The following is a 288,358-nucleotide window of genomic DNA, read 5'->3' as shown; positions in this document are numbered from 1 at the left end:
CAGAATCTCAAGAGATAAGGAGCCTAACTGACCATCTGGGGAATAGCTACTCTCCCCTCACCACCCTTCACAAAAAATTGATGGTAACGAGAGAGACAGAGACAGAGACAGAGAGAGAGAGACATGATAGCTATTTGCTACCAGTTTTAGTTGAATGTGATTGACACAGATTGGTAAGAAATTCTCATTTGCTATGTCCATAGTATGTGTTAGCCCATTTGATTTTTAAGCAATGAAACTTCACAAGTAACAAGATATTACTTTTCCATGCTAAAATACTAGAAAAAGAAATAATACTAACATTTTATGTCCACTTTGAGTTTTGAGATCACAGCTGGGCAAATGTTTCCATATTCAAGCTACTTTCTTTTTTATTTTTACAGGTAGAGTTATAGACAGTGAGAGAGAGAGACAGAGAGAAAGGTCTTCCTTCCGTTGGTTCACTCCCCAAATGGCTGCCAAAGCCAGGAGCCAGGTGCTTCCTCCTGGTCTCCCATGCGGGTACAGGGCCCAAGCACCTGGGCCATCCTCCACTGCCCTCCCGGGCCACAGCAGAGAGCTGGACTGGAAGAGGGGCAGCCGGCACTAGAACTCGGTGCCCATATGGGATGCTGGCGCTGCAGGTAGAGGATTAACCAAGTGAGCCACAGCGCCGGCCCCTCCATATTCAAACTACTTTCAATAAGAAGTGTCACTCCTGGAGAGAACAAGACTTCCCTCAGAATAAAGACTGACAGCAAAGACCGGGTGAGTTAGAGATTCCTGTGTGTCCCAGCCATAACAGGCCTTTCTCCCCACTGGGCTATCTTCCATATTTGTGGTTGACCTAAAACCCCACCGCTCCTTGAGTAACCTGATTGGCCATGTCTTGAGCAGAAATTATAGTGCTACTTCCCTCTCCCCCTTCCACAGTAGTGTTTCTGTCTCCGACTCCACAACCTTCAGATGCTTGAAATTCCAATTATTGACATCCACTCCATCGTAAATACTATGACATTAGAATATTTTAGACATTCCTATTTAAAAGCATTTCCTCTTTTAGAAACTTGAATAATTTCTAAATCAGTGAGCCATGCATGCATAGCAAATAAGGAAAACCCTTTGGAATGCAATTTTACGATGTTTCCAGTTCATTCTCAGATTGGAGAATTCCTTTCTCAACAGTGGATGTGTCCCTTGGAACACAGCAGAATAAAATTTTTAAAAATAGCAAAACAGCCTTTCTAATAATGATTTTTTTTCAAATGAAATAATGTAACAGTCACACACAGAAAAAAATGCAAAAAATGTATGCTGGATTAGAAAATACAGTTTGAAACTTAGTTGTGATGTACATTTGTGGTTAGACTGGGCACTAAATGGGCTGTTGAGAGAGCAGCGTGGAGCAGTAAAATCTCCTCCTTATCAATGTCACTGTAAATCAGACTCTTGGTAGCAGTCACATCCAGATATGGTCCATGGGACAAAAGAAAATGCAATACTTGGAGAGACGCGAGGGGGGAAATCACAAATGTAAAGGGAATTGTTGTGAGATGGCTGGGTCCAGCTTCTTTTCTCCTATGCAAGACAGAATTCGAGGACAAGGCATAGGCAAAGATGGGCAAAGAAGTAAGATGTATTTGCATCCACAGTCAAGGAGGGAGAACGAGCATGTCCCAGCGTGAGCTGTGCCCAGAGAGGTTCAGAGCCATCCCTTAATATGTTCTGGCGGTATAAGAGGTGGTAGCTAGGACCCGGTTTCATTGAACACTCATAGGGCAGGGTTTGGAGTGGGGCTTGAGTACCGCCCATTTCCTTGCCCTGTTTCGGAAGTGTCGGCATCAGGTACATGATGAAGTGTGAGAGCCAGCCCTGATAATTTTATTGGAATGATATGACAACTAGACACAGGTTGTCACACGGACGCAGTCGGTAGCCATGCTGGTTATTTTTGGCCAGTGCTGGTTCTGGCAGTGGTTTCATGGAAAGTGTGGTTTTCCATGGCACAGTGTGGGCAGGGCATGGGGTTTCTGGGTGGAGTAGGTGGGGTCATAGGAAGGGGCTGATAACCTAAGCTCCTTCATGCTAGTCACCTTCTTGATTATACCAGAATTAAAAGAAGATCTGCAGCTGGCGCCGCGGCTCACTAGGCTAATCCTCCGCCTTGCGGCGCCAACAGACCAGGTTCTAGTCCCAGTCGGGGCACCAGATTCTATCCCGGTTGCCCCTCTTCCAGGACAGCTCTCTGCTGTGGCCAGGGAGTGCAGTGGAGGATGGCCCAAGTGCTTGGGCCCTGCACCCCATGGGAGACCAGGAGAAGCACCTGGCTCCTGCCATCGGATCAGCGCGGTGTGCTGGCTGCAGTGGCCGTTGGAGGGTGAACCAACGGCAAAGGAAGACCTTTCTCTCTGTCTCTCTCTCTCACTGTCCACTCTGCCTGTCAAAAAAACAAAAAAAAATCTACAGGAGAAAGAAAGTCTGTAAAGTACCCAAGCAGCAGTTTCTACGTATGTAAGGAGACTTCAAAAAGTTCATGGAAAATGCATACTATAAGAAAACTACATGGATTTTCATTTTTTTGCACCAAAATCAAATTATCTTTTTATTTCATTTTCCATGAACTTTTTGAAGTACCCTCATTCCAAAGGGCTTCACTTCTTTTCTTTGGAGAAGGAGACAAGAACAACAACCAGAAAACGCTGACTCAATTTCTACTCCTTAGAGACTTGGGTTAGAGAGTAGGCCAGACTTGGGTTAGAGAGTAGGCCGGAGCGTGCAGGGAGCACCACCACCCGTCTCCCAGGGGGTATCTCTAGTAACATGACCATCCCCCTCTCTGCTCAGCATGCTGCCCACCTCCTGATCCAGATCTGTGAAACTAAAGGATGGGAAATGGCTTAGGAAAGCACTGTTGAAAGAGCTTTCGAAATGGGTTCAGGAGGCCCTGGGAGAAAAGGCCGATGCGCAATTCCAGGGGCTGCCTGCAGTGGGGACTTGGGTCTCCTCTCCCTTGGGCTGCACACGTCTGAAACAGAGCTCACAGGACAGGACAGTTGCATTGTTCGCCAAGGCTCATGGTGCCTGTCCCCCGGCTCTCACACTCGCGTTTTGTGGTTTGCACATTATTTTCTTTATCTTCTGTGGGTCACAAGGGCTCTGCTCCTCCTCGATGTTTGATAGCTCATACAAATTCCCACCTTGCCAGCCTTCCTCACAACACCGATTCAGAGCTATCTGAACCTGTGTTTCCTGAATCACTACTCCTAAGACCCAACATAAAATCCTTTTCGTTTTTGCAGTTCTGAGCTTGGGTTGCTTAATGAATTACGTACTTCTTTGAGGAAGGTGCCTCTCCCCCTAGACTGGGTGTTAGAAGCGACCTGCCACCTCACCTATTCAGTGTTAACTTAAATATGGGAAGAATTGATAATCTAGGCCAAGAAAGAATTAATGATGATCAAAACAGTGGCAAATGTTTCTTGATTCCTAACTATATTTTATTTATCATCTTAAAGGATTCAGTGCATGACCTTACAATGCAGGGCATATAAAATTAGCACTGTTCTGATCATCCTCAATTTACTGATGAGGAAACTGGGGCACGGAGGGGCTGAGTAACTTGCTTTGAGAGACAGAGCTAGCAAAAGTGGAGCTAGAACTTGCATGCAGCTGATTGGTTTCAGAATCATTTTATCTAAACTGTACTATACGGACCATGCTAGGGAATTCACCCCTGGACTGCAAGTCCTTTAGAACTACACTTGTCAGGTCTGAAGGGAAGGTGTGTGGTCTTTGGGAGATCTGCTGAGTCATCAAAAGCTTTGGTTTTTAAGGCATTGGGTGTCAGGACTCAATAGATGGGTGAAGTATGAAAAATGTCCAGCAAGGGCTCCATCAGTTTCTAAGTACTTGGAAATTACCGGATGATGACTCAGACCAGAGAAAAAGCATGGACCAAACAGAAACTGAGTGTCAAGGCAGGTGTTTGGCCCAGCGGCTAAGATGCCAGGTGGGACACACGTGTTCCACATCAAAGTGCCTGGGTTTGATTCCTGGCTCCAGCTTCTGACTCTAGCTTCCTGCTAATGAATTGGACCCTGGGAGACAACAGGTAATAAGTAGCTCAAGTAATTGGGTCCTGGAAACCTGGATTCAGTTCCTGGCTAGCAGCTTCCGTCTAGACCAGCCCCAACCTTTGTGTATATTTGGGGAATGATCACACGGATGAGAGTGTTCTCTCTCTCTCTTTTCTCCTCTCTTCACTCCTTAAACTAATTATTTTTTAAATTATTAGATAACTAATTTTGAAAAATAAATGAATATCTAATAAATAATTTTGGTATTATCAAGAACAAACACCTAGGCTTTGCAAGTCAGACAGTTGTAGGTTTTTCTCTTTTCCTTGATTGCTCTGATTTTGTTTCTGCAGTTTTTAAAAGAGGACTTTTGCCAATGGGCCTAGGAAAGTTCATCAGTTAACTGCATTGTTTTGAGACCAGGGGTAATACTGGGTAGAGCATCCTGGGTATTACCGGAAGTAAAAGGAACAAAAAAGGGGCAGGCGCTGTGGCACAGTGGGTTGAGCCTTCGCCTGTGGCACCGGCATCCCCATGTGGGTGATGGTTGAAATCCTGGCTGTTCCTCTTCTGATCCAGCTCCCTGCTAACGTGCTGGAGCATGTGGAGCATGGCCCAGGTGCTTGGGCCCTGCACCCACGTGGGAGACCCAGAAGAAGCTCCTGGCTCCTGGCTTCAGATCCGCCCAGTTCCAACCATTGCAGCCATTTGGGAAGTGAACCAATGGATGGAAGACCTCTCTCTCTCTGTCTTTCCCTCTTTCTATCTGTAACTCTGCCTCTCAGATAAATAAACAAATCTTTTTAAAAAATATGTAAAGGAACAAAGACAGAAGAGGATTTGGGTTTTGCCCACACTTGAGCCCCAGAGGGCAAGGGGAGCACTTGGTTTCAGCAGAGGAGGTCAACGTGTAGGAAGACACCAAGAGCAACATTTAAAAACCAAGCTGGACCATTCACTCTTTAAGATCACATTGAGGCCGGCGCCGCGGCTCACTAGGCTAATCGTCCACCTAGCGGCGCCGGCACACCGGGTTCTAGTCCCGGTTGGGGCGCTGGATTCTGTCCCAGTTGCCCCTCTTCCAGGCCAGCTCTCTGCTATGGCCTGGGAGTGCAGTGGAGGATGGCCCAAGTCCTTGGGCCCTGCACCCCATGGGAGACCAGAAGAAGCACCTGGCTCCTGCCTTCGGATCAGCGCGGTGCGCCGGCCGCAGCGGCCATTGGAGGGTGAACCAATGGCAAAAGGAAGACCTTTCTCTCTGTCTCTCTCTCTCTCACTATCCACTCTGCCTGTCAAAAAAAAAAAAAAAATCACATTGATTTTTCTCTCCTCATTAAAGAGTTTGTGAGAAAACAACTCAAAGGACCAGAGAATGTAGAATTAAAACTATAAATGATCAGCTGTCCATGAATCACAGGGAGGGCAAGAATGGATGATCATTTTGTTTTGAATAGCTTATTAAATAAGGGGGAGAGATTTACCTTGTTAATCATATTTTTCTTAGAACAACCTGAAGATGAGTGTGTAGTACATATGATTGCTTCTGCATGGCCATACAATTGGGACTATGATTAAAAATATTGCCACTCACAGTCCCCAAAGTAAAAAGCAATGAATCGTAAGGAATCTTTAGTGCTGGGTCCAGCGGTGAAGAATGGGGGGTTGGAGTTGGTAAGGCCTGGATTTCTGTCCTGGCTCTGCCACTTCCTCCCTGTGAGAAGCTGAGCCCAGCATTTAAGCCCCGAATCCCAGGCTCCGGCAAGTGAGGTGAACACAATGTTACCACCCACTTCATGATGCTGTGGGGAGGACTGAATGTAGTGGTTATGAAATTCTACAGAGAGTACCCTGCATGCAGTCACTATTCAATATGAGAGAGAGGATTAATATGTTCTCATTCTGAAGATGAAATTGGTGATGAGGATGATGTTTCTCATAAAACTAACATGTGTGCATGTGTGGCAAGTATATTCTGACTTCTACTGAAGACCTGAATACAAGCAGGAAAAAAATACCTGATACGTGTCATATTGCAGTAGTCAGCTGGAGAGGGCTAGAGGGTAGAAAGGGAGAGAGTGGTGGTGTGGAAGCAAACCAACAATAATTAATGCTTCCTTCCTAGGCTTTAGACTAAGCAAGGAAGGCCCAGAAAAGAGCACTAAAGGTCAGTCCCGAGATTCTTTCTATTCCGTTACAATGGGAAGAAAGAGAATCTCTCTTGAGGGGCTCTGCTTCTGGTCTTTCAGATCCTAAATGCACTAGTCTCTGTTTTGTGTCAAGACCCAAAAAGAAGGCTCTAAAACTTTGCCTAAAAACCACAGCACCGTGGGTTTCCCAAAAGTTAGGAGTCCCCAGAGAGGAAGGATTCACCCTCAGGTAAGCCCATCAATAAGCCAGTTGTTAGCATCCAGGGCCCCAAACACAAACAGCACGAGGTCAATGTGGAAGTTAGGGGCAGGCAATGCATTTGAAATAGGCTTTCCTTCCCCAGAGCCGCAGGGAACAAGATCAGGTTTTATGTGGTTACTCTTAGTCCCTCTTGATATGAAAAACGACCTGCCACCCAACATAAGCAATCTTTCATACAACTACTTTTTAAACTATGTCCACCTCTCTTTCACTGTGTTTTATGACTGCTACATTTTATTATGGATATTATAAGCAAAACCATTCATAGGAAAGTAGCACTTGTTTGTGAAAGGCAGTGGGGAAATTCAGATACAGTGTGTGTGTTGGGGAGCAGGGTGTGTCTGCATATTTCCCATCTTCCTTTGCCTGCCTTTGCATATTCTAAGTTCAAGGATTTCCTTCTGTCAAATTCTATTGAAGATGTTGGTCACTTCTTCAGGACCATGACTTTCTTCCTCTCTCAATCAAGGGCTGTGACAAGCATAATGTCTTCTAATTGTTGTGATATTTATGTATTCTAATTGTTCTAATATTTATGTAAATTCGTAGACTATTCAATCACACTTATTTCTTTGGGAACCTGGGGAAGCTATCCTTTGGCACCTGGTCATTCCATCTTACATATACTTAAGCTCAAGTCAACCAGTATCTTGACAGTGGCTATAGAACAATAACAATTTCCACCTCCCACCCAGTTTCTGGAGAACTACAAAAACACCCGTGGCAAACTCCAAGTCCTTTATGGTAGAAACAACTCCACAGGAATCAAAGATGGTGCTCTGAGCACACCTTGCCCGTGCACTCTGCAAGTAGCCCCACTTTCTGCTGCTCTCTGCAAACCCAACGCTGCTCCTCCTGACTCGCAGCAGCTCCACGCCTTCCAGAGCTCCCTGGTGGTGCTCTAGAAGTTCAAGGGTCCTGCAAGACAATCTTGAGAGTTGGCTCCTACTCTACCGCTAGCCCTACTACCCACCATTGGAAATTATTTACCGAATGCTTACTATGTTGTAAACATTACACTAAGCGCCAAGGATATCACAAAACAGTGACGCGTACCCATGAAATCAACATGGGTTGATATGATGTATGATGCAGGAGGCGACACCTCAGTGGAAAGGGGGAAATTCAAGGAATGGTTCTCAGAGAAGGTGGCATTTGAGAGGTGATGTCTCAAGAGATACGTGAGTATAAGAATTAGCCAGACAGAGAAGGAAAAAGCAAGGACATTGCAGGCAAGGAGATGAGCATGCTCAAAAGTGTAGGGGTCTCAGATGGAGTTGGGTGGAGGAAGTGTAAGTAAGTGCGTGATTGAATGAGGAGAGATTTAAGGAGTGGAGGAGATGAGGCTAACATGTGCTCATTACAAGACTCACAGGAGGTGAGCAAAGGCAACTTTATTTTTCACTACCAGTGTCTCTCCCAAACTTACTTTGTGGGGTAATTTTCTCCTGCTTCTGAAGGGCAGAAGGTATAAAATCATGATTTCATTGCCTGCTCATTCCTAGGCAATGAACAATCATAAGCCCCCCATATGTTCCCAATCACAGTCTCTACGAGGAAATTCAACTGCCTGATCTGAGATGCTTTCACAGGCTTTAGCATGCATGGGAAGATGGACTTCTCTCCACTCACCATGGCAAGCCTGGTTTGTGGCACCTGCTGTGGCAACATGGGTGTGATTGACTTTGGTCACTGAGTCCATGGGGGCGGGGAGAAGAAAGATTCACTATGATACCAGGTCACTGACCTGAGAACATGGCTGAAAGGTGAGTGTGTAGTTGTGGGCAACTGCTAATCTGCTTTCTGTCACTGTAGATATCTTTCCACTTTCTAGAAGTACACACAAATGGAATGCAGTCTGTAGTCTTTCTTGTCTGGTTTCATCCTCTCAACATAATCATTTTTATATCCATCCCTGCTATGTGTATCAACAATTCATCCCCTTCTACTGCTAAGTAGAATGGAAGGCTCCAGTGATTGTCGATCTCCCTGGAGTCGCCTTGCTTGCTGAGCCTCCCCTGTTGCCATACGAGAGTCATTCCCCTCTCACCTGGATTTATTCAAGACTGATTCGCCCACTGGGCTCCCACGTATGAGTCTGCAGCTGTTTTCCTTCCCCAGATTCTCTTGTCACTATATGATTGGCACTTGTAATGCTGGAGTAGCTTCCTCCTGGGTTGTAAATGTTACGTTAACAAACTATTAAGTGAATGATACCCTCCCAGGAGGTGGGATGAGGTCATTTTCAAGATTTCATCTAAAAAATTCTCTTATTTTTCTACATGTCTTTTTCATAGTCCTACAAATGGACCATCTTTCTAACAGGGATTTTCTTCTTTTTAAAGATTTATTTGAAAGATAGAGTTACTGTGGGGAGGGTATGTGGAATGGGTGGGGGAGAAGACTGCTTCCATCAGCTGGTTCACTCCTCATATGGCTACAACAGCCAGGGCTGGGCCAGGCCAAGCCAGGAACCTAGCAATCCATCCAGGTCTCCCATGTGATCCAAGTTCCAAAGACTTGGACCATCTTCCGTGGCTTTCCCAGGTGTATTAGTGGGGAGCTGGATTGGAAGTGGAGCAGCTGGGACCCATATGGGATACAGCATTGCAAGAGGCAGCTTAAACTGCTGTGCCACAAATCTGGCCCTATAACATGGATTGTCTAAAGACATAAAGATGATCAGTACAAGTAAGGTAAAACTACTAAATGTAAATGTCAATTACCATCATTGGTGTTGGTTCTAAATTCACTTTTTGGTTGGCCTATGCAGATAATAAACAATCAAATAAATAACAGTGGCCTACATTTCACAACATTAGCATCTTGTGGTTCCCAGCACAACCTTGTGGATCAAGTTTAGTTGGTATCCCAAGGATTCCATGATGCCTTAGAAAAATGATGAGCCTGGGGCCAGCGCTGTGGCGTAGCAGATAAAGCCGCCACCTGCAGTGCTGGCATCAATATGGGCGCTGGTTCTAGTCCCGGCTTCTCTTCTTCCAAACCAGCTCTGTGCTATGGCCTGGGAAAGCAGTAGAAGATGACCCAAGTCTTTGGGCCCCTGCACCTGTGTGAGAGATCCGGAAGAAGCTCCTGGCTCCTGGCTTCAGATCGGTGCAGCTCCAGCCATTGCAGCCATCTGGGGAGTAAACCAGCGGATGGAAGACCTCTCTCTCTCTCTGCCTCTCCTCTCTGTGTAACTCTTTCAAATAAATAAATCCTTTACAATTTTTTAACAAAAGAAGAGAAGAAAGAACAAGACAAAAAAGGGAAGGGAGAGGAGGAAGGGAAGGCAGAGTTACTAACTTGGTTGCCTGTTTCCAGAGACTCCTGCATCGTTTTGAAAGCTAAGAGCAATTGATTTCTTACTATGAGCCATTTGTGTTGAGCACTTTACACACATGAGCTCAATTCACCTGCACAATGACTATCTGAGGCATAGACTGTTGTTTCTTGCTTCTTTGCAGGTAAAGAAACAGAACTTGCCTAAGGTCAACAAACTGACAAGGCAGGTTTGAACCCAGAAGAGCCCAGTTTCAGAATGTGAATTTTTGAGCCCTGCCCCGATCCCTTCTCTTGTCAAATGTGAATTCATTGGAAGCCTGGGCAGTGAGGCCCACTACCCCCGCTTGTTTGAGAGCCAGCAGACCCAACGTGCTAAGATCAGGAAGGTTTCTGGTTAATCGATTAGTCATTTCACAAGAAAGCAAAAATCTTCAAGAAAGCTGCTGTAGTCCGTCACAGAGCTCTGCAGGGTAAGGGATGGGGTATTACAGTGTGCCAAGGGACCAGGCTCTGAAAGAAGCGAGTTCTCACCGCAACTTGCTAACAGCCAGCTCCAAGACCCGAGTCAAGTCAGGTGGCCCACTGGGCCTCAGCTCCTTCCTTCCAGAAACGATAAGGGTGGGTTGGCGAAGCCACCCTCCACCCTGGGTGCACCTTAGAATCACCTGAGAGCTTTTTGAACCGAGCAACACCCAGCTGTCGGCTCTTCACTGAGACGCCCACCTGATCCGTCAGGTGTACCCTCTTGGTTATTTCTCCTCCTTAAACGTTGCTGGCATGCACACCGCTATGCTGCGCCTCACGTCTGAATTCCTGCTTGTGCAAAGACAAGAGCCTCCAGCAACCGATCCCCAGTAACGTATGCGGCGCTCCAATAAGGCTCCGAGAGGACCAGGGCTAAGTTCTGAGCACCCTCGTTCTGAGGAGTGCTACTTCCAGCCTGTCTCCTGCCTTGCCTGGTGGCAACCAAGGTCTCTTGGCCGCTGTTTCATGGAGACAGAGGCTTGCCCGCTTTTCAGTCACTTAGCTACCATGGCCCAGCCGCAGTCTCTCTGCCACACTCCTGCAGGAGCAGCGTCCTGCCAGAGGCCAAGGCAGCTTCCTCTCTCTCACCCTCTCTGCCTGGGCCCTCCTGGGCTTGCCTGACCAGGCCAGGGGTCTGTTCACTGCCCCTCTCCTTTGTCCCCAATGTCAGGAAGTGGGGGAAACGTGGAGTCTGTTTGGCAGCCAAGGCCTAGAGCCTGGCCTCCGTCAGGCCTCCCTGCTGACAGGGCCCCGTACCTCAGTTCCCCTACCTCCCTGGCCACCATTTCGGTAACATGGTTCATTTCCAACAGCTATTTTGTTTTTTTGACAGGCAGAGTAGACAGAGAGACAGAGAGAAAGGTCTTCCTTTGCCGTTGGTTCACCCCCGCAATGGCCGCTGTGGCCGGCGCACCACGCTGATCCAAAGCCAGGAGCCAGGTGCTTCTCCTGGTCTCCCAGGTGGGTGCAGGGCCCAAGCACTTGGACCATCCTCCACTGCCTTCCTGGGCCACAGCAGAGTTGGCCTGGAAGAGGGGCAACCGGGACAGAATCCGGCGCCCTGACCGGGACTAGAACCCGGTCCACTAGGTGGAGGATTAGCCTATTGAGCCGCGGCGCCGGCCTCCAACTGCTATTTGTAACCACCACCAGGCCCCTGCAGGGCCATGGGATCCAACTCCCTCCTGAGTTTTCCCAGACTAGCAAGAGTGAGCCTCCTGGCCCTTCTCGCCCAAAGGTTTCTATTCTGTGGCTTACTAAATCATGGGCGTTTCTCTGCCCATCTGTTTAAGATCCTCTGTCTTACGGTCGGGGCCAACAGGTGTCTGGTTAAACTTACTAAGCCCAAGGATCTTGATCACTTCTGCCCTCCATTGGAGGGCCTGAGGCCTGAAAGGCTAGAAGTCTGCAACTCTGCTATACTTTGTAAAATGTTGTCAACCGCTGAGGTATTGTGAGCTTCTATTTTAAGTATTTTTTGTCATTTCTGAAAATGTTCGTCGTTACATTTATGGGGTTGTGTTTTAACAAAACATGGTTGGTTCTACACTTAAGTGTTCTGTCTAATAGGTGTAAAGATGCTGATGTCATGTGCTAATCCTTTCGATCAAGGTTTTTCTGTACTGTTGTAACTGACCTAAATAATGCGAATTTTATGCGTCTTGGGGAAGGTGTCATGTGTTTTTCTGTTGCCATTATTGAGTATTGATTACTTGGGAGAACTGAGTCTTCAAGGCGTTAACATCTGCCTATTTTTGATTACCTTAATTCTGATTAGCTCTGGCCCACAGCTTTGGTTAAGGTGCTCAGGTTAAATGTACATCATCAGCCTATTATTTTGACCAAGTGTTTTGAACCTCTGCCAATGCTTTAGATTTAGAATTATAAACTGAGTCTTCAAACTTTGGGCCTTCCAGTCTGATCCCCGGAACTCTCAAAGAATGAGATGCTCAGGTCAGGGTTTGAGTTAAATTATGTAAAATGCATTGTAAGGTTCTAAAATGATGGCAAATGTATGTTGTGCTTATAAAAGGTCCAATATTTTATGTGCTGGGGTTAGTCATGGTTAGTAGGACACAGCCTGAGTTGATTCCATGCCCCGCAGTTCTGTTTTATCAGACATAGCTGGCCCTGCACATGTGTGTTGGTTGTGTATTGGCGAGAGTATTGGGAATGTATGTTCTCTCCCTCATTCCAAGGGTCTGAGCAGGGCCCACTTGGTGCTGAGACAGGGACCTGGGGGAGATCAACCATTGCCAGAACGGGCATGGCCATCCTTGCTCGAAACCCTTTTCATCCCTTCCAGGCACTAAGGGTCGAAACCCCACATCTGCAGTCAGAGTGATGAACCCATTGGGCCACAGTTTGGACGAGGAGTTACCTGGCAGGTGTGTGTGAGGTGCATGAGCGTGTCATCCCAGCCACAGTGCAACAAGGGATCGAAATAAGGAAAAAACAATGAAAGGGGACTGTTTCACCTAAGCCAGCAGCCTTGCTGGTCAGATTCTTGATCTCTAAAGGGAACCTGACAGGCTCAGTCAAGCTAGCACTGAATAGCCAGGGGTTGCCAGGTCAAAGTATGCATCAAGGGAGGATGAGCTGGGCGAGGGACCCCAGCTCTGCACAGGAAGCTTCGTCCCTTGTTGCAAAAAGGCAGACTGACATATATAAAGCAAGTTATATATAACTGTCAGCTTATATATTGTATACACATATGAGGGTAATTTTTAAAAGTCCATGTAAAATGAAATTGAAAGCTAAATTTATTTCAGGACAAATATTTTGACATCCATGCATAGTTGGATCATAGTACACATTTTTCCATGAACCTGAAGACACCCCATAGGAATGGGTTTAAAATATTTTTGCAGCAAAATCAGCTTATTATCTTGTAATTCCACTTTGCCACAAACTTTTTGAAGTACCCTTCCATATATTGTGCGGTAAGAGGCATTACGGGAGAAAATAGTGCTCGGAGAGGTAAAAGACAAGAAAGCAAGCAAAATAAAAGTGTGATGGGAGGCTGGGAAGACCTCGCTGGTTGTCAGAAGAACAAAGAATGGGAGTTAGGCACAGTGCAGGTGGAGAGCTTTCTGGTCAGAAGGGATCAAGCCAACTTGGTGGTCTAGTTCCATAGACGTATCAATACATACCTTCAGGTGCGTGCACACACAGGGTCACACATGGAGTTGTGTATAGTCACGGACGATTCACTGGTTTGAAGACTCAGAGCTAGAAACCAGGGGTGGAAAGCGGAGCCAAGAGCCCTGGGGAGGGCGGCACTTGCTGCACCTGGGGGAGATCAACCATCGCCAGAAAGGGCAGGGAGAGCTAAGGGTTTGAGATTTTATCTCAAGTGCAGTAACAAGAGCAAGCCAGAAGCCAGGGAAGGGTTTAGACAGGGGAGGTCCACATTCAGATTTGTCTTTTTAAAAATCCCTGGTGCTTAAGTATCGAGTTTGGACAGAGCATAAGGCAATGAGTAGAACAGCTGCAAAGTTATTGTAATAAACTAAGGGAAGGTTTTGCTCCTTGATTGATGCCAACCACTAGCGGAATTCTGGGTTCCTTGGAGACTAGGGTAGAGGAACAGGAGACAAGAAGCTGGATAGAAAGCAAGTGACAAATCAGGAAGAACCAGGAAATAGCTTTATGCTACATTCGGAGGAGCGAGTGTCTTTGGCTTAACAGTACATGCTATTCTCATCTACCTGGGTTTGTTCCCCTCCCCCATCCCGGGGAAGCACACCGAGCTACCACACTCCGCCCCCCATTCCTATTCTTGCTCCCATTGTCTCTCCTCTTCCTTGCGGTTGTTTGGGTCTCTATTCCGTGGCTTAGGGCGGCATTCATCCTTGGAGCTCCCATTTTCTCTCCTTCAAGGGTTCCCATTGTGGACAGGAGCACGGTTGGAGGAGCACACTAATTGTACAGGGTTGAGCAGCCACTGATGTCTTAGCTGTCTGTGTCCTGGTTGAGTGGCTACTCTGCTGGCCTCAGTCCATTGGCTGATGGGTAAGTGTCAGCTCCACAGAACCATCCCTGCGATTGGTCCTAATCACTGCCTCTCAGAACTATCACCACCCCAAGGCTCGGAACTTAAAAGGTCAGCGAGAAAATGAACTTCTGCTCATACCTCCCAGGGTGGTCCCCTGGCTCCTGGCCATGCAGAGAACCAGGGCTAAAGGGGAACAGAGCTTTCCGCCGTTCTGTCTTTAGACCACACGTCTCGTGGGACGTCAGCCTTGGGACACCCCTCTGCTGGTGAGATGACGGAGCCTGTGGCACAACTCGGTCCTGTTCAGTTTCCCTCCCTGTCCTGGTCTCCTGATGCCACTGGGTCTCTCCACTCCCAGCCTTCACCCTGGGCCCCATCCTGGTGCAGGAGATGGCAGTAGCAGCCCTGTGTGTTGACCAGCCTCTATCTCCATCCAGGAGATGACTTCACGGTGACCCGGAGACAAAGAGGAAAACTAGCCCGGAGTCGAGGCAACTTTGAGTAGACAAAGTACCTCACGTGTATTTTTGGATTCTCTTGACACCTGGATGAGGGACTCAGGGTGGGTGTTTTTTGCCCCATTTTATAGCTGAAAGAACAGAAGCCAGAGAAGTTAGTGACTTGCACAAGATCCCACAGCTGTTTCCTGGTAAACCTGGGCCCCCAAACTAACCCGCTAGGGAGTGTGGTTGAAGGCCTGTGTGCCAGAGTGTTTGAAAACTGAAAAGTCGTCTACCAATCCACAGGACGTCTACTCGTTTCCAGAAGGTAAGTCGTTGTACCACAACCCGGTGACTTCAAACCACAAATTGATCCTCTCACAGCTCTGGCCTGAGATCAGCAAGGTCGTTCTAGCTGCCTTTAAATGGGAATCCATTCCTTGCCTCTTTCGGTTCCTGGTGGCTGGAAGCACCTCCTGGCGGGGGACCCCCACCACTCCACTTCCTGCTTCTGGGCCCACAACACCTGTGGCTCCTCTCTATGTTCTCCTCTTCCATCTCAGTGCGCTGCCCTTCTCTAGGGAGGAGGCCTGTCCTGGGATTTAGTCTAGCTGTCTGATCCAGTATGCGCTCTTCAGCCCAAGCTGCTTAATTCAATTACACCGACATAGGTTTTTCTCCAAATAAGGTCACAGTCACAGGTTCCAGAATTTGGAATTTGGAATAGATTTTGAAGGACAACCATTCAACTCCGGTATTGATGGCTGCTGTTGCTCTCATGAGAACAGGATGCTGCCCGTGGGGCCGGCAGAACCCTGGCACTGTCCACTAGTGCACACAGCTCCCTCCTTCTAGTTCTAGTGATCGATTCGAGACAACATAGTCTCTAGTGGAGGACACAGACCCTAGGGCCAGCTTGCCTAAGGTTCCAATCCTAGTTCCACCACTCAGTTTGTGTGACATTGAAGAACTTCCCTAAACTCCCTGAGTGTTCAGTTCATCCCCTGCACCATGAAGAAAACAGAGCACCATCTCATAAGGTCGATGCCAGGAGCAAATGTTTCAGACATGTGTAAGGTGCTTAGAACAGCATCTTCACTAAGAAATGTTAACTCTAATTGTTCCTTGGCTGGCATGGTGACTAACACCAAGTCCTCTTGCCCAGCCTGTTGATCATTACAGCAGTGATTTGCATAAACAGCTTGAACTCTCTCCTCTGAAAGAGCACTCTTGATTCACTCAATAATCACCAGGTATGTTTCTGAAAGCAACATTCTAAACTGAGTGAGTATAGAAGAAAATAAACCGCCAAGTGCACCCAGAGGGGAATATTGCTTTTCAATTTGCCATGACATTGATTCTGTAGCTTCTGATTCAATCTAACGCTTAGGTTAATCTGACAATGATTGGAAGAGTTCTGCAAGCTGAGGAGTACTTCAGTCGCTAGGCTGAGGGTTTCAATGGAATACTGGGCTTTTTGGAAAGGACTGGGTATTGGAGCGAAATGTTACCAAAGTAGGGTGATCAAGTGAACAACCCAGGTAGCGGCAACCCAAACAGGGGACCTCAGATCGCCTGTGTTAGGGTTGAGTACTATTGTGTTTCTTAGGTTTCAATCACATTATACTGCATGTTCCCTAGAATTTTCCCAATTTCTCCACTTTTATCTCGGCCAAAGGCACACTGGATTGAAGCCCAACATCAGAGTATGCAACGGTTGATGATTTTTACTACTGAATTTAGGTTTATTAAGGTAACTGCTAAATTTGGCAAAACCTATCAAAAGAAAATGATGTGTTTCAGACATGTGTAAAGTCGAAGAAAATCCTATCAGTAAAAAAAAATCTTAGCAAAATAAATGTTGACAGGAATAAAAAAAGCAGGAGGTATCTTTGGATGTCAATTTATCTAATTCCTGTAACTTAATTTTTTGTAACTTTGAAATTGTGAAAGTAAAATATATTCATTAAAGATTTTAGAAAGGCTGGCGCCGCGGCTCACTAGGCTAATCCTCCGCCTAGCAGCGCCGGCACACCGGGTTCTAGTCCCGGTTGGGGCGCCGGATTCTGTCCTGGTTGCCCCTCTTCCAGGCCAGCTCTCTGCTGTGGCCAGGGAGTGCAGTGGAGGATGGCCCAGGTGCTTGGGCCCTGCACCCCATGGGAGACCAGGAAAAGCACCTGGCTCCTGGCTCCTGCCATCAGATCAGCGCGGTGCGCCGGCCGCAGCGCGCCAGCCACGGCGGCCATTGGAGGGTGAACCAACGGCAAAGGAAGACCTTTCTCTCTGTCTCTCTCTCTCACTGTCCACTCTGCCTGTCAAAAAAATAAATAAATAAATAAAAAGATTTTAGAAATTATGGAAACATACCCCCAAAAGACTTCCTACTGTAGTTTCCCTATCTAGAGATCCTACTGTAAATATTTGAACTTTTTCTTCCCAGTAAGCGTGGTTTCCTTTCCACACTTAAGATCATGGTGCAGAGGTTAGGAATGTTTCCTGTCACAAGAAAGGTAGTGCTTGGGTTCTTCTTCCCTGTAAGATAACATTCATCGGCCAGCGCCGCGGCTCACTAGGCTAATCCTCCGCCTTGCGGCGCCGGCATACTGGGTTCTAGTCCTGGTCGGGGCACCGGATTCTGTCCTGGTTGCCCCTCTTCCAGGCCAGCTCTCTGCTGTGGCCAGGGAGTGCAGTGGAGGATGGCCCAAGTCCTTGGGCCCTGCACCCGCATGGGAGACCAGGAGAAGCACCTGGCTCCTGCCATTGGATCAGCGCAGTGTGCCGGCCGCAGTAGGCCAGCCGCGGTGGCCATTGGAGGGTGAACCAACGGCAAAAGGAAGACCTTTCTCTCTGTCTCACTGTCCACTCTGCCTGTCAAAAAAATAAAAATAAAAAATAACATCATGAAAGACAGGTGGATTAAAAGGGTCTCCTCCTCCTCTGAGTTCAATCTCGCTACAGTGCTCAGCCATTATCTGTGTCAATTCTGTGCTCTGTCCAAAGATGGGCTATTCAACTGCCTAGCAGACCTGACAGAGCTACCTGAGGCAGATGACATGTGGGTTGTCTTATACTTGCAGCTGAGTAGCAGTACTAGGAAGCACTCGGGAATAAGGTTCTTTTCCTAGGAGAGTTGAAGATTGTATTAATAGTAGTTAAATTCACTGAGGTCAGACTATTCTAAATGCCTTCAGTTGAGTCACTCACTTAATCCTTATGGCGATTCTTTGAGTGATTCACCCTCAATAGGAGGCAGAGTTGGTCTTTGCCCTCACAGCCTGACTCAGTAGGCTGTGCTTCTAATCATTACAGGAGAATAGCTTTACAGATGTCAACAGGGCAAAAGCTACTGGTGCTGCAGAACATTCCAGCACAGTAGACAAACTGGAGGAGGTTTCAACCCAAAGCTTAGAGTGACTTATAAATTCAGGTTTCACTCAAGTGTGTGATAAGACCATACTTAGAGGGGAAAAAAATGAGGGAGCCAATTACACGGAGAAGTTAAGTGCTTATTTTTGTTTTAAACACCAGGATCATTCTTGAAATAACATTATGATTATATATAGTACTTAGGTTTATCGTTTGTTAATCATTTTGATTGACACAAAGAATACCCAAGGAGAAACCATGCTGATTTTGCTTCAGCTAATTTCCCCAAGGGAAGGCCAGTGGCCAGGCCACAGGCCGTGACTTGTGAGGGAGAATCGGGGGTGGAAAGAGCAGACTTCAGACTCAAATTCCTGCCCTGTCATTTGCTAGGTACATGCACATTTTTCATCCTTAATTTCTTGGACAGAGAATTGGAATAAAGTCACCTTCGTGATGTTTTTTTTATGAGGATTAAATTAGTAACTCCTACTGCATGTGGAGTGTCTGGCAGCAGGAATGGTTGCCTATCCCCTGTCACTTACGAAATGGTAACTTGCTATCTCTGCCTCCTTAGGGCAGTTTATTGGGGGGGGGGGGGTATTATGTTTTGATTTCAACAAAAAATACGATCAGCACAAGAGGAGCACCGAGGGGGGAGAGCAGTAGTGCACGACCCTCCCCAAGCAGGATGCCCAACGTGCCCAGGCAGGACCCAGCAGTGGAGCCAGGAGGCTGGGAGCCAGCTGGCCTTCTGCGGCCAACTGGGGCCAGATAAAAGGAAAGCAGAGAATCTCTCCCAAACACTCTGCCAGGCGGCTGCTTTTATTGCTTCTGGAGCTTCCCAGGCTCCTCCTTGGTCTCCAGCCTACACTGCCTGTGTCCTTTGGGGACGCAGATGAAGATAGAGGGTTGGAAATAGGACTCAGTTACTTGGTAAAACCACAGATTCAAGATCTGGTGCAGATTGGCCATGGGACGGTTAAGAAAAAAATAGTTACAACCCCTTCCCACCACCACCACTGAAGATCCTGCCTCTGACATCTCTCCTTTGAAGTGTCCAAGTAGGCTTGCGGAAAATGAACTTGCCCTTGCTCCTAACATTGCTAAGAAGGAAAAGGAGACAGAAAATGTTCCAGGGTCCCAATCAGTGAACACCAGTTACAGGGCTCTGCAGAGAACTCACAGCTATGGACAAGCTCAGAAAGGTCCAGCCATCAGGTTGAAGATGTGGACAAAATTAACCCAACAGCCAAGTGGCAGAAGCCAATGAACAGTCAAGTAGCTAGGCTTTCCTTGATAGTCTGGTTACGATCCCCGCAGGATGTGGTGAACTTGAATTTGTTATTTTTTGAAAGCACTATGGAACTTCAATGGGTTGGGGAGTTGGGGGAAGGGAGTTGCCTGAAGTCTCTTCCCTACCACCTGGGGACCTGGGGGTGGGGTGGGGCAGGGATCCTTGTGGGGAAGAGGATTAAAATCTCTTCCCTGAGATTCAAAGTCATTGAAATCCATTGAGGGGAACTGAGGGGGAGGGGGAGGGGGGTGACCACAGCCAGGGACAAAGCAGGGCAAGAAAACTCCTGAAACAAAGCCACCTGGAAGGAAGAAGGAGGTAGACAGATCTGAAAAGAGCAGCATAGGATGCTGCCTGGCATGTGTGTGCATGTCCATCTGTGAGTGAATGGGGGAGGTATGCCACTGCGAGTCTGGCCAGTGTTTCTGCCACCCCTCTTGATTGAGAGAAGCACCCACTCGTGGGGGCTGCTGGGAGACCATCTTCCTTCCTTCCTGAGAACAGTTGTAGCCCCAAGAGGGAACCCCGCCAACATCGTGGTGGACCCAAAGCAGAGTTGGGCCACACCCCCTCCAGGAAGCACGCGTGGCTCCAGATCCTCTGGGATCCAGCTGCTACTGGCTTCTGTGGCCGCGCCTGTGGCCTGACAGCTCCCCAGAGCTAGAGTCCCCACCTGGAGGGACACTGCTAAGAGCAGGACTGGTTTCCGTATGGATCTGGAGGAGAACAGACTGGAGAGTTGCATGGTCCAAGGCCAGCTGGGTGGCAGTTTAAATATAAAACTCCTTAAGCATTAAGCTCATCCAACAAAGGAGGAGAGGGTGGGTGTGTGGTGGTTTGGACCATGGGCTCAGTGCCCAGACTTTACCTAAATTAGAATTCGGTTCCCGTTCCTTAGTAAATAGCGATGTGAGAGCACATGGCTTAAACTTTCTCGGCTCTGGTTTCCTTGCCTATTGTGAGCCTCAAGTGGATAACAATGATCCCTATGTCATAGGGTAGTTATGAGACTTAAATAAAATAATGCATGTAAAGTGCTTGGCACCCAGTAAGCCTCAATAAATGCTAAACAAAAAACCCCAGATGGGCACCAGGGTCATTCTACGGAAAAAGGATGGCATCTGGCTAATTCCTTAGGGGAGGAGGGGATACAGCAGGTTGTGTGCAAGCCACAGTGAGCACCACACTCAGCTAACCCTGAGAGATCATGCTGGGATGTAGCGAGGAGTGATTTCTCACCATCACGGAGAGAACGCGAAGAAATCGGGATTGTGCCAGAATGCTCACAAGAGCTTGGGTGATTAGTGAACTTGGACAAGAATCAGCACGACAAATCCTCTTGTAGATTCTCTTCCCATTGCTTCAGCACATCTTTTGATTGAAATTCACATTTGAAAATAATTCCATGTGCCATCGTTCATTTGACGCCGTGGCCAAAGACGCTCTACTTAAGACACGCGAACGTGCTTTTCTGAAACGTCCCCGGAGTGAAGAATCGGCAAGTGCCTCCCTGGACAGTGGTGGGAGAGACACAGAACTTCGCATGTCAGGAATCTTCTTGACAGGGTTTATTAGGCCTGCGTCCAAGAGAAAGCTGAGAAAAATGAAAATGGGATTCGGCTGACAAAGCAGATGACAGGCAGAGCGAGCCTGTGAAAGGGAGGAGGCCAATGGCAAAGGGGAAGTTGGCAGGGCCTGGTGAGTAGCCTTGGCCGTCCAGCGCACCCGTCCTCGGAGGCACAGCACGTGTGCCCCTGCAAGGTGCCTGCCAGGAAGTGGCCCCTCAGGGGGCTTCTTGGGAGGAGGGGATTGTCTGGACCCGCGCCCAGCCCCAAGTGGATCATGGGAAGAAAAGGCACAATGAGAGCTCCGAGGGCTGGGAGGTAGGAGCCGCTCCCGTGGCTGCCTCTTGTGAGTCAGAGTGATGGGAAAAAGATGTTGAGAAACAGAGGAAGAGGAGGCGGGAAGCCATTCTGTTTCTTTAGGGGGAGACTGTTGGGGCCTGTCCCCTCACCTTGATGGGTCCCCACATGAGATTACTCACCGACCTTTTCGCAACTCAGGGCTGTCAGCTTCCAGGTGAATGATCCACTTCTCTGGGTCACCCAGAGGAGCAGCGGCTCTGTGCAAAATCCCTTTCAGAAATATGAACTAGATTGTCGTACGTGTACATGACCTTGGAGGCCAACCTGCTGCCTGGGAGGTGAGGCTGCTCCACTTCAGCTTGTGCCTCCGGATGCTTCTCTTGTGCCCCTCTCATGCCTCGGTGTTGTGCCTTCGGTCGACAGGCAATGTTCTGGAATGTTCTCATCCAGATCCGTGAGATACAGTGCCTTTCCTGCCACCCCCCACTCAAGCCTTCCATTTCTAGAGGGCGTGGCAGTACCCATGTCTCTACCACCTCCCCTAGAGAGATTTCCTCCCATCCTTTCCAGAGACGATTGGCAGGGAAACAGTTACTAGAAAAATGTTTTATTAGAGGTGTTAATAACTAGGGATTAGTTAGGGCGATAAGCTCTATCAGAGGTGCTCCTCAACCTTTGCCCATGTCTGGACAGCATAGAAAATACTGATAATTTTTCCACATGATGTGATGAGTGAAAGTGCGGCTTGGCCACTCACAACTCGCCCCAGCATCACAGAGCCCCACCTCTGAGGGCTGCCGGCTGTGATGCAGACCTCTGAATTTCTCTCTCCTTCAGTGAGTGTCAGTTGGGAAGCTCTGTCTTAACCCACTGATTTCCAAGTTGTGCTACTGGTGTGGTGGTTTAGTGCCACAGTGAGGACACTGCGTGGGGAGCCCCCATCCCAAATCAGAGTGCCCAGACTCGAGTCCCACTGTTGCTGTGGATTCATTCTGAGAGGAGGAGCATGGTGGGGGCAAGAGGTGCGGAGTCACCACACACACACCGGGAGTCAGGTGAAAGTGGTCCAGAGGCGAGCAGCCTGCAGACTCGTTTATTTCAGTTGGTACAGCAGCTTATATATCTGAGGCAGCCAATCTGCTCAAGGGATGGTTTATGCCCTAACCAATCACAGCCTGTTGCCAGGCAGGCTCCGCTGGTTTCCCAGGTGGTTTCCAAAGCCATTCCTGAGTAACTGACACTCACTTACCAGCGGTCATTTGGCATAGCCTTCTCATTCCACCACATCCCAGCACCTCTTTGATTCCAGCTTCTTGCCTAAGTGCACCCTGGGAGGCAGCAGATGATGGCTCAAGAAGCTGGGTTCCTGCCACTCACATGCAAGACCCCAAATGAGTTTTAGTCTCCTGGGTCCAGCCGGGCCCAGCCCTGAGTGTTGTGGGCATTTGAGGAGGGAACCTGCAGATGGGAGACCTGTCTGTCTGTCTGTCCTTCAAACAAATAACATGTGCTTCAGTAAGGCCTAACAATTTATGGTTGTGCCTGAGAACAAGCGCATGGCTGCTCCCCTGGGTCACCACTCCAGTTACAGCACCTGCGCTTTGATAGACTTTATGTATTAGATCATTGAATATAGTTTTATGAAAGAGTTGCAGCTTAAAGGAGTTTGAGCATCACTGTCTCAAAACCAACACATAAACCCTTTAATGGTCACTGTCTCAAACCCAACACATAAACCCTTTAATGGTCTAAGCTCTATGCAACCCTGACAGCACAGCGACAGGGCTCCATCTTCCACCGTGCCGTCAGGCAGTGGCCAGCTCTGCACATCATCTGTGTATGTCCTGCCTCTCTGGCTCTAGGAGTTTGGTTTCCTGAAAAAGTTTGACCTTTGGAAAATAACCATAACAGGTAAATTAATTCCAGAACCTTTCTTTTTAAGAATTATTTACTTGAAAATCAGAGTTACGCAGAGAGAGAGAGAGAGAGAGAGAGAGAGATCAATCTTCCATCCACTGGTTCACTCTCCAATTGGCCACAACAGCTAGAACTGTGCCGATCCAAAGCCAGGAACCAGGAGCTGCTTCTGGGTCTCCCACATGTGTGCAGGGGCCCAAGGACTTGGGCCATCTTCTACTGCTTTCCCAGGCCATAGCAGAGAGCTGGATTGGAAGTGGAGCAGCCAGGACTCAAACCAGAGCCCATAAGGGTTGCCGGCACTGCAGACGGTAGCTTTACCCACTACAGGACAGTGCCGGCCCCCTCCAGAACCTTTTAATGCCTTAGCTCCTTGAAGACAATAACACAGATCACCATTCCTTCTTTTGCTACCTTTCGTATTACACCTGAATTTACTTCTTCGGTTTTTGAGAGGCCAGGCAACATCTGGGCTAGCAAAGCTACTGAGTGAAAGCCTGGTAAAGCTATGTGCTGAGCTGTTCCCCCAAGACTGGGACGTGGCTTTCCGAGCTATTGCCTTAGTTTTCTGTTAGTATTCTATACCTACCTAGCCACGCTTTGTTCCAAAAAGAACTCAAAATGGGAAAGACTCATTGACCTGTGGCTCGCAGAAGAGGTGATGGGTGAAATCATCTCAAAACTGTCAAGGTTTAATGTGAAATTAAGATCTGAATCGCCTAATTTTAATTTACATCTTGTATTAAATGGAAGTGTCCATGAGAGTAAAAGCTTGGCTGGGGAGTGGGGTACACACGTGTGTGTGCATAATTTATTTTCCACATGACTCAAAAGAGGGTTGGAGGCATGTTTTGGGGGGATCTGAGGCAGTAGGAACTCTAGCTTGCCTTTTAGAGTAAATGCCTAGTAAAAATTTGTCTTTCAACAGGGATTTGCCAGTTGTTTTCCATTTTCTGTTGATCAATAGAATTTTGATCACACACTTGCAATACATTCCTTCATTTTTAGATCTTTCACTACCAGAGATTTTGTTTATTTTCCAAGAGGCAGACAGAGATAGTGAGTGATGGACAGACTTTCCAAAGATTGCCCCCATCTGCTGGTTACTCCCCAAATGCTGTAAGAGCCAGGACTGGGCAGGGCCAAAGCCAGGAACTGGAAACTCAATCCAGGTTTCCCACGTGTGTGGCAGGGGCCCACGCACTTTGGCCATCCTCCACTGCTTCCCCAGGCATGTTAGCATGAAGTTTGATTGGAAGCGGAACAACTGGGGCTCAAACTGGCACCCATATGGGGTGCTGGCATTGCAAGCTGTGGCTTAATCCGCCGCACCACACCACCAACCCCACCAGTACTGTTTCTCTTGGTCCAACTCTATCCTGTTCTCAGTTGCCTTTTCCCATTTCTTATGGCCTATATTGTCTGTGTGGCATTTTGTTTTAAAATTCTCCTGGAGTAGACATTTAGTGGCTCAGAAGCCAGTTAAAATGTCTGTGTCCCAGGGCTGGCATTGTGATGCAGTGGGTTAAGCTGCCACCTGCAATGGTGGCATCCATATGGCCACCAGTTTGTTTCCCAGCTGATCCACTTCCAACCCAGCTCCCTGCTGACAGCATGGGAAAAGCAGTGGCAGGTGGCCCAAGTGTTTCATCCCCTGCCACCCACACAGGAGACCCAGATGAAACTCCTGGTTCCTGGCTTTGGCCTGGCCCGACCCTAGCTGTTGCAGCCATTTGGGGAGTAAACCAATGGATGAGATTCTCTCTGTAATTCTGACTTTCAAAATAAATAAATGAATCTTGAAGGGAAAAAATAAGATGCCTAAGTTCTCTATTGGAGCACTTGGTTTCAATTACCTGGCTAAGGCACCTGACTCCAGTGTGCATCTTGAGAAATAGTAGGTAGTAATTGGTCAAGTATTTGGGTCCCTGCCAACATGTGGGACACTCAGATTGAGTTCCCAGATCCTGGCTTTGGCCTGGTCCAGCCATTGCAGGCATTTGAGGAGTGAACCAGCAAATGGGAGATCTCTCTAGCTTTCTCTCTGCCTCTCAAATATAAATAAATAAACTTCAGATAGAATGTTGTCTATATAAAACATAGATAGCTGTACATACCAGTTAACTCTAGCCTGTGCTTTAAGAGTGGTAAGTGTGTTTAAGATACCCTATGTGGGGGATCTACTCTTCAGAAGTAGCTAACCCACAGATGAAGTCTTTCTCCAGAATCAACATCTACGAAGACAGGCACAGAGCTCTTCAAGTGTGGTCAGCTAAATCTACACCAGCAGGCTTACTGATACACATGAGGGATATGAAAACCAGCTTCTCTTAGATGGAATGAGTAGTACTCTGAACAGAGGTTACGCAGGAATCGCTGCCCTTGCCTGAATGGAAACTAAGCAATGGACAGGCCCAGCAGTCTGAGAATGAACAGTGCATGCTTGCGGCCCAGACCTCCACGCCGGGTCCACACTGCACTCCACAGAGCACCGTGTTCCTGTCCCAGCACTAAGCTAGCCACACACCACAATATGCCTGCTGCCTTCACGTCATGAAGTCTTCCATGGGAAGTGCTGCACCAACAGCTAGAGGGAAAGCGTACCCAAAAGTGGACTGAGGCTGCTCCAGCCATGGACCAGGTTTAAGGCCAAGATTGAGGCTTCTTACAAGTAAGCCCTTGGGTGCTGTCAGCATATTGCCCCAAACTTGTTTGCTTTGTGATACAACTCCTTGTAGCAAGGTGGTAGAGAAAGGAGCCCATGGACGCCCCACTCCGCCCCACTTGTGATAGTTGGAGGCTATTGTCATTTACCAGAAAAGTACGTTGTATTTGCCAGAAGGATTGGCTTAGGTGGATGACCAAGCCATGAAAATCTCAGGTGCATGTTTCAAAACTCAGAAAAGGAGTCCCTTGACGGGTAGAGAGGTTTAGCTAAAGATGTTGAACTTGCGTTTTCAGTGCTTCTCTTTTCCTTGGAATGTTGGGACTCCGTTGCAGTCTGAAAATATCCCTAATGCGATCAGTGGAACTGTATGACTGCCCTGGAGTCCCCTTTTCCTGTGATTTCTAGGATGTTTTCTGAACCCGTTCTAATTCTGGGAAGCTGAGTTGCTGTACTCCTGTGGCATTTTTCTAGCAAAACACTGGATTCTACACTCGGGCAGAAGACACCTGGGGGCCCTGAGGGAAGAGTGACTGAGTAAGGTGGCCCGCATTTTGCGCTGCCTGTGACAGGCAAGCTCTGCCTGAGCCCAGACTGCATGCTTGCAGGAGTTCTGAAACATCATACCTATCAAGTTCACCTCCAAAGAACACAATAATCGGGCTCAACTCTGCCCTCATGCTGTATAATAATTATTACTATTACTTGAATGAGAGTCAACCATTGACTAAGTGTATCTGGAATATATGAAGCCAAAGCCTGCCTTGAGCAAAAGTTGGACCAGATCAGAACCCTAAGGAGCAATTGAGAGATCGCCTGTGGGATCTTCATGGAGAAGAAGGTCTCAGAAAACTCACATCAATAATGGTTTTTCTTTGCCTCTCAGAGAGTTGCTTGGAACCCTGGGAGCCTCTGAGGAGCCATTGGCCTGGCATGAGTGAGCAGCCTGTGGCTGTAGGGCAGTGCAACAAAGAACCCCTAGGGGGCAGCCCTGAGCCTCAGGCCTCAGCAAAGACTCAAGCCACAGAGTTGTGCAGCCACCCCGGTGGCACCATGTCTCATTTCTCAAATAAAAACTGCACACAGGAAGATAAGGAGCCATTTCCAAAGAATCATAAAATCTGAATACTAGAAAGCAGGAAACCAGAGCAGACTAGCATGAAACAAGAACAGGCTGGTGTGTGTCAAGGGATCCAAGCCAAGTTTCACCAAGTTCCCACTGTGAAACAACTGGGTATTTCTGTAAAGATCCCAGTGTCTTGTCATCATAACTGAATAAAAATCATGCTTCAGATTTGTCCTTAGGGCCGGCGCTGTGGCGCAACGGGCCAAAGCCGAGCCTGCAGTGCCGGCATCCCATATGGGTGCTGATTCAAGTCCCGGCTGCTCCACTTCCAATCCAGCTCTCTGCTATGGCCTGGGAAAGCAGTAGAAGATGGCCCAGATTCTTGGGTCCCTGCACCTGCACGAGAGACCGAGAAGATGCTCCTGGCTTCTGGCTTCAGATCAGCTCAGCTCTGGCCATTGTGATCATGTGGGGAGAGCACCAGCAGATGGAAGACCTCTCTCTCTCTCTCTCTCTCTCTCTGACTCTACCTTTCTCTGTAACTCTCTTTCAAATAAATAAAAAAATTTTTAAAAAAAGATTTGGTTCTCATTTCATATGTGGATTCACACATTCTCTGTCATTTGATCATTTCCATGAAGTCTCGAATTACATAACTACTGTTTATTATGGACTCTGACCTTCCATAAACTGCTCCCTCTTTATAGAAATGACGCTTCAAGGGACACCAGCTGCATATGGCTCCTGGGTCTACATCGCGTCCTCACTCATCAATTTTAACCCTACTCAGATCATTTCTCTTATGGTCCTAACCAGGTTAAGCAGTAAGTCACCAGGCACTTTAACTATTTTGTGGATTTTCTTAAAGATGCCAATCTTTCGATGCCCTTTGGGAAGGTGCTGAGCTGGGTTATCGCTGGCATAGGCTGGCTCTCCTGGGAAGCTTGCAGGAGCCCAGCAGTGTCTGAGCCTGCCTTCCAAGTGCCTGCTGTCCAGATGTGAGCCTGTGCTTCCATCATCCCAGGTGTCTGGGCGACTCTAATGGGGCCACACCTGTGACCACGCCGGCCCTGCCCACATGCTCTGCTGTTTCTCAGGGTTCCCACCCTCACGTTCTCTTCTGCCTCCGCACTTGGGTTCAAGTGTCTTTATTGTCTCTGCATCAGTCTCTCTTTTTAAATTTTTTTTAATTTTTATTTTTATTTTTTGACAGGCAGAAGACAGTGAGGGAGAGAGAAACAGAGAGAAAGGTCTTCCTTTACCATTGGTTCACCCTCCAATGGCCGCTGTGGCCAGTGCACTGCTCTGATCCGAAGCCAGGAGCCAGGTGCTTCCTCCTGGTCTCCCATGCGGGTGCAGGGCCCAAGGACTTGGCCCATCCTCCACTGCCTTCCCAGGCCACAGCAGAGAGCTGGACTGGAAGAGGAGCAACCGGGACAGGATCTGGCACCCCGACTGGGACTAGAACCCAGGGTGCCGGTGCCGTAGGCGGAGGATTAGCCTAGTGAGCCTCAGCGCCGGCTGCATCAGTCTCTCTCAAACCAAGCTTAATACTCAGCTCTTCACTGTTTTCTGCAAAATAATTCACTCTGTGCACTTCATGAGTCATCCTCAAACCATTGTCCTTGAGGTTCAGGACGCACAGGTGGCAGGGCACGGATGGGACGTGTCAGAGGTCAAGGCTTCCTGAGGCTGTCATTATCCTCCTTCCCCCCTCTTGCTGTCCCTTGGAGCTCCGAGATCTCACTCTGTCAGACGAAGTAGCCCAGATCTCCTTAGCGCCCACCTGGAGCTTCTGCCAAAGACCTCAGAAGGGCAAATCTTCCTCTTTTCAACAAACATCTGTGCTCTGTGAATGACAGCTAGAAATGTGGACAGCAAAAATTCGGTTGCATGTCACTTCACTCATTGAGATCAAGTGCAAGTTTCCACCTCCGCGGAAAGACAGCACAATATTTTAGGAAAGGAGCTAAATTAGGAGTCGGCCTATTGGCATTTAAAACCCAGCAGTACCTCTCATGAGCCATGTAAAAAGAAAAAAAATCCAGGAATCAGGGTGGATGTTTGGCCTAGAGCTTAGACGCCCCTTGGGCCGCTCCCATTCCCTGTCGGAGCGTCTGAGTTCAAGACTCAGCCCCACTCTGGACTCCAGCTTCCTGCTGGTGCACGCACAGGAAGGTAGTGGTGATGGCTTCAGTTTCTGGCCCCCTGCTGTGGCCCTGGCCCAGCCCAGATCATTTCAAGGAGGAGGAGTAAGCCAGCAAACAGGAGCACTCTTTGTCTCCCTCCCTCTCAAATAACAAGAACAAAACACCCAGCAGCCCAATTTTGAGTCTCAGCTCATAATCTGAAGAGTGAAGGTGTTTCCAATATTTTGAATCATGATGCCGATGTAAAAAAAATAGTTGATGCACATGCAGGACTGAGGTACTGCTGGGATGGGGAGCTGGGGAGATTCTGCCTAACACAGATCTGCTGGATTGGCAAGAGCATGGGGAAGCACCTGTGTGACTCTGAACACAGTGTGAATTAAAGGTATATGCCCTCAGACTTTCACATAAAATATAGACGGATTTGTACGTGCTATACACAATTCTTTTAAAAGGTTTTCTTCACTCTGGATTATTTTAGCCCGATCTTTGTTCCAAGGGGATAGATGCCCTGACACGCAAGCATGCTGCCAACACCACTGTTTTAATTACAACCCTGAGCTGCCTGCTAGCAGGAGTGCTTCCATTTAGGGTATCTGCGTTAGTCACCCAGTTGGAACTATATATTACCCTTCAGAAAACCAAAAGGAGGAGAAATTATGGGATAAAGTGGGAGGAAATGTTCCACACGGTGAGGGTGAGCACTGGAGGGTGCAGGTGACCCCCGGACAGGTGATCTGTGCATGCATTGGGCAGCTATTCAGGCCATTATAGTGGTCTTGTCAAAGCCAGCATCACTCGGTGTCCACAACTGTTGAGCTAAAAGCAGACTCCAAGTGTCTTTCCCACCACCACCCTCTGTTTGCAATAGCAAGGCAGCTCTGGCCGGGGCCCAGGCCCCAGACCTCTGGAAGCCACACAGTCCCCATTTCTGTCCACTCTCCCTTCATCCTCATAGAGAGTTGGGGCTGCTTCTCGTAGGGCAGAGTGGATGCCGCAAGAGAGGGTGGGGGAGAAATAGCATATATCATCCCTGGCCCAGAAGCCAGAGGGGCTTCTGCATTTGGCTCATCAACTCTGTGTCTCTGGAGTTTAAGGAACTGTCCTAAAAATGCTAGATGAAGTGCAGGTTCTCAAACATCATTTACATAAGAGGCGGAGAACCCCTGCCTCTGGTCTTCTAGAGGAAGGGATTCAGATGGTTGGGGTAGCAGGGAGGCTTAGCTGGCGGGAGAGAGACAGAACCTATCAGCCAGTTGTAATTCTATTTTTTTAAAGATATATTTATTTATTTGTAAGGCGGTTACAGATAGGCAGACACAGAAGTATTGCATTCTCTGATTCACTCCCCGAATGGCCACAACAGCTGGAGCTGAGCTGATCCGAAGGCAGGAACCAGGAGCCAGGAGCTGCTTCTGGGTCTCCCACACAGGTGCAGGGCCCGAGCACTTGGGCCATCCTCTAGAGCTTTCTCAGGCCATAGCAGAGAGGTGGATTGGAGGCAGAGCAGCTAAAACTCGAACCCGCACCCATATGGGACGTCAGCACTGCAGGCTTGGCCTGCTTTGCCACAGTGTCAGCCCCTTTGATTCTATTTCCGGTCAACAGACTGATCCACAGGGTTTGTTCTTAGATCACATCTCATAACGACTTTGACAAAGCTCTTCTTCTCCCGACCCTCCAATGACTCTATGCTAATAAAAACATTCCAATTTCCCTAACCTTTCATCCAACTTATCCATGACTTAGATCCTGTCTACTTTTCTAGTCGTCTCTTCCTGCACAAATCTTACACCTCAGCCCACTTTGAAAAAAAAAATGCCCTGTGACGGTGGAGGAGGTTGCAGGCAGGCAGCAGAGCTTGGGGTGGGGCTGTGTGTCTGTGTCCCGCTTGCTCTTCGCATCTCCTGGCCGGTATGAGGCCTGGGCTTTTGCATGATGAGTTTTCTTCTGGGGATTTAAACTGAAGCATGTATGGGGGAGATGTGGCCTTTAAGGGGAATGAAAGAAAAACAACAGATTTTGAGGAAGCCATGGCAAAATCAAACACAAAACACAGGCTTGTTCTCAGAAACCCTCCGTCTCTTCTCTCCTGGCAAGTTGCAGCCCGAGTGCTAGCAAGTCCTCTAATGCTGATGACGCGTTTCACCATAAACGTAGACGGCACAGTTCTGCTTTTTGGGCGCTACAGGCCTGTGTTGATGATGTTGATCTCAGTCAAATACATGCAGGTGCAAGCGCTGGGAAAATGAACGTTGATGAAGCCTCTACAGATACGTGACAGCCTTCCAGCTGTATTTATAAACCAGACAATGGTCACCGAATGGGCAAGAAAAACAAGAAAATGAATTGGAAGACGGGGTTCGCTGAACACTGACCAGAATTCAAATTTCCAAGAATCCTCCACTCCCATGGGCAAGGATAACTCAGTTACTCCTGTCGTACACCCAAATAAAAATGGAAAGCGATGTGGTGGCAGAATTGAATTGCTTATTCTAAAGGCCAGGGGAACTCTGGAGCAGTGCCCTGAAGAATTATCTGTGAACGATGATGACAGTTCTTGCTCGTTAGATAAACTGGAAGTAGAAAGATCATGGGAACATATTCCTGCTCCTTGTGAATCTCCCCTTGCTCATGCTGAAGATAGTCCACAACGAAGTTCAAGGGCAAAGGGTGCTAATCTGGTCCTGGCAGACTTCTTAAATGATGATCAGAGTGGCAGGCTTTCTGGAAGCAGCCATCTCCATCCTGCTGAAACCCTGAAACCAATGTTATTGAATCTTCAGGCGGAACAAGAAAGTTTTGATCAGAATAAAACAAAGAGAAAAGTAGATTTAAGCAGATTTCAGAAGAGGATTTCTCTACATTACAGTTTGAAGGAAAGTATGATTCCTATTACAACAGCACTTCAAAAGACCTCGTACCCCCCTTATCTCACCTCAGAGACCAGGATACCAGTAGGAAGCAGTCTCTGAAAACGTGAAGAGGAAAAATATGTCACTACACTAAATAGAAAGACACGCTCCGTCCCTTCCTGGAAACAGGCCTCCAGCTGGTTGTGCAGCTAATGAAGGAGCAGCCTGACCCCTGACCCCAGCTGAGCACGCCTCCCCCCCCCCCCCCAGCCTCGCTCCTGACGCCCAGGGCAGGGGTGTGGCCTGAGCTGTTGAGGTCTTCCCAAGTTGCTCAGGTGCACTGAACACAGCAAAGTTTGTGAGCATCTGGACCCAGAACTCCTGCAACTCTGAATCCTCGTGTCCTGAAATTCTCTGCCTTTATGTGTTGACGTATCAAATGATCCTGCCCCGGAATGCTCTTGTTGTCCTCGAGGTAGCCCCTGTAAACCATGTGTGTGTGTGTGTGTGTGTGTGTGTGTGTAAGTGTACACACACCTAAGTCCTCAAGATCAGCTCCAACTCGGCCTCCTCCAGAAAGTGCTGTCTGAGGGCGGAGCCACCTTTCCACCCACTCTCTGCGTTCAAACACCTCTTCCATGGCTCTGACTGCCATCGGTCTTGGCTTTCCATGCCTGAAATACTCTCATGGGCTTTTTAGCCGTATCCGAATGTCTTAAGGGCTGATTCTGAGGCCAGAGTGCTGTTTAGGACATCTGCCATTCTATGAGTCTGCTGTGTATCCCACTTCCCATGTTGGAGCATTCTCTCCTTTTTAATTCTATCAGATAGTAATAGCAGACACTAGTCTTGTTTATGTGATCCCTTTGACTCTTAATCCTATCATTATGATCAATTATGAACTGAAACTGATCATTTGGACTAGTGAGATGGCATTGGTACATGCCACCTTGATGGGATTGAATTGGAATCCCCTGGCATGTTTCTAACTCTACTGTTTGGGGCAAGTCCAACTGAGCATGTCCCAAAACTGTACCTCTCCTCCCTCTTAATCCTGACTCTCCCAGAACCCCCCTCAACCCCCTTCCCTGCGGTCTCCATCCACAAGTGAGTTTGCACTGGAAACAAGACGGCTGCAGCTGCTTTTTGTCAAAATTGGATGATGCTGTATCCACCACCCTGCAGCTGAGCACTCGGGCAGATACAGTTAATGACTCAACTCCGGACAGACCCAAAGCTGTCTCTGAGAAACGTGGAGGGGACACATTAATCTTGTCTAACGTAAACAGAGTTAGAGCCGCTCTTTCATCTGAAGAGTGGAGACCCTGAGCTAGAGCACAGCACCCCGAGGCCTGCCAGATTCCATGATGAGGGAGGAATACCCGGACGATAATTGACTGTGAGAGCCTTCTCCCTGTGGTCTCTAAGGCACGCTTGCGGTGGCACTAGCATTGGGGGGGCCTCATCAAAGTAGCTGCCCCAGTTTGTGTGAAAGACTCGCTGTCATGTGGGGCCTTTAGGGGACTTGGCTTTCTGAGCCTGCTTTGGAGTTTTGGCTGCCTCCCCTTGCATCACACCTGTGCCCCTCCCACCCAGCCAGCCCCATCAGGACAGTTCCTGCCTCTCGCCCAGGCATGGCAGTTTCTCCTCTACTCTCCAGTACTCACTTGCGCCCTAATCCCTGAAATGCAGCCCAGGCCCTCTCCGAGGCCAGCGCCCAGGCTCCGCCTCCCCACGGCCTGCCATGCTGGCCCATGCCCTTTCCTCCCTTGGCTGCTGCTGCTTTTAAGAGATTTTATTTTACTTGAGAGGTAGAGTTGCAGACAGAGAGAGGGGGAGACAGAGGGATAGGTCTTCCTTCCATTGGTTCACTCCCCAAATGGCCTTTGTGGCCACAACGGGCGGAGCTGAGCTGATCCGGAGCCAGGAGCTTCTTCCCGGTCTCCCACATGGGTGCAGGGGTCCAAGCACTTGGGCCATCTTCTGCTTACCCAGGCCATAGCAGAGAGCTGGATCAGAAGTGGAGCAGCCAGGTCTCGAACCAGCTCCTATATGGGATGCCGGCGCCACAGGTGGAGGATTAACCTTAACCTACTGCGCCACGGCACTGGGCCCCCTCCCTTGGCTTCTAACCTGACTCTTCTTTGCTGCCCTCTCTCCCAGACGCCTCTCCCTTGCCCATCACTTACGTAGTGGCATCTGCACACTTCTTCCTCAAGTCAGGCTTCTCCTTCTATTCTTCTTGTCATGTATTTCTGTGAACTTGAGTGTTAAAGATGGTCAGACCTATCACCCTGACCCCAGCTACGACTCACTTTGTGAACGCCTTGATGAACAGCATCTGGAAATCTCACTGGCATCTGACACTCACCATTTTGTAATTTTATTTTAGTTTATTTTTTCCCAAAGAAACCTTTTATTTAAGGAATGTAAACTCCACATATGTCATAAGTACAACTTTAGGTTGTAGTCTTCCCACCATACCCACCCTCCCACCAACACTCCCACTCCTCCTCCTTCTCCCCTTCCCAGTCCCATTCTCCACTAAGATCCATTTGTAATGAATTTTATACACAGAAGACCAACTCTATACTAAGAGTTCAACAATTTGCAAGAAAAAACTGTTCAACAGTCAAGATGAGGGCTGTTCAAAGTCTTTGCATCTTGAAGTTAACTTCATTTTTTTTTCCTTTGAGAACAATTTTTACTTTAACTCTCATAATACAACTCATTGAGGTCCTGCATGGGAAGTTAGTGGCACAGTGACTCCTGTTGTTCATTTAACAATTAACACTTTTATGTAGGACATCAGCGATCACCCAAGGCTCTTGACACGAGCTGCCAAGGCTATAGAAGCCTTTTGAACTGACAAACTCTGTCAGAATTCAGACAAGGCCATAAGCAAAGTGGAAGTCCTCTCCTCCCTTCAGAGAAAAGTACCTCCTTCTTTGATGTACTTTTTCCCCCTTCTTTCCACTGGGGTCTCACTCATTGAGATCCTTCATGTAGGATATGTTTTTTTGCCACAGTGTCTTGGCTTTCCATGTCGGGAATGCTCTCGTGCGTTTTCCAGCCAGACCAGAATGCCTACGGGCTGATTCTGGACACTCACCATGTTCAAATCTAGTGGATTACCTCTGACCCAGTCCACCCTTGTCCCTCTTCAGATAGCCCTTCTGCCTGGTTTCCAGATCCCCCATGCCCTGTGGGAGTGCCACAGCCATCCCAGGCACCTTGTATTCTAAACCACGGACCCTGAGTGACTCCCAGCCTCATTTCTATCCCTCCCCCACAGGCCATGTTTTGCCCAAATCTTAGAGTTCAGCTCTACATACTCTGTCTCAACTGTTTCTGGTCTGTCCGTGTTAGTCTGAGCTGCAGTAACAAAGCGATCCAGGCCTAAATAACTCAGGCATTGTTTTGTTTGCTTGTTGCTTGGTTTTCCTCATAAGCAAGTCTTGAGGTAAGCAGTGAAGGTCAATTTTTCTCCCATGTGGTCATTCTGGAACTCAGATTCCTTCCTTGCCTTCCTCAGCCATCTCTTAGGGAAGAGGCCAGCAAACTCCAGCCTGCAGGTTGGATCTGCGTAGTCACCTGCATTTGTCAACAAAGTCTTGAAACACAGGAGTACCCACTTGCTTATATCTTGTCCTTGGTAGTGTTTGTGCACCAAAAGCAGAGTTGATTCACTGTGACAAAGACACACAAAATCTAAAGTATTTACTGTCTGGCCCTTTACATTAAAAGTTTGCCAAGCCACAGGAAGTAGGGGGTGAGGTAGAGGAACGCACATCCAATATTCTAAGGCCAAGGCATAAAAGTGGCATCCATGAGTCTCACTAGTATGTCCTTGGACCAAGGCTAGTCATACGATCTCACCTAGCCACAAAGGAGTCTGGACACTGGCATTAATTTCAGGAGTCGGCAAGCTTTTTCTGCAAAGGGCCAGCTATGAAGGCTGTGTGTCACAATTACCCTGCCATTATGGTGTAAAAGCAGCAACAGACCACATACAAAGAAATGCACAAGACTTTTTGCTCCAATAAAATTGTATTTAGAAAAGAATGGTGACTGGGCAGTTGGAGCTGGGGGAAGCGTGTGAGGCTCTGACACACTTCGTGCTGCCAGCAGGTGTTTAGAATGGTTATCCTGTCTTCATGTATTTGCTTGTGTATTGCACACTGACTCTAGTTCTAGAGGGCGTGTGTGTTGGAATAGCTGATCCACTTTCTGTTCCTAAGAAATGGTCTCTGGCAGCCCTTGGTTCAGCTCCATCCTAAAGAAATCAGACGCCCTCTCCACTCGGTGTTTCTAGTGATCTTCAGCTGATTCACGCTACTGATTAACATCCAGGAGACCCAAGGCACGACCGCTGGCTATGGTTGACAGAACTCTCCATCCATTCCACTCCCTTTCTATGTGCCTTCTGCTAAGGCAGAGCCTGGGAAGCTAAAAATCTGCTTTTCCAAGGCACTCTTGTCTCTAGGGTTCTGAATGCAAACTAATATCCAGCTGGGTTTGGATGCACATGGCCAAGGTCTGGACCATAGAGACATGACGGGAGCTACCTCCTGCCACTGTGTCTGTGGGCCAGCAGGTTGTGGAGGTGCGTGAGGGCAGCGGTGGCCCTGGGGCTCTGCATTCTGTGATTGTGCCACCAGCTTTCAGGTGCCAGGAGGCAGCTGCTGTTGCCATGCTGGGACCAGGGAGCTGCTGCCTGCCCTGGAGCAGGCCGAGGGCATCTCAGCAGTCACATCTCTGCTGGGGGTACAGCAGGGAATATTCCAGATGGGAGCTTCAGGCGTCAAGGAGAGACGTCACCAGAAGCAAATGGCCCCTTCTTGGAACCCTCGCTAGCAGACTTTCTTCCAGGAGTGTGTCTGGTCACCAGGAAGAGAGTAGTGCTTGTAGCCTGAATGAGTGAGCAGAGTGACTAATTTCAGCTGAAGCTCTGGAGGCAGGCCTCGCACTCGGGTTGTCATTATGGGTCACAGCTGATGCAAGTGGCAATGTGCAGGGAAGTCGGCCACAGCTCTCAGGGCCTCAGTTTCTCAATCCGACAAATTATAGCACCTGGATGGCGTTCCTGCATCTTGGCTTTGGCTTGGCCCTGTTCTGGCTATTACAGGCATTTGGACAGTGAGCCAGCAAATGAAAGATATCCCCTCTCCCTCTCTCCCTCTCTCCCTCTCGCCCCCCTCTCGCCCCCCTCTCGCCCCCTCTCTCCCCCCTCTCCCTCTGGCCCCCTCTTGCCCCTCTCTCTCCCCCTCTCCCTCCCTCTCCCCCTTCCTCCCTCTCTCTCCCCCCTCTCCCTCTGGCCCCCTCTTGCCCCTCTCTCTCCCCCTCTCCCTACCTCTCCCCCTCTCCCTCTCTCTCCCCCTCTCCCTCTCTCTCCCCCTCTCCCTCCCTCTCCCCCTTCCTCCCTCTCTCTCTCTTTCTCCCTTCCTCCTTCTCTTCCTCCCCCCCATCTATCTTTCCCATTATGGAAACCATCCCGATGGTTGATGGATATGTGTGCCCATTTCAGCCTGATTGCATTAATGCATATTCATCAAATCTTCTTATCTTGGTTTGTGCATGCAAAGCATCTCATTTTCATTTCACCTCCCATATCAGTCTGCCTTGGGGTGGAGAACGAGGGAATGAACTTCTCACAGGAACTCTCAAGAGTGCTGGTTCCCAAGATAGGGACGTCTCCTGGTAAATCCATGAGATGACTTCTGATTATGACTTGGGTTCTCTGGCAGCCTTGTGCAGAGAGCAAATTTGCTGGGACAGGCTGAAGGAGTTCTCTTGTCTGTATGACAGCTATTGACTTCATATAAATCAACTTTGTGACAGTCTTGAATCTCACACCAGCTAGCGTTTATGTTCATGGGCATGGATGGGTCACTGTACACAGTGAACAATGAGGTGCTGAGTCCCTGAGGAAGGAAGTTGACCCTCGCATGAAGAGACCTACTTGAGGACCCCTAATGCATGTTCTGTCCAAGATTTGTTTATTTTATTTGAAAGGCAGGGTTACAGAGAGCAAGAGACAGATCATCTATCCGCTGGTTCACTCCCCAAATGGCCTCAATGGCCAGAGCCGGGTCAAACCAAAGCCAGGAGCCAAGAGCTTCTTTCAGATCTCCCACGTGGGTGCAGGGGCCCAAGCACTTGGGTCATCTTCCACTGCTTTCCCAGGCGCATTAGCAGGGAGCTGGATCAGAAGTGGAGCAGCCAGGAATCAAACTGGCACTCATATGGGGTGCTGACACGGCAGGCAGTGGATTAACCCACTGCACCACAGTCCCATCCCTCAAGATATTTTTAAAATAAAATGCAATACATCAGTCCTGCTCATGGGCCACACTTTGAGTGGCAAGGCTCTGGAAGACCAGGTGGCTACTTATGGGCTGGGATTGGATGGGGTAGAAATCCAGTCTCTCAACTCCTTTGTAAAGCATGAATCTGACTTCCTGTCACTCCAGCATCATGTTTTTCTGCAGCTTTGTCTCTAGGAGATTTTTCTGGTCCCAGGAACCCTTTGTTAGCAGGCAAATACTCTCTCAGGAGGTCACTCCTTAAGCCTGGCTGAGACCGGGATCTCCAGCAATATCTTAGCAGGGTTGCCTTGGCAGCAGGCTGGAAGCAAAGAAAGCATCTGTGATTTGAGGACAACATCTGTATGACAGTGCAAAGAGGAAGGCTGTCAACAGCGGGGCACATGAGGTAGAGATGCTTTTAGATGCAAGGAACAGAAAACCCAAGGAGGAGTGGTTTAAGCAATAGAGACATTTACTCATCTCACCTAAAAGAGTTCAGCACTCAGACTTTGTCTTAGAGCCCAGACACTTTCTATCTGCTGTAGCCCAGATTCTCTGTCTTTTATCCTGTGCTTATTGCCTCCTGGCCCCAAAGTGGCTACTGTAGTGTCGGACGTCACATCACTGTGAAACGCAAGGAAAAGGAAGCAGCCTTGTAGGCCATAGCTGCACCTCTTACCGGAAAGCACAATCCCTTGCAGAAGTCTTGGGCAGGCTGCTCCTTGTATCTGACTGGTCAGAACTGGATCATTTGCCTTCTCTTGAACCAATCAGTGGCAAAGAGAAATGAGGTTGCCCTGACTTTAGAGGAAGCGTGACTCATTCTCCTAAGGCTAGGGGAGGCACGTTCCCCTTCCACTAGCAAGGCAAATCCACCTGCTACAAAAGCAGGAAGTGACGTCTGGGGCGTGTGAGTACACATGACTGATGAGTGCCCCAGAAACCAGTTCATGCTTGTAAGGGAGGTAGGAGAATGCCAGAGCTCAGTTTCACTCAGGCCACAATTTGAGCCAGGAGATGGAGGGGGAGGGAGGTGGGGGGAGAGGGAGGGAGGGAGGGGAGAGGGGGAGGGAGGGCCGGAGACAGAGCTGGATCGCTTGATGGCGGTCGTGCCTCCAGGCCTGGTGTTCCTGATCAACATCAAGCAGACGTCCCTAACTCAGTACGTCTCTCCTCTCAACCCACTCGTCTCACTCAAAGATCACAGCTTTCTTAAGGGAAAAACAGAGAGAGCGGCTGCACGGAAACAGGACTTCACTCCAGGGCGACGTGTAAAATGCCAGCATTGTCTCTGCCTTCCGCGAGCCCCTATTCACCCCAGATAGAGAAACCTTTCCGTGAGCTCCGTGGGGACCCTGGCTGCTGGGAACCCAGCTCAGGCAATTACAGAATCCTGGTGGCGGGCGGGCAGCCCGGGCAGGCCGGTGTGTCTACCAATGCGTTTCTGTCCCCACTGGTTCAATGGCTTTTGAGTTGCCCCCAGCAATGAGCGTTCAGGTCCCTGAGCGTTCAGGTCACTGCAGACCCGCAGGAGGAGCAGAGGCCTGGGAAGCACACCCGACTCTTGTCGCTTCTGGCGCTTCTGTTCTGCCTGGTGGGAATTCCTGGGCCTCTGCCCAGGCTGTGGGTCTTCCTCGGCCAGCACACCTGGCCCAGGCTATCTGTCCCCTTGTCCGAGCTGCAGCAAGACTTTGCACAGGTTGAGACTTGCCCCGTCCTGAGCACAGTTCTTATAAGCATATTAAGATGGGTAACCCTGGAAAGTCTAGACATGCTCAACCTTCACAGCCTTTTCATGCAAAATAAAGACAGCGCCGAAGCAGGCATTTGGCTCTGCAGTTCAGTTGCCTCTTGGGAACGCCTGCGTCCCATGTCCCCGAGCCTGGGTTCGAGTTGCAGCCCCTCTAGTTCTGATCCAGCTCCCTGGTAACGCACACCCTAGGAAGCAGAGGAGGATGGCTCAAGTACTTGGGCCCCTGCCAGCTCAGTGGGAGACCCGGATGGAGTTCCTGTGTGCTGTCTCTGGCCTGGCCCAGCCCTGGCTACTGCAGGCATTTGAGGAGTGAACCAGCAGATGGAAGATCTCTCTTGGCTCTGCCTTTCAAATAAAGTGGAAAAAAATTTGAAGCAGATAGTGCATTTTTAAAATTGCTGCTATAGGCTGGCGCCGTGGCTCAACAGGCTAATCCTCCGCCTTGTGGCGCCAGCACAGCGTTCTAGTCCCGGTTGGGGCGCCGGATTCTGTCCGGGTTGCCCCTCTTCCAGGCCAGCGCTCTGCTGTGGCCCGGGAGTGCAGTGGAGGATGGCCCAAGTGCTTGGGCCCTGCACCCTATGGGAGACCAGGAGAAGTACCTGGCTCCTGGCTTCGGATCAGCGCGGTGCACCAGCCGCAGCGCGCCGGCTGTGGCGGCCATTGGAGGGTGAACCAACGACAAAGGAAGACCTTTCTCTCTGTCTCTCTCTCTCACTGTCCACTCTGCCTGTCAAAAAAAAATTTGCTGGTATAAACTGGAGCCTAAAGACAAAAGGAAGGGTGAATTGAGGGAAGAGAAGAGGAAACCAACCCTCGCTATCTGCCAGGAGCAGGACTACACATTTTGAAAAACATTTCTTCCTCACAAGTCTGGCCAGTAGGCATTATTTATACATTTTGCAGATGAAGCTATTGAGGCACAGAGAAGCTGAGTAATTTCACCAAGGTCACACAGCTCGTAAATGAAAAATCTGTCATTCAAATCTTCTGAGTTTGCAGTTTCTTTTCTATAATAATTTGATGTTTTAGCACCATGGACACTGTATTTGGAGAGCAAATGGGAAATGAAGACACTCATTCTTTTTCTGCAGACTGCAAATCGCCTCACGGTGTGCAGTAATAACACGCAGATGACGCTCATGGGGAAACCATTGCCCCACCATGCACGGCACAGCCGAGCTGGGCCTTCTATATCCTTTGGCTGTAAAGATGAGAGCGCAGGTGCACAACACAGGCCCGGATGGACGAAGATGTTCATGGCGCGCACTTTCCTCACGGGCAGTGGGGTCCATCGAAATCAACTTCCCAGGCTCCAAACTTGAAGCATCCCTCTCCCTTAGCATTTGAAAGGTGTGGTCTCTGACCAGGCCAGACCACTGGCCCAGCTCCCGACTTCCTCTTCCCACGTCCAGGCCAAGGCCTGGAGCTCGCCTGGGCTGGGAGTCACAGGGCCAAGCTCAGAACTGAGGCGGCCCTGGCCTGGCCCTCGGCCCCTCCATACTCAGGAGCATCCTTCTCTCTGCTTTCATGACCTCCTTCCAACTCCCACATCCGACGCAGCACGGGCACAGTCTCGTGGTCACCAGCAGACCTGGCTCCAGAAGGGAGTCCCCTGGGAAGCATCAATGCTACAGTTATTTCTGTATTTCTCCGTCTCCTCCTCCTAGACTTTATGATCTAGACATTATTATTTATTACATAGACTTATTAGCCTCATGTGTGTCTTGTTACATACCTGCGTGCACATCTTATCAATTCACAGGTTTATTCCATGTATTGACCACTTACCATGTGTTAGCACCATCCTGGGTGTGCACACACACACACATGAGCCAATTCTATATGAGGACCTATATCTCCCTGTATTTATATCTGTACCAACAATCTTAGCCAAGTGTGCTCAGAACTCCAAAGAACACCTTTGGCTGTGAATTTCATTGGCTGTAATGAGGTTGGAGGTGGTAAAAAGATCAGGGACAAAAGGTGGAAAATTCACTGTGACTTCTCATGGCTGTGGCCAGCCTCCTCAACAAAAAGTGAGGAATAAAATAAAGACACGAGCTCTTACATGAAAAGAACTGAGTTCGAGTCCTAACTAACTAACACCTGCGTACCTGTGGACAAGCTCCTTAACCACTCTGAGCTTTAGAACTCTCCTCTTTTAAATGGCAGTTGTAGTTTCTACCTTCCGTGTTGGGAAGATTAAATAGGATAGCTGTCATGTGGCAGTAATGATCGATACCATGACGGTGCGCATCTCATGTGGGTCGCCAGGGGTGGCAGCTCGCTGCTGTCCTGCGCCTATGGTTCTTTGCTGTTAAAAATCTTTTCCTGTTAAAATCCTGAGAAGCATAAACAGCATACAAGTTTCACCACTGGTCCCACGACAATGCCCAGTTTTCCTTTAGACAAGTGAAGTTTTGCCTGCTTTGTTGTGTGTTGGTGCGCGCAACAGGATCGCGCTTGAGAGAGAGTGCAGGCGGGGCTGGCGTGGCTGTGCTCTCATTCAAACCCATTTGCTGTTCCTGCGCCTGGGGAGCATGTTTCACATCCCCAGCGTCTTCATTTCCAGATCCTCCCCCCACGTGGCTGGGTGAGTGCGGTGCAGCCCTGGGGGCCAGAACCCCACGACTGTCCTGTGCTATGGGTTTTTTTTGTTTTGTTTTGTTTTGTTTTTTTTTGACAGGCAGAGTGGACAGTGAGAGAGAGACAGAGAGAAAGGTCTTCCTTTGCCATTGGTTCACCCTCCAATGGCCGCCGCGGCCGGCGCACCGTGCTGATCCGATGGCAAGAGCCAGGTACTTATCCTGGCCTCCCATGGGGTGCAGGGCCCAAGGACTTGGGCCATCCTCCACTGCACTCCCGGGCCACAGCAGAGGGCTGGCCTGGAAGAGGGGCAACCGGGACAGAATCCGGTGCCCCGACCGGGACTAGAACCCGGTGTGCCGGCGCCGCAAGGCGGAGGATTAGCCTAGTGAGCTGCGGTGCCGGCAGCTGTGCTATGGTTCTTTTCCAGTGGAAACAGTCTGGGCCTCTATTTGGACGCCTCTAACCCAGACCACACAGTCCCCTTGGCTTGCCGAAAGAGGGTTCTGAAAGAGCAGCTCCCAGCACGATGCGTGGACACAGCGGATGCCCGCAGGGAGGGCAGACCTGGGCAGGCTGGCCCCGATGCCACCTCTCTCTTCCAGGGTGGCATCTGGCAGGAAGATACAGAATCAGCTGCTCCTTGGTTCATCCACACAACCAAATGTAGCTACCAGGGACATCCCAAGGCAGTTCCCCTGACTGTGTGGGTAGACATTAGGAGGCAGAGGGCTCCTGCCGGGACTGACAGCCCTGCTGGCTGAAGGCCTGCAGGCGGCTCATTTGCCATCTGTTCCCGCAACATGGGAAGCTCCAGCTTTGCAGGTGTGGAAGAGACTAGGCCATGCTCTATCTCCTTTCTCTTCCACATCTGTGAGTGGGACCACCTTCTGCTGTCCTTTGAATCGAATCAGGGGAGGGTCGCAAGAGTGAGACCAAGAATAGATGCTTCAAGGCCTCCTTAAGACCATGCAGAAAAGAAACTTTAGGCTTGTTCCACATGGGGGCATAAAAAATACAGGACATTAATACCAGTTTGAGGTGAGTCAAGAATGCGAAACAGTAAGAGGAGGAACAAAACATGGCCTCCACCTGTGGAAACTTGGTTACAAAGTAACACGTAGCACGGATAGTCTTAGATTTGTTCCATTAGTTCTTCTAAGGATCAAAAAATACCAATGATCATGCCAATCCAATGGAGGAGTATTCTATCCAACAACTGGCCTTAATGCTTCACATAACACCAATGTCAGGAAAGACAAAAACAGCTCTTTGGGGAATGTTCTAGAATACAGGGAACTAAAGAGACATGACAACTAAATGCAATATTTGATGCTGTTTTTGCACTGGATTTTTTTCAAGCTGTCATGAGCATTACTAGGACAGCAAGGACATTTGAATTCAGAATAAATAGTCAATAATATTCTCAGTTTAGTCTTAAATTTCCTCCATGCGATATTTACAACACGACTTTGTAGATGAATGCCTTTCTTGGGGAAACCTATTGAGGTATTTAACGTTTCACAATGTCTGCAATAAACTTGCCAACTCTCAAATGGTTCAGCAAAACAAGAATAATGATGATGATAATCCCAACACACACACAGAGTCAATCAAATGTCTGCAACTTGAAGTAACTGTTCATTGCATTTGTCTTACAACTTTTCTTAATGTGTTTGAAATGTTTCCAAGTAAAATAGAAAAGGAGAGGAAATGGGAATCACATCTGACTTTAGAATATTTCACGGAGGCAGGTCTTTAGCCTGGCGGTTAAAATGCTCACATCCAACACCAGAGAGCCTGGGTTTGATACTGGGATCCCAGCTCCTGACTCCAGCTTTTTGCTAATGCAGACCCCGAGAGGCAGCAACAAGGGTGCAGGGAATTGGGTTCCTGCGTCCATCTGGGAGAACTGGATTAAGCTCCCGGCTCCTGGTCCTACCTGGCCCAGCCCTAGCTAGCTACAGCAGGCATTTGGGGAACAAACCAGTGGATAAAACTTGCTTTCTGTGTTTCTCTCCCTCTCTCCCTCTTCCACTTCCTTTGCCTCTCAAATAAATAAATAAATCTTTTCTTAAACTTAATAGACATATCAGCTGGCACCACAGCTCAATAGGCTAATCCTCCGCCTGCGGCGCTGGAACCCCAGGTTCTAGTCCCGGTCGGGGCGCCGGATTCTGTTCCGGTTGCCCCTCTTCCAGGCCAGCTCTCTGCTGTGGCCCAGGAGTGCAGTGGAGGATGGCCCAAGTGCTTGGGCCCTGCACCCGCATGGGAGACCAGGAGGAAGTACCTGGCTCATGGCTTCCGATCAGTGATGTGCGCTGGCCGCGGCAGCCATTGGAGGGTGAACCAACGGAAAAGGAAGATCTTTCTCTCTGTCTCTCTCTTTCTCTCTCACTGTTCACTCTGCCTGTCAAAAAAATAAAAATTAAAAATAAAAACTTAATAGACATATCAAATAATGCAATGTGTGGGCTAAATCTGAAACAGCCAAATATAAAAAGGATATTTTTGAACCAGCATTGGAAGAGATCTCCCTCTTTCCCTCTCTTTCTCTCTCTCCCTTGTTCTGCCTTTCAAACAAATAATTATTTTTTAAAAATCTGAGCAACCATGTAGAAGTTCAATTAAAATAGATAAGTATAGTGAAACAGATTTTTTAAAAAGTGCTTGTTCATTCTGTTGGGCATGATAATGATACATTGTGGTTGTGAAGGGGAGTCTTTTTCTGTTAGGTGCATTGAAGTACTTAAAATTATATGCCATCTAGATTTGCTCTAATATGCTCTAGAAAAGAAAAAATTGAGGAGGAGGCGTTAGGTAAGGGATAGAGGGAGTTTGGATAACAGCGAATCAGAGTTTGATCAAAAGAATAAATTCCTATAGTTCATAATAACTTGACATATATTGTATGAACAAGAAGTAGCCCTCAGCCTCCAGTCGTGAAGGTAATGGCAAAAGAGGGAAAATGTTGCATACCCCGTTTTGATTGGTCCGCACTGTATACATGTATTGAGCTATGACACAATAGCCCATGAATATGTATAATTACTAATTTAAAAAAATTTTTAAGAAAAAAATCAGGGAGATGAAACAAGTATGACAGAATGTGCATAACATGATGGATAATGAGAGTTGCTTATACTGAAAAATCTCTATAATAAATGCCTTAAAAAAACAAAACTAAAGGGGCTGGCATTGTGGCACAGCAGGTTGAGCCACTGCTTGTAGTCCCAGCTGCTCCACTTCCAATCCAGCTCCCTGCTGCTGCACGTGGGAAAGCAGCAGAAGATGTCCCAAGTAATTGGGTCCCCGCCACGCATGTGGGAGACTTGGGTGGGCTTCTAGGCTCCTGGCTTTGGCCTGGCCCAGCTCCACCATTATGGCCATTTAGGGAGTGAACCAGTGGGTGGGAGATACCTTTCTGTCTGTCTCTCTTTCTTTCTTTCTCTGTCATTCTGACTTTCAATTAAAAATTTTTTTAAACAATGAATTTAAAAAACTAAAGCTACATGCAGAGTGGTGCTAGAGAAGAAAGTAATTCTTTTCTGAAAGATATGGATAAACCATTGATAATAACCTGTAAATCGCAGCATTTATACCTTTAGGAGTTTAAGGTTTAGTATGAAAACACACACACACACACTTTTTTAAATACTCTGAACCATTCTAGCCCAAGTCCTGGCCCCAGAGGTGATGTATGAGTGGTCGCTTCCCATCAGGCAGTGGACTAATGAGCAGTCCAGCAGCAGTCTTCCAAGTTCACTATTTCTGAAAATTCACTTTATGTTCGGATCACTCTCTGCTTCACCCCCGCCCTCCTTTCCCACCCACCAACAAGACAGCAGTGCCATTTTCCCAAATGGCTCCAGCAAAGAGGTTTTCTGCTCCCATCTGGTAAGGAAGATTTACTGCAGGGAGAAGGAGTTATAGACAGGTTCACAGCAAGCCTGTGTTTGGGCTGAGCTAGGATCTTGGACCTTCGACCTCTGCTCTAACCATTAGTCAACACGTCCTCCCTTGACCATGCAAAAGGAAGGCGGCTGTCGTCTCTATAGTAACCAAACTGCCTAAACTAGGAATTATGTGGGGAACAAAACAGTTAAAGCCAATTGGACCCATTCATAGCCAGACAATGTCAATTTAAGGGCTGTTACCCAAGTTGTTGGCTTTTTCAATGGTCTCCCACCATGTGCTCAAGTGAAGGGGGGGGGAGGGTGTAATCTGTACCAAACGCCCCATCCCATGCAGAATCCTGCACGCTTTTATCCCCTTTTTCTTCTTCAAACATTTCTTTATGTTCCAGAGTCATAAGCCCTTAAAACAGACTTTTGGTCAAGGCAGCTTTATAGCTGCAAGACCGAGACACAAGTAAAAGTCTGAGAATTCCCCTTTAGGAAATAAAGAAAGCTTCCCAAGAAGAGAGGCGACAAGCCGGAGTCCCACACAGAAGCCTGGCAACTCCGGGCATTGTTTCCCAGTTAGAGGCAGAGCTTTGAACAGTTGCTGCAGCCACTCTGCCTCCCCAAGCATCTTTGGAGAAGTGGGGAGGTCTGTGGAACCAGGGCACGGAACCAGGAAGTTGTCCAGCCCCGTGCAAGGAGCAGGGCTTTGTGGGCTCTTGTGATGACCTGGCGGTGTGTATTGCTACAGCTTCACCACAATGACCACGATGTCACTGTCATTATTATTATTATTTTTTTTTTTTGACAGGCAGAGTGGACAGTGAGAGAGAGAGACAGAGAGAAAGGTCTTCCTTTGCCGTTGGTTCACCCTCCAATGGCCGCCACGGCCGGCGCACCATGCTGATCCGAAGCCAGGAGCCAGGTGCTTCTCCTGGTCTCCCATGGGGTGCAGGGCCCAAGCACTTGTGCCATCCTCCACTGCACTCCCGGGCCACAGCAGAGAGCTGGCCTGGAAGAGGGGCAACCGGGACAGAATCCGGCACCCCGACCAGGACTAGAACCCCGTGTGCCGGCGCCGCAAGGCGGAGGATTAGCCTGCTGAGCCGTGGCGCTGGCCCGTCACTGTCATTATTATTTGGTCTACATGCGAGGCATTCCCTTTGGATTTCCCACTAGAAAATACCCATCCGTTGCGTCCCTATGTTAGTATCCCTAAGTTTGGAATTTGGGAAATTTGGAATTTTGATTTCCAAACTCGTGGTAACTATTGGGAGTATAATCATCTGTACCTACCAAGAAGCCTGACATTTTTATTCCTTAGTCGTCCCAAGTAGGAAAAGATATGCAGTGACATCCGTGTCTCTTCTGATCTTTCCTTTTTCTTCTCATTTTCTGTCTTCTATTTCAAGGAACATTTCTTAGTAGGAACTTGGTGCTGGGCCTGGAGCCTGGCTGCTTGCTTGGGTGCAGATCGGCAGGCAAACAGCTGAATTACAGCACAGCGAGGCTGGCCAGCTTTTGTGAATAGAAACCTGGAGATTCGGCCCAACTTGAAATTCAGATAAACAACATAATTATTGAGTACAAATTCCAAATTTTTGCAGAAGAACTGATATCAGGGGACATATCTTAAAATCACTATTTTGGGTTCTTGTCTCAAGCTTGGAGAGGCATTCTAAACTGACATATACAAGACAGGCAACGTTCAGAATTTATTGGGGGAAGTGATAGGAATACGCAGGAACGTGACAGCTTTATTTAAGGGAGAGGGGATTCAGAAAGATGAACCAGGAGTTCCATCCCAGGCAGAGAGAGAGCAAATCAGGGGCCACGTGCAGGAATTCACAGGCCGGAGCCGCGCAGAGAAAACTGTGCGGGCAGGAAGGACCGCAAAATAGCGTGGTGCGTAGGCAAATGGGGGAAAAAGTGGCCAAATGGCCATGCACGCTAAGAGGCACGCAGGCAAATAGGGTGGTCCCAGGGTGCTGCACGCCTCTTACTCCCAAAAGGGGCGTGGTTATGAGGTCTGATTGGCAGCTGGGTGGATAGAGAGGAGATCACATAGGAGCAGGGGGACCTGGTTTTCAGATCATGAGTCTAATTAATTTAATCCTATCTGCCTGCCTATATCAGAACCACATGTAATAAGAATTATTCATGATTTATCAGAAAATCAGATTTGGGTATCCTGTGTTGTATCTGAATGACGCTCATTTATACAACGCCATTGCTACTATTGTTAGTGGAGGTTGTAGCGTGGGGTTCTTGTCTTCGTGAAGAAAGAATTTAAGGCTTGAGACAGAGAGCAGTGGTAAGCAAAGTAGATAGGTTTCTTGGGGAAGAGCATCTGAGAGAACGTCCAGTCCCTCAGACTGGGGAAAGCAAGGTTACATGGTTAAATGGAGAGAATCCACCAGGCAGGCCAGGCGGGCGGCTCAGCGGAGAGCGCAGAGCTGAACGGTGAACGGGCAGTCTGTGCTCAGACTGGGGCCTCTAAGGGAAGGGGTCCAGTTCTTCCTGCCCACCGTTTCTCTTTCTCCTCCCTCTCCTCCTCCTCCTCTCCTCCTTCCTTCTCCTCTTCCTTCTTCTCTTCCTCCTCCTCCCTCCAGGACAAGGAGTTTGCTGAGTGTGAATTAGGAAAGATTCCTCCCCAGGTTTCACTACTCAGAGCTAACAGACTGGGGAGCCCAGTGGCACCAGGCAGAGGCGTCTCCCCTAGGGAGCCGGCCTTGGAGGAAGGCTGTGAAGGTGCGATTTGGGGGCGGATTTGGGGGTGAGGCGAGAGGACTGTTCTGGGGAGCTTTCCTTGGGGGAAGGGCTGAGACCACCTCTAAAGTTATCAGGGTCTGGGTGGGACTTTGTTGTGTAAAACACGAGCTGCTTCCAATGGGAACTTCTGCGGATGCTGTTTTCCTCAGGCCCCTCCACACACACACACACACACACACACACACACACACACACAGGCTAAGTTCAAACTTCCTACCTAAGGCTGCCAATGACTGGGTGCAGAAACACTGCGGAAGCACAAAGCCCTAAGTAAACAGGCAGGAGCAACATTCAAGAGGACCCAAATAAGGAGCGGCACTGGCCAGCCCCCGGCGACTATAGCCTGTCAGAACATCTGGGCCATTGCAAGAAGGTGGGAGTGCAGCGTGCTAAGTGGCTACATGGCTTGAGATTAGCCAAGGGGGTTGCATGCGGGGCTGGCAGAAAATTCTGTGCAGGCGGATGGCAAGGTCACGCTTGTTTTTTGGAAACTGGAGCTGGGAATGAACCAGAGGAGGAGGAGAAGGCGAGGCTGTTCCAGTAATTCCCGGGCCAGTGGCTCTGGAGATAAGAGGAGAAGCCACATTGAAGAGCTGAGTACTCAAACATGTCAGATCTGTTGACGGGCAAGGCATTTGGGAGAGACGAGTGTGCCTGAGATGTCTAGTTCCGGTGGTTGGGAGAGTAACAATGCTGCATTTAGCTACAGAGTATGATGGGCTGTTTCTACAAGGTAACCCCAATCTTGAATTTAGCCACAGTTGGTTAACATTCAAAGTGTCCTAATTAGGAAGCTACCCTTCAGGGATGGTTAATTCGCCACTGGGAATCCCAATTAGCAATTAATAACCTTCAGAGGTGATTGCTTATGGCTTCGTGTAGTCTGTCCTAATCTACCCTGGAGGGTTTGCTACCCCGCCCCAGGGACAGCTCTATTGCTGCGAGCATCTCCCAGCCCGCCCCAGGTCCTGGTATGGAGAATCTGGAGCGCCCAGCAAGGTATTACTAGCCTTAGCCCCACTCAGCATGCATCTTTTAACTTCATAACCTGACCCTCTTGTGGTAGAGTGACTGGCCCACTCTGCCTTCGAAATATCATTGCATTTGTTTTTCATGTTCATGAATAAGTAGTAATTAACACAATTGCCAAAACTGGACCTAAGCCTCTTCCTTTTAAATCAAGCATACTTGGTAGTTCTGAGGTTGTAAATAAGGTACTGTGGGGTCCTCCCCACCCTCCTCTCCCCCACTGAAGGCCACTATACTATTAGCGGGTGTCAAAAGAACCCTGAGTATTTGCCAAAGACCAAAGTGGCTTGAGTCTGTTCAAGCCAAAGGCCACGGAAGTTGACCGCAGGTGGAAGTAAAGTTTCTTTAACAAGTCATGAGACTCAACTTGCCCCTCTCCCCTGCGGCTTAAAGAAACACCCAGCACACACTGTGGTGCAGAGTCCCCACCCCCACCCCCACCCCCACCCCAGGCTAGATTGTATCAGTGATGTTCAGCTGGAGAAACACGAGCACACATGAGGACTTTCTCAAAAGCCTGGAAACACTTAAAAAATAAAGCAAAATAAACCCAAGCATCCCATCAAGAATATCAGCTCCAAAAAGAAGATTTTTATTGTAAGCTTCCCAGCCATTCAGACTCCACTGTTATTTTTGAAAAGACATTCCAATAACAGATGCCCCTTCCACTGGGGGATGGTTTGATAGAAAGCAGCAGGCACAATTTAAAAAAAAAAATCTCTCTTGAGTCATGTCAAAACAAATTAGCTGTGATGCTAAAATTGTTTCCTGTTGGGTTTAATGAAGTTAACGAGATAAGTAAATATGAAAAACAACACCAGGGAGCAAGGACTAATTTCCTCCCAAACATGGGGGACTTTCCGATACAGATACTAGAACTAAGGGATTTGCATTTGTCTCATTCCATGTGTATGTTTCAATATGTCCTTCAAGGTTTCTCTGGAGGTGAGCACCTTGCGCTATTATGAGTCTCTTGAAATTTATTTAGAAATCTATGACTCCAGCATTGGGGTATTTTTCATGCTGTTTCTCCATTGAAAGTAGTACCTCCAACACACTGATTGATTATAACTGAAGGAAAAGTTGAAGCATTGACGCTGTTACTTAAATGGCTTTTGAAGATTGAGTGTATCTCTCATTTAGCCAAGTTTTCTTTGTCTCAATGAGTATAGATACTTAAGATTTGACAGAAAAGTAAAAGAGATTTAGTCCCTTCCCCTAACAACTTAGGATCCAAAGAATGAAATTCTCCAGAGACAGCTTGATTACTATTTCCAATCGCGAGTTCCTTAGCTTATGTGTCAGCTGCCTTAAAGATGCAGGAAAACACAGAGACCTGGAAGTCAATGATTTCTACTCGTGACTCTTGCACTATTCCTGAACCACCTTGTCTCCCTGGCCTTCACTTTCTCATCTGAAAAATAAGAGGGCAGCATCTTTGATAATAAATATCACTCACTGAGCTTTTAGTAAGTGCAAGACCAGCTACTAAGAACATCACACACATCTGTTCTACACTGACGATCCCATACAGGGTGGAACTGAGAGAAGTTCATTAACTTTCCAAAAGAACTCAGCACGCCAGCAATTAAGTCAGCGTCCAAAGCAGATCAACTCAAGTGCAAGGGTCACACCTGCTTCCCAAGTCTCGGGATTGGCCACTGTTACTTGTGAAGAAGAGAGGAAACCTTGAGTGGCAGAGAGTGTGATGGTTCAGTGGACATAAATACAGCAGAGAGTGGGAGCAACGGGAAGACTTTTGCATTCTGCTTTACACATAGCGATTGTGTCGTGCTGGCAGAGAGTCCCACAGGCAAGTCGACAGTTAGACTAGAACAAGGGACAAAGGTTGGAGTAGGAGATAACTCAATCTCTCGAGGAGCCAGAGATGGGCATATGGGGTGAGTAGGAGACCCTCGGTTCTGAGGCAAAGTTAACTGAGAGTCACAGGAGGGGGTGGCCTCCAGTGTAGCACCACTGAAGCCACAAGGGTTGAGAGGAGATAAAGAAGCCACTGGTGGGGCCAGCACTGTGGCATGGTGGGCTAAGCTCATGCCTGCAGCACTGACTTCCCATATGGCTTCCAGTTTGAGTCCTGGTTGCTCCACATTGGATCCAGCTCCCTGCTAATGCTTGGGTCCCTGCACCCACATGGGAGAAGAAGTTCCTGCCTCTTGACTTTACCCTGACCAGGCTCCAGCTGTTACAGCCATTTGGGGAGTGAACCAGCCGATGGAAGACCTCTCTCTGTCTCTCTTTTTCCCTTCTCTTTCCCCTCTCTCTCCCTCTCTCTGTGACTCTGCCTCTCAAGTAAATAAGATAAATCTTTTTAAAAGAGAGAAAGGTTTTCCATCTGCTGGTTCACTCTCCAAATGGCTGTAACAGCCAGAGCTGGGCCAATTTGAAGCCTGGAGCCAGGAACCAGGAGCTTCTTCTGGGTCTCCCACACAGCGCAGGTGCCCAAGCACTTGGACCATCTTCTACTGCTTTCCCAGGCCACCAAAAGGGAGCTGGATCAGAAGAGGAGCAGCTGGGACTCCAATTGGTACCCATATGGGATGCTGGCATCACAGGCAGACTCTTAACCTGTTATACCACAGTGCTGACCCTTCAAATAAACCTTAAAGAAAAAAAAAAAGAAGCCATTGGAATGAACTATTTGGAGTCACTGGCTATCCTCGGTGGACAGCTGCAGAGTGCCATGGATAAAATCCTGAACCCAGTGAGTTAAACGTGGGGCTGGAAGGAACGGGACAGGAGGCAGAAAGCTTCTGTGCTCGTCTTCCTAGGAATCTGGTGCCATCAGACAAGATGGGAAATGGAGGCACAGAATGAAGGAAATGCCAAGAAAAGACTGCTTTCTGCATGAGACAGACGGGGCGGTTTTTTCAGACTGCAGGAAGGATTCCGCAAAGACGAGAGGATGGTTGGGGAGGTGCACTCCTGTAGCGTGTTAGGGAGGCCACCAATAAGGGCTCTAGCTGGAAGCTGCTCCTGAACCCTGTACCCTGGGGCCGGGCCTCTGGGGCCCATGAGCCCTGCAGGCTTTGCTTCTGGTCTCCATCAAGTACCACTTCTTCAGAGAAACATAAAATATTACAGTCTTCAGACCAGAAAAAACCTTAGCTATCAACACCCACCCGATATTATTTAGTTAAGTGCACTGAGGCGCAGAGTGATAAACCTCCCCGGCATCACGAGATTAGCTGGTGACACAACCAGGACCCCTCCTTGGGTGACCTGAGATCAGAAATTCTCCCTTCATGCCACACTTACTTCCACGTGTGCAAAGCATGTCTCCAGTTGCTTTCTTTTCTTTTTTTTTTTTTTTATTTGACAGGCAGAGTTAGTGAGAGAGAGAGACAGAGAGAAAGGTCTTCCTTCTGTTAGTTCACTCCCCAAATGGCCGTCACAGCCAGAGCTATGCCGATCCAAAGCTAAGAGCCAGGTGCTTCCTCCTGGTCTCCCATGCGGGCGCAGGGGCCCAAGCACTTGGGCCATCCTCCACTGCCTTCCCGGGCCACAGCAGAGAGCTGGACTGGAAGAGGAGCAGCCAAGACCAGAACCAGCGCCCATATGGGATGCCAGTGCCGCAGGCAAAGGGTTAACCAACTGAGCCATGACACCGGCCCCTCCAGTTGCTTTCAAATAATCAATGCAACCAGGCTTTGTGAGATAGGAAAAAGGAAAGGTTGTCTTAAGCTAGTCTGACTTCATGAGTTTAATATTTTCATTGTACATACGAATTTTTAAAAATTTTTTATAAAGGAAATTAATTTCATGTATTTCATATATACAGTTTTAAGAGCATAATAATACTTCCCACCCTGCTCTCCTTCCCTTCCTTAGTCCCACTATCCTTCTTCCTTCCTTATTATTCTTCTAATTTTTGCAAAAGCCTACTTTCAATCTGCTTTATAGTAACAAGCTCAGTCCTCCACTCAACAAGTAGTAAGTAGAAAAGCCATTGTTCTTCAAAGTATAGACAAGGGCTATAAATAATAATCAAATCTCAAAATGTCAATTTCATATAATATCTTTTTGTACTCTACTTATTAGTTACCATGAATCAGAGAAAATAAATGACACTGTCTGTTGGGGACTGGCTTATTGCACTAAGCATGATGTTCTCCAATTCCATCCACTTTGCTGTGAAAAACAGGATTTCATTCTTTTTTTATGGCTGAGTAGGATTCTGTCCAGTAGTGTTTCTTTATCCAGTCATCAGTTAATAGAAATTTGAGTTGATTCCGGGCCGGCGCCGTGGCTCAATAGGCTAATCCTCCACCTTGCGGCGCCGGCACACCGGGTTCTAGTCCCGGTTGGGGCGCCGGATTCTGTCCCGGTTGCCCTTCTTCCAGGCCAGCTCTCTGCTATGGCCAGGGAGTGCAGTGGAGGATGGCCCAGGTGCTTGGGCCCTGCACCCCATGGGAGACCAGGAAAAGCACCTGGATCCTGGCTCCTGCCATCGGATCAGCGCGGTGCGCCGGCTGCAGCGGCGGCCATTGGAGGGTGAACCAACGGCAAAGGAAGACCTCTCTCTCTCTGTCTCTCTCTCACTGTCCACTCTGTCAAAAAAAAAAAAAAAAAAAAAAAAGAAATTTGAGTTGATTCCATATCTTAGCTATTGTGAGTTGAGCTGCTGTAACCATGGGGATACAGATAACTCTTACATATGCTGAGTTCATTTCCCTTTGGTAAATCCCCAGGAGTGGGATGGCTGGGGCATATGGTAGGTCTGCATTCAGATTTCAGTGGAATCTCCATTCTGTCTTCCATAAAGGTTGTACAAGTTTACATTCCCACCAACAGTGGATTAGGGTACCTTTTTCCCCACATCCTTGCTAGCATTTATTGTTTTGCAATTTCTGTATGAAAGCCATTCTAACTGGGGTGAGGTGAAACCTCACTGTGGTTCTGATTTGCATTGCCCTGACGCCTAGTGATCCTGAGCATCTTCTCATGTCTCTGTTGGCCATTTTAGTTCATCCTTTGAAAAATGCCTCTTCATGTCCTCAGCCCGTTTCTCAGCTGGATAGCTCGTTGTTGAGTTTCTTGCATTCCTTATATATTCTGGAAATGCATCCCTTGTCAGATGTATAGTTTGCAAATATTGTCTCCCATTCTGTCAGTTGATTCTGTTGAGTGTTTTCTTTGCTGTGCAGAAACTTCTCAGCTTGATGGAATCCCATTTGTATATTTTTGCTTTTATTGCCTGTGATTCTGAGGTCTTTTCCAAGAAGACTTCTTATGCCAATGTCTTGCAATGTTTTGGCAATGTTTTCCTCTAGTAATTTCACGGTTTCGTGTCTTAGGTTTAGATCCTTGATCCATTGTGAGTCGATTTTTGTATAGGGCATAAGGTAGGGGTTACGCACAAAGTTTAACCACCTCACTAAAACAGCCTCATATTTTGCTTCCTTGTCAACTGCCACGGATCTAAAGACACAGTGACGAGTTTATTGAATGAAAGAGCTAATTGATGAAAAATTAATTAGGGCCAAATCCATGCAGGAGTAACTAAATCAAGGCAAAATCTAGACAGGACTAACCGGATTACTTTTGCCTCGCTATCCCTGGGTTTCCTTGACATCAGGAACAATACCAGCCTTCAGCTGCCCACCCACACGCATGGGCGTGGTCACTGGTTGGAGCTTCCCCTACATCTCCCACCCTCCCCCGCCTGGCCCGCTCACCCACCTCGCAGACACCACAAATCCCGGATCTTCCATCTTTCCCTCATCATTGCCTTGAGCCAGTATGAACGGCCCTGTTGATCAAGAGTGCTCTTCTCTCCCAGATCCCGCAGCTCCCCGACACCACAGGCTTCCCTCGGAGCCTGGCCTGCAAAACCTCAAGTGGAACAGCACACGGGAACCTGCCTTGTCAGCTCTTTCGACCCAGCCTCGGGGGCCATCACAGCAAGGTGGCTCCCACGGTCAGTCTGCCCTGCAGCCCTTGGTCCTGCAGCATGACCACTGCCTTGCCTTCTCCGAGACCCGGCTCAGCCTCCATGTGCACTCTCGCTCCTTCTCCTGCGTCGCACTTCGCCTCCTAGCACGCCAAGAGCATCAGATCATCAGGAAGGACCACCTGCGACTTCCTGCCCGCTTCGCTGTAAACATTTTCAGCTCCACACTCAGCCTTTTGTCTTCTTCCCTCGTTTGTACAGCTGAGATCTCTCTTGGTGTCTGGAGCTGACCTCTGCCTTGAACCACAGCCCTTTCTTTCCACTGCCCTCTGCTGTACTCCAAGCCTCTTCTTTTTCTTCCTGGCTGCTTTCTCCCAGCTTGAAACGAGGAGGGAGCTTCTCCGGGCCTGAAACACCCACCTCCGGAGGGTGCTCCACCCCTTCTCACCCAGGCTTCTCGAAAATGCAGCCTATGGGGCCGATGGTGTCACAAGGGGCGAAACCACTGCTTATGATGCCAGCATCCTATAGGAGACGGTTTGTCCCAGCCCCAGCTGCTCCACTTTCCATCCAACTTCCGGTTAAAGTGCCTGGGGAAGGAGCTTGAAGATGGCCCAAGTACCTGGGCCCCTGCCACCCATGCAGGAGACCAGACTGGAGTTCCTGGCTCCTGGACCATCTCTGGCTATTGCAGCCATTTGGGAAATGAATCCGTTAAATGGAAGATTTCTCTCTGTTACTCTGCCTTTTAAACAAATAAGTGCCTAAACAAATAACTTCTTAAATGCAGCCTATATTCATTGTATCTTCCTTGTTGCCCACCCTCCACTTGCTGCGGTCTGGCTGCCCCTCTCCATCCTCTGTTGAAAGTGGTCTCCATGCCACGGCTGACCTGCCTTCTGCCAGCCTACATGACACTTCCCCCGCCCCACCTCACCAGCCTTGTCTCACCCCTGCCTTGTCTCCACTGATGACGACTCGCGCCTGCTCAAAACTCCCCACTTTTCATGATTTGTCTTCCTTTCATTCACTCGTTTATTCAAAACAACATGCATTGGAACCTGCTACGTGCCGCAGATGCAGCAGACACGGCGGCGGACTGCACGGGGCATTCCGTCCAGTGGGAGAGACAACAGCAAACGGCAAGCACACAAACACACAGCCGGTTCCCAGTACCCGGGGGGCAGTCGTGCTGTACCACGTCACTGCAGGCATGGATCCACTGCCCCCAGGGGAAAGACAGGCCTCTGGTCACAGCGTGTTCATCAAGTGCTCAGCACATGACCTCGCTTCTGTGTGTTTGTCTGTAAGGCACCTGCTGTCGTATGCATTCCTCACAAGTCATCAGTTGTGTGCACTGCATCTTTATAATAGCATTCTAGCCGAGAAGAATTTAACATTTTCCTAATCCTGGGTCACAAGTTCCCCCAATTTCAGAGTCTCTGTGCTCATTCAAACCATCTCCTCTGCTGCTTTCCATAGAGAGAGAGAGAGACGCCTGGCTAGGCAGGCGGGGACCAGGGGGCTCCTCTCCACCAGGTGGGGATAAAAAAATTCAAGCCACCAGCTTCTGAGAGGGACACTGCTGTCAGGTGCTGGTCTTACCATGCTGCTGTAACTGATCTAGGTAGCAAGAATTCCTTGCGTCTTGGGGGAAAGTTTCCCGTGTTTTCTGCTGAGTCTCGATTGGAACTCTCAGCCAATGAACCGAAGGAGAGTGTCCCTTTATAGGCCCGAGCACGGCCTTGAAAACCCTAGGCGGGCAGCCTTCAAAGCGGCTCTCTCTTTGAGCGACTCTCTCTCGGCGCTACTGGGAGCTTTTTTCTTTCACTTTGTGCTTTCTTTAGGGATCCCTCCTAGTGATGTGGATTTTTTTTTTCTCTTTCGCTTTTGTTTATCTTAAATAAACCACTTCTGCTTTACACACCCTTCCTCGTCTGTGCTGTTTATTTTTCATGAACACAAGACACGAACCCAGCAGAGAGGTAAATAGCACAGTAAGGACTGCAAACCCCTGCGATGTTTTCTCATCTTGCTTCAGCATTCAGGACCAGTGGCCTTAGAATGAGGCTTTCGCTAATTGGCAGGATTTTCTCTCTCTCCCTCCCCCTCCCTCCCTCCTTCCCCCTCCCTCCCCCTCCCCTCCCCCTCCCTTCCTCCCTCCCACTCCCCCTCCCTCCCCCTCCCCTCCCCCTCCCTTCCTCCCTCCCACTCCCCCTCCCTCCCCCTCCCCTCCCCCTCCCTTCCTCCCTCCCACTCCCCCTCCCTCCCCCTCCCCTCCCCCTCCCTTCCTCCCTCCCACTCCCCCTCCCTCCCCCTCCCCTCCCCCTCCCTTCCTCCTTCCCCCTCCCCACACACACATAGTATCTTTCAAGTCAAGTCTGACTATCAGAGCTTGTGCCTCATTTCCATCCTACAAATTCAAATTATCTTTTTTTATTTCACTTTAACTATAGTCACCATTTATTATCTGACCAGATTACAAAAATACCACGGGAGACACCTTAGTTCGTCCTTCTGATAGGTCTGCCGATTGGTCTTCCCTGTTGCCTGCATCTCCACCGTCTACAAAATGGGTGGTCTTTTGCTGCATCCCACCTCGGAGAGAAGATGACTTGAAGGGCCACAGGAAGTTGATTGCTTCCTTGAGGCGTTTTCCGGCAGTATAGACTGCGTGAATCCGATCCTCCATGCAGATGATACTGGATTTACCAAGAGAACGGGCCGTCAGAGGGCTATCAGTCAAGCCAGTTCGCTTCTTATTGACTTGCCACAGCCACGCTTGTAAATTACTTCATGTACTGACTTCAGATTCGGGTGCCCGCGGGCGATATATGGTTCCGCAGTCCTCAGCGTGTTCATCGAGCCTTGCTGCGCTTTCCAAGGGTGCCGCTGAAGAGCTGGCGAAGGCGAGGAAGCTGCGATGCTTTTCGGGCTCTGGGGCTCGTACCACTGATACCTCGGATCCTGGGGACGCGTGCCAACGTGGGTTCTGCAGGCTCGCGGAAGTCGCCAGCTTCTCTTGCCAGCCTCGCTTACGAGTATCAGCGCTGTGCGTCCGCCTGTGTTCCCTGCGAGAGCGCTCGGCTGTTTCACACATAAGCTTCCTCCTCGTCTTTCCAAGCATCTTTCGGGCAAACTTCTTCCTCAGGCACTCGATCTTTAGCTCTGCGACATTCCTCCACTTTCTTAAGGGTTTCTGGTACAGCAGGAACCTTCTTCTCTCCGGCACCCTCCATGGCTCCAGCGCCCTACAAATCATCTTGCCCCATTTGTTTCTGCTGCTTCAATGAGAATTTCTAGAATGCTGTGCTCACACCTGAGGCTGACACATCAGCTGTTCCAGAGGTGGAGGTGAAGAGCGCTGTGGAGCCAGCGAGGGGCAGAGGTGGACATGAGAGCGAGCCCCAGGTAGAGTGTGATTGTGAGCGAAGACCTCCACTCAGGCACTCAATTCCTAAGCCTCAGTTTGCTCATCCATGCAATGGGAGCAAAGGCATCTCTGAAGAATACTGTAAGGATTAAATGCCTCTTGCAGTCGGGACTTAATTAATGCCACTCCCCCCGCCAAGACTTTTCAAGAGGGGGGAGGAAGAGGCAGTACCATCATGTGGAAGACAGGGCTGCAAGGGAAGAAAGAAGAAAGGAAGGAAGGAGGGAGGGAAGGAAGGAAGGAAGGAAGGAAGGAAGGAAGGAAGGAAGGAAGGGAGGGAGGGAGGAAGGGAGGAAGGAAGGGAAATGCGTAGGCAGAAAGAGCAAAGGGGGTGTCCCCATGTGAGCCACTTTCCCTCCGCTCCATGTCTAGACTCAGCTGACACTGCAGGGGGAGGCCCAGGGCAGCCCTTGTCACGGGTCCTGGGCCTTGGGCCAAGCAAAAGGAGCCGCTACAAAGTGTGTTCCCATGGCTGGGCTGCTGAACGCAGAGTGCAGAGACCGCGAGGGCCAAGGAGAACTGGAATTGGGAGACTGGTGCTCAGGCTTCGCTGCCGCGTGCGTCTGGGTCCCACTGCTCTGAACAGAAGGACCTGGGTTTAACCAGAACTGGCTGTGCCCCCTCCCACAATAGCCCCTGAACTCACGGTGACAGGGGCCAATGTGGATTTCCCCTGCAGTCCCCCCTCCACAGGGGTCCACAGCCTGGGCCTCAGAACCCAGGGCTCAGGAAGGGGCACAGCCCAGAGTCTCCTTCCCCTCCGCAGCTGCCCAAGGGCAAGCTGGGGTCCTCACGCCACCTCCTCCCAGGCACCTCCCTGCCCTCTTCCCCTGCGCTCCAAAGGGCAGACCCCGACCCTCCTCACCACATTCCTGCCTCTCTCGGTTTCATTCCCATTCATTCTTCACCCTTTTTTCCCCCTCTCTCTGCCAAATTCCTCTTCCTGATGAGTCAGGGATTAAAAACGCACAGCCTCCTTGCTGAATAAATAGTATTTGTCCACAGTGACACTGACCAAGGGGCGAACCCTTGCTGTGTGGAGGGAGATGTGAGCACACGGCGTGGGCGTTGTCTGTCCCGGACTGGCTATGTGGGCACCACATGCGTGTCCGTGGCCTTGCTTTGACTGTGTCCCGACAGTCCGGGTGGACTTGCACACGAGGGAAGAGGTAAAGGAACAAGGGAGGAAGTGGCTGGGGGGAGCCCCTATGTGCTGTTTTTAAGCCTCCCATCAAGGGTTGGGAAGGGAGCATGTGGGCTCTCATCTCTTGGGAGCGGAAGTCTGTCGCTCTGTGGGCCTTGTCCAGCCCCCCAGGGAAGTGAGCAGGCCAACAGCTGAAGCGCATGGCCCTCCCACCAGGCCTAGGTGTCAGGAGAGGGCCAGCCCCACAGTGTGGCAGCAGGCATCAGCTAGGATTGTCCTCTTCTTCTTCGGCCTGGCCTCCAGCTCCTGGGAAGATCTGGAAGAGGCCTCTGGCCTGGAGAAGTGGACAAAACAGTTTCCTGCTACTCCTCCCCCTGGGGCATGGGGCCAACTCCACAGAAGTCCTGCACTTCCCTTCGCAAGCCCGGCCCCTCCCAAGGGCTCGCATCAGCCCAGCAGGCCGGAGAGTTCTTTCTGGCCTGCATGCTGTCTACATTTCTCTCCTTTTCACGCTTTTAGTCATCTCTCCAAATGCTTTCTGAAGTCAGGGTCTCACAGGTCATTCATTCCCAAACATCCCATTTGGGCTGCAATCTAGCATGTTACAGAGGAGATGAGCCAGGCCCTGAGAGGCACAGGCATCCTCAAGGTCACACAGCCAGGGAGTGGTGGAACTAGACCCAGAACCAAGGTCAGCGGGCAGTCATTAAGTGCAAGGCCCCACTCCGCACGGCTGCTATCTAGAAATGCATTTGCACAGCTCTTGCACGGGACTGGGGCCTTCCCGGCTCCTGCTCCTTGGGCTCCTTTCCATTCCCAGCCCCAGCGCCTAACCCCTGGACCTCCGGGGCCACTCGCCACAGCATTCCTGCAGACCACGAAGCCGTGCTGTTGTGAGCAGCCTTTTCCACTGAGACCCTGGAGTGCGCCTTCACGGGACTTGCTGATTTACAGCCAGGCCGTCTTCAGAGTCCCCTGGCCCACACTGAGCCAAAAGCTAGGAGAAAAGGCTTGCTCAGAGTTCCCCATCACAGGAGCCAGGTGCTCCTGCTGTTAGGAGCGCAAGCTCTTTAACCCCAGTGCCACTCGGGCCTGCCACGGCACAGCCTGGTCCTAACAGGGGCACAGGAGCCCCATGCAAGACTTGGAAGCTCCCTGGAACATACACCTATGTGGCGCCACTCCCAGCCTTGCCACGCCCCTCCAGCCGCCCTGAGCCTCAATTCCCCCCATGGATCACCGTCTGCTTTCCACCATGCTGGCCTGCCTCGTTGGTGTTGGCAATCCCACCAGCCTGCTTCCTAGTTTTACTGTCTTTTCAACTGAGAAGAGGGGCTGCATCCCGTTTGTGCACGCCTACCTTTCTGCAAAGAATTCATTCATTCAGTTATTCGTCCACCCATCACCCAATGATCCTGGCCCTGTTCTGGGAACTGGGGATGCAGCAAGAGCCAAATCCAGGGGGTCCCAGATCCCCATTCAGGACCAAGCTGCCCCTTCCATTCCCCAGCTGCCAGGAGGGCTGCTGGCCAATGACCCTGCCGGGAAATGCTGTTGGCCAAAGGAAGCTGACTTACCAAAAGAAATGCCCCTTCCTGGGGGAAGCCTGCATGCGATGACTGTTGATGCGGCACAATAAAGACCCAGCATCCTTTGTGTCAGCTCAGCACTTCACTCTAGCACTGCCCCAGCCTCAGACCCCTGGGACCACCTGAGCCCCTCCCCCCGCTCACTGCCCGGACGTTGCAGTCCGACCCCCACTCCCTGTGACTGGCCTTCCTGAGAATGTCCCCAGCAAGCCTTCCTCACACAACTCTCCAGCTCAGAGCTTCGTTCCCAGGGAACCCATCCAGTGACACCTGCCATCCTGAAGTTTATGCACTCGAGGGAGGAGACAGAAAATAAACACAATAAATGGTAACACAGCTCGTGGAAAGCCGCACTGCAATGGGAAATAAATAGAGCAAGGTCAGAAGATGAGGACTGCTGAATGGGAGATAATTAATTCTTACTTTTGACAGAATGATCAGAACAGGCCTCTCTGAGAATGTGACGTGTGAGCGAACTTGACATTCGCAAGCAAAGACATCGGCATCCAAAATTGTTTCTGGATTGGTCAGGGTTCTTCAGGGGTTGGCTCACGTGATAGTGGGGGCGGCGGGTCTGAAGTCCTCAGTGCAGGCCAGCTGGCTGGAACGGACGGGAGTTCATGCTACAGGCTCAGGGCCGTGTCCTTTCTTCCCCGGGAAACCCCGGTCTTTGCTGCGAAGGCCTGCAGTCCATTCAATGAGGCCCCCGTACGTTAGGGAGGGTGGGCTGCTTTACTTAAAATCCACTCGTTGCAGATTTTTTGTCACTTCCACAACACACTGTCTCAACAACATCTAGGTTCCTGTTGGATTAAGACACTGGAAGCAGAAGCCTACCTGGCTAACACGGAGAGAACTGCTCTGTCCCATTGGTACACATCCTGTCCCATTGGTACACGTCCTATCCCACACCAAGAGGTGCCTTCTCTACATTTTGCTTTCCCTGCTTTTCTATCAACATCATCCCCATCACCACAACGCACCTGTCCCTAAGACGTTAATTTGTATCTCTTGTGCCTTGCTGTGTCCATAGGACCTAGGAGATTCCTGGCTCTCATTGGGCTCCCTGTAGCACTTGTTAAATAAATAGTGAATGGGTTTTAAACTCTTTCATAAGGAGAAAGTCTTTTCTTTTTGAAAACCTATAAAACAGATAGTTTTCCAAACTCTGGGATACAGAATAGAGAAGTTCAATACAAATGACAAAGCCCACTGCGGAGGGGGCTTCAGGCTGAGGGAAGCGCATAGGTTGTCTGTAGGCTCTACCATGGCTCACAGAATATGTTGATAATTCCTTAGATTACTAAGGAGATTGGAGGGAGACCCGGGGTCAGGATCTGGTGAGGTTATATGGCGAAGTAACCAGACAGTTCTAGATGAAATGTAGGATCTTAGCAGGATAGCAGATGTCAGCACTGTAAGAAAAAGGGGGCAGATTGGTGCCTCTGCACATGGGATGGGGGGGCACCGAGCGTAAGAAAAGGGGTGCAGAACAGAGAGGAGACAGAACACAAACTCCCAGTTGGACTGAATTTATTCAAAGAAAATAAACTCAGAGAGGATGATCAACTGCCAGCATGCACACAGACCCCAGCGGGCTGGGCCTTTTTATATCTTTGGTGGGCTAGGGAGGGGGGTGGGGGGCAGTAGGCAGAGATGAGCATCTCCATACTGGTTTCTCAGGTCCGGCCTGTAGGCTTCCAAACCTGGGCAAGACTGCAGAAAGTGAGGCGGAGAACACCTGGATGTGAGACTGAACCGGTCTCTTGAAAAAGACAGGGGTAACCAGAACCTAACATGGCTGAGGCTTGGGTCCTTGATCCATCAGTCACACCACTTGGTCCCGGAAAAAAACATTTGGATGGCAATTGTATACAAGTTCTTACCAACAACAATCTCTGTTGATAAATTCTGTTACCTCTGCGGCAGTAACTGAGAAGACTGTGTCCCTAGAAGTGCCTGTGAAATGCTGTTTTCACAAGATAGTAAGAAATGCTGGCAGGTAAAACTAGGTAAATGACAGGGAACCTCCTAGCTGCTCCTCTACGCCGAGAACCGTGAATGCCAGTGCCTATTTTCTCGAACTTACTTGACCTCAGAATCCACAGCAAGCCCCCCAGTCTCCCTTCAGAGCCTTGGGAAGTAACATCAATGACGGCTATTGGTGCAAGTCAAAAAAGGAACACACCTCTGGCCCTCGGATCTGGATTTTTAAGGGTTCAAACTGGCCATCGAGGGGACACTAGGCCTGCAGCGGTCTCTGTTGGGCCCACACAGTGTTCTTTTATGAAATGTGAGTTTGCAATAGGTTGTAGGTATTTCCACTTGCCTTGGTTTCCATCACTCCTAAGCGTCTCACAGCAAGGCCATGTCACCCACACAGGGCCTGCCTGTTCTCTTGAAAATGTGCGTCGGTAACCTTTTGAGGGTCCCAGAGAGAAAGTCATCACACAGATCCAAAGACGTGCAGCTGGAGATGACAGTGAACGCTGATGAGGAGGGTGGTCCCAGGTGGGCCACGCGAAAGGCTCTGAACTGGCAGTGATGAATGTGCCGCTGTTAATGGAAACCGAGATGTCAAAGGAGTAGGAGACATCTATTCCTTTTCCTTTGGAAAAGGACTTTGTGTGCTCCTGAGGTTTCACCGGGCCAAGCACTGGGACACAAAGTGAACTTGTAAGAACAGCGAGCAGAACCAGCACACTGGGCTTCTGTGAGCCCCTGGATGCCGGCTGCTAGGGCAGGGGCGGGCACCCCACTTAGAGTTTCTTCACTTTTCAGGTGTGCACAGTCCAGGGCCCTATTCTCTCTCATCAGGGACTCCTTTATCTCCGTAGCTAAGATAACATCGGCCTCACTATCATTTTTTTAAAGATTTATTTATTTATTTGAAAGACAGTGTTATACAGAGAGATAGAGGTCTTCCATCTGCTGATTCACTCCCCAAATGGCTGCAATGGCCAAGGCTGGGTCAGGCCAAAGCCAAGAGCCAGGAGCTTCTTCTGGGTCTCCTATGTGGGTGCAGGGGCCCCAGGATTTGGGCCATCTTCTGCTGCTTTCCAAGCACGTTAGCAGGGAGCTGGATCAGAAGTGGAGCAGCCGGGTCTCAAACCAATGCCCACGTGGGACACTGGCACAGCAGGCCATGGCTTAACCTTTTCCACAGTGCTGGCTCCCTGGCCTCACTGTCTTTAACTGTCCTGGATACCAGGTATTGACCAAGGCCATCAGCTGTGGCTCATGCTAAAATGGGTGACCCATAGAAGTAACAGGGGTAGAAGCAGGGGCATCCTTGTCATCTGATCATCATTTCCCTTAACGTTATCATGCAGTTACTCAGTTTAAAGCTGGTTGCTAACCTCCATAGAGACTCAGCTGTCCTAAGCATATCAGGAAACACACAGGTCTAATTGCTGGCAATGAAATGCACATGAATGCAAACTTAACCGATAAGGCGGTGAGTGTCCAAGGATGGCCCAGGAACCTTAACCTGTGGACATTCTGTAGGACCCCAAAAGCGGTGTCCTCTTGTGACGACCCCAGAAACACAGACTCCAGACCAGACGATGCAATAGAGCAGGAGGTAATTTTATTTCATTTGTGCAAATGGGCCCCCTACTGCTGCAAGCAGCAAGCAAGTGAGAGGAGCCCCGAGCAGCTATCTCACACAGCTTTTAAAGGGCAAAACCACAAAATTAACATATTATAGGCTGGCGTAAGTTCATTGGATAATTTTCAGTAGCGGGCCTTGTATGGCAGTCTAAAAGTGGTAATGTCGGTGGAAAAGTACTAGGTCAAAGGGATACATTAGGGGAGGGGGTCTCTAGGAGAGAGGAATAGGTTGCTACGTGCCTTGCAGCTTTTTTTGTTAACCTTGAGCAAGCGTAGGGAAGGGGCTTATCTACAAGGCAGGTGTTCTGTGTATCTCTGGTTAGTAGCTGACTGCTTTCTCTGTGAACCGGTTTACTCCCCATTTCCCAAGGCCGTCTCTGGAACGGTTTGTCTCAGGAGCCCCATTTTTTTATGGTGGCTCTTGGCTCCTTTCAATTCAGATTCAGGAGAGAAGTAGTCACTATGAATTAATGTGGGCAGAAAAGGCTTCATGATGGAAGGAGAGTAGAAGTCAGCCAGACAAGGAAGAGAAAATAGGACCTCTGGGTAGGAAGTAGTCGCACCAGCAAAAGAACTGGGGTAGTAATGCAAATATACACCAGGAGGCAGAATTCCCTCCATTACACTTTAGTGTTGAGTAAGCAGTGCAAGAGGTGGAGATATTTCTCCAGTGCACAATCAGTTTGTATGAAGGATGGTAAGTTCTTTCTTCTCACTTATAAAATTGTTTACATAAATTCTTCCAAAATTAAGTAACACTTAGTTGCAGGTATAGTCAATCACTCTCGGAGAGCAAAGTTATTGAAGGTCCCCGCCCTCTTAGTAGAAGCTGTTTATTACCCGGTTTCCCTGTGTGTTGGTTATTCCACTGTGGCCTCTCAGTGCCAGCTCTGCTTTGACATGCTCAGCCCAATGGAGTCACACCTGGGTTTCCCATTAGACACTGCCAGCAGGAGCGTTAGAGTGTGATTGGAGGGAGGAAACTTCCTGTGAGGGTGTCCCCGGCTGCAGCACTGCCCAGCAGGGGAAGTTGCCTCCAGCTTCCGCCAGTTCCAGAGCCAGTTTCTTTATACCCCATCAGAGGTACCAGCAACAGCCAAGTGCCACCCACCCCCAGCAGGCTGAGCTCAGCCCACGGTCCTCCTCCGGCTTTTGCTACCTCCACCTCTTGACTTTTGCTCTCCCAGCCCTAGAGTTGGTAATGGCTTCCTTTGTTAAATGAATTTTTTATTTATATAAGCTGAACAAATTTCATGTATTTCATATATACAGATTTAAGAGCATAGTGATACTTCCAGTTCTACCCTCCCTCCTCTTTCCTTTCTTATTCTTTTCATTTTTACCATGACATACTTTCAATTTATTTTTTAATCATAAAGTTAACCCTCCACTAACTAAAGAGTTCAATGAATACTAATAAGAGAAAACCACTGTTCCTCAACATTAGAGATAAGGGCTGTAAACAATAATCAATTCTCAAAATGTCTATTTTGCTCATATATATATTACATTATTTTGTGCTCTATTAAATACCACAGACTAGGGAAAACATATGGTATTTGTCTTTTGGGGACTGGATTATTTCATTAAGCATAATGATTTCTAATTGCATCCATTTTGTTGCAAAACAGAGGATTTTATACTTTTTTACTGCTGAGTAGTATTCTATAGTGTATATATATCACATTTTCTTTATTGGTTGATGGGCATCTGGGATGATCTCATACCTTAGCTTTGTGAATTAAGCTGCAGTAAACATGGGGGTATAGATAACTCTTTCATATGCTGATTTCAGTTCCTTTGTGTAAATCCCCAGAAGTGGGATGGCTGGATCATATTGTAGTTACTTTCAGATTTCTGAGGAATCTCCATACGTCTTCCCCAATGGCTGTACTAGTTTACCCTAATCCAATAGTGGATTAGGGTACCTTTTACTCCCACATCCTCTCCAACATTTATTGTTTTTTGATTTCTGTATGAAAGCCATTCTAACAGGGATGAGATGAAACCTCCTTTTTGGTTTTGATTCTCATTTCCCTGACATCTAGTGATTCTGAGCATTTTTTCATGCGTATATTGGCCATCGAATTTCATCTTTTGAAAAACGCCTATTCAAGTCCTTTGCCCATTTCTTAACTGGATTGTTTGTTTTGTTGTTGAGTTTCTTTAGCTCTTTATGGATTCTGGACATTTAACCCTTTATCAGTTCTATAGTTTGTAAATATTTTCTCCCATTCTGTCAGTTGCCTCTTCATTTTGTTGAGTGTTTCCTTTGCAGAACAGAAGCTTGTTAGCTTGATGTAATCCTATTTGTCTATTTTTGCTTTTATTGCCTGTGCTTCTGGAGTCCTTTCAAAAAAGTCTTTGACTATGCCAATGTCTTGCAGAGTTTCCACAAGGTTCTCCTCCAGTAGATGGCATCAGGTTGTAGATTTAGATCTTCAATCCATTTTGAGTTGATTTTTGTATAGCAAGGTAGGGGTCTTGTTTCATACTTTTGCATGCAGAGATCCAATTTATCCAGCATCATTTGTTGAAGAGACTGTCCTTTGTCCAGGGATTAGTTTTAGCTCCTTTGTCAAATATTAGTTAGTTGTAGACGTGTGGATTGATTTCTTGGGTTTCTATTCTGTTCCACTGGTTTGTATGTCTATTTTTGTGCCAGTACAGAGATGTTTTGATTAATAAAGACCGTCCCAACAAATAAAAGCATAGGACCAGGTGGTTTCACCACTGAATTCTACCAGACTCTTAAAGAACTAATTCCAAGTCTTCTCAAGCTATTCAAAACAATTGAAAGGTCTTCTGTGAGGCCAGTATCACCTTAATTCCAAAACCTAAAAAATATACAACAAAGAAAGGGAACTATAGACCAATATCTCTGATGAACATAAATGCAAAAATTCACATCAAAATACTGGCTTATCAAATCCAACAAATCCATCAGAAAGATCATTCATCCAGACCAAGCAGGATTTATCCCTGCTATGCAGGGATGCTTACACATATACAAATCAATAAATGTGACATATCACATTAACAAATTGAAGAATAAAAGTCATATGATTATCTCAATAGATGCAGAGAAAACATTTGATTTAAAAAATCCTTTCATGATTAAAACATTAAGCAAACTGGGTATAGCAGGAATATTTCTCAACACAATCAAGGCAATCTATGACAAACCCACAGCCAACATCATATTGAAAGGGAAAAAGTTGCAAGCATTCCCACTAAGATCCAGAACCAGACATGGATGCCCACTTTCACTACTGCTATTCAATATAGTTCTTGCCATTTTAGCCAGAGCTATTAGGTAAGAAAAAGAGCTCAAAGGAATACATATTGGAAAGGAGGAAGTCAAGTTGTTTCTGTTTGCAGGTGACATGATTCTATATACAGGGGAACCAACAGACTCCACTAACAGAACTCATAAGAGAGTTTGACAAAGTGGAAGGATATAAAATTAACCAAAAAATCAATAGCTGGGGCCAGCACTGCATCATAGTAAGTTAATCCTCTGCCTGCGGTGCCAGCATCCCATATGGGCACTGGTTCTAGTTAGGGCTGCTCCTTTTCTGATCCAGCTCTACTGATGGCCTGTGAAAGCAGTGGAATATGGCCCAAGTGCTGGGCTTCTAGATCCACATCGAAGACCTGGAAGAAGCTCCTGACTCCTGTCTTCAGATCAACCCAGCTCCGACCATTGCGGCCATTTGGGGAGTGAACCAGCAGATGGAAGACCTTTCTTTCTGTCTCTCCCTCTCACTATCTAAAATTCTACCTCTCAAATAACTAAAAATAGCTACAAAAATTTAAATACCTTGGAATAAATTTAACCAAGGAGGTGAAAGAGCTTTACAATGAAAATTACCAAGCCCTAAAGAAAGAAATAGCAGAAGACACCAAAAAATGGAAAAATCTTCCATGTTCATGGATTGGAAGAATTAATATCGAAATGTCCACACCACCAAAAGCAATTTACAGATTCAATGTGATCCCAATCAAAATACCAACAATATTCTTCTCAGGTCTAGAAAAAATGACTCTAAAATTCCTATGGAAATAGAAGAGACCCCAAATAGCTAAAGCTGCCTTAAACAACAAAAACAAAGCCAGAGGCATTACAATACTAGAACCATCATGGTTGGGGTTTCACCACTCCCAAGCTCGCTCTCTGGGACAGCTCTGGGAACTGTAGGTTACTGTGTTTGTGCATACACACACAGAAGTGTCCATCAACATTTTATTCCCATGCCTAGCAATACATATTGAACACTAAGTTTAAACCAAAACTTGTAAGTCTAATGAATCCAACAGGGTTTGTTCCAGCTTTCTATTTGTGTGTATTCGTTCCCCTCTCCTGTCACAGGGGGAAACCTGGCTCCCATCACATCACGACGCTGACTGTTCTTTCAGTCCTCCTATCTTTTAGTCTGTCTCCCAAGCTCAGCGACCAGTCACCCCGTGCAACCTTGTTTTGCCAGAATCTCACCCAGTCAATAACATATTTTAGAAGATTTAACCACAATGATAAAAAAAATGCATGTTGTTATGTAATAATTTGAACATCTTTGCAGAAAATACTGCACCACAGACTCTGAATGTGTGTCTTCCAGCAAGTTTGAGGACTTGGTTAGGGTGGGAGTTAGTCTGTGGCTATGAAGATATTTTCTCTAAGGAAAGCTAATGGTAGCAGTTTAAACCCAGGAGCTGGACAGGTACATGACAGGAGCAGACACACATTGTTCAATGGTTCCTGGTACAACACCAAAGACAGAGGGCCACTGTTTCTGTTTTCTTCTGGATTTTTACTTTGTAGGAAAAATAAAATCAGTGGCGTAGACTTTCTAAAGAGACTCACATTTTTCCACAGCCAAAAGTTAGGAAAAATAAAGTGCATGACTATATGAGCCACTTTGCATTGCAATTCAAGAGTTAAAATTGGGGCCAGAGAGTTAAAGCCTCAGCCTGAAGCTCTGGTATCCCATATGGGCACCAGTTTGAGGCCCAGATGCTCCACTTCTGATCCAGCTCCCTGCTAATGCACCTGGGAAAGCAGCAGAGGATGGCCCAAGTGCTTGGGCCCTGCACCCACATGGGAGACCTGGAAGAATCTCCCTGCTTTCAGCTATCAGGGGAGTGAATGAGCAGATGGAAGACCTCTCTGTCTCTACTCTCCCTGTAACTCTGCCTTTAAAAATAAATCTTTAAAGAGTTAAAAATTACATAGGTGGGACAAGCATTTGGCCTAATGATTAAGCTACCAGTTGGGAGAGTCACACCCTGTATCAAGTAAATGGGTTCCTATTCCAGCTCTGCTCCCAATTCTGGTTTCCTGCTATGCAAAGCCTAGAAGGCAGTGGTGCTGGCTCATGTTCCTGGGTCCCTGTCACACAAGCTGGGCACCATGCTCAATTCTCAGCTCCCAGCTTCGGCCAGGCAGGCCACTTCAGGCATTTGAGGAATGACCCAGCAGATGTGAATGTGTTTGTCTCTCTCTCTCTCTCTCTCTTCATCTCTTGAATAAAATAATTTTCTAAAAAGTTTTAAATTAAAAAATGTGTAGGAAAATTTCATTTAACTTTTGCTTTCCCTTAATAGGAGAGCAGACTTTATGGAATTGTTGACTGCAGATTCTGGAATGGTTCGCAGTGGAAGAGCCTTTAGTTAATCAAATGTTGTTTCTTTCTGTCTTTGCTGGATGGATTCTGGCCTGCACATGGATGATGTTTGGCGATTCACTCTTAAAACTTCCCTGGAATCATTGGTGTGCTCACAGGTATGTAATGAGCAACTTTATAGAGGAAAAGGCTTTGATTCCCAGCATTTGCCTATTTCCGTGGTGTAAATACTCCCACTGTGGCCAGTGAACAGCCGCCAACACCATGTCGTTTAACAAGGTGGTAGAATTGACTCTTGGGAGCTTGTGTGAGCTAACACCAGCCTGAATGTCTGCACCAACTTACAAACCAGAGAGACCCATCCGTCCACTTCATCATCTTCAAATTGCCACAGATCTCAAAAGAAAGCTCCATTCACTGAGGACAGAAGGATTCAGGAAATAGGCTGGACTCTTTGATTTGGGGCATTCACATGCTGGACACAAAGAGATGCTAGCCAGTCTCCAGGACCGGTAGAGGGGCTCTTGCTGGGAACAGGTGAGATGGGAAGAGAGTGAGTGAGAGAAAATGTAAAATAAGCACACTGTTCAGAAGTCAAACTGACCTTTGTGGTAAAGCATGTGAGATGGGCCAGCCACTCTGTTTGCCTGGTTCTCCTCTTCCTGGAGACAGGGGCCAGCGCCGAAGCCCTGCAGCCTGTTTCCTGTTCCCAGGACTTGTAGGTCTGGGGGCTGAAGGTGCTAAGCCCTGGGAGCAGCTGGACTCTCTCTAGGACATGGAGCACCTCTGACCCCCACTGGCTGCTGCGCAGTGTTGCAGCCGAGGGCCCTTCCCTTCCCGTGCTGCGCAGACACCCCGCTGCCATCTAGTTCTCGCCCACCTCCTTTAAATCCTTTTGTTCACTCTTCATTTCTCCTCGGGGCTGCAGGTGTCTCCACTATCATCCCATAGTGTATGGATTCCATTTCAGTCTTCGCTTGATCAGAAAACAAGCCAAGAGCAGGTATGAAACTGTCTCCTGGGTTCTTGGTTTTCACGTCTCTGTTTCTGGTTCGTGCTGCTTCTCTACTTGTAAGGGGTCCTCTCTCTGTCTATTCTGCATCATCAGCTGAAGGGCATGCTCTCTTGCCCCCCCACTTCCGTCCCCCTGCTGTACAGCAAGCCCAGGCCCTAAACCTATGTAGGGAGGCAGGGCAGTTAATGAAACCTGGGGCCTCAAAGTCCAGTTAATAACTGGGGTGCTCCATCAGTTGGGTACACTGGAGTGTCCAGTTCCATCTAATTTGGGGGTATTTCTATGGTGTCTCTCACCGGGGGTCCCTGGTGGTCGGACACACACATTACAGGGGAAAGTTTGTGTTGGCCGCGAGGAATGTGGCTTCCAGTGCGCTGGCTCCAACCGACTTCTCCACTCCCTGATGTCTGACCTTTCTCTGCAAACAAAACAGCAGTGGTGCATCACAGATATCCCTCCAGGGCTATCCCTCAATGTTTGTCAGTGCCCTGTATTGCATTAATTGTGATTTTGGATTGAGAGCTGAATCCAGGAGTTAATCCTCTTTGTGGAGAGAGACTTGTGTCCCTACCACTCTGTTTGCCCGAATGTGACATCCATTGCCTCGCAGGAATGGTCTCGCTAGCCTCTCTTCCCCATGTGCCACTTCCAAGTGAAAACTGCAGGGTTTCTTAGTCTGAAAAACCACTTTCTGCTCTTGTTTCTCATGGCCAGCAGAGGGACCCCAGGGTAAGCCCAGACAGAGCACCGAGATTAGGCTACTTTGTTGTGGTGAAAGATCCCTAGCTCTCTAGAGAAGTGACATTGAACCCCAGGGTTTCCCAGCACACACACAAAAGGCTTGAGAACAGAAGCTAAGTTCCCTGGGGCCCACAGGTACAATCATCTTTATCTGGGGCTGAGAGAGCTGTGCCACCGTACCCAGCCCTGGCAGCGTGACAGCAAGCTCTGTTTAGAGCTCTTTTTGAGAATTGTGAAAACCGAGGGAGAAAAGCGACCGAACCAGAGCCCCGGGCCATTCTTCTTGGTTGACATCACCTAGGCTCCAGTGCTGGCGCGGGAGGAGCACTTTCAGAGAGGAGCTGCTGACTCGGGCTCATCCTCGACTCTTGATTGAAAAACTTCACGGTGCTCCGCTCTTTACTGATATTATTTTGTCACTCGTCACATTTTTCTCCTTCTCATTTGTTCACAGTCCTACAGATATGCCAAGACTGTACAGAAAGTAAACTCCTTGTCTCGATAAAATGCATGTTTGCATGTTAGACTCATATAGCCCACTCTGTCGATGTTAAGTGAGCCGCTGTCCAGTCATTAGCAAAGTTGGAGAGCGGGGCGGGGGGGGGGGTGTCTTAGCACGGGGCAATGACATCCCCCAGCAGGGTCTCTGTGGCTTTGCTGAAAACTATCTTGAAGATCAGTTTTATTTCTTAATACTAGGTGAGGTTAGTGAGGCAATAAAAAGTTCAGGTGTACTTGTCACATTCAGGGAATGTTCAAGATAATTCAAGAGATACAAAGAAACATAAAATAGGGTCCCTGGATACGGAAGTTGACCATCTAGGAAAATGAGGCAGAATCCAAAACAAACAATAAAGAAGCTTCCATGACAATGAAGTTAACAGCTACTGTGCATTGAATGCTTACTTTGTTCTAGGCACTGCATCAAATGCTCTAAATGCATTATCTTCCTTTGTTTTGTTTGACCAGGAAAGCAAGATTTATTTAAAGCAAAACGACATATTCAAAGAATAAGTGTGAGCAACCTCCAAAGAGGCTGCATGTAACAGGGCTTGGAGCCATCATCTTATGCGGTCTGGAGGGATAGGTGTGGGTGGTGTCTGAGGTCTGGATTTATTGAGTATTCCAGGGAGGCAGGGTCAGTGGTTGGCCTGTGCCTTCTTAGGCAGTCTTAGGAGTGGCGTGCTGTCGGGAGTGCGATGGGCGTGGGTTTGGGGCTTGTGGGATTGCAGCACAGGTGCTGGCCATCTTCAGCTCCTCTTTTCTGGCTGCTCCCTGCTCATTCTCCCTGCCCCCCGAGATCTTTGCCCTTAATCTTTATAGGAGGTCGAGAAAGAAGGTCCAGCTCTGTAACTTCTTCATACTACTGCAGGGCATCAATGCTTCCTAGCCAGGCACGAAAATCCCTCGCTAACAGATCTAGAGATTTGTTTGAGGGGGTAGAGGTTTGACACCAGTCATTGGCAATGGCTGGAATCCCTGTATGACCATAATTTTTGCATGAAACTGTCAAATTCTGGAAGATTACAGATTTGCCAGTTAGGATCCCAGGACCAAAAAGGAACAAGTGCAAAAACCATGTCAGAGAAGAGAGGGCACTTTTATTTTAATATTTTTTAAAATTTGTTTAAAGAATACAACATCATGTATTTAATGTATACAGATTTGGGAACATGATGATTATTCCCCCCATAACTCCCTCCCACCCATACTCCCGCCTTTCTTCCTCCTCCCTCTTCCTTTCCCATTCTTATTTTTTACAGAGATAAATTTTCAGTTAAATTTTTTTCTTTTTTTTTTCTTTTTTTAATTTATTTTTGACAGTCAGAGTGGACAGTGAGAGAGAGAGACAGAGAGAAAGGTCTTCCTTTGCCATTGGTTCATCCTCCAATGGCTGCCGCGGCCGGCGCGCTGTGGCCAGCGCATCGCACTGATCCGAAGGCAGGACCCAGGTGCTTCTCCTGGTCTCCCATGCGGGTGCAGGGCCCAAGCACTTGGGCCATCCTCCACTGCACTCCCGGGCCATAGCAGAGAGCTGGCCTGGAAGAGTGGCAACCGGGATAGAATCCGGCGCCCCGAATGGGACTAGAACCCAGTGTGCCAGCGCTGCAAGGTGGAGGATTAGCCTATTGAGCCGCGGCACCAGCTAAATTTTCAGTTAAATTTTATACTCATAGGTTAACCTTACACTAAATGGAGTTCACTGATTAGTATGGGAAAAAAAAAAAAAAAAGAACAAAACCAACCAAGCAAAACATTGTTCCTCGACAGTCAAGCCAAGGGCTGTTCCAAATCATAGCCTCTCAAAGTGTCAATTTCGCTCCTATAGATTACATTTTTTATTATTAGAGGGCTGGCCTGGAAGAACGGCAACCGGGACAGAATCTGGCGCCCTGACTGGGACTAGAACCCGGTGTGCTGGTGCCGCTAGGCGGAGGATTAGCCTGTTGAGCCACGGCACCAGCCTATAGATTACATTTTAAGTACTCTATTAGTTACCACAGATCAGAGAGACCATATGGTATTTGTCTTTTTGTGACTTCTTTTATACTGTTTCACTAAGTATAATGGTTTCCAGTTGCATCTATTTTGTTGCAAATGACAGGATTTCTTCCTTTTTTTTTTTACCACTGTGTTGTATTCCATAGTGTATATGTACCATAATATCTTTATCCAGTCTTCAGTTGATGGACATCTGGGTTGATTCCATATCTTAGCTATTGTGAATTGAGCTGAACTGAGCATGGGGTAGAGATCACATGGGAGTAAATGTTGATTTCATTTCCTTTTGGTAAATTCCCGGGAGTGGAATGGCTGGGTCATATAGTAGGTCTGTATTCAGATTTCTGAGGTATCTCCATACTGTCTTCCATAGTGGCTTTACCAGTTTACATTCCCACCCAAAGTGGATTAAGTCACCCTTCTCCCCACATCCTCGCCAGCATTTGTTGTTTGCTGATTTCTGTATGAGAGCCATTCTAACAGGGGTGAGTGAATCAGGGAGGCAATGTTTTACTGCTTCCCAGATGGTGGAAGCTGAGGGACTTTCCTTACCAGTCATGGAACCCCTTGGCTTGATCATAAATACTTTTTATCTCTTTCCCCCTGTTCCCACTGTTGTTAGTGTAAGTGCAACAGATTCTATTAATCACTATACATACTCCACTTCATCGTCCCAGTAGGTAGTCTAGGACCAGTGAGCTGTCCATGATCACTTTATCTAACGAATCTAAAGAATCATATAGCAGCCGGAGCGTCTGGCCAGTGGTCTGGTTGAAATCATATTCATTACCTTGCTAAATCCTCCAAACAGGGGCCAGCGTTGTGGCATAGCAGGTAAGGCAGCTTCTGGCTGCTCCACTTTCCATCCAGCTCCCTGCTGATGGCCTGGGAAAGCAGCAGAGGATGGCCCAACTGCTTGCACCCCTGCTACCCACGTGGGAGCCCTGGATGAAGCTCCTGGCTCCTGGCTTTGGCCTGGCCCAGCCCTGGTCTCCACAGCCACCTGGGGAGTGAACCAGTGGATGGAAAAATCCCTCTTTCTCGTTATCTCTCTTTCCCTGTAACTCTTTCAAATAAAATAAATACATGTTTTTTAAAATCCCCAAACAGCTTCGAGACATCTATAGTAGTATTATTACTATCATTCCAATTTTAGGGCTTAAAAAACTGAGGTACATACAGTTTAAATAACTTTTCAGGTTTAATTAAACAGCCAGTGACCCATCTTTCCAGTGTGGGCTGGTGGGGGCCTCCCTGGAAGACCAATCCCAGAGAGTGGATGAGATTCCGGGGCAAGGCAACCAAGGAAAAGGGCTCCTGGGGAAGGCGGGAAGTGAGAGGGCACACGGCATGCGGGGAGTTTGCAGGGAAAATCCGCTGCCTGCGGCAGACCCGCTGTGCATGGACAGGGGTGGATAGGCAGTGCAGTCCGGAGAGAAAAGCGGGTTGAAGTGAGGTTATGGAAGAGCCTCCTCGGAAAACCTCCTCAGGAACTGGATCAAAGAAGGTAAAGTTGGAGGCAGGACAGACAACAAGTAGACGACTACACTGCTTCCCCACGGGAAGTCGCAAAGGTGGGGCCCGAACAGAGGGGAGGATGTGCCAGCCGGAGACCAGACGTCCTCTGCAGGATCTGACTCAGTTCAGCCCCAGGCACTCTCTGTAGAACCCCCAGCAAGAAGTATCAAACACTGACACATCACCTAAAGTAACTGACAAGCACAGTATCAACCTTTTGTGTTCCTTTCATTCTCACAAGTAAACTTGGGAATTCCTGCCCTCCTCCTCCTCCTCCTCCTCCTCCTCCACCTCCTCCTCCTCATTGTCCTATTGCACTACAGGTGAGGAAACCAAGGCTCAGAGAGCCAATGACTCACTAAAGAGCCTCCCAAACGGGCACTGATCAAGTCCAAGCTCAAATCCAGATCATTTCACTTGCATTACTCTACAAACATCACCCGAGCAGTCCCGTCTAAGAACACTTCCAAAAGTTGAGGAGATGGAATTAAAAGATAAGTTTATGGAGGTGCAGAATATTTTTGAAACCCATGCATCGCGGTTCAGAATACACATTTGCCATGAACTTTCTGAAGACCTCTCGTATGCCGAGCACCGTGCTAGTGAAGAGTTAAAAATTGTATATGTGTGGGTGTCAAAAGTTAAGCTTAAGCTTACAGGTTTAAACCTTCCTGGTACAGCTGTAAAAATAAGACAGAGTGAAGTAGCACCTTGACAGTAGGGACTCCATTTTGGAGCACTTGAGACTCCATTCTGAGAAAACACCCCCCCACCTTGAGACTCTGGTCTGAAACTATGATCTCAAATAGTCGGACAATAGCAGTGCACTACATCACCCTTGGCAATGCACAAAAACCCCCTAGCATGACTGCTCAAGCTTAAAAGTAGAAAGGTTGCACCTGGGTTACCTGGGCTAATAATAAAGATGTGATTTGTCTGTGTCTTACATTAATGTCAAGTCCTAATTGCTAATTGTAATATTGTAACTGGTATTGTCAAGATTATGATAAATATTAATTTCAATTAGGTTTTAGGTTATGTTGACCCCAGTAACCATATACTCTTTTGATTTTATGTACTCTCTTTTGATTTTAGCAACTGTGTATAACAACCGTGCATAGCAACCATGTATTCCCCCCCTTCCCGGTTTTGCGGTTTTTGCCTTTATAAACCCTAACCTTTGGTTATTCGGGGCTGCTCTGTTCATGTATGATCAGACAGCCCCAGCATGCTGGATAATCAATAAAGCTTCCCCTTGCTGTTTGCATAAGAGATGTCTCTTGGTGACGTTTTTCGGGCAGTCGACTCTAACACTAGGTGTCAGGTGCAGAGGGACTCATAGCCACCACTTTGGAAAGCTCATGGCGATGTGTGAATAAACACAATCCAAGCGATAGCTATCGGTGCCAGTCCTTCTCCTAAGTGCCTCACCATTTGTCGCTGGCCAACTCAAACACAATTTATTTCATCTCTCACTTCTTGCGCGAACATGGCTGAAAAAGGCCAGCTGCCCATCCCACAGAGTGAGACCCAAAAGTGGTGAGTCTGATTTCTACAATTTGCCACGAAAATCATTCTCACCACAGCAGTCTTTTGGTAAGTGGGAGGCAAGCCATGACTGGTACAAGCCTGCCACCTGCTGGAGCCAAGCAGAACTAACTTGAAGTGCCAGAGATGCGGTGAGCATGGTGGGCCATCTAAGGTTCCCTGTTTCACCCCTCAAACCTTAATGAGAGCTGACACCCTGCAGGTCCTCTCAGCAACCCCCATATTTAATAGGCGAAGCCTGGTGAAACTGAACACCGCAGAAGCTGTCAGAAAAGGAAGCTGTAAAGGATTTGCATACAGGGAAGTCAAACAGACCTCAGCACAAATCGAAACGTGGCACCTTCCCAGCTATGTCACTTGGAACAGGTTATTCAACCCTCTTAAGCCTCAGGTTCACTATTTGAACGATGAGATTACTGGCAGCCAAACATGTGGATGAATGGATGCAAAGAATACACGAATACTTTTTTTAGGTAGGTTTAGCAAAAACATGGAGAGCGCTGGTCGTAGTACGTAGTGCAGAGCCAACGCAATAGTAATCTGATTTTAGCACTGAGCATTCTCGATGTCTGCTCAGAAGATCTATTTTTGTGGGGAAATGAGGAAAAACCACTGGAAGTCCTTCCTCAGATTCGTCCAGGCCAAGAGCAGTCTAGCTTCCACTCGTCCCAGAGCTGTCTATGAAGTGTGATCAACAGAGAAGACAAGGCCGGCGCTGCGGCTCACTAGGCTAATCCTCCACCTTGCGGCGCCGGCACACCGGGTTCTAGGCCCGGTCGGGGTGCCGGATTCTGTCCCGGTCGCCCCTCTTCCAGGCCAGCTCTCTGCTGTGGCCCGGGAAGGCAGTGGAGGATGGCCCAAGTGCTTGGGCCCTGCACCTGCATGGGAGACCAGGAGGAGGAGGCACCTGGCTTCAGATCGGCGTAGCGCCAGCTGTAGTGGCCATTTGGGGGGTGAACCAACGGCAAAGGAAGACCTTTCTCTCTGTCTCTCTCTCTCACTGTCCACTCTGCCTGTCAAAAAAAAAAAAAAAAAATCAGGGAAGACCAGCTACTCTGCCCATTTGACTGCATCACCTTGGGTGAGACTAGCCCTCCATCTGTAGATGGGTCTGCATAAGATACTCAGAGATTCCAGAAACACGTTTTGGAGGGATTTTCTGTAATCGGCTGCCTCCCTGGTCCTATCCAGAGCCTAATAACAGCTCCCACGCTAGCCAGCATCGCATGCGATGGGTGCTGCCATGGAGGGTGGCGTTGAATCTATAACAACCATACGGAACAGACTTTGCTATGAACCCATTTGCAGATAAAGGAGAGTGAATTTCAGCAAACCTAAGTGTGGCAGACACCAGTGGTCCTCTACCCTGCACCCCCGTTCCTGGCTGGCCAACGTCACTCCCCAGGTGGCCCTGGCTCGCATGCGGGTGACAGAGTCCCGTCACAGCAGCCCTCCTTCCCCTGCTTAGGGGGGAGCAGGCAAGCTGGAAATGGTACATTTAGGTGCTTTTAAATAATAAGTATTTTCCTTGATTTCTTAATTGTTTGTGATAACATGTGTTTAGTTTACGTTAGAGTCTAAGGCTATTGGCTCCGCGAAACCAAGAGTTCAACAGGTAAGAATGGAAAAGCCCACAGCCCAGCAGGAACCTGGGCACAGGCTTTCCACAGTAGTCAAATGAAAAGACACTCCGCTCCGCTCATAAAGTAAACTAAAATCGTCACAAAAATCACTAAAACTATAGTAGTAGATAACCCTAATAAATTTGTTTGGCAAATATGTAAAGCAAAGTTTAGCAAAACACTGCATGGACAGCAAAACTGATACAGGCACGTCTTTCTTTCTCTCTTTTTAATTTTAGCTCCCACGTACCAGAGACCACATGTGGTATTTGTCTTTCTGCGTCTGTCTTAATTCACTCAGCGTTATGTCCTACAATTCTCACCATTTTGTGACAAATGATAGAACTTCAGTCTTCCTCACAGCTGAGTAATATTCCATTTTATGTGTGATATATTCTATTTTGTATAAAGCGTGAGATATATGTCACATTTATCCATTCATCTGATCATGGACACCTTGGTTAATTCCATATTTTGGCTACTGTGAGCAGTACTACTATAAACATGATGGCACAGGAATCTCTGATACAATGAGCTCATGTCTTTTGGGGATATACCAGGTAGTGGGGTTGCTGGATCATATGGCAAGTCTAATTCCAGTTTTTCCAGAAATCTCCATAAGGATTTCCACAGTGAGTGGGAAAATGGGGTGATGTTTTCCACAGTATTTGCACGAATTTGCATTCCCGCCAACAGTGTATAAGACGACCAGTGAGATTTTTAAAGTTCTCTTTTTATGTGAAGTATGGTAAAATGGCTATACTCCCAGAGACAAAAGTCCTCAATTATCTTTAGAGGGTAAAGGAGTCAGAGAATTGTTCCAGACCATTGCTTGATGATGCCTCTTCTCCCACTTGGACATCCGTCTCCAGTGGCGGGGTTTGCACACCTTGCCCTAGCTGTGTTCCGCTCTCTTGGTGGGCAGCAGATGTCATCATTTGTCTCCAGGCTCTGGCATCTGCACGCTCTTCATCCTCCCCCACCTTGGACTTCAGTAGAACTTGGGTTCACCAAAGGGGACACTCGGCCAGGCTCCGGGCTCCGGGCTGTGCGTGTGCCTTCCAGCCACCCCCTCGTGTCTTGCTACATCACCACAGGGCTAGATTTCAGTGCTGGCCTCTCACCGCATTTTCTCTGCCCACACCCTTCTGCAGGCGGGCCTGGCCACTGCCCAGAACACAGGTGGTAGGGGGGTCAGACTGATGCTTTTACACAGTAAGACACCCACACGAGAACACCCAGGCCTTCATTGTCCGCACACAAGAAAACACCCAGGGCCACATGGCTTGCAGCATTGCCTTCCACGACAGGTTCCCGAAAGAGCTCTGCAAGCTACAAAATACACACCAGCCCTCCAGTGGGGGGAGGACACCTCCCCTTGCGCCTTGCTCCCCGAAACTCCCTCCAACCCACTCACACAGCTCTCACTCTGCCCCGCAGTGGTACTAGATGAAGCACATTGGTGCGTGTGAACAGCTGGCTGGTTGGGAACACACCCCCTGCCAACACACACACAGCTCTCTGGAGGCGCTGGGTGCGTAAATAGGACCCCACGCCTCTCCGAAGTCCCCAGTGCTGGTCTCCAGCCAAGGGAACATGGTGATGCACCTGTAAGGAGAGAGATTGGGCTCATCGTGCATTCTCATGTTAGAGCTCCCTGAAAGCCGATGTCCTGGGGTGGCCTGTGTGTATTGCTGGGGATGCAGGACAGTGTTTGAATGGTAGCCTTCTTACTTTTACCTCTCTGGAAGAAAGAGGAGGAAGAGACAAATAAGTTTTGTGAAGTTCTTCAAATCACACACACACACACACACACACAACCCACAGGAAGTTTGGGGTAGGTATTTGGCACAGCAGTTAAGGTGGTACTTGGGATGCCTACATCCCATCTGGAGGGCCTGGGTTCCAGTCCTGGCTCTGCTCCTGATTCCAGCTTCCTGCCAATGCACACTCCAGGAGGCAGCAGGTAATGATGACTCAAGGACTTCAGCCCCTGCCACCCATGTGAGAGACCTGGATTGAGATTTGGGCTCCTGGCTTCAGCTCGTGGGAAGTTGGAACCAGCACAGGGCATCACAACACACAGCTCACACCTCTCCTTCACTCACTCGTTTCTTCTCATCACCCTCACCTCCCGGCTTGCACATTTGAGAGCTTCCTTCGTTCTCTCGGGCTTTGCTTTCTACGTTAACAGTCCTAATAGCCCAATGAATTGCACCCCTCTTTCTGTCTAGGTTCCGAACAAGTTGAGGCAATGAAAAAACAACTTTATAGTTCTCTCTCTTTCTCCCTCTCTCTCCAAATAGCAGCTTATTTTACAAATAGAAGCAAAGTTCTGAGCAAGTCTAGGCTGTGACTCACCCGATGGCCGAGGGAAGCCAAGGCCTGCACATCCTGTTCGGGGGTGGGGGTGGGGGTGGAGGTGGGGGTGGGGGTGGGGGGTTTTTGCCCTGTGCAATGAAACCACCTCAGAGGAGACTGACAAGTGGAAGGGGGAGATATCATGTTTTATGCAGTCGGTGTGGTGACAGAGTTGAGTTCAACAGACACCATGAAGAAAAACAACTAAATGAGTGGAGGGGGAGAGGAAGGAAGGAGAGAAAGGAAAGAAGGAAGGGGTGGGGGAGGAAGGGAAGACAAGCTAGCAGACAACAGCCCTGGGAAGCTGAGGAGCTCAGGAGGTGTCAGGAGTACCAAGGAGACCAAGATTACAGTGAGAGCCTTGCTGTTTGGCCACGAGGTTGAGGCACCAGACCCCATGTGCAGTGTGCCTTAGTTCAGCACCAGCTGTGCTCCCGACTCCAGCTTCCTGCTAATGTGGACCCTCGGTGGCTGCTGGTATGAGTAGGAGCCCGCAAACCATGGAACAGAACGGAGTTTAGAAACAGACCTGTGACCAGTCACTCGCTGTGTAACAGACACTGCAGCTGTTAAGTGGGGAAGGGATGATGTTTCTTCCCATATATAGCAGTGGCTCAAATGGATGTGGACAAAGAAGAATCTTAGCCCTTCCCTGACACCGTACATAAAACTTACATCAAGAAAGATCATGTATTTACAGTGAAAAGTCAAATAACAGAGCTCCTAGGCTAAGAAAACATCAGAAATATTTTCAGAAACTCATAGTACGTCCATTTCTTAAACAGGACACAAGGAAATATTGATAAATTGTATTTGGTAAAATGTTTGAATTCTCAACAAATTACACTATTAAGAGGATGGAAAAAGCTTATGTCAGACTGGAACAAAATATGTGTCATGCAAACACCTGTGCATATCACATATACATTTAGCTAAGGATTTATGTCTAGAACTTATTCTTTTTAAACATTTTGGAGATTTCTCTTATCATAAAGTCAATAAATCTTTCCTCTGAGCAAAAAACAAAATTGTGAGGTGGGTGTTATATCATACTGGATTAAGCCACCTCTTGGCAGGCCCGCATCCCATATCAGAGTGCCAGTTCGAGTCCCAGCTATTCTGCATGTTTTTTTTATTTGAAAGAGTTACACAGAGAGAGAAAGAGAGGCAGAGATAGAGAGTGAGGTCTTCCATCTGCTGGTTCACTCCCCAAATGGCCGCAATAGCCGGACCTGCACCGATCCGAAGCCAGAAGCCAGGAGCTTCTTCTGGGTCTCCCACGTGGGTGCAGGGGCCCAAAGACTTGAGTCATTTCTACTGCTTTCCCAGGCTATAGCAGAGAGCTGGATTGGAAGTGGAGCAGCTGGGACTAGAACCAGTGCCCATATGGGATGCCAGCACTGCAGGCGGCAGCTTTACTTGCCACACCACAGCACCAGCCCCTAGCTATTCTGCACTTTCAATTCAGCTTCCTGCTAATGCACCTTGGAGGCTGCAAATGAATGAACCAAGTACTTGGTTCCTCCCACCCATGTAGCAGACTTGGATGGAGTTCTGGCTTCTGCCTTCCACCTGATCCAGTCTTGGCTGTTGAGGGCATGGAAATGAAGCAGCAGATTCCAGATTTCTCTCTCTCTTCCTCCCTCTCTCCCTCCCTCCCTCCCTCTCTCCCTCTCTCTCTCTCTACCCCCCAACTGCCCCCCAATCCTCTGCCTTTTAAATAAATACATCTTTTAAAAATAAAAATGCTTTAAATCAAAAAAGAAAAAGACAACACAATTTTCTAATTGAGCAAGAATCCGGAATAAGCATTTCACAAGAGACGATATTGAAATAGCCGGTAAGCAGATGGCAAGGCACTTACCACCAGCAGGCAAGAGGGAAATGCAAATATAAGCTACACCCTGATGCTACATGCTGCTTTGCAGTCAAGAAATGTCTCTCCTTGCAAAAGCAGCTGCAAACCCACCGCTCTGAACACCAGAAAATAAATTAGAAGAGCTGTCAATAATTATAAACAGCCTCGTTTTAGTCCAAGAGTGAGTTTTCTGTTTAAGTATTTCTTCTTGTAATGTAAAGTATTTCAATTCCCCATTGCAGGTACAAAAGTTGTTCTCGCCAGCCTAGAACTAACAGTCATAACTGAAACCTCACTCTTGGAACTAAAAGTGACTGTTCAGTTATTGAAATCTATATAAATTCACTTCCTTACATTCAAACGTCTGGTTTTGCAATTGCTTTTTTGTGAAGAAATTTTGGAAAAATGGCTTGCACAATTTTTTGAAAATAATCTCTCGCATGGGGATTTTGTCTCAACAGATCTGAGAGCCTTGCAAGATTGTGTCCTTTTGGTCAATCTTTACTAAGGAGAAATGACAAAAATTAGTATATGGAAAAGCATAGCATGATGAAAATGTGTAAAATGCACCTTTTGAGAATGAGACGGTCAGTTGCGTGAGCTGTAGATCTGAGCAGTGGCTCGGACCTAAATCCACTCATTCTCCTCCAGCCTAGAAGCCTCAGTGCCCACAGCTCATCCCCTCCCTGTCGCCGGCTCTGAGAATGGTGAGCTTTAGGATGCCTTCGGACCTGATCACTTCAAAAAGAGGCGTTCTCCATGCCCATAGAATTGAAGGATTTTCCAGCCCCATGAGTGTTGGATAAGGCATTGCTCCTGGAACTGAAAAACTGAACGATCAGTTGAAACACGGGAGAATGTGCACCCTGTAGCAAGCACTTGTGCTCTCTACCTGTCAAGTCACTTAATATCTGCTCCCTGGGTCCCAGGCTACCACACAAAGAGCACGATGCCGAGGGAAATACACCAGATGTGAAAAGACAGGTGTTGCGGGATTCCACTTAGGCGAAGTATCTAAAGTGGTCAGATTGTCTACGGCCATACCACCCTGAACGCGCCCGATCTCGTCTAAAGTGGTCAGATCGCTGTAAGAGAAGATAGACTATGACCGCCAGGAAGGGAGAGAGGGGAAGGGAGTTGTTTAATGGGTGTAGAGTTTCTGTTTGCAGGATGAACAAGTTCTGAAGACTTGTTGCACAATGTGAATATACGCAATACTCCTGAAGTGTCACTAAGCAATAGTTATATGAATTTTGCCATTTTTACCAAAATTAATTTAAAAGAAAAATATAAAAAATAATAGCAATATCTTCTCCCCATAGTCTCCAGACCACAAGTGATTTTTCCTTCCTTTAAGCCACTTGAGATTCTTTTTTAAAAAAGACTAATTTATTCATTTGAAAGGCAAAGTTACAAAGAGAGAAGGTGACAGAGAGAGAAGGAGAGAAAGAGAGAGAGAGAGAGAGAAAGAGCAATCTTCCTTCTGCTGGTTGACTCCCCAGATGGCCACTACAGCCAAGGCTGGGCAGGGCTGTGCCAGGCCAAAGCCAGGAGCCAGGAGTTTCATCCAGGTCTCCTGTGTGAGTACAGGGGCCCAAGTACCTGGGCCATCTTCTGTTGCTCTCCCAGGTGCACCAGCAGGGAACTGGATCAGAAGTGGAGTAGCCAGCACATGCACGTGAACCAGCGCCCAGATAGGATGCTGGTGTTGCAGGTGGTGGCTTAATCTGCTACACCACAATGCCAGCCCTACTTGAGGTTCTTAACTGGAGGTCCATAGCACCCTCCCTAGGGGGTTATAGACAGAATTGAGAGGGCCCATAAAACTTAAATGGGAAAATCTGTCAATGAAAATAAATTTGGCCGGCGCCATGGCCCAATAGGCTAATCCTCCACTTGTGGTGCCGGCACCCAGGGTTCTAGTCCTGGTCGGGGCACCGGATTCTGTCCCGGTTGCTCCTCTTCCAGGCCAGCTCTCTGCTGTGGCCCGGAGTGCAGTGGAGGATGGCCCAAGTGCTTGGGCCCTGCACCTGCATGGGAGACCAGGGGAAGCACCTGGCTCCTGGCTTCAGATCAGCATGGTGCGCCGGCCACAGTGGCCATTGGGGGGTGAACCAACGGCAAAAGGAAGACCTTTCTCTCTGTCTCTCTCTCTCACTGTCCACTCTGCCTGTCAAAAAAAAAAAAAAAAAAAAAAGAAAGAAAAGAAACTTAGCATTTCCTAACATCAGAAGTCACAGTGGCACTGGATGTGATGTGATTTTGTTGCTGACAGAAATAAAACACTTTCATATGATATATTTTTTGCTGATAATCTCAAAATATTGTCTGTGTTCAGCTCTACTTCAAAATCACTGTAATTATCAAATCTACCACTAGGTCTTGCTGTGTAGTGAATAAACAAGCATTTAAAAAATTGTTTAAGATTTATTTTAGTTGAAAGAGTTATGGAGAGAGGTAGACACGCACACACACACACACACACACACACACAGGTCTTCCATGCATTGGTTCACTCCCTAAATGGCCACAATGGCCAGAGCTGACCTGATCCAAAGCCAGGAACCAGAAGTTTCTTCCAGGTCTTCACATGGGTACAGGGGCCCCAGCACTTGGCTTTTGCAGGCCATTAGCAGGCAGCAGGATTGGAAATGGAGCAGCCAGGGCTTGAACCAGTGCCATATGGGATGCTGGTGCTTCAGGCCAGGGCGTTAACCCACTGCGCCATGGTGGTGGCCCCGCATTTAAAATTTTTCACCATATTGCTAGGTAATTTGTTTTATTTGCAGCCCTAGGCTTTTATTGTATGCATGTGTCCTGATATGCAGTCCATAGGCTCTACAAAATAGCCATGGGGGTCCTGGAAAAAGAAGAAAAAAAATTAACATCCCCACCTTGAAGTCCAATAGCCCAAGACGGACTTATTGCTCTCCTGTCCTCATCAGAATCTGTTGTGTTATCAACCATGGGTTGTATGTATGTCCAGACATCTTCACAGAGTCTCACTGAGTGTCTTGCATAAAGTAGATACTCAAATGACTTTTGTTAATTTATCAATAACATGATTGAAAGCTTAGATCTGGAGTTAGACTACCTCTGTTCAAAATCTAGCCCTTGGACCTCGGGCAAGTGACTTAGCCTAAGACTTGGGTTCCTTATCTGCTGCTACACTTTCAATGTGCCCCCCCACCCCAACATTCATTCATGGAACACTTAGTCCCCAGTGCTACAATGGTGGGAAGTGGGGCTTTAGGGGAGATGTTTAGGCCATGAAGGGTCTGCCCGTATCAATGGGTTAATGTTGCTAGAGAGAGCAGGCTCACTCTTTCTAGTCTTTTCCCTCTTTTGCCCTTCTGCCTTCTGCCATGTGAGGACACAACAGAAAAGCCATCACCAGACACCAGATTTGCACCTTCATCTTGCACTTCCCAGCCCACAGAACTGTGAGAAATAAATGTTTGTCCCTTACAGGTGGCCCTGTCTCAGGTGTTGTGTTACAGCAACATGAAACAGGCCAAGGCAGCTGCAAATGGAGCTTTTTACCAACTATTCATGCAGTTACTATGACAAGTAAATGAGAAAATACTCATCCGTCCCATAGTGAACCCGTAATACATGTTATTTGTTCGTTATGAACATGTTCATGGGAGGTGTTTTTTTTTTTTAATTTATTTATTTGAAAGGCAGAGTTACAGAGACACAGAGGCAGAGAGAGAGTGAGAGAGAATCTTCCATCCACTGGTTTACTCCCCAGATAGCCACAAGGGCCAGAGCTATGCCATTCCAGAGCCAGGAGTTTCTCCTAGACCACCTATGCGGGTGCAGGGGCCCAAGGACTTGAGCCATCTTTTACTGCTTTTGCAGGCCATCAGTGGAGAACTGGATCTGAAGTGGAGCAGCCTGGACTCGAACCGATGCCCATATGGGAAGCCGGCACTGCCGGCAGTGGCTTTACACACTATATCACAGCACCAACCCCTCATGGGAGTTTTGAGCGAACAAAAGAGGCCAAGATGGTAGGAGGAAGTCATGAAAATCAGAGAGGCAAGGAATAGGCTGGCTCCTTCAGCGAGTATTCAGATTTAGGGGCCAAAATGAACAGTCAAGTCTATGAGACTGACGCACACCTTATGGTAGACAGACTGATGTACTGAAAAGCTGCAATAAATGACTTCTCCTCCTATTGCCCAGCTCTCAAAGCTGTGGGACCCTGGCTAAGGTATCACCCCCAGTAAACCAATGTTGTTTTCATTCTCAGAGCCAGGAGACAAGAAGGGGCAGTGCAGCAGGCACTGGAATGAATCAGTTTTGAGCTTGACTTTCTCCTTTGTACGATCAGGACTTTAGACTAGCATCTTCTACACTCCTTTTGACTCTGAACTTCTGAGATGACCTGAAAATCGGTTTGTGCTTATTAGAGAGGATTCTTGTGTTGTTATTCACAGAGCTGGGTCTGAGACTATCTCACCACTGTCACTTCATTCACAGACACTGGCCTTGAAGGGTGAATAGCAAGGGGCCCAAAAAGTGTCTAAGCACAGAACCTGTTCTCGAACATGGTCTGCAGAGGTCATGAAGGGACACTCTCACACAAGGACATGAGGGAACGAAAAGGAAAACAGGATACCAAAAGATGAGGGATGAGGGGCCAGTGTCATGGTGTAGTAGGCTAAGCCTCCACCTGCAGCGCTGGCATCCCATATGGGTGCTGGTTCAAGTCCCAGCTGCTCCTCTTCCAATCCAGCTCTCTGCTAGTGGCCTTATAGAAAGCAGTGAGAGATGGCCCAAGTGTTTGGGTCCCTGAACCCATGTGGAAGACATGGAAGAAGCCCCTGGCTCCTGGTTTCAGATCAGTCCAGGTCTGTGCATTGCAGCCATTTAGGGAATGAACCAGCAGATGGAAGACCTTTTTCTCTGTCTCTCCCTCACTCTGTCTATAGCTCTGCCTGTCAAATAAATAAATAAAATCTTAATTAAAAAATGAGAGATGAACATAGAACTATCAGAGACAAAAATGTATACTAAGAGTTTGTTTATACCTAGCCATGCATAGAAAACTGCAGTTTTAAAAGGCATTCTTTTTAGATTACTAACATTATATAAAAGACAGTACCTCACTTAACTTACCATATTAACACGCATAAGATTTTTTAATAGAAAGCTTTTATTTAATAAATATAAATTCCATAAGTATAACTTTTGGATTATAGGGGTTCTTCCCCCTATACCCGCCCTCCCACCCCCAAACCATCCCACCTCCTACTCCCTCTCCCATCCCATTCTTCATTAAGAACTGGATTCTGCAGTTGTCCATTAGCCTATCTGTGTGTCAGTGACTGCTCTTAGCAGCTGGGAGAGAATGGGTTGTCAGGGAGGAAAAGAGAAATGTAGACGTTTTTTGTTTTTGTTTTTCCAAAAATGTATCCAGAAAGAAAGAGTAGATCTGTTTCAAAAAACCATCACAGATTTGTTTTGTTTGGATTTGTTTTAAGAACTGAAAGATGTTAACATATGTGTAGGCTAAGGAAGCATTTCTGGAGGAGGGAAAAGAATGAATTTGCAAAGAGATGAAATAACTGATGGGAGACACTACAGTAAATGTACTTAAAACTACCATGTAAGGCATCGCTCTAAGAGCTTAACGTACTTCTATCCATTTCAGCCACTCAAAGAGCATTCCTGTTCTGGCGGTGGGCATCTGATGCAGAGGGTTAAGATGCTGCTTGGGCCATCTGCCTCTCACAGCAGAAGGCCTGGCTTTTGGCTCCAGCTGGGTTTCTGCTTTCAGCTTGCAAATACACACCCGGAGAGACAACGAGGGGTGGCTCAGGTTCTCGGGGCCCTGCCAGCCACATGGGAGACCTAGAGCTAGACCTAGACGAAGTTCCTGGCTCCTGACTTCAGCCTGGTAGCCCTGGCTATTACAGACATTTGGGGAGTGAAGCAGTGGATGGAAGATTCATTCTCTCTCTCGCTCTCACTCTTGCTCTCTCTCAATAAAATAAAAATAAATAAAAAATTTAAAAATATAGGATTCTGATTTTTCTGAAGAGCAGAATAGAGCATACCTGAAGTGTGCCTTGAGGTGGGACCGGGATTTGAACCCAGAGTCCATGCTGTCAACGGTAGTACAAACCTGCCCATCAGGGAGAGTTTTTTGGGAGAACGAGTTGCATTCATGAGGCCTAGAGTTCTGAAGAAGACAAGAACCCGCTTTCTTTTCAGGAGAAGCCAGGAGGAAGGAGCCAAGGAATTTAGAAGACGAAGAAGGGAAAACAGGTGAGGGGCTTCACATGGATGGCAAGACTGAGTCTCAGTATCCCCCATGGTGTGCACAGTACAACCGTATTGCCAGTGCAGGCTCACAGAGAAATGACCTCCCTACTGGCTCCTGCAGACACTGGCTTCTATTTATCCATCAGCTACGTTGTTTCAACAGGTGAATCAAAGCCTGTGGCGAGGCGCACACCCATGAAGCGTGAGGACTATAGTCTGCTGCTCCCGAGCTGATTCTGGTGTGCTTGTCATGGTACCAGCTTTGGAGAGACTTTGATATCCCGGGGCTCTCTTGGGATTGTATGGCTTGGGCCCTGATGCTTTCTGCAGAAGGGAGCAAAGCTGATGGAGCAATGAACTCCAAAATTTCTGAAATGATGCTTAGTGCTTTCCTCAGAGGGTAAGAGGGCAAAGCACCGCTCAGTCACCGATGATGGCAGACTGTGGCCACACTCACGCTGCGCTCAATTTGAGAGTCCCAAACTCACCTTGTTCTTCAGAAAGAAGCTCATTACAGAACTTATGGAGAAGGAGGCTGACATAGAATACCCAGGGAGAAACTATGTTTGAACCACAAGCCTTGGAAGATTTCAGAAAAAGTAGTTTAAAGCAGTAGCAATAATTAGTAACTATTGAACTCTTTTAGGCTCCAGGAACCTTCTGCATAGTGGCGTGCAGGTAAACCAGATCTCTAAATGAGGCTGAGGGCCAAGCATTGGGCATAGCAATGAAGTTGCTGCTCAAGATGCCTGTATCCCATACTGGAGTGTCCAGTTCAAGATCACTTCCAATTGCATCCTCCCAGCAACTCTGTTATTATCTGCAGTGTGCGAATTAGAAGAAATATTTAGAGAGCTTTGGTAAGCTGCCCAAGCACAAAGAGCTAGAATGAGGCAGAGCTCTGAGGGTAGGCCTAATACATATGGCTCTAATAACAGCCAGCATATGCCAACTCCATTTTTACCTTAAAAACAGCTGCAGACATTCAAAGTGATAATACTTGCCCATCATTAACCAGTCTCCCCCGCTAGTTAACTTGTGCTGCAGATTCATTTCCTGAGGGCCTTTCGAGGATGAATGTGTATTGCTGAGTTGTTCTGTTCAGTAGTAAACCTCTATGTATATAGCTTAGCATTTGGAAAATATTCTAGCTCTTTACTATACAAAGTGTGAACCAACTGTCAGCATCATTTGGAAACTTGCTAGAAACCCAGACTCTCTGGCTTCTGCCCAGATCCACTAAATCAGAATGTGTGCCTTAAGCTGATCCCCAGATCAGATGTGCACCCATTGACATTCCAGAAGTGTTGCTTTAGCCTGTGAGGATCAATTTGGGAGTCGCATAGGCCAAAAGACTCCACTGTTGTAAGTTGTTCTTGCAGTTCGCAGAGATTGGCAGTCATACAGCAGCACATTTACTTTAAAAAAAAAAAGATAAAGATTTATTTGTTTGAAAGGCAAACTTACACACAGAGAGAGAAGGAGAGGCAGAGAGAGAGAGAGAGAGAGAGAGAGAGAGAGAGAGAGAGAGAGAGAGGTCTCCCATGCGCTGGCCCACTCCCTAATTGGCTGCAATGGCCGGAGCTGTGCTAATCTGAAGCCAGGAGCCAGGAGCTTCTTCTAGGTCTCCCAAGCGGGTGCAGGGGTCCAAGGCCTTGGGCCATCTTCCACTGCTTTCCCAGGCCAAAGCAGAGAGCTGGATTGGAAGTGGAGCGGCTGGGGCTCAAACCAGCACCCAAATGGGATGCTGGCACTGCAGGCGGCGGCTTTACCCGCTACGCCACAGCACCGGCTCCACACACTTATGCTTGTCCTGTCCCCTTTGTGGCTGGTGGGGCTACAGTCTGTGACCATAAAACTGAGCCACTCTACAAAATGAGACTTTTGCCTAAACAGCAACTATTTTAAGCAAGCAGCCACAGGCTTCTCTTCCATTAACCTTCTTGGTAACCTCACATTTGCTTTTCTAACTCTACAAGAAACGTTGAGATCCAAGTTCAATTAGATTCCTCCCAAAGACTTCCTCTCAGAAAAATTAATGCAAAGAAAAATATTCCTCTAAACACTCCAGAGTCTGCCAGGAAGGGACAGAGGGGAGGAGCAAGATTACTGGAGCCAGCATCCACGAAGTGCTAACTCAATTCCAACCGCAGAACTTCAGTTGAACTTGGCCAATCATTCCTGAGTTTAAGAAACAGAAGGAAAGGATACGTGGTCCCAGTTAGAACTTTTTAAAAACAAGTTTGAGATGTACAGCAAATTCATTTTCCATGCAGACGTTCAAATGCATTGGGGGGTGGATTTTTATTACACTTTGTTTTCTGAATATTCCCGAATCTACCAGACTGCAGAAGAAGTGGCCGCAATCCAGACGCAATTGAGCACACACCCCTGGGGCTTCCGGCTCAGATGGAAACCTAGTAATAACACAAAAGCACTTCAGAGGAAGAAAAAAATTAATATTTATTCAGAATTTTTAAATAAAGGCCACAAGTACTCTGATCCTTGGCTAGCCATGGTAACAGTAATGCCTGCCAGCCGCTGTGAACCTGAATGCCAACAGGTGCAATAACAGAGGGAGATACCAGCTTAACTATTTCATGTGGACAAGGTCAGCCAGAAAACTTGCCTATTAGATAACAGCAACAGTAGCATTTGTCAATGGGGTAGAGATAATTTAATCAAAGTAATTTATTCAAAGAAGACCTTCATCCATCCCATTCTGGGAACTTAGATTTTGGCTGTGGATATAAGACAAACAAGATTAAAAACAATGCCAACTATCTGTAGGAGAGGCATCCAAACGTGGTTCCTGATTAAACACCACGTGTGGGCAGTAAATGGAGGCACGGTCAGAGAAGTCAGGACAAAGGCGATAAATCTGGAGCTGGTCTCTAACAAAGGGCCAGATGTTTGGACAATGGTTAAGCACTACTTGGGAACCCCATCCCATGCTGGAGTGCCTGGATTCAAGTCCCAGTCCCAATCCAGACTCCAGCTTCCTGCTAACGCGCACCCTCACCCTGGGAGGCAGCAGTTGATGGCTCAAGTAGTCACATCCCTACTATCACATGAGAGACCTGAATTGCGTTCCAAGAATTCTGGCTTCAGCCTGGCCCAGACCTGACCACTGCAGGCATTTGGGGAGTGAACCAGATGATAGGCGATCTCTCCCTGTCTCTCTCCCTCTCTCTGCCTTTCAAATTAAATAAATAGTCACTAATACAATGTAAGCACTAAATACTTATTTGTATGAGTAACTTGGTGAACAAATGTTGAAATATAACAGTTGTAAGGTCAAAGCAAAATGAACGTTATCTTATGGATAACACAAGTTTATAGTAAGAGTCCCTATTGTTGCTTCATGAAATAAGAAGTGGGTATAGGATAAAGAAAAAGTTGGAAATCTGAAGTGAGAGATGGCACCAATATTCGGCAGTGTCCTTCCAGGATCTTACTCAGAACATTGCTCTCAGTGGAACAGTGGAACTCCTAAGTGTATGGCTGGCCTAGAGGAGATCCAAATTGCTGATGAACAGAACTTACCCTTGTTCAAGGAGCAGCTTTAGAAGTGGTTTAGACATCCCTTGACTCTGAGGATGACAGCAAGGACTCCCTCGTCCCACTGTCCACAGCTCAGTTCCATGGTACGTATCTTGCTTGAGCAGTCACTACTTATGCCCAAATACGTTGGCCTCTGGGAGACAATCAATCAAGGTGCAGGTCAGAAACCACTGATTTGAGAAGTGGCATGAGTTGGGAGGGTCTGGGTGGGGACAGAGGAGGGTCTGGGAGAGGTGAGAAAGAACATTTGTCACCAAGAAGCAAATCTAGTTCCACGAGGACACAGGCTAAGCCAGCCTGAGCATCAATACAAAAGAGAGGTGACATCTGAGGGGTGAGTGAGTGACTCCTGGGTACATAACAACGATGGCAGGGATGAAAGTCGTGGTAGTGAGAGCAATGACCTTCCAGCCATTCTGGGCCCTTCAGTGCTTCCTCCACACCCACAACTTCGTGGTTGACCTTGATTGGGTGATTCTCCTTCCTCAAAATGACCAGGGGGCAGGTGCATGTGGAACAAACCAGAGTCCTCTTGACACTTTCTTCTGTTCTGAATATCGCCACCGTCACCCAGCACTGTATAGATGTATGGCACCTTTGACTTACTGTAGGCTTTTAAACAATTATATATGTATTTTATAGGTAGTTGGATGGATCGATGGATATTGTAAGGAACTGACTCACAAATATGGAGGCTGAGAAGTCCCACAGTCTGCTGTCTGCAAACTGGAGACCTAAGAACGTCAATAGTCAATAGCCCAGTCTGACGGCATAGGCCTTGTCAGGAGAGAAGAGATGGCGTATGAAGACAGCCAGACCAGGTTTATTCAGAAGAACAAAGCCTGGCAGGGGCTCACTCCCAGGGGAACGCACGGCACAGAGAGAGCCCCTTCCCTCCCAGACTGGTGGTTTATGTAGTACAAAGTGGTGGGAAGGGGCTCGGGGTTCTGAGTTAAAGCTGGGCTACCAAGATAGAGGGAGCACTTCTAGAGGTCCTGCGAGGCACAGTGTGAGCTGGGAGGGGTTTGGGCTGGGGCTGAGCGCTGAGCTGGGAGAAGAGCTGGGGCTGATGGCTGGACTCTTGAGATGATGGTGTGACCAGCAGTCCAGGCAGGGCAGGGCTGCATTAGCAGGGCAGGGAAATGGGGGCCTGCTTGCTGTATGTAGGTGAGGGGTCAATATGGATCGATGGCTTTTTGTCTTTGCTCCATCAGGCCTGGGAACCAAGAGAGCCGATGGCGTGAGTTCAAGTCCAAGAGCAGAAGACCATGCATGTCCCTGCTCAAGCAGTTATGCAGAAGGAGAAAGCTTAACCTTTAGTCTTTTTGTTACATTTAGCCTCTCAAAAGGCTAAATGATGTTCCCGGACACGAGAGAAGGGTCATTTGCTTGCCTCACCTACTCAACTCAAGTGCTAATGCCTTCTAGAAGCAACCTCACAGACACAGCCAGAAGTAATGCTTAACCAGATAGCTGGGCATCCTCTGGCCAGGTCAACTTGACACATGAAATTCACTATCTGTCTACAGGATCAAGATTTTTTTTTAAAGATTTAATTATTTGAAAGGCAGAGTTACAGATAAGGCAGAGACAGAGAGGGCAGGGAGAGATCTTCCATCTGCTGGCTCACTCCCCAAATGGCCACGACCATCAGGGCTGGGACAGGCCAAAGCCAGGAGCCTGGCACCCCATTAGGGTCTCCCACATGTGTTTCAGGGGCCCACATATTTGAGCCATCTTATGCTGCTTCCTCAGGTGCATTTGCAGGGATCTGGATCAGAAGTGGAGCAGCCAGGACTCCAACCAGCACTCACATATGCTGCTATTGCAGGTGGTAGCCTAACCCGCTGTGCCACAACGCCAGCCCTGGGGGCAAGATGTTTTACTAAGTCTCCCTTCCTGCCTACCTCATCCCCCAAGAGGAAATAGCCTGTCATTTGTCTGAAAACTGATTCCACCCAGAAGTGCTGATATTGCCTAAGTGCTGATATCACAAAAACCCAGTTATTTCTTTCTCCATAATAGAATAATACCCCCAAGAACTTAAAATGACACGGTATTTGGCAGAACTGTTTGAGATGGATGAGCTCCCGCACTGGCCACAGAGGGACAAATCCCACAGAATTCCCTTCAAGCTCACTCTGTCAGCGTGTGCTGAAAATAACATTCCTCTGATTATTTAGCAGATAGCAGTTAAATCCAACATACATGAGTACTTATCTCTTGCATAAACAGTTGTCCTTGGAGATGTCAGTTCTAAGCCAAAAGTGATAAAGTGATGTGTTAGAGACTTTTATTACTGGACCAGATTATACTGGACCCCTACAAATATAATTCAAAGCAAACATCTATATTAAAAATAAGTGTGAAAAAGTTATATTGGCTGAGCTCCCCCAGAAGCAGGCCATGGGATGGCTTACACCCATCTGAGTACAAGTAGTTCAACTGGGGGACAGAGAACACCCATAGGGGAACGCAGAGCAAGAGGGGTTAGGGAAGGCAGGCGGTGGGGATGCTCCAGCCAGCAGCTGCTCTTAACACACAGAGAAAACTAGGGGGTGGATATGAAACACATTTCCTAGAACAGGCCCACTCCCGAGGCAGGCAGCTGAGAGATGTGCCCACCAAATCCCTTCCCCAGTTACATGAGGACCTCTCCTCCTGGGGCAGGATGGTGGAGGAAGCACTGGGCGCCTTCTGCATGAGTGCAAGGCTCGCGAACAAAAGCCTGCAAGTGCTGGCCAGCAGCATCAGACCCACGCGCACTGAGGTGCTAAGTGCAAACAGGACCCCGACACGATAGCGGTCTGATACAGAAGTCCCCCTCATTCGGACCTTTTTCCTTTTTTCAATTTTTAAAAGATTAATTTTTTGAAAGGCAAAGTTAGAGTGGGGGGGGGATCTTCTGTCGTCGGGTTCACTCCCCAAATAGCCACAACAGCTGGGGCTGGGCCAGGCCAAAGCCTACAGCCAGGAGCTTCATCCGCGTCTCCCACGTGGGTGCAGGGGCCCAAGCACGTGGGCCATCTTTTGCTGCCTTCCCAGGTGCAGAAGCAGGGATCTGGATAGGAAGTGGAGCAGCCGGACTAGAAGGAACGCCCCTATGGGATGCCAGCACTGCAGGCAGCAGCTTAACCTGTTTCACCACAGCACCAGCCCCTCTCTTCTCTCAATGCATTAAGCATCTGTCTGCTTATTGGGTCATTCAGCATAGAGTCCACAATTATTTGCTTGGCCTGTAGTGTTGTTAAGTATTTTTTCTTTGCTGCAATAGTGTACAATAAAAGGGATTCGCATGACTCCCTTGTGCACTGACTTTCTTCTAAAAACCTTGAAGGTCTGCCAACACCTCTGCTGCACTCCCGAGAGGCGACAACAGGCTGGAGATGGGTGGCAACTGCCTTCTGAGGATTTTGTCCTCTTGTTTCTCCACAGTCCCCACTCCTCCCTCTTGTCTCACACCACACTAGTCTGTTTCCACGTCCTGTGAGTTCAAGTCCCGGCTGCTCCACTCCCCATCCAGGTCCCTGCTGATGCACCTGCGAAAGCAGCAGCAGATGGCCTGTGTGCTTAGGCTCCTGCACCAATGGAGGCTCCTGGCTCCCGACTTTGGCCTGGCTCAGATGGGTTGTTGCAGCCATTCGGGGAGTGAGCCAGCACATGGAAAAATCTCTCTCTGTCTCTCCCCCTCTCTCTCTAACTCCGCCTTTCAAATAAATAAATCTTAAAAAAAAAATAAGAACAGGTGAAATTAATGTGAGTGATATATTACTATTGGCACAATATATAATTAATATAAAAATTCTCAGAGGACATTTTATACCCTTTTTTTCATTCTAAGTCATCACAATCTAGCGTCTATTTCAGACCTCCGGCATGGCTCAGTTTGGACCAGCCACATTTCAAACGCTTCACAGCCCCACATGGCTCCTGGCCAGTGTGTGAGTACAGTTCTGGGAGCTTTGAAATGACCCCTTAGAGTGATCCAAGTTCAGTCTCAGGCAATGTTGATGCTCCTCCTTATGTGCAGGCAGTGGAGCTGGGTTTCAAGGGCTGGGAGGTTGGTTCTTCCAGTTACGATAATAACGGTAGCCATCACGCATTGAAGGAGTGTCAGGGACTAGGTGCTTTGCGTAAGCCTGTGGAAATAATTGTAGAGACACAATATGAAAATTCTGGTGGAAATTACAAAGAGCTCCCATCCGTCATTTCAACCCCCAGGTGTCCGCATGGGTAGCAGGAGCCCCATGATCTGGGTCATCTGCTCTGCTGCCTCCTGCGATCATTAGGGGGAAGCTGGAGCCAGGAGCCTGCGCTGGGAATTGAACCCAGGCACTCTGCTGTAGGGGGCAGGCATCCTAGCCACCAGGCTAAACCCCACTCCTCACCGAGAAGCTGCAAATAAAGAACCTGGTAGCCAAAACATTCTCAGAATACAAAGCACTGCTTAGCTCTTCACCTCTAAATATATTTTATAATTTAACAGAAAAATATCATGCACCAGTTTCTGTAAAATTTAATGTTACTCTCACTTGTCATTATAATGTTTGCTCTGTGAAGGGGGAAAGGAGATAAATTATTGAAAATTTTTGGGCCGGCGCCGTGGCTCAATAGGCTAATCCTCTGCCTTGCGGCACCAGCACACCGGGTTCTAGTCCTGGTCGGGGTGCCGGATTCTGTCCCGGTTGCCCCTCTTCCAGGCCAGCTCTCTGCTGTGGCCCGGGAGTGCAGTGGAGGATGGCCCAAGTGCTTGGGCCCTGCACCCGCATGGGAGACCAGGAAAAGCACCTGGCTCTTGGCTTCAGATCAGCGCGGTGTGCCGACCGCAGCGCGCCAGCCGCGGCGGCCATTGGAGGGTGAACCAACGGCAAAGGAAGACCTTTCTCTCTGTCTCTCTCTCTCACTGTCCACTCTGCCTGTCAAAAAAAAAAAAAAAAAGAAAGAAAGTTTTTGTCTAAGGACTTCTGACGCTGTCACTTTTTATTCATGTGAAGAATTTACAAGTTTTGGAAAGTTTGCAGTAGAAAACTACGTGTGTTCATTTCAAAATACAACTCTGTGAGAAGAGATTACCGTTCTCATGAGTCTTATGACTGAATAAACTTCCAACTGACTTCGTAGGTCCTGATTTCATTAACTCAAAAAAGAAATAAGTGAGTATCCAGGTCCTTCTAAATTCAGAGTCAATTTTCAAAGACTTTTTTTCAGTAAAATAGATAAATGACTTCACTAGATTTCTTTGAAACCAATGCAAAGTCTCAATTTTGCACAATAACACTTTATAGATAATATATAATAACTATATATTTATCCTGTGTTTTAATTCTTACAACAACCCTATGAAATAAGTGCTTCTTTTTTTTTAAAAGATGTATTTATTTACTTGAAAGGCACAGTTACAGAGAGGCAGAGGCAGAGAAAGAGAGAGAGAAAAAGAGAGAGGTCTTCCATCTGCTGGTTCACTCCCCAAATGGTCGCAACAGCCAGAACTGAGCCAATCCGAAGCCAGGAGCCAGGAGCTTCGTTCAGGTCTCCCACGCAGGATTAGGGGCCCAAGGACTTGGGCCATCTTCTATTGCTTTCCCAGGCCAAAGTAGAGAGCTGGATTGGAAGTGGAGTAGCCAGTACTTGAACTGGTACCCATATGGGATGCCAACACTACAGGCAGCTTTAACTGCTACGCCACCGCACCGGCCCCAATAAGTACTTCTAATTGAAGTTAAGTGATCTGTTCGATACCACCATATGCTAGAGCTGGGACTTGGACTCCAGGCTGTGTGACTCCCAGGCCTCAGCCACCGCCCACTGCCTGCTTGACATTGCACAGCACTCAGAAGGCCGTGGCTCCCCCTGGAAAAGGCACAGCACTTCCTGAAGTCTTTCTGTGACAGCACAATTAGAATATTATTAAAACACAGCAGCACAGCTGAATTTCTCAGGTGCAGAGCTCCTTGCTTACTTGGAAGCTGTCAAGGCCATGTATGGGGTTACTGTCAAGGCCACATACGGGATTACCCCCAAAGATTGATGGCTGCTGCATCATTGTTGTCGAGCAAGCCGTCAGCTTGAACTCGAGAAGTCTTTGAGGGCTCTTTCGCTCGCTCACTCACAGTGCATTAAGTATGTCCCTTGTGCCTGTCTCGGCCTTGGGCTGTAGCGACAAAACAGACGAGGGCCTGCCCTTAAGAAGCTTACCTGCTTGTGGAGAAGAGTCTTGGTTTGTTTCCCCAGAAGCAGGCCTTACGACAATGACTCCAGAAACTTATTGAGGGGGTGCAACCAGCAGGAAAAAGGGCAAGGAAGAGCACCCAGGAAGACTTGCCAAACCGGTTGTAACCAGCCTGCAAGGGACCCTTGGCAAGTGAGGGGAAACAGCCTGCACAGAATCATCCCTCCCACGCTCAAGAGAGCTGGCCTCCAGACCAGCTGCTGAGAGTCGCTGGACGCGTGCTCCTCGGGGTGGCGGAGGGTGATTAATCCCCTGGCACTTCCAGCTCATCCCCAGAGTTGGCAAAGGGAAAAAGAAATTATCTGGGATCAAAACACAGACACTGGCCGGCGCTTCGGCTCACCAGGCTAATCCTCCGCCTGTGGCGCTGGTACTCTGGGTTCTAGTAATGGTCGGGGCGCCAGATTCTGTCCCGGTTGCTCCTCTTCCAGTCCAGCTCTCTGCTGTGGCCCAGGAGGGCAGTGGAGGATGGCCCAAGTGCTTGGACCCTGCACCCGCATGGGAGACCAGGAGGAAGCACCTGGCTCCTGGCTTCAGATCGGCGCAGCGCGCTGGCAGTAGTGGCCATTTGGGGGGTGAACCAATGGACGGAAGACCTTTCTCTCTGTCTCTCTCTCTCTCTCTCTCACTGTCTAACTCTGCCTGTCAAAAAAAAAAAAAAAAAAAAAAAAAAACACTGGCATTTGAAAGTCAGCTGAAGTGCAGTGACAAGTCTGGGAGTGACAGCATGACAGCATCTGCTACAGGGAGGCAGAGTGATGACACAAGGACTCCTAAGTTCATCACAGCTATGATCATTATAAGAAAGGGAAGTCTGGGGCTGGCACTGTGGTGCAGTGGGTTAAAGCCCCAGCCTGCAGTGCCAGCATCCCATATGGGCGCCAGTTCGAGACCCGCTGCTCCACTTCTGATCGGGCTCTCTGCTATGGCCTGGGAAAGCAGTAGAAGATGGCCCAAGTCCTTGGGCCCCTGCACTCACGTGGGAGACCTGGAAGAAGCTCCTGGTTCCTGGCTCCTGGCTCCTGGCTTAGGATCAGTTCAGCTCTGGCCATTGCAGTCATCTGGGGAATGAACCAGCAGATGGAAGACCTCTCTCTCTCTCTCTGGCTCTACCTGTCTCTGTAACTCTTTCAAATAAATAAATAAATATTTTTAAAAGGGGGGGGGGGTCGAGCAGGACAAGTTGTTGACTGCAGTTGGGATTGGCGGCTGTTCCTTTGGAAGGACGAGGCAGCTCGGGGAAGTCTCTCTTTGCAGAGAACTAGAGAGCAAGGGAAGAGAGACCTGGACCAGCCCTGCACAGGTGTGGGTCCTGGCTGGGGCCAGTCAAGACGCTCTTTCTCGCCACCTGTGACAAGCACAAAACCTGAGACTGTTTCTAGGCCATTCAGAAATGGACACAGCCGTTTGACAACGACTCAACTCCCAAGCCTGTAATGGCAGACGAGTCTCATTAAACGTGTCCCAGACCAGCCTGTGTGTTGTCAAACTTAGTGGCAAGTCGCAAATGGCAGGAAAGTGACAAGTAAGGTTAGTTTGTCAACTGAAAAGAAAAGTGAATAAAATATCTGATAAAACTCAACAGTCATTTTTAAAATCTACCGGCTTCAATTATTTTAACTTTTCCCTCTTGCCACTCATGGTCTATTCCCTCTCCTTGGGTAGCAGCCATCTGCTTCCTCTCTCTCAACTTTTTGCCAAAATGCCTTTTAGGTGGACTTGCAGTGTGGAAGTTCTTGCGTCTGACTTCTTTAACTCAGCGTAATGCGTATAAGATTCATTCATTAGTCGCATGTATCAGTTCACTCACTTGTATTGCCGGCTACTCTTCCATCAGCTGTAGGTGCCCCAGCCTGTTTATCCATTCACCAATTGAACACTTGGGTTGCTCGCAGGTGTTAGTGAAGTTGTCATGAATAAGAGTCACATACAAGTGCTTGCAGAAACCCACGCCTTTGTTTTTCTTAACTAAATCCTCAGATGTTTGATTGCTGGAAACTATTTCTGTTGAACTTTATAAGAAAGGACAAAACTCATTTCCAGGAATGCACCGCTTCGCATTCCTCCATCAGCCGCATGTGAGGGTTCCAGCATCCTCACATGGCGTGAACTGGACTTGGGGGTTTTCTAAAGCCGTTCCAGTGAGTGCTTTCGTTGTGAGTTTAATTTCCATTCTGCTAATCACAAACGATGCTGAGCGTTTCCTCAACTGCTTACTTACCGTTTGTGTCTCTTCTTTGATGACATTTCAGTTCAAATATTTGTCCTTTTTAAAATGGGATTTTTTTTATTATTAAGTTTCGAGAATACTTTGTATATTCTGGTCACAAGTCCTTTACAAGCTTTGTGTTTCGCAAATATTCTCTCCCTGTCTGACTTCTCTTCTTGTTTTCTTCCAGCGTCTCACCAAGGGCAAATGTTTTTAATCATGACAAAGTAAAATTCCTCTGATTGAGGAATAAGACTTGTTACTTTTTAAAATTCACATGTAAATAGCTAATGGCCATTGTGTTGGACAGTACATCATACTAACACCCAAAGGCACCATCTGTGAATAATGTTTATAGCTTTCATAATTCTTATACTTTGTTCTAATTATATTCAGTCATGTAATATTATGCCTTTTGAATCTAATAATACAAATAGAAGAATGCATTTTCCAAGTCTTTATTTTTTTCTTTTTACATCTCTATTATTGGCTTTTAAATCATATTTAAGAATATAAGGATCCATGCTGGCTAGGAAATCTAAAAGCTGGTCCTTCCCCACAGATAGCTTAGAAGCTCTGAGCCCAACAATGTCACAGCATGGGCAAAGGCCCTGTCTCCCTGGCAGGAGTACTTCTCATCGAATTTGAGAGAAGTGACTGACGGCGTACAGAAGTGGAGGACTCTTAGGAAATGTGGTCCGAGAAAGCCTTTCTGACGTGGTAGCATTCGAGCTGGGGAAAGAGCATTCGCACAGAGGGAGACAGAACACCGCAGTCTTTGCAGGGCAGGAAAGGATGCTCCAGGTTCAAGGACCAGAAAGGAGACTAGTGCAGCTGACTCAAGGGAGTGGAGGGAAGTGAACTGACAAGGAAGGAAAGAGCTAGGTTTTGCATGGTCACACAGCCCTTGTCCTCTCTTCCCTCCTACCGTAGAGCTGAGAGTTGACATTGCACAGGCACCAGATACATATGAAGATGGGCCTTACTCAAAATGCACTGGAAGATGCAACCAAATGTTGTCTTGCACTAGGCTGGGTATGTGTTTGCAGCCCGGGAAGCAGTTGGAAAGACAGTAACAGTCAGCTCCCACAACCAGTCAGGGGTGTGGTTCCCACAGTACAAATTAAGATGCTAAGGCTCCAAAGTTGTGTTACTGACCCAAATCCCACCCCAAGACATGCCCACTTCCTTTCCACCCTATTTAACTGCTTTTCTTCCAAATGAGCCCCAGGCAGCCCTCCTACAAACATGAAAGTATCAGTGTAGTTGACTTTGGTTTGGGTAATTATATAAATGCCACAGAAATGGAGCCACTGGGAGACTTTCCATTCATTTTGAGAGTTCTTCCTCTCTGTTAGTGTCTACAAACGTGATGGCTTTAAACAACAGAAATGTATTCTCTCACAGTTCTGGAGCCCAGAACTTCCAAATCAAGGTGTGGACAGGGCCTCTCTCCCTCGAAGGCTCTGGGCTCTAGGGTGGCCTCTTCTAGCTCTGGTGTCTACAAGGGTTCCTTGGTTGGGGCTGCATTTTTCCAGTCTCTGCCTCTGTGTCCAATGGCCCCTCCTCTCTCTGTGGGTCACTTCTGTGTGTCTCTTACAAAGACACTTGCCACTGGAGTTAAAGTCCAAATAAATAAACCAGGATGATTTCAACTTGAAATTTTCTTTTTAGGGTTTATTTATTTATTTGAAAGTCAGGATTACAGAGAGAGGGAGAGAAGGAGAGATGGAGAGATCTTCACTCCTCAAATGGCCACAATGGCCAGGGCTGGGCCAGGCCAAAAACAGGAGCCAGGAGCTTCCTCCAGGTCTCCCACGTGGATGCAGAGGCTCAAGGACTTGAGCCATATTCATCTGCTTTCCAAGGCACATTAGCAGGGAGCTGGATACCCATATGGGATGCCGGCATTGCAGTGGGCGGGTTAACCCATTACGCCACAACGCCAGCCCCTCGACTTGAGATCTTTAACTTATTTACAACTGCAAAGACCCCTTTTCTGAGTAAGGTCACATCCACAGGTTCTGAGGATGAGAACATGGACACATCTGTGGACTATTCCACAAACCATTCCGTCCACTGTCCCCTCCACACACTACAGCCTGGAGACTCTCCCCAAGCAGAGCCGAGCAATCACCAGGCTAATCTTGTTTGTTTTTCTCCCCCCAGGATCACGGTCCTGTCTTGCTAGCATTTTGTTTCCGTATTTTGTCCAGTTTTCTAGTTGTTTAAGTCTGGAGGATAAATCCAGTCCCTGTTACTCCAGCATGGCAGAAGCAGAAATTCCCCCCAAGGGTGTAAGCCCATTGGATGATGGGACCGTCCCTGAATGTTCACAGCCACATCACCAGTGCCTACAGATGATTGGAGCATTCCTTCCTTGTCAGTTCACTTCTCTCCACTCCCAAGAGTCAGCTGCACCAGTCTCCTTTCTGGTCCTTGAACCTGGAGCATTCATTTGTGGACAAATGAAAGCAAAGTCCACCTAAAGCCTTTTCCCCTCTGGTCTGAGACTGAGTGGCAGCAGCTCCATGGACCACGGTCAGCTGGATGAGATGCACGACTTCTCAGCAGAGGATGTGCCGGTGGGATGCAGGTTTCCTTCCTAGTCCCCTCAGTTGGCCACTGCGGATAAAGGAACAAACTGCTGCTGAGAGGTGTTCGGGACTTAATCATGGAACACATCTGGGCAATGATTCGGAAGAGAAATACTTTTTTAAATTTACAAAATCACGGGGCATTTTGAAGGGCAGGGCTGATGTGATAAAGCAGAGTGAACAGTAGTATTGTTGAGTGAGGAGTAGTACTGACGCATAGCAGCATAGTAGTAGGATTGTTGAGGAGCGCAGAGGCACATGAAGTAGTAGGATCACAGAGTGAATAGCAGTACTGAGTAACAGCATTGTTGAGTGAGTCGTTGTACTGAGTGGTGGCACTGAGCAGTGATATTGTCCAGTGAGTAGCAGGATGGTCATAGGGAAGGAAGGCTGCCAATTTGTTGATGGAAAATAAATGATGAATGCTGAGAAAAGATGGGGCAAGAGACAAGAAAGGAGCCTGCCTGACAGAGAATACACATGACAAACCAGGTGAGTCCATAGCACAGCAAAGGTGGCCATTAGCGAGATGTCCTTTCTTTCATTTCCATAGTCACACTCCAAGTTAAACAGGAAAACACTCATTACCGCTCCAACAGCGTTTGTGAGAGTAGCTGCTGTCCGACTTCCATTTACTCCAAATCTGGTCCTGTCTAGAATGTGCAGCTATCTTTGTTGGACTTTACCGTGTCATATTTTTATTGTTTCTAAATTGTTACTTACTGTAATGATACGAAAAGTACAGAGATAGATAAAGGATAAGTTAGGGAGGGAGGGATCTGTGGGGAGCAACTCGGACTAGACTAAGTTACTGGAATTAAGACTTATTCTATGCATCTGCTCTCCCACAATATGGCACTGGGAGAGGAGGAAATAGCTTCTACCCAGCTGCCTCCAGTTCAACCAACAAGCTGCAGGACCTGCTCCTGATTGGAGTAGAGCAGCGTACTCGGCGTGTGGGTAGCAGAGTTGGGATTGGTGGAAGAGGACTATAAAGGAGGAGAGAGACAACATGCACCAGGAACATCTATCTGAAGGAACACCTGTGCAGCCCCCAAGAGAGCCGGCCGGCGGTGTGCCGCTCCCCTGCGGAAGTGGGGAAAGTGGCCAGGGGGAACCGCCCTTCCACGGAGGTGGAAGGGACAGTAGCCAACCCAGGAAGAACCAGCAGCAAACCCGGGGAGGGCCGAGCAGACGAAAGAACAGCGCAGGGTCCTGTGTCGTTCCTCCACGAAGACTGGGAGCAACAGTGCTGTGGAGTAGCAGGTAAAGCCACTGCCTGCAGTGCTGGCATCCCATATGGGCGCCGGTTCGAGTTCTAGCTGCTCCACTTCCGATCCAGCTCTCTGCTGTGGCTTGGGAATGCAGCGGAGGATAGCCCAAGTCCTTGGGGCCCTGTACCCACATGGGAGACCCGGAAGAAGCTCCTGGATCCCGGTTTCCAGATCAGCCCAGCTCTAGCTGTTGCTATCATTTGGGGAAAGAGCCAGTGGATAGAGGACCCCCCCCCCCCCGTAACTTAAAAAAAAATCTTAAAAAAAAAGTTAGGAATCTCTTTCTCTAACTACAATCCCCTGAGATCAGCAATATTAACAGTTTAGTACATATATTTCCACACTTTCTTCAATGTTCCTCTGAACACATGTGTAGAATATATTTACATACATAGTGGGTGGTTGCTGGCTTTGTGGAAAATGTGAACAAATGAAGTATACAACTCACTTGTTTCATTAACACTATATGAGTGACATCCACCAGATAAGACACACAGATTTATTTGGCTCAGGTGTTTGGATCTAGGATATGAATTTACTACCATATACTCAACTGCTCCTCCGATGATATATATTTGGGTGATTTTTCATATTTTTTTTTACATAGAGTGCTGCAATAAACACATTTGTGATGGCAGATTGCTTTAATTTTATCATCACAGATCCTTGAAACTTGAAATGTGGTCTTTCGAATGCCACTCCCTCCCGTCCCATCCCCCCTGTCAATCAGAATGAGCCGAAGGGAGACTGCAGAAGTGCGTGATTACTCGGCACAGCACATGGCCAGCAGCCTCCTGCTACAATATTTACATCCTGTTCCATTGAGATGGCACTCTCCGCTCACATGACCCGAATGCAGCTCTCACTCCACCAAGAGCGCAGCCGAATGCAAACTGCATTGGCAGCTTTGCACATGCTCCGTCTGGCCCTGTGAATCCTCACTCACCCATTGAGATTTCTGTTGGTTTAAAGCGACATTCCAGCTGCTGACGCTCCAGTGACCTGCGGTGTTTTCCCGGCTCGGAGCCAAGGCAGGTGACCCCCACGAATGCTGTTTTGCAGGGTTTGGTCTATTCTGTTGATTTGTTTGGGAATGTAAGTGAGATCTTACTTACACACAAGTATAGCTGATGAACGAAGCCGTAAGAGTAACTCTCTTCCTGGCAGGTGTTTCAGGGATACAGTTTACCTGTTTTCATGGTTCGTCTTGACAACATTCTGCACTTCCGTTGCATGTTTTATTCTGAAACGGAGATCTTGGCATGCAGTGCTGTGTCTGACTGTTGTGTTGACTATAACGGGTGAGATGATGTTTTCTCCTCTCTAGAAACCTGGATGCTTGTTGCCATTCTGATGGCAAATGATGAGACCTGCTACCATGGATTTCGGCACCCCTTCTGTGTTTGATCAGCAAAAAGGTAACATGCTGCTTTAGCATATCCTTTGGTTCTGAACAGTTTGAATCCAACAGCCAGGGATCTGTCATTGGAAGAAGAGAGAAGGATGTGTGTGTGTGTCTGTGTGTGTGTGTCTCTGTGTGTGTGTGTGTCTGTCTGCTATAAAGGATGGGAAAAGAGGATTTCACAAAGAAACCTGTTCTAAATATTCACTTCTAATTTGATCAGACTTTGGAAGAGAAAAACAAGCTGATTGTCTGTCTGGTTGAAGATCCCTGCATACATTTTTTTAATCGGGTTTCAAGCACACTAGCCATTTCACATAGTATTGTTTTTATTCCCAATGTTTTTTTTTCAAATTTTAAAAAATTGCATGAGCCTAAGTAATTTCATGTGTCTCTGTGCAGTCTGTTAACTCAATATTTCACTGCTGCAGCTTCACAGGCCTCTCGTGAGTCCCTTCAGAGACAGAGGTTGCCTGTGTTTACATTGGGCTGATCTGTTACCTCACTGGAGGCTGCGTAGACTTAGCACTATGTTACGATGTGCAATGACAACATGCATCTTCCTCACTTCTGATTTCCAGAGTGGAGGTCATTTTCCACATGAAAATGTTGCTATGAAGTCAACCCCTTATAGGAAGCCTGTATTTGGCCATATGGTCTATATATGTATATTTTGCAAATGCCATGTTTATAGGTACATGTATATAATACTTCTGTGTATTTACATGTTTTCTACGTATGTACAGGAAATTTTCATTCTTTAAATGTAGTAAATATTTTGAGAATCTGATCTCTAAGCCATTTTCTACTGTCTCTGAATATTCGTTAAGATCCTAAGTTCCTCCGATGATTTCACTTGTTTTGGCTACAACGTGAAATGGTGGTTGGTTTGTAAAAGCTTCATTAAGAAAATCCATTCCTTCTTTCATTTTCCCTTTCCTAATGTAGGCCACAGTGTATTTACTAGCCTCAAGCTACAGCTGTTTTCGTGGGCAAATGATTTTTAGCTCCGTAGGTTTCTCAGATAATAAATTTAGATTTAGATGTCTGCGTTAACTCTTTGTTACCTGGATACAGTGTGTTCTCCGGGTGTTAACTCACTTTAACACTGTGTGACACGTACAGCACCTGCCGGTTGAGTTGTTACTTTCCCCCCACCCCCATCCTTCCCTCTTCCTGCACTTTGTGTCACTGATGGCAGTCAGTGAAAGTGAAAATCTGCTCAGAACCAAGGACTCAGACTGGCTGAAAAATGGCCTTGCTGGGCCTTGTAATCCATGGAGAAACACAATGGGTTTATTTTTGAAGACTAAGGGAGCTAGGACTGACAATGAAAGAACTGGCCCTTCATAATGAATTCCTCTGTTCCAGAACTGTGCCTTCTAACTGGAATGAGCCCAAACATGGCCAAGATATTGATGAATATTATTTACTTTCTTGTAGCATCTTTCGTGTGGGCAATTTCCTCTACCCAAGGTCTGATTCTCCCCCCGAAAGTTAACCCTCTCCCTGCCTTCTCCATTGCTCAATCCTTTCTCTCTTGTTTGAAGCACTGTGATATGACACAGATAGCTTTTAAATGGTGCAGCCACAGGTTAGAGTGGTGGATGGGCTACTTCCCGGGCATATGACCTTGGCAGTTTGCTAACTCTCTCTGTTCCTTAGTTTCCTCAGCATAACATACAGGAAATGATGCTTAACTTGCAGGGGGATCTGCAAAAAATCTTGCCCAACCTGCAATACGTATTTTTGAATCAAGGCTGCTTCTGTTATTGTTACTGTTATTACTATCACCTCAGACTAGGAGTTCTTTGAATACAAAGGATTATTCACCGCTCTGTCTCCAGCCCTCAGATGAAACGAAGGTTTAGCTAGTGCTGGGTGACTAGATTACATTAATTATTCATAATCCCAGGGTACCAGTTAGAGCAAGCGCTAGAACCGTAATTAACCAAGGAGCACCTGCATAGTTCTAACGTCTCACTAATCCTTCCTCTTTCTTAAAAGCATGAAAGACTATACTCGGTCTAGCTCTTTGCATAGATTTGAATCTTTTACCATTAGGAAAACCCAGGTAGGCTGGCTTTCTCTGGAAAAGTTGAGCGTATGGCTATAGTGCAAGGCTTCTCATGAATGCTCACCAGCTGGAGAATCAAACTCTGGTGGCATTGCCTCCGTGTGCAGATGTTCAGAGAAGCGCCCTGGAAGCCATGTAACCCCCAAGCTCTCAAACCTGGCTGCATGGCAGAACCATTTAGGGGAACTTGGAATATGCTGATGCCTGGATCCCACCCGTAGGCATTCCAGTCTAACAGGCAGGGGCTGTGGTCTGACCAACACTCCCTTGGAAGTTCTAAAACCCAACAAGGATGGGGAAGTGATCATCCTATCCATCCCTCTCCTACACACACACACACACACACACACACACATTTCTGAAGCACGGAGAGGCTAAGGGATGGCCCTGGATGACAATAACCACACCCTGCCCATGAATATCAGAGGAGCCTGAGACCAGGATGTCTCCGTCTAGACAGCAGAACAAGAGGGAGCCTCTGTTTGTGGACAAACTCTGGGCCCAGCAACCACTCCAGGTGGGCATAGGACAGGCTTGGCTTCGTGGTTGCCCAGAAAACGGTGCAACACTATGATACAGGATGCCCTTCAGGGCTCTAACAGGCACATTTATTAACCTGAATTCCTCTATCTAACTAGAATTTTCTTTATTTCTCTTCATTCCTTTTTAAAGATGAATTATTTATTTGGAATGCAGAGCAACAGAGAGGAACACAGACAGATGGCTTCCATCTGCTGGTTCACTCCCCAAATGGCCACAACTGCCAGGTCTGGGTAATGCTGAGGCCAGGAGCCAGGAACTCCACTTAAGTCTCCCACATGGGTGGCAGGGGCCCAAGTGCTTGGACCATCTTCCACTGTCTTCCCAGGCACATTAGCAAGGAGCTGGGTCAGAAACAGTGTAGCTGGGACTCCGAAATGGGATGCCAGCGTTGCAGGTGGCCGCGTAGCCCACTGCACCACACAACACCAGTCCCGTCTGTATTTCTCTGCAGCTTGAGGTCACAAGACATCTCTATGGCAGGGTCTTGGTGACAGATGGACATTTGCTCATGTCCTGTCTCAGCCCTCTGCACAGCTGCATGGAGCTAGACAAGCTGATTGATGTCCCCCGGCTTGCATCTCCTTGTCTATAAAACGTAGATCACAGTATACATTCTCAAGGTACCCTAGGAGCTTAAAGAGCAAGTTATCTGGCAGGCCACAGGGATGAGGGCTGGGCCCCGGCTTGTTTGTAGAATTGGGAGGGAGGAAGCAGGGGGCTTTGGAGCACCCCGCCTCTGGCTTTGCTTTTTGCTTTCACCATGGCAACAGCACTGGCCCCACATGCGCGCTCTTCCTGGCTGTCTTCCCTCTCCAAGCCCACACGCAGGGAAGAACCTGTAGTAAAATCATTTACTACAGAACGCAGAGGTTCCTGCTGAAGTCAAGCTGTTATGTAACAGAGGAGGCTTGCATGTTTAGCTCTCTCACTTCTTAGGGGAAGAAAGGCTTTGCTCTGCCTGAAAGATGCCTGGGCCTCAGAGAGAAACTCAGAGACAAGGGAGGGCCCCCAGGACCTGGCCCACCCCTCTGTGTCTGAGTGAGGGGGCCCGGTCTTGGACAAGGCTGAGCTGAGCAGGGGCGGGGGTTGCAGGTGCACCTCTGTGGCCTTCTCTCTTGGCGTTGCTGCGAGGGCGGTCTTCCAGCCCAGAGCAACGTAGTGTGTCAGTGCCCTGGGGCTGCTGTGACAGTGACCACAAGCTGGGTGGCTTAAAACACCAGTGATGTGTTCTCCTGCAGATCAGAAGGCAGAACTGAAGGTGTCAGTAGAGGGCACCCCCCGCCAGAGCTTTTAGGGAAATCTTCCCTTGCCTCTTCCAGTCTGAAGCTGTAGGGCCTCAGTCCCTCCAGTCTCAGCCTCTGTCTTCCAGAATCTTCTCCTCTGTGTGTCTCTCCTCTGCGTGTCTATCTCATACTCCCTCTCTTTCAGTCTTGCCAAGTATGATTGCCTTTAGGGGCCACCCAGGTAATCCAGGACAAACTACTCCTAGAAAGGTCTTTGGCTTAATCCCATGTGTTCACATAGAATGTAAAGGCTGCTCATTTACATGTCAGATCATAGTCATAGGTGCAGGGGAGGAGGAGGTGACCATATATTTAGGGCCACCATTCAACCCGTCGCCTGAACTACAAAAAAGTCATGCATTGGTTTTTGGTAAAAATGCATTCTCATTTAAGCTCTATGGAAAGTTAACATAAGAAAGAGGTGGGGGGAAGCATGCACTTGGTGCAGACTGTGCAAGCCCACTGTATGCATTACGTAATGGGAAGAGCTCATGTTCATTCAGCACTTAGCAGAGCCAGGCTCTGTGCTAAGGACGTACATGGACCACGTCCTACCCTCAGCCCATCAGCCCCACTATTACTACCTTCTTTTTCCAGTGAGGAAATTCAAAAAGACTGTGACCTACCCAACATTACCATCAAGTAAAATGGCAAAGCTGGGATCCCAGTCTAAACTTGTTTGACTCCAGAGTCCATGGTCTTTCTACTAAAGGGTGTCTCTCTTCCTTGGTCAACTCTTACGTTTAATTTTTAAAAATAACATATCAGCAAAAAAAAATCAAATTATTAGAGCATTTGGGGCCGGCACTGTGACACAATGGGTTGAAGCCCCAGTCTACAGTGCCGGCATCCCATATGCGCACTGGTTCAAGTCCCGGCTACTCCACTTCCAATACAGCTCTCTGCTATGGCCTGGGAAAGTAATAGAAGATGGCCCAAGTCCTTGGGCCCCTGTACCCATGTGGGAGACCTGGAAGAAACACCTACCTCCTGACTTTGGATCAGCCCAGCTCCAGCCATTGCAGCCATCTGGGGAGTGAGCCAGGGGGTGGAGGATCTCTCTCTCTCTCTCTCTCTCTCTCTCTCTCTCTCTCTTTCTCTCTCTCTCTGCCTCTGCCACTCTGCAACTCTGCCCTTCAAATAAATAAATTTTTTTTTTTAAAACTAGAGCGTTTGTTTTCACAATCAAGCTGTCATTCCATTGTGTTGTGGATTTTTAAAGCTCCCACACATACAGATGTGTGGGTTTTAAATCCCAACTTCTCATCTAAAAGGGAAATGCTAGACAAAAAGTTACCATTTTGGCGTGACAATCAGGTGCCTCTAAAGAAAGAATAAGCAGATTGTGAAAGGGGGTTGAGGAAAGAGCTGGGGAAGGGCAGGCACGGGAGACAGGAGAAAGGGCAGCGATTTCTGCCCTGTTGATGGTCATAGATTTAGACACCTTGAAGAGGAGCCTGGAGTGAAACCCAGGAGCACTGAGGAGACCTGTGTGACCTTCGGACTGTCCAGAGGAGGGGAGATGGCTGGGAAACCACCAGTCTGCTGCTTCAGACACAGATGATCCGTGGCCTCTGAGAAAATGCTTGGCTTCCTCCCTCTCTTACGCAAGGAAGAGGAGCAGAGGGAACAGGAGACAGAGAAGAAGGATCTTTTTCTAATGTTCTTGCCCACTCAAGACCAGCCCTGGGCAAACCTGTCTGCTGGAAGCCTGCACCTGCCCTTCTCTGCCTCATTCTCGGTGCTGCCCTCTTAGGGGCCATCCACCAGCTACTGGGAAAGACTGATAGATCCCTACTTTGAGAGTCTGCTCTGGCCCCCATCTCTTACCACCACAAAACGCTCTGCCTCCAATAATCTGAGCATTTCTCACCTTCTACCCAAGTGGCTCCTCCTATGGAAACATACAGAAAGAAGCCCCTGCTGGTACCGGCATTGTGGCATAGTGGGTAAAGCAGCTACCTGTGATCCCAGCTTCCATATGTATGCCAGTTCATATCCAGGCTGCTCCACTTCAGATCCAGCTCCCTGCTAATATACCTAGGAAAAGCAGTGGAAGATGGCCCAAGGGTTTGGGCCACTCCTGTCCATATGGAAGACTAAGATGATATTCCTGGCTTCAGCCTGGCCCAGCCCTGATCATTGTGGCCACTTGGGGGAGTGAACCAGTATATGGAAGATCTATCTCTCTCTCTTTCCTCCTACCCCCATCTTTGTGTGTGTGTGTGTGTGTGTGTGTGTGTGTATGTCACTCTCTGTAGCTCCAACTTTCAAATAAATAACTAAATCTTTAAAAAGAAGAAGGAAGGAAGGAAGGAAGGGAGGGAAGAAGGAAGCCAGCCCCTGAGGATCTTAGCTAAACAAATGCCATTCACATCCCTAAAAGCCATCAAACTGCAAGTGATTCAGTACCAGAGGCTAGGGGAGAAACGGCATTGGTAGTGTTCACCCCAGGACAGCCCCACTGTCCCCAGGGAGGGATCCCTTGCCAGAGTGTGTATTCCAAGAGCAAGGATCCAGGGGTCGTCTCCAAGGGAATGAAGGCCCACATGGCAACACGTCTCCTGGGTCAACCCTGCTAGTGTTTCCCAACACTTGACCAGATCAGCTCTTGAAGGCTAAACCTCAGCTCAGCCTCTGGTGCAAAATTCAGCAGCTCGGATGGTTTCCCTCCCTCTTTAATTCATTCACAGCCATGTTGGGTACCTGAGAGCCAGATTTTCTCCTTGATACTGCCATGCTTATGCAAAAAAAATTTAATGGAGCCTAAAAGAAAAACCACTAAACTTGTACCTGTTTTTTTTATGAAATAATCATCTCACCCATTTCTGAATTTGGGACAAAGTGAGAAGATGAGGGCCCGCGTGCTGATGCCCAAGACTGATGTAAAACAGAGGATGTGGGTGGGCCGGATACCATGTTTCAGAAAGACCCCATCTGACGAGGAGTGGAGGGTGGGCACACTTGTAACTCTCAGGAAGGCCGTGGGTATCCAGTGTGGTGTTGGCCAATCCAGAAGACCCCCTTACGTCATGCGTGATCTGCCTCTCACATTTTCTGATTTCTCTTTCCAAGTCATGAAGGTTTCACCCTAATATTAACTTTGAACTAATGCATAGTTTCCTGTTCTCTTTGTGAAACTTGAGAATGGCACTTGCTTTCTGATGAGGCAATGCTTGCTTTCTTTGGGCATCTTGGGGGAGGGAGAGAAGGGAAGACATTGCAGTCCACACAGGAGATATTCCCATTTCTAAATGTGTCCTTAGATCATACAAATAGCTGCACGTGGTATTTAATAATGTTATAATCCTTTAACTTTTTGTTTGAAAATAATTTTGTACTTATAAAAATGGTACAAGAACAAAAATAATACAAAGAATACTTGTGTATATTTTACCCAGATTCACTTATGTTGACATTATACCCCTCCTCACTGTTTATCCTTTGCTCTTTCTGTTCTGTCTTTCCTTCTGTCTGTCTCCCTGCCTCAGTGTGTGTGTGCATTTTCGTTTAATCAGCTGTCTGCATTACGGTCTTGTTTGCTGACCCAATCATGCATTTTAGCACAATCTCCCTGCCTCCCCACATTGCCCACACAGAATCGAGTGCCACATAGCTATTGCATTTAGCACATGTCTTTGGTCTTCTCCTATATATATATATATATATATATATATATAGTTTGTTGATTGACTATTTTTTTAAATTTATTTTTAAGGAATAAAAATTTCAAATTTCATAAGTTCAACTTAGAAATACAGTTATTCTTCCCACCATACCCGCCCTCCCTCCCACACTCCCACTACTCCTCCTCCTTCCTTTCCCCTTCCCAATCCCGTTCTCCATTAGGACTCATTTTCAATTAACTTTATACATAGAAAATCAACTCTATACTAAGAAAAGATTTCAACAGTTTGCACACACACACACACACACACAAACCTGAGAACTGGTTTTACAGTTAACTCTCATAATACAACTCATTGAGGACAGAGGCCCTCAATGGGAAGTTAGTCCACAGTGAATCCTGTTGTTAATTTAACAATTAACACTCTTATGTATGACTTAAGTAACCACCTGAGGCTCTTGACATGAGCTGCCTAGGCTATGGAAACCTTTTGAGTCCACAAAGGCCATAAGCAAAAGGGAAATTCTCTCCTCCCTTTAGAGAAAAGTACATCCTTCTTTGATGGCCACTTCTTTCCACTTGGTCTCACTCACAGAAAACTTTCATGTAGAACATTTTTTGCCACAGTGTCTTGGCTTTCCACGCCTGAAATGTGCTCATGAGCTTTTCAGCAAGGCCAGAAAGACTTAAGGGCTGATTCTGAGGTCAGAGTGTTACTTAAAGTGATTGTCATTCTGAGTCTGCTGTGTGGACTACTTCCTATGCTGGAACATTCTCTCCTTTTATTCTATTATTATTGCCAGGAACTTGATCCTATTATATGATCACTTTAACACTTAATCCTATCTATATGTTCACTTTAACACTTAATATGATCACTTCAACAATTAAGATGGCATTTTTACTGTCAAGCTTAATAGGATTTGAAGTACTATGACAAATTTTTAAACTTTACCCTTAGAGGTAAGTCCATACAAATATACACAGAACTATACAGCTTACAGTTACAAACTTCCTCCTCCCTCTCTCATTCCTACTCTTATTTTTTACTGAAATCTATTTTCAATTGACTTTATGCACATATGATTAACTCTATGTTAAGTAAAGAGTGCAACAAATAGTATGAAGAAAAAAAAAACTGTTCCTCAACAGTCAAGACAAGGGCAGCTCAGTTCATCTCTTCTCAAAGTGTCAATTTCACTTCTACAGATTTCATTTTAGGTGCTCTATTAGTTCTCACAGATTAGGGAGAACATATGGTATTTGCCCATTTGGGAGTGGCTTATTTTACTAAGTATAATGTTTTCCAGAATCATACTACTTTTCACAGTGGCTTTATCAGTTTACATTCCCACCCACAGTGGATTGGGGTAATTTTTTCTCACATCCTCACCAGCATTTGTTGTTTGTTGATTTCTGTAGTAAAGTCATTTTAACTAGAGTGAGGTGAAATCTCATTGTGGTTTTGATTTGCATTTCCCTGATGGCTAGTGATCCTGAATGTTTTTTCATATGCCTGTTGGCCATTTGGATTTCCTCTATCAAAAAATGTCTGTTTATGTCCTTGGCCCATCTCTTAGCTGAGTTGTTTGTTTTGTTGTTGTGGAGTTTCTTGATCTCTTTTTATATTCTGGTTATTAATTCTTTATCAGTTGCATACTTTGCAAATAATTTCTCCCATTCTGTCAGTTGCCTCTTTACTTTCTTGAGTGTTTCTTTTGCCATACAGAACCATCTCAACTTGATGTAATCCCACTTGTTAATTTTGTCTTTGACTGCCTGTGCCTCTGGAATCTTTTCCAAGAAGTCTTTGCCTGTGCCAATGTCTTGCAGGGTTTACCCAGTGTTCTCTAATAATTCTTGGTGTTGGGTAGTGGATTTAGATCTTTAATCCATGTTGAGTGGATTTTTGTGTAAGGTATTAAGTAGGTGTCTTGCTTCATACTTCTGCATGTGGAAATCCAGTTTTCTCAGAACCATTTGTTGAAGAGACTATTCTTGCTCCAGAGAATGGTGTTAGCTCCTTGATCAAATATAAGTTGGTTTTGATGTTTAGATTGATTTCTGGTGTCTCTATCCATCTACTTTTGTACCAGTCTATCCATCTACTTTTGCACCAGTACCAGGCTATTTTAATTATAACTGCCCTGTAGTTTGTCTTGGAATCTGGTATTGTGATGCCTCCAGCTTTGTTTTTGTTGTACAAGATTGCTTTAGCTATTTGAGGTCTCCTGTACCTCCATATGAATTTCAGCATCACTTTTTCTAGATCTGAGAAGAAAGTCTTTGGTATTTTAATTAATATCACATTGAATCTGTAAATTACTTCGGAAGAATGGACATTTTTATGATATTGATTCTTTCAATCCATGAACATGGAAGATTTTTCCTTTTATCTTCTTCTGTTTCTTTCTTTAATGTTTTATAATTATTATTGTAGAGATTTTTTACATCCTTGGTTAAATTTATTCCAAGCTATTTGATTTTTTTGTAGCTATTATGAATGGAATTGATCTTAGAAGCTCAATCTCAGCCTTGGCCTTGTCTGTGTATATAAAGGCTGTTGATTTTTGTATATTGACGCTATATCCTGCTACTTTACCCAACTCTTCTGTGAGTTCCAATAGTCTCTTGGTAGAGTCTTTTGGATCCCCTATATATAGAATCATGTCATCTACAAATAGGAATAATTTGACTTCCTCCTTCCCAATTTGTATCCCTTTCATTTCTTTCTTTCTTTCTTTCTTTCTTTCTTTCTTTCTTTCTTTCTTTCTTTCTTTCTTTCTTTCTCTCTCTCTTTCTCTCTTTCTCTCTTTCTCTCTTTCTCTCTTTCTCTCTTTCTCTCTTTCTCTCTTTCTCTCTTTCTTTCCTTCCTTCCTTCCTTCCTTCCTTCCTTCCTTCCTTTTCCTAATGGCTCTGGCTAAAACTTCCAGGACTATATTGAATAGCAAAAGTGGGAGTGGGCATCCTTGTCTGGTACCAGATCTCAGTGGGAACGCTTCCAATTTTTCTCCATTCAATATGACTATGACCGTGGGTTTGCCATAGATTGCCTTGATTATGTTGAAGAATGTTCCTTCTATGCCTAATTTGCTTAGAGTTTTCATCACGAAAGGGTGTTGTATTTTATCAGATGCTTTCTCTGCATCTAGTGAGATAATCATATGGTTTTTGTTCTACAGTTTGTTAATGTAATGTATCACATATACTGACCTGGGGATGTTGAACCATCCCTGCATACTAGGGATAAATCACACTTGGTCTGGGTGGATGATCTTTCTGATGTGTTGTTGGATTCAACTGGCTAGAATTTTGAGGATTTTTTTCATCTATGTTCATCAGGGAAATTGGTCTGTAATTCTCTTTCTCTGTTGTGTCTTTTTCAAGTTTAGGAATTAGGGTGATGCTGGCTTTGTAGATAGAATTTGGGTGAGTTCTCTCCTTTTCAGTTGTTTTGAATAACTTGAGAAGAATTGTAGATAGCTCTTCTTTAAACGTCTGGTAGAATTCAGCAGTGAAGCCATCTGGTCCTGGGCCTTTCTTTGTGGGGAGAGCCTTTATTACTGATTCAATTTCTCTCTTTGTTATTGGTCTGTTTAGGTTTTCTAGGTCTTCATGGCTCAACGTAGGTAGGTTGTATGTGTCCAGAAATCTATTCATTTCTTCTAGGATTCCCATTTTGCTGACATACAGCTCTTTGTTGTAACTTCTGATGATTCTTTTTATTTCTGTGATGTCTGTTGTTACATTTCCTGTTTTATCTCTAATTTTATTGATTTGGGTCTTCTCTCCCATTTGTTTGGTTAGTTGGGATAATGGTGTGTCGATTTTTTTTTTCAAAAAACATCTCTTCGTTTTGCTGATCTTTTATATTTTTTATTCCGTTTTGTTAATTTCTTCTCTAATTTTAATTATTTCTTTCCTCTTATTAATTTTGGGTTTGGTTTGCTGTTGTTTTTCCAGATCCTTGAGATGCATTGATAGCTCATTTATTTGGTTCCTTCCTTCCCAATTTATTGATGTAGACACCAATTGCTATTAAGCTTTCCTCTTAACATTGCTTTTTCTATATTCCATAAGTTTCTTTTGTTTTTGTTTTTTTGACAGGCAGAGTGGACAGTGAGAGAGAGAGACAGAGAGAAAAGTCTTCCTTTTGCTGTTGGTTCACCCTCCAATGGCCGCCGCAGCCAGCGCGTTGTGGCCAGCGCACCGTGCTGATCCGAAGCCAGGAGCCAGGTGCTTCTCCTGGTCTCCCATGGGGTGCAGGGCCCAAGCACTTGGGCCATCCTCCACTGCACTCCCAGTCCACAGCAGAGAGCTGGCCTGGAAGAGGGGCAACCGGGACAGAATCCTGCACCCCAACCGGGACTAGAACCTGGTGTGCCAGCGCCACAAGGTGGAGGATTAGCCTAGTGAGCCGCGGCGCCAGCCTATTCCATAAGTTTTGATATGTTGTGTTGTCATTTTTTTGTTTCAAGAAATTTTTTTGTTTCTCTTTTGATTTATTTTATGACCCACTGTTCAATCAGGAGTATGTTGTTCAGTCTTCATGTGTTTGCATATGCTCTAGAGATTCCTGAGTTGCTGATTTCTAGCTTCACTCCATGGTGGTCTGAGAAGATGGATGCTATGATTTTGATTTTTTTGAGTTTGCTGAGACTTGCTTTGTGGCCTAGCATGTGGTCAATCCTAGAGAAAGTTCAATGCATTGATGAGAAGAATGTTTATTCCTCAACTATAGGATGAAAAGTTTTGTAAGGTATCTGTTAGGTCCATTTGGTGTATAGTGTTGGTTAACTCTGCTATTTCCTTGCTGGTTTTCTGTCTGGTTGACCTATCCATTGCTGAAAGTGGGGTATTGAATTCCCCTATTACTATTGTATTGGAATCTATGCCTCCCTTTAGATCCTTTAACATTTCTTTTAAATAGTCAGATGCCCTATAATTAGATAAATTTATATTTATAGTAGTTACATCTTCCTGCTGAATTGATCTCTTAATGGGCCATTCTCCTCTGCCCTCCCAGGCCAAAGCAGAGAGCTGGACTGGAAGAGGAGCAACTGGGACTAGTATCCGGCACACCAACCGAGACTAGAACCCAGGGTGCCGGTGCCACAGGTGGAGGATTAGCCAAGTGAGCCACGGCACCGGCCCTGTTGTATTCTATTGGGGTTTCATGTTGTCTTCCTTATTCTTGTTTCTTGAATTGGTACGTTTGTTGTTTGGCATTTGTGGAAACACTCATTGGTTTCTTCTTTTTTTTTTTTTTTTTTTTTTTTTTTGCTGTGTCAGCTTTTATCTTTATACTATTCCTCTGTAGATATGTGGAGTGTCTGCTTTCAGTGAATATCTAGAGGCTTGTGGTGGGTGTGGCCTGTTCAGTTCTCTAGAGGAAATGGCATGTCTAAGGTGACACACTCGGGTTTGGTGTGGTAAATCTCCTCTCTCTCTCTCTCTTTTTTTTTAATCAAAAGGGAAGTGTATTCTGCTCAGCTGAGCTCCTCTCCTCAAAGGAGACCAGTGCCTGTGCACTAGTCCCAGAGGGTATAATATTCAGCTGGTCTGCCCCAAGGACCACACAATGGATCTGTGCAGTCCTCCGTGTAAGTTCAGATTCCCCAGCAGGAAGTGTAGGAAACCCTGAGCATCTGGAGTCTCTCTCAGTAACTGCCCAAAGTCCCATCCACACCGTTGAGTCCTCCCACACAGCCTCAGCTTTTTTTCTCAGTCCCAGCACAGAAGCCTCCCACTGTCATGAGCTCCCAGCCCCCTGTTAGTTCACCTCACCAGAGTCAGGAGTCTCCACTTGGCTGGTTGCTGGGTGTGAACACAAACTGGCACAGCTGTTACATATGTCCAGAATGGCACCTGCTCTATCCACTTGTTACAGGACACTGTTGTAAAGTGATCAAGGAGGGAGAAACGTGTCCTTCCTTTTTTCTTTTTTTCCCCTCCTCTAGTTTGGCAGGTACACTATCCTCCACGGAGCTCCAAGCCAGGTGCCCTCCAGGCTCTTCCTGCAGCTTTATCACCAGTGGCTTGGGCTGCTGCGGTGCGTACGCTCTTGGCCACTGGAGTCCTGAGCTGTGCGCGTCCACGCCCTCCACGTGGGTCCACTCTGTCCCTCTAATCTGCATAGTTTCCTCTGCTGTTTTCTCCCAAACTCTTCCCTGAAACTGTATTCTCTCCACTTTTTTAAAACTATCTTCTCCTGGACTCTCTAGTAAAAGAGTAAACTCCCTCCCTACTCCACCATCTTGGACCGCCTCTCTTTTATGACACTGACATTTTGGAAAATGTCTCTCGTGTTAAATACCAAGTTCCTTTTTTTCATGTCTGGCAGTGGCTTCCTCACAATTCAATGTATCCTGTACATTCACAGCCAGAACACTGCAGAGATGAGGTTGTGCCTGCCTTCAGTTGTCCTAGCATTGCTTTAATCCTTTGTAGTGATCATTTGGGGATAGAGGTATTGTAAGTACTAGATGTCAACTGGTTCTAACAGTTTAAAATGCTATTTTTCCTAATTGTGAAATTAATACTAGCTTAATCCAAAAAATTAAGCAATGTAAAAAATTCAGACATGTATGAATGCATTGTACATAGAACTGGCAAAGGACTGTGTTCTTCAGGGTCTCCTAGTCCCAGCCTGTTCCCCGAGACAAATCCATGGCAACTCATGCTCTGGGCTGGCTGAGTGACTTCTGAAGAACAATGGGAACCAGGCCTAGGGTGTTAATCAATGTCCACTGTTAGGGGAACAGCAGTCACCCTGGTTTGTTAAGCCCCCTCCCATGTGACAGCACAGTGCTGAAGTCTTGAGACAGATTCTATTTTTAGTATGGTTTACCTGACTTGCCCAAGTTCACACAGGACAAAGGACAAAGCTGCCATTTTATCTCAGACTTCTGCCACCCCCACCCCCACAAGACCCTCCTCATATTCCCCTTTACACCAAGATATGCCTTCTAGTATGGAGACCCGCCTCATCAACCCCTTTGTGACACCTAGCATGCAGATGGAAGAAAGGTGACGGTGACCAGGACTGGTGGTGAGCACTCGAGACCCTCTCTGCTTTGCTTACATTGGGCCAGCTATCTTCTCCCCAGAGCTGGGCTCCCCTTTGCAAAGAGCTCTGCCTGAGACCTCCACCCCGTGCACCAGGGTGGGAGGGGAGCCAGTCTCCATAGCAACCTGCCTCTGGGGCAGAGAATGATCCCAACATCCCAGAAGGATGCTGAGGGGGTGATGGTTGAAAGGATGTGATTACACTGAACTGTGACCCGTGCAGCTAATGTGATAGGAGCCCGGGGTGGCAAGGCCAGGGCTTAGCTTCCATCTCAGAGACCTCTGAAGGCAGAGTGATAATTTTCATTCTCTTACTCAGCCCATTCGTTCTGCCCAATAAGTTGGTGTTTCTCTGATACACAGTTCAGAGAGCCCCAACCCTGCAGCCAAGGTCACAAGGAAACAGCAGTTGATTAAAAAAAGGGGGTTGGGGTGGCACTGTGGTGCAGCAGGTTAATGCCCTGGCCTGAAGTGCCAGCATCCCATATGGGCGCTGGTTCTAGTCCCGGCTGCTCCTCTTCCAATCCAGCTCTCTGCTATGGCCTGGGAAAGCAGTAGAAGATGGCCCAAATCCTTGAGCCCCTACACCCGCATGGGAGACCCAAAAGAAGCTCCTGGATCCTGGCTTCGGATCGGTACAGTTCTGGCCGTTGTGGCCATCTGGGGAGTGAACCAGCAGATGGAAGACCTCTCTCTTTGTCTCTGCCTCTCCTCTCTCTGTGTAACTCTGACTTTAAAAACAAAACAAAAAGCAAACAAACAAAAAAAACCCGGCATTCTTTCATCCTTGCCCTCCTGCACTGTGGTCATGGTTCCACCCACTTTAACCTTGAGACCACATCTTGGATCTTTGGATTACCACAGTAGCTGAAGACGCAGTCTCATTGCTAAAACCATGAGACAGGCACCTGGAACTCACGTGAATTCATACTGTTAGCCTTCTGACCACTTGATGTTATTAAAAATGGGGTCCTAGAGTTTCGGCCACAGCCAGGCTGACACAACATAGACCACGAGTATGGCTTATTGCAGGTGCCATAGCAGAAGCCAGATTAAGGATAGAGCCTGCAGGCATTTTCCTTAAAATAGTGGCACTTTTAGAATTGGAAGGCACTTCAAAATGTTCATGGGAAAGAGAAATAAAAGATAAGTTTATTTTGGTGTGAAAAAATTTTGAAATCCATGCAAGTGAAGGGTCTTCAAAAAGTTCATGAAAAAATGTGTATTATAAAAACCTATACACAGATTTCAAAAATTTTTGCACTTTCAGGAGAAGAGAAAGGCAAGTATTGATACCCTAAAGGGTTAAGGCAACATGACGAGTCTCAAGGACTCTACCCAGGACCATAGAGTTTAACACCTGGGCATCAGGGCTGACACTGCCCAACCCCTAAATTTTGCAGGTTTTTTTTTTTTAAGATTCATTTATTTATTTGAAAGGCAGAGCAACAGAGAGAGAGAGAGGGCGAGACCCGTGAGAGATCTTCCATCCACTCTTTCACTCCTCAAATGGCCACATCAGTTGGGGCTGGGCCAGGCTGAAGCCAGAAGCCAGGAGCTTCCTCCAGGTCTCTTCCATGGGTGCAGGGGCCCAAGCACTTGGGCCATCCTCCGCTGCTTTCCGAGGTCATTAGCAGGGAGCTGGATTGGAAATGGGGCAGCTGGGACTCAAACAGGCACCCACCTCCTCCAAACGACAAGCCAGAACTCCTTTGCCAGCATTGCAAGTGGTAGCTCAACCTGCTGTGTCACAACACTGGCCCCATTATAGATGGGGTGATAAAAAATGTACAATGAATAATCCACCCCTCCCCTCCCTGCAGCCACCCCAGTTCCCTCCTTGGAAGCAAAACAATGTAACCAGTTTCTTGTGTACTCTTCCAGGGAGATTTTATACATTGATAAGCAAATTCTAAAATATATATATTTTTCCTCATTAAAGCATCCGGTTCTCCATTTATTTTCACAAATGAAAGCTAATATGTGTGCTTTTGACCTCTCCTCCCAAAGCATTGTTGGTGCTTTGATCAAGATGGCATTAAACCTAAGTCTGGTAACAATGAAAATTGCTTGTGCTACTTAGTCTTCCCATCTAGGAACATAAGGTGTGTTTCTTTAACATTAACTCTCCTCTGAGATCTTTCAGTGAAGTTCTGTTTAGAGTAAGAGTATTTTGGTGATTTTTATTCCTGGATCTTTTGTATTTTCATTGTGATGGTTATTTCTCTCTTTTTAAATTTCCTTTTTAATTTATCAAAAGGCAACAAATTTCCTGTATTTCACAGATACAGTGTTAGGAGCACAGTGATTCTTTCTTTTTTTTTTTAACTTTTATTTAATGAATATAAACTTCCAAAATACAGCTTATGGATTACAATGGCTTCCCCCCCATAACTTCCTTCCCACTCGCAACCCTCTCCTTTCCCGCACCCTTTCCCCTTCCATTCACATCAAGATTCATTTTCAATTCTCTTTATATACAGAAGATCAGTTTAGCATACAGTAAGTAAAGATTTCAACAGTTTGCACCCACATAGAAACACAAAGTGAAAAATACTGTTTGAGTACTAGTTATAGCATTAAATCACAATGTACAGCACATTAAGGACAGAAATCCTACATGAGGAGTAAGTGCACAGTGACTCCTGTTGTTGACTTAACAAATTGACACTCTTGTTTATGGCATCAGTAATCATCCTAGGTTCTTGTCATGAGTTGCCAAGGCTATGGAAGCCTTTTGAGTTCACCGACTCCGATCATATTTAGACAAAGTCGTAGTCAACATGGAAGTTCTCTCCTCCCTTCAGAGAAAGGTACCTCCTTTGATGACTTGTTCTTTCCACTGGGATCTCACTTGCAGAGATCTTTCATTTAGGTGTTTTTGTTTTTGTTTTTGTTTTTGTTTTTGTTTTTTTGCCAGAGTGTCTTGGCTTTCCATGCCTGAAATACTCTCATGGGCATTTCAGCCGGATCCGAATGCCTTAAGGGCTGATTATGAGGCCAGAGTACTGTTTAGGACATCTGCCATTCTATGAGTCTGCTGTGTATCTCGCTTCCCGTGTTGGATCGTTCTCTCCCTTTTTGATTTTATCAGTTAGTATTTGCAGACACTAGTCTTGTTTATGTGATCCCTTTGACTCTTAGTCCTATCATTATGATCAATTGTGAACAGAAATTGATCACTTGGACTAGTGAGATGGCATTGGTACATGCCACCTTGATGGGATTGAATTGGAATCCCCTGGTTTGTTTCTAACTCTACCGTTTGGGGCAAGACAGCTTGAGCATGTCCCAAATTGTACATCTCTTCCCTCTCTTATTCCCACTCTTATATTTAACAGCGATCACTTTTCAATTAAGTTTCAACACTTAAGTATAACTGTGTATTAATTACAGAATTCAACCAATAGTATTAAGTAGAAAAAACAAAAAAATACTAAGAGGGATAATGTATTAAATTGTTCATCAACAGTCAGGGCAAGGGCTGATCAAGTCGCTGCCATTTCTCATAGTGTTCATTTCACTTTAACAGGTTTCCTTTTTGGTGCTCAGTTAGCTGTCACCGATCAGGGAGAACATATGATATTTGTCCCTCTAGGGCTGGCTTATTTCACTCAGCATAATGTTTTCCAGGTTCCTCCATTTTGTTGCAAATGACCGGATTTCATTGTTTTTTTTTTTTTTTACTGCTGTATAGTATTCTATAGAATACATATCCCATAATTTCTTTATCCAGTCTACTGTTGATGGGCATTTGGGTTGATTCCAGGTCTTAGCTATTGTGAATTGAGCTGCAATAAACATTAATGTGCAGACACCTTGTTTGTTTGCCAATTTAATTTCCTTTGGGTAAATTCCAAGGAGTGGGATGGCTGGGTCGAACAGTAGGGTTATCTTCAGGTTTCTGAGGAATCTCCAGACTGACTTCCATAGTGGCTTGACCAGTTTGCATTCCCACCAACAGTGGGTTAGAGGAGCACAGTGATTCTTCTCACACTCCTTCCCTCACTCCCACTCCCTCCTTCTCTTATTTTTCTTTTAATTTTTATAGTGACATACTTGCCAATTGTCTTTATAATCACAAGCTTCACCCTCCACCTAATGAAGAATTCAACAAGTAGAAAGTAGGAAAACCACTGCTCCGCAACAGTATTCTCCCCTTTCTATGACTTACCAAAGAACTTCCAGTCTTACACTATTTTAAAATCTGTCTGGCTGCCTCAGATCATCAATTCTGCTCGTCCTGTGGTTCATTCTCTTCTGCATCTGGATCATTAATTCCTTTCAGGGATGAGGGGCAACGCCTCCCAGGGGTTAAGGCTGCAGGCGCCAGGTTAGATGAACTGATTTCAAATGCTACTCTGCCCACTTCATGGCTGTGCAATCTCAGGAAAATTATCAAACCTGTCTGGGCTTCAATTTCTTCATCCAGAAATGGACTAAAGATACCACTGACCTCGTAAAGTTGCTGACATGAATAATTGGCCCAATTCAAGTGAAGCTGTTAAGATGATGCTTGGAGCACGGGTCAACTGTAATTGCTGTTCTTATGATTATTTTCTTGTGCCTTTATAATAATATCTCATTTTTCATTTCATATTTTATTGTACTACTTAAGAGTTTCTCTTACGTCTTTCCGTCTGTGTTCTTTCAGTTAGGTATGATGTTTGCAATCAGTTTGAACTAAATGTTCTCAATCATATTGAGAATGTAATCTTCTAAGATTTTTTTTTTAGGAGCAGATAACAGATGCCTTTCTGGCCCTTGCTCATGTAATAACGTACTTTCCCATTGTTCTATTTTTTTTTTTAATTTATTTGACAGGCAGAGTTAGACAGTGAGAGAGAGAGAGACAGAGAGAAAGGTCTTCCTTCCGTTGGTTCACCCCCCAAATGGCTGCCATGGCTGGAGGGACGCCAATCCTAAGCCAGGAGCCAGGTGCCTCTCCTGGTCTCCCATGCGGGTGCAGGGCCCAACCACTTGGGCCATCCTCCACTGCACTCCTGGGCCACAGCAGAGAGCTGGACTAGAAGAGGAGCAACCAGGACTAGAACCCAGTGCCCATATGGGATGCCGGCACTGCAGGCAGAGGATTAACCAAGTGAGCCACCGCGCCAGCCCCTCCCATTGTTCTATTGTTGTGACATTTTATCAATGGATATCCTTAAATCAAAGTATCTGTTTTAAGATTTATTTATTTGTTTGAAACCCAGAGTGACAGAGAGCGAAAGAGAGATCGTCCATCTGCTGGTTCACTCCCCAGATGGCTGCAACACCCAGGGCTGGGCCAGGGTGAAGCCAGCACCCAGGAATTCCTTCTGGGTCTCCAACACATGTGGCAGGGGCCCAAGCACTTGGACCATCTTCTACTTCTTTCCCAGGTGCATTAGCCGTGAGTTGAATTGGAAGTCGAGCAACCAAAACTCAGGCTAGCACTCCAATATGGGATGTCAGTGTGACAGGGGGCGGCATAACCTACTGTGCCATGCCAGCCCCAAATCAGAAAATCTTTACTTTCTAGAATGAACTATATTTGGCCATGATGTATCACTCTTTCAGTACCCAACTGAATTTGATCCAGCAGAACTCAGTTTAAAACTTGGAATTTTGTGTTCCTACATTGAGTTGGTCTCTAACAGCCTCTGTGTGTGTGTGTGTGTGTGTGTCTTTACTAGTTTAGGCTAACCTTAGAAAAGAAATTAGCAAAATGTCAGTGTTCTCCCCATTTTCAGGAAGAGAATTATTTGGCCCTTGGTCGCCTGCCATTTCTCTTAGCCTTTGGGAACCGTTGGCTGGATCCTGCTCGAGACCTTGATGCTATTAACACTGGCTCTAATTCCCTCCCTGGTGTGCAAGCAGCTCTTCACAGTTGTGCTTCCAATCTTTGGTTAATGTGGAAAGTTTATTTTTGCTCCAGTGAGTATAAACTCTGGCAGCGTGGTGACTGCCAGGCAGGCCGCGGAGCCATGCAGCTTGTGCAACTGGGCGCGGGCGGATCTGGGCTGCAGTGAGTGGGAGGGGCTGGAATGTGGGAATGCCGCACGTCTAGCCAGCACCAAATGGGTCACAAGTTCACCAGAATACACTGCGGCTTTGCCTGGGAGGGAACAGACAGTTACAGACAACAGGGCCTGGTGCCCAGAGCATGGAAGCCTGCAGTTGTGTCTGGAGTTTCACCACACACACACACACAAACACACACACACACACCTTCCTGTTCTGTGCCTCAGTGTCCTCATCCACAAAATGGGAATAATTGTAGTTCTCAAAAGAATTAAGCGAGCTGGTTGACAGAAGGTGCTTAGCAAAGTTGCTGGCCTGCGTAAGCATTGAATGTGATTCAGACAATGCCAGGGTGCCAAACACCCGCTGGGCAATGCCACCACAGTGAGTGCGGCCAGGGGACAACACTGTTCTGTAGAAGTGACAGTTCGGCATTTTTCACTGATTCTTTCATTCCTTCAGCAACTCCAGGATTCAAACCTCTGCTAAGAACCTTGACTGTGCCCTGACCACAAGCCTCTCTGGAATGTGACTGAGGCGCACGTTGGCCGCGTCCCCAGGTTCATGCCGACACCACTGCAGAGAGGGCCGCTCTGGGGGGTCCCTGCCCTCCCTCTCAGCCACAGTTCCAGGGAGCAGGCTACGGGAGGAGCCCTTGTAGTGTGTCAGTGATGACTCAGCATGTGATAAGCATGCCATCACAGATGAGCAGGGAAAGGGAGGTGTACCCAGTAATTCATTATCCGGAAGAGATGAATTACAGAGCACAAAAACAAAGTTTGAAATGCCCCATTAAGCTAACATGTAAGTAAGTTTGCACAAGGATGGCTTTTCTAATCACAAAAGCACTGGAATGAGTTTTAAAATGTGCTAGTCACAGACTGTTGGCTAAGTGCTGGAACTGTGCCTTTCAGAAGCCAGTGCATCATTCAGTGGCAAACAGAGAAAGGTAACTGCAGGGACAGCAGATGGAGGATCAGTGTCTTCACCAGGTACAGATCGCCTTCAAATCAATTAAAGACGAATCCTCTGAAATAATTAGAGAGAACACCAACAGATAATTCACAATATGGCCATAAACGTTAAAAAGTTCTCCCTTGGGAACAATAAAAGACTAGGCGGAATGATATACTGTTCTCTTTCCTTTACATCAGCATTAATTTTTTACGAACAGTACCGCGCGCTGGCATTGAGGGTGACTGCAACGTTGGCTCACGGGCTCTGCCTGGAGCGCAGGTGTTGGCCCAACTTTCCAAGGGCAACTTGATGCCCTCATCACATCCATTGAGTCCTCCGTTCACTTCTAGGATTGTGTCTGGAGGAAATAATCAAAGAAGGAGGCACCGGGAAGGGCCGGCACTGCGGCGCAGCAGGTTAAGCCACCACTTGCAATGCCAGCACGTCACGTCGGGGCGTCATTTTGAGTCCCAGAGTCTCTGTGCCTGATTCATCTTCTTGCTAACGCTCCTGGGAAGGCAGCAGAAAATGACCCTAGTACTTGGGTCCCTGACACCCATGTAGGAGTTCCCGGCTCCTGGTTTGGGCCTGGCTTGGACCCGGCTATTGTGGCCATTTGGGAAGTGAACCAGCAGATGGAAGATCTCTTTTTCTCTCTCTCACTCTATTTCTCCCCCTCTCTCTGTGCTATGCTTTTCAAATAAATAAGTAAATAATCATTAAAAATATATATGAGAAGACAAACATGATGTGAGAATGTTATAACATTATTCATAGTAGCAACAGAATTTATATAATCACAAAAAAGGAAAGTATTTAAATGTCCAATAGTAATAAAATTATTAGGTTGACGGTGTTAAGTCCAGTCAATGGGATTTTATGCCACAATCCACAACCAAACTTTCCAAATCTCATCTTAAGACAGGGGAAAACATTTGTGATCTGATGCTAAGTGAAAAAGAGCAGACACTTGGACTTACCTCCAATGGTGGAACTAGAAATGTGCCAGGGGATTTCAACTCAATCGTACCAAGGAGGCAGGTGCCAATGCCAGTGCACTTGGTAAAGTGATAAGTATAAATATACAACCGATCAAAAAGATAGGGTAAGTGTCGAAGAGATTTCACAAATAAGACCAGTGTAAGCAAACAATGAAGGATAGAATTAAAAGGGAGAGAATGATCCTGCGGGGGAAGCAGGACACACAGCAGTCATAGAATGGCAAACGCCCAAAATAGCGCTCCGGCCTCAGAATCAACCCTTGGGACATTCGGATCTGGCTAAAAGTCCCAGGAGAGTCTCACAGGCATGGAAAGCCATGACACGTGGCAAAAAAAAAAAAAAAATCTAAATGAAAGATCCTGGTGAACAAGACCCCAGCAGAAGGAACAGGCCATCAAGGAGAGAGGTGCCTTTCTCTGAAGGGAGGAAGGAACCTCCACTGTGATATGGCCTTGACTAAACAAGTTCAGAGTTGGTGAACTCAAGGAGCTTCCATAGCCTAGACAGCTCATGGCAAGAGCCTCAGGTGATTGCTGACATCATAAATAAGAGAGCCAATTGTTAAATCAACAACAGGAGTCACTGGGTACATGCTCCCCACGTAGGATCTCTGTCCTTAATGAGTTTTACTATGAAACTTAAAAACAACACTACTAGTTGAACAATACCCTATACCTTGTGTGGTTGTGTGAGGGCAGCCTGTTGAAATCCTTGCTTAGTGGCCGGCGCCGCGGCTCACTAGGCTAATCCTCCGCCTTGCGGTGCCAGCACACCGGGTTCTAGCCCGGTCGGGGTGCCGGATTCTGTTCCAGTTGCCCCTCTTCCAGGCCAGCTCTCTGCTGTGGCCAGGGAGTGCAGTGGAGGATAGCCCAAGTCCTTGGGCCCTGCACCCCATGGGAGACCAGGATAAGTACCTGGCTCCTGCCATCAGATCAGCGCAGTGCGCCGGCCACAGCGTGCCGGCCGCGGCAGCCACTGGAGGGTGAACCAGCGGCAAAGGAAGACCTTTCTCTCTGTCTCTCTCTCTCACTGTCCACTCTGCCTGTCCAAAAAAAAAAATCCTTGCTTAGTGTATATTAAGTTGATCTTCTGTATATGAAGGTAACTGAAAATGAAACTCAATGAAGGGCGGGATGGGAGAGGAAGTGGGAGAGGGTAGGGCCGGGGAGGGAGGGAGGTTGGGGGAGGGGGAGCCACAACAATACAAAAGTTGCACTTTGTAAATTCACATTTATTAAATTAAAAAAATACTGGAAAAAAATTTAAAAAAAAGAGCAGAAACCAAAACTAGATGCAAGCATGATTGTGTTTTTGTAAAGAAAGAATACAGGTGTGTAGCTCCAGCACTATGCTGTGGACTGCTCCTTACAGGTTGTGACAATGCTGCACTATTTCTAGGCCTCTTGGATCAGTGGAGACTGTGCCATCCTGGCTGCTCTAGCCACTCCCTAGGAGCACACACAGCCCCATGACCCAGCGAGTGAGAAGCTGTTGACCCTGCTCCGGCAGGTAGGCCTGCCTTCTCTCTTGGTGGTGGGCCCTACCAAGCCAGCTGTCACATACTCTAAATATCACCCTTGACCTGGGCCCTTATCATAGAAAGGAATTCTTTGGCAAGAAGTAGGGAGCCAAGAAAAGGAGAAATGTGCTTAATAAAGGAGCAAAATAATAGCTTTGGTGTTTTGGTGTGAGGCAAACTCGGCAAGATCCCAGAGGATGCCAGCCATTTTTTTTTTTTCAAGTTTTATTGGGTTCCAATCCACAGAAAGATCACAGTGTGGGAGATTAGGGATTTGCATCACCAGCCTGGTCCTGCCCTGTCCAACCAGCACACACCACCCCCAGGCTTGTCGTGTTCATGGCCTTTGGATTGCGTTACTGCTGCTTTTTTCGACTTGTCCATTGCAGATGCAGGACTGGGGGGCAGGAGGCTGTTTAGATGCTGCAGGAGAGATGCAGAGAGCGGAGGCTCAGGATGGCCCTCAGAAAGGCCAGATCCTTTGGGTTTCCAAGCTCTGCCTCCTGCATGACGTTATGGAGGCCACGGAGTGAGGGAGGGTCCCAGAACAGAGGTGGGGCAGGGTGAGACCCATCCAGCCAGGTGAGTCAGGTCCATGCAACACTCCAGTACGTCAACAGTGATGAGCTTTGAGTATATGTGATTTTTTGTTCTCTTTTAAAAGAATATTTGTTTATTTTCATTTTACTTAGAAGGTAGAGAGAGAAAAAAATCTTCCACTCCCCAAGCTTCCCAAACAGCCGGGGTTAGGCCAGGCTAAAGCCAGTGGAACTCCATCCAGGTCTCCCATGTGGATGGCAGGGACCCAAGTACTTGCTGCCCCCCAGGGTGTGCATTAGCAGGAAGCTGGAAGCCAGGCACTGCAGTATGGGATGCAGATGTCTTGAGTGACACCTTAACCACTACACCAAATACCCACCCCTATTTTCTTGGGCTTATCTGTATTTTCATAACTCTTGTAATCCAAAAATATATTATAAATAAAGCACTATGCACAATGGCAATGCAATTAAATTCAGATACCTGGTTATTGGACTCAGGCATCAGGTTTTGTTTGTTTTAAAGCTCCCAAACTGATTCTATTGTACAGTCGATGTTAGATCCAGGGGTGTAGTCAACTCTCATTTTACAAAACAGATACCTATGCCCAGAGTAGTAGTTCACACCAGCACTTGGCTAAGATGTTTGATCCAGGTGTAACTGAGAAATCCAATCTTATTTAGTGAGAAGTCATTTCTTTTGTCGCTTTTTTAGTGACATGAAATTACCTACTCACAGCTCTGATGATACTGTAGGAACCAGTTGTGCTTACAGCACATGGCCATATGTCCGAAGGCTGAGGATCCTGCTCCCTGAGCTCAGCTCTGCTTCCAAGACCAGCAGCCTGCCTTATAAAATTGTGAAAGGACAGAAATTCCTGATGCCATCATTTTCCTAATTCTACGGCCAATGGTTATGAAGAATGGGCCTTTCTTCTTTTTTTTTAAGGATGTTTATTTATTTATTTGAGAGGTAGAGTTACAGACAGAGAGGGAGAAACAGAGAGAAAGGTCTTCCATCTGCTGTTTCACTCCTCAAATGGTCACAATGGCCAGAGCTGTGCCAATCCTAAGCCAGGAGCCAGGAGCTTCTTCCAGGTCTCCCATGAGGGCGCAGGGGCCCAAGGACTTGGGTCATCTTCTACTGCTTTCCCAGGCCATAGTAGAGAGCTGGATTGGAAGAGGAACAGTTGGGACTCAAACTGGTGCCCACAAGGGATGCTGGCACCGCTGGTGAAGGCTTAGCCCACTACACCACAGCGCCAGCCTCAGGCCTTTATTTCTTATATTCACCTCCTCTTCGATTTGCCAGTTGGGAGAAAATGTGCTAATAACTCAATAAGCACTTATTTACCAAGAGTCTATAATACTTTCAACATTGCTCTTGCTTGCACTATCTTAAGTTTGGGATTTTTTTCTTCTATAATTAAGGCAAAAGCAAACAGCCAAAATAGGCATAAATTCAATTCTAGAGAGGTAAAAAGATGGACAGTCATTCAACAAGTTGGGTTTTAGCCTCTTCCTTTTAAAAAACAACTACAAATCCAAGCAAGGTACCCCGCAATGACCCCATTGTCGTGAGAACACATTGTATTTCTATGTTTGTAGAATTTCTAGGAACCCTCATTACAATCACCCAGAAACTGCTATTGATCTGTGACTGGGTGGAAAGCACACTGGGCACTTCAAAGGGTCAGCGAAATTTTAAAGAAAACTTAAAGAAGGAAGAATCCTGTCCGATCTGAGAATGCATCGTTAACAAAGAGGAAGGAAGCAGAGTCAAGACAATGAGCGCATTCATGGAGAGCCAGACGATAGCAAGCAGCCACCGCAGGGCTTCCGGGACGTGCAAAGCTGGAGAGCCGCACACTAACTGGACTTGTCCAATCGCTGGCACCGGGCCAGCTGCCCAAACTACATTTGTTTTCTGAAACTATTTCCGAGAGAGCAAGACACTAGGGGCAGTTTCACACATGGCCGCAGGACAAGACCCCCTTCTCCAAATCACTCCCAGCCCAGTAGCTGTTGTTCTTGCAACGATTGACAATCTGTTGTTTATTTCTCTACAAACGTGAGACACATGGAACGTGAATCATGAAGGAAACCTAGAGGTCAGCCTTGCACACCTCACAGCTGTCCCCTCAAGATCATCTCTGAGGAACGTTTGGTCCCACCTGGGGGTGATGAGGGGCACACCAGCTCCCAAGGTAACCCCACCTACCACTCAACAGTTCCAGAGACCCAGAAGTCCCATTGATTCCAATCTGTACCCACCACAACTACTCTGGGTCTGCAGAAAATAATCTTAAACAGTCTTTCCCTGCATTTTCCATAGCTGAAAACAGCTGTCATGTCCAGCCAAGTCTGTTCTTGTCCAAACGAAACAAACCCTGCTCCCTCGCTCACTCCTCACCTTCCAGGGTTCCCCAGTAAAACTGTGACTCCAACACCTGCCATTTCTAGGAAGAGAAAGTGGTTCAGAAAAAAGGAAGAGAAATTGGAGGAAGCGTGTTCAAAATAGCATTTGACTTAACTTTTAACTTCCTAAAGCCAGGTAGGCTAACATAATCCTCTACAAGATTAAGCTTTTTTTTTTTTTTTTTTTGTCAAAAAAGAATCATTTGAGATGGAGAGACAGCAACTGAACGCCCATCCACTGCTTGCCTTCTCAAATGCCTTTAACAGCCAGGACTGTGCCAGGCCAATGCCAGGAGTTGGGAACTCGGCCCAGTTCTCTCACATGGGTGGCGGGAATCCAATCACTAGAGGTGCATCCCCTCTGCCTGCCAGGGTCTGCATTGGCAGGGAGCTGGAGTTAGGAGTGAGAGCTGGGCATTGAACCCAGGTACGCTGATACTGGGTATGGATATCTTCACCTCTAGACTAAATGCCCGCTTGTAATTTAAGATTTCTCCCTTCCAGTGGGGCAAAGAACTCCTTGACGCAATACTTCAACATCAGAACGATTCCTGTGAAACCCCAAGTGGATGAGAAACTCCACATCTTTATGCACACTGAATTGATCAATAAATCCATTCAGTACCTGCGCCCCAAGTCCATGTACATTAAAGCTTGAGACTTTTCTAAGGATTAGTAGCACCAGAATGAAAGTGGATTCTATGAGGGCACATTGTAGAGAGGCATCTTTACCCAAGTTTATCACAGACATGCTTCTTTAAATAGAAAATTCCATTTCCCAGGCCCCCTGCATCTAGGAGAGATGCTAACCATGGACCAGCATTCACAGCCCAGAAGAAGCAACCCCAGGAACAGGGATGCTGGGATTCAAAGAAATGCATGTGTTGCATCACAAATCTGGTTATGGCTGTGGCCAGACAGCTTCCCTTGAGATAGCACTGTTGCAAGACTTCCTCCACACAGAATGAAGGATTCCTTGAGTGTTGGTTCTCTCCACTGTTACCTGCAGAAAGCTTGGAGCTACTTTTCTCTTTAAAACGTTAGAAAGAAACTTTGCTTTCCATGTTACTGGCACTTTAAAAAGCATTCTTAAAGTCTGAGGCGATATACCCTGAGGGACTTGGGCAGAAAATTCGAGAAAGAGCAAAATCTTCCAGCTTATAAACCCTCTGCATTCCACTGCTTAGGCACAGGGTCTCATTAAGGCGAAGGGAGACAGGGGTGCCTAGCCGTGTCAGCGTAGACATGTGGATAATATCCATTGAGATGCCTGGGAGACTTCCTCTGTGTGAGGCTGCATGGGAATGTATTCTGTTAGCTCTCAGAAGAGCCCTGCAAGATAGGCATGATTCTTGTCCCATTTGACAAATGAAGACTAGGCATGGAGAGATTAAGCAACTCACCTCGGATCACGTAACTAGGAGGTAGGTGGCAGCACCAGGACTCAAATGCTGGAGGTTAGGTCCCAGAGCCTAGCTCTCGCCTTTCCTCTGTGTCGCCTCCATGCAGTGTGTCACACGGTATCTCTGATGAGAGTCACATGAGACTCATTTTGTTTCAAAGCCATTCAGCTGTACCAATGACCTTAAACTTGTTCCAGCATGGCCAGGGAGTTCCAAACTGACTGGTAATTCTACCTAGCAGAACTGGCAGCAGCCTGGCCCAGGGCCAGGTCAAGGCCCACAGAGGCTCTTAATCACCAGTGGGTGGCAATGTTGTCACATGGAGCCATCAGGGTGCAGCGGAGGCCTGGCACCCTCCCCAGAAGCTGGGAAAGCCTCGCCACCTTATGGGTGGCTGAATCTGGGTAACCCCCAGGATGCAGCCTTCTTCCAGAAGCATCCAGGCTCCTTCTGCAGGAAGAGAGGGGAACACTGGCAATTATGGGATTCTTCCCTTGTCCTGCCATCACTCCCAGGGACGTCTCGATTGTAAGATCAATGTCTTCCCACAGGTCGTGCATGTCCTGGAGAGATTCCACCACCTTTGTGCCTACAGTCATACTAGCCGGTTGTAGATGTTGATAAATGGGTATATGAATACTTTTCAGTTCCCCAGAGGCAATTTCAGACCAAAAAAGCTTATCGGGATCCTCTGTAGTTGTTCCCAAGTGGATCTGGATGTGGTTGGTGCATTGGGTGGGTCCTCAGAACAGACTAGACTGCAAGCAGCACCCCCTGACAAAGCCCAGTCCACGCTCTTTAAACGGCGATCAATACTCAATCCGCTCTCACACCGGCCTGGCCCACCCACACAGGGGCACAGTTTGCGCAGAGCAAGTGCCAAGGTGGTCTCTACATAATTTCAGCAAAATGGCTCCTGCAACTGATACATTCCAGAGCTGTCCCAAAGAAAGCCCCAGTAACCACGGGCAGAGCCGCTTCCCCTTGTGCAAAACTGAGCAGCTCTGAGGAAGGTCCTCAGATCCCAAGCATTTCTCATGGCCGGGCTTGCGTGCATTTGAAATCCCTGTAGCAGCCGGCACCGCGGCTCATCCTCCGCCTTGCGGCGCTGGTACACTGGGTTCTGGTCCCGGTCGGGGTGCCAGATTCTGTCCCGGTTGCCCCTCTTCCAGGCCAGCTCTCTGCTCAGGCCGCAGCGCGCCAGCCGTGGCAGCCATTGGAGGGTGAACCAACGGCAAAGGAAGACCTTTCTCTCTGTCTCTCTGTCTCTCTCACTGTCCACTCTGCCTGTCAAAGAAAGAAAGAAAGAGAGAGAGAGAGAGAGAGAGAGAGAGAGAGAAAGAAAGAGAAAGAGAAAGAAAGAAAGAAAGAAAGAAAGAAAGAAAGAAAGAAAGAAAGAAAGAAAGAAAGAAAGAAAGAAAGAAAGAAAGAAAGAAAGAAAGAAAGAAATCCCTGTAGCATCATGCTGGGCCCTGGGGATTAGCTAGATAATGTATGATGCATCCAGAAATCGAGAAAAAATGCAGCAAAGAGATGATTTCAAGAATACCCACCAATTCCATTTTTGTATAAAAATATTTTTTAATTTTCAAACGATTACTAGGGTAAGAACAGAATTTACAAAACATGTTTTTCTTTCTTTCTTTTTTTTTTTTTTTAGTACATCATCAAATATCAAGCATTTGTTTCCTTGGATATAGATGCACTAGGCTCTGTGTACACTTTTAGTAATCTCCTATAAATTCAAATCTAGTAAATCACACTCCTCTCTCCCCATTTAAGAAAAAAAACAGGCTTGGCTTACTTTGCTGAGTAGAAAAAAACATAAATTCACTATGGAGAGGTTGGAGAATGTAGGAAGTTCTGAAGAATATCTAAGAGATGATTTCCATTGGCTTTTTGATGCCAATCTTTTTACATAGTTCACATATGTAAATAAATTTTATAAAATATAATCTACCTCTCTGCACCTGTGTCTTTTTTCCGATTTCTTCTCATCTCTTCCATTTTTTTTACTTTTGATTTTTTTCTCCATGGGCATCTCTCTTCATGCATCTGTACATAAATTTCTCTATTTAGTTCTTACACAAGTACAGAGACACGAGTCATTCAAAACATACTACTTTCTTAACTGCATAGGAATAAAAATAAATGATGAACAGATAGTCGGTAGATAGATGATAGACAGATAGATGGGTTAGGAAGGATTGATGTAGCTTTCTTGGTTATGTTAAGTGGGTTTGTGACCTTCAGTAGAAAAAAAAATTTCCTGCCCCAACTTTAGATTCCATAAGAACCACAAGTCATTCTTCTCTTTGTACCTGTTATTCCTAAGCCACCCTTCCTCATTTCTGGAAACTCTGCACAGGGCCCACGATCAGGCCTAATTATTTGTATTCACCACCACTTAGATGGGCTGCTTCCATATGGTCTCTAAGGAAGCTCCTCCATTTCCTTTTTCCAACCACTTGGCAGTTCTGTACCACATCTCAGGCCTGGAAGGAGCACTGCAGAACATTCTGTTCTGCCCCACATGTCTGCCCTGCCCCAACCCTTGTGCCTCACTCTGGATCTGAATTCCTCCAAATAAATGCCTCCTTGGTGTGTGACAAGCCAAGGTTGACCGTCCTCAATGACAGGAAGCTCACTACCTCTTGAGGAGACCCGGAACACTTTTACAAAGCTCTTAACAACTGAAATACCTGTCTTTCTGTCACCCTCATTCGCTGCTATTGCTAAGTATCGAAGGTTCATGGAAGCACTAAGCATAACATTTTCTGTGTAAAATACTTGAAATACAATCCTATTTACAGTAGCATCAAAAAATCAAATACTTAAGGATGGACTTAACCAAGGAGGTAACAGACTGTATGCTTGAAAACTGCACAGCATTGCTGAAAGAAATTAAAGAAACAAACAAATGGATAGACATCCATGTTCCATTAGTTAGAAGACTTAGTATTGTTAAATGCTTAATACTACCCCCAAAAATCTATGGATTCAATATGCCTCTACCCAAATCTCAGCATTTTTAGAAACAAAAAATTTATTATAAAATTCATATAAGTCTCAAGGGACCCCAAATGGCCAAAATGATCTTCAAAAGAACAAAGATTGAGGCCTTACACTTCCTGTTTTCGTAACTTAATACAAAGCTATGTAATGAAAACAGTATGAGCTGACATAAAGATTGACATTTAGATCAGTAGACTAGAATTGAAAATCTAGGAAAACCGTATCTATCTATCTATCTATAGAGAGTGTCAAAAGGTGGAACCCTGGGAAATTAATATATATATATGATTTATGAATATGATTAATGGATCTATATTATTTTCTACACTAGTACCAAAACCAATAGAGAAAAAATGGACTTTTCAACAAATGGTTCTTGAACAACTAGTTAGCCACATGGAAAAGAACACAGATGGACCCTTTCCTTATACATAAGTAAGACTAAGCTCAAAATGTATCAAAACCCCAAATATAAGACCTAAAACTATGTAACTTTTAGAAGAAAGCATAGGAAGAAAGCTTTGTGATATTGAATTTGACAGTGATATCTTGAATATGACATTAAAAATGCAGGCAACAAGAGGATAAGTTGGCAAATTGGAACACATCAGAAATAAATGCTTTTGTGTATGAAAGGACACTGGCAACAGAGTGAAAAAATAACACATAAAATGGAAGAAAATATTTCCAAAGCATATATCTGAAAAGGGCTTAATGTCCAGAATATATAAGGAACCCTAACAATTCAACAACAGATATCAAACAACTCAATTCAAAAATGGGCAACAGATTTGAATAGGCATTTCTCCAAGATAAACAAATGGCCAATAGGTACTTGAAAAGATGTCCAGCATCACTAATCATTATGGAAATGTAAATCAAAATCACAATGAAATGTCAATTCACATCAACTAGGTTAGCTATTACAAAATAACTAGGAACAGATACTTGGCAAAGTATCTGTTAGTACGCCACTTGAAACACCTGCATCCCATATCAGAGTGTCTGGGTTCTAGTCCCAACTATGCTTCCACTTTCAGCTTCCTGCTAACGTGAACCCTGGGAGGCAGCAGATGACGGCTCAAGTAATTTGGTTCCTGCCACAGACATAGGACACCCAGATTGAGTTACTAGCTCCTGGCTTTGGCTGACCCACAACCTCAGAGGTTGTAGGCATTTGGGCAGTGAACCAGTGAATGGGAGATCTCTATGTCTATTTTCCCTCTCCCTCTTCCTCTCCCTTTCCCTCTCCCTCTCCCTCTCTCTCTCCCTTCCTTTCCTGTGGGGAGCAATCCGGACTAGACTAAGTTACTCGAATTAAGACTTATTCTATGCATCTGCTCTCCCACAATATGGCGCTGGGAGAGAAGTAAACAGCTTCCGCACAGCTGCCTCCAGTTCAACTAATAAATTGTAGGACTTGCTCCTGATTGGAGAGCAGCGTACTCGGCGTGTGGGCAGCCGAGTTAGGATTGGCGGAGGAGGACTATAAAGGAGGAGAGAGACGGCATGCACCAGGAACATCTATGGGGAACATCTAGCTGAAGGAACACCCGTGCAGCCCCCGAGAGAACCGGCCGGCGGTGTGCCGCTCCCCTGCGGAAGTGGGGAATGCGGCCAGGGGGAACTGCCCTTCCACGGAGGTGGAAGGGATAGTAGCCAACCCGGGAAGAACCAGCAGCAAACCCGGGGAGGGCCGAGCAGACGAAAGAACAGCGCAGGGTCCTGTGTTGCTCCTCCACGAAGAGGGGGAGCGACACTTTCCCCCTATCGTTCTGTCTCTCTACCTTTCACATAAACAAGTAAAAATTTTTAAAAATGAATAAGTGTTGGCAAAGATGTATAGAAATTGTAACCCTTGTGCACGGTTAGTGGGAATAGAAAATGGTACGGCAACCATGGAAAAGAGTATTGGCAATTCCTAAGACTTTTTAAATCGGATTATGACATGATCCAGCAAGTCTACATTTGAAGGTATACCCAACAGCATTGAAAGAAGGGTCTCAAAGAGATGTATATACTTGTGTTTGTGACAGTAATATTCACAATTGCCAAAAGGTGGAAGCAAACCAAGTGCCCATGACAGATGAGTGACTAAACAAGATGTGATGGAACCATACAACGGAACACTATATAGTCGTTAAAATGGAAGGAGCTTCTGATATACTTTACAACATGGATGAGCCTTATGGGCAATAAGCTGAATTATATAAGCCAGTCACAAAAGGACAAATATGGTTGATTTCATGTTTCTGAGGTACCTAGAGTAGCCAGATTCAGAGAGACAAAGTTTGATGGTGGTTTCCAGGAGCTTGAGCAGGGGAGAATGGGGAGTTACTAAAACTTGGGTGTCGAGTTTGGTAAGATGAAAACAGTTCTGGAGATGGACAATGATGATTGCATTGTTAACGATGAGTATATATATATGTCACTAAACTGATCACTTTGGTTATAATGATACATTTTGTGTTATATATATTTTACTATTTTTAATTTAAAAAAAGTTCTTCAAACATGGGCAGCCTCCTATCAGGATACTGTGGAGGAGTAATCTCTGGATTAAACATATCTATTTCCTTCAAATATTTTTGTGTGACATGAATTAAGTCCCTGCAGACCTCATTCTGGCCATTCCAGACTCTGTTTCTCTGTTCAATCCACAGGCTGTGGGCCTCAACAGGACTGACCAGTTAACAATGGAAAAGACCCATCACCCCCCTCAATATGGGTACCAGACTATCAACAATACAACCAGTGTCCTTACTAGTTTATTAAACCACTGCTACTTTTTATAGAGCTGACTGCTCAACTGGCACATTCTAAAGTGCTACCGCTAAAGCCTTTTGTCAGTTGGAACTCATTCAGTAATTAAAGAAAGTCAAAATCAACAAACACGCAACATCTATGCAAGTTGACTTAGCCAAAAAAGGAATGCATTAATGAGCAGCTTGATGTAGGCTTCAAGTCATGCTCTCGGGTCTCAGCTACTGCTCTTTCCTTCTCTTGACCTAGCAGCTCTGTTCTTCTCCTGTCCTCCTTGTGTTGTCTTCATCCTTCTTAGACAGCCGTCCACCCATAAGATGTCACCCAGGTTCATGGGTATTGTTCCCAACCATCCCAGTCAATGGATCATTGCTCTCATGTGCTTTTCTTGTGTCACATCTCTGAATTCGGTCTCTGTGGCCAGGATAATGTAGTGCTGAGAGCTCACTTTTAGGCCGCATGTTCTGCCCTAAGATGAGTTAATTCCATGGAGTCAGCACGTGGGCTGAATGTGGAGAGAACGTGTTCCCCAGAGACTAATCAGGTTAAGGGTACCAGCAGGGTGAGGGGAGACTGAACAACAAAAACAACAGCTTCAACCACTCTTCAGCTAGTTCAACTGGGTATTCTGCGGACTAAGATATGGTGCCTTGTGTTTGTCCTTGCTACATATGATCTTATTGGGATTTTTCTGGCAGCGTATCTTAGGGATCCCAAATCTACAAGATGGTGCACTCATTGTTTCGCTGTTCCACAGCGTGGTGCACGTGCTTACATACCTTATTGCATTCAGTGATGAAGAGATTGTAAGTACACATGTATGTGTTCCACAGGGCTGTCAACACACGGCCCCGCCCCCAGGATCTCCTTCCCAGATGATACCAACAGCACGTTTGGATCCAGCCCCACCTTTGTCCTTAAGTCTGAGCTCTACTTCTTGTGCCCAACGATAGACTGAGCAAATCAAACTTACGGTGTAGACTCCTTGGGAGGGTCTTGAGTAGACAGTGTCCTACTCTACATATCATTTCTTTTTCTAGCTATCACTAAGAGACATTTTCTCTGTGTCCCAGATTTAGAATACTCTTTAAATATATATAAATATATTAGATATATTAGATATGTTATATCAATATATTATATATAATATTATAAAATATTATTATATATAATATATTATATTTTAATATTATTATATTATATAATATTAGATATTTATATTATATATAATTAGATATTTATATCTAATATAATATTATATTAATGTATTATATTAGATCTAAATATATATCTAAATATATATTTATATATATATAAAGTAGTAACCAGAGTAGCCATAACAGTAGCAAACTATATACAATGTTTACATTAGACACTGTTCTAAAATCTCATAGAATTAGACATTAACTCAATTTTTCCACACAAGAAATTTGTGAGACAGGTGGCTGTTGCAATTATTACCATCATTACCATCATCATCATCACCATTTCCATTTAAAGGCAAAGAAATTAAACCCAAAGAGGGAAATGACCCAAATTTAGAATAAGCAGTGTGTACATCCTAGTAATCTCTCTCCAAAAGCCTTGCACCTAACACAGAAATGGCATTGGACTTTGATATTCCTCACCTCTCAATTCCAGCTCTCCAGCAAATGTGCAGACAAGACTGCTTAAAACAAACCAAAAACTACCGTGGATAAATTAGGGATCAGCCACTCACTTTACGAAACAGTCTACTGTCACGTGACTCATAGTGAAAACCAAATTTCTCCTGTGATATCAACTGGTTTCAAGTCATTAATGACAGCATAGAAATGCTGGGACAGAAAAACCAAGCCAACGGGTTGGTCCACTAAACACGAATCAGAACTGAGAAGTATCCCTGGATAACATCCACATTAGTAGAAAAATGCAGCTTTAAGAAACTTCAGGGCTGGTGTTGTAGCATAGCAGGTAAAGCCAACACCTGTGATGCTGCCTTCCTATATGGGGCAGGTTTGAGTCCCAGGTGCTCCACTTCTGACCCAGTTCCCTGCTAATGCACCTGTCAAAGCAGCAGAAGATGACCCAAGTACTTGGGCCCCTGCACCTACATGGGAGAGAGGAAGTTCCTGGCTCCTGGCTTCAATCTGGCCCAACCCTGGGTGATGTGGCCATTTGGAGGAGTAAACCAGTGGATGGAAAATTTCTCTCGCTCTTCCTCTCTCTGTAACTCTACCTTCCAAATAAATAAAATAAATCTTTTTAAAAAATAAGCTTTTCTTATGCATTTATTTTTGCCCTAAACCATGACTATACTTGAGGCAGAGCGGGTGGGGAGATATGCCTGGTGAGAGGAGCTCAGCAGGTGTCTCACCAGGGGTCTCTGCACTGGCAGAATCTGCCTCCCAGCCCTTCCTCTGCTCCCCTGGAGTCACTTGACCGCAGGTCCTTTGTCAGCCTTGGCAGTACTATTGCTTGGTTGGATCACACACAAAGGCGCGCTACAGGTGGAATTCAGAGGAGCTGCACGCAGCTGTGTTTCTGGAAATGAAATCCCCTCTCAGGAAACCCCAGGTGGGGCTTTCAGAGATGAGGCAGGATTCAAAGAACAAGGGGGATTAGAATCACTAGGGAGTGGGCATCGCCCCTGCCCCCTGCAGCGCAAGAACAGGAGGGGTCAGTTCTGGGGAGCCCTGGGGAAGCTGGCTCTGCAGAAGAACAGCCTCCTGCTAGAAGCTGCACCAGGGAGGGCAGGGAAAACGTGCCCATCTCTCTTCTCCCCTCCTAGCGCCTCCTGGGAAAAAATGCTAGGGCGAGGGAGCCTGCAAATGCTGTCAGCCGAGGTCAACCCTCAGGACAGAGCTGGAGGGAAGGGTGGTGAATGCTGGTGGCTGAGCCAAGTAACTGAAAGGGAAAGTTTCACATTTGTGGTTCAAATGGGAAACTCAGGCCAAGCTCTTGGCTTAGTGGATAGGGGACTGCTTGGGAGTCCCGTATCCCACGCTGGAGTGCTTAATCAGGCTTCTGACACTGCTTCCGATTCCAGTTCTCTTCTGATGTGCACCCTGGGAGGCAGCATATGGTAGCTCTAGAACTTGGGCTACACGGGAGGCCCAGATTGGGTTCTGGACTTTTCTCTTGAGCCTGACCCAGCCCCGTGCTGTTGTGGGCATTTGGGAAATGAACAAGTAGATGGAAGATATATCTCTGGGTCTCTCTCTCTCTCTCTCTCTCTCTCTCTATCTCTATCTCTATGTAGCTATCTAGCTATCTATCTCTGCATTTTATGTACAGTGAAAATAAGCATTTTAAAAAGGGAGCAGAGGACTCAGAACCAAGACTAGCCCCCCTCCCCTTCCAACTCTGACCTCACTGATTGCAAAAGAAGCCTGAATTCCTGGAGAGAGTCATAAAACCTCAAAGGACAGACTCCCCTGAGCTCCCACCCAGCGCACAGCGGTATTGCAAATGGCCTGTGGTGGTCTACCTGGCTTCAGAAGTGGTGAGGGTGCGTGTCATTGGGATGACTCAGCCATCTGCCTGGATTCCCTAGAGAGGTTTCAGTGAATCACTTGTGTGGGTGATGATGATTTGGGTGGTGTTGTTCATGTGAACTCGCTCACACACTCACAGCGTGTCTGTTTGCTTCCTAAAGGTGACTCATCCGAGGAGGTTGACCTGACCATGGTTTATCAGGCAGCGTCACACGGAGATGTCAACGCTCTGACTGCAGTGATTCGAGAAGACCCTTCCATCTTAGAGTGCTGTGACAGCGAAGGTGAGACGTTTACTCTTCTTTTTTTTTTTTTTTTTTTTTTTTTTTTTTTTTTTTTTTGAGTCCAGAAGGCTCTGCTCGATCCTTCTAGAGATAAAATCACATCTGCTGGTCCCTTTTATCCTGCAGGGACAAGGAATTCCCTGCCTGTGGCTTTGGGCAGGCACCTCTGTATTTCTTTAAATAAGGGTGTTGAGCACAACACTTCAGAATTTTTTACATCACCTCTTACAATGAAGTCACTTGGTTTGAGTTTGTTTCCAGTGTCTTCGAATGAATGACCAAAGTAGACATGCCAAGTAGTTGAAACAGGACTTTGGAAAGAGCAAGTAATTTTGGTAGCAATGGATGCTGGGAACATGTTACTGTTTCCCGTCAAGTGACAAAGAATCTGCTTCTGGGAAGATGTGTAGACGTCCTCCCCCTTCTCGCCCACTCCCATTCTTCTGCTAAATGCAACTAAAAGCCTGGGGATCATGTACAAAGTAAACATAAAAAGACTCCGGAAAATGGAAAGAAAATCAGTCTCGAGACCCAGTGAATAGCATGGTGGTGAGCTGTCTTTTTGTGCCATCTACCCCAGAGTTGGAGCAGAACAGACGCTGGCAACCCAGAAAAATCAACAGGCACAGACAGCAGAAGCCCACATTCTCTAACCAAAGTAGCAAGAGAGGAATATCCTAGCGTGACAAAACTGTTGAGAAAACAATGGCTCTACTGCAGCCAAACACCAAGCAACTGTGGCTCCAGCCTTCCCCATCCCAGCAAAGACCAAGTAAAGAGCCTGAGTCTTTACCTTCACCAGGTGGTAATGAGCTCCCACCCCCTACCTGTGGGGTATTGTCTAAAAGAAAATAAGAGCAGAACAGGGAGGAGGCAAGAGACAAATTTACAGACGGAGCAGGTTTATTCAAAAGGGAAGATAAGCCTGAGAGGGGCTCACTGCCGGTGGGTGCATAAGGTGAACACGTGACAGAAAACAAGACTTCAGTTTTGGGCTACGTTTATATGGCATAAACTAGCTGAACACCTTGATATCTTGACAGGGAGGGCATTGCTGAGCTGGCTTGTGCAGGCTTTTTTCTCTGGAGGTCAAGTTGAGCTTGGTGAAGGGAAAAGTGGGATGCAGGAGAGGGTGAGTTGAAGGTATTTGAGGAAAATGATGGGAGCAGAATATCTCAGTGAGGCCGAAGCGGAAGTCTGTGTCAGTCCTGTATGCTGGTGTTTGAGGAAGACAGCTGGACAGCATCTCTGTGGGGATTCCTCAGCCACATAAGCTGACTGAGCTGGCTGGCGGGGATAACAAGGGAGGAGCCTCAGGAATGCAGGGTGTGGGGTTGAACTGGTTGAGGAGGATGACAGGGTTAAGTGTCCTCATGGAGCAGGGTCTAGGGTCACGTAGGCAGGAAACTGGAATCAATCTAAAATTTTGTTCTTGCTCCATCATTGTCAGAGCCACGTTAAGAGGACTTTCACCCCTACCCAGTTGTAATGAAGAGTCTTGTCTCCCAGATGTTAATGGAAACCAGCCAGGACATCTGGACTTCCAATCCCATCTCACAATAATGAGATGACACCCCCCTTTACTTCCCGATCACAGCAGTGTCAAAATAGAAGGTTTAAATAAGATCAGGAGTCTATAATACCCAACCTGTCCAGGTTTCAATAGGAAAATTACTTATACCAAGAAACAAGAAGTTCTCAAAATGAATGAAGCAACAGACTCAATAGATACCAACACCAAGATAACAGAGATACAGAATTATCAGACAAGGATTTTCAAGTAGCCATGACAAAAATGCTTCCCTGAAGCAAATATCCTTGAGACAAATAGAGAGAAAAAAACACGGGTGGGTGTTTGGCACAGCAGTTAAGATACCACTTGGGATGCCTGTATCCCTCCCTAGAGTACTTGTTTGAATCCCAGATCCTCTGCTTCTAATCTAGCTTCCTGATAATGTGCATCCTAGGGGGCAGTAGATAATGGCTTAAGTACTTGGGTTCCAGCCACCCATATGGGAGACCTGGATTGAGTTCTAGGCTCCTGGCTTCAGACTAGTGGCAACCCTGTTGTTATAGGCTTTTGGAGTACAAACCAGGGCTTGGAGATCTCTCTCAATCTCTCTATCTTTCAAATAAAATAAACACACACACACAATGGAATGTCTCAGCAAATAAATAAAAGATATGAAGAACAACTAAATAGAATTTTAGACTTGAAAAATACAATGATCACAATTTAAAACTCAATGGATTAATTCAGCAGAAAGAAACCATAAGTCAATTAACTTGAAAATAAAATTATAGTAAATATCAATAAGAAATAGATTTGAATAGCCCCATTACTATTAAGGAAATTGCATTTATAAATCAAACATTCTCCAAAAAGAAGTCTTTCGGCTTTATAAAATTTCATGGAACATTTCTACCAACATTTTTTTAAAGATTTGTTTTATTTACTTGAAAGACAGAGTTACAGAGAGAGGTAGAGACAGAAAGAGAGGTCTTCCGTCAGCTAGTTGATTCCCCAGTTGGCTGCAACGGCCAGAGCTGTGATGATCTGAAGCCAGGAGCCAAGAGCTGCTTCTTCCGGGTCTCCCACATAGGTGCAGGGCCCAGGGACTTGGGCCATCTTCTACCGCTTTCCCAGGACATAGCAGAGAGCTGAATTGGAAGAGGAGCAGCCAGGACTAGAACCCGTGCTCATATGGGATGCCGGCACTTCAGGCCAGGGCTTTAACCTGCTGTGCCACAGCGTCGGCCCCTCTACCAACTTTTAAAGAATAATCTGAACATCTGAAATAAAATAGCTAAAAAAAAAAAAAAAAAATAGCCTCAGGAATCTATAGGACGATAACAAAAGATCTATCTTATTTTTTTCCTGTTCCAGTATTTTCTAGGAATTCTTAATGATTTTTTTATTCAATTGGCCTGTCCCAGGAGGAGCTTGGAATTCCTTTACAATGGCAACAAACTGCTCTTTAGAGAGTTAACTCTGTAATTCACCCATGGTAATTTTTCTTGGGGAGTGGCAGGCAGGCTATGTTTCTTTTTTTTTTTTTTTTTTTTGACAGGCAGAGTGGACAGTGAGAGAGAGAGACAGAGAGAAAGGTCTTCCCTTTGCCGTTGGTTCACCCTCCAATGGCCGCCGCAGCCAGCCCGCTGCGGCCAGCGCACCACGCTGATCCGATGGCAGGAGCCAGGTACTTATCCTGGTCTCCCATGGGGTGCAGGGCCCAAGCACTTGGGCCATTCTCCACTGCACTCCTGGGCCACAGCAGAGAGCTGGCCTGGAAGAGGAGCAACCGGGACAGAATCCGGCGCCCGACTGGGACTAGAACCCGGTGTGCCGGCGCCGCAAGGCGGAGGATTAGCCCAGTGAGCCTTTTCTTTTGTTTTTAAAGCACACTCCTCTGAACATCCTGAAAGCAGGAGATGAGAGAAGTCAGCAGTTAAAAACATTTCTACGGTAAGTGCAAGAGGCAGGTTAATTGGGCCCATTCCTGGCTTGTGCTGACTGCCTGTGAAAGGAAATGAAGATGCAGTGCATCCAAATTTGTGAGTCAGAGCTAAAGTAATGCTAGGAGGAACTTCCTAACACTAAACACATAGCTTAGGGAGGGAAGAAATCTCTGTCATTAATCAAAGTTCTCAACTCAAAAATCAGGAAAAAGAAGAGCAAAGTAACAAAGCAATCTGAAGGAAGAAAAAGAATAAAGAAAAGAAATGAAATTTAAAACAGAAAAAAAATCGAAGGGGTGGGAGTGATAAAATGAGTTTGGATTAAAATAAAATAGGGACAGCTGAGTGTTTCATTAATTGTGACAAGGACACTACTATGAGATGCTAAGCGTGGAAATCTGGTGAGAAACGGATGGGAACTCGGTATTACCACCTTGTAATTTTTGTTTTGTAAATTTAAAACTATTCTAAAATAAAATGTTTGAAAAAGGAATAAAACAGAAAAATCAATGAAACAGGGAACATATTCTTTGAGAACATCAATAAAGTAGACAAACTTTTAGCAATAATAACAAGGAAAAAATGAAGAAGACACAAATTACCACTGTTGGTGTGAGTGAGCAAAGTATTTTTTACTCCAAGTCAATGTCATGCACAAGACAAGAATCCTAAGTGTGTACATATATAAGGTAAATTTTATTCAAAAGGTGAGAAAACACACACACACACATTCACACACAGGAACACCCATCATGAGTGGGCAGTGGGCCAAAAGATTTGCCCAAAAGGAGAAGGAGGTACCTTCAGGTGTGAAGTCACCTGGGAATTATATGGCAGCTCCACAGGTTCTATGTGGAGCTCAATATCCATATTTTCATGGTGTCTTCCCCTCCAGGTCCTGAATGAAGCAGAAGTATCCTGGGAAAAGAGGCATTTTGATTGACAAGTAGGAACAGGAATTATATAGGCAGGGTTGTGGCTTGAAGGCACCTCCAGCTTACCAGACCTACCTAGCTGCCTGCCTAGCCCATGTCTCTATCAAGAATGATACTGATTATATAGACCCTGCAGATGTCTAAAGGATAATAACAAGATGATACAAACAACTCTATACACAAAAATTTGATAATTTAGGTGAAATGGATGAATTTCTAAAAAAAGAAGCTACCACAGTTTATCAAATAGGAAATAGATAACTGGAATAACCCTGTAACTATTTAAGAAGTTGAATTCACAATTTTAAAATTTTAAAAAGGATATTCTAATCCTAGGTTGTTTTGCTAGAGATTTCTACAAATGTCTAAAGAATAATTAGCATCAATTCTACATAAGCTTTTCCAGAAAACAGAAAAGAGAGGAAATACTTCTCAGTCATGTTTAAGAACTAGCATTACCTGGGCTGGTGCTGTGGTGTAGTGGTTAAACTGCTGCCTACAGCACTGGCATCTCATTTGGACACTGGTTCAAGTCCTGGCTGCTATACTTTCAATATAGCTCCCTGCTAATGCACCTGAGAAAGCAGCAGGAGATGGCCCCAGTGCTTGGGCCCCTGAACCTACGTGGGAAGACCTGGAGCTCCTGGCTCCTGGCTTCTGGCTTCAGCCTGGCCCAGCGCTGGGCTATTGCAACCATCTGAAGAATGAACCAGCAGATGGGAGACTTCTCTCTTTCTCTAACTCTGCCTTTCAAATAAATAAAATAAATACCTTTAAAATAAGAACTAGTATTACCTTATATCAAAACCAGACAAAAATAAATTTAAAAAAAGTCTATTCCTCAAGAACATAGATATAAAAATTCCTCACAAAATACTAACATATAAAATTAAGTAATATATTAAAGGAAGTATACACCATGACCAAGTAAGATTTGTTCTAGGGATCTTAGTCTGGTTCAGTCTTTGAAAGCCAATGTAATCTACTGAATTAACCAGCTGAAGAAGAAAATTTGGAGCCAGTGTTACGGTACAGTGGGTTAAACTGCCACCAGCTATGCCAGTATTCCTTATCAGCACTGGTTTCAGTCCAGACTGTCCCTCTTCCTATCCAACTCTCAGCTAATGTGCCTGGTAAAGTAGCCAAAGATGGCCCAAGTGCCTGAATCCCTATCACCAATGTGGGAGACCTTCATGGAGTTGCAGGTTACTGGCTTCAGTCTGACCCAGTCCCAGCCATTGTGGACATTTGGAGAGTGAACCAGGGGATAGAAGATCTGTCTATCTCTTCCTTTCTCTCTCTAACTCTGTCTTTAGAATAAATAAGATAAATTAAAAAAAAAAGAAAAATCATATTTTCATATCAACTGATTCAGAAAAGCTCTTGACAAAATATAAAATACATTCATGACAAAAAGTCTTAGAAAAGTGAAATAGAGGATAATATTTTACTTAAGGATAAAATGCCAAATTTTCTGACTTTAAGTTAGAAACAAGATATGAATGTTCCTTCTCATCACCACTCATATTCAGCATACTGAATTATGAGTGCGAAAGGTCATCACAAAAAGCAAGAAATGGAAATTAAAAGCAAACACTGAATAGAAATATTGAAAAAGAGCCTGGTGCCGTGGCTCACTAGGCTAATCCTCTGCCTAGCGGTGCAGGCACACCAGGTTCTAGTCCCAGTCGGGGCGCCGGATTTTGTCCCAGTTGCCCCTCTTCCAGGCCAGCTGTCTGCTATGGCCCGGGAGTGCAGTGGAGGATGGCCCAAGTGCTTGGGCCCTGCACCCCATGGGAGACCAGGAGAAGGACCTGGCCCCTGCCTTTGGATCAGCGCGGTACGCAGCGCGCTGGGCACGGTGGCCATTGGAGGGTGAACCAACAGCAAAAGGAAGACCTTTCTCCCTGTCTCTCTCTCTCTCTCTCTCTCTCACTGTCCACGCTGCCTGTCAAAAAAAAAAAAAAAAAAAAAAAAAAAAAGAAAGAAAAGAAAAAAGAAAAAAAGAAAAAGAAAAAAAAAAGAAAGAAAGAAAGAAATATTGAAAAAGAAAAACATGAAACTATCCCTTTTCTGCACAACTTGATTGTTTTCAAAGAAAATCATAAGAAATCTACCAAAACATTCCTATAACTAATAAATAAGTTCAGCAAGGTCACAGGATACAAAATTAATACACAAACATAAATTGTATTCTCTATCTACAATGAACACATGGACACCAAAAATTTATTATAAAATGCGTTTTAAAAATCAATAAAAAAAGAAATACTTCAGTATAAATAAAATATGTGAGGTCTGGCACTGTGGCATAACAGGTAAAGCTGCTACCTGTAGAGTCAGCATCCCACATGGGCACAGGTTCAGGTCCTGGCTGCTCCACTTCTGATCCAGCTCTCTGCTATGGCCTGGAAAAGCAGTAGAGTATGGCCCAAGCCCTTGGGCCCCTGCACCCACATGGGAAGACCCAGAGGATTGGCACAGCTCCAGCCATTGCAGCCAATTGGTGTGTGAACCAGCGGATAGAAGACTTTTCTCTCTCTCTCTCTCTCTGCCTCTCCTTCTCTCTGTGTGTAACTCTGACTTTCAAGTAAATAAATAAATAAATAAATATTTAAAAAATAAAATATGTGCAAAACTTTATATTCTGAAAACTGTAAAATTCTGTTGAAATAAATCAAAGAAGATTTAAATAAATAGACATACCATGTTCATGGATTAGGAAACATTATAACCAATATGCAATGTTCTCCAAATTTGTTTACAGATACAATGCAACTTCTAAAAAGACAGTTTAGTATAGGATAGAGACTATAATATTTGTCCAAACCCCCACACTTTTTATAGATATTGATAAGATTATCTAAAATAGAAATGCAAAGAACTATGATGGCTTAAACAATTTTGAAAAAGAATAAAGTAGAGAAATTAGTGTACTCAATTTCAAGACTTATTATATAGCTACATAAATCAAGACTGTGCAGCTGTGTCAAGCTAGCACTGTGGCACAGTAGCCTAAGCCTCCACCTGCGGTGCTGGCATCCCATATGGGCACCAATTCATATTCTGGCTGCTCCTCTTCTGATCCAGTTCTCTGCTATGGCCTGGGAAAGCAATAAAAGGTGGGCCAAGTCCTTGGGCCCCTGCACCCATGTGGGAGACCTGGAAAAAGCTCCTGGCTGCTGGCTTCAGATTGGCCCAGCTCCAGCCATTGTGGCCATTTGGGAAGTGAACCAGCAGATGGAAGATCTGTTGCTGGAGTAATTCAGAAAAGAAGAAGGAGAGAAGGAAGGAAGGGGAGGATGGGAGGGAGGAAGGGGGAAATTAAGAGGGAGAAGAGTGAACAAAGGAGGCACACTAACACATTTTACAAAAATTAACTCAATATGGACCATGGACTTAAATGTAAAATGTGAAAACATTAAATTTTTAGGAAAAAAAGCATATAAGAAAATCTTAAGGATGTGGGGCTAAGTAAATTCTTCTTAGACTTAACACAAAAAGCACAGTCCATAAAAGGAAAAATTGATAAATACAGACTCGTCAAAAATTAAAAACATTTGCCCCTCTATGGAGAGGACCCCAAGACAAGCTCCAGAGTGGAAGAAAATATTTGCAAATCCTATATCCCACAAAGACAGACTGTTTTCAGAGTCAATGCTCCTTAGACAGTTCAATGATGCTAATTCACCCTCATTATTAACAGAACAAGCACCAATGCCTTACTGGTCTCAGTTTCCTCATCTATAAAATGAGGATAGAGTAACTCACAGGATTTGGGTTTATTTTTTTTCTTTTTGATGAGAATTAGATGTGTTAATCCAACTTGAGTGCTTAGAGTTATGCCTGGCACGTAACAAGCACTCAATAAATATTAGCAATTCATGTTGCTTTTGGAATTGCATAACCATATCATAACTGCCTTGCAACTACCCAGGACAAGGCAATGAGTCTCAAAATCCCAGAGCTAATAAGATAGCTGGAATTCAATCCCACTGTGTTCTTTCTTCAGCCTGTGCTCTTTCTGTTCCTTATCTCATAATGGAGAGGTCTTGAACCCAGGAGCACTTACAGGTGCCAGATGCTAAGGCTATCTTCATGCACAGCACACCTGACCCAGTTGCTCCATCCTTTGTGTATTTTATTTCAAATGTAAAATATTACAAATCTATGGTCAAGTGCAGAGAATAACATATCATCTAGAATTTCTAATTTTATAAATATAATTTATAGTTATAAGCTTTATTGTTGACAATTTTTTCTTTGGATTTTTTTTTAAGAAATAAGAATAAGGAATAGTTGAAGGCCTTTCTTATTCTTCCCCCTTCACTCCTCTAAAAGGATTCTGAAGTTGATGTATATCATTCCTTTTTTTATTTTTAAGATTTATTTTATTTGAAAGGCAGAGTTACAGAGAGGGAGAGATGGAAAGAGAGACAGAAATCTTCCTTCCATTGGTTCACTCCCTAGATGGCCACAATGACCAGTGCTAAGCCAGGCTAAAGCCTGAAATCAGGAGCTTCTTCTGGGTCTCCCACATGGGTGCAGGGGCCCAAGCACTTGGGCCATCTGCCCCTGCTTTCCCAGGTGCATTAACGGGGAGCGGGATCTGAAGTGGAGCAGCCGGGACGTATATGTTATGCCGGCAATGCAAGAGGCGGCTTTACCTGCTATGCCACAGTGTCAGCCGCTGTTGTGTATCTTTTCTTTTCCTGTGTTTCTGGTTTAACTATATTTACATGAATTGACAACACTTTTGTTCTACTATTTTGATTTGCAAAATTTTATATATATTGTATCTTTTTTCAATTTGTTTTCTTAATGTTTTTAAGATTTATTCAAGTGAATTGATTCAGATTAATTTAGCTTGTATGTTTTAACTGTTCTGTGGTATTCCTTTATGAATAATAACTTATGCATTTCTCTATTAGTGTTAATGCCATTTCTCTTTATTGGTCATCCTTAATTATTTCCTTTTGTTCCTCAATATGAACGTTCTCTCGTGAAATATAGTTAGAAGTCAGATTCCTGAGCCATAAGTTATGAGCAGCTTTGATTGTATTAAATGTTACCAAATTCATCTCCAAGATGGTTGTCTTAGTTTACAATTCAACCAACAGTATCTAGTAGCTTCCCAAATCCTTGACAAAACATGGCCTTTCAGACGTCTTCCAATTACTAATCCAATATTTACAAACTGGTTTCTAATGTCAAATTTTCAATATCATGCTACATAATCACTCCCTGATCATTTCTGAGATGAGCTTTTATATGTTTACCAGTTTGTATTTTCTCTCTTTTTTTTTTAATTTCTTATACACATGTATGTCCATTTTTTCTCTTAGGCTGTTTATTTCTTTCTGGTCGAGTTGTTGAATTGTTCTTTAGTTTAACCAATAATCTTTTCTTAGTTTAATGGATTAAATAATGTCTTTCAGTCTGTGGCTGACCTTTTCATTTTTTTATGGTAGTGTATGTATAGTACATCAATTTTAATTTCAGTATACTTTAATAAAATTTTTTTCATAGTTTACAGTTTTTATGCCTTTTTCAGTAAGGATTGACCAACCTTAAAGTTATCACAATATTTTTCTCTATTTTCTTTTGAAAATTTTTAAATTTTTCTTTTCATAGTTGGTCTCTGATCTATCTGGAGTATGTTACCTCTCCCTAGGATCTGAAGATGAACATAAATTAGCATGCACTTTTATGAAAATCATAGCTAGAAGTTCTTTAGCTTTATTTACTGAACATTTCAGATTCACAGATTGCTTCAATAATTGCCTTTTGCAGCTTGTACTATATCCCAATAGTTAGGAGGATGATGGAAGGAAGGAAGGAGTGAAGGAAGGAGGAAGGGAGGGAGGGAGGCCAATTGTCCACTATTTTCAGATATGACACTTCATGGCAGCTTTAGTGCAGACACCTGAAGGAGTATTGCAAGGGAGAGACACCTGAAGGCGTATTGCAAGGGAGAGACGTGGGAAACAGTTGAAGATTCCAGCGGCTGTCTTTCAGTGACAACAGCAGTCCTGGCACTTGCCCATCCTTGGGGACCTCTGAGGCTCCTAGCTTGGAGTCCATGTGGAAAAGAACCACGTGACTCTCTCATCAAGATGCCTAAACAAGTCTCGGCGGGGCGAGGAGCCAAGGCTGGGAGTGTGAAGCCCTTGGATTGTGCTTCACAAGACACTTGTCACAACAGCCCTGCCACATTCATCAGATTGGGTCATCTCGATTTTTTTTTTCCAGGAAGCAAACACATTTAAAAGAAACAAATGGGGCTGGTGCCACGGCTCACTAGGCTAATCCTTCGCCTGCAGCGCCGGCACCCCAGGTTCTAGTCCCAGTTGGGGCGCCGGTTCTGTCCTGGCTGTGGCCCAGGAGGGCAGTGGAGGATGGCCCAGGTCCTTGGGCCCTGCACCCACATGGGAGACCAGAAGGAAGCACCTGGCTCCTGGCTGCGGATCGGCGCAGTGCACCAGCGGCAACACGCTGGCCATAGCGGCCACTTTGTGGGGTGAACCAATGGAAAAAGGAAGACCTTTCTCTGTCTCTGTCTCTCTCTCACTGTCTAACTCTGCCTGTCAAAAAAATTTTAAAAAAATAAACAAATGGCTTGTTCTATATTTATTTCAAAAAACAGAAAAGTATTTCAGTACAGGCTGCTCCTTGAGGCAAGAATTGTGCACTTGAAGGCTAGGCTACCGTCACTGCCCTCCACCAGCCACAACCTCTGCTAGAAATGTGTTGGACCTGTCCTCCTGCTGCGGTTACTTTCCAAAGACAATTCCAGATTCTGCATTGTTCAAGCCAAGGCAAGACAAAGCTGCCTATTCTGTCCCAAATTGTGCTGGTCCCCAAGGCAGTAATAAGCAAATTTTGTCATCTGCCCAGAAAGTTTTAACAACCAATTATTGCAAAAATTACAGAAGATTGGACAAAGGCCAGGAAAAAAAAATCACATCATTGAGCTAAGTATAGAAATTATCATCTGCTCTCCCTAGTCCCTTGCAGTTCCCCAGCTGGGTTTGTGTTCCAGAGGGCAGAGCCAATGAAGAGGCAGATAAAGTTGGCTCGCAAAGTTCCTAAGAGAAACATCTTTCAAAGGCTGTTGATGTCTCATTCCAGGATGCACGCCCTTGATGCACGCGGTTTCTGGACGTCAGGTGGACACAGTGAAGCTGCTCTTGAAGATGGGAGCCAACATTAACACGCAGGACGCTTACGGCCGCACAAGCTTATGTCTCGCAACATACCTGGTACCGACTAGTGTCTGTCAAGGGGCTAAGGAGCAGGTTGTGCTAAAGGTGTCGTTATGGGGTCCCACCTGCAGAAGGGTGGTCTTGGGGTCATTGCAGCTGGCCAGTGGAAATAGGATCGAAAGATTTTTCCAATCATCTTTAACATTTCCATCGCCACGTACAGTTGGTTTCATGGCTTTAAGTCATTTGGGATCTTCCTAACAATCCTCTGAGATCAAGCTGATATTGCCACTAGAGAAACATTCTTTTCTATCTTAACACCATCAGAATGTCCCTGGGGACATTTCCAGATACCCTTGCTACTACCTCTAAGAATGCCCTCCACAGATAACTCTGAGAGAGTGGTCATGCTTGTACGATCCAGTTGACAACTGTGGGGTAGAATTAGGTGGGTGAAGAATTAGTTGAAGTTGAAGAATGTGGGAAGGAAGGATAGGGCCTGGGAAGAGTAGGGGGTGGTGGGAGTGGATGGTGCCCAAGGGACAACACCTAGCATAGGACTCAGCTCACAGCGAGCGCTCAGTTTTAAAGCTGTGTCGTGCCGGTCCTTGCCATGACAGATCTCAGCTCAGCATCGTCCAGCTTGACAGTTCACTTGCTTCACCCTTGTTGAAAATCCTCTTCTCAAATCCTCCCTGTGGTGGTTCTAGGAGACCCCAGGGCTGCCTTGAGTCCATGGCAAATACATCTTAACCATAACACGAGACTTAGGATTCTTTCCTGACAACAAGGCACCCAGCAATTGTCCCCATGACCACCACTGCGGCCAATGCAGCTCCTTGCATTTGCTACTCCTTGCCTTTGTTCTCACTGACCTTTGGCAGGGTGGACTCACCCTGGACCACCCCCTCAGAAAGGGCCCTGCTGGAGGGAAGCACTTGTCTTCCCCAAAACCACCCTTTCTGGCCGTGGCCTAGCGTGGACTGCACAAGGCATTGTCCAGCTCCCACAGAGTCTCTCTCGAACATGCTTTTTTCACTTTTTCTTTTTTTATTTATCTTCATTTTCATTTGAAAGAGCAATTAGAGAGAGAGCGCGCGCGCTTTCATCTACTGGCTCCCTCCCACAACATGCCAGCAATAGCCAGGGCTGGGCCAAACCAAAACTGAGAGCCCAGAATGCAATTCAGGTCTCCCACGTGGGTGGTAAGCACCCAGGTACTTGAGCCATCCCTGCTGCCTTCCATGGTGCACGTTAGAAAAAGCTGGAATCGGCAGCAGAGCCAGCACTCCGCAATGAGACGTAGGCCCTTCATACGCTCCCCATACCGTTCTGTCTATTATCTGCGTGCCCTTTTTCTCTAGGACTTAGACACCAATATTGAGTAAGACTTTTTCAAAGGGTGGTCCACAGATCTTTTGTGTCAACATCCCTAAGAGTGTTTGTTTCAAATACAGGTTTTGGGGTACACTCTCGGCCTCCTGAGTCAGATAGTCCAGGAGGACTGGGTAGTGCTGGTGGTCGTCGTGTGGTATGAAGATTTTGAAAACCTCCCTGGCAATCTTCATGTGCCCTGGAGATTGAAAATCACTGGTCTGTTCATTCTAGCTGAGGCCACGTATCTCAGATAGACATGGGACCGATCTCTCAACCCCTCCTTTCTAGCACATGCCCCAGGGACCACTCTTTTTTTTCTTTTTTTTCTTTTTTTTATTGTTTTATTTGCCACTCTTTTTTTTCTTTTAAGATTTCTTTTATTTATTTGAAAGGCAGAGTTACAGAGAGAGGTAGAGACAGAGAGAGAGAGAGAGAGAGGTCTTCCATCCACTGGTTCACTCCTCAAATGACCACAATGGCCAGAGCTGAGCTGATCTGAAGCCAGAAGCCAGAAGCTTTTTGCGGGTCTCCCATGCGGGTGCAGGGGCCCAAGGTCTTCTTCCATGGCTTTCCCAGGCCATAGCAAAGAGCTGGATCAGAAGTGGAACAGCTAGGACTTGAACCAGCACCCATATGGGATGCCAGCCCCTCAGTGACTATTCTTGCCAGGGACTCCTTTGGTATCTGAGCTAAGGAAAAGAGAATATTTGGATCAAGGGGTGGAAAAGAGGGAAGGAGTAGTTTCTAAAGTTGACTGTCCCTGTGCTGGCTTCAGAATCCTAAAACTCATCATTTAAGATTTCTCACACAGGGCAGCTATGCAAGGCACTGGGGAGAAGCATTCCTCTGTAGGCCACAGGGACTTAGGATGGACACCCTTGGAGCCTAGGGAAGTGACACTTTGGGAACAACCCACTGGGAATGTGTTCCAAGGCTCTGTGCGAGAGGAGGAGCCTGCGGGACACCACAGGGTGCCAGCTTCATCACCATGTTCCCACGTCTACGTGGCTCCCTAAGGCGGGTCCCCTCCCAGCCCCCCTGAGGCTCCTTGGCAAGGAGGATGCTAGAGAATTGTACTGTAAAGCCCCCCACTCCCTCCTGGCAATCTGTGACTTCAAGTGTTAAACAGAAACTTGGCAAAAGGGATACTTGGAATCTGAGATCTCGCAGCTCCAAATTCAGTGCACAGACAGATGTGTCATAGGTGCGTGAGCTGGGGCAGGTCACTTCACCACGTGTGCCTGTCCTCACCTGTAAGGAGTCATAAAGATAATATCCTCAGTTCATCCCAACTGGAGGAGAAATGCACATGGAATCAGCAGCAGCTAGCAGGTCCAAAACCCATTTGTAGCTTCTGGACGGTGACTATATTCAATGGCTTTTTGATATTTTTCTCTAAAGAAAAAAAAATACCACATAGACACACAGAGTTCCAGGAAATGTTGCAAAATGACTAAAAGTAGGACAGTATTTCAAACATCCCTTCAAGAAATGATCTGCTCTCCCAGCGATGTAAATCTTTGGCGACTCTACAATTTGTCCTGTGTACCTTTCCTTTGGGTGTCCTGGTTGTATTTTCTCCTTTTAATCAAGGAATTTGATGACTCAGACATTAGCAACTAAAAATGGATTTAATACATTAGTGAACTACAAATCAAGACTGACATTGCAAAAAAAAAAAAAAAATGTGTTCTACCTAAGACTTTCATGCAAGGGCATTCAAAAAGTTTGTGGAAAATGGAATTAAAAGGTCAGTTTATTTGGGAGTTAAAAAAATCTTGAAATCAAGGCATATGAGGGATTTTCAGAAAAAGTTCATGGAAAGTGACTATTATGTGTGTTTTAGTTCCACTTTTCCTCATTTTTGGAAGTATCCTCATATTATTGGTCAATTACACAAAGCATATTCAATGTTTTAACCTATAGATTTTGATGTGCTTCCCTTGACAGATTATTTCCCCAGAATGCTCAAAGCTAAAGTCTTGTCATCATTGCCTTCCTTCTTCTGCATGCATTTATTAACATTTTGCTTATTCTTGCTCCCAATATTGTAAGATCAGGAGGGGGAAATCTTTAGTCATCTGAGTCCTCTTACTAGGTAATCCTGGGGCTTAACTACACATGACTGGGGAAGGGCAAAGAGTGTGCTTATGACCAAAACAGAGTTACCATCCTTCTTTGTAAGAATAGCTCTGTGAGTTTGCAAGTCTGCTTACCACTGAGTGAGTAACCCAAGAGGTTCTAGGTGTATCTTGGTGGCATTGTCATCAGTGTGTGAGACAAACTCAGCTATCAGTAGACTTGGGTCAGTTAAAGTAATATGGAGAGAGAGCCACAGATCACGCCTGACCTCTTAACATGGGAGAAGTGGTGGGAAACTGGCCCAGTTGTACGTGTGGACCAAGGGGGCACCAGCATAGGATGTGGCAATATCAGCTCCCAATCTGGACAATTAGCAGACAGCCAGCAGTTCATACAAAGCTTCTTAGGGAATTCGTAGGTGGGTAAAACACAGCAATGGAGAATCTTTGGAGGGTGCTGGTGATAGCTCCATATTTAGAAGTTCAGGCTGTCAGCATCAGAAAGATTTGTCTACCAACTAGCAGGGTCCCAGCCATTGGAGGGGGATTCAGATCAGGCTTGAAGGCATCAGGATGGGAACTGTCTAGAATAAGCAGGAGGCTGGTCTTTTGTGGCTACTAGCAAAGAAACTTGAACTAGAAAACCAAGACCTACTTATCAGACATAGTTAAACTGAGGCACGCTCTAGAGCCTGAGACCCAGAAATGACAAAGGATCCTGATTTTTAGAACCGATCAAGACATTCAAGGTAGACTATTGACAAGCATGATTTTGGAGCTAAGCCCACAGAATGGTTAATCACGCCCAATCGGGTGCCACCTTGGCCCGAGGAGCCGGTGCAGTCTCAGTATGAACGGGGAATACCAGTGAGTGGCCCTGGAAATGGGTGAGGGAGGCAGGAGAATGTGGAGTCAGTCTGCCTGTGATGGGGTGAAGTTCCTCCGAGGACACGGTGGGGGAAATCTGCACCCCCAGACCTTCCACCCTGTGCTGAGGAGTCTAGGTCACAGCCAAGGCTCCTCACCATTTCAGTGCCAATAGAACCCTACTTTTAGCCAAACTAGAGAAGAAGAAAAACCAGAGAAAGCGTGTTGGTCCGTGTTATGCAGGCTCGTGTCGCTGCTGCGTTTCAGGGTTGGCTGGAAGGCTGTGTGAGTCTGCTCAGGAATGGTGCCAAGCACAACATCCCGGACAAGAACGGGCGCCTGCCGCTGCACGCCGCCACCGCCGAGCCTGACGCGAGGTGAGTAGCCAGGTTCACGGGGCGCTCAGATTGGGAGGAATGCAACCTGTGTTAGAAGGTCATCTAATCCTCCACTCGCTGGCCCATCGGAACAAAAGTCACCCATTGTTCGTTTGAAGTTCCAGTGAGCAGGATCACAACACAATACATGAGTCTTGAATGCTAATCCCACTGCCCTCCTATGTTGAAAAAACCTTTTTCTCCTAGTCTTTAAGAAGTGCTGTCTGTCGTCATCGGAATGCCTATTCGTTCATTCAGTCAGTTAATTATTAATTCAGTAACTGCTTATTAAGAGCATATATGGACCAAACAAGGTTCCATAGTTAAGTGAGACGTCACAGAGCTCACATTCGAATAATGGGCTTAATTAACAAACAAATGGTAATTTCCAAGGATGATGAGTGTGATGAAGAAAATCAAACAAGGTAAAAGAGCCGTGACTGGACAGAAAAGTTAGTATCTTAACTCCAAGGTCAGGCCAGTGTTGAGCTGGGAGTAGACCAAGGACCTGAGGAGGGAAGGCCAGTGGGTTAGAGGGAAAACCAGGAGTGCGCACTCCTGGAACCACGTGAAGACAGGTCTTCACATCAGGTAGATGACCACGATCACGTTTCTGTAATGCAGTTGAGCAACAAGGAGAAACGCTCTGCCCAGACTAAGACTGACTTCCTCATTCCTCTGCTCCAGATGGCCTTGGTCTCCATTCTTGTGAAAGCACCCGCCCTCTTCCATGCACCACCAACAGATACCAGCACTTCCTGCCATGGACCCGGCACTGCGGGGGGCCCTCCTTAGCCTCCGCTGTGCAGGACGTCAGCCTTGCCCAGGCCAGCAGCACAGGGTGTACCTACCTGCACTGTGCCTCACCCTCTGCAGCTCTGTCCAGACCCAGAGCCTAGAGCTCCGTGGGGGCTGAGGAAGCAAGGCCGTTATCTTCCAGGGTGGGGGATAACAACATCTCCTCATTGCAGTCTCTTTTACAGGAAAGTCAATGGCCTTGGGAAATTCCAGGACTATTCCCAAGGCTAGTTTCTTCTTATCTTGGACTGGATCCAGAACTAACAGAAAACGAGAACATACCCAAAGCCCAACAAAACAAGGAAGTTTAGAGAAGCAACAGCAAGCCCAGACAGCTAACAGTCAATAGACATCGAACTCCCCTCTGCCCTTCTGAAGAATTAGGGGGATAAAAAAAGAATGGCTTTTCTAGACAACCACTGAAATATTTAGTCATAAAATCGTACTGTTTTCCCAGGGCTGAGCTTTAGAAAGCGAATTTAAAATGTAGCTTTTAAGACGATTCTGCCTTGATTTCTTCTACCTAATTGCTTTTACCTGCCTCATTTTGGAGAGGTCATTTTAAAATCTTCTAAGGATTCTGAAAGATAAAAGCCTACTCAAGTGATGGTAATTACAGCCGTTATAACAAACAGAACTCAAAGCTTCAGTGACTTAACACAACAGAAATTTATTTCTCTGCCATGTAAGCTGCCAGTGTAGGTGATCCTGGTGGTGGATGACGCCCCTGCACGGGTGACTCAGGGACTCAAGCTGCTTCCATTTTGTGTCTCCATCAGTCCCCGGATCACAGAATGCCCTTCGTTCAGCCTATAGATGGGGACAGAAGAATATAGGGAAGCCTCACTCATTTCTTTAAGTCCTCAGCTTGCGAGGGACACCGTTCATTCTGCTCACATTCCATCCATGATGACCAGTCATTTGACTATGTCTGAGTCCAGGTACTCTGGGGAATATACTTCCTAACCCAGAATCTACCCATCAGCAGGGACTCCAACCCACAGAAAAGGTACACGGATATTGGTGAGAAGCTTAGCTGTCTCTGCCATCAACCCGTTGCCCATGAGGGGTAAACCAAACCTTCTTAGCAGAAATCACATTCCTGACCCATCAGGGCCATCCTCTGAAGTCACTTCAATAATCAACCGAAAGTCAACCCAACTGTGCATCTTCTTGTGTGGACTTGTATGTCTTTTATCAAAGCCCAGCAGTGGGCCTGGACTTCCCAGGATCTACGTGTCATTGCAGTAACTGGAAAGGCACAAAGTTGTGGTTTTTCTTTTGAAATTGTAGTTAATTACCCAGCCACTACCCTTGGGTGAGCTGATGATATAGTTTTATTGTCCTAAGTGGGCACTTAGCTGATTGGGAAAGATAACATTCTGCTTTAGTTATGGTAATGCTAGTTATTTAAGTAATAAAACCCAAGGGTTAAGATTATTCCAAAAGCAAATCATTATTTCTAGTAAATGTTCTCCAAAACATAATTGCGTTAAACCCCAGCAAACCATATGGCAAATTGTTTAGTTTGGATACCTACCAAACAGTTGGAATCTACTTTGCCCTAAAGGAATCCCTATGGACTTACATCATTAAAAATTAAGTATTTTATGGCTGTTTTATGGAGAAATTTTATGGCCATGGCATACAATTGTTTGATAACAGATTTTTCACCACAGAGAAGTCGGCTTCAGTCTCCTTTTTGTTTGTGTGTCAGCATGAACCCAGATTACTTTTCCGAGAAAAACAAAAACTTGATCTGTTTGCTGGGCACTTCCTAAACCTACAACCATAACAGGGAAAGACAGTGACCTCCTATTAGGGCCATATGAATCCATTTGACCACTCAGTTTGCCTAAGTGGACATCACCGTAGGCCAGTGTGGCTGGCCACGTGTGGGCCTGCATGTGCCCTCTGGTGAGGATGGAGAAGGTGATCACAACAGTGCTAAGCTGCCATGCTCCGGGCCACGTTCCAAGTGCTCTGCCTGTCCCAGCGCATCTACTCCTTACCACATCTCCATGTAGCAGGTAACATTTCCAGCCTCATTTCACAGATGCGGAAACTGAGGCTTGGGAGAGCCATTTAATGCTCACCGCACATGAGAAGTTAAGCTACCCGGTGGATCTGCAGTGCTTCTGAGACCCACGACTGTGTGTTATGGCCCTATTTTGTCATCAAGTCCTTGACTCATCTTGAGAGGCCTTCTAAGAAACAGCCTTCCAAAACCTATCGGCTCATGGTCAGGATACATTTTGCTTATCACAGCAACCAAAAACTCCTATATGTGAAACCACAAGAAAAATTTCTGTCAAAGGAGGAATTGCTGTGCTTCTCTTGAGAAATTTTTTTTTTTTAATTTTTAACATGTCTACACTGGGGCTTCTGATCATATGTCTTTCTTCACATATTTAGATAATTAGAACTCAATTTCCATGCCGCCCTTGGCATACTTATAAAACACTAGATGACACTCTCTTTACCCAGCCCTTGTTTTCTCTTTGTCTAGCTTCTTCATTTGTTACCTTGTTTGACTCCCTGTAGCCAAAACCACCTAGAATCCTTGCCAGGTGGAGCCAAAGGGCAGACCAGAGTCAGCCCGAGTTTGAATCTGGAGGGAATGATCTTGGGCAAGTTGGCATGCCATGAGTCGGCTGGCCGTTTGTCTTCTAGAAAGTGGAGGAATACAGAGAAGAGGGCTTTACACAGCCACAGGTTCTGCATCTGCACACTCACCACACCAAGGGTCAGGAACATTTTCAATTACATCCATATTGAACATGTACAGATGTTTTTCTTGTCATTATCCCCTAATCAATACAGAATCACAACTATTTATGTCACATTTACACTGTGTTAGGTACTATCAGTAATTGGGAGATGATTTAAAGTTCTAAGGGAGGATGTGTGTAGATTCCGTGCAAATACAATGCCATTTTATAAAAGAGACGTGAGCATCTGTGGAGCTGAGTCCCCACAGGGGTTCCTGGATCCAGTCCCCCACTAGCAGGCACAGGTAAGGCAGCAGAAGTGAACAGGAAAATGTATGGAACACACAGAGCGCACAACACCTCGTACGTTGTCTGTTCAGTAGGTGCCGGTGCCGATGGTGAGCGTGATATTCATGATAATGATCACAATGGAAGACTGATAGAAATATAAGCTGTAGATCAGTGCTAAAGAATGAAACCCTGCTACGGCCACCCCAGCTCCCACCCTGGCCCACTTCTCCTGGACACACACTGGTCCACAAAGACTACGTGTACGCTCACGAGTCTGTGTAGACGCAGCCCACGGTCATGTATGCTTACTGCCAAGGACATCAGGGAATGAATGGCCCTCCTATTGTGTGGACCCCAGGACCCAGACTGCAATCAATTCAGCCACCTCCCTGGCCACTGCCTTCACCGGTGCAGATACACCTATATTTTCCTCCTAATTATAAACAGTATCTGCAGCCCATGTCGTGACCTTGTGCCCAGATATTCATATGATTTGAAAACCTGCTGCTCCTCAGAGTTCCAGACAGCAAGCTCCTTCCGAGTGGTGCTTGCTAGAGGCTATTAAGCCGGAAGCCTCGAACCGAAGCTGCTTATACACAAGCCAGGAGGACACCCCAGTTAGCCCTTTTTCTCCAGGGGGAATCTGGGTTCTCTGATGGTTTCAGCTCCCTAGGAAACCGATCAAGCCCCAGCTCCATCCTTGGCTCAAGCCCTACTCAGCAGGGCTGGAAGCAGAGGCAGGGGTAAGTGTTGGTAATTCTGGACATGGAGGCATGTTGGGTTGACAAAAGCAGAGGGGCACAGGTTTCATCTCAGGAGACCCCTCCCTGCCTTGAACCCTCTGCTTCTCCAGGTTCTCGCCCTTCCCGCTCCCCAGGGCTTTTCTCGCTCCCGAAGTGGGGACCTTCAGAGGGGTGCCCTGTGAAAGGGGGGGCATGGTCACTAAGACAAAGCTCCAAAGAGGAGAGAGTTGTGTGTGTGCAACGCAGCACATGCTCATGTTGGAAGGCAAGCAGCAGTTTCCTCTGAAAGCAGCCAAGGGGCTCTGTGCAGGTCTTTTTCATGGTCTCCATGGTTACCAAGAGAGTCCCCCCACCCCCCCATCAGAGCACCAGCACCCTAGTGCTTTTCATCACTCTTGACTACCCAGAGGGAGGAAGGAAACCATTGCCCTGGGGGCCCGTTCTCTAGTTAGCGAGTGATGTGTTCTAACCTGCGGCCGCTGGTGTTTCACTATGGAACACTCACACCCAGGCAGCTTCAGGAATGGGAAAGAGAGCTGGCTTGGGGATCATTTTTCCCAGCCATCGCTGAGCTGACCAGGGCTAGGAGCAGCCCGTGGGCCCAGCAAGACAGAAAAGCTCACAGAAATAGGTTGGTTCTAAGATAGCTTCTCTCCCTCCCTCTCTCTCTCTCTCTCTCTCTCTCTCTCACACATACACACACACACACACACACACCTCTGTTACCTAATGGTGATCAGAGGACTCCCAAAAAATATAAGGTAGCCTTTTTTTTTTTTTTTTTCAAAAATAAGTGTTATACAGAACTTGTAATGGCGCAGAAGGGCTATTGTGCTTTGTATATGTTGACTCATTTAAAGTCCCAAAAGATCTTTAGGAAGTAGATTTTATTACTATTTTATGAGCCTGTAGGCACAGGTGTTCCATTGTGTGTCCAGGGTTATTGGTGGTTGGGGGTTGGTGGTATTGTAGCATAGGCAGTTTGGCCCCACCTCTGACTCTTTTTTTTTTTTTTTTTGACAGGCAGAGTGGATAGTGAGAGAGAGAGACAGAGAGAAAGGTCTTCCTTTGCCGTTGGTTCACCCTCCAATGGCCGCCATGGCTGGCGCGCTGCGGCCGGCGCACCGCGCTGATCCGAAGGCAGGAGCCAGGTGCTTCTCCTGGTCTCCCATGGGGTGCAGGGCCCAAGCACTTGGGCCATCCTCCACTGCACTCCCGGGCCATAGCAGAGAGCTGGCCTGGAAGAGGGGCAACTGGGACAGAATCCGGCGCCCCGATCGGGACTAGAACCCGGTTGCCGGCGCCGCTAGGTGGAGGATTAGTCTAGTGAGCTGCGGCACCGGCCACCTCTGACTCTTGTCACTCACACACTTCCTGTGAAGGCTCCTGCTGGGGACCATGGCCTGCTGCCCTTGGATCTGGGATGAAGTGGGCCTCCAGCTACTGCCTCGGAGAAATGAGAATAGGGAGGACCTAGGACAGGGGTTGGCAAGGGGTTGGGACCACCATAGCACAAGACCAGAGCCCTTAGAAAAGGAACCAAAGAGGGTTGCAGGTCGCCTGGAAATGAGGCTTACCTGTGGACCACCTGTGGGCCATGGAGCCCTCGGGAGCCCAGGGCTGGAAACCAGACACCTGCTTTCAGGCTGCGTCACCGCAGCTTCAGCAAACAATGCAGGGCCTGAGAGAGAGAGAGAGAGAGAGAGAGAGCCTTTATCTGTTAATATGTGTCCAGCTCTGGAGCTCAGTGAGTCTTAGTCTTACAGACTTAGCAATCAGTGAAGTCAGGCAACATAGATTGGCATGAATTGATCACGGCCACGACGGGGAAAACACGGGATGTTAAAAGGGAGCAACAGTGAAAGGAAAGTTAACCTGCAAGAGACGCGATCTACCTCCCATCCCACCTCCTCCAAAAGAGCTGGGAAGCGTTACCACACCCAAGGCGGAAAGGCCAGGAAGGGCAGGTCCCCCGAGCCTCCTAGAGCCGGGGTGGCCGCTGGAGCCGCAGGAAAGGGGCCGCCTGGCAGGAGCCCAGGCCTTGGGAGAGGAAGGCAATCCTGGCCAGAAAGAGGCTGGCTTCCCTTCTCTTCCTGCCAGTCCTCCCAGCGCCAAACCCAACGGGGAGTCAGGGCCAAAGGAGCCTGGTGACCCTGTCCTTTGAAATCAGACTATGATCAAGACACTGCAGAGAAGGGTTTGGGTTTGAGAGCAAACAGAAATATCCAGGTGCAAGTTCCTCCTGTGACCTTTGGCATCCCACTGAGATGTAACAAGAGGTCTTGCTCCCCTTCCCTAATCTGTCTGGACAGAGCCCCCTTCCCTCAAAGATCCAGTCTGGCTACAGATGAACTCTGCTCAGGGTTAACCAAGGATAACCACACTGGACCACTGACCTCAACCTTCCCCTCCCACTGTCTTCCGGCACTTCAGACCAATGGACCCCAGAGATTAGACAATGGCCAATAAGGAGGGCAGGATGTGGGGAGGAGAAGGAAGACAGGGAAAAGAAAAGAGACCAGGCACAGCGAAGCCTACCCCTCCACAGAGCAGTCATAAGGAAAGCTCCATCCAGTGGTGACATATAATCACAAAGACAAACAGTGTTGCCCACTGGTAATTATTTTTCTTGCATCTTCCTAGCAGACTGAGGATGGTTCTAGAATCCCGAGAGCACAAAGGAGGCGTGCGGCTCAGGGTCACAGCCACTGTTCCTTTAGACCCTATGCAGAGAGCTCTCCACCTGCTGTGTCATCCGATCCCCAACACCACCGCCGTTCTTGCCCCTAGTAGATCCTCAAGGCTTCAGAAGCTTGGGGGCTACCATGAGATGGTAGAATTAAATCTCGGCATTATCCTGGCTCCCCAGAAAAGACAGTGGTCAAGATCAGAGGTAAACCCCAGAAGACTGTGCAAGGCTGGATGTCAACCCCGGGGCTGGCTGGTTGCCTCACCCCCACAGAAGTCCTTCCCCTCTGTAGGCCTCCCTGGGTCCCACCTCCTACCCAGGCAGCACATTGATCTATTCTCTACTGTCAGCTCAGCAGCCACTGACTATTTAGGGCCTTAGATGTCATCTATGTTGAGAGATAATGAATGAAAATTTTTCTTAAGATTTACGTATTAACTCTGCAACTCTCTGAGTTAGAGAGAGGCAGAGACAAGAGAGAGAAATCTTCTATATGCTGGTTCACTTCCCAAATGATTGCAATGGCCTCAGCTGGCCTAGATCAAAGCCAGGAGCCTAGAACTCTATCCACATGGGTACCAGGGGCTCAAGTACTTGGACTGCCTTCCACGGCTTTCCCAGGTGCACTAGCAGGGAACTGGATAGAAAGCTGAATAGCCGGCATTCAGACGGATACTCTGATACGAGACGCAGCACTGCAAGCAGCAACTTCCCCTGCTGCCTCACAGCACTGGGCCCCTGAACAGAGTGTTTAAACCCTGGAAGCTGGGCTCCTGCTACTGAACTAGAGACTTGGAGTATACAGTCTGGATTCACTCCCTGCAAATACCCACAACAGCCAGGGCCGAACCAGGCCAAAGCCAGGAGCTAGAAATTCCATCTGGATCTCCCACGAGGGTAATAGGGGCCCAAGCACTTGACTTTTCATCTACTGCCACCCAGAATGCACCGACAGGAATCTGGATTGGAAGTGGATGTACCAGGACTCGAACTGGCACTTGGGACGCAGCAGCCTAACCTCCAGTGCCACAACACCCACCCCTTATGCTTAGATATTTGTATATTTTGTAAAGAATAAGCAGTTGTAAATGCTGACTGCCTCCTTGTATAATCCATCTATTTAAAAGATATGACAAGGGCTGACATTGCCAAGTCCTGGCTGCTCCACTTCCAATCCAGCCCCCTGCTAATGAGCCTGGGAAAGCAGCGGAGGATGGCCCAAGGGCTTGAGTCCCTCCTACCCACATGGGAGACCTGGATGGAGTTCCAGGTTCCTCCCCCACTTCCCCTCAACCCCTCCAGGAGCCCTAGGATGGCAAGGTAGTGGGGTAGGAAGGCGTATCCACCACAGATGCCATCTCTATCGCATCAGCTCATTTTCCAAGGATCACTTTCCGATCAGTGGGAAGGGCCCGCATCTTCACCCGGAGGCCTTCACCTGACCATATTTCAAATACTTATGTGACTGTTCCTTCCAGGCTCCTCACGGTCCTGTTGCAGCAGTCAAGCCTCAGCGAGATCAACCATCAGGACAATGAGGTGAGTCCGCGCTGGCTGGAGCAGAGGGCGGCTTCTGGCACGGGAAGTGGTGGGAAAGGCTTTTCCCAATCACAGCGACCCCTCTGCCAGGGTCCAAGGAGGGGATGCAGTGCGTGTCTGTGTTCCTACTCTGAAAGGGAAGCCTGTGTCCGCAGGCCAGTCCTCAGGCCGAAGTGTATCTCTGCCGTGGGTGTGCGCAGCGTCTAACAGGGAAGGCCTTTATTGCATTAAGTACTTAAGCATTTATCACACGACTGAAATTTTGTAATTTCCCTCTGGACATTGAGAAATCAATATTGCTCTCTCCTGTCTTCTCAAGTCCCAGAGGCTTAGCTGGCAAGCAATGGCTCCAGACATGCTCTAAGTGAAAGATGACAGCAATCCTAATCCCAGTGCACTTGCTCCGAAGCTCATGTTAACACAGAGATGGCACTTGCTTTTTCCTGTGTATTGCAGACACCATTGTGGAAGGCGCTCAAAAAGATAGTCCAATGCTCTTTTTTATTTGAGAGGCAGAGAGAGAAAGCAGCCATCTGCTCATTTGGTTCACTCCCCAAATACCCACAACACCTGGGACTGCTCCAGGGTCAGAGCCAGAGCCAGGAACTCGATCCAGGTCTCCCACATGTGTAGTAAGAACCCAATTACTGGAGCCAACATCTGCTACCTCCCAGGCTCTGTGTTAGCAGGGAGCTGGAGTCAGGAGCCAGAGCAGGGAGTCAAACCCTGGCTCCCAAACATGGGACATGGGTGTCTTAACTGCTAGGCTAAACCTCTGCTCCAATTCGACTCGAGCCAAGTTCTTAAGGAGGACAGAATCAGACAGTGAGAGGGCTGCTTCCTAGTAGCTGGGGTCATGTTATACTCCTCGGCTTTTTTAAAAAGCAGTACTGATTTTCATTAGCCAGCCTGTTTGCTTTAGCAAGCTTATTAAAACCTATTTGAATACCAGTTTTTTAATGGAATTTTTAATGGATATACATTTGGTTTGGCTGCATGTCACTAAGAACGTCTGATAATATTAAGAAAACCTGACAACATTAAAAGTGCCCATACGAAAGATACCATATGACACTATTTCCAAGGAGGCCTGCTGGCCATAGCAAACACAAGGGGAGGGGATAAGCACCCTAATGGCTTTCTCATGGCTGCCCCTCCCCACAGGGGCCTCGAGCTTCAGACTAAAGGGCCCCTCCTGAAGACTTTTACCACCACACCAAAAAGCCCCCTCCCCCTCCCCCCACCCCACTGTTGCAGCCTGGCCTGAGGTTGGGCGCCTCCTCCTCTGGGGGTCACACGCTGCCTCCACTCCCTGAATCCTCAGTGCCTTGAGGGCAATCCCCAGAGGAGAGATGCTTGCACCACTTTAACTTCTGCTTTGAAAATGAGCAACAGAGACGAGAATGCACTCCGATCACTCACTGCCCATGTGCGAAAGCAGGGAACTTGAGTGGCTGCCGTTTGTGTCAGCAGATTGTGAACCTCAAGATGTTGGGCAAGTTGCCAATCATGCCCACCACCACCTCCAACCCCAGCACTCACCCTCTCCAAAAAAAAAAAAAAAAAAAAAAAAAAAAATACGGGTCTTATGTAGAAAAGTGGCAAAGTCAGTATTCATTGCCTGCAGCTGAATTCCATTTGCAGACTTCAAACTCCATCCAGCCCTCAGCTGAACCAACATCCCCCAGCAAAGCCAGGTTCCCCATTTCCCCGCGCCCTGGGAGGCCCCCGGCTGGTGGAGACAATGGAGTAGTCACAGTCTTTCTAAGTGCAGGCATTGCAACACCTTGCAGATGATATGTGGTAAACTCTGGAAAAGTCCCTGGTTCCGTCTCACACACAGTGATTTTCGGAGAAGACGACCCCTCCTGCTCTTAAACCAGCTTCTTCCAAGAGAGCAGGCTCAACAGAGCAGGGGCCATGAACAGACACTCTGGGGCAGGCATTTGGCGCGTGGTTAAGAGGCCCGCATCCCATAATGGATGCTGGAGTTCGAGTCCTTGTTCAGCTCTCCATTCGAGCTTCCTGTTAATGTGCACTTGAGAGGCAACAGTGGCGGCCCACATACCTGGGACCCTGTCACCTCTATAAGGGACCTGGATTGAACTGCTGGCTCCTGGCTTCAACCTGGCCAATCCCTGGCTGTAGCATGCATTTGGAGAGTAAATCAATGAATGGAATCAATCAATCTCTTTCTCTGTCTCTCTGCCTTTCAATTAAACTTAAATAAATTTTGTAAAAAATTAGATACTTTTTTTAAAAGATTTTATTTTTTGAGAGGTAGATTTATAGACAGAGAGAGGGAGAGACAAAGGAGAGGGAGAGACATACAGAGAGAGGTCCTCCATCTACTGCTTCACTGCCTAAATGGCCACAATGGCCAGAGCTGGGCAGATCCAAAGCCAAGGGCCAGGACTTCTTCCAGTTCTGCCATGCAAGTGCAGGGGCCCAAGCACTTGGGCCCTCTTCTACTGCTTTCCCAGGCCATAGCAGAGAGCTGGATCAGCAGAGGAGCAGCAGGGTCTTGGACCAGCGCCCATATGGGATGCAGGCATCACAAGCAGAGGTCTAGCCTTACACACCATAGCACCGGCCCCAGATACATTTTCAAAAGGGACAGTTCCCATCCACTGTCACAACTTCCTCTTCCTTCAGTCCATGCTATAGCATATCTGAAATCTAAAACCAGCTGCTAATGCCTGCCTGTCTTTTTATACACCCTGCTATGTAATATTTGCTGCATATATTTTAAATATATCAATACTTACAAATATGTATTTTCACATAATATCTGTGTGTGTGAGGGGTCCTCAGAATGTTCATGGAAAATGCATATTATGGAAAAAAACATGGATTTTGAAATTTTTATGCCAAAATAAATTTTATATTTTAATTCCATTTTCTCATGATCTTTGTGACGACTCCTCACATACACACATACACAATGTATGTATCAACATATTCACTGCTGGCATGAGCTAACTGAGACATAAAGACGGCTCTGAAACGAAAAGGAGACAGCTCAGGCTTGCTTTTGTCGCTGGGCTGGAGTCTCTGCACTTGGCTCCTTGATGTTTCGAACAATCTCCTCCTGGCCCCTTCTCTCAGTCATTGTTCAATAGCTCAAGCATAGTGTAGCCTCCATCGTACAGTGGGCTGGAGAGCAACAGTTAAAACGGACAGACACACACACCCTACACCTGCTAACTACCAAGAAGCAAAAGCAGAGAAGCTAAAAACAATGAGGAGAACGGTGAGTTTGAGATGGTGAAGCATTACGGTTGCCTAATGACAAGAAGACAGAGCAAGGTGTACCCTGCACAATGGAATAGAATTATCTTCCAGGAATAACTGAAGGAGTCTCAAGCTTATCACAATAATGGTTAAAAACAATCAATTAGTAGAAACCAGATTTCATTAATAGATACATTGATTGAAGACAAAAACTAAGGAATGGGGAGATGGAGGTGAGAAGAAGAAAATCCACCTGAAGCCAGTGCCTGCCTAACTGCTCAAAGCAAGCACAGTCCTGTTTTACATCAGGGAGGTGAATAGCACTTGAAGGTTGCCCTGAACTGAACTCAGCGACTTAAGATAACTTTTTGTACTCTTGGTTTTCTGTGTATATAATCAATACCTGGAACACATTCTTAGCAATTTCAATATTACAAGCATGGGGCAGGCGTTTGTCCTAGCAGCTGGGACTCCTACATGCCATATCAGAGTGCCTGGGTTTGAATCCCAGATCCACTCCCCATTCCAGCTTCCACAAATACACACCCTATGAGGCAGCAGGTTTTGGCGGGAGTAGCTAGGTCCCTGACACCCACTTGGGAGACCTGGATTGAATTCCCAGTTCCAAGATTTGATCTAGCCCAGCCCTGGCTGTTTTGGGCATTTGGTGAGTGAACTAGCGACGGGATCTCCCTCCCACCCCCTGCCTCTCACATTCAATAAATATTACAAATAATACTAGGAAGTCCTTGACAACTTCCAGCTTCTCTTTTTCAGTCTTTAGATAAGCACACATTCATGGAAACTGTGAGGTGTTACATAAAAGGAATTTCTCCCCATGTCGCTCTTCAACTATGTGTTTTCTCAGGAATAGGTCTCAGGTTCCATCTGGCTCACCCCTTTCAACGGCTTCAGAGTGTGCCAGGCTGTGAAAATATCTCTATTTACCCATTCCCTGTGAATGGAACTTTAGATTGTCTCGATTTTTCATCATCATAAGCATCAACCTACAGAATGTTCTTGTATAAGCTTCCTTGAGTACTTTAGGCAGGCATTTCTCTAGAAGAGTTCTTGAGTAACGGAGAATATACATTTTCATTTTGAATATGAACCTCCTTATTGTTCCCCCAAGAATAGCAGTGTTGGTGTCCAGCTTTGCCAGTGGTGGAAGCGTGCAATTTTCCAGTTGTTGCTGGATTTTCTTCTTATTTTTGATGATCGAGCTTGGGCATCATTTCATAGATGTAATGGTCCTTTTTCACATTTTCTTTTGTAGACTTGCCTGTTTCATCTTTTGTCCATTGATTTGTTAGGTAACTTGTTTTCTTATTGACTTGAAAGTTTATTGAATATTAATTAATATTAATCTTTTGTCTTTTGGTGGACTGTAAATTTTTTTCACAATCTGTTGCTTATTTTAGAACTCTCCAGAGTGTCTTTTCTTGTAAAGAAATTTTAAAATATAAAACCAAAATCATCATTCTTGTCTGTTACTGCTTTTGCTTTTGGTGTTCTTTTTAAAGAGCTAACCTACCCCAAAAACTTGATTTCATTGTGCTAAGTTTTCTTTTGTCACAAGATATGTTCTCAAGGTTTTTGGTTTTTTTTTTTTTTAATATGTAGTTTCATTTCTGAACTCTTTGTTCTGTTCCAAGGATCAGTTTGTTTTCCATTTCATTAAGCGCATTGCTTAATTACAAAGCGACTTCTTTAGAAGCTTTCCATACTGCAGACTTTAATGCTGTGGAAAAGGCGAGGTTGGTGGGATTGTCCTTTGTGATTTTGCTCTTCAAATCAGGATCTCAAAGAACACCTTGACTTAGAGGCCTGTCTATTACAGCTACAAGGAGTTAACAAGCTGCCCAACAGCCGGAAACTGACTTTTCCAGATCTCAGCTTGCACAGAAAGACCATCATATCAAGAGGGGCAATGAGCTCTCAGCATCTGGGTTGGAAGGCTTAATGCATTTATCCAGAGAAAAACCATTACCCATAGTATTCAAGATGTATTGCCAGTCTTGTATTCAATGTACATTTTCTGTAAATACTTTTTTCTCAGCAGCCTGACAACCCAAACTTCAATTATAACAGCACTCTGAGAAAATAAAACCCAAGTTGCAAAAACAGATGTGAAGTTTGGATATAGTTCTTAGCACTGAGTCCACTTACCACATTCCTAAGATCTAACCATAAGCAGATTGTGTGTGCTGAAGGCAAAATCAGAAGCAACAGTCCCTCAGACTAGAAATCTTTTAACTAGGAAAGGGCAAAATTAATAAAGCAAACTTCTAACAATGCATTACAATCTTTATCACAAAATGGACACCTTTAAAAAATGGAGTAGCATCACCACTATTTAGGAGTCCTCTCCTTCCACTCCCCGCCAACTCCCTACCCCATGGTCTAGAGGGACACTGTGTCCTTTTCATCTTTACATTCCCAGAATCTAACTCAGTAACTTTGATGTAGTAAAATTCAAATAAAGTCTATAAGGAGAGAGAGAAAATCCAAGAAAAAAGCCGTGTTACCTCACGCTACAATCCTCTCTCCTTTTGTTTTGTTGACTCAACTCCAGTTACCCATTTCATTTGCCAGACAACTCCTGGAGACTTTTAGTTATTTCCAAAATTTACTTTTTTAAAAAGACTTATTTATTTATTTGAAAGTCAGAGCTACACAGAGAGAGGAGAGGCAGAGAGAGAGAGAGAGAGAAGTCTTCCATCTGCTGGTTCACTCCCCAACTGGCCACAATGGCCAGTCTGAAACCAGGAGCCAGGAGCTTCTTCCGGGTCTCCCATGCAGGTGCAGAGGCCCAAGCACTTGGGCCATCTTCTACTGCCTTCCCAGGCCATAGCAGAGAGCTAGATCGGAAGTGAAGCATCCAGGCTTCGAACTGGCGCCCTTTTGGGATGCCGGCACTTCAGGCCAGGGTGTTAACCCTCTGCACCACAGCGCCAGCCCCCAAAATTTACTTTTAAACAAAATAAGATTTGGGGCTGGCACTGTGGCACAGTGGGTTAAGTTGCAGCCTGTGGTGTGGGCATCCATGTGGGGCTGGTTCGATTCCTGGCTGTTCCACTTCCGATCCAGTTCCCTGCTAATGCACCTGGGAAGGCATCAGAGAATGGCACCCACAAGGGAGACACAGATGGAGTTCCTGGCTCCTAGCTTCAACCTAGCCCACTTCCAGCTGTTGCAGCCACTTGGGAGTGAACTGGTGGATGAAAAAATTTCTCTCTCTTTCTCCTTTCTCTCTCTAATTGCCTTTCAAGTAAAACAAATAAACCTTTAGTTAAAAAATAAGATTTTATATCAATTAGAAGCCTCAAAAAAATCCTATAGGGGCTGGCATTGTTGCACAGCAGATTAAACCGCTGTTTGCAGTGCAGGCATTCCATATGGGAATGCTGGTTCAAGTCCCAGCTGCTCTGCTTCTGATCCAACTTCCTGCTAATACACTTGGGAAGGCATAGAATAGTGGTCCAGGAACGTGGGCCCCTGCCTTCCTTATGGGAGACCAGGATGGGGTTCCTGGCTCCTGGTTTTGGCCTAGCTGTTGCAGCCATTTGGGAATTGAACCAGTGGATGGAAGAGCTCTCTCTCTCTCTCTCTCCCTCTCTCTGTTACTCTGCATTTCAAAGAATATATAAGTACACAAATCTTTTTTGAAAAAATGTCCTGTAGATTCTAGAGTAAATGTCCTTACCTATTTTTGTACATGGACACTTTCCATGTGCTACTGAAACCTATGGACCCCTTCTCAGGAAAAGATCAGAGATTGCATAAAATAAGATACATACAATTACAAATAATTGTGTTGAACTAGTTATCTGAATATTTCAAATAATATAGTACTATATCTATATTTTATTAATGCATTAGGATTTGGTATTGGACTAAAAACTAATTTTATAGTAGTGTTCCATGTAAATATATACTTCAATTTAACTAAAAATCAGAAGGAGACACACAGAGAATTCCCATCTGCTGAGTCATCCCTCAAATGTCTGCCTTGGCTAGGACTGAGTCAGGGCTGGAGCCCAGAGCCAGAACACAACCCGAGTCTCCCCTAAGCATGGCAGAACCCAGAACCCAGTGACTTGGGCTACCACCACGGCCATGGAGGAGCCCTGCCCAGAAACAACTCTGGCACTCCAGTGTAGGACACGGTGTCTTAATTGCTGGGCTAAGCTCCCACTCCTATACAATACTTTGGGATATCTGTAATAGCTACTGTGACACAAGAGTATCTACAATTTATACTGATGACGAAGTGACAAGTGCACTGAACGGCACTGTGGTTTGTGGCCTACTTCATAAGAAAATGCTAAATTTCAATTAGAAGTAGGGAAAATAAATATGTAGTTTATTTTTTTGTTGCACGCTCACATCAAAGCTTATTTCTATTGATGGATAGGACCCCTGACTTGCTGAAATTTAAAACACAATCTTCCAGAAATATTTGAGCAATAAGTGGAATAATTGCACAGCCTTCCAAGGAGAACTACTTGAAACCAGAAAATGGTTACTCTAGTCATACAGAAATACATGCCCATTGCCTATCATGTCTCATGTAGGCTTCAGCTATCGCCTGAGACCTAATAATTTTGTGCATAAGAATGTAGGTGCTCTGTTTCATTGAAAAATAAATATAATAAATTAAACTTCTATGTTAAAGGCTTTATTTTGTATTTTTTAAGTTTGTTCTTTTAGAATTTGCCCCAGTGTGTCCATGACCTAAACCCATTTTATTATTTTCCTTGCACTAGTACCTTATTCAAATTATGGAAATCTCCATTCTACAGACTTTTTAAAATATCAGATATGTGGTTTTGTTATTTTTGTAGGAAGAAAGTGAGGCTTACTAAAGCACATCATTATTCATAGATTTTCCTGGTGCCCTAAAAAACTGACATCAGATTATGTTTGATCTTCAGTCATAATCTTTTTTTAAGATTTTTAAATTATTTATTTGAAAGGCAGAGTTACAGAAAGAGAGAGAAATCTTCCATCAGATGGTTCACTCTCCAGATGAGCGTGATGGAAGTGGAGTAGCCGGGACGTGAACCAGTGATTGTATGGGATGCTGGTGTTGTAGGCAGTGGCTTAACCCACTCTACCACAACGCTGGCCCCTTCAGTCCTAGTCTTTGGCTATTGTGATGTTCACTGTTTATTGAGATTACAAAGCTCAAAAAATGAATTTATTTACTAATCGTTCTGATTTATGACCATAAGACTTTTCCCAAGGAAAAAAATGAAATAAAATGGATTTCATCACTATACTTGTAACCCTATCTAGTTTTTAAAAAATCTTTTAAAAGACATCACTCATCCCAATTGTTATGTCTAAACGAGACCTTCTATAACTTTTGTGGGGGATGGTCAGATGTGGTTGGGAAATTAAAAGTATGTGAGTTTTCAAATATCAACAGAGCCACAGGAGACTTCTGTGAAACTCTAGCTCCTTAGAGAACCTAGGATGCTTTTGTTGACCTCTCAGCTGCTTTCATTGTTTTGTTCCCCAGTGTACGGAGACACGGGCTGCACCAAGCAGCCAGCCACATCAGCATTTCTGTCCACGTGCCGCTCAGTGTTGTCTACAGCCCATCTAAAACGGCAGTTCTGAAACATGAAACCTGCTATGCACTTAATCAGATTTCTGGTTCAGAAAACACAAAAGTCACAGTGGTTTTAGGAAAAAAAAAAGTTCTGAGACGCTGATGGGACTTACAAGCCCTTCACTGAAATTGCAACAGCACCGGCTGCAGGCACAGGGGACTCACCTGCACAAAACCGCTGCTCCACAGCAGCCCTACTGCGCACCCAGGTAGTTACAGTGCAAGTTCAGTCCTATCAGCCGTCTACAGACCAACCCTCGGGCAACTGGAACTTAACATTCACTTCAAAACCATCTGGAGAGCTTCTATTTTTCATAGGATTTGGTTGTTTTTTCTTTGTTTTTAATGGACTCTGTCCCCAGGGCCATCTGAGTGTTTGTTGCAAGGTGACTGCGAGTGACTGCTAAATGTTCAGTTCCTAGATTCTTCCAAGGTGCAACCGTGTCCCCAGTGAGAGCGGCTGCCTGGCAAGGTGTCCACAGTTTGAACACAGAGGGGTGCCTGGTACCCAACAGACTCAGGCTTTATACTCCCAGGGATCCTGGGTAACCTGCAATTCACTAGTTAATCCTTGCAGTAACTATTTCCTGCACGCTTCCTCTGGGGTCCGTGCAGTGGGCAGCCCTGGCGAGCATGAGCGGATCTCAGTGTCTGCCCTTACACATGTGCTAGCTTACCTCGTACTGCTGTCATTCCTCGGGGCTCAGAGAATCCTATAGCGCAACAATGCCGACAGGCTCAGCGGAAGCTGCAGGGCGGGGGAGGAGGCAGCTGTAAGAAAAGGTTCCTAAACAAAGAGCGTTGGGCAATGCCACCCTCTGCCCTGCAGCTGCGTTTGAAAGTTTTGGTTTTCATAGTATATCCTCTAAGAGGATTTATTTTTATTTCTCATTAGCTCAACTGAAAAAAAAAAAGGGGGAAATGTCCCTTGACTGAATGTTCACAAACTATTTATATTGTAACAGTAATTAGAGAAGTAAGGAAATAACTCAAGTCTTGCATTGGGTCCGTTCAGAGGACTGCCAGTTATTTCTACAGGTGCTCCCGAATGTCAGGGTGGAGTGGACTGAGGGGAGAAGTAACATCACGTAAATTCACATCTGAACAAAACAAAATATTTGCCAGCTGTTTTAGGAAGAGCCTAAAGGGCAACGCCAAATGCACCAAATAATAACATATGATGGTGACCTTGTCCTTGGGGGAACCTCCATCCCAGAGGGTCAGAAGACCTTGAATCCAGCTAAACATTACAAAGAAAAGAGTTGTCCAGCACCTGAGCTCATTTCCAAAACAAAAGGCCACCAGCTTGCTATGTGAGAACGTTTCTCTCCAGAGTCCAAGAAACCTGGACTTGAGTCCCAGCTCTGTCATAGACCCGATCAATAGCCATAGGCAACTTACTTAACCTTGTGTTTCCAGTTTCTTTACCTGTAAGACGTGCCTTAAGCCTGGCTACCACTTAGGATTGTCATTAAGATTTAGTGAGAACATATATAAAGCTCTTGGCATCCAGTGCACAAAATACAGTAGTGCTCCTCCCATGCCACTCTTTAACCAAAAATATAGGAGTTGGGTTTCAGAGAGTTTTCCTGCTGCTTTGAGTGAGTAATTCTTAAAGCCTAGCAACTGTGTTTACGAATCAAAAAATATCATTATGGAACTGCAGTGTAATCCACCTTCTCACTAAATTAGCACATCACCAAATCATACTTCTGTGTATGGCCACGCCTGAGTATTTACTTCGTACGGACAGTGCACCTGGCGCTGTTCTAGGCTCTAGCAGGGGCAGACGGGCAGGCGAGGACCCAGGCTCCACGAAGCTGCTACTTCAGAACCTTGAAAAGGGATTCAGTGTCTTTATGAATATGGCTGGCATTTCCCGATGAAGCCCAGGATTCTGAAACAACCGGCGCTCGGAACTGGGAAAGGGGAAGTCCGTGCAGAATGGAAAGGATTTGGTTCCCTGGGGTTCAGATGGCTAATCCCAGTGAGCCCAATTAGAAACGAAAGGGCCCCAGTGAAACGGCTCTTCTGAGAGCAAGACATTCCTCTGCTCTTAGACCAGCCTTCCCTTCCACATGGAACCAATTTCTTGAAATACACTCAAGAGGCTCTCTGGAGGCCCTGGGTTACAGGACACTTGAAACCTGAACCTTCGGAATTTCAGGATTTAACATGTAGAACTGGTTGAGGGGGTTGAGTATTCTGATCTCCAGGCCCCGCAAGCCTCAGGGCTCAGCTTCAGGGCTGCACTGGCTCACAGAAGCCTCCAGGGCTTCTCTGGACTTCTGCTTCGATAACCCCAGAACAATCGCACCTGCCTCGCTTGGTTAACCGCTGTAGCAAGCAACACAGAGGCGCTGGGGCTTTGACATGCTGAAGCTTATTTACTGTTCGCATCGCAGACCAGTGCTGGCTGGCAGGCTGGCCCTGTTCTCCCCCAGCCCTGCAGGAACCAAGCCTGTGCGCTTGGTGCCTGTATCTTCTATAGAGAGCCTCGTCTTCCTCTAATTCAAGATGAGGAACGAGAAGGTGAGGATGGTCGCCTGGGTTTTGTTTCCTAGGCCAGCGCTGGAGGGGGTTCCCGTGCCCTCTGTGCAGTTCCCACCCCGCAGTCGGGGCTCAGTCACACGGCTGCCCCTATCTGCAGGAGCCTGGGGACGTAGTCGGACCGTGGCCACTGCAGGACAACACTGGGGGATGGCCATAACACACAGGAGAACCCCTCGGGGTCCCTAGGTCTGGGCCAGGGCCCCTCTCCTCCACTCAGCTCGTCCTCCCTGGGTAGAGCAGAGAAAGCCACCCCGGTGTCTCCTGTCTTCCTGTCACCTGAAGAGAGGACCATGAGAAGAGAAACTTCAAAGTGGCGCTCACCCTTGTCCCCTCCACCGGAGCACCTTCGTCACGATTCGTTCTCGTCCCATCTCCTGTATTGCAGTGTGTGGGTGTGTGTGTGTGGGGGGGGGGGCTGCACAGAGTCTTGTGCAGGCCTCCAGGCCTGGCAAGAACGTGTGAGCTCCCGTGTTCTTCCTGGTAGCCTGTGCTCACCCCCAGCCCTGTGCCTGTTGTCTTGTAGGGAATGACCCCGCTCCACTGGGCAGCCTTCCACAACCGGCCTCAACACACGCAGCTGTTGTTGAAGAAGGGGGCAGACCCCACGCTCGTGGACAAAGACTTCAAAACCGCTCTGCACTGGGCGGTCCAGGTGAGAAGGTGGCCAGGGGCTCGTCTCAAGTTTAGACGGTGTAGCCTAGTGGGAGCAAGTTTCTGAGTGTGTCAGGCATGAGGGATGGACTGGTCACAGGGAAAGCCCTGGTACTGCCAGGACACTGACACGTGTGATAGAGCCAGTGAGACTGCTCTCTACCCTCCTCCCTGCCTTTTGTCCAGAAGACTTGATGTTTTCAGTTTGTTCAACTGCAAAAAAAAAAAAAAAAAAAAAAAAATGTTGATTTGAAAGGCAAAGAGAGAGAGAAAGAGAGAGAAACAGACAACAAGAGACAAATCTCTCAACTGGCCTTCATTCCCCACATGCAACAGTGAGGGCCAGGCCACTCAAAGGCCTGGGGTCTACCACGTGGCGGGCAGGGACCCCAGTCCTCGAGCCACCGCATTCCTTCCCAGAGAATGCATTAGCGGGAATCAGAAGCAAAGCCAGGACTCCAACCCAGGCTCCCACGTGGTATCTTGATCTTTGAAAGATGTATTTATTTATTTATTTATCTATTTACCTAGCTATTTATTTATTGGAAAGACAGAGCAGCAAAAAGAGAGAGGGAGAGAAACAGAGAAATCATCTATCTGTTGGGTCACTCCCCAGACACAACAACTGGGCCTGGGCCAGGCCAAAGCCAGGAGCCACAGATTCCATCCAGGTCTCCTACATGGAGGAAGGGACTCAAGTACTCGAGCCATCCTCTGTCGCCTCTCAGGCACAGTAGCAGGAAGCAGAATCAGAAGCAGAGTAGCCAGGACTCAAACCAAGCACTCTGATGTGAGATGCAGGCGTCCCAGGCAGTGACCTAACACGCTGCACCACAGCACTCACTCCCCAAGTGGGGACTTAACCGCTGCACCACACTCCTGCCCCTCGCTGCCCTTCCCGTCCAGAGGGGGCAGCAGCAACCCTGTTGCTTTGAGATTTTGCATCAGCTGTTGAGAAGAAAGCCTGCCAGGATGCACAGGGAGGTGGTTATGGACTAACAAGCAGAACCTGTCCTGGTGCACACACACGCTCATTCTCACCCTCTTTCTCTCTCCATCTTCATGCCTGATGCTCTCTCCCAGGGTAAACCTTCAAAGGATTACTAGGGAAATCCTCGACTCTCTCATCTCCCTTCCAAATCCTCCCCAGCAGTGTCATTCCAGGTGATCCCAACTCCCCTGCTGGACAAGGAGAATAGAGACTTGTGCCCCTGCACGGCTCTCACCAAAGGGAGTCCACATCAATACAAACAACCAAAGAAATCAGAGCAGGCCCAAGAAATGTACTGGCCACGGATGCTAACGTGGAGAAGCAGGTGAAAGAGACACCAGCTAACTCAAGTGCTTTGCATTTGTGAGGGGCAGGACAGATGGAGTTATCTGTCCCCTCCTTCAAGGAGAACAGTCCCAGGCAGCCTTTCAACAAACTCGCTGGCCTGCTCTGGGTCTCGAACTCTAAGCACCGACATCCCTACCGCTTACCTCCATCAGCCCACTCAGGGCACCCTTGGGGAGCTGCTGCCGCCCACCCGGGAGAGCAGCTTCCGCTGGCCCAACTGTGGTTTCGCTAAGTGCTTTCCTGTGCCAAGCGCAGCAGAGGTGGCACCTGGGACTTTCAGGCCTGCCCCTTGCACTTGATGTGAGAAGACAGCAGATCTGATTTGCAAACGGCTCTGTTTTTTGTGTCTGCGGCCTCAGCGTCAGTGACTCCGTGGCGTGGCAGGGCCAACTCTGGGAGAACCACAGGGAGCACAGCTTGTTTATGCCACCTCCACCTGCCCCAGAACCCTCCCTCGGACTTTCGGTATCTACTCACCCATCCTCCCCCTGCACTGCCAGTCTCTGCCCAGGGCCCAGGCCCCTTGACTGGCCCTCCAGCGGGTTAGGGGTCCCTACTCTAGCAGGGCCGTCAGGGGAATCTGGCTGGGTTCCCTGAAACGGGCGGCATGCATTGGTGCTCTGCTAACGTAAGAATGACGTCAGCATTTTCAGGAGTCCCCCTGGGTGCCCTGCGTTCGGATTCCCTTCATCTGGGTGTGTGTGCATGCATTTTGAAAACTCACCCCGGGTACCTTGGACCCTTCCTCCCCCAGCCCAAGTTAGAGCTGCATCCTGGACTTGACCTTGCGATGGAATCACCAGCAGGGCTTGTAAACAGCAAGTTCCCAGACCTTCAGGGTGGGGGGTGGGGAGTCTTGGGGGGTGGGAGCTCCTGTTTTTGTCATCTAAGAAGCAGTTTGGTAAAATTATAAGAACATGCACTCAACTTAGTAGATTGGAGTTTGCCTTCACTGACCCGGGTTCCATTTGACGGAACTCATCCAATGTTTGAACACGTAGAGAAAGGCATCCTGTTACAGCAGGTTAAGCCACTGCTTATGGTGCCCGTATCTCCTGTCAATGTGCTAGACTGAGCCCTGGCTACTCTGCTTGCTTGCTTTTTTTTTTCTTTTAAGATTTTCTTTATTTATTTGAGAGGTAGAGTTAGAGGGGGAGAAGGGGGAGAGGTCTTTCATCCAGTGGTTCACTCCCCAAACGGCCTCAACGGCTGGAGCTGCACCAATCTGAAGTGAGGAGCCAGGAGCTTCTTCCAGGTCTCCCACGTGGGTGCAGGGGCCCAAGGACTTGGACCATCGTCTACTGCTTTCCCAGGCCACAGCAGAGAGCTGGATCAGAAGAAGGGCAACTGGGACATGCCCATATGGGATGCCGGCACCACAGGTGGAGGCTTAACCTACTACAACACAGTGCACCTGGCTGCTCCAATCTCAATCCAGCTTCCTGCTAATGCACCTTGGGAAGCAGACATCTACTTGGTTCCCTGCCACTCATGTGGGAGACCCTGCTGGAGTTCCTGGCTCCTGGCTTCAGTCCAGCGTAGCCTGGGCTGTTGTAGCCATTTGAGGAGTAAACCAGTAGAATGCTTGGCTCACCTGTGAGTGTATCTCTGGGGCATGAAAAGATGATGCATGTGACAGTGATATGTGCTATGGAATTGAACGAGACATTGTTATTAAGGTTCCTGATTTTCCCCACAAAAACACTACCCATGCTTACGTTTCTTCCTTTCAACTAGATGAGATTGTTTGTTTGTGTTTTATTTGTTTGAAAGGAAGAGAGAGAGAGAGAGAGAGACCTTCCTTCTGCTCTTCTACGCTCCCAAATTCCCACCCAGCAGCCAGAAATGGGCCAAGTCAAGGCCAGGAGCCTTTCTACCACACCCAGAAAGCCCCCCACTCCATGATATCCCAGAATGGCAGGGGGATTATGGGAGTGAGAAATAGTGGGCCCACACTCATATCTATAAAATCTCCAATCTGAGGACCTACACTGTGGCCCAGGAGGTTAAGCCACTATCTGTAGTGGCAGCATCCCATAAGCATCAGTTCGAGTCCCGGCTGCTCCACTTCTGATCCAGCTCTCTGCTGTGGCCTGGGAAAGCAGCAGAAGATGATCCAAGCACTTGGGCCCCACACCCATGTGGGAGGCCCTGAGGAGGCTCCTTGCTCCTGGCTTCAGCCTGGCTAAGCCCTGGCTGTTGCAGCCGTTTGGGGAGTGAACCAGTGGATGGAAGATCTCTCTATCTCTTTCAAATAAATAAATAAAAATAAAAAAAAAAAGGAAGAAACAATTTTTTTAAATCCTCCAGTCTGAATGTGGACTGGGCTCTCGGTTCCTTGTTGCGATGTCCATCTGATCTATATTCCTTTCACTACACTTGCTAGCATGCTTACTGCTAATGTAATTTTTTTATCAAGCCAGGAGCCAGGAACTCAGTGAGGGTCTCCCATGTAGAAGACAGTAACTTGAGCATCACTTGCTGCCTCCCAGAAGGTGCATTAGCAGGAAGCTGCAGTCAGAGGCAGAACTCCAACCCAGGCACTCTGACATGGGACACAGCATCCCAAGTCGCATCATAACTGCTGCTCCCCTTGGTGATGCTGGTTTAACTTGCTGCGTTAATGTGGCTGTTATCTGCAAATGAGAACCATGTGAAAAGGTTTTAACCAGTGCTGATCCCAGACCCCAATTCTTAGATTGTCATTCAGTTATTCGGGGGTGGGACTGGAGCAGCAATAGTTTTAAAGCTCCTTCTTCCCCCCAGGAGGTTATAATGCTCAACCTGATAAATGAATTCATAGTAATGAATGTCAGTATCTTATCTACTCCTGCCTACGATGTTTGCTTTTTGTCCATGGTTGTGAAGCATAATGCTTCATTCTTCTATTTACTCGATTGCCTGGCAAACATTTTTTGAGCACCTACCATGTGTCTGGCATTGGCGGCAGAATGATGATAAGGCAGGTGCCTTCTAGAACCCCTACGAGTGTGCACAGTTGGGGTGTGGATGTTTGCATTCATGTCTGAGAAAGGAGTACGCAACTTTCTTCGGTTCCTCAATGAGGACCTGCGACTACCTCCAAAAGCTTCGGAATCACGGCTCTACAGGAAGTGTGCACCCTCTCTCTTCCCTGTGGTTGGCAGTGCAACCCAGAAGTGGTGTCTTCTGCCCTTTACACAACGCAGACTCCGGGTAATTCCAAATGTCAGTGAAGTCATTGTTGTCCTTGCCTTCTTTGGCTGTTCTGTCCATTTTTAACACAGAACCAACATTGTGCTCCTCTTAATTTTTCCACGTGAATGAACCTATTCCTGTTGTCATTTATGGCCTTCCTGCTTTTCTCTTGGACCGTACAATGAGATCACATTTAAAACTAGAGTCCTTTGAAATAATCAGGCTTTTGTACTTGACCTGGATAACCAAAGCAATATAGATTTGAAACATCAGGCCCATGAAGTCACCAAGCTTGACATCTGCTCTCATTCCTCAGGTCACTCGGTAACTGGTGGCCCCTCCAATGAGCCCATTGCCCTCTTTAATGCTCCCCTGTCTTCCCAGAAGACCCCACTGCTTGGCTGTATCTGGACTAGCACTGAGCAGAGCCCTAGTCCCCATCCCAATCCCTTAGGGTCATGTTCTTGACTACCTGTAATGACAGCAACCGATCAAGACTCTACAAAGATCTCTCTCTGCCTCATCTCCCTTGTACTCCTCTATGCAATACAAGTTCAGTTTCCAGTCCTTTTCTCCTTCTTTCTTCTGCCAATTGGCTCAGACGGCTTCAGCCACCTCCCAATTCAGAGGTTTCTCACTACGAGAACTGTAGCTCCAACCTCTCTTTTCAACTCTAGACCCTCATTCGCTGCTATTCCGAGCCTCTCCCCACAATTTTTCAGACTCTTCGAGCACAACGTGACCAAACTGAATTGATGCTCTCTGCTTCCCATCACATCCCCATCCTCCCAGTAGACTGAGCCACAGACTCCCATATACTCTAGGGCAAGGCTTTGTTTTTCCTCTCTCCTGTCCAGTTAGTGATCAAGACCCTCAGGCCTCTCATCTTTTTCCCTCCTTTCTATCCCCACCATCAGGGTCCCAACAGGAAGCAGAATGGCGTACACGGGAGTGATTGAGGAGAGAGTCATAAAGAGACTATTTACACCCAATCCCAGGGCTGGCCACAGCAGGTTGCCATCAAAACATTCCTGTCCTAAAAGCCATGGGAGGAAGTGATCACCTAGACCACTTTGTGCAGCTCTAATAGAATATCAGAGACTGGGTTATTTATAAGGAGAAAGAAATTTGTTTCTCACACTTATGGAGACCAGAAAGTTCACAGTCAAGGGGCTAGCATCTGGTGAGGGCCTCTGTGTTCCATCATCCTGTGACGGAAGGCAGAAGGATGAGAGAGCATATGGAGGAACGATTAAGAGAGAAAGAGGTCAGATTTGCTCTTTACAAGGACACCACTCCCACAATAACTGCATCCATCTATTCATGGGGTCTTTGCTTCTTAAATGTCCAACTCTCAACACTGGCCTTGGAGATTAAGTTGCTAACACATAAATTTTGGGGATACATTCTCATCACACTAAGACAGCAAAAGCTGTAGATGGAAAAAAAAAAAAAAAACAAAAACCCAGGATGAAAACTCTAGCCTTTGGTAGAATAACAAATTGAAACTGGGGAGGGAGAGAACTGAGGGCAAGATTTAATCTCTCTTTCTTCCTCTTGTTCATTGCCATGCATTGGCCAGACCCAACCAGAGCCAAAGGACTAGATAGCCCCATTGATGCACTCCATCTTCAGCTGACGGTGAAGAGCAGGATAAGAAAAGAGGCTACCTTGGAGACAAGGTAGCCCCCCTCCCATCACTTCTTTCAATCAAGTTCACACCATCTCACCTTCCTGGTTGTGGTTGTAGCTGGTACTCCTACTTTCAGCCTTTCCCCCTCCAATCTATTCCCATGTTGAGGCCATGTGTTCTTCCAACAAATCACACGGACAGACACTAGCATTGCTGTTATTATACCAAAACAACTATGGTTGCTGTTGGTCTTGGCTCAAATACCTTCACTGGGTTTCATTTTACAGTAAACTCCCCACGTTGGCATTCCCTTGTGTGAACAAGTCCCCAGCCCCCAACACACACCTTGACCTTTCCGCCTCAGCACATGCAGTCTTGCCCTGATCACAGTGGAATGTCAGTGAGCCCACCAATTTGTTGTCTCCCTATGGATCACGCTTTTCCATTTGGGTGAAATGTCCCTTTCTTCTTGCATTTCCCATATCTACCCTTCTGTCTGGAGAATTTCCGCTTTTTCTGTCTTATTCCTCAAAGCCCAACTAAATGTCACCCATCCGAGTACATGTGCAGTGGTATCTTGTTTTAGTTTTAACTTCCCTTATGACATATGATATATCACATATTTTCATTTCCTTATTTGCCACCTGTATATTTTCTTTGGTGAGGTGTCAGCATTCTTGGCTTACTTTTTTATTGAATTGTTAGCTTCCTTCTTTTTTTTTTAAGATGTTATTTACTTATTTGAGAGGTAGAGTTACAGTGAGAGGGAGAGACAGAGAGAAAGGTCTTCCTTGTGTTGGTTCACTCCCCAGATGGCAGCAATGGCCAGAGCTGCGCAGATCCAAACCCAGGAGCCAGGTGCTTCTTCCTGGTCTCCCATGTGGGTGCAGGGGCCCAAGGACTTGGGCCATCTTCTACTGCTTTCCCAGGCCATAGCAGAGAGCAGGACTGGAAGAGGAGCAGCTGGGACTAGAACCGGTGCCCATATGGGATGCCAGTGCCACAGGTGGAGGATTAACCTACTGCACCAAGGTGCCGGCCTTAGCTTTCTTATTAAGAGTTCTTTGCAGGGGCCAGCATTGTGGCACAGAGGGTTAAGTAGCTACCTGCAACACTGGCATCTCATGAGCACTGCTTCTGGCTGCTCCACTTCTAATCCAACTCCCTCCCAATTCACCTGGGAAAGCAGCAGAAGATGGCCCAAGCACATGGGCCCCTTCTACTCATATTGAAGACCTGGATGAAACTCCTGGCTCCTGGCTTCAGCCTGACCCAGCCCCGGCTGTTGTGATCATTTAGGGAGTGAACTAATGGTTGGAAGATCTTTCTGTCTCTCTTCTGTGTAACCCTGCCTTTCAAATAAGTAAGTAACTCTTTCAAATAAAGAGCTCTGCATATTTCTAATAATAGTTCATTGTTTCATATACCTTTTGCAAACATGTTTTGCCTGTCTGTGGCTTGTCTTCATTCTCTTGACAATGTCTTTCACAGAGAAGAAGTCTTTAATGTTAATGAAATCCACTAAGTCCATTAATAATTTCTTTCACAACTCATGCCTTTAGAGTCATATTTTAAAAGTCATTGCCAAGTCAAGGTCGCCTGGATTTTGTTCCATCTTATCTTCTGGGAATTTTATGGATTTTTGTTTTACATTTATGTCTGTAATCCATCTTTAGCCAATTTGTGTGAAGTTATAAGGTCTATGTCTGGTTTTCTTTCTTTCTTTCTTTCTTTTTTTTTTTTTTTGCATAAGGGTGTCCAGTTACTCCAGCACCATTTGCTGAAATGATTTTACTCTCTTGCCTGTACTCCTTAGTAAAGCTCAGTTGATATATTTATGTGGGTCTATTTCTAGACTATCTATTCTGCTCCAGTACTCCATTTGTTTATTCCTTTGCCAATACCACACTGTCTGGATTTGTCTGAAAAAGAATTTATTTCTCCTTCCCTTTTGAATAATAATCGCATAAGGTACAGAATTACAAGCAGTCTTCAGAAAGTTCTTGGAAGATATGTATAATGAAAAACTATGCATGGATTTCAGATTTTTTTTTACACTAACATAAACTTCTCTTTTTATACCTCATTGAGTGAAAGTGAGAGACAGAGCACTTCAAGTCTCTCATGTGGGTAGTAGGAACCCAATTACTTGAGCCATTATCATTGCCTCCCAGGCATTGGCAGGAAGCTGGAATCAGAAGCTAAATCTCCTGTGGATCCAACCCATGAACTGTGATGTAGGATATGGGTATATTATGCAAACATGATTTTTAATTCCATTTATCAATTCAACATTCCTACAGACTTCTTGAAGTACCCTTACATAGGTTGATGGTTTTTTTTCTCAACCCTGTCTGTTTTACTCCATTCTTCTCGCTTGCATAGTTTTTTGTTTTTTGTTGTTGTTGTTGTTGTTTTTGACAGGCAGAGTGGACAGTGAGAGAGAGAGACAGAGTGAAAGGTCTTCCTTTGCCGTTGGTTCACCCTCCAATGGCCGCCGCGGCCAGCGCGCTGCGGCCAGCGCACCGCACTGATCCGATGGCAGGAGCCAGGTACTTATCCTGGTCTCCCATGGGGTGCAGGGCCCAAGCACTTGGGCCATCCTCCACTGCACTCCCTGGCCACAGCAGAGAGCTGGCCTGGAAGAGGGGCAACCAGGACTAGAACCTGGTGTGCCGGCGCCGCAAGGCAGAGGATTAGCCTAGTGAGCCGTGGCGCCGGCCTCGCTTGCATAGTTTTTAAGAAGTCAGATATAATTATTACTTTTGCTCTTCTGTATATAAGATGGTTTTCCCCTCTAGCTTCATTCATGCCATTTTCTGTATCTTGGTTTTCTATAGTTTGAAAATGACATGCCTAGGTGTAGTTTTTCTGGTGTTTGTCCTACTTAGGGTTTCTGAGCTCTGGTGTCTAATATTAATTTGGAAAAATTCTCAGTCCTTATTCAAATACTCAAATATTTCTTTTCTTCCTTTCTTCCATTCTTCTCTTTCTGGTATTTCCATGGTTACACTCTAGTAGTTTGTCATACCATTCTTGGGTCGCCTGTTCTGGATATTTTTCAAACTTTGTTCATTCTCAACTTTTCTCTTTCTCTTCTTTCTAGTTTGGCATTTTTTGTTGACCCATCCTTGAGTTCACAGATGTTTTACTCAGCTCTGTCCAGTCTACTAATAAGCTCATCAAAAGCTTTCTTCATTTCTGCTCTCACGATTTGAGCTTTAACATTCCTTTTTGCTTCTTTGTTAGGGTTCCCAATTCATTGCTTGCATTGTCTGTGTGTTTTTGTGTAGCGTCCACTTTATCTATTAGAGCCCTTAGTATTTTAATTATAGTTCTAGTAAGTTCCCCATCTGATGATTCTAACAACCCCATCATATCTGATTCTGATGCTCGCTCTTGTCCCTTCAAACTGTGTTTTGGTTTTGGTTTTTGCATTTTAGTGCACCTTGTCATTTTTCCGGATAAGCTGATGGGATGTAGTAAGAGGAACCTGTGTAAACTGAACTTTAGCAGAGTTTAGTATTTTTCATCTCCAAGGTCAGTTAGGCCCTGACAAAACTCCGGCAGCTTGGGCCTGGCTAACCAGTTTCCCCTGAGGGCAGAGTGTTCTGGTACACAGCAGAGTGGGTCCTTTTCTCCCCACCCTGCTGGGAGCAGGAGGGAGCTTTTCTCTGATATTTGCTGAGAACCTGAGATGAAACTCCCAAAGGCTCGCCCTCAGGGTCCCCTCTCAGGCTTGTCCACACCCACCTCCAGCACTTCATCGAGTCCAGTTGAGGTTTTCCTACCCCAGTGCTGGCTTGTGCACGGCTCCCTGCTCCGGTATGTTGCCCTTCCCTGGACCCACCCGTCTTTCTCTCCGGTTTTGAGGGTAGCGGTTGGCCCTGGGACCTCATTTCTCTCAGGATCTAAGAAGAGTTCAGGAATAACATGGCCAGCATAACCCAGCCTTCCAGAAGCACAACACCTTGCAACCAAGGAAGTGGTCTGGCAATAGGAATTCTGGGCCTCACGGTCGGTCAGTGAGAGGGACAGTGTAGCCACTGTCCCCCAAATCCCACCACTAGCTCCCTCCCACGTGGGCTCTTCCTCAACAGCACTTTTCTTTTAGCACACTTTCCAAGGAAAATAGAAAAGAGCTGCATTAATATAAAACAAATAGCTCACATTCGTGCATGCAATATGTGTTTAAGGAAATTAAACAAACGCAGGCACGCAACCCTTTGAAGATCTTAATTATAGATTTGTGCCCTTAATGCCTGAGACTGGATTGGTCCAGTATGAAATCCTTCTCTTTCCTGTGGTAGCCAAGACTTTTACACACACACACACACACACACACACACACAGAGAGAGACAGTTGACCTGTGGTAATCTGAACTGTGTCAAAATCCTGTAAATATACCAAATAAATGCCAAAGCATAATTACAAATACCTTCTCCCAGTGCATCCAGTTCATAAGGTGAGAGAACCTTAGAAGGAGAAGGGACCACACAGGCCACTGCGTCCAAACCTCAATTCCCAAGTAGGACAACTAGTACACAGGGAGGCGGTCACTCTCCCATGCCCACCCAGCGCCCATGCAGGAACCCAGGCCATGTGACCCAGTGCTTGATAAGAGTGCAACTCAATGGTCACCTAAGTTCAGAGTCAACAAAGAAAAAGTCAAGTTTACAGAATCAAGCCCCCTTCCCTGGGAGCAAGCACTCTGAACTGGTTAGGAAGCTGGCGCCTCGAGGCGTCACCTAAGTTAAAGGAGTCTTCCTGTGTCCACTCCCTGAAGCTCAGCTGCAGAGATGAAAGGCGTGGGAGAAGAGGGACTCAGCCAGATGAGAATACGAGCAGAGAACGAAGAGAAGACAGTGAGGGAGTCAGGGAGGGTGGTAATGAGAAGAGAGGAGCCTAAAGGGATGGGCAAAAGGCCGATGTTTGCGTTGTCCATGGTTGGTGCGTTTTGCTGCACTCACCCATTGATTTAGTCATTGCTCAGCAAACATTCCTTGACAGCTGCTCTTCGCCGGCCTCCACTGCAACACAAAGATTCCCAGTCCCAGGTTTAAGCTGGGACAGCTCAGAGCTAGCCTGGAGATTCATCTTACAAGGCAACTGGAAGCAGAGGCTAGACCCTTTTTGTGCACTAACACAGCAAGAAAGGAGATTCCCCGCGCCCCCCCCCCCCATATTAAGCATTAGTGTATCTATGAATGAAGTATCAGCAACTGAAGCTCACTGTGCCCCACCCCCTCCCACCATTTCTATCTCCTACTTTCTCTGTGGGAGTTGGGTCCAGGCCAGGCAAAAAGCCTGGTTCCAAAAGGGCTAGCCAGGTGGATGGACAATCATGATGCTAAATCAAGGATATTGTGCACCTTTCTCTCGCTGGTGAACCCCAAACCCTCCATCCTTAAGTGATTATGCTGCACAGACTCATGGATCTTCCTGTTGTTATCTTCATTCTAATCTGAAAGGTCTAGCTCCAGCGTAACTGATGGGCCAGCCTGGTCTTTGCACATGACAAAACCACTCAGTCCTTTAACAGCAAGCTGCCACCAAAACACAGAGGCTGAAAAACACTAGCATTTGCTTTTATACGGTCACTGTCACAAGACAAGCAATGTAGACGAGTCAGCTTTTTGTTACTATAACAAAATACCTGAGACAGACTACTTTATTTGGAAAAGAAAAATGAGCATGTTGGCATTTAGCCCAGTGGTTAAAATGTCCACGTTCATGTTGGAGTACCTGGTTTCCATTCCCAGCTCCTGTTCCCGATTCCAGCTTCCTGCCAATGCACACCCTGGGAGGCAGCAGTGATGGGTTAAGAGTTTGAGTTCCTGACACCCACATGGGAAGCCTGGAATGAGTTCCCAGGTCCTGGCTTCCGCCTGACCCAGCCTCAGCTATGGCAAGCTCTCAGAGAGTCAACCAGCAGAAGAGTGGGCTCTGGCTACCTCTCCAACAAGTAGAAAATACAGAAAAGAGATTTATTTTTGTTTAAGTTCTAGAGGTTCAAGTCCAAGATTAGGTAGGCACCATTGCTTTGGTGTCTGCTGATGACATTCTTGCTGGCCAAGTCTCAAGATGCCACAGAGGATCACATGGCCAGAGGCAGGGAGTGTAAGTTTCTGCCTATAGGTCTCTATATATGTTGTCTCTCTCCCTTTCCTTGGAAAGCCATCAGGATTCAATCGTGGGGAGTCCACCCCCAATGACTCAATCCAATCTAATCACATCTCTAACCAGTATAATTGCATTAAGTTTCCGTGATCTTAGTGCCATTAAATAAGTCTTTGGAGACCAAACCCCCGATTCTGGGGGACATCTACTCAAACCACAGCATACTGCAAACATAGCTTGGCATTCAAGAGAAGGAAGGAGACTGGAGTTCCTCTAAGAAGCCACCACAGAAGTAACGCCCCAGACATGTCAACAGTAAACCAACTAGACCTGCCCCTCCCGCCAGACTCCCTCAAAGGTCACTTAGAAGAAATTGCGTTCGTAACCCGGATATTGGAGTCTCGTTTTGATCAAGTGCCTGCAGCTCCGTTATTACACATTAATTCAGCTCCACTCTTGGCAAGGCTTTCTATGAGTCAGGCTTCCCGGCTCTCCTCCTCGTGAGAAAACAAGCAGAACTCAGTTGCTGACAGCTTTCAGAGAACACGGGCAGGAGTTACCGATTACCTGCGAACGAACGCTAAACAAATACCTCCTGCAAGAACAAGTAAGTCCGAAGTCCTCATCCAGCAGCCGCAGGATTCTGGAGCTCCCTGTTCCTGGCCTTCCCACCAAGCGCAGCCCCACGCTCCATTCTTCCCGGGTCCCATCTGGACAACAAGCCCAGGTCTTCCCTGCCGGGGCTCGCTGGTTTCTGTGACCCGCCCCTGGCCTCCCAGCTGTGAGCCTCTCTCAGGCCCAACTGCTAGGAAGGGACGTTGTCACCAGGAGATCACTGGCCAGGGCTCTGTGGGGTTCCCCCAGATTCTCATGAGCATGCTCCACAGCAGCCTTCCTTGGGGCAGAGTGGACAGTGAGAGAGAGAGACAGAGAGAAAGGTCTTCCTTTGCCCTTGGTTCACCCTCCAATGGCTGCCGCGGCCGGTGCGCTGTGGCTGGTGCACCACGCTTATCTGATGACAGGAGCCAGGTACTTCTGCTGGTCTCCCATGGGGTGCAGGGCCCAAGCACTTGGGCCATCCTCCACTGCACTCCTGGGCCACAGCAGAGAGCTGGCCTGGAAGAGGGGCAACCCGGACAGAATCTGGCGCCCCGACAGGGACTAGAACCCGGTGTGCTGGCGCCGCAAGGTGGAGGATTAGCCTAGTGAGCCGCGGCGCCGGCTACCTTGGGGACACTTTTAAAGTCCCTAATTCCAGGACAGGCCTCATGGCACTGGCGGTGAGGCTGCCGTGCGGGACACTACAGTCCATACAGGAGCACCAGTTCCAGTTCCAACTGCTCCACTTTCAATCCAGCTCCCTGCTAATGCACCTGGGAAGGCAGTGAAAGATGGCCCGAGGCTTGGGCCCCTGGCACCCATGTGGGAAACCCGGATGGAGTTCTGGGCTCCTTGCTGTGGCCTGGCCCAGCCCTGGTTGTTGTAGGCATTTGGAGAGTAAACCAACAGATCAATTATGTGCACTCCCCTCTCTCTCTCTCTCACTCACTCGCTCTCTCATTCTGTGTGTGTGTGTGTATGTGTGTGTAATTCTGTCTTTCAGATAGATCAAAAATAAACTATGGAGCAGCATTGTGGCTTGGTGGGTTAAACCACTGCCCGTAACAATGGCATCCCACATGGGTGCCAGTTTGAATCCCTGCAACTCCACTTCCATTCCAGTTCCCCACTAATGCTCCTGAGAAAGTAGCAGAAGATGGCCCAAGTACTTCATCCCCCGTCACCCACGTGGGAGACCTGGGTAGAGTCCCAGGCTCCTGGGTGCAGCCTGGCCAGGCCATTACAGCTATTTGGGAAGTGAAGCACTAGATGGAAGATTGTTCAATCTCTCTCTCCCTCTCTCTCCTCACTTTTCTCCATCTCTATATATAACTCTGCCTTTCAAAGAAATAAATAAACCTTAAAAAATAAAAACTTTTTAATTTTAAATTGTTTTTAAAAAAATTTTAAATTTTAAATAAGGTACCTAATATGTAACTCTAAAGACTGCCTGAGAAGCTGGTGCTGTGGTGTAGCCAGTAAAGCCACTGCCTGCAGTGCCAGCATCTCATATGTGTGCTGGTTCAAATCCCAGCTGTCCCACTTCTGATCCAGCTCTCTGCTGTGGCCTGGGGAAGCAGTAGAAGATGGCCCAAGTTCTTGGGCCCCTGCACCTGTGTGGGAGACCCAGAACAGTCTCCTGGCTCCTGGCCTTCAGATTGGCCCGGCTCTCTCTCTTTCTCTCTCTCTCTCTCTCTCTGCCTCTCTGTAACTCTGCCTTTCAAATAACAAATAAATCTTTAGAAAAAAAGAAAATAGTGCATTTAAAAATAAATAAAGACTGCCTGAGTTTGCAAAGCAAGCAACACAGTCATGGAGATCACAGGTCTAGAACAACAGTGTTCACTTGAATTCCCCCAGCATGAGCACATAGGTGGCAAATACACAGACCACTCCATTGACCAAAGTGGTAAAGACAAGGACTATGCATACAGGAACTGTGGAGCCTGGCTCTGCTCATTATTAGCAGTGACCTTGAGCAGGTTACTTAGTCCCTCTGTGTCTGCATTTTCTAACCTCTACAATACAGGGGCAATAATAGTGCCTACGTGTGAGATTGTTGTCAGGACTGTTATTACATGGAACAGCTTAGAAAGGCACGGGACACAGATCTTTTACTCGGCATTGTAACTATCTCCCTTATTCCCAGCTGTATCTTATTTAGAAGAAGAAGAACACAAGTGATAATGTCACAAGTGAGATCCAGATAGAGAGGCACAGGAATTAACCAACAAACTCAGAACAATCGGCATTGGCTGGGCAAGCATTTAGCCTAATGCTTATGATCCTATTTTGGATGACGTCATTCGAGAGTGCCAGCGTTCAAGTCCCGGCTCTGCTACTGATTCCAGCTTCCTGCGAATGTGCGCCCCGGGAGATAACAGGTGATGGCTCTGGTAGCTGCATCCCTGCCATCCACACGGGAAGCCTGGATTGATTTTCTGGCTCCCAGTGTCAGCCTGGCCCAGTTCCAGCATTTGGGGAATAAACCAGCAGGTGGACAATCAGTCAATCAATCTATCTTGCAGCCCACTCAAAATTTTTAGAAAGAACATTTTAAAGTGGGTTTTTTTGAAAGGGTATTTTGGGGGAAAGGTGTCAAGCTTGTGGGGGGGGGTGCGTCTTTCTTCATCAATTCAGAGAAGCCGTCTACAGTTTTACAGCTCCCAAGAGGTCTGCTACCTGGGCCTGGGCGAGCAGGATCCCTGCGGGGTGCGGTGCTGGACAGCCACCCTGACCTCAGTTGTCCACTTCCCAAGGGTCAGGCACGGAGGAAGAAGAGAGCGAGAAGAGCGGGGCTTTGTTTTAGCCATCGCTGTTTAACGTTTCCTCTTCCAGGCAGAGGGGAAGCTGTGCGCAAGCGTTTGCCTTTTGAATCACCTTGGCAACCTGAACTCCTTTGCTCTTCCAGGAAACTGTAAACAAAAAGGCAGCTCCGCTGAGCTGAGGCTGCTGGCCTCTGCTGGCCTCCCGGGATGACTAGTGCTTTTCAGGAAGAGTGTCTCCTGACTTTGGGGAATGTCTTCCACACCCCTTCCAAGTATGTTTACACGGCGTCAGGTGAAAGGACCTTGGAAGGTTGATCAAGTGGGCCCGGAAGCTTCGGTGTAGGTCGTGTGGCAGACTCCTGATGCCGGGCAGGCCAGGGGACTTAAACCACTGAACTCGGCTTGTTGAAAAGTCAGTGTTGGACCACAGGACTGAGGGAGGATGAGGATGTGTGAGGAAGAGAAGGAAAAGACCCACTTTATGGGGTTGTGATCCGGGCAGCCACAAACCATTCTGCGGCTGCCATCTGGAAATTCACTTTACCTTTGAATTTGATTTGTTAGGGAAGTCTGATGGGTCCACAGTGCCCCGCTCACCATTCCACCTCCCAGGCTCCCTGGGACAGAGTCTCAGGGATCTGCTGCTCCACCCCTTTGTTGCCACCCTCCGCACCTGGCAGGGCTGGGCACAGACTCAGGGAAGATTAGGGTCAAGCATGTGCCAATCACAAGGTAGGCCTCACCCCACCTCTGACCCCACGCAAGCCAACAGGACACTAAACACCAATCACCATGGTATTTATTAAAATAAAAATCGCCATGAGCAGTGGAGAGAGACACCTGGAGGAAAGGAGGAAGCCAGGACTCATCTCTCGTTTTCATTAACATTGACTCAGTTTCTCTGTAGTCAGCCTCAACAGCAAAACCAGAGCCAAGTGAGCAGACTCGCTGCGCAAGGTGTCGTGGAGGGGGCCCCGTGCCCCACACCTGCCCTGATGTCGGTGGATCATACCTGCACGCCGTCTTCATTTACATCCCCCCACCCCTTACTCTGCTAACTGTGAGAGACACTTGAGCTCTGGCGGGAGACCCAACATCCCTGCAGGATTTGACACAAGGGAAAACTCACTGCAGGGACTATATTTGCAGTCCGTTGTATAAAATGTATTTTCTTGTTTTTTTTTTTTTCTTTTTCTCTTGGCTTTATTTTCTTTTTAAACTTTGCGCTTTACAGGCAGGAACGGTGGATTTGATCCTAATGCGCTTTCTGTGCCGTTGTCTTCCAGAGCGGAAACAGGATTCTGTGTTCCATCATTCTGAGCCACCCCCAGGGCCCGTCCATCGTCAACCACGATGACGAGAGTGGGAGGACCTGTGTGCACATCGCGGCGGCCGCGGGCTTCAGCGACATTATCAGCGAGCTGGCCAGGGTCCCCGAGTGCAACCTGCAGGCCCTGGATGTGGATGACAGGTAGCCATGGCAACCCTGCAAGTGCACGGCCCTGCCAGTGCCCTTCTCCACGTGTTGGTCTCAAAATGCAGACGCTTCAGGGGTTAGCCTATCCAACTGTCTCCTTACTTCCAGTAATACGACCAGCAGCATAGCTCGATGTATCTTGGTGACGCGAGGGGGAAATCATTGTTATGGAGAGAGTCGCAGCAACTGAGCAACACTGTCAGATTTTCCACTGTTTGCTGTCTGCAGTGTTCTCACACGGCTTCCTGAAAATCAGCTGCCAGCTACGTGCCCTTTCTATTCTTCATGGTGGATATTCATTTTTTTCTTAATTCCCGGATCATGTCGTAAAGTCAACAAGACCTTATTGCCCAGAGAAGACAATCACACAGGCTGAGCATTCGAAACTATGGGGCTCAAAGATTTAGACGGGGCCTTAACAGTTCTTCTTGTGCTTTCTTTCCATCACTAAAGATGTATTGTTTGTCCCATATGGGCGCCAGTTCTAGTCCCAGCTGCTCCTCTTCCAATTCAGCTCTCTGTCATGGCCTGGGAAAGCAGTGGAGGATGGCCCAAGTCCTTGGGCCCCCTGTACCCACATGGGAGACCTGGAGGAAGCTTCTGGCTCCTGGTTTCAGATCGGCGCAGCTCCAGCCATTGCGGCCATCTGGGGAGTGAACCAGCAGATGGAAGACCTCTCTCTGTCTCTATCTCTCTCTGTAGCTCTGTCTTTCAAATAAATAAAATAAATCTTTAAAAAAAAAGATATAGTTAGCAACTAAAGAACATTTTTTAGAAAGATTTCTTTATTCATTTGAAAGTTGGCACACAGGGAGAGAAAGAGGGAGAGACAGAGAGAGATCTTCCATCACCAAATGACAATAGCCAGGTTTAGGCCAAAGCGAGGAGCCTGGAACTCCATCCAAGTCTCCCACGTGGGTACAGGGACCCAAGCACTTGGGCCATCCTCCGCCTGCTTTCCCTGGCTCATTAGCAGGGAGCTGAATCAGAAGTGGAGCAGCCGGGACTCCAACCAGCACTCAGATATGAGATTCCAGTGCTGCAGGTGGCAGATAACGCCCTGTACCACAATGCTGGCCCCTAAAGGAAGATTTGTCTCCTCTTCCAGACTTAGAGCTTTTCACCTACAATGCCGTTTGCCTAACTTTTGTTTTGGTTAGGCACTGAGTCAATGGAAATATAAGAAAAATATAATAACAAGACTACTGAAAATAAGTATAGTCATAGCTCAGTGTCTGGAGTGAGGGGACTGGTTCCAGGAACTCCCTGTCCTATCCCCACCTACACCTTCTTAGATATCAAGTCCTTTATATGAAATCGTATGGTGTTTACATATAAAACATTCATATCCTATCATATACTTTAAATCATCTCCAAATTCTTATAATTTCTAAATCAGTATAAATGTTATGCAAATAGTTGCTATACTATCTTGCCTGGGGAATGATGATGTGTTCAGTACAGAGGCAGTTTCTTTTCAAATATTTTTTAAAGATTTATTTTATTTATTTGAAAGAAATACAGAGAAAGGTAGAAAGAGAAAGAGAGAGAGAGAGAGAGAGAGAGAGAGAGGTCTTATATCCACTGGTTCATACCCCAAATAGCCACAACGGCCAGAGCTGAGCTGGTCTAAAGCCAGGAGCCAGGAGCTTCTTCCGGGTCTCCCACATGCGTGCAGGGGCTCAAGGACTCGGGCCATCTTCCACTGCTTTCCCAGGTGCATTAGCAGGGAGCTGGGTCTGAAGTGGAGCAGTCAGGACTCAAGCCTGACTGAGATGAGATGCCAGCACTGCAGGCTGGGGCTTTAACCTGCTGCACCACAGCACCAGTCCCTCAAATTTTTTGATTCATGCTTGGTTCAATCTGTGGATGCAGAACTCATGGATACAGAGGGCCACCTGTGTGGGGCTTGCATATTATGCTTTTTTTAATTAACTCTCTTCAGTAAAAGTGCAAAATTAGCCACCTATGTATCCCTGCTACACGTTGATACCTGAAATTCTTAAAACACAGGGAAAGAATTTTGGGGTTCCACATGGTTCTTGGAATCCGGAGGTGGTTAACATGGCTTTAGTGAAAATTAAAGCATAAATCATTGAAACAAGACTTTTTCCTAAGAGCAGCAGGCATTGACCCTGAGCAGGTAAGAAAGTAGAAGCAGATGTGAAATGAGGTGAATGAGTTACTAAAAAAGAAAAGAATTTGTTTCCAAAAGGAGGGCTGAAAGAAACCTTGCCCACTTCCAGATCTTCCTGGCAGGGAGAGGGGGATTCAGCACAGTGGTTAAGATGCCATGTGGGGGCCGGCGCTGCGGCTCACTAGGCTAATCCTTCGCCTTGCAGCGCCAGCACACCGGGTTCTAGTCCCGGTCAGGGCACCGGATTCTGTCCCAGTTGCCCCTCTTCCAGGCCAGCTCTCTGCTGTGGCCCGGGAGTGCAGTGGAGGATGGCCCAAGTCCTTGGGCCCTGCACTCCATGGGAGACCAAGAGAAGCACCTGGCTCCTGCCTTCGGATCAGCGTGGTGCGCTGGCCGCAGCGCGCCAGCCGTGGCGGCCATTGGAGGGTGAACCAATGGCAAAAGGAAGACCTTTCTCTCTGTCTCTCTCTCTCACTGTCCACTCTGCCTGTCAAAAAAAAAAAAAAAAAAAAAAAAAAAAAAAAAAAAAAAAGATGCCATGTACCTGGGTTCGAGTCTTGGCTCTGTTCCCAATAGATTTCCAGCTTCCTGTTAATGCACATCCTGGGAGGCAAGAGGATATGGCTCTAGGATTTGGGCCCCTGACATCTACCTGGGAGACCTGATTGAGCGCCAACTCCTGGTGTCAGCTTGGCACAGCCCTGACCATTGTGGACATTTGGAAAGCAAAACAATAGATGCAAGATTCTCTCTCTCTCTCTCTCTCTCTCTCTCTTCCTCTTCCTTCACCTATTCCTCCCCCTCCACCTCTTCCTCATCCTCCTTCTTCTTCCTCCTCCTCCTTCTTCTTCATCGTCATAACTCTGCCTTTCAAATAAATAACATTTTAAAAAACACTCCAACTCTGAATAAAACATTTCCCATTTATGATGCCGCATGCTTACCAAAGACAGGCCTCAAGAAGAGAGGAAGCTAAGTGGAGGAGGAAAAGCACAGGTCCCAGGAGAGCGCAGAGGGAAGTCAGTCTCGGGGAGAGTCCCACTCCCACCCGCACACTCACCTCCAGGGCCTCAAGTGCTGGTCAAGTGGTGCCCTCCGTCTTGTTTCCAACACGCACCTGTGCCTTCACGTTGACAAGTTAGTGTCTGTTACGGCTGAGTTGTTCAGAATTTCCTTGGCCGTCAGCACTTTAAGCATGTGTAGTCTCTGCGCCTTCCCTTTCGTCCTTCTCTTTCCTAGACAAAGTTTTTCCTAGAGAAAATTTGTGTGGAAAGGAAGAAAAATAAAATAGCAATAAACAATAAGCAGATGGTGGGGAGGGGATACAGAACGAATCCTCCTAGATGTTAACACTCGTGGTAAATCCATGATATTTAAGATGCTGTAGAACTGACCTAAGAGCAGTGGCACAGACCGCGTGGCCCAGAAGCGGCATGCATAGTTTAAATGGCCCAAGTTTCACGCGTTTATGAGGTCGCACTTTGCTTTCATCCACAGCCCAGTCCTCTTTAGGGAGGACAGTCTTTTATCAAGTTCTCCTCGCTCCATAGTTCTGGGAACTCTCTGCGGAATGTCTACACGCCTGTTAATCACTCCCTGGCTGCCGATACCCCAACGAGCACTGCATCTTGTCCCCATCATCTCCTGCTACCACATCACCCCACTGCTGGTCTTGGCTGAATTTATCTCCTCGTGGGCCCTGACGCTCCTCACCCTACTGTGACAGCCGAGAATGGTCTGTGATGCTCACTGGACTGTCCTGGAGCATGGACAGAAGCAAGGAACTGTAGCTTAGATCAACGTGAAACTGTGACCGATTGGCCACAGATGCTCTGGGCGTATTAGGGGTGATCTCTGTGCTCCCCTGCCCTCATTTCAAAGCAGAACAATAGAAGTCTCCCCCTATTCTTCTGGACCTCTTGCATGTTGATGGTCAGAGGGATTAAAATGGTTGGTCTTGGCCGGCGCCGCGGCTCACTAGGCTAATCCTCCGCCTAGCGGCGCCGGCACACCGGGTTCTAGTCCCGGTTGGGGCGCCGGATTCTGTCCCGGTTGCCCCTCTTCCAGGCCAGCTCTCTGCTGTGGCCCGGGAGTGCAGTGGAGGATGGCCCAAGTGCTTGGGCCCTGCACCCCATGGGAGACCAGGAGAAGCACCTGGCTCCTGGCTCCTGCCATCGGATCAGCGCAGTGCGCCGGCCGCAGCGCGCCGGCCACGGCGGCCATTGGAGGGTGAACCAACGGCAAGCAAAGGAAGACCTTCCTCTCTCTCACTGTCCACTCTGCCTGTCAAAAAAAAAAAAAAAAAAAAAAAAAAAGGACCCATTTCTTTAGGGTAAATATCTGCGGAGGTGTAACTGATTCCTATAGCAAGCTTTTTCTCTGCTTCGCATAACCTGCAGCTTCTCAAACTTCTGTTTCAGATGAAACTGTGTTCTATACATCAGGAACACTTAAACCCCCCTGGGACAAGTTGCCAAACACAGAGTCCTTGATCGAAGAGAAACCCAAGCCTTTGCCTTCTAGAAGGTAGAAACTAGCAGACGCTGTTTAAATGAATCATGCAAAATCTCACTTCTACTCAGAGTTTTGGAGAAAAAAAATAGTAGGGTATGTATTTGGCCGAGTGCTTAGGACTCTCATGTCCCACGCTGGAGAACTTGGGTTCAATTCCTGGCTCCATGACCAACTCAGCTTCCCTCGAGTGTGCCTTGGGAAGCAGCAGAGATAGCTTTCCCAGGTGCATTAGTGGGGAGCTGGGTTGCAAGTAGAGCAGCCGGGCCTTGAACCGGCACCCAGAAGGGAGGACGGAGTCACAGATGGCAGCTTAAGCACAACCCCAGCCCAGGCTTTCTGTGTAACTGTTATAGGCCTTCTGTTGCACATGTGATTTGCAGATACTTTTTCCCAGTGTTCAACTCTTTCTTTTTCATTTTCTTAAGAAAATACTGTTTTATAATTTAGTAAAGGTTTAAATACTTGGAAATATTCGTCTGTCTTCTGGCCTTTAAAAAAACTGACTTTCTGGGATTGGTGTGGTGGCGTAGCAGGTACAGCCCCATGGGTACCAGTTCGTATTCTGGCTGCCCCACTGCTGATCCAGCTCCCTGCTATGGCCTGGGAAAGCAGCAGAAGATGGCCCAAGTGCTTGGGCCCCTACCATCCACGTGGGAGACTCAGAAGAAATTCCTGGCTCCTGGCTTCAGCCTGGCCCAGCCAGGCCATTGTGGCCATTTGGAAGACCTCTCTCTCTTTGTCTCTCCCTCTCTCTGTAACTCTGATTGTCTTTCTTTTTAAAGATTTATTTTATGTTTTAAATTTATTTGAAAAGTAGAGTTATAGAGAGAGGAGAGACAGAGAAACGGAAAAAGAACCAACTATTAGCTGGTTCACTCCCAAAATGGCTGCAACAGCCCAGGCTGGGCTAGGCCAAAGCTGGGAGCCTGGAGCTTCTTCCCAGTCTCCCAAGTGGGTGCAGGGGCCCAAGCACTTGGGTTATCTTCTGCTGTTTTCCTAGGCACATTAGCAGAGAACTGGATCAGAAGTGGAACAAGTGGGTCTTGAACAAGCACCCATATGGGATGCCAGTGTCATAGGTGGAAGTTTAACCTGCTACTCCACAATGTCGGCCCCCTGACTTTCAAATAAATAAGTAAATCAATACATCTTTTAAAAAAATGATTTTCTAAGCATAACATGGAAAAAAGTGAAGAGGAAATTATATGTGAATATTTTAAAAATCTTTTTATGAAACAATCACTAAAAATTAAGTCAAATAATGAATTGGAAAAAGTGTTTGTATAAAGAGAATCCATAAAAGATTGCTCCTTTTAATATATAGAAAGCTCATTCAAGTTAGTGAGAAAAACACTAACACATAATAGGAAAATGGAAAAGGGCGGAATGAGTCATTTCAATGGAGAAACTCAAATGGCAAGTAAACATGTCGAAGTTCGAACTTACTATTAAAGAAATGCAAAAGAAAAATAACAGCCAGACATCATTTTGCAAATCAAACTGAGGACAATATTTTAAAGATGGTGGCAGTCCTCAGCATTGGGGAAGCAACAGGCACACAATTGGTGGGAGGAGAAATTGAGTCAGTGCTCCTGGAACACACAGGCGCTTAAATAACCCACCATACCCTTTGACCTACTACTTCTTCTTCCAGGAAATTCTCTGAAAGTCCAGGCCAGGTGAAAGCAAAGGAATACTTAGGGCTAGAGGAGAGGCCCAGACCCTCATACGCCATCATCCATGAGCCCTGTCTGCCACGCACCATTTCCGTATCGTAAATAGCGGGGAGATTGTCCTGCCGCGAGCCAGCTCTGAGCTGGCAGGAGCTGTGGCTGGCTGCGCGAGCTGTCCCACGGCCGGCCTTGGACACGCATGCTTTTCCCATGTCGCTTCTCCAGGACGCCTCTGCACTGGGCTGCGGCTGCAGGAAAGGCAGAGTGTGTCCAGTCTCTGCTGGAGCTGGGCATGGACAGCAGCCTACGGGACATCAACGAGAGCACGCCCCTGGCCTACGCCCTGTACTGCGGCCACACGGCCTGCGTCAGACTCCTCTCCCACGACAGCAGGTGAGGGCGCCACCAGGCGTCATTTTCTATCTTCCTCTCAAGCATCTATCAATTTGCATGAAATTTTTAAAATTGCTTATGTGCAAAATCAATAACTTTGTAATCAACACTGAATCGTTCTATAGTTACCATATCTGTGATGTAGATAATTATGCATTCATATAAATTACAAAGAGAAAAAGAATTATAGGAGTGGTTTTAATCATAATTTATAACAATAATTTATGCAATTCATATGTTTGCTATTGCATTTCAGAGTGAAATGTCCTTGACCAGGGGAGTGGGACGACAGCAGCAGGCCTCACCCGTCACCCTGGGAGTCACTGAACTTGACTTCTTTGCTTTTCCACCCTCTGCTCTTCCCTGTATGCCTTGTCCTTGTTGTCCTCCTTTTGCCTAAATCAGTGCTCCTCGAACTTTGTGTTCTCAGGACCATTGCACATCCTCAAAAATGACTGCGCATTTGTTTTTGTGAGTTAGGCCTGCCTGTGTGTGCTAAGAACCCCTGAAATCCGCTCTCTCGGCACACTGTGCACGCTACAGCACTCAGGCTGGACTTTGGGTCTCTAGACTTACAGTTCTGCGCCTTTGCGCCCTTTGATCTCCATCTCCATCCCCCAGACCCCACCTGCCCCCCCCCCACTATAACCGCCATTCTACTCTGTTTCTGTGCATTTCACTTTATTTTTGAGAAAATGTCTACAGATATCTAATCCTGTGTAATCACAGTCTATCTGTAAGTCATAAAAATGTTCCATCACAAGAGGGTCAAGTTCAACTGGCAATTCAAACAATTGCCCAAGTGCCTTACCACAGGGTAGTCATCATATCTCAGTATGGGGCAGAACTGCTTAAAACGGAAAAAATGCATATGTATTTAACCAAATTCATAATTCTTGTTGCCTTAACAAGGACATTACCAAGTTAAATAACCTTTTTTAAAAAAATTATTTAGGGGCCAGCGCTGTGGCATAGTGGGTGAAGCTGCAGTTGGCAGTGCTGGCATCCCATATGGACGCCAGTTCGAGTCCCGGCTGCTCCACTTCCAATCCAGCTCTCTGCTATGGTCTGGGAAAGCTGTAGAACATGGTCCAAGTTCTTGGGCCCCTGCACCCATGTGGGAGACCTGGAAGAAGCTCCTGGCTCCTGGCTTCGGATTGGCGCAGCTCCTGCTGGTGCGGCAAACTGGGGAGTGAACCAGCAGATAGAAGACTTTTCTCTCTCTCTCTCTCTCTCTCTCTTTGTGTATGTGTGTGTGTGTGTGTATGTGTGTGTGTAACTCTTTCAAATAAATAAATAAATCTTTAAAAAAATTATTTATTTGAAAGGCAGAGTTACAGCAAGAGGGAGGAACAGAGAGACAGACAGTTCTTCCATCTGCTGGATCAACCCCCAAATGGCCGCAACAGCCAGGCCTGGTCTAGGCTGAAGCCAGGAGCTCAGAGCTTCTTAGAGATCACCTATGTGGGTGCAGGAGCCCAAGCACGTGGGCCATCCTTTGCTGCTTTCCCAGGCCGTTATCAGGAAGCTGGATAGAAAGTGGAGCAGCCGCGACACAAACCAGCATCCATCAGGATGCCAGCATCAGAGAGCAGCCTTACCCACTACACCACAGCACTGGCCGTGTAAATGACTTTTTTTTTTTTAACTACAACTGCACTGTTGCCTGTGTTGTCCTGATGTGCGCTAAGGGGCCCACGGTTGTACGCACTGCCTCCATTGCTCCATCAGTGCAGACGTGGCACAGGGAAAAAGACAAGTGACTTCTTAGCATTATTATGAATACAGCTTTAACCTCACGAAATCCCTGGAGGCATCTCGGGGGCCCCACTTAGAGACCCACTGGCCTGTATCACAGCCTGTGACTGAAGGAACAGATGGACTGTGGAAGATACCAGGATAGCGTTAATCCACACAGGGCACATTCTGTAGGGAAAGCAGACAGCATGACAGGGACTCCCTGGGGTTCTCCCTAGTAGTATCAGAAGTCCAGAAGCAGTGTCCATATTTCTAAAAGCCTGTGGGGCAGGGAGGCTGGCATCTGGCGTGGACAGTAATTCACCACTTGAGATGCCCCGCAACCCATGCCAGGTGCCTGGTTTGAATCCAGCTACACCACTCCCTTCCTTCCTTCTTTCTTCCCTTCCTTTAAGATCTATTTCGTTGTTTAGTTGGTTAATTAGTTATTTGAAAGGCAGAGTTAGAAAGAGGGAAGAGACAGAGAAAGAGACAGAGATCTTCCATCTGCTGGCTCACTCCCCAAATGGCCACAACAGCCAGGGCTGGACCAGGTTGATGCTAGGAGGCTGGTACTCCTTCTGGGTCTCCCTCCTGGGTGGCAGGGGCCCAAGTACCTGGACCATTTTCTGCTGCTGTCCCAGGTGCATTAGCAGGGAGCTGGATCAAAAGTGGTGCCACAGAGCTGCAAAGGCACCCATACAGGATGCTGGCATTGGAGGTGGCAGCTTTACCTGCTGTGCCACAATGCTGCCCGTCCCCAAACACACACACACCTCCTACGACCCCAGCTACTGCATTTCTGATCTAGTTTCCCACTAATGTGCACCCTTTGAGGCAACATATGATGGTTTCAGTACTTGGGTTCCTGCCACCCAAGTGGGAGAGCAAGATGGAGTTCCTGGCCCCTGGCTTCAACATATTCAGCCATGGCTAGTTGTGGGCATTTGGGGAATGAACCCGCAGATGGAAGATTGATCTATCTCTCTTTCTCTCTCTCTCTCTTTCTCTCTTTCTCTCTCTCTCTCTCTCAAATGAAACAAAACTGAGTAAATTTAAAAGAATTTTTCAAAGTCTGTTGGAAGGTCAAAGAATGAAAAGATAAAAATACACCATGTAAATAAAGGTTCATTTATGCACCGTGCGACCTGCAGACAAGACATTCATTATATGCATCCAAAATAAGCAGTGGTGTTTTTCAAATCACAGATTATATGTCACTCTCCAGCGTCATGTTGCAATCTGACTCTTTGGGGCCTGCACACGGGTCAGGTTTCAGTGTTAATTCATACCGCAGAAAGCTTTAAGTCCACTGTGGCTTCAAAAGAGAATAACAGAATTTTCCAAGGAACAAAAGCAGAATAGGGCCTCAGGAAAACTCTCCACCTAAGCAGAGCCAGCCTGCCCCGGCCAGCCTCCTTCCTGTAGAATCTGCCTGCCCGCTGGGCATTGCTCGCTTGTCTTCCGTGGCCACACCCAGCCTCTGGCGTGCACACTTCCTCTTCTCTGCCAGGGCCCACCCCAAAGCCTCTTTCCTTGATTTCCTTTAGTAGACTGCTTAAAAAAGTATTTTTCAACAGGAAATTGAGTAAAAAACTGAAGAAAAAAAAAAACAACTCATAAACAGTAAAAGAAAGAAAGAAAAAAGCCCAGCCGAGATTGGATGCTGCTCGTGTGTGCTCTGACCAGATTCGCGGGGTCACTTGCAGAGAAAGCTTTAAGCCACACTCTCCCCACCTCCTAAGTCTTCCATATCTCTCTACTCAAAGCACGCACTTGCATGGCCAGTCCTGCAGAAGACAGAACAGTAACACTTTAAGCTAGTTTCAGCCTAGTTTATCCCTTGATGAAAATAGATGATCTAGGGGCACATTTTGAAAGGGGGGGGGGGAGGTCCCCGAGGGAGCAGGAAGAATCTAAGCAATGTGGTAGCAGAGCAGAGAACGGACCATGGTACGGAAGCACTTCTGGGGGAGGAGAGCGACGGGCGCTGGGAATTCTGGGACCTCGGATGTGAGCGGGCTTCGGGAGCATGCCTGCTGGACCTCAGACCCGGCCATCAAGCGGCTGGAACTGGGGGGTGGGGCTGCTCTTTTGGTCCGTGCTGTGGGCTCCACTTCCCATCCTCACGTACTCCTCTTGTGCTTTTCTGTTCCCACAGAGCAGAGCCCCCTCAACCCCTGCCCCCCCAGAACAGCAGGCCGCAGAAGAAGGAGGGACGTCTCGGCGTGCTCAACCAAATCTTCTGCAAAAACAAGAAAGAAGAGCACAGAGCTCCCCCGAAGGAGCAGGGCCGGGACCGGCACAGGGGAGAGGACTCCTCGGAAGTCGATGACATCATCACCACCTTCGACAGCATCGTGGATACCAACTGCCCAGGGCAGTCTGGCGACCAGGTGGCTGTGGTCGACTTTAAGAAGAGGACCTCTGAGAATTCAAAATATCTCTTGCCGGAAAAGAAACCTCTGGCCTGCAAGGGGCTGCCACCAATCAGAACACAGAGTCTCCCACCCATCACCCTGGGCAATAACTTCCTGACTGCCTCCCATGGGGCCACTTCCCACACTGGCCTGAGCCCAGGCACTCAGCCGATGGCCCAGCGATCTCAGAAAAGCCGAAGCGAACAGGACCTGCTGAATAACAGAACCGGCTGCCAGGCGGTGCAGGATGGCCCGTGGGGTGGTGATTCTAATCAGGCGTCCTCCTGCAAAGCTTGGACCTTGTCTTCTTCAGATAAGCTGCTAGACAGACTGCTCACAGCCCGGCCTGGTCACCAGGAGGTCTCGGGGCCACCACATCTTCCGCATCGACCCAGTCCGACAGCAGGTAATGTCCGCGGTCTCCCCTCCTCCACTCCCCTCCATCCCCGCAGGCTCTGCAACAGGAGATGATTCCTGCCATTCTAGGCTGGGAGCTTGAGGCACAGCAGCCCGGAGGGCAAGGTGAGAGTCACAGGGGGGGATTGGGGCCTCCTTTTCCCCAAGGAAATTTCCAAACTCCGGAAGTATTCTCTTTGCCCACCCCAAGAGCAGTCATCAAGTGAAAGAATGTGCTTTCTCATCCTTCTAGCAAAAACCTGGGCCGTCTGCTGGCCTGCAGCAGGAATGCTAGTATTCCCAGGGGCGCCGATTCTTAACAGCGTCGAAATCACCCACGGGAATGATTTTTCCCGGTGATTATCTATTTTGAAAGCAGGCATTCAATCTCTACCCTACATCTCCCGAGGAGGGAGGAGGGGAGATGGGAACGTGGTGTTTGTGTCTATGTGGAAAGATGTCTCAAGTCTCAACAGCCTAAGCAAAAGGGTTACATGGTGAGTCTCCCTCCTGCCTTGTCTGTTCCCCACCTACCCAGCCTCCCTCACCCAAAGCCACCAGCGTCGTTCGTGTCTGTTTCTAATCCTTTCAGAGATGTTTTACACAATATATCCCTATCTGCATTTATATACATGAAATACGTATAGATTCCCCACCCACCCATTTATAAGCAGTTGTCCCACTAAAGAGTTTATTTTTCCTGAACAGCCCTTGGATCATTCCGATGCACGCCAAAGGTTAAGAATCATTGCTCTAAAGCAGAGACTGAAATACAGCTCCCAGCATGCATACGTTCAGGACCACATTACCTTTGTTTGTTTGTAGGTGGATTGGCGGCATTTAAAAATCACAACCTTTTTTGTAAAAATCTAAAATATTAGCAGCTCTTCAGAAATTGAAAAATCTGGGAGCATCAAACCCAAAAACCCATGAGGCATGAATGGGCTGGATCCGAGTAGCTGCTGTCCTGCTAGACACCAGGCGGAAGCCACAGAGCCCAGGTTCATGGAGTCCACACCACTTCTTGGCATCGCACTGCGCAGAATCAGATCTCCCTAACCACTGTCTCCGTTGCTGTTTTTGCTTTTGGTAGGATAAAGAGAAGAAATATATATTTCTTCAGTCTTCATTTCTATCAAAAGTAGGCAAAATGCAAGACCCAGGAGGGCAGTGTGGTTTTCAACAAGTGGGAAAGAGGCACAAATCTTTCAGAAGGCAGAGCGGTCTTTCAGGTTTGGGATGCTCTCTGCTCTCACTGACATGCGCTGTTGCCTGAAGCCCTCCAGGCAGGATATGGCTCTGCTGGTGGGCAGTGACAGCTGGGAAGCTCGGGATAAAAACGGATAAGCACACTGAGGCTATTTCCTGGTATCTGAAGAAAGCGCCACGGGAGCATTTGGCTACTAATGTCTGCATTTCTCCTACAGGAGCCTAAGGAAGGCAACACACGGGTCTGCCACCTTTTGACAGATTCGTGGTCTCCAAGGCCTCAATTCAGCTTGCTCTGCAGTTAGTCCTGTCTTGGCCAAGCAAATGCCTTCTTTCTAGAAAATTCTTTGGAACATTTGAAAACATTGTTCTTCTTCTCTACCAAGGATAACCTTGGGATGTCTCTTTTGTATCGGTTAGGATTGGGTTCCACTGCCTGTAATAGAAACCACAGTGGCTTAAGTAACAGAAGTTTATTGCTTTCTTAGGAAAGAATCCTATAGTAGGCACTTCCCAGACACTTGGTACCTCCATGACCACCAAGGAAATGGGCTCCTCCCACCTGTGTGCGCCACAGCCCAACACGTGCCTTCAATCCTCCAGGGCACTTCACATTCAGTGGCTGGTAGAATGGGAAAAAGGAAGTAGACAGTAGAATCTGCTCCCGTTAAGTCATCTGCCCTTGTCCCACACGTTAATCCTATCCTTGAAAAAGCTTGGGAATTAAAGTGTTTTAGGCAGGCACATTGCTGTCCACCCAAAGTTGGATTTCTGTTTCCAAGGGAGAAGAGAAAGTAGATAGTAAAGAGCAAGTAGAGTCTGCCACAGGTGCCTTCCAAAAATGTCTGCATTATTGGAAATAAAAGGAAAGACTATAAATGTGGTTTGGGGATTTGTTCAGTACCCAACCAAACAGCAAAAAAGAAGGGAAACTCGCCAAGAAAATCTTGAGAAATTAGCTATGCCTATGCCAAAGCATTTTTTTCATTCAATTAATGTTTTTGAGTGCTTATTAAAGTAGGAGCCATACTAGACAACTGAGTCATGACAGAATAAATCTCCCATGACTCATCAGCCTATAATGATGGTTAAGGGATATAGATTTTCTAAAATGACTTTTAGTTGACATTATTCTCATGTTTAGATACAAATTGAATAGATTTTCAGATGGAAAGACCTTTGTCTGACAACCACTCATTAAATGATGATTGAGTGTTTATCGTATAATTTGTCACGACATAGTGTGCATCAGCAGTTAAGTGAGGGATTCTAAAGTTGTACTGTCTGGATTGAAATCTGGCTCTGCTACTTCCTCACAGTCACTTCATCTCTTGGAGCCTCATCTTGGAAAAAAAAAAAAATGGGATGAAATACCTAACTCATAGGGTTGCACATAACTGTTAACATCAAAGGAGTTGAAAGGACAGTGACCTACACATAGTATTATTTACTCCTGTGCACACACATTTTTTTCCTATTGTCTGATCATAGGCTAATCACTGTATCATAGAGAAAAATCTGCAGGCGGCCTTTACTTTAAAGAAAGTTTAAATGTGTCGATCGGCTGCCTCTCCTCCCAGGCTCCACTCTAGCTGAGAACTACACTTCCCAGGCTCCCTTGCCGCGTGCCTTTTGGCTAGTAGGGGACAGAAGTTTAGAAGCTGGACAAAGGGGGAAAAGAGCAGTCCTTCCTATGGCATCGGTAACAGGCTCTGTCTCCTCCCAGCGCCCTCCACACAGCCCCTCCCTCTGTGGCACTGGCTTCCATCGGTGTCTGGGCTTTGGCAATGCCAGTTCCTCCCATTATCTTCCCAGCCTAGGGGTGGCTGCCTCTGTGGGCCATGGATCCTCTCTGGATCGTTCATTCACCTTGCGCTTTCTTTGAGTTCTCAGATTTTCCATCACCTGTAAAACCAGGTTTCTGCATGGAGTTCCCTCTGCAGGAGTGACCTAGAGAGCTCCCTGTCTCCCCGAATGAACTCTGAAAGACAAAGCAAGAAACAGGTCTGTGTGGGCCACAATGTCCTTACACTGTGCCTCCAGGGACTGGGACCCTATTGTCTGATGGGGCCCTTTCCAGTTACAATTCTTTGGGGCTGGAAAAGCTAACTGATTTGCCTAGTCTTACAGGTAATTAGTGACTATTCAGAACTTGAACCCAGATTTCCTCGATAGGAAGCCATCACCATGACAACAGGTTTCTTTCTTTAAAAATCTCTAAGTCCTATTTGTCAATATGATTGCCAGTTGTCTACGATGCCGTTTTCTTATAAATTACATTCTCCCCCCCCCAAATAAAAACATGTCTCTGCCTTACGATCTTTATTTGTGACATTTTTAACCCAATTTGATATGCTGTTTTGGAACTACTTCACTGCACTTGAAACCTTTCGCTTATTTGGTTTAGATTGCTGGTCTAAGATGGTTAAACCTAGGGGATGTCTCCACTGAGCATACGTAACTTTCCTGTGAAAGCTTAAAGTAGGAAAGCAATTGGATACTATAAATCACACCTCTGTGCTACTGCCCTGAACTTGGAAAGTCCCTTTCTCTTTGGATTTTCTCTTTTCCTGCCCCACGTTGAGTAGAAATGATATTGGCTCGCAGCACTACTGTCTGAATTCCGGGCATCCGCTATCCTCTGCTGACATCAGCAACACTCCCTGAGCATTTGGCTGTAATGATTACTGCTTAACATTTATTGAGACCTGTCAGTGGGCTAGATGTAGAGCGATGGGGAATGAGGCACTTATCCTAATGAGTTGGAATCTGGAGCACATCAGCTTAATTCATTGCAAGCAAGCTTTCAGAGAAAATGGAACAGAAAGCCTTGTGGTGTTTTCTGCTAGCCTGGTTATTTATAAGCCGTCGCAAGAGAAAAAAAAAGTGCTCACTTCCTTTCCCCTTTAAGAGAGAACTTCCCTCTTCAGAGTATTCTCAGCCATCCCAGCAACAATGCTCTCTGTGGCCTGTCCTCAAAGATCAAATCAACCTGGTTGAGAATGAGGAAGAACGACAGGTATTTGGGACTTACTGGGATCGCAGTCCAGAGACAAGAAAGTCAAGTCACCTTGAATGGGTGCTCCGAGGATCTACAAGATGGTGGCTGTCTCCATGACATCAGCTGCAAGGAAGGTGTTAATTGCATCTGTTTCTCAAAAAGTTGTGATTCGTGCAGCAAGAGTGTACAAGGAAGGGATCAGGCAGTCTCTGCAAGCAACGGAGAAGACTCTTGACATGTTAAAAAAAAAAAAAAAAAGCTAGTGAATTTAATTATTTAATTCCAGAAATTGCAGTTCACCCATTCCCAGTTCCAGAAATTGCTATTCAGATAGGTGTGTGCAGATGTCTCAGCTCAACATCTCAGCTCTCGGGCTGGAGTTGTGGCACAGAAGGTTAAGCTCTGCCTGCAACACCTGCGTCCCAAATGAGCACCTATTCAGCTTCCAGCTGCTCCACTTCTGATCCAGCTCCCTGCTGATGTGCCTGGGAAAGCAATGGAAGATGGCCCAAGTGCTTGGGCCCCTGCACCCACGTGGGAGACCTGGATGGAGTTCTAGGCTCTTGGTTTTAGCCTGGCTCAGCCCCAGCCATTACAGCCATTTGGGGAGTGAACAGGCAGATGGAAGATCTCTTTGTCTCTCCCGATCTCTCTCTCTGCAACTCTGCCTTTAAAATAACTTAATTAACCTTTAAAAAAAATCCCAGCCCAAAAATTTAGTAGTGGATGCACCGCAGTTGAATGGTTTGGCTGTGAATGAGCCTGTGGAGGGACCTCCCTTGTGAGGGCCCTGTACCCCAGCCACTCCACTCGATCCTCCCTCCCAGACAGGCTGCATAGGTCCCATCCTGTGACTCCTCTCTCACACCCAGCAGGGGCTTTGCATCTTTCAAAAGCCAAATTCCTTAACTGGGAACCCAAAGCCCTTAGGCCTTGATCTGGCTTCACTTCCTATTCTCAGCTTCTGTGTCTTCGCTCTCAAAAGCCCAACCCCACCCCCACTCTCCTTCACCATTCCTTGAATTTCTTTCAGTTCCTTGAAAACCCGATCCCTTCTCACTGACTTCTTCTTTGCCCATGTTATTGTTTTAGCTTCTCTGTGCTACGTGCGTGCGTGACCGATTCCTATAATCTTTTTTTTTTTTTTTTTTTTTGACAGGCAGAGTGGACAGTGAGAGAGAGACAGAGAGAGAAAGGTCTTCCTTTGCCGTTGGTTCACCCTCCAATGGCCGCCGCTGCAGCCGGCGCACCGCGCTGATCCGATGGCAGGAGCCAGGATCCAGGTGCTTTTCCTGGTCTCCCATGGGGTGCAGGGCCCAAGCACCTGGGCCATCCTCCACTGCACTCCCTGGCCATAGCAGAGAGCTGGCCTGGAAGAGGGGCAACCGGGACAGAATCCGGCGCCCCGACCGGGACTAGAACCCGGTGTGCCGGCGCCGCAAGGTGGAGGATTAGCCTATTGAGCCATGGCGCCGGCTCGATTCCTATAATCTTTTAAGAACTAGCTTGAAATCCCCCTCAGTCTTTCTCAGTAGCTCACCTGGTGTGCACTTCGCTTTCCACGACAATGCAGGAGAGGACTTTTTATTCCCATTTTGCAGATGAAGACATGGAAACTTAAGTTCACCAAGCTAGCGAGGAATCAGCCAAGCCAACTTGTAAGCAAGGTCAATGTGATTCAAGAGCAGCTCTACATCTGGGGATGCTTCTGTCCTCTTCAATGGCCTCACCTACTCCCACATCACTACTCATGAGTTTAAAATTGCAAGTTTCCTGTCTCTCATCCCACATACACTGTAAGCCCTTGCCATCTCTCTGTCTGTGAGCCCTGGAGTCTGCAATACAGCAGGTGCCCAATAGATGATTGCCAAAGATCGCTATTCATTACTGGTATTAATTTTTGTTGAACGCTGGTTCCTTCATGTAACTATGAAAATCTTTCCTGCCCTTTTATTTTAGGACAGTGGTCCCCAACCCTGTCGCTGTAGGCTGGAGACTCCCTATTGGTACCTGCAGCACAAATAAGAGAGCTTTGGGCTGTGCACAACTCCACCCTATTCCTCACAAACCAAGGGAAATGCCTCTTTGGAATGAACTTGAACCTTCACGCCATCTCTGAAGTCACTTCCCACCTTCTCTGCCGACTTCTCCCATCTAACAGTATTGCTTTGACTGCTAGGGAAGCACGATAGTGTGGGTCAGACACTGTAGCACGGGTTGGAGTGTAGGCTCTGGAAATTTCCAGCATGTGACCTTTATCACATTGAAGAACTCCTCCAAGCCACAGGACCCTTCTTTATAAAAGGAGGAAGATAACAGTATCTGTCTCACAAAGGAAGGGGGTGTTCAGGGTTGAATGAGAATATGCCTGCAGCATTTGGCCCAGGCCCTAACGACAGTAAGTGTTCAATAAACATTATCTACAATTACCATTATCTCATCTCCTGGTTTTTACGGATTTCTGCTCCAGTGTTCTTGCGAGTTTTCATGTAATTCTATCTAGAAATGCTTTCTTTATAAACAATGGCTCCTGAAGTTAAAATACATGCTGAAAGGTCCACCAGGGAGGCTGCAAACGTTGCTGAAGCCCCATCAAACACCACTGCCTCGATGGCTGCCCTCGATTTACCTAAATAGAAACCAGGTGGATCTTGGCAAGTGCTTTGGTTGACTGGCTCATTGATTTTTGCCTCCCCCAACCCATTGCGCTAAGGACTGCATTGTCCAAAGCAAAGTCTCTTAAAATCCATGAGAATTGCTGTAGTGACTTGAACACCTTCTCAGGAGACCATCAGGCAAAAAATTAAAGTCTCTTTTTTGCGAATGTTTATTGAGTGCTTCGCCCTATAAGTTAAATGCTTTCCACTCATCCTCCAACTTAATCTTCTTCATAACTGGAAAAGGCTGAATTATTTTCACCTTTTTATATAGGAAGGTATTGAGGCTTAGAGAGGTGCTATCATTTGTCCAAGGTCATACAGCTGAAAAAGGGGGAAGCAGAGAAGCAAGGACCCAGACTCCTACTCATTATGTCATTCAGCCAACCCGTGAAATGGACTTAAATCACCTTCCTGTCCTCCCTCCTATCTTCAGAGATCTGAAACATGCATCTCCTGTAATCGGTAGTGTGTTGATGAATGCTTGAGTAAAATTAGTGCTTGCTGATTTCCATGGTATAAACGCTTCCACCGCGGGCAATGCAGAACACCAGAGTGACGCCAACCAGCTCACGAAATTCCCTAAATGGGATCTTCAGCTCTCAAGAGCAGGCCCAGCTGGAGGACACCACTGCTTACAGTGCATACAGGATTTCACCTGAGGCCGGGCAGTCAGCGTCTAACCGGACTGCGCTAGTGAACGACCAGGGAGCAGATACAGTTGTGCGCCTCACCCTGCCCCCTGGAGATTCTGATCCATTGAGCAGGGTGTGCGCAGGGCAGAAGCAATTACCTGAAAGCTCAGATAACTCCTCTGGGATTTAGGATTCAGGAACACTGCTCTAGACAGAGAGCTCCTATTCACGCTCCGTTCATTCATCAGATTTGGTGAATATGTATATTCTATCTCTCCAACTTTTATGACATGACAAACTATAACATTTTATTGAAACTGGTTTGTTCACAAGCGATTTCTGGTACCTTGTCCTTTTCATTTATAGCAGTAAAAATCGTTGCTATTGTTAACACCTTAAATTCCGTCCTAAAAATCTGTATGATTCTGTTATCCATTGCATGTTATGGTTTGCTCTTGTGTGAGTCTCAAATAAATGACGAAAACATGTCCTTTTCTCAGGACAAAATTTTCAGCATCTCTCCCCAAACCGACCCAAAATCAGGGAGCTTCCCTTCACTCGGAACAACCTGGCTCCTCTACCAGACCAAAAATGTAAGTGCTATGAGTCGGCTTCAGCTTTATTTACCAACGTTAATAACCCCTAGATGCAACTAAATGTTATTTCATATTGCTTTTGTTACCGGAGAAATGCAGGGTTCTGTCTTCGCGCAAGAAAGAATTCAGGCGTGAGACAGAGTAGTGGAAAGTAAAATAGCGAGGTTTATTAGGGAAGGGACATCCGTAAGGACGGATGGGCACCTCTCCAGACAGGACCTGGGAGAGAGTGCAGTCGCTCGGACTGAGGGGTGGGGAGGAGCGAGGTTACATGGTTGAGTGAAGAGAGTACACCTGGCCAGACCAGGCGGGTGGCTCAGCCGAGAGGCAGAGGGCTGAGCGCGCAGTCCGGTTGATGCCAGGGGTTTTTAAGGAGATGGGTCTTGCTTCCCCACCTCTGCTCCTCTTGGAACAAAGGGCTTTTTGGATGTAAATAGAAAAACTTTTGAGTTTTCCCTTGAAGGTCTGAAATAAAGGACTTTATGGATGCAAATGTTAAGAAGCTCCTCCCTGAGTTTTCCCTCCTCCTGAAACAAAGGACTCTCTGGATGCAAATGTTATCAAACCGGAGGAAGGTGGGCAGGACCCCCTAGAGGTGTTTGAAATGCCGATCCTGGGCTGCACCAGGAGACTGTGGAAGATTTGTCAGGCAGAAGGGGTGGGGACTCCCCACCTGGCAGGTTACCAGGTAGAAGGGGGCAGGGCAGGATGCGAATACCCGGCTGCCCCTGAAACATTGTCAGGAGGACTTTGAGAGGTAGGCGCATATGCTGGACATATGGCCTGCCACACACACATAAGCTCATATCTAACTTTCCTACTTAACACTTTCACTTTTCAAGAGATTGTAAGGCACCAAAACTTGGAAATTATGGGAAAATAGAGACAACCTTTAAATTGTTATACAATTTGGTAATGCTTATTTAAAAAAACAAACAGGGCCAGCACTGTGGTGCAGCGGGTTAACGCTCTGGCCTGAAGCACCGGCATCCCATATGGGCACCAGTTCAAGACCTGGCTGCTCCACTTCCAATCCAGCTCTCTGCTGTGGCCTGGGAAAGCAGTGGAAGATGGCCCAAGTCCTTGGGTCCCTGCACCTGCGTAGGAGACCCGGAAGAAGCTCCTGGCTTCAGATCGGCGCAGCTCTGGCCAATTGGGGAGTGAACCATCGGATGGAAGACCTCTCTCTCTCTCTCTCTCTCTCTGCCTCTCCTCCTCTCTGAGTAACTAACAAATAAATAAATCTAAAAAAAAAAAAGAAAAGAAAAAAAAAGAATACTCTGGTCAGAAATTTTTGTGTTTGAACTATTAAAAAATAACAGTTTATTTCTCTATGTATCATTTAATAACTTTAAGAGGGTGTCTTGGTTGGCGCCGCGGCTCACTAGGCTAATCCTCCGCCTTGCGGCGCCAGCACACCAGGTTCTAGTCCCAGTCGGGGTGCCGGCTTCTGTCCCGGTTGCCCCTCTTCCAGGCCAGCTCTCTGCTGTGGCCAGGGAGTGCAGTGGAGGATGGCCCAAGTGCTTGGGCCCTGCACCCCATGGGAGACCAGGAGAAGTACCTGGCTCCTGCCATCGGATCAGCGCAGTGCGCCGGCCGCGGCGGCCATTGGAGGGTGAACCAACAGCAGAGGAAGGCCTTTCTCTCTGTCTCTCTCTCTCACTGTCCACTCTGCCTGTCAAAAAAAAAAAAAAAAAAAAAAAAGAGGGTGTCTTAAAAATTCTTCCCTCAGGAGCAAGGTTTTTTGTTTTTTTGTTTTTTTTTTTTTTTGCCTACAGATTAAGACACCTGATTCCCAGCTCTGGCTTCGGGACTCCAGCTTCCCGCAATAATGGCACAACTAGTTGGGTTTCTGCCACCCACATGGGAGACCTCGATTTGGAGCCCAGCTATTGCAGTCATTTGGATGAGCCGTCTCTTCCTGCCTCTCAAATAAATTAATTTTATTATTTTTATTATTTTTATTTGAAAGGCAGAGTTACAGAGTGGCAGAAGCAGAGAGAGAGAGAGAGAATCTTCCATCCGCTGGTTCATTCCCCATATGATTACAATGGCCAGAGCTGTGCAGAACTGAAGCCAGGAGCCAGGAGCTTCTTCTGGGTTTCCCATGTGGGTGCAGGGACCCAAGGACTTGGGCCATCTTCTACTGCTTTCCCAGGCCATAGCAGAGCTGGATCAGAAGTGGAGCAGCTGGGACTAGAACCAGTGCCCATATGGGATGCTGGCTATGTCACAGCGCCAGCCCCTAAAATTTTATAAAAATGAACAGTTCTCCTAAGCCTGGCCTCTTGCCTGGTTTCCTTGCCCTGTGGGACAGTCAGAAATGTGCACTTTCTCCGTGCTCATGGTGCAGGCCTTCCTGAGCAGGAAGGAGAAGCTGTTTCTCAGGAGTACTTTTGATATTATTGATTTACTTCATAATATTTTATACAAAAAACCTCTCATAATCATAATATTCATATATTCTGTTGTGCCAGTGATCTTCAAATTGAATGGCCACAAGTATTACCTGGGGTGCTTGTTACAAGTATTCTTGGGCCCAATACCCTGAGATTCTAAAGTCATATATTCTCACTGAGACAAGGTCTATGACTATTGCTATTATTCCCATTGTACAGATGGGAAAACTGAGTTCAGAAAAGGTTACATGACTTCTACAACCTTACTTGGCTAGTAAGTAGCAGAGCCAGGGAAAAAAAGTATAGGATACTGAGTCAGCTGCCTCATAAAACAAGCCAGATTGTCATTTCTTGTCATTTCCTGCCACCTTTTTCTTCCTATTCCACCCACGCAGCTGATCTGGGAGCTGACCTAACTATTTCTGACGAGCTCCTTCACCTTTCTGTTTGTGTGTTATTTCCTTCACTTTGGCTATTACGGTAGTGCCAGCCCAATAAGATTGGGAGAATTCCGTAAGAGCACACACATAAAACACTGTGCATGCTATTTGGGTAGGGTACATAGGCTATATATCTGTTCTCTCCCAGTTTAGAGTTGGAAGGGTACCAAGAGAAAATTCTGGAACTGTGGAGTCTTTTTGCATATAGAAAACTACAGTGGGATGATTTGTCCAAAAACAGTACCAGAAACCTACACCTCTTCCTGGACGGAAAAGTCCCTCTGCACTCGCTGACTTGTGTGAAATGACAGTTTTGGATGGCAGCCTTTTTATCAGTGAATCAGTTTCAAGCCTGAATCTGTGCTTAAGCAGAACTGTAGCCACAAAGGCATGTGGTTAAGGACAGAGTCACTCGGTCTCGCATCTTGGTGAGGCTTGGGGAAGCCAAGGACACTTTTCTCTGGCACAGCCTGGGAGCTTTGCTTTTCCTGATGACGTTGCCTTCCGGGAGAGAAGGGAAGATAAGGATCTTTGATCAACACAGCCCTACTTAAAAGCAATCCAAGACCACACAGTGCTTTTCCTTTTGCATCAAAGCCCGGAATGAATGTCTTGGGGCTTGTGTAGAGTCTTGTGCTGACTTGACCCATCCCCAGCTACTCTGCCAGGCATGCGCGGCCCAGTCGCCTTGCTATCCAACTTGATGCAATCTTGTGTTTGTAGGTCCTTGAGATTCCTGTCTGCATGTGATAAGCCTGAGCAGATCTGTCTCCACAGGTTTCCTCCAGAGCCCTGCTGTCACCAAGACAAGCCCTTTAGGGTTAGGAATAGCGCCGCGGACTTGGCGCCATTCCTCCTGAGGCTCTGCGAGAGGCAGACCTTGAGAGTTTCACTTTCCATTCTTTCTCCCCAGTTCTATCTGGAGAACCGCTCCGGACAAACCGAGTGCTTCCTGCTATTCCAAGTCACCGGGGACACGGCACACGCGCTGGAGAGAGTGAGCACCCTGACAGTCTCACTGATGATGGAAACTAGCCCGGGCAACCAACTGGAGTGTAGAGTATATAGATATAGATATATAGATATAGATGTATATTTTTCCCAACTCCCAAAGGATGAGCTTATTCTAGTTTGTAAGAACAGAGACTAATTTAGTAAGCTGTGTTCTTCAAGCCACTCACAGTTTTCTGACTCAGAATTCTTTATTTCCAAAAAAAGATACTGTCTACAAAGGCACTTAGGATCTCTGAATGTGCATGTGTTGTAAGTCTGTGAGTTCCTGTGACCCCTAGCTGCCCAGAGTAGCGGAATATGGGAGCAGTGTTAAGATTAGCAGGTAACACACCCATGTCCCACAACAGAGTACCTGGGTTCAGTTCCCACCTCTGGCTTCTGACTCCAGCTCTCTGCTAATGCAGACCCTGGGAGGCACCGGTGATGGCATAAGTATTGGGTTCCTGCTGCCCGTGTGAGAGACCTGGATTGTGTTCATTGCCATAGTCAATGTAGGCATTTGGAGAGAGAGCCGGCAAATGAGAGTTTGCTCTCACTCTTCCCCCTTCTCTTTTTGTTTTCCCCTCTCTCTCTTTGCCTCCCTCAGTCCCTCTCCCTGTATCTGTCCCTCTCTACATTTTCTCTCTGGCTCTCAAGTAAACTTTTTAAATTAAATATATTCATATATCTGCTAATAGGAAGGCTTAGCTGTATTTGATTTGCTTTAAGGCATGTTTGATGTTTGCTTTGTTTGGTGGATGATTTTATGTTTTTTAAAAAATGTATACATTGCTGAATAAAAAATAACTGAACTAAAAGACACATCGCGGATTTGTCCGTCACGTTCATTGCGATTCCACTTGGGACTAACAAAACTTAATTAAAATTAAAGTGATCAGTTCCTGTAATCAGTCACACTTTATGGCTTTTAAAAGAACAATCTTTGAGAAAATGTTTTCTAGCCTTATCAGGTCCTGGCTACAACCCAAGTCACTTGACAATGTTTATGTCTCTTTGTGATGACTTCCAACTGCTGTTGTTTGCAGCTGTGATTGATCGGTCCAACAGTGAGAAGGTCATGTGAATTGGAAAGAGCTGCATCCTGGCCTAACAGAATTGAACTGGCATCTCTCACGCGTTCCTCAAATACTCGACATATTTAAAAAGTCTTTTCATTTCATTCCAAAATAACAGTCTCTACCTACTCATGAGCTTCCCAAAGTTAAGACTTAACAACATTTTGGAAGACTACTGTGAACTTCAGCTAGCTTTACTAAGATGTTTATGTGTTGTTTGGATTAATTTTGACCAAAGACCTGTATGAAGTTCAAGGCTGATCCTCTTATGATGACGGTCATTTCTGAGCCAGCCTGTTATGATTTTGTACTTATCTCAAGTGTAACTTTACTACTTTCTATAACGAGCAGAGTCCAAATGCTTGGCGCTTGTTTAGAGCTTTGTGCTGCCCCAACCATCCACCGCTAATTCAGATAATTTGTTCAGAGAGGTTAGACGGCCATCAACTCCATAGAAGCTCCTCCGGTCCCCCCAGATCACAGAATTTTGGCTTGCACTTCTAGAAACTGCCCAGGGCCTGGCACACAGTAGGCACTTAATTGTTTAATGTTGTTTGGGAAGGAAGTAGAGAGGCAAGGAGGGAGTTGGCAAGGGAGGGTGATGTGGGAAGCCGTCCTGAAAGAGCCCATTCTGACCATGGCCGTGTCTGAATCGTAGATTACAGCAGAGAACGCGCGTGGATCCCTCCCCAGGCTGGGCCAGAGCCAGGACGCTGGCTGATCCTGCTACCAACAGGCAACCTCTCAGGACACAGCCTCTGAGGGGTTCCTGCTGGGTCGGGTTTTGTGGGGGGGCTGCTTTCTGCCTTTGAAGAATCATTCCTTGTGAGCCTCAGGCTGCGAAGCTGTCGAGTTGTGCCACCTGGCTACTTCTGGCTCCACAAATAGATAGCTGGCCCTATGGCTGCCTAGGTTAGTCACCACAAGGCCAGCCTCTGCTTTTGTGAACAAGCCCCAGGTCCTCTGGGGAGTAACACTCTGTTTTTCTCGTTCACACTCAAGTCCCACACCATCTGGCAGAACTGGCTGACGGAGATTCCGTTTCCGCGTGTGCTTCCTGGGAGACCGCGTGGAGGAAATGAGAGGAGAGTCTAATTGCTGCTCCTCCCATTGCATTTGACGCATAGAATCCTGCAGCCATGGCTGACTTGCCTAGCTCGATAGGGGGTGGAGAAATGCCATTCTTCTAGAGAAGAAAAAATTGCAGTATTTATGAATTATCCAAAAAGTTACCATCATGGCAAGTTCAGGCCCTGAATGACCATTAGGACACTGGAACACCTTTCCAGTAAGATACTATGAGACTAATGCAACAAAAAACTAAACAGTTTTTTTTTTAATTTTTTATTTTTTGACAGGCAGAGTGGACAGTGAGAGAGAGAGACAGAGAGAAAGGGCTTCCTTTGCCGTTGGTTCACCCTCCAATGACCGCCGCGGCCGGCACGCTGCGGCCGGCGCACCGTGCTGATCCGATGGCAGGAGCCAGGAGCCAGGAGCCAGGAGCCAGGTGCTTTTCCTGGTCTCCCATGGGGTGCAGGGCCCAAGCACCTGGGCCATCCTCCACTGCACTCCCTGGCCACAGCAGAAAGCTGGCCTGGAAGAGGGGCAACCGGGACAGAATCCGGCGCCCCAACCGGGACTAGAACCCGGTGTGCCGGCGCCGCTAGGCGGAGGATTAGCCTAGTGAGCCGCGGTGCCGGCCTAAACAGTTCTTTATACAAGTAGGAATAATGTCACCCTCCCCTATTGCCTGCACTTATTTATATGCACAGGAAGGATTTTTTGATGTTGAGCTTTTCCATTCAATTTTTTAAAAGATGTATTTATTTATTTATTTAAAGGCAGAGTTACAGAGTGAGAGAGAGGGAGAGACAGAGAAACAGAGATCTTCCATCTGCTGGTTCACTCCCCAAATGACAGCAATGACAGGAGCCGGGCTGATTCAAAGCCAAGAACCAGGAGCTTCCTCCAGGTCTCTCACGTGAGTGCAGGGGCCCAAGCACTTGGGCCATCTTCTGCTGCTCTCCCAGGTACATTCGCAGGGAGCTGGATTGGAAATTAGCAGCCACGACTCAAACTGGCACCCATTTGGGATGCCAGCACCACAGGTTAACCTGTTATATCACACAATGCCAGCTCCAACCACTCAATTATTTTTAGAAGTATTTATGTTAGTTATTAAGAAGTCATATGCCGCTCACTATATCTCTTTAAGTAGAGCAGCTATCCTTTTGCCACCAGGTAAAACTGATTATTTAAAGTTGATTCATCCTTGGCCAATGTTTTCCTGACCAAATCAGGTATTAAGTATTCACCAGTGAAACTGATACTTTGAGATGCAATGACTATGAACAGCCCTTGTCTTGACTGTTGAGTAGTAGTGTTTTTTCATACTATTTTTTAAACTCTTTACTTAGTGTAGAATTAATTGTATGTGTATAAAGTTAATTGAGAATAGATCTTGGTAAAAATAAGAATGGGAATAGGAGAGGGAGGAGGAAGAGGGGTGGGAGTAGGGGCGGGAAGGCGGGTACAGTGGGAAGAATCACTGTGTTCCTCAAGTTATAGCTATGAAATGCATGAAATTTGTATTCCTTAAATAAAAGGTTTCTAGTGGGGAAAAACCATTCACCAATTAGAGCCCAATGTTCAAAACTTCCAGGCAACTTTTCCTTCTAAAATGAGTTTTGCTTGTTTTATCTCTTACATGTCCCTTCACGGCTAAGACAGGTCACGTCTTTACACACACACAAGTCATAGCTTGTGCCTGCATTACTTCAACTGGTAAGACAGACCCTGGCACTCTCTGCCTGCAGAAAAGCAATCCAAGGCAGAGAGGGAAGCGATTTGCCCCAAACCACACAGCTAAAGAACAGCAGAGACAGCTTAGCAGTGAGGTTTCTATTCCCATATTCCCTGTGCGTAATCCTCAATGCTCACTTTTTATTCCAGAAAATTCATTCGAATGTCACAGTGTCAAATACCTCTGGCAAAGCCTGCTTTCAGAACTGATTTATACAATGATACAAGCAAAGTGGAGTTGTTACTGGTTGTGGAAAGTGCCCACCAACTCAGTACTCTGGGCTAAACCAATTAGAAGTCAGGGGTGTTGATCCTCCCCCCCCCCTTTTTTTGTTCCTTCTGTAATCACCTGGTTTAACACAGGTGTTATTTTTTCCAGTAAACACTTAATTCTAGCGCTCTCATCTTCCTGGAATGAAGCCAAGATAAACAGATTTCTGAGACCTAGTTTATTATTCCTTCCAACACTATCAGAGCACAGCTTGACACTCAATATGATTTTAAAAAACCCCACCAAGTGACTGACTGGAAACATAGTGCCTTCCAGAAAGACAAGTATGCCCATCAGTTTTGCTTTTGCCCCTATTCTTTCAAATCTACCAATGCACTTCACTAAGCAAATGCATCCTGGCACTTTAAAGGAAATCTTTTAAAAACAACCCTTTGGAATCCACCATAGGTTTAAGTGGGGTAGCTAATGTTTGACCTTAGCATAAAATATAGTATCCAAGCCAAAAATTAAATTAATAAAGGGCCATAACAACAGTTCTCTTCTAACGCCTTCAGCGGAAAATTGAATCACATTTTCATAGACTTTGGAAATGTTAATACTGGTAGATGGAGACTGTCAACCAATTACATATTTCTATCAAAACTAGATGTTTTCACAGGCAGGCATTTGGCACAGAGGTCAGGTCACCACGTAGGATGCCCACATCCTATATCAGAATGCCTGTGTTCAAGTCATAGCCCGTTGTCCATTCCAGTTTCAGCAGCGGATGGCTCAAGTAATTGGGCTCCTGCCACCCATGTGGGAGACTTGGGTTAAGTTCTGGGCTCTAGGGTTTTGTTTGGCTCAACCCAAGCTGATGAGGGCATTTGGAGAGGAAACCATCAGATGGGAGATCTCTCTCTCTCCCTCTCTCTCTCCTTTTCAAATAAATTAAAAATCAGTCAATAAAAAATAATAGTCTTTCAAAACAAATACTTTCCTGTTCTCCCATCTGTTGTAGTCCAATCCTGATTCTCGGGGGGCAGCTGAACAAGTTCCAAAACATGTCCCGAAGTCAGATCTGAGCAGTCAGTGAGTAAATGTTATTGAAAGCTCAAGAGTTTCCAGGCAGCAGGTTACACTAGCTCGGCTGTCACGAGAGGTATAAAGGTAGTTTTCACATGGATGCGTGAAAAACAGGAAATGACCCGTTGCTTATTAAATCTGTCTCAAAACTGTTATTGATGGTGAAGGGTAAAATACCTTTCAATTGCTAATGATCTACAGACCAGGAGAGAAAAAAAAAAGCTGTCAGTTCCCCAAGGAGGACAAGGCAGACACTGACCGGTTGACATTAAACGTAGGAAGCTGAAGTTTTTGGAGGTCTGGGCTTGCTGTAGGGTGGGAAGGTGGCATGGAGGATTGGGGGAAACTCTATTCGGCCCCAGTGAGAATGGCTCCAGGGATGGAACCCAGATACAAGCAGATGACCATAAACACCACCTTTGGTGCACTGAAACTGAACTTGGGCCAGAGACATCATAGTGAATGACATCAAGATTGAAGGAAGGAAATGATCTCCAATGCCTCTATTCTTCTGACATGAAATGATCCCGAAAAGGCTATGAAGAGAAGCCACTTGCACTTACTCTGATTTAGGCCTGATAATAAAAAGGTTAGGAGGAGCAAAGCCCCATCATAGCAGAGAATCACTCCCTGCCATGAGTAAGCCCAGGTCTGGCCTCAGCCCTGGAAGGAGGAGCTGCCCTTTCCCCTGACCCACACTCAAGACCTCGCTCACAGACCTCCTAGGAGACGCCCATGGCAGCTTGCATGCTTCAGCAGACTTCACAGTGAGGTCGAAGCCAAAGCCACCCATCAGGGAGATACAGGGCCACAAGCACTGGGCTCCTCCTACGTTAGGTTGAAGAAGCTCCAGACACAGGCATTTGGCCTCACACTGGGGACGCCACTTGAAATGCTGCATCCCATATCACAGTGCCTGGTTTGAGTGCCAGCTCCTTTGCTTCCAATCCAGCTTCCTCCTAATGCACTCCCTGGAAGGCAGCACGTGATGGTTCAAGTGTACTTGGGTCTCTGCCGCCCACATGGGAGACTGGGATTGAATTCCAGGCTCCTGGCTTTGGCCTGGCCCATTCCTGACTGTTATGAGCACTTAAGGAGTGAACCGGTAGATGGGAGATCTCTCTCTCTCTCTCTCTCTCTCTCTCTCTGCTTGTCTATCTTTCTGCCTTTCAAATAACATGAAGAAAAGATTTTAAAAAAAGCTCAAGACCCTGAAAGTGAACTCTAGATGCATTACTCCTGGGCCCTACACTAACTGTATTTGAAAACACTTAAGCTTCTAAGCCAGATGAGAAAAGCAGGGATTCTGGAAGAATGTAGGGAAATAACCAAGAGCAGGAGGTGAGGCCAACCAGCATTCTATTGTGCAGTTAAAGTGAAGCCACTAGGGGAGTTTTCTCATCTATCCATGACAAAGCCAAGTGAGCTTCTAGATGCAAGAAAAGCTATAAACCAGGGCAATGCTCTCCCGGGTCTAGGTAGCTCGCTCTAGGAAACTTTGCCAATTTTCTCTGCACAAGTGATTTTGGGGGAGAAAGAAAGAGAAAACAAATTGAAAAGGCACAAAGAATATATCCTCCCTTGAATCTCTAGCCCCTGAGAGCCACCATGAAATCGCCTTGGTAGGGAGTGTTGCCCCAGTACTGCTTCTCCCGTGCCGAGACCCATCAGAAAGCCTCCGGATAGGGGCACGCGGGTTGTGGTGGAGCAGGTCATGCTGCCGCCTGCAACACCTGCATCCTGTATGAGCACTGCTTGGAGTCCCAGCTGCTCCACTTCCCATCCATCTCGCTGCTAATGCACCTGGTAAAGCAGCAGCAGATGGCCCAAGTACTCAGGCCCCCGCCACACACATGGGAGACTCTAGCTCCAGCCTAATCCAGCCATTGCTATTGCAGCCATCTGGGAAATGCAGTGGATGCAAGATCTCTCTTTCCCTCTCTCTCTCTGTCTCTGTAATCTGCCTCTCAAATAAATAAGTCTTAAAAAAAAAAGCAATAAAGCCTTCTGTGTCATACCAGATATATGCAGAAGTCAGCTCCTAGCAGCTTTTAAGAGTTGATTATTGGCCAGCGCCGCGGCTCACTAGGCTAATTCTCCGCCTTGCGGCGCCGGCACACCAGGTTCTAGTCCCGGTTGGGGCACCGGATTCTGTCCCGGTTGCCCCTCTTCCAGGCCAGCTCTCTGCTGTGGCCCAGGAGTGCAGTGGAGGATGGCCCAGGTGCTTGGGCCCTGCCCCCCATGGGAGGCCAGGAGAAGTATCTGGCTCCTGCCTTCAGATCAGCGCGGCGGCCATTGGAGGGTGACCCAACGGCAAAGGAAGACCTTTCTCTCTTTCTCTCTCTCACTGTCCACTCTGCCTGTCAAAAAAAAAAAAGAAAGAAAAAAAAAGAGTTGATTATTAAACCCAATATTCGGGAATTTTGTGAACTTGTTGTTTCATCATTAGTAGCTTGAAATAAGCCATTATGGGAAAACTTACACCATGGCAATCAGCAAACAGGACACTCTCTTCTTTTTTCTTTTCCTCCGTTCTTCCTTTCCTTTCCTTCCTTCCTTCCTTCCTACCTTCCTTCCTTCCTTCCTTCCTTCCTTCCAATCCACTAGATTATTGGGTATAATTTTTTGGGGAGGGATCTTTCCGAATTAAGGGCACTTAACCCAATAATTCTTTTAAAGTTACGGTGATGGAGAACAGGACTCATGCCCGGTCTCCCGGGCAACGATGCCATGGCCAGGCTTCCCTGCATTAAACTGCAGCAGTTCACAGGACACAGTTTACTCCGCGGGCTCCTGAAACCCATGTCATGTAGGCGTGTGTGAGTCAGCGCTGCACCCAAGCTGGGATTTCCCCTCAGCGCTCCTCACGGGCCCAGTCACCCTTCCTGAGCGCTCACGTGAGACCACTGCTTGTCCCTGGTACCTTGTGAACCTGTTACCGTCAGCAGCTCACTTTTGTCTGTTTCGCTGTTCAAGGTAGGTAGCCCGGTCACAACTCTACCAAACACATAAGTAAATCTTTGTAAAAATAATTTTTAAAATACTTAAGAAGGCAGCACTTTCTGTGGGTTCCCATCTGACCTTGTTACCACCCCCACACTCTATGAACCCCGCAGGATCTGCCTGTGAGCCCCCTTCAACTCTCCTTGTGGCAACCCCGGTAAGCAGTTCAAGTCTGCAGGAAATGGGTGCTGTTCCTTCAGCCGGCTCTTCTAGAAAGAAGGGGATCAGCAAGAGATGGACAGCAGAGCAAAGCACAGCTCTTTAGTGCAGAAAGGGACGTATGTGGGCTCCGGACTCCTGGGCTACTTGGTGACCCCATCTCCATTTGTTGGCAAAGAAAAACGCTAGCTCACATCACATGGCGTTGCTGAGTCAGGCAGGACGGGCTGGCGAGGACCCAGTCTGAGTATGGAGATCTGGAATTCCCTCCTTCTCTACCACTGATTTCTCTGCTCTTGATCTAGTTAATCTAGGCTCACATGGATAATTATACGTTCATTCATTCTTTCAACAAATAGTTACTGACTGTGCCATGGTGGGTTCTATAGGGAGAATACAGACAGAAGATAAAGCAAATTTATATGAGGTCAAGTAATAAGGATCCTCCTATATGTAGAAGAAAATAAGGTCATTATTTGAACTGTATATCCTCTGTTCAGGTGCTTTGTTTAAACTCTGAAGCCAACAAGTTATCCTCTATAAAAAGTATGAAGTCTCAGAATTATTTCCCTGCTTTTATTCTTCTACTCAAAACTATAGTACCAGAGTCACAGTCTCAGAGCCTTAAAATTGTTTTAAAGGCTCCAAATTTGAGCAAACTTGAATAAAAATGAAATGACAGGAGTGGACATCTAGTGCAGTGGTTACAATGCTGCTTGGGAAGCCCACATCCATATCAAAGTGCCTAAGTTCAATTCCCAGCCCCCCTTCCAATTCCAGCTTCCTGCTAATGTGCACCCTGGCAGGCACCAGTGATGGCTCAAGTCCTTGGTCCCTGCTACCCATGTGGGAGACTCGGATTTAGTTGCTAACTCCTGGCTTCAACCTGGCCCAGTCCCAGCCATTGGAGCATTTAGAAAGTGAACAAGCTGGAAGAGATCTCTCTTGGAGCCGGTGGTATGGCGTGGTGGGTAAAGCTGCCACCTGCAGTGCTGGCATCCCTTATGGGCACTAGTTCAAATCCCGCCTGCTCCACTTCCGATCTAGCTCCCTGCTAACAGCCTGGGAAAGCAGAAGATGGCCCAAGTGCTTAGGCCCCTCTATCCACCCTGAAGAACCTTAAAAATCAAACCAAGATGGAGTGACCTAAGCCAATACCATTAAAAACAAGAAGTTACCTTGCCCCAAATAAAATTAAAGTTTAAAAATTATAGCCCTAAACTTTTTCCCCCAAAGCTAAAATTAGGTGCAGCTATAAAAATAAGGGACCCTATGCTTAGTTAGCTGCGACACTCGTGCCTGGCTGTGCTAAGACCTAACCCGGTTTGTATGCCTCCTAATACTCAAATAATGGTGTGGGAAGCGGGATGCCGCTCTCCCACCAGGGGAACAAAGGGAGCGAGACGTCGTCCCCCCTCAGGGTGAACAAGACGGCGCTGGCAGGGAAAGGAACTACTAAAGAAGTAAACAACAAAATGGCGACGAGGTGCATGCCTCCCATGTGATCCCGTAGCTGATTGGACAGAAGACGCATGCCCTTCACATGATCAGCTCATGGATTGGACTGCTGTGTGCATGGACTCTATAGTGCTTTTGATTGGTCGCTGTGGGTATATAAACCATGTAGCTTTGTCCTGGGGGCGCTTTCTGGACTCCCGAGTTCAGGAGGCCCGTCTGCGCAAATGCCGAATAAATCCTCTTGCTTTTGCATCAGCTGGTCTGGACTCTGAGTCTTTGGGGTGTGCCTCTTGACGTGTTAGCATCCTCACTCTGAGGGTCTAACACACGCAAGAGTCCTGGATGAAGCTCCAGGCTCCTGGCTTGTGGCCATTTGAGGAGTGAACTAGCAGATGGAAGATCTCTATCTCTTCCTCTCCCTCTGTAACTCTGCCTTTCAAATAAATAAATAATTTAAAAATTTTACAAAAGATCTCTCTCTCTCTGTCTCTGACTTTCAAGGAATAAAAGTAAATAAGTAGAACTTTAAAAAACTGAAAACATAATCCAAAGTGTTGACATTGTACCTCTTTGTGGTCTTCAAGCTCAAAGAGTCTTTTTGTAAGTAGTCCAAGTTCAGAGTAGGGTGCTCTCGTCCCTGGTCCTCACTGGTTAAACAGAAATCTTAACATATTTGTCAGCCTCATCTCCTGAGAGCTGTCACCCTGATAGTTTCTTTCTCGAAATGACAGGTCACGCTCACCTGCCCTCATTTCCTCCCCGTGGGTCTCTCCTCTGTAGGAGGAGAATGGGGCTCCTCAAGGGCCAGTCCTTTCACCAGCCGCTCCCAGGCCTGGGCAGAGCTCTTCTCAGCACAGCCCAGGAGCACGGGTGAGTTTTCCTGGGGGGAGAAGCGGGGCGTGAGGATCCCAGCTCTCCTTTATGGCAGTCACCCAAGCAGGCGAGGCATGTAGGGATTCCCGAGGCACAGCTCTTCATCGGATTACCCATCACTTGCTCCCTCTGTTCACTCAAACCTTTTTAACACAACTGCTTACAGGAAGGAAAACAGATTGGTTTTTTAAAAAAGGTTTATTTTATTTATTTGAACCACAAAGTTACAAAGAGAGAGAGGAAAACAGAGGGAGTGAGAGATCTTCCATCCACTGGTTCACTCCCCACATGGCGGTGACTGTCAGAGCCGGGCCACGCTGAAGCCAGGAGACTAGAAGTCCACCCAGGTTTCCCGTGTAGGTGCAGGAGGCCAAGTACATGGGTCATCTTCAGTTGCCTTCCCAGGCCCATGAGCAGGGAGCTGGACTGGAACTCAGGCCAGGGTTCTGATAGGAGATGCCAGTGTCGCAGGCAGCAGCCTAATCCACTGCACAACAAAGCCTACCCCAACACAAACTGATTTTGATGTCCTCATCTTTCTGTATGATTCACCCATCCTGTGGGTGTGTGTGCCCATGAACTCTGGCAGGGCAGAAGGAGGGAGAGGCCTGGGAGAGCGGCCCCTGGTGATGCTGAATGGGCTGTATGTGGCCCAGACTGGAATTCACGTGTTCACAGAGACGTGGGGGCATAAGTAGAAACGATCCCTCTCTTGCTGTGTCCTCGTTGGAATTCTGGTTCTGATGAGAGAAGCAGCAGACACAGACCTCAAGGAGCTTTTCAAGTGTTCTCCTTTGATGTGCTGTCTTCAACATTTGCAGATGAATTTTATAGGCCATTTTAAAATCAGAATTGATTGAAAATTAATGTTTTGCTCTTTCCCTTGTACATTTAATATCTCACCAACATGAACATATGACTAATTGCCATTATTCAATTAAACCTAATTGGGAAAATGTGTCCTCTTGACAACTTTTAAAGAGTGAAATGAATAATGTAAAGAAGAATGACCATTTAGATACTGCAGGCAAATGTTTTTATAAGATCTGCCAGCTCTTTCAGCACGGCCAGTGTCTTTCTGAGGAAAAAGACTTAAAATGATGACTCTGGTCCTTGAATTAAAAATACAATACAAAGTAGTGGTGGAAGATATCATAAGCAAATATTTAAGCTATCTTTAGTAAACCTGTTCTCATTTTCCAGTCCCTTCTGTTGCTAATTCTCCTTTCTCCAAGTGAATTTTGATTATTCAGGAAAACAGCTGTGGGGCAAGCTTTTTGGCACCGCGGGTTAAGCTGCAGCTTGGACCCCTGCACCCCACGTCAGAGTGCCCGCTGGGGACCCAGCTGCTCTTCAGATCCAGCTTCCAGCTAATGCATCCTTAGAGGCAGCAGGTGACTCAAGCGCTCGGGTCCCTTGCCTCCCACGTGAGAGACCAGGATGCAGTTTCTTGCTCCTGCCTGCTGGCTTCTTCCAGGCCCAGCCCTAGCAGCTAGGAGCATTTCTGGAGTGAACCAGCAGATGGAAGGGACCTGCTCTTCTCTGACTCTGCCTTCCAAATAAATAAAAATAAACTAAACAAAACGATCTTTAAAAACTTAAAAGTTGTAAACATCTCTTATGCACACTGCTCTAGGTGTGGTAGCTAGAGTTATGAATAAAACAAAAGTGTGTGCTCTGCTAATGTTCCTTGTCTATGAGGATGCCAACCAAAATTCCCCAGCTTGCATTTGTACAGAGAAATTATAAAAACTGTTCATTGTCTTGGGTTCAGTACCGCAGCAATTCTATAAAATTCAATTCCCAGGGACCAGGATTGCTGCTGCCGCTCGTAGTCCTGATTCCCCCTGGGTTTTATGTCCTCGGAGAATTCATGCAGTGTACTGGGAAAAGTAGAAAATCAGAGGGGAGTGGTCCATTTCATTTAGAGAGGTTCTTCAATATGCACTGAGCAGAGGTTTCATTAAGAGGAGGTTTTCAGGAGGTATTTGAGGGAGGAGAGGAAACTGGAGGCCGCAGGGCAGAGCGTGAACGCAGGAGATTTTAGGGCCAGTGGCTGTGTGATGGAGAAGAGAGAAATAAAAATCAGGAACGGAAACAGACGTCCAAGCTGGCAACAAAGACCAGAACAGGAAAGAGAGGGAGAAGCAGATGGAAACCGCTGGAGGACTTTGAACCCTAGGAAAGAACATTTTTACTTTGTTTTTCTTTAAAGATCTATTTATTTATTTGAAAGGCAGAATTAGAGAGAGGAGGAAGAGAGAGAGAGAAAGAGAGAGATCTTCCATCCTGGTTCACTCTGCTGGCCTGGCCAAAGTCAGGAGCCATGAGCTCCGTCCTGGTCCTACACGTGGGAGGCAGGGGCCCAAGCAGTTGAGCCGTCTTCTGTTGCTTCCCCAGGTGCATTAGCAGGGAGTTGGATAGGAAGCAGAACAGCCGGGACTCCAACAGGAGCTCAAATGGGACACAGGCTTCGCAGGCCAGCCCCTGATCACTGTAGTTGGAGTCAAACCTAAGGGAAGGAGTGACATTAGCAGCTGATGTTGTCCTGGGTTGGACCTATCTCAGCGCATCGCAAACGGGGACTCTGGGGAGTTTCATACATGCAGCCACAGTTCCCAGGACAGGGCTTACAACAGTGTTGGACCCTGTGGGACCCTCCCAATAGCCCTACAAGGGAAGTGCTGTGCCCACCGCTAGCACAGGGCAGGGCCAGCATGCCAGTTCCGGTAGTCTGGCTCTAGACCCTGGTCTTGGAATCCCTACACAACCTGCCTCCATCACAGCCATTTCTCCCATACCGCGGGAGCCTCCTGTGGCAGCGCTGTGTCTCCTGGCCCCTTGCTAGGAGATGGGTCCTGGGCTGATTCTGAATGAGTGAGGCTGTGTTGTGCTCACCTCCCAGCCATGGCCAGGAAGCAGACACAGAGAGCCAGTGGGGGATTCTGAGACCCTAGGGGAGGGCAGAGCTACTACGCTGGAGTTGTGGGAGTCCAGCCCACTTGAACTTCATCACTTCCAATAATAACCTGTCTACTATTAAACCATTAAATAAGAATTTTTTTAAAGGTAGGGATGCAGGGTAAGCATAAAGACAACAACTGGGCCGGCGCCGCAGCTCAATAGGCTAATCCTCCGCCTAGCGGTGCTGGCACACCGGGTTCTAGTCCCGGTCAGGGCACCGGATTCTGTCCCAGTTGCCCCTCTTCCAGGCCAGCTCTCTGCTGTGGCCCGGGAAGGCAGTGGAGGATGGCCCAAGTGCTTGGGCCCTGCACCCCATGGGAGACCAGGAGAAGCACCTGGCTCCTGGCTCCTGGCTCCTGCCTTCGGACAGGTGCGGTGCGCCGGCCGCAGCGCGCTGGCCGCGGCGGCCATTGGAGGGTGAACCAATGGCAAAAGGAAGACCTTTCTCTCTCTCTCTCACTGTCCACTCTGCCTGTAAAAAAAAAAAAAAAAAAAAAAAAAGACATCAATTCACCAATTGGGAAGTCTGCATCCTATGCTGGAGTGCCTAACTTCCAGTCCCAGCTCTGCTCCCAGTTCCAGCTTCCTGCTAATTCACACCCCCCTCCCCAGGAGGCAGCAGGTGATGGCCCAAGAACTTGGGTTCCTACCACTCCCACGGGAGACCTGAATTGGATTCTGGGCCCCTGGCTGTGGCTTGGTGCAGCCCTGGCCACTGCAGGCATTTGAGAAGCGAACCAGTGGATAGGAGGTCTCTGTCCCTCTAGCTACCTGTCAAACAAATAGCAAGTAAATTGAGAATGGAGCCACTGAGATTTGGGGCTTATTACAGTAGTTATCATTTGCCCTGACTAATGAGTAACTGAAGTCAGCAGCAGTTCTATTAAAAGGTGATTTTTACTCAACAGGCTTTAAAGCAAAAGAAAACAAGGAATAAGCGTTAAATGGGAGGTGGTCAGAGTACTGTGGAAAAGAGCACGCAGGTGTCACTGTCACGTGTCATCATTGCATCCTGTCACGTCCTGAGCCGAGGACTCGCCTGCTGTTAATACTTTATTTATTTATTTTTTCTGGAAAAGCTCCACTTAAAAAAAATAAAGATTTTTTTTTATTTATTTGAGAGGCAGAGTTACAGACAGAGAGAGGGAGAGACAGAGAGAAGTCTTCTATCCGCTGGTTCACTCCCCAAATGGCTGCAACAGCCATAATTGGGCTGATCTGAAGCCAGGAGCCAGGAGCTGCTTCCAGGTCTCCCGTGCAGGTGCAGGAACCCAAGCACTTGGGCCACCTTTCGCTGCTTTCCCAGGCTGTAGCAGAGAGCTGGATCGGAAATGGAGCACCCATATGGGATGCCGGCACTGCAGGCAGAGGCTTAGCCCACTACGCCACAGTCATCTGGGAGGGTGTAGGAGACTCTCAGAGCACAGCCGAGGGCCAGTGCCTGTGGTTGTGGCTGGGAGCTAACGTTTGCTCAGGATACCTGGGGAGCAGCCACCTGTGCACCCCTGAAGACTGCAGAGACTGACCCAGGGCCGGGCGGAGGATGAGTCAGCAGTCAGCCTGGAAGAGTGCTGGGGGCTCCCCGGGACTCCCCTGGGCTGAAACAGACATCTCTGTGCCCCGCCTTCTCCTCAGTCTCCAGGGTGCAGAGGGGTCAGGCCGAGGCAGGACTCCAGGTCCTCTCTGTGCATATTGTCCAAGAGAGTCCTCCAGGCCAAGTTCCACACGCTCCTCAAGGCTCGCAGTGCTTGCTGGAATATCCCCGGCCCTGGCACACTCGCCGCCCCAGACAACTGCCACTCAGCCACTGCTGCTCCCGAGGGCCGTGGCCGTGGGAGGCATAGGAAAGGGGGAGATGTGGGATCAGGCCTCATTAAGGTCTTTGGTGCCCCATCCACCATGCCGGGATGCTCTGGGAGGGAGCCCCCTGTCCCCACCCCTTGGTCACCATCATTTATGTGCTATTTGACTTGTGGGTGGTAAAGGAAAGGCAACTTGGTGATATGAAACGGAGAGCTCAGAAGGAAAAGAGAAAGGCAGGGCCGGCGCCGTGGCTCACTAGGCTAATCCTCCGCCTTGCGGCACCGGCACACCGGGTTCTAGTCCCGGTCAGGGTGCTGGATTCTTTCCTGGTTGCCCCTCTTCCAGGCCTGCCATTTGATCAGCGCGGTGCGCCAGCTGTGGCGGCCATTGGAGGGTGAACCAACGGCAAAGGAAGACCTTTCTCTCTCTCTCTCTCTCTCTCACTGTCCACTCTGCCTGTCGAAGAAGAAGAAGAGGAAGAAGAGGAAGAAGAAGAAAGGCAGGCCTTTGGCTTAGCAGTTAAGATGCCCACTTCCCATATCAGATGGCCAGGTCCAGCTCCTGGCTCCAGCTCCCTGCTAATGCAGATCCTGGGAGGCAGTAGTGGTGGCTCAAGTAATTGGGGTCCTGCCACCCACATGGGAGACCTGGACTGAGTTCCTGACTCATGGCTTCCACCTGGCCCAGCCCCTGCCATTGTGGGCATTTGTGGAGTGAACCAGTGTGTGGAGTTCCCTCTTCCCATCTCAGTGCCCCTTAAATAAATATATATAACTTTGAGAAAGAAGAAGAGGAGATGAATTGAATGTGGCCAATAATCCTCCATCCTCCTGCCTGAAAAACCTTGAAAAATCTCTGTGAGAAGACTGAGATCTTAGAAGCCTGGGAGCTTCAATCCCAGCGCAGGACAGGATCCAAGTGTTTTCTGGAGGTGAATAGAAATGATCTTGTCTGAAATGAGGGCAATCTTTGAACTCTCTGTGTTTAGCCTCCCAGGCTTGGCTCTTGGTCAAGCCCTGCCGTTATTTAGACTGGCAGGTCCCCAATCCAGTTTTTTAAAGGGCAGTTTTCCATGTGTGCCCAGCAAAACTCAAGCTTCCTTGGCAGCAGGGTTTCTTGGCTCTGTTTTCAGATGGTTTAACGTTCACCCTCAGGAGAAAAAGTATGATTTATTTTAATATCCTCTGTGAGTAGCTTTATCAATACTATCAATACTATAAAATCATAGAGCTTTAGAACTCAGAGCCAATGAAGCCTCATTTTCCTCATTTACAAAATGAATATGTCGGACTAGAACATCTCTAAATATCCTTTGAGCTGTAAAAGTCTCTGATCGTGTATACATGATATGAGCACCTGTGTGTGCACATGACACATAATACACAAAAAAGAAACCATAAAGTATCAAGCCGCACTGCTTCTGAAGTTAAGTTCTGGGTTAAGCAGTAGTCTGGGACACCGGTATCCCATATCAGAGTGCCGCTTTGAGTCCTGGCTACTCCATGTCCCTTCTGATCCAGTTCCCTGCTAATGCACCGTGGGAAGCAACAGAAGATGGTCCAAGTCCTTGGGTCCCTGCCACTCATGTGGGAGACCCACCCACTTCAGCCTGACACAGACCTGGCAATTACAGGCATTTGGGAAATGAACCAGTAGATGGAAGATCTTTGTTCTCTGTGTGCGTCACTCTGCCTTTCAAATAGATGAAAATCAATTTTAAACATTTTTTAAAAAGTAAACATTCCAAAGTACATATGTGATCCATTTTTTGAAGTTAGTCTCAGCAGCATATAAGCATGAAAGCAGTTTTAATCTTGCCTACCCTTCCATGGTAAGCTCGCTTTGTGGACTGTTTTTCCAGGCTAAAGTCTCAGGCTGGTCCCTTAGCTTTTCTAGGCCCCAGAAGTGCTTCTCCTTTAAAAGTTCAGAAGAATTCATATCAAAACTCCAACCGTATTCTTGTCTGCACTTGTAGCGTGGGTCTGTTTGGGATTGGAACCCACAGTGGAGGAATGAATGTCTTTGGCGTCCCTCCTCCTTTACTGTAGCAAATGTTTCAGTCCACTCAGGGCCAGACCAGGGCGAGAGGGCCTGAGGGACAAGGCTGGTCTTGCAAGGCTGGAAAGCTGGCTTCCGGCCTCAGTGCCCTCCAGGCGCCAGCTGGGTGTAGCTGCCTCTTCCTCCAAAGGGACATCCTAAAGAGCATCTCAGTTTCCCTCCCTGGAGACGCTTCCTCCCTTTTGCCTGGGTCTCCCACGCCCTGGACCCTGACCACTCATCCTTCCCCAGGGGCCCTTCTCTGGTTTAGGAAGTTCTCCTGGGCAAGATCTGCGTCCAGATGATACTGGTGGGGCCGGCGCTGGGGTGTCATAGGCTAAGCTTCCACCTGCAGTGCCAGCATCCCATATGGGCACAGGTTCAAGTCCCGGCTGCTCCACTTCTGATCCAGCTCTCTGCTATGGCCTGGGAAAGCAGTGGAAGATGATCCAAGTGCTTGAGCCCCTGCACTCGCTTGGGAGACCCAGAAGAAGCTCCTGGCTCCTGGCTTCCGATCGGCCCAGCTCCGGCCATTGTGGCCATTTGGGGGAGTGAACCAACAGATGAAAGACCTTTCTCTCTGTCTCTCCCTCTCCCTGTCTGTAACCCTACCTCTCAAATAAGTAAATAAATCTTTAAAAAAAAAAAAAAAAAAAAAAAAAAGACGATACTGGTTGCTGTGTCACCTTGTTAAGACACCATCTTTACACACGAGCTGGTCTCTCCTGTTGGAATATTCGATTTTGTTTGTTGTTTGCAGGTCTTTGGATGCTTTTTCTTGCTTCTTGAGGTCAAGGGAGGCACTTCCCAGTCTTATTCATGCAGAGTAGGGGAGGAGCCCACAGCAGTGCAACGTTCTCTCCAGCTGTGAGAATCCCAACTTTCTAACCTCACAACCCGTTCCTGGGAAGCCCTGAAGGGATAATTCTGTCCAAATCAGTCCACGTCTCCTAAAACGTCCTACCTGGGGGCTCCCACACCTCAGTTTTGGGTGAGAGGACAGTTGACACTGTTGTACCCGAAGCGAGTCACAGAGAAACGTCACACAATGAGAATTTGGAATGAGTCTATTTTAGCCGGTGGCCGAGAGCCAGCTTGTGTCCTAAAGAACGCTCAACTCCGAAGCTCGTAGCAACAGGGTTTATAAAGGCAAAAACCATCAGGAGGGGAGGGAGAACACATGGTTGGTAGGGTCAGGGGAACTGGTGATTACTAGGGTCAAGCTGACCTAATGCATATGCGAAACTAATATCAATTACAGTCTCAGCAACACCAGTTACAAGCCTGACACTAACCCAGGTGCAGCCTATCTGTTTTAAGCTTGAGCGACCATGCTAGGGGATTTCTATGCTTTGCCGAGCAGGATGAGGTGTACTGTTATTGTCTTAGTTTTTAGACGATAGTTTCAGACTATAGTTTCATGGTGAGGGTGTTTTCTCAAGATAGAATCTCAGATGCTCTAAAGTGGAGTCCCTACTGTCATGGTGTCACTTCAACACCCACTCTTCTGTTCTTGGCCAGATTCACAAGCTGGTGAGCATTAGAGGCTTAGAGAATTACCATTTCCAAAGCACCATTTGTCTTCAGTAGTAAGCTAGCTTTCACACAAAACAACTCTCTGGCTCAGGCTCTATTTGAGAAACATCTGAATATTTCAATTTTATTCCAATTCAAACATTTACAGGGAAAAATAAGCTTAACAATTCAATTCTGAGTCTACCCCACCATTCCACCTTTTTTTTTTTTTTTTTTTTTGGTTGAAGAATGAAAATGTGACCAAGATCTAGTGAAAGAAAACATAACAAAAATAACATTTTGAGTCGGCTCTGGAAATCAATCTTGGTAAGCCAGCTTCTAGGTCACGGTTCAGTTCAGGTCCTGATATAGCACTGTCCTTGTTGACACTTTTGCTGCTCTGAGTGGTGGCTTAAAGAAGCCATAAATGGGACAATTTTCTCTCCGTGAAGTTCAGATACAGAGCGACTTAATCCAGGAAGCCTTCCTGTTCTTGTTAAGTCTCTGCAAACTGTCCTGTGACAGAAGAGGAAGGGGTACCCAAAATGGCAACTAAAAAACAGATAAGTAAGATTCACTATTAGTTACAGCCCCCCAGATATGCTCCAAATCTCCACCATGTAAATGCCTATTTGTTCTGGGAAGCCATCAAAAACTCCATTAACTCATAAATAATGACTTCACTGGCCCTCACAATGACCTCTTTTGACCCAGGACATATCAGCAATTGAATTCCTAGAAGCAAAACAAAGGACAGCTCATTGCTCTATTAGTCATTGAATTATTAGTAATGGGCAACAAGTGGTCCAGCTCCACAAGTTTAAAAAGCAATCCATAATCCTCCGCCTAGTGGCACCGGCACACCAGGTTCTAGTCCTGGTCGGGGCACCGGATTCTGTCCCGGTTGCCCCTCTTCCAGGCCAGCTCTCTGCTGTGGCCCGGGAGTGGAGTGGAGGATGGCCCAAGTGCTTGGGCCCTGCACCCCATGGAAGACCAGGAGAAGCACCTGGCTCCTGCCTTTGGATCAGCGCGGTGCGCCATTGGAGGGTGAACCAACAGCAAAAGGAAGACCTTTCTCTCTCTCTCTCTCTCTCTCTCTCCACTCTGCCTGTAAAAAAAAAAAAAAAAAATCCATAAACAAGCACCCTGCTAAGTGGTGTTAATTTGGTGTTAACTCTTCCGCACAGCTACTGAATGGTTCCATGCAGTTGGTCAACATACATCAAGAGTGACCAGCAGAGTCTATTGCCCTGAGGACCTTGTTGCTTAAAGTCAGTGATTAGTCCTGGGGGCTTTTAGGCATCCACCTTAGTAGGAGAGTGACCTCAGTTGTAATCACCACTGAAATAAAAGTAAACACAAAGAAAGTGACTTTATTTACAGACCATTTCAACAGGAGAAATCAAGGAAGTGGTTTGACTGCTTTCCCTGCCCCTGGAAAAGAGTGTGACCCCTCAGCCAGTGCTCAGTGAATCGTATTCTCAACGGGGAAAGGCGCGCAGGGACGGACATTTTCGTGTTCTCAGAACAGGCCATGGCCCTGCACAGCTTTTGCTCACAAGCGCTGGTTGGAATCCACAAGTATTGTGGCAGCACTGTGCAGCGTGTGGAAGTGGAACAAGCCAACATGGAGGAGGGAAGGCTGCAGTGCTTACAACTGCCGGGGAAGACAAATGATAGAGTGTGGTGAGGCTTCTGTGGGCGTGCTCCGTTGGCTGTGGGAGCTCCTACGACTCAAGAAAGGCTTTTCTCTAACCAGGGATCCAAGAGAGAAGTTTGGGTTAGCCGGGAAGATTAAATAGAGAAAAATTTCAGGAATTCTCCATACAAAGGCTGGGAATGAGGAAGGGTGTTCAGACTACTGCAAACAGTTCAGTCAGGCTGAACTGGGTGCGGATGAGGCTAATGCAGAAAAGACAAATGAGGCAAAGAAGTACACACAATGGAGATCTTTGAAAACCATGTTGAGAAATTTAGACTTTGTCCCGAGAGCTGCCCTTCATCAAGGGTTTATGTAAAGGGGGGTGGGTGCTGTGATGTGCTCAAATGAGAACGATTAGCAAATACACTGGCTGAGACACTGAATAGAGGGGGAGAGGTGGGCTCAGCAAGACTAATTAGGAGACTGGTGCATCAAGAACTGGAACCAACCCAGGGGCAATGGGAATGGGAAAACGTAAAGGGGTTTGGAGAGATTCAAGAGGTAAAATTGACTGATGGGCCTTAGCTGTTGGCTGGACACGAGAAGGAACAAGGCAGAGGGAGATGTCACGCATGATGTCAGGATTTTTTTTTTAAAGATTTTATTTATTTGAGAAGCAGAGTTACAGACAGAGAGGGAGAGACAGAGTGAGAGATCTGCTGTTCGCCGGTTCACTCCCCAAATGGCCACAACAGCCAGAACTGGGCAGATCGCAAGCCAGGAGCCAGGAGCCAGGAGCCAGGAGCGTCTTCTGGGTCTCCTACATGGTTCAGGGAGATGTCAGGATTCTTGACTTAAGCAACTCAAGATTTGATGCATCGTTCACTGAGAAAGTGCTTATAGTTGGGGAGGAGGCTTGGACATGGAGATGATTGTCGCTCCCCCTCTTCGTGGAGGAACGACACAGGACCCTGCGCTGTTCTTTTGTCTGCTCGGCCCTCCCCGGGTTTACTGCTGGTCCTTCCCGGGTTGGCTGCCGTCCTTCCACCTCCGATTGGAAGGGCGGCTCCCCCTGCCACTTTCCCCACTTCCGTGGGGGAGTGGCACACCACCGGCTGGCTCTCTTGGGGGCTGCTCAGGTGTTATTCAGATAGATGTTCCTGGTGCATGTTGTCTCTCTCCTCCTTTATAGTCCTCTTCCACCAATCCCAACTCTGCTACCCACACGCTGAGCAAGCTGCTCTCCTCCAATCAGGAGCAGGATCAGCTCCTGCAGGTCATCACTCAAGTTGGCAAGAGGCAGCTGCGTAGAAGTTGTTTACTCCCTTCTCTGCGCCATATTGTGGGAAAGCAGATGCATAGAATAAGTCTTAATTCCAGTAACTTAGTCTAGTCCGAGTTGCTCCCCACAGATGATGAGTTGAATTTAGGGTGTGCCTATTCTAAATACTGGCAGGTTTCTATGTGGTGTTGATGAACTATTCAATTTTCTATGGACTTACAACCAACATATTAACAACACACACACACACACACACACACACACAGGATTCTATGAAGTTGTGCTGAAGAGATAGATGCTACTGCATCAGAGGAAGATGGTTTCTAGAAGCCCATCATCACCAGTATCAGATGCTACTTTGACCTCAAATCAGATAATGCTGGGAAACCAGCCCTAACATTTAGCAACAAGATTATTAATGATCTTGGCAGGGACAGTGTCAGACGAATACTTGGGTAGCAGCCAGGCTTCGGAAAGCATTTTAAAGTGAGAGACAGGCAGCTGTGTGGTGAGTTAGACATCTGTGTCATAAACTTGACTGTAGCCAAAACAAGTCAGATAAGGACTCCGTGGAGAGGCATGGGAAAGCAAGCATGTTATGGGTGGAAGAAACCTGGGCTTCTCCCAAGGCTTAAGGGGAAGACTTCGTAGCAAGGGAAGGGTCAGACAAATGAAGGAACTGACAATAGAGCAAAGACTTAGCTGCGAGAGGGAGTTAGAAGCCGGCGCTGCGGCTCACTAGGCTAATCCTCCGCCTTGCGGTGCCGGCACACTGGGTTCTAGTCCCGGTCGGGGCACCGGATTCTGTCCCGGTTGCCCCTCTTCCAGGCCAGCTCTCTGCTGTGGCCAGGGAGTGCAGTGGAGGATGGCCCAAGTGCTTGGGCCCTGCACCCCATGGGAGACCAGGAGAAGCACCTGGCTTCTGCCATCGGATCAGCGTGGTGCGCTGGCCGCAGCGCGCCAGCCATGGCGGCCATTGGAGGGTGAACCAATGGCAATGGAAGACCTTTCTCCCTGTCTCTCTCTCTCTCACTGTCTACTCTGCCTGTCAAAAAAAATATTTTTTTTTTTAAAAGAGGGAGTTAGAGCCTGGTAACCAGCCTTCTCAGTGAGCAATGGCTGCTGCTAAGAAGTAGGAGGAGGAAATACCTCTGTTGGCAAGAATCTAACAGAGTTCCTACTTGGTGGCTTTTATTTTCTCTTATAAAGTACAGGAAGAATTTCCTAGCAGAAGACTAATTTTTTTTTAAGTATAGGCACCAACTTGACAACCACACATTTTGAAATGATTATTATGGTTTCACTCATGAGTAGAATCAGAACTTGTCATTAGAGCATTGTCTTTCCTTCCTTTAGCAGGTGGGGCTTAACTCCTGGCCCCGCACTGTGGGCCCAGAAGGTGCTTTCGTGGCGGTCCAGTGAGCAGGACGGGGATTGCCACAGCTGTGGGTGCAAGTCGGGTGCCACCTGCGAGCACAGGCGTGACTCCTGGGTGCTTAGTGAGTGAGTTTTCATTTACTGAAAAGCCAGGGGAAGGATAGTAAAAGAAGAGTTTTCTGAAGCCCAGGAAAGGATCATTGAAGAAGTGGGAGCAGGTGTCAGAGAGGTGGAAATGAAGAAAAAGAGGGGGGGGAACCTAACAGAAAAAGTCCAGAAGAGCCAGTGCCATCCACCCCAGGCTATCAGTCAGCTTCCTACAGTCCGTGCCGCAGCCCATTAACCAGAACCTGAGCGTAACAACTAGTTCTCTCTGTCTCTTTCTCTCTTTCTCCACTCTTTCTGTTTCTGTCTCTTAATTTTCTGTCTTAGGATTCTTTATACCAGTTTCTATATTCACCGAGTTCAAGAATCTTAAAAGCCCAAGTGATTATTTCTTGTTACTTAGCTGGCGTCATAACACCTTCCCAGAATGCTAAAGTTGTTTCACAGACTCACATGCCCCTCTTCCCACTGTGGGCGGGGAGTCCACCTGGAAGACCACGGCACCTCTGTAAGTGCATGTAACTCAGACCCAGAGTGTGCATCGGGAGGACCTGCACTGAAAAGCAGTTTTCAAAAGTGCAGGTCCCGGCTTTCTTGCCATTCTCAGCCAGGTTGGCTTTCCACGCCAACCGCCGAAGAAAGTGCTGGCCAAGGTATTTCCCAGAATGCCCAGGGCTCCATCCGGATTTTGAGGTGGGGATGGGGAAGCAGGGTAGCTTCTCCCACCCTCTGATCTCTGCCCTCCCCCGGCAAATCAGGTCTTTGTGCAGGACAAGGGGGCAGTCTTTCAGAGGTCACGTGACATCACTCCATCCCCTCCCCCCACATACCCACATCCTCCCTAAGCTACAAAGAGCGGCTCAGACCCACTTCAGCAAAACCGAAAAAGATTTCATCAGCTTCCTTGGTGATTGCTCCAAAACCAAGTAGCCTCTGATTTTGCCCCCCACTAAAAATGAAATCGGGAAAGTGGCGTGTGGGGGGATCAGGAGGAGGAGCTCTGTGCCAGGAAGAGATAAGAGGAAAAATTACCAAGAGCCAGAAATGGAAAAGCCTAAAACCCCAAATTGAGAATCCAGTAAAGCTAGGAAGTTCTCTCTTCTCCACGCTTTGCCTATCAAACATTTTACTATGTCCAGGAAGAAAAAAATAAATCTGCCCCACCCCAGAAAGGTAGCCGTGGGAGAGCTTTTCCTTGTTAAAAAAAAAAAAAAAGGCAAACACTCAGAGAAAGCCAGTTAGGCAAAGTCAACATTAGATATCCGTGTCAGGCTGGAAAGAGCTGTCCTGTTAGGCTGCAGCCCACACCCCTGGCTGGCATCACGCCACTCTCTTCATGTCTGGAGCTTCCATGTTCTCCCACTGACCTTCGCCCACGGCCTCTGCTCTAAGCACGCGGCTGTTCTGAACTCACAGTCGCCCCCTTCTCCCCCTCTCCCAGCCTCCCAACTCCTCCCCAACTTGTGAAATTAAAAAAAAAAAAAAATGGATCCTGCTCTTCCTGGCTGATTTGCTTCAGTATCTCAGCCAAGACGATTCTCTACTGACACTGTGGTAGAGCTGTGGCCCCAAACCCTCACATTTCTCAGTCAAAGCAATGGAAACTTCCCCCTGTCCTCTCCTGGCAGGAGCAGCGCTGGAGTGATTTGTTGGCCTGGAGACTCTGTCCTGGCCAGAGGGTGGGGGTGGTGCTGCTGAACCTTAGGTAACTTGCAAAACAGGTTGTTTTTCTGGGATGAATTCAGGAGGTTTCCAGAGTTCATGGAAGTTAGGAGGAGAGAATTTTAAATCCATTTAGAAAAAGGATGGCTCCCTGCGTGGTATTTGGCACAGTGGTTAAGGTGCCACTTGGGATGTCCACAGAGTGCCTGGGTTCGAATCCTGGCTCCACTTCTGACTCCAGCTTCCTGCTCATATGCACCCTGGGAGGCAGTGGTAATGGCTCAAGTACTTGGGTCCCTGCCACATTGTGGGAGACCTGGATGGAGTGCCAGTCCCTTGACTTCAGTCTGGCCCAGCCCCAGCTTTATGGACATTTGGGGAGTAAACCACCCGAAAAAAGATCAATCTCCTCTCTCTTTCTCTGTCTGCTTTTCAAATAAATTTTTTAAAAAATACCATTTTTAAAATAGATAAATGCTACTGATTTTTTAAAAAGAAGAAAAATGTTGGCTGCTGGTTGCTGCCACCCATAATGAAACCTCAGCCCCAAGTTCAAAGACTTTCTCCCCAAAATGTAATAAAGACATCTGGTCTTCATATGGCTGTCACTGACAGTTGTCAGGGGAGTTGTGCAGTAGAATGAGAAGGCCATGCCAAGATGGCTGCTGGCAAGCGAGGGTCAGTTACTCAGGAATGGCTTCAGAAACCACCTGGCAACAGAACTTGCCTAGCAACAGGCTGTGATTGGTTAGGGTATAAATCGCCCCTTGACCGGATTGGCTGCCTCAGCTATATAAGCTACTATACCAACTGAAATAAACGAGTCTGGGGGCTACTTGCCTCTGGCCTGCTTTCACCCAACTCCGGGGGTCTGTGTGGTGACTCCACACCTCTTGCCCCCACCACGCTCCTCCTCTCAGAACAAATCCACAGCAACACCTGCACTGGGAAGCTCACAAGGGTTGATTATAAGGTCAAACAAAAGTGGACAGGGCACAGGGAGACGAGCCTTTGGTCTTGAGTCTTGGTGCCCTGGGGACCTGCAAGTGGACATGGAACAACAAGAGGGACAGCAGTGGAATGTTCCTGATGGCTGCGATTCTTCCATAGGTCAGACTTCTGGTGAACTTAGCAGCAGCTTAAAAATGTGACTGTTAGTAGAACTGGCCTTATTTCTGCAGCAAGTCAGTAACATGACAAAGCGGCGGGGAGGGAAATTAGAGACAGAACTGCTAAGGGCTATGTATGCTGCCCAAGGGCATGGATTCTGCTTTGAATAAACCAGCTGCAAAAGACTGGCAGGGAGGGGATGGTGTGGCGGCATAGTGTGTTAAGCCACCACCTGCCATGTGATCGAACTCCCTGCTAGTGTACCTGGGAGAGCTGCAGAAGCTGGCCCAAATGCTCGGACCCCTGCCACCCACCTAGGAGACCTGGATGGAGTTCTAGGCTCCTGGCTTCAGCTTGGACTAACCCTCGCCTCTGTGGTCACTTAGGGAATGAACCAAAGGATAAAAAATACCTCTTTTTCTCTTTCTCTCTCTGTAACTGCCTTGCAAGTAAATAAATAAATCTTTTAAAAGAGAGTGAAGGGGCCAGTGCTGTGGCATAGCAGGTAAAGCTACCACCTGCAATGCTGGCATTCCATATGGGCATCGATTCAAGTCCCGGCTGCTCCACTTCCAATCCAGCTCTCTGCTATGGCCTGGGAAAGCAGTAGAAGATGGCCCAAGTCCTTGGGCCCATGCTCCCACAAGGGAGACCCAGAAGAAGCTCCTGGCTCCTGGCTTTGGATCAGTGTAGCTTTGGCCATTGCGGCCATCTGGGGAGTGAACCAGCAGATAGAAGACCTTTCTCTCTCTCTACCTCTCTATAACTCTGACTTTCAAATAAATAAATCTTTTGAAAAGAGAGAGAGAGAATGAGATCCTCCATCTACTGGTTCACTCCCCAGAATGGCCACAATAGCTGGAGCTGGCCAATTCAAAGCCAGGAGAGCCAGGAACTTATTCCAGGTCCCCTACATGGATGCAGGGGCCCAAAGACTTAGGCCATCTTCAGCTGCTTTCCCAGGTTCATTAGCAGGGAGTGGATCAGAAGTGGAGCAGCAAGGACACAAACTGGCGCCCATATAAGATGTCAACATGGTTGGCAGCTTTACCCACTCCGCCACAGCACCAGACCCTGATCAATCTTAAACAAACAAACAAAAACAACAACAGACTTTCTGGGGACAGTTGATGACATTTGGTAACGTTTATTTTGTTAGCTGTGATAATGTGCTAATATATATGAGAATGATGTGATAACGATATGCTATATGTTACTGTGGTTCTGTGAGGACGGACCCTTATTTTCAGAGACACGTACTTGCAGTGATATCATTATATATGAAATACACTTGGAACTATTTGGGCAAAGAGAATCAGTGAAGTGACTTACAGCAAGGTGTTAGCAATTACTAAATCTGGACCAATGAGTTCTCGTTCTATGTTCTCTGTACTTTCAGTTTATTTGAAAAAGTTCAAAAACCAGAAAGACAGTTTCCAACACAGGAAGAGAAAACTTCCCATGCAGATCAACAACTCCCCAGCAGTAATTGGCAGGACTATGGGCCGGGCTCAGAGCCAAGAATGCAAGGATGAATAAAATCCAGTCCTTATCCTTTGGGTGGTAACAGCTTATTGCAAAAGGCAGAGGGGCAGGCAGATAGCCTTCCCAGCAGAGCAGTGGGCGTGGTCCCCGCCAGGTGAGAATTGGGGGCAGGTGTTGGAGAGGAGGAAAGGCTGCCCGGCTGAGGTTTGATAAGTGGCAAGGCTTACTGGGCAAAGAACCACCGAGAAAGCTGAAGATCAGCATCTTTGAGGTTCACCAACACGCCAGGTGTGGCTTCACCACCCCAGATCACCTGCAGTTCCATGCACACATCCCTCAGAAGAGCCGGGAGGCCCTTCCTGCCCGCAATGGAAACATGGCTTCCACTGCTCATCTCACATCCGCCGTCCAGGCTCCTCTTCCCTCTGCACAGACGAATCCGGAGCCCCCAGCCAGTGGCCTTGCAGAACCAGTGGGGACCATTCACCTCAAGTGAACAAAGCCAGCGTCAAGGACCAGGCCGTCAGTGGCGCAGTCAGAGAGTGCAAAAACACGGGCAAAATCCTCGGATGCCAAAACTCCTTAAATACTTACACGTGGACTCACAGCGCTCACCTGCACTGGCTCCAAAAGAATGAGTTCAGCTGAAAATTAGTCACAGACATTTGGGGAGGAACATTCCTACAGAGAGCCAGACAGACAAAGGTCTTCCATCCGCTGGTTCACTCCCCAGATGGCCGCAATGGCTGGAGCTGCGCCAATCCGAATCCAGGAGCCAGGAGTTTCTTGCAGGTCTCTCACACAGGTGCAGGAGCCCAAGGACTTGGGCCATCTTCTACTGCTTTCCCAGGCCATAGCAGAGAGCTGGATTGGAAGTGGAGCAGCCAGGACTCAAACTGGCGCTCACATGGGATGCTGGTGCTGCAGGTCGGGGCTTTAACCTGCTGTGCCACAGCTCTGGTCCCAAAACAGAAACTTTTGCTACAAAAAGTTTGCAGTGTGATACACTCAACAGCACCATCTATACGGTTGGTGTCTTCCGATGACCCAGCTTCTTCACCTCTTTGGATAGACAGGTGCTGGCGAGTCTTCACACAGTATTTGAGCTTTGTTCTGCTTTGTTACATGTTTGCATCAGTATTTAATGGACAATCTCGAGCTTCTTGGAGGCAGGTTTATACTTTTCTTTTTTTGCTGTTTCTTTGACAACAGAGTTCTCAGTATGGACAGGTCCTGAACATACCCCATTTGTATGTCATGAATTTAAGAGTTCACCAGTTATGGGCTTAGCTGAGGTCTTTTTCAGTGTTTCCAAGTGTTAGAGTTGCCTGTAGAAATTGTCTGTGGTTGTGGATCTCAAGAACCCTAGTGGGACCTTTAAGCATCTTTAGTCTGTCCTCAGCGCACCTGCTCCAAGGGAGCCCGTGCTCAGGTGAGACAAGCACACTCCCATGTGGGTGTGACCTCGGGTCAGGCCAACAGTGTGTCAAAGCGGCCTTGCCGGTACCTTCTTTCTCAGCAGCGGACGAAAAACACAGGCCAGGATTTCAGCGAGCAGTAATGGACTTCCTTAATTCCATCTTGAAGAATGGGGAAGAAGGGTATTTTACAGTTTAAAAAAAGAAAAAGCACAATGGGGCTGATTGTTTTCTTAGTCAAGTCTGCAAGGCTGGCCTTAGGAGCAGGAGGAGATAAAGTTACAAAAGGGCTGAACCACCATAAACATTACAAATACATAGTGAAGCCACAGGTTTCTTTTATTGTTTTAATTTTTAAAAAAAACTTACGTTAAATTTTTATTTACTTTTATTTGAAAGGTAGAGCAACAGAGAAGGAGAAAGACAGAGAATCTTCCATCAGCTGGATCACTTGCCAAGTGCCCCCAACAGCCAGGGCTGGGTCAGACCAAAGCCAGGAGCCAGGAATTCCATCCAGGTCTCCCTGTGGGTGGCAGGAACCCAGTCACCTGAGCCATCGCCTGATGCCTCCCAAGGTGCATTAGCAGGAAGCTGGATAGAAAATCGTGCCAAGACTCATAAGACACTCCTGTATGAGATGAGAGCCTTGCAAGCAATGCTTTTGGCACTGTGTCACAATGCCCACTCCTCTTTTATTTATTTTTTTAATATTTATTTAAAAGGCATAGATAGGCCCTCCATCTGCTGGTTCCTCCATAGATGCCTCTAATAGCCAGGGCTGGAACAGGTCAAAGTCAAGAGCCACAAACTCACTCTGAGTCTCTCATACAGGTGGCAGGAATCCAAGTACTTGATCCATCACCTGCTGCCTCCCAGGGTACATATTAGCAAAAAGCTGGCTAGGAAGCAGAGCCAAGATTGGAACCCAGAGACCCCAGTATGGGAACAGCATCCCAAGCAGCAGCTTAACTGCTGTGCCAAACACTCACCCTAGCCAATAGATTCTGTAGTTAGGATGTTGTCATGTAATTCTTTGGGGAGCTGAGAGGAAGGGGAGCAGGGCTCCCACCCACTCCTCAAAATGCCTGCAGTGGCTAGGACTGGGCTAGACCACAGCCACGACCCATGATCTAAATCCTCATCTCCCACTTGGGTGGAAAGAACTCAACCAGTGGATGATCGCTGCTGCCTCCCTGGACCTGCACTGGCAGGAAACTGGGGTCAGGAGCTGGAAGAGGGCAGCAAACGCAGGTACTCCGAAACCCGGCATGTCTTAACTGCTAGGTACGCGACAGCCCGCATGCTATTTATTAACTACTGTGGACAAACAACTAAGGATAGCAAGCATGGCTCTGGCTCTGCACAGGCAAAACAAAACAGTCACCGCTGTGTGAACACCTTGCCGTTTACACTGTTGTTTCCTGTTTCAGGTGCTACTGTCAAACGTTCTCCCACTCACCTAGTCCTGGCTGGCCTTAGTAATTCCTTGGGAGAGCTCCGTCTCTTTTGTGTTTCCTTTTGCACTTGCATCTTGTGTTTATCACTGAACACGCTTAGTACTTCTTTAAGAGAAGAAATCCTTTTGTGTCTAAACTTGCAATTCCTCAGTATATAGTGTCAGGTATTCTGCACTACCTCCATCATAACAATAGATTTAGAAAATTTTTAAAGATTTATTTTTAATTTATTTTATTATGTATTTGAAAGAGAGAGGGAGAGAGAGGGAGAAGCAGAGAGAGATCTTCCATATGCTGGTTTACTCCCCAAATGGCCTCAAGGACCAGGACTGAGCCAGACTGAAGTCAGGGGCCAGGAGCTTCATCCGGGTCTTCCATGTGGGTGGCAGGGGCCCAAGCACTTGAGGCATCTTCCACTGCTTTCCCAGGCTCATTAGCTGGGAGCTGGATCAGAAGTGGAGCAGATGGGACTCAAACCGGTGCCCATGTGGGATACTGGTGTTGCAAGCCGTGGCTTTACCCACTCTGCCACAATGCCATCTCCTAAAATTTTTTAAATTAATTTATCTTTTTTTTTTTTTTTTTTGAAAGGCAGACAGAAACAGATACCTCTTCCATTGCTGACTCATTCCCGAAATGCCCACAAGTACTAAAGTTGAGTCAAGTGGAAGCCAGGAAATCCATCCCAGTCTCCCTGAGGGTGGTAGAGGTCCAATCACTTAAGCCATCATCTGCTGCCTCCACGATGCACAGTAGCAGGAAACTGGATTGGAAACAGAACCAGGGCTCGAACCCAGACGCTCCAGGGTGGAATGTGGTATCCCAAGCAGTGACGTAACCATGCCTTTTTTTTTTTTTTTTTTTTTTTTTTTTTTGACAGGCAGAGTGGACAGTGAGAGAGAGAGAGACAGAGAGAAAGGTCTTCCTTTGCTGTTGGTTCACCCTCCAATGGTGCACCACGCCGATCCGAAGGCAGGAGCCAAGTGCTTCTCCTGGTCTCCCATAGGGTGCAGGGCCCAAGCACTTGGGCCATCCTCCACTGCACTCCCTGGCCACAGCAGAGAGCTGGCCTGGAAGAGGGGCAACCGGGACAGAATCTGGCGCCCCGACCGGGACTAGAACCCGGTGTGCCGGTGCCTCAGGCGGAGGATTAGCCTAGTGAGCCGAGGCGCCGGCCTACCATGCCTTTCATAACAGTATTAAACACATTCCATTTGTAATTTTTTAAAGATGCATTTTATTTATTTGAAAGGCAAATAAAGGCCACAGTGGCCAGTGCTGGGCCAAGCCAAAGCCAGAAGCCAGGAGATTCTTCTGGAGCTGCCATGTGGGTGCAGGGGCCCAAGCACTTGGACCATCCTCTGCTACTTTCTCAGGCACATTAGCAGGGACCTGGATTGGAAGTAGAGCAGCCAGGACTTGAACTGGCGCTCATATGGAATGCACAATGCCAGCCCTTCTGTAAGTAATTATACATGGGGTTTTGACCACAACAAAAAAGGTATAAGACTTGGCTTAAAATGTCAGCCAGGAAGCACTCTCAGAACTTGGGAGAAGGCTTGAAGGAACATGTAGAAATGGAATAGAGGGACACTCAGAAGAAGAGATGGCTTTTCAGCCCATTCATGGCAACCCAGCTTACTATGCCCTGAGAAGGGGAGGGAAAGTTTCCTGAAGGCTCTGGGGAGGGGTCACTGACCAAGAAAGCCATAAATCAGAACAACCAAAACTGGCTCCCAGGGCTGGCATCGTGGGGCAGCAGTTTAAGCCACCACTTGTTTCCCCCCTCCCCATATCAGGGTGCCACTTTGAGTCCCAGATGCTCTGCTTCTGATCCAGCTCCCTGCTAACGCCCCCTGAGAGGCAGCAGATGAAGGGTCAAGCCCTGGGGCCCCTGCCACCCACTTGGAAGACCTGCAGGGAATTCCTGACTCCCAGTTGCAGCCTTGTCCAAACCTGGCTGCTGTGGCCATTTAGGGTTTGAACCAGTACATAGAAGCTCTGTGTGTGTGTGTGTGTGTGTGTGTATGTGTTTCTCTGTCTCTCCCTGTCTTTCTGTCACTCTTTCAAATATATAAATAAATTTAAAAAAAAATAAAATAAACCTGGCTCACAAGAAGGCAAAGACAGCTTTAAAGAGACACTGAGCCGACCAGGCAGGCCACATCAGCCACCCTGTGTCCAGCTCTCCTAACCCAGAAGCCCTGGCCTTGAGCTCAGATCTCTGTTTTGCTTTCAGGGAACAGGTCCAAGGTAAACCTCTACCCTTGCTTGGAGTTTCAGGGTCCAAATATTTTCAAATAACACTTAATCCTCCTTAAGTTTAACTAATCCATTCCCTGTGGGTGCATTGACCTAATAAGAAGCAGGCAAAAGCAGTAAGTAACTCATGATCCGTGGGTTAAATGTGACCTTGGAGGTCCACCAGCAGTGCCCACGGCACAGCGAACCATCCAGGACTGAAAGAGCCAAGTGTCCAGAAAGCAGCTAATGAGCTGGGTTGAAGGGAACAAGAGGACGCCGTGATTCCGAGGACCTTTTTCAGTAGCTGGGGCGCGGCTGGGATACAACAAGGGACCGAGAACTCGAGTAGGAAGCGTGGAGAACTTCAGATCCTGTCTCCTGCCCAAACCCAGCAGCAAATCTCTTCAGCTTCAGAGTATGTGCTAAACTGGCCCATCCAAGTGTGTGGCTATAAGATTAGTCTGCAAACTGAGACATTGTCGCTGGCCACTGCTGAGCCAGAGAAAGCAAACCCAACGAAAACCAAGAGGCCTTCATTTCACATCCAGATCCTTTTTCACTGTGGAGGTAGTTTGTAACTTTGTCTATTATTGGAGTGTGAACTAAAGGGATCTGAAGTTTCCCCAGCCAGCGACTATCCTCAGTCTTAGGTACAATATGTAAGGGTACTTAAAAAGTTCATGGAAAAGATAAGTTTATTTTGGTGCAAAAATTTTGAAATCTATGCATATGAGGGGTCTTCAAAAAGTTTGTGGAAATATGTATTATGAAAATACTGTGCATGAATTTCAAATTATTTAGCACCAAAATAAATGCATCTTTTTTTTAAAAAAAAAAAGAAGAAGATTCATTTATTTGAAAGGGGGAGTGACAGAGAGGCAAAGAGAGCTGTTCCATTTGCTGGTTTGCTTCCCAAATGGCCACAGTGGCCCAGGCTGGTCTAAGTCAAAGCCAGGAGTCTGGAACTCCATCGAGGTCTCCCATATAGGTGGCAGTGGCCTGTCTTTCCCTGCCCTGCCATGCACATTAGCAGGGAGCTGGATCCGAAGTGGAGCGGGGCTGGCGCCATGGTATAGCTGGTAAAGCTGCCACCTGTGGCGCCGGCATCCCATGTGGGCTCTGGTTTGAGTCCTGGCTGCTCCTCTTTGGATCCAGCTCCCTTTTAATGCCCCTGGGAAAGCAGTGGAGGATAGCCCAAGTGCTTGGACCCCTGCACCTACATGGAAGTGGGTGGCTGCTGGCTTCAGGCTTCGGACCAGCACAGCTCTGGCCATTGTAACCATTTGGGGAATGAACCTGTGGATGAAAGAACTCTCTCCTCTCCCCTTTCTCCCCTTTCCCCTCTCCTCTCTTCTTCTTCTCTCTCTCTCTCTCTCTCTCTTTCTCTCTGCCTCTATGTAACTCTGCCTTTCAAATTAATAATCTCTTTAAAAATGGAACAAGCAGAACTCCAATCACTGAACTGAAGTGGGATGCTGTTGTCACAGGTGGAGACTTAGCTCACTGCGCTACAAGGCCATTCCCTAAATGCATCTTTTAATTCAGCTTTCCATGAACTATTTGAATTCCCCTCATAGTGACATTATCTTGGATTCAGGTTAAGTTCCAAAGCTAGAAATTGTATGCTCAGTTTTAAAATACCTTTAGTTTCTCTACAATTAGGGTGTATAGTCAAACTTTCATCCAGCATTTGAACTTAGTTCCATGTCCTTAGCTGGGCAATAAATAAAACAGGTGGCTTGCATTTATATATATTTATACACACATATATATATATAAGTATATATATATATATGTGTGTGTGTGTGTGTGTGTATATATAAAGATGTATTTACTTATTTGAAAGGCAGAGTTGAGAGAGAGAGAGAGAGAGAGAAAGAGAGAGAGAGAGGTCTTCCACCTGCTAGGTCACTCCCCAAATGGCTGCAATAGTCAGAGCTGAGCTGGTCTGAAGCCAGGAGCCAGGAGCTTCCTCCAGGTCTCCCACATAGGTGCAAGGGCCCAAGCACTTGGACCATCTTCTGCTGCTTTCCCAAGTGCATTAGCAGGGAGCTGGATTGAAAGTGGAGCACCAGGGGCTCATATGTGACAGTGTCTTATCTTGCTAGCCACAGTGCAGGCCCCTACATTTTATTTTTAAAAAGATGAAAAAGGAAGGGAGGGAGAAGTAGAAGAAGGAAGGAAGGGAGGAAGGAAGGAAGGAAGGAAGGAAGGAAGGAAGGAAGGAAGGAAGGAAGGAAGAAGTAGGAGAAGGAAGGGAGGGAGGGAGGGAGGGAGCTGTATCTTAAAGCAGTGGCGTCATACTCATAGACAAATACATTGGCACCCTAAGCAGCCCATGGACTTGAGACCACCCAGCCAAGGCAGTTCCTAGCCTTGGTGCACGCCCACAGTTGCCTGGAGACTAGGAGACAAGTCCTAGGAGAACATATAGAATCAGTCTACCATATATATTATCTTTCTGCTCTCTTGCTTTCCTAGTCTGCACATATCTGATTTTTCTAATATCAAATATGCAGATGAAGTAATTCCAGACAGAAGTTTCAAGAGGTCAGTTTTCGCTAGTCCGTTTTCTTGCTCCATTTTGTAAGGTCTTATTAGGATGTGCAACTGCATGATATCAGAGCTTGAAAACTAGGTCCTTTGCTTTCGGGAGCAGATAGCGAAGTTGAAAGAGAAGAATCTAGAATGGCCAGAGAACACTGCAAGCAGAAACCATGTTGGTTTATGAATAGAAGTACGAAAGCTGTTCCTAGGAGTGCAGTCACCGTGAGCCGCTGGAATCAGGGAGGCCTTTGTGGCGAGGCTGAGCTGGAGTCAGGGCCTCAAATCAGGCAGACACGGCTGTCTTCTGTCACGTACCAGCTATGTGACTTTCTAAGTCTCAGTTTCATATCTGTCAAATGGGGGTAGTAGCAGAACATAACTCCTGAGACTACTTGGAGGCTTAAATACGCAGATGATCCTGAAAGTGCCTGGCACACGGTAAGTACTCAATAAATGCTACTGTTATTATTCTGAGCTGGGCCTTTAAGAATGGGGTGAGATTTAGACAAAGCTTCCAGGCTTTGAGGCCATCTGGAGTGAAGATGATGGGGAGGAAGGAAAGCATGGGTTCTTTTTTTTTTTAAAGATTTATCTTTTTTGAAAGGTAGAGTTAGAGAGATCAGTCTTGCATGCACTGATTCATTCCCCAAATTGCTGCCATGGCTGGGGATGGGCCAGGAGCCTGGAACTTCAGGTCTGCCACGTGGGTGCAGGGGCCCAAGCACTCAGTCCATCCTCTGCTGCTTTCCCAGCATTCATAGGAATGCTGGAATTGCAAATGGCAGCTTAACTCTTGAGCCACAACACCAACCCCTCCTGTGTAACTTTTCCTGTGATTAGGTAGACCACAAAGGTGCAAGTTGAGAGGTGATTTTGAGGGGCTGGTTAATCCTCCGCCTGTGGCGCCGGCATCCCATATGAGCACCAGGTTCTGGTCCCAGCTGCTCCTCTTCCAGTCCAGCTCTCTGCTGTGGCCTGGGAAGGCAATGGAGGATGGCCCAAGTGCTTGGGCCCCTGCACCTGCATGGGAGACCAGGAGGAAGCACCTGGCTCCTGGCTTTGGATTGGTGCAGTTCCAGCCATGGCGGCCACTTGGGGAGTGAACCAACCGAAGGAAGACCTTTCTCTCTGTCTCTCTCTCTCTCACTGTCTGTAAACTCTTAAAAAAAAAAAAGAAAGAAAGAAAAGTGATTTTGATGTAGTAGTTCTGTTAAGACCAGAGGTGAGTTAAGGCAGGTCACAAGACCTCATCGAGTGTGCCCTGGCGGGGGGGGTGGGTGGGTGGGTGGGGGGGGGTGTAGGGGGTGGAGAGAGCATTGAGGAGCAGGTGAGGCTGCAGTGGGCAGGTTATTATGACTCCAAGAAACCGAGTTTCTCTAAGATGGTGGTTCTCAGCAGATCAGGACGTCTGGCTGGCTGTGTGGGCAGGGAGATACTCTCCCTGGGAACTGGGAGAATCTTGGCACTGCTGAGGGCTGCACTGCTACCTACTGAGGAGTGGTTCACCTGAGATGCCTGGGCAGACCCTGCCGGAAACTGGTGCAGTGGAAGGCATCCTGGGTACGCTTTTGCCTCCTCCCCTTGAACCCGTCCCCCACCCCGGTTAATAACTTGCATTTTCCTTAATGTCCATGCAATTGCATGGGAATCCAAATGCGTTTTTTAAAGATTTTAAATCATTTATTTATTTGAGAGTTACAGACAGTGAGAGGGAGAGACAGAGAAAGGTCTTCCTTCCATTGGCTCACTCCCCAGATGGCCGCAATAGCCGGAGCTGCGCTGATCCGAAGCCAGGAGCCAGGAGCTTCTTCCAGGTCTCCCACGTGGGTGCAGGGGCCCAAGGACTTGGGCCATCCTCCACTGAATCAGAAGAGGAGCAGCTGGGACTAGAACCGGCGCCCATATGGGATGCCAGTGCCACAGCGGAGGATTATCCTACTGCGCCACAGTGCTGGCCCCTCCAAATGCATTTAAGAAACTTCTCCTGTTCCCTGTCAACTGTCATCACTGTCAGTTTTTCTTTTTGCTGACGCGGGTTCTGACCCTGGTACTTCTGTTTGCGCGTCATAGAGGCTAACTGAGCTCTGGTGTCCTCCCTATCAAATAAAAATGAGTAATAGTAATGACCACGTTCAGTGAGTCAAGTGAGATGGTCGTTGCAGATGCTCAGCCCTGACACTGGAAGACACACAAAAGAAACTGCTAAGTTGTGGTGACGGTGGAGAGACAGGGAACAGGAATGAGAGGAAGTCTTACTGTTAGTGTATTCCGCTCTGCACCTTTGGTTTCTTCTAACTGCTTGACAGGGTGGAGATGAACAACTCAAAAAAATTTCATTTCAAAAACCCGTGTGCAAAAAGAGATCAGTACAGGGGCTGGCATGTGGCACAGTGTGTTAAGCCACTACCTGTAATGCTACCATCCCTATAGAGCGCCTGTTCAAGTCCCAGCTGCTCCACTTCCAATCCCGCCCCCTACTGATGCACCTGGGAAAGCCTCAGAAGATGGCCCAAGTGCTGGTGCCCCTGCCACCCACATGGGGGACCAAGATGGAGCTCCAGGCTCCTGGCTTCAGCCTGGCCCAGCACCAGCTGTTTCGGCCATATGGAGAGTGAACCAGTGGTTGGAAGATCTTTGTCTCTACCTCTCTCTGTGTCATTTTGCCTTTCAAATAATATTGAACTAAGTCTTTCATGAATGTTTTAAAAGAGATATCAGTATGGCACCTGGTACACAGTTGGTAAAACACTTGAGACCAGAAGTGTTTCAGATTTTAGAATATGGAGTTTTGGAATAGCTGCATAGATTTCATCAGTTGAACATCCTTAATCCAAAATCTGAAATCCTGAATGCTGTAAAATCTAAAACATTTTGAGCACGATGCTAGTGCTCAAACATTTCAGATTTGCAAACATGTTGGATTTTAGCTTTTCTGATTAGGGATGCTTAACCTGTGTCACTCCAGGAAACTCTCCCACGTGGAATAACAGCAGACAGTCTCTCTCCCTCTGCTAAAAAGAGCACACACCAATGTCAGAAGCCAGAGTATGCTGAAGCGGATTTTCAAACGTGATGCTGAAATCATGTTTAGGCTTCTTATGGAAGCAAACTGTGTTCAAGTGCTTAAAGTAACTTAGCAACTTTTACCAGTGTATTTAGATAAGAAAAATTAACTGACTCGATTACAGTTTTTCCCCCATATTTTTTTAAGATTTCATTTATTTATTTGAGAAGTAGAGTTACAGACAGGGAGAGGGAAAGACAGAGAGAAGGATCTTCCATCCGCTGGTTCATTCCCCAAATGGCTGAAATGGCCAAAGCTGGTTGATCTGAAGCCAGGAGTCAGCAGGTTCTTCTGGGTCTCCCACACGTGTGCAGGGCCCAAGGACTTGGGCCATCTTTTACTGATTTCCCAGGCCATAGCAGAGAGCTGGATTGGAAGAGGAACAGCCGGGACCCAAACCAGCACCCATATGGGATGCCAGTGCTACAGGCGGAGGCTTAGCCCACTACACCACAGTGCTGGCCCCATCCCTATAGGTATTTAAGCAATCCCAGGAGGATTTGTACTTATTTCCTCTGCTATTTTACTGTTAATGAATATGTCTTAAAATAACTAATTTTTTTTGACAGGCAGAGTGGACAGTGAGAGAGAGAGAGAGAGAGAGAAAGGTCTTCCTTTTGCTGTTGGTTCACCCTCCAATGGCCAACACTGCCGGCGCGCTGCGGCCGCGCACACCGCACTGATCCGAAGGTAGGAGCCAGGTGCTTCTCCTGGTCTCCCATGGGGTGCAGGGCCCAAGCACTTGGGCCATCCTCCACTGCCTTCCCTGGCCACAGCAGAGAGCTGGCCTGGAAGAGAGGCAACCGGGACAGAATCCAGCACCCTGACTGGGACTAGAACTCAGGGTGCCAGCGCCACAGGCAGAGGATTAGCCTATTGAGCCGGCGCCGGCCACTAATTTGCTTATTTTAAAAGAATATAGGGGTGAGTGTTTGCTTGGGATGCCCATGTTCTCCATTGGAGTGCCTTGGTTGGAGCCCCAGCTCTGCCCTAGTCCAGCTTCCTGCCCAGTGTGTACCCTGGAAGGCAGCAGAGAATGGAGCCAGTACTTGGGTCCCTGCCACGTGGAGAGACAGGCCAAGCTCCCAACTCCTGACTTCAGTCTGGCCCAGCCCTGGCTGCTCTGGGCGTTTAGGGAGGGAACCACAGAGGGTAGATCTCTCTTCATCTCTCCCTGTCTATCCATCTCTGCCTCTCTGCCTTTCAAATATATAAAACAATTTTTAAATTAAGGTATAGTTTACATTTTGATGCAGATAAGTCTTGTCAGAGGCTGTTCTGAGCCAGAGTTCACTGTAGCTGTGTGCCTCTAAACAGTCTATCCTGAGTGTTTCTTCTCCAGATACTGTGGACTTGAGCTTGCACTTCCTCTCCTCCCTCCCCTCCCTTTCCCTCCCCTCCCTTTCCCTCCCCTCCCTTTCCCCCCTCTCCCCTCCCCTCCTTTCCCCTCTCCACCCCTCTCCTCTCCTCTCCTCTCCTCTCCTCTCCTCTCCTCTCCTCTCCTCTCCTCTCCTCTCCTCTCCTCTCCTCTCCTCTCCCCTCTTCTCTTTTCCTGTTTTGCCTTCCTGGGCAGTGGTCCCCATTCCTTTCCCACCTGGGATTTCCTACAACAACACACTTGCGGATCTGCCTGATAGGTTCTCACAGGCAAGTCTGCTCTCCTGAGTGAAGATGTCGATTTTCTAGAAACCCAGGGGTCAGTGGGTGAAATCCTCAGGCCTGAGGATCCCGAGCTGTGCTTTCTCACCTTGGCTCAGAGCCCTGCGCCCCTGGGCCCTCCCTGACCTGGCTCCCCAGCACACTCTCACCTGCAGGGACCTGAGGGGCAGTCACAGCTACGGAGCCGCAGGCCACAGCTCAGCAAGCACAGGCGCCACGGCACGCAGGCCACGCTCCTTGGTTAAGCTGGTTTCTTACTTCAAAATCTAATCACTCTCTGTTCTGTGCGAAGCAGTCATCAGGGAGCCTGACCTTGCCTCTGATGAACTCGCCCATGACAATTCTTCTCAAACCTATTGTGCGTCGGATATGCTAACTCCGCTTAAATCCCAGAGCACAATTAGAAGAAACAAAGAGGAAACACTACAAGCAAAATGCCTGTGCTTGAGATTTCCTTTAAAAATAGGCAAATAGGCCGGCGCTGCGGCTCACTAGACTAATCCTCCGCCTTGCGGCGCCAGCACACTGGGTTCTAGTCCCTGTCGGGGCACCAGATTCTGTCCCAATTGCCCCTCTTCCAGGCCAGCTCTCTGCTGTGGCCAGGGAGTGCAGTGGAGGATGGCCCAAGTCCTTGGGCCCTGCACCCCATGGGAGACCAGGAGAAGCACCTGGCTTCTGCCATCGGATCAGCGTGGTGCGCTGGCCGCGGCGGCCATTGGAGGGTGTACCAACGGCAAAGGAAGACCTTTCTCTCTGTCTCTCTCTCTCACTGTCCACTCTGCCTGTCAAAAAAAAAAAAAAATAGGCAAATAGTATGCTAATTTTTCTCCAAGTCATATGCAGTAATTCTCTAGAATTAATTTTATGTTTGACTTTTTAAGGTTGGAGATTCTTTTTCCATCTGGTTTTTCCACTTTCAACGCATTACTTACAAAACCAAAGTCGAAATTTGTACAGCTTGTCACAACAACCTAATTATAACTCTTCATCCAAGAAATAAAAGTAAAAAAAAAAATTTAAGATTTATTTATTTGGGGCTGGCATTGTGGCATAGCAGGTAAAATTGCTGCCTGTGATGCCAGTTTGTGTTCTGGCTGCTCCACTTCCAATCCAGCTCTCTGCTAATGGCCTGGGAAAAACAGTGGAGGATGGCTCAAGTGTTTGGCCCCCTGCTACACACATGGGAGACTCGCATGAAGTTCTTGGCCCCTGGCTTTTGGAGTGGCCCAGCCTGGGCCATTGCAGCCATTTGGAGAGTGAACTAGTGGATAGACACACACTCTCTCTTTCTCTCTCTCTCTCTCTCTCTAACTCTGTCTCAAATAAATCAATAGATCTTTTCTAAAAATGTTATTTTATTTGAAAGGCACAGTTACAGAGAGCAAGTAAGAGAAAAAAGAGAAAGCTTCCATCCACCGGTTTACTCCCCAAATGATTGCAACAGCCAGGGCAGGGCCAAGTTGAAGCAAGAGCCAGGAGCTTCATCTGGGTCTCCCAGATGGGTGCAGGGGCCAAGCACTTGGGCCATCTCCCACTGCTTTCCCAGGTCATTAGCAGGGAATTGGATCTGAAGTGGAGCAGCTGGAACTCAAACTGGCTCCTATAGGAAATGCTGGCAATGCAGGCGACAGATAGAGTTAGACAATGAGACAGAGAGAAAGGTCTTCCTTCCACTGGTTCACTCCCCAATTGGCCGCTACGGCCGGAACTACGCCGATCTGAAGCCAGGAGCCAGGTGCTTCTTCCTGGTCTCCCATGCGGGTGCAGGGGCCCAAGCACTTGGGCCATCCTCCACATCCTCCACCCTCCTGTGACACAGCAGAGAGCTGGACTGGAAGAGGAGCAACCGGGACTACAACTGGCGTCCATATGGGATTCCGGCTTTGCAGGCGGAGGATTAACCAAGTGAGCCACAGCGTCGGGCCCTGTAAGATTGTTTTGAATAGAGGATAGAATGATTTAGAAAATGCATTCAAAGATATCAGGCTTTCTCAACTTCCTGTTGTTTGTTTCATAGAACACAGCAAATCTCGTAATCCATCTTGCTGTGAGCAAACACTTCTGCAGAAATTCGCTTGCGTGATGACTGAGGAGCCGCATACTTAGAGCCCTATGTGCCAAGTGAGGGCTCACCATCACAGCAGTTGGGAGAATGAGGCTGACAGCTGTAATTTCTTCCAGATGGCTATGAAGTCATGTTCAAACAAGTGAAGGCATGGATGTCCTTGGGGTCTTGTCAATAGCGGTTCAAGATATGCACAAGTGGCAGAAGGGAGAAGCTTAGTCTTCTAGGAAAGCTGTTGGACTTAGTGATGGGAACCGAGACGTTTTTCCTGCAATGCTCGGGGGCCCCTCACTTGCACAGGCCCTGTGAGCACGGGAGGGTTAGCTGCTGGGGGGAGAGGAAGGGCAGGTTGCCATCAGAAGTGTTCCTGCGGAAGCATTTCTGGAAAGCTGCTCAATCTCAGAAGAGAAGGACGCAGATCTTCCAGGCTCCAATCACTTGTGATTTATTTTCTCTTCCCGTGTATTCACTTTTACACCAGTCCTTGTATTCAGGATTTTATATATTTTTTTTAAAGATTTGGAAGGGTTTTTTTTTTTTTTTAATTTGAAACATAGAGTTACAGAGATCGAGAGGGAGAGACAGAAAGAGACAGAGAGAGGTCTTCCACCCGCTGATTCGCTACCCAGACAGCTGCAATAGCTGGAACTGGGTCAGGCCAGAGCCAGGAGCCAGGAGCTTCCTCTGGGTCTCCCGCATGGCTGCAGAGGCGCCAGTACTTGGGCCATCTTCCACTGTTTTACCAGGCACCTTAGCAGGGAGCTGGATCAGAATTGGGACAGCCAGGACTCGAATTGGAGCCCTTATGGCATACCAACACCACAAGTAGTTGCCTTATCTGCTAGGCCACAGCACAAGCCCCTAAATTTTATATTGTCTTCCTTAAAGAGGGTATCCAAGATTGGATAAGGTTCAGGATCCACACAAAATCTGGCTCCACCATTGTGGAAGAATGAATACTTTTGTATTCATGTTTTTGATGAATATGTAATGCTCATACAAAAATGAACGATTTCTTTTTTGTTTTGTTTTTAAAGGTTTATTCATTTATTTCAAAGTCAGAGTTACTCAGAGAGAAGGAGAGGCAGAGACAGAGACGACTTCCATCTGCCGGCTCACTCCCCAATTGGCCACAACGGCCAGAGCTGCACCAGTCCAAAGCCAGAGCCAGGAGCTTATTCTGAGTCTCTCATACGGGTTCTGGGGCCCAAGCACTTGGTCCATCTTCTACTGCTTTCCCAGGTGCATTAGCAGAGCGCTGATCAGAAGTAGAGCAGCTGGGACTCAAACAGGCGCCCATATGGGATGCCGGCACTGCAGGCGCTGGCTTTACCTACTAGGCCACAACACCAGCCCCGAGTGATTTCTAATTACATGTATTGCTCAGTCTCAGTCCCTTATTTCCTTAATTAGTGGCTCCTTTTTCAGTTTAAAAATAGATAAAATACAAGCTTACTTCATTCCATCTTGCTATGGGATGAAAATTCAGAGAAAAGGGGTGGGCATTAGGCCTATTGGTTAAGATACCCACACTCAGTTCCTGGCTCTGGCTCCTGACTGCGGCTTCCTGCTAACATAGACCCCAGAAACAATGGTGATGATTCCTTCTACCCACAGGGGACACTCAGATTGAGTTCTTGGCTCCTGGGCCTGCTCCCCGGTGCCCCACCCCCACCAACTTCTGTGGGGATTTGGGAAGTAAGTTGGCAGATGGAGATCTTGAATGAGTTTCTCTCTCTCTCTCTTTCTCTTTTTCTCTGTCTCTCAATACATTTTTTTTTTTAAAGATTTAGTTATGTAGTTGAGAGGAAGAGTTACAGGGAGGGACAGAGAGAGAGAGAGAGAGAGAGAGAGAGGTCTTCCTTCCGTTGGTTCACTCCCCAGATGGCTGCCACGGCCGGAGCTGCGCTGATCCAAAGCCAGGAGCCAGGAGCTTCTTCCAGGTCTCCCACGTGTGTGCAGGGGCCCAAGGACTTGGGCCGTTTTCTACTGCTATCCCAGGCCATAGCAGAGAGCTGGATTGGAAGTGGAGCAGCCAGGACTCCCATATGGGATTCTGGCACCACAGGCGGAGGCTTAACCTACTACGCCACAGCGCCAGCCCCAAAAATAAATATTTTGTAAATCTCGAGAAAAGTATATATTGGTTGTGGGGGGAGGGGTGGAACCGTGATATATGAGCTTCAAAAGCAGAACTTTCTTCTATAAGGAAACAGGCTTATATTTTTTGTCATCACTGAAACATTGAAATGTCCTAATGGGCAACAGGCTTGTGTTTCTTCAAAGTTATGAACACACGCTGATATTTTAAATAAGCAGCCGTCACCACCAACACCCACCCTTTGTGGCTGGCGTTTATCGTATTGGAGGAGGCCGGGAGAAGGAGGTTATCATTAGATCACCCGCGAGGGTATCAGTGAGCACATTTTCAGCATGTCACTCTATCTTTTTCTGGGGGACTCTCCAAAAAATTTTTTTTCTGGTCTTAGTTCCAGGAATGCTCGTATTTCTGTTGGGCCACTGGCCTTTTACTCTGATCAACTACATGAACTGCGTAACCAAGCCACAGTTTCCACGTTGAATTGCTAGCTGGGGAGCCCAATATTAAATCTGCAGCTGGGTCGCACCAGTTTTAATTAGCGTATTTTTTTTAGTCACATTTCTGACTCTGCTTTAAGTTGTCTTTATTTCTTCCTCCTTTTCTTTCTTTTTATTTTCCTTTCTTTTTTTTTTTTTCTTCTTAAGAGGCAGAGAGACAGAGGAAGTGTCCATTAGTAGACTCATTTCCCAAGTACCCACAACAGCCGGGTGCCGAAGCTGGAAACCAGGAATTCAATCCAGGTTCCCATGGGGGTGGCAGGAACTCAGTTACTCGAGTCATCACTGCTGCTTCCTGGGGTTTGTATCAGCAGAAAACTGGAACAGGAGCCAGAGCTGCTGAATCAAATCTGGGCTCTGCAACTCAGGCCGTGAGTGTCTTAACCACCAGCCAGATAAGTGCCCGCCCTCTTCCTTTATTGCTAATTATTATTCATGTCATGCTTTTATATTTTATAAACATGCATATACACACATATATACTTTCTTGAGAGACAGAGGGAATATGAGTTAATAAAACACTTTTTCTTTTTTTTTTTTTTTAATTTTGTGACAGGCAGAGTGGACAGTGAGAGAGAGAGACAGAGAGAAAGGTCTTCCTTTGCCGTTGGTTCACCCTCCAATGGCCGCCGCAGCCGGCGCGCTGCAGCTGGGGCACCGTGCTGATCCGAAGGCAGGAGCCAGGTGCTTCTCCTGGTTTCCCATGGGGTGCAGGGCCCAAGCACTTGGGCCATCCTCCACTGCACTCCCTGGCCACAGCAGAGAGCTGGCCTGGAAGAGGGGCAACCGGGACAGAATCCGGCGCCCCGACTGGGACTAGAACCCGGTGTGCCGGCACCGCAAGGCAGAGGATTAGCCTAGTGAGCCGCAGTGCTGGCAAAACACTTTTTCAAAAGCATTCTGAATTTAGTTTTCCCATACCAAAAAAAAAAAAATTTAAGATTTTTGAGGGAATGGTGTTATGACCAAAGCATTCTACTGGGTACCTCCTACTTCCATTCTTGGTACTCATACACCTGCTCATTCCCCAGGGCATCAAGTCTCTCTCTCTCTCTCTTTCTCGATTTATTTACTGGATAGGCAGAGTGACAGAGAGAAGGAAATACAGAGGTTTTCTATGTGACGATTGACTCCCCACATAGCCACAGTGGCCAGGGCTGAGCCAGGCTGAAGCCAGAAGCCTAGAACTCTATCCATGTCTCGTCCCTCATGGACAGCCTTCCAGGCACATTAGCTCGGAGCTGGAACAGAAGCAGAGAAGTCAAGACAGGAACAGGTGTTCCCATACAGGATGCCAGCATTGCAAGCATTGCCTAACCCTCTGCACCACAATGCTGGCTGCTCGAGTGTGCCAGTCATGCCGCCCCAACACCCTGCCCCTTACCCTTAGGAAACATCAGGGACCTTACGCGCTTCTAACCCATCTTTGGCATTCCCAGCACTTACCCTGATCCCAGTTCTCCCCCACTCCATTCCTCACAAGGCCATGATGCTCTTGGAGCCCTCACCAAGACCCAAGTTGTAGCCAGGATGTCAACCCCTGTGCCTGGGACAGATGGTTGCAAAGGAAACGTCAGGGAAGGTTTTCTAAAGTCTGCACAAGTGTGTGGAGCACCCTGGCGTCCTGGATAATTAATTCCCATGGGCAAGAGAAATGGCTGTAAGAGGGGAGGCCCAGCCTCGCTGGACCCTCTGCAAGACTTGAGCTAGCCTTGTAGATGCACTAGACCTCCTGGAAGAAGTAGGTAAAGACTGGTGTGCCGTGGTGGCCTGAAGTGGGGTCAGCAGCTGCCTAGTGGGGAGAGAGATCTCTGGGATGAACTCTGGCCAGGCCAGTCTTCCTCTAGACGCAGCTGGTATTGCAGCCCCTGTGTGTAACTTCTCTTTACTCAAGACTTCAGATTCAGGTCAGAGTAAGAGCAGTCTTCCCATTACTCCAGAATTTCTAGTCCTCGTGTCCTTTGACCTCAAGGGTCCCTAGACTGTCCTCCCAGAGCATCCCCTAGAAGCTGTCTCCTTGGTAGGGGGCTACTTTCTCTCCGAGGAGTGGACTGGCCATGAGGAGATTTGGGATTCTGCATGAACCAGATTGACCTAAGTATTTTCTCTCCACCCACAGGTTGAGAGGACTACCCATGAGTTCCATCACCTAAAAAGGAGACCTTGATAGGGGCAAATACTGAATGGGCACACTCCAGATTGATATGCACGTACCATGGGGGCTGGGTTTCCTTCCATGTTATTAACCGCTATGTCCCCAGAACCTGGCACATAGTAGGAGCTTAAGAAAAGTTTGTTGCTATGTGGATTACTCGGTGGTACAACGTATTGGTATGCATGGTTTAAACTGAATGTCTTAGTGCTACTCTAAGCACTTAGTACTACTCAAGCTGCTCTAACAAAATACCATAGACCAGGTAGTTCATAAAAGCCCAAGATTTATTCCTCACCTTCTAGAAGCTGAGACATCCAAGATTAAGGCCCTTCAGTGTCCTTCCCCGTGTGTACCAGGGGCAGCAAAGTTAGCTCTCCGGGGCCCCATCCTCTCCCAAAGTGCGTTACCTCCTAGTACTGTCCTCTTGAGGGTTAGAATATCAGCAGATGAACCAAGCAGGCAAGCTGGTTTGCCATTTTTAGAGGCAAGGAGGAGGTAGGCGGAAAGTGAGTCCGGCCATTTGAGTTTCCTCATTGCGGGAGGTGTGTACATCGCGGTCATACCCCTGTGCTTACTGAAAACAGTGAGCCCCACAAGCCACGCAGCCCACCTCAAATTGTAAGTGTGGCGTGCACTGTGGCCTCCCATCACTCATTTTCCTCTGGATTTCTTTACAAACAAACCCCAGTTTGCTCAAGTGTTAAGACAGGCATGTGTTTCAAAAATGCTGAGTCCTGTGTCGTCCAGGGATGCGTCAAGAGGAGTCTGGCTCTCCCAGCAGACAGAGGTGCTGTAAAAGGAGCCAGGGACCTCCTCCTCCTATCTGCTTCCTTGCTCAAGTTGTGATCTCAGTGCAACCCCCCAGTTCATTCTCCGCTCAGCACCCAGCCTGATGTTTAGGAAGGGTGTTTCTGATTTTTGTCGCCTTTCAGCTTAAAACGTTGTCATGGTCTCGGATCATTCTCAGAACAGAAGCTGAAATCCCAGCCGGGGATCTCATCACCCAGCACTGGCCCCATCTGCAGCCTCCGCCGTACCCCTGCACGTCCGTGCTGCCCAGCCTCAGTCCCCAGACTTGGCCCACTGCCTGATGCCCTGTGTGTGCTACCACCCGGCTGGGGGCTGAGGTTCCCACCTCCCTTGGCTCAATACCTGGGAGTGAGACTGTCTCGTTATTTGTGAAGTATATGTTTAGCTTGATAAGAAACCGTTGTTCTTCAAAGTAAGCGTACATTTTGCATTCCCACCAACGTTCCAACTACTTCAATTCCTTGCTAGCTCTCTGTATGGGTAGCTTTGTTGCATGCTGTGTCGCTAACAAATCTTACTCAGAATCAGAGCGCTATCTGATTCTGCCAAAAGGCATAGAAGACAAGTAAGTCCTTTGAACTCAGCGAGAGCGCTGCTCTCCTCTCTCCCACTCACTCCCCAGCCTTCAGAGAAAAACCTTGAGCCAAGCTGCCATGACAGCACAGGGGATTTATGGTGCTTAACCGCACAGATTGTTTTGCAGACTGAACTGATAAAAATACAGCAGCTTCAAAGTCTTCCCTTACCATCCCCACCAAGCTCGGTTTTACCCCTGACCACGGCTTCTCCGTTGGAATCAGAGTGATGATTGTCAAGGTCACATGCGTGGAAATATCACAAAGGGCCTAGTCACAGAGGATACAAAGACTTCCGGGAATGGAAACCGTTCTGAAGCTTGGTTAACATTTTCCAGGTCAACTGCTAATCAGACTCTTCAGAAGACTACCAGTGAATTGGATTTGGGGTTTTCCCTTAACACAAAACCTACATGTTGGCAAACACCAGGGGCTGCGGGTACCTTTAACAAGCATAGTTCGCAATGTTGAGTGACAGTGCTGCTATCTGACTAATTGAAAGATTGACATGCAAATCGCCAGGAGTGTCTTAAGGTTTGCTTTCTGTTTGAGCAGTCGGAGGCTCGCGCTAGCCTTTGCTAAGGTAACCTGTTAGTGAGTCACCAGCAGCTATAAATAGAAGTCAGCATGGGCTTCTGTCCACAATTACACCACTCTTGCCACAAAGGGAGATGTTGCTAATGACAGAACATGGCCTACCAGCCACTACTACAGCCAGAGAGGGTGCAGGCTCGGGGAACTGCAGCATTGTGGGAGCCGTGCCCTGAGGTACAGTTTGCCAAGATGACATTACGTGCTTTCTTGGTATCCCTTCCAGCCTATGAGGCTGTGGTATTGTTTGCCTTAAGGATTCTCCATGTGTGTGCCAGCCAGGTTTGTCAAGTTCTTTCTCTCTGTGGATAAATCTCAGACGGTAACTGCCTTGAGTCGTTTGTCCTCTCTGTCTCTTCTCCACTTTCTCAGAGTATAACCCAATATCCTCTAGTACAGGCTCCGTAACTATTGGATGGATGGATAGATGGATGGATGGATGGATGGGCATGTTGATGCCATGAGTCCTGCTTCTAAATAATACTCTGGAATTTTGACTATTTAGTATACACAGGCCAATACATTCATGTCAATTTCCAGCCTAATATAAATTTAAATGTTCACCCTTTCAAAAAATACCCCCACCAATCCTACTGCGTTTCTTCACATTCTTTCCTTGCTTATTTCTTTAGAGAATTGTCAGGACAGAATAAAATGGCACCGGAAAGCAGAGAGAAGGCCAATTTTGTTAAGACCCTGCTGTTTACTACACCATTGATCCAGCTCCCCATTAGCTCTGAAGGGAGGATAGGGGACAGGAAAAGAAAAATGTCAGGGCGAGTGGTCAGAAATGGGTTAGTTCACCAAGTCCTGCCAAGGCGGCCAGCCAGAGTTCTTCCCACTCTGGAGGGCTGGATGGGCATCAAGTTCCAGGGGAAGAGTTCCAACAAGGGCAATAAAGAGGCACCAGAAAAAGTATCTGCCCCACACGTTTGCCTGGTTGTAACTCACTCCCATGGCCAAGTCCTTGGAAAATTCTCCTCGCCCTGAGACAGTCTAAGGAAGAAGGAGAAGGAGCAGGTGGGAAGGCAGGTGTATGTCACAGACTCTAACATCCTCTTCCAGCTTGCGTTCAGGTGCTCTCTTGGTAGATGATGGGCTGGAAGCCAGAACCTCCCTCTGGTCCAGCTTCCGGTTCCTGCCCCTCCCTTTCCTCTCCTGTGCACCATGCACGATGACATAACAAGTACTATAACACAGCATGCACGGTACCCTTCCTCCAGGGTCACCCTCCACCTCTGCTCCTTTTCAAGTGCAATCCAAGTCTGCCTTTCTACCCTTTCATGATTCAACTCAGGAAACCTAATGGGAGAAAGGCACAGATGGCCAAGCAAGTGGAGAAGACAGATGTCTAGAACTGTGCAGCACTGAGGCTGATGGCTGAGGAGGTTTTCGTTCCAGGCAGCAAGGGGGCAAAAAGGGAGAAAGCTCCACTGAGATCCTGGTCCACGTTCCTCTGGCCTGAATAAGAAGTTTAAAGAAGAAGCGCCAGACAAGTTGTCTTCATCCTCTAGCCTCCCTGAGATGGGTAGGCACTGGGATGCTCCTGTCCCCTCGGTGGCTTAGGAAACCCTAGAGCAACAGAGCTCAACTCTGAGCTCCAACTCCCAGCTACTCTCTTCCTTTGCCTTATTCCCCCCCTCGTCAAGGCGGTGAGGAACACACACATCGCAGGAAAAGAGGCATTCATATATGAAGATCTGATTTCATGGGTGGTTAAAAGTTCAAATGATGGGAGTCTCTCTCTCTCTCATTCTCTTTCTCTCTCTCTCCTCACTCCCAAACTCCTCAAATAAGTAAATAAATATTTCTTTTGGAAGTTCAAATGATGTGGAAAAGAATGAAAAACAGAACATGCATGAGGATATGGAATATTTCAAGCATTGCCTAGAAAGAGCTTTGAACGGAGAATAGTTGTCTATGGAGGCCCAGTGACTTCTCTCTCTTGCCTCTGCTCCAGTGTTTAAGTATAAAGACAAGTCCAGAGTTTACGTCTCACGTACCATTGCCCTGTGTTCTTTTTATCTCACAGCCCAGTCCCATATGAATTTCTGGCTAGTTCTCTCCGCTGTCGGCCTCATCCGTGCTCTACCACAGTTAGGGCTATGAAGTTAGGGCCTTCTGTGCTGCATCTTGTGCAAATGAGTGAGGTGTCAGCTATCCCACTGCTGCCGTTGTATCTCTGCTGGTCAAAAGTGAAAACCCCAGAGGGATGAGAATTGGTCGCTAATCAATCCCGAGCATCGAAAATGAATCTGGGGACAGTCTCAATGAGCTCTAGGGCAGATCTGGCCTTGCCAGCCCTCTGATGTGAAGGAGCCTGCCACACTCCTCCATGCCGGGAGAAACTAGAACTGGCCCACATGGATCCCTCTGAGCTCCCGTTAAACCAGAGCAAGCCACAGCCTCAGAATCCTGGGTCATGACCAAGAGGGCATATAAGCTACAGGCTTACCTGCTGCCTATAAAAACTCAAGATTCCCTTCAAGATTCTAAGAAAAAAATCTGTTTGTTACAGATTCACACAGACTAGGCCAAGACCCAGAGGCTGAGGCCAGTATAAACACCTTTTAACATGAAACTCACCCAGGTATAGCCTCCCAGGACCAGAGATCCCAAACATCAGAACCTTCTGGGAGCATTATTTTTTAATTTTTTTTAAGCTGAGGTAAAATGCATATGACTAAGAATTAATCATTAACCGTTTTTAAAGTACACAACTCAATGGCATTTAGTACATTCACAATGTTGTGCAACCATTGTATTTCCAAGACATTTCATCACTTCAAAGGGCATTCCTTACTCAGAAATCACACCTGGGGAGCCCTTTACCAGTACACATTCCATACTGCGTCTCGCAGTAAAGACACAATCAGGGCACCTTGTCCTACAGCGTAGTGTCTCAGATGGAGTCCCCGCTCTGGATCCCAGCTCCCTGATAGTGTGGACCCGAGGAGGCAGCAGCAGATCCCTGACTCCCATGTGGAAGACCTGGGTTGCGTTCCTCGCCACCCTCTTTAGCCCGGCGCGGCTCTGGCCATTGGCAGCATTTGGAGAACAAGCCATCAGGTGGTAGGTCTGTCTGTCTTTCAAAAGCAAATTAGATGGGTCAAGGCTCCATGCCCAAGAGAGTATAAGCCTGTGCACATAGGAACATTTTTTTTTAAACTTCCCTGGTATCACACTCCTAGATTTTTACCCAAGACAGGTGAAAATGTCCACTCAGTAAGCTACACATGATGCTTACAGCAACTTTGTTATCCCCCAATCTGGGACTAACCCAAATGTCCCTCAATAAGGTAATAAATAAGCAAACTGTAATAATCCATACCATATAGGATTCGGCAATTAAAAGGTACAAACACACAATTAGGATAAATAACCAGTGCATTATACAAGGGGGCAGAATCCATTTACCACATCATTTCTCATTTATATAATATTCTGAAAACTGCAAAACTATAAAGATGGAGAACAGATCAGTGCTTTCCAAGACAGAAGAGTAGGGGATGGCTTTGGATATAAAGGGATAGCCCAAGGGCATTTTTGGAGGAAGAAATATTCTACATGTTGATTTTGGTGCTGGTAACATGCATTTGTCAAAACTTGTGGAACTTGACACCAAAAAACATGGATTTCACTAAATTTAAATTTTAAAATAAAATTTAAAACTTTTTTTTTATTTGACAGAGTTATAGACAGTGAGAGAGAGAGAGACAGAGAGAAAGGTCTTCCTTCTGTTGGTTCACTCCCCAAATGGCCACCATGGCCAGCACTGCGCTGATCCGAATCCAGGAGCCAGGTGTTTCCTCCTGGTCTCCCATGCGGGTGCAAGGGTCCAAGCACTTGAGCCATCCTCCACTGCCTTCCCGGGCCACAGCAGAGAGCTGGACTGGAAGAGGAGCAACCGGGACTAGAACCTCTCACCCATATGGGATGCCAGCGCTACAGGTGGAGGATTAACCAAGTGAGCCACGGTGTGGGCCCCTAAAACATTTTAAACCTCTCCATGAAAAAATAAATAAATAAATAAACCTCTACATGGGTTTATGAAGGAGCAGTCTTTGGAGAGCCTGTGCTTGGCTAATATTGGACAACCTAGTTATTCTAGAACCCAGTGAGGTTATAATGTAGACACTTGGACCCCATCAATTTACCATTACTATTTCCCTGATTATCATCACAGCATTTGGATAGTTCCCACCACTAGAAGCACAAAAATAATTTGTAGGATGAAGTGCCGTATAGACTTTAGTGTGTGACAGATCACAGGGCCTGGGCTACACAGTTTTCTTTTACTGTTTGCCAAACTGAAATCATCACATCAAGTGTGGTGACTGAAGAACTGACTTAAACATGAGTTGCACCTTATCTCTTCACCAGATTAATATTAATCAGCGTGATGTAGAAAGTATTTCCATCAGTGGGGATTATTGGAGTAAACCATGTCTAACAAAACATAATATTAAGGACTGTTTTTTTTAGAGATTTTTTTTAAAAAAAACTTTTATTTAGTAAATATAAACTTCGAAAGTACAACTTTTGGATTATAGCGGCTTTTCCCCCCATAACCTCCCTCCCACCCGCAACCATCCCATCTCCCACTCCCTCTCCCATCCCATTCTTCATCAAGATTCATTTTCAGTTAGCTTTATATACAGAAGATCAACTTGGTATATACTAAGTAAAGATTTCAACAGTTTGAACCCACACAGATACACAAAGTATAAAGTACTGTATGAGTACTGGTTTTACCGTTAATTCGTTTGGTACAACACATTAAGGACAGAAATCCTACATGGGGAGCAAGTGTACAGTGACTCCCGTTGTTGATTTAACAACTGACACTCTTATTTATGATGTCAGCAATCACCCGAGGCTCTTGTCATGAGCTGCCAAGGCTATGGAAGCCTCTTGAGTTCACAAACTCTGGCCTTATTTAGACAAGGCCATAATCAAAGTGGCCTCACTTCAGAGAAAGATACCTCCTTCTCTGATGGCCCATTCTTAAGGACTGATTTTTAAGATCAACCCCACATCAAATACCAAAACACCGCAGTTTTTAATGTGATAAATTTAATGGTTCAATCCAACTCCAGTATCGGTCATTTGGATTCTTTTCCTAAATTTCAATATGCATTTTACAGAAGAGAAAGCAAAGCATTTACTTGGCCAGGATCCAAAGTGAGTCAATAGAATATTTGAGAGTAAGCTCCTTAAGAATCACATAGCCGTTTATTTGTAAAAATTGACAACTATGGAAACCATGGAAGTCATGTGCAGATGCTTGTGTGTAGAACCCTTGTCATCAATGATGGATCTAACCATGTCCTCGATCTCATTTAAGCAAAACAAAACAAAGCCATAACCATGCTAGGACTGATCATCCACTCCAAACACTGCGGCTAAAATTCAAATAGGAACCCTCCAGATGTAAGAAGAAACGAAACACGAAGCCGGCAACGTTTGGATTGGAAGCTAACGATGATTTGAAGCGAAGGACAAAGCAGACAAACCACCATGGCCTCCCCAGGCAGCAGAGGCAGCTCCCAGGTGCTGTTTGTGTCTGGCTGGTGTGTATCCTGTTTTCAGATTTGCGATAGTCTTTGGTCTGAAGCTACCCGGCAACACCGTTGCTCTGCCTTCTCATCACTTAGCAAAGCAACGCTAGGACTCTGTCTGAGACCTTCTGTTCACATTGCAATCTTTTTTTAGAGCTGCTGGTGCCTGAGAGGAAATGGAGCTACAAGTGTTTCCTTTCCACTCAGAGCTGGCACTTTTTTTTTTTTTTTTTTTTGGTAGTGGAGGAGGTAGCTGAGGGCTTGCAGTTTTCTCCCAACAGTTTGAGATAGCACGGGGTTTCCCTCTAAGCTGCTCTTGCAGTTTTTGTGTGATACATTATTTAGAACTTATATCCAGAACTCCAGGAAGCAGACTGGGTGCATTCTCGCCGTGCCGGATGGCTCAGCAGCCTTCTCAGATGTGGGTGCTCCACTGCACGCCACTGCTTCTGTCGCCACTGCCCCTCACCCCAGAAATATGTCAAAGCTAGAAAGTGCAAGGGAAGCTCATCATTCCACAGGCTCCCCCCCCGCCCCCCCAGAGGAGTGCACAAGAAGGAAAAAAGTAATCTGACCCTGTCTCAAGCTTAGAATGGTGACAACAGTGCTCTTTCCCGCAAAAGCACCTTGAAGTGGGGAGGAACAGGCACACCCCAGGGCCCTAGGCACAGCCATTCTATTGATCTGAAACAAAAATAATGCTGAGGGATTTGAACAAATTTGATAGCGAACAAATGACTTTTCAGGAGCATTGCCATGTTTGGTGTAAAAATCTGAATTCTTTTGGCTGTCAATGGCAGACTATATTTTTTGAGCTAGCTTAGGGGGAACAGGGCACCTACTGGTTCATAGAATCATAAAGTTCAGGGGCAAGGGTGATTGAAGCTTGAGACCCCTAGGACGCTTTTTGTCTTTGCCTCTTCCTTCTGCTTCTCTCTGCAAGTGGGCGATTTAGGGACCCTTACAGTAGTTTCACCATCGAAAGAGATAAAACATGCAAAACACACATGCATATGCACACACCCTCCAAGCATATTTACAATCTTCAGGCTGCAGACTTCAGAAGATTCGTGTTAGAGCCATAAGACACAGAGGAACAATCCCCCAAAGAGGGGAAGAGCATAGACGTGGCCCCTGGGGATACCATTCTGAGAAGACCAGATGCGTGTTTGCATAAAGGCTTCGTGCATTTCCAGGCATAAATCTTTACAGTTCCAAGAATATATTTATGTCAGCCTGCGAAGCACAGACATACATCGTATGTCACACATAGGCCCCAGAGGGCTTCAAATTTGATGTCCTGGGAAGAAAGAATTTATGGGTGAAGAATTGGCTTTGTTCACTGATGAGACATTTAGATGGATAGCAGGAGCTCAGGATCCTGTGTGACACAAGGCAATGCAAGAGAGCTAAACCCTCTGTTGGAGGAGATTATCAAGAATGCTGACATATGAGAAGAGAGAAGACAAAGGAAGTAATAAAGTGGAGAAAGGGAGAGGAGTTGGCATGAGCCTGGATATTCAAATTCCTACTAAGTGAGAAGGCCAAGGAATGCCCAAAAACTAGGAGAGACCCTTGTGATGTTAGCTTTGAACTTGTTGCTACAGAATTGGGTTGCTACAGAACAAATCCTATGGCAGAGACAGATTACAAAGACTGTTCTCTTTCTGGGCTCAAAATTAGATTATGCTTCCCAGCCTACCTTGCATCCAGGTATGGTCATGTGACCAGTTCTAGGCAATGAAATACGCACAACAATGATGTGTTCCTCCAGTAGGCTTAGCCAATGTATCCCCCATATTATCCTCTGCACGCTTCCTTCTCCCGCAGGCTGGTTACAGAGGATCAAGTGGAGGAGTCCATGACCCTAGGAGATGCTGGAGCCACTGGATGAGAGGAATTTCAGTCTGTGAAAATCTATATAGCTCAGGCCCTTTCCAACTCCCATGGAACTGTGTCATGAGTAAGAACCAATCCTTGTTGTTATTGCTGAGTTGTCACAATAGGGTTTGATACAGCAGTCAACCTATCCTAATAGAAACTTCTTCATTCCATCCCCCATCCAATCTTCAAAAAAGTCTACAAAGCATGCAAATAGCCCATAATGTTCTGTGACAACTCAAAGGAGGCTGAGATTCACATCTGAGTTAGCACGGCATGGGACAGAAACCACACTTACAGAAAAGCAGCATGTTTTGTCATCTAAACCCCCTTGCAAAAGTGGGAGTTCAGGGCCAGAGGAGACCATGGACTCCTAAGACATTTGCAGAAGTATCAGAAGGGGCTTTGACTTCTACAGAGGGGGGCAGGAGAGAGGTCTCAGGAAACCTTACCTGGATCTCAAGGGGGCAGCAAACCCGCAAATGACATATGGATTACATTTGGTTCAGAGCGCTAAGAGTGGAGAAGTTGTGATTCACATACCAACGATGGAGAGTTCAAACCTCTTGGGACAGGCCGGCGCCGCAGCTCAGTAGGCTAATCCTCCGCCTGAGGCGCCGGCACACCGGGTTCTAGTCCCGGTCGGGGCGCCAGATTCTGTCCCGGTTGCCCCTCTTCCAGGCCAGCTCTCTGCTGTGGCCAGGGAGTGCAGTGGAGGATGGCCCAAGTGCTTGGGCCCTGCACCCCATGGGAGACCAGGAGAAGCACCTGGCTCCTGCCTTCGATCAGCGCGGTGCGCTGGCCGCAGCGGCCATTGAAGGGTGAACCAACGGCAAAGGAAGACCTTTCTCTCTCTCTCTCTCTCTCTCACTGTCCACTCTGCCTGTCAAAAAAAAAAAAATGCATCTTTCTTCCTGCAAAAAAACATATGGCATTGATCTTATTGGAGTGTGATGTGAGTTCTTACGAACATTTGAACACCAACAGCCAGGAAGATGATTTTTTTTTATGGGTAACATCTGCTTCCTTCTAGAAAACACACGAATCACTTTCCATGTGTTATATCTCAGACTGTGTTTGAAAGTAAAATCGCCTCCTGCCCTTTGGACCAGGCAGTGGCAATGTTAAGGAAATAGCCTTCCTGGCTGAACCTCAGCTGACCTGCCTACTGGAACCTTTCTTATCAGAGTTCCAGGAACAATCACTTTTGTTTTTTAAGAACAAGATATTGAAAGAGCCTAGTGATGTCCTTTTTCTGACTGCTTTGTATGAATCTGGCAGTTCTTCCCCCAACAGCTCAGCTCAACTCATAATTATACTTATTCTCACCACACCCTACCCTCCCTTGGCTATTAGAACCCCAGAATCCAAACTTCCATCTTCAGCTATTACTTAGCAGTTTTTAATAGTTTTGTGAAAATTGATGGTGAATATATACTTACCTCCTTTCCTTTACTTTTTTGTAAGCTTATTGGAGGACAGATTCAGGAAATATTTGTTAATTCTCTCTCTTGTTTTTCCCTTTAGTCTAAGAATGAGCCTTTGGAGTAATTGTTGTTTTTCAAATAATGCAAAGGCCAAAGAGTAAATTCTACATAATTTTCTAGGTGAGGCTACCGAAACCTAAATATCGAAGCTTATTTGCCATAAAGCAGACAAGCAGTTAGCAGCAGGCCACTTTGCCTCTGATTTTACTTCCATGTTGTGATATGTTGATAGTTTCTTACGACAACTCCATTTCTATACCAAATCATTACTCCCAACTTGTCATGACATTGCAAAGTAATTTGCCAGCTACACATCATCCCAAGAACAGAACTTGTAGTAATGGTAAATTACAGTAAATCCCTTGCAATTGCTCAAATATTCCACATGGCTTGGGTTAGCTCCCATGCTATTATGCACAATGTTACTTCCTCTCCTCTCTCCTATTTCGTGAGCTCATTTTTTTTACCTATCAACACCAAGTTCAAAGGCCACCTTCTCTTGGCACCCTTCCTTGTCTCCTCAGTCACTCTCTTCTCTGTACGCCTGGCTCATTATACTAACTTTATATTCCATGAAGCTGAATGCTTTCTCTTTTTTTTTTTAAGATTTATTTATTTCTTTGAAAGGCAGAGTTACAGAGGCGGGGTGGGGTGGGAGGGAGACAGAAAGAGAGATCTTCCATCCACTGTTTTGTTGTACCTGAGCAAGTCCAAACAAAGGAGCACCACACATTGATAAAATGTGGTGGTCCTTTACTGCCGGCGGTGGAGAGTGGGCTCATGCCCTAAAGAACTCTCAACCCCAAAGCCTAAAGCAACAGGGTTTATAAAGGCAAAAACCACAAAATTGGGAAGGGAATACGTGGTTACTGGTGTCAAGCTGACCTAAAACCTATGCAAAGCTAATATCAATTATAATCTTAACAATGCCAGTGACAATCTTAACAATGTCAATTATAATCTTGACATTAATCCAGGTATTGGCTTTAATCACATGTAAGACATAGACAAATTACATTTTTATTATGAACCCAGGTGCAGCCCATCCGCTTCCAAGCTTGGGCAATCATACTAGGGGGTTTCTATGCTCTGCCAAGTGTGATGCAGGTTGCCAGGTGTGATGTAGTGGACTGCTATTGTCTGAGAGTTTTAGATCTTAGCTTCACACCACAGTCTCACCGTGTGTGTGGGGGGGGGGGGGTTGTGTGCTTTCTCAAGATGTAGTCTCAGGTGCTCCAACATGGAGTCCCTACTGTCAAAGTGTTACTTCAGTTTCACTCTGCAAATGGCCACAATGCCCAGAGCTAGGCCTGTCCAAAGCCAGGAGCCGGGAGTTTCTTCTGGGTCTCCCACATGGGTGCAGGGGCCCAAGGACTTGGGCCATCTTCCACTGCTTTCCCAGGTGCATCAGCAAGGAGCTGGGTTGGAAGTAGAGCAGCCAGGACTCGAACCAGAGCCCATATGGATTGCCGCCACCTCAGGCAGCAGATTTACCTGCTACACCACAGCACTGCCCCCATTGTCTTAAGGAATTTTATATTGCTTTAACAAAATGCCTGAGGCTGAGTGAGTTATAAAGAAAAGAGATTTATTCCACTCATGGTTATGGAGGCAAGGAAATTCAAAATCAGTTCGCTGCATTTTTAAAGGCCTCATGCTGCATCACCATGGCAGATGGCATCACGTGGCAGGAATGTCTGTAAGAGTGATGCACTGGCATGCAGAAGGGGCCAAACACCAGCCGTAAACTTGCTTTAAACAACTCACTCTTGGGGTAACTAATCCTGGGGGACCCAACTCACTCCCATGAGACCTAACACAGTCCACTGAGACAGGCATTAATCCACAGGGTGAGCCCTGTGACCCAATCCCTGTCCAAAAGCCCCACCTCCTGACACTGCCACGAGGAGGAATTAAGGCCCCAACATGAGGTCCAGTGAGCACAAACCAGCACACGTTCTTGAGTAAATGAGGCAATAGCATTCACAAGAGTGTGCTTTCTTTACAAGAACACACAGCTAGTCCAGGCTGAGCTGGGACTTGAGTCCTAGCTCAATAGCCTGGACCCTTAACAATTCGCAATAACAATCGTTGGACGTTGTCTCTCCCATACATTAGTTTGTAGAGCTCATGCTCAGTGGATCAGAACATAGACAGCCACCCTTCCCTTGCAGGTGGGTCCTTCGGGTTGCTTTCCACTGCAGAGCCACTCACAGTTTGATCTCCAGCTCACTTCCTTTGTCTGTGCCTGGAATGCTTGTCTTACACTGTCTCGTGATGCTGTAGCAGCACAGACCGGGGAGTTTATAAAGGGAAGACGTTTCTTTCTCAGAGCTTTAGGGGCTGGGAAGTCCAACATCAAGGAGCCGGCGTCTGGCAAGGTCCTCCTTGTTGTGTCACCGCGTGGTGGAAGGTGAGACAGTGAGAGACAGACAGAGAGAGCCAAAGTCACTGTGGAACAAGCTCACTCTTACACTAAGGAATCCATTTCCATTATCATGATATTAGCCCACTCATGAGGGCACAGCCTGTTAAAGGTGCCACCTCGCAACACTACTGCATTGGAGATTAAATCTCCAACCCACGAACTTTATGGGAAACATTCAGACCGGAAGTACCCTGGCATGTTTACTACAACCCAGCTGGCTTTCTAGATTTAGAAAGAAAACAAACTGTTCAGTTACCAACTCCAGATAAACAACAAACAATTGTTAAGATAAATAAATCTCGTGAAATATTTGTATTTTATCTGGCAACACTAGTTCCGTACCAGAAAGGGCGTTGTCCTGCCATGTGACTTAGTACAAACCTCTAACAGGAATATGGTCAATTAAAGCTGGTCACAGATTATCGGCTGTTGCTCCTCCTGAGATCAGTTTATTCTTTTCCTAGGCTGGCCTTAGGGACTTGTTGGACAAACAGAAATGTGACAAAAGTGACATTGAGACTGCTGAGGCTAGGTCGCAAGAAACCTTGCAGCTGCCACTGGAGTCTGAACTCTCTCTAGAAGCCCGAGCTACCATGGAAGAATGGGACCACCCTGAGACCACCAGGCTGGACAGAACATGAGGATATGCCATGACTGACAGTCCCAGCTGAGCCCAGGCTTCTAATCACCCTGCCAAAACACCAAACCTGCAGGCAAGGCCACTCAGGACCCTCCAGATCACCAAGTGACATGGTTGACACTCCAGGGAGGAGGAAAAATACCTAAGTCAACCCCTACCCAAGTGCCTGACCCAAAATCGTGAGATACGATGAAAGGCAGTTGCTTTAAGTCAATAAGTGTTGGGAAACTTTTGTAATACAGCAATACATGACCAGAACAGAAGAAAACAGAATTATTCTATCATTCCATATTCTGCTCGTCAGTCGTATAGAATACTACCAATAGGGTACTTCCTCAATTATGAATTACCATCTCATGTGAAACAGTCCTGTAGTCATAATAATAAAGCACAATCAGGTATACCCATTAACCTCATCAAAAATACAAGAATGATCACTTTAAAGTTAGCATTTATGTTTTCTGGAATTTCAGGCAAATTTCAAGGAGCGACAGCAGCTCTGCGCTCATCTGTGCCTCGGGCTATCTGACACTTCCAGTGACCTGGCCTGACATGCTCTTGGCTCACTGTCCGCTCCAGCCACTGCTGAGCCACGTGCTTCCTGCAAGTGTAAGCAGCTCCTCGCTCCAGCTGCACGTCCTCACCCTCCCTCCTGTGCTCTAAGACGGCTCGCGCTCAGCGGGATGCCTGCAGGAACCTGCCCGGCACCCTCACATACTCCTAGGACGTTAGGACAAGGGCATGAGAACAGGACCTTGCAAGGCACGGGGCTCTGTGCCAGAGCAGACCTCATTCTTGGTTTGAGCTTCTGTTATTTCCAGCTTGAACTCCTTAACACCTTGTAAATAAGGACCATTCTGCACTGGGCCTCACACATTTCGTGGCTGGCCCTGCATGCACCCATGGGAACAGGAGCCTTCTCCCACAGCTGAAACAAAGCCTGCTGATAGATACTCCTCCTTCTGTCCATCGGACAGTCCTGAGACACACAGCTCCGGGGGACATGCCTCCTCTGGTTTGGATGTGGTTTGTCCCCAAGGGTTCGTGCACTGGAAGATTGTTCCCAGTGTGGCAGTGTTGAACATTAGCGTGGGGCCTTTAAGAGCTGGAACCCAGTGGGATGTGGTTGGGCTTGCTGGGCACACTGCCTTGGCAGGGATTAAGGTAACTCTCTGGTGATCCTGAGTTAGTGCCTGGGAGAGTGAGCTATTATGAAAAGTAGGACTGTCCCTCCCTGTCTCTGACTTCCTGTATCGCCACATGCTGTACTTGACTTTCTCCCTTCCATGTGCCCTCTTGCTGTGTGATACCATCTGCCGTGAGTTCCTCACAAGAACCCAACTGGTGCTGGCACCACAGCCGTGAACCCCCAAAACTGTGAGGAAAATCAACTCCTTTATCCATGACCCAGCTCAGCCACTTGGCTATAGCAATAGAAAGTAGAATAACATACTGCCTAGTCTTGAATGGTCTATTGCAGTGACCACTTGAGAATAGATATATGTATTGACTTCTCTTCATACCATTTTACTTCCCATCTTCACCCCTCTTGCAAGGGATCACTTCCTTGCAAGTGCCTGCACACCCTAGGAGCAGACTTCATTTTCTAAAGGAAACCCAGGCTAAAACGGTATCTTTCTCATACTTCTCTAAGTCCCAGTTCTGCATTTCAGGGACTCAGAAGCAAGCAAGCCAAAATGTCTTGCATCACAGGTTTTATATTACAGGTGACAAAGACAAAGAAAACAACCGAACAAATAAATAAAATCATTAACCGATTGTGTTCAATGCCATGAAGAGCACAAACAGGGTGTTCCGAGAGCAGGAAGGGTGGGGATGTGAACATTGAACATGAGACTTGAACCATGAGGAGCCAAGCACACCCTGGGGCTGAGGAAAGAAGAAGTTGTAGGTCCAAAGACCTGGGGACAGAAAGGAAAGCAGCTAATAGGCCTATGGCTCAGTGATGGAGACGTCCCAATTCCACATCAGAGTGCCGCTGGCTCTAGCTTCCTGCAGATGGAACTTCTGGGAGGCAGTGGTGATGGCTTAAGAGGTTGGGTTCCTAGGCGGAGTTCCTGGTTCTTGGCTTTAACTTTGGCTCAGCGCCAGCTAGAGTGAACATTTAGGGAGTGGACCGGCTGATGGCAGCTGTCTCACTCTATCTGACTCTCCAATAAATGAATATATTGTTAAAAAAGAAAGAAAAGAAAGAGTGGTGGGAGCCCAGAGAACAAGATGCTACTGGAAATAGGTAGGGACCAGTCACCCAGGACCACATTAAGGAGTTTATATTTTATTTTAAGTGCTGTGAGAAGCTGCTGAAAGGTTTTTAATTAGGGGCACATTCTGATTCAGATTCTTAAAAATACTACCCTGGGAAGAAAATGGATCGGAAGGGAACGATTTAGGAAGCCATGCAGGAGTCGCCATGAGAGTTGTTAGTGGCTCCCAGGGCGGAGGGAGAAGGGAAGAAGTGTGGAAGAAATCGTGGCAGGGCAAGGCACTAGGGGCCTAAGCTGGGGCCCTAGGCGTGCTGGCTGCTTCCCACCTTGGTGCAGGGCTGTGGCTTCTGCCATGTCCCGCATCCAGGGAGGAGGGAAAGAGAAGCACAGGGCTGAGGCAGGAAGCAAGGAAACAAGAAGGGAAGCAGCAGATCACTGGTCACAGCCCGTTAGGACAGCAGTCTGCAGTCACCTTGGGCAAACCCAGGGCCTGCAGCACCTGAGGCAGCAGACACTGTGACATACACACTGGAGGCATCTTGCGCGGTTCTGGATCACCACAGTCCCCAGCCTCACCCTCAGCTCTTTCTGTTGTAGGGGCAGAGAGAGCAGGAAAGTGGCTTCAAAAAACACGGTTATCTGCTGATTATCTGATTGTGCGTTTAGAAAACCCAGCTGACTCAACAACAAACGTTCTAGAATTCCTAAGAAGTTCCTTCAAAGTTGTTGAATGTATAATAGCCGGAAATCTGTAAATATTTCACATGTGAACAATAAGTTAGGCAGTATAATGGTAGAAACATTATATGCAAAAATACTAAAAAATGTAGAAATAATCCTAGCAAGAAATGAGTAGGCTGTGTGAAAACAAACACAGCAAACTTGGAAAACATTAAGAATAAAATTGTAACAAACGAAGAAGAAATATTCCAGGTTTCTAAAGCAAAGTTAATTTGGAAGCTAAATTCAAATTTTATGAGAGCTGGCATCTACCCTAGCAGTTACCATGCCCCCCTCCTGTACCCAAGGACCTGCAGACCCAGCTCCAGCTGCTGACTCCGGTTTCCTGCTAATGCAGACCCTGGGAGGTAGTTGTGAGCAATCAATCAGCAGGGGTCCTGTCATCCATAAGGGAAATCTGGACTCCATGCCTGGCTCCCGACTCCAGCCTCTGTTCAGCTCTGGCCATTGCGTGTGTTTGGGGAGTAAAACAGTAGATGAGAGCATTTCTCTCCCTCTCCCTCTCTCAAATATTTTTTTTTTATTTGTGGAAACTACAACATGTCAAAATAAGCTGAAAGAATAAGCTAATTCAAGGATTTCTAAGACATGATTGAAAGGTTATCAGATATTAAAACAGTATTATCTTGGTGCAAAATTAGGATTTTTCAGGTAACCTTAAAACAGATCTTGGTATACATAAAAATTATGAATGATAAATTATATGTTAGTAGCTAAGGTGGGAGAAAGGCTGGGTTTCTAAGCAAAAAAAAGCAATAGGAAAAAAGGTCAAAGAAAACATCATATCTGGCTTCATATGTGATCACACAGAAATTTAAGTGTTTATATGACCAAAAAAAACCCAAAAAGATTAAGAAGAAAAACTGAAAAT

The 288,358-nt window shown here is 47.1% G+C and overlaps 1 protein-coding gene, 1 long non-coding RNA gene and 2 pseudogenes across 9 annotated transcripts; 2 read left to right on the top strand and 2 right to left on the bottom strand.

The window, feature by feature from the left end:
• Positions 1 to 31,067: 31,067 nt before the first annotated feature.
• LOC103349664 (lung adenoma susceptibility protein 2 pseudogene) lies at positions 31,068 to 32,009 on the top strand (annotated as a pseudogene).
• Positions 32,010 to 58,570: 26,561 nt separating this feature from the next.
• On the bottom strand, positions 58,571 to 59,816 carry LOC100347986 (large ribosomal subunit protein uL30 pseudogene; annotated as a pseudogene).
• A 46,733-nt stretch (positions 59,817 to 106,549) lies between these two features.
• ANKRD55 (ankyrin repeat domain 55) lies at positions 106,550 to 224,509 on the top strand. 8 transcript variants are annotated; one of them, XM_089313174.1, is made up of 13 exons: positions 107,636 to 107,897; positions 108,194 to 108,284; positions 132,228 to 132,338; positions 146,124 to 146,246; positions 157,772 to 157,902; positions 162,438 to 162,547; positions 171,258 to 171,318; positions 183,249 to 183,377; positions 200,301 to 200,485; positions 207,041 to 207,208; positions 211,107 to 211,771; positions 219,764 to 219,856; positions 220,799 to 221,132. In XM_089313174.1, exons 4-13 carry the CDS (start codon positions 146,153 to 146,155, stop codon positions 221,080 to 221,082), a joined length of 1,920 nt encoding a protein of 639 aa, XP_089169300.1. In that variant the 5' UTR covers positions 107,636 to 107,897; positions 108,194 to 108,284; positions 132,228 to 132,338; positions 146,124 to 146,152; the 3' UTR covers positions 221,083 to 221,132. The 8 variants fall into 8 exon arrangements, with proteins under 8 accessions (XP_089169299.1, XP_089169300.1, XP_051709403.3 ...); XM_089313173.1 differs by lacking the exons at positions 107,636 to 107,897; positions 132,228 to 132,338 and adding an exon at positions 106,550 to 106,858; XM_051853443.3 differs by lacking the exon at positions 132,228 to 132,338.
• On the bottom strand, positions 163,241 to 180,960 carry LOC103349622 (uncharacterized). Its single transcript, XR_016220751.1, has 3 exons — positions 180,850 to 180,960; positions 168,668 to 168,771; positions 163,241 to 164,155 (listed from the first exon to the last, which is right to left on the bottom strand). It is a non-coding gene; the product is annotated as an uncharacterized LOC103349622 (long non-coding RNA).
• Positions 224,510 to 288,358: the final 63,849 nt, after the last annotated feature.

Source organism: Oryctolagus cuniculus, chromosome 14 (genome assembly GCF_051225735.1).
Source record: "Oryctolagus cuniculus isolate XC-2025 breed Fujian yellow rabbit chromosome 14, ASM5122573v1, whole genome shotgun sequence".
Lineage (NCBI taxonomy): Eukaryota > Metazoa > Chordata > Mammalia > Lagomorpha > Leporidae > Oryctolagus > Oryctolagus cuniculus.
The sequence above is the reverse complement of the archived record's forward strand: the minus strand, read 5'-3'. Positions and strand labels throughout refer to the sequence as shown.

Bases quoted from the DNA above. Each gene is read 5' to 3' on its own strand.
- ANKRD55 (XM_089313173.1), top strand. From the start codon at position 108,227: ATGATGAGACCTGCTACCATGGATTTCGGCACCCCTTCTGTGTTTGAT. The intron at 171,319-183,248 runs GTGAGTCCGCGC...GTTGTCTTGTAG, and splicing joins TCAACCATCAGGACAATGAG to GGAATGACCCCGCTCCACTG. The intron at 200,486-207,040 runs GTAGCCATGGCA...TCGCTTCTCCAG, and splicing joins GCCCTGGATGTGGATGACAG to GACGCCTCTGCACTGGGCTG.